This window comes from Lagenorhynchus albirostris, chromosome 3 (genome assembly GCF_949774975.1).
Source record: "Lagenorhynchus albirostris chromosome 3, mLagAlb1.1, whole genome shotgun sequence".
NCBI lineage: Eukaryota > Metazoa > Chordata > Mammalia > Artiodactyla > Delphinidae > Lagenorhynchus > Lagenorhynchus albirostris.
The window spans coordinates 68,661,219-68,949,576 of NC_083097.1; the positions used below are offsets into that span (position 1 = coordinate 68,661,219).

The following is a 288,358-nucleotide window of genomic DNA, read 5'->3' on the forward strand; positions in this document are numbered from 1 at the left end:
CTTCTATGCACCAGTAAGTGTTTTCATCCCTTGGGATACAGCAGTCAATGAAAGAGATATGGTAAACTGTATTTCTGTTCACTAAAATGTAGTCTCCAGTGTGTGATTTCACACATTGTAACTTACTACTCGGGAAAAAAAGAACCTTTCAGATATATAGGTATAGTATGAGCTATGGTATCAATCAGGTTCTTAGGTTTTATCGTATGAGCTCACCATATATTCACAGCGGGTATGGACGTTGACACACGAGCATACTTTACATCAGCCACTATTAATTATTGCTGTCCCTACAACAGTAAAATTATTTAGTTGACTGGCAACACTTCACGGAAGCAATATTAAATGATCGCCAGCCCTGATGTGAGCCTTAGGTTTCACCTTCCTTTTCACATTCGGCAGACTGACAGGTATTGTCCTAGCTAATTCGTCATTAGACATTGTCCTTCATGATACCTACTATGTAGTCGCACACTTTCACTACGTGCTCTCAATGGGAGCTGTTTTCGCTATTATAGGGGGGCTTGTACACTGATTTCCACTATTCTCAGGATATACACTCAACATGAGCAAAAATTCACTTTGTGATTATATTCGTGGGTGTCAACCTAACCTTCTTCCCACAACATTTCCTAGGCTTATCTGGCATGCCTAGACGATACTCCCATGATCCAGATGCCTACACAACATGAAATACCATTTCATCAATAGGTTCATTCATCTGGTGCTGTTGAATTCAGGCATGGCCATCTGACATTCTTTGCCTAAAAAATATAAGTGGCAGTGACATGTGTCTCTTTGGAAGCTTTAAACCTCAGTGAGCAATTTATCATACTTGCTTTTCCCAGCCTTTGTGATTATGGAAGCACATTTGGAGATGAAATCTCTAGATTTCTAGATTCCTGAGTGACTATATTGTATAGGACTTTCTGTAAATTCATAGTATATTACAAGAGAAAAAAATAGACTTTACTGTTTTCAGCCATTGAAATTTGGGGTTGTTTGTTACTGCAGCATAATCTAGCTTATTCTGACTGTAAAAACAAAATATCTGTACTTGAGAAGTACTCATTGTAGTGAGAAGAGACAAACAAGAGGAAAATAAAACATAATAAGTAAGGCACCTAATGTGATAAAAGATAATAAACACTATGGAATTAAAAATAGTACAGTAGGTAAGAAGTAAGGATTAATTCAGATTTAAGGGACAAAGAAAGTTGGGAGGATGCAGGTTATAGAACTAATTAGGGAGGTCAACTAATGAATGATCTCTGAGCCCTTAGCAAAGTTTCTGATACATAGTAAGCCTCAAAAAAGTTATTTATTTTTACATTATCTAGATTTAATATAATGGATTTGTTGACTATATAGTACTACTTTTTGATCTTTTTCTTCCGATAACTTTTATTAAAATTTAAGGCAAATCCTTACATGATAGTTCAGAAGCTAGGGTGGATAACATTAAACTCCCAGGTTTCTGAATCTTACTTATTTAGCTTCAGAGCATACAAATCTTATTAATATTTGGTCTTAAGGCATCGATGTTACCATACTTGTGCTATGGGGAGAATTATTTTTAATGCCACTGAGAAAATCCAGGTGCAACATGCTTGTTAATTCACACTACACATTTATCTGCTTGGCAGGAAGAGCCTGTAAGGAAACTTGGCATGTTAATGTTGCTATAATGCACCTTTCTTCACCCTGCTGTCAGTGGCAATACTGCATATGAAAGCAAAAACAGTGAAAGAGAAAGAACATTGCCTAAGTTAAGTTTGCTTTTCCTTGTTATACCCAAGCTTGAATCAGAGGGGTTTTGTAATAAACATGGAATCATCTTCAAAGTAATTTTTTTTTTTTTTTTTTTGTGGCACGTGGGCCTCTCACTGTTGTGGCAGAGCACAGGCTCCAGATGCGCAGGTTCAGCGGCCATGGCTCATGGGCCTAGCCGCTCAGTGGCATGCGGGATCTTCCCGGACTGGGGCACGAATCTGTGTCCTGCATCGGCAGGCAGACTCTCAACCACTGAGCCACCAGGAAAGCCCCAAAGTAATATTTTAAAGGTAAATGCAGTTTGTGAATTAAAGGAATAATTTCCATTAAGAAAATGACAGAGACAAATAAATCACTTTTAGATATTGAAAATAGAATTTTTAATTAAAAATTAATATTTCAAACTAAAATTCTATTTTCCTCAAGTTTTACCAATCATCTTAGTGAAGTTGTTAAACCACTCTACTTCCCAAAATCAAAATGTAGGAAAGTTTCCTTTTCTATTGAAAATGCTTGAGTCCTTGATTCAGAAATAGAAAATATCTCCAAATTTAAGGATAAAACTTTTAACTTGTATTTCTAGAAACTTATAACATTGGTGTTATTTATTGATAGGTCATAGTTATGAAAGGAATAACAAAAGATACAAATGTATGTTTACTCATTACAAATAAAACACCTCCCCATAATTAATGCCTAAAATACCAAATCAATATTTATACTCTTCCTATGTGGAAATATGTTATTCCTAACCAGTATTCTTTTCACTGTGTGATGGAAAACACCATCTGGGTCCATGGTTTGACTTTCTAAAGGTAAAATAGAACATCAGTTAAAAAAATAAAAAGAAGAAGAAGAAGCATGGCCATTTCAATTTTCCTTACTTCCAAGCAATCTCTTTCCACATAAATTTAATCAATCAAGAAAAGAGAAAATTAATCAAGTAGCTGACCATTTTAGCCAGTCCAGTGATCTTTCTAACCTATTAATAAACTTGACTCTAATAGTAGTTAGCCAAATAGTTAGGATTTTTATAAGTAAAGTATATTTACATAATAGTGCTACAGTTTATCCAGGAATGCTTACTTGAATTTGTACAAGAAATGTCAAAAAGATGTTGAGCTGCTAGTTCATTTCATTCCTTCATTCCTTCCAAATATTTATTATACCTGGAAGACTTACCAGGCACTACTAAAGGAACTAATAAACAAGACAAAAATGGTCTCTGCTTTTGTGGAGCTTTCATTCTACCAATGAGGAGACAAAAAATAAACAAGTGACCGAATAAATGATCAAGTTATTCTAGATAGAAATGAGTGCAATAAATAAAATATACTGATACTAGGATGATGTTGCAGAGAATTAGGTTTGGTGGAGGCAGACTGAAAAGTAAGTTAGGAAAAGTACTTCTCATAAACCAATGTGATAGGAGGATATTTGAGCTAAAATCTAAATGACAAAAACAACATATCCTTACAAATATTGGTGGGCATAGCATTCCTAGTATAGGAATAACTAATCTAAAGACCCTAGGTAGAATAAATTTGGTTTACTTGAGGAACAGAAAGGGCAGTAAGACTAGAGTAAAGTAGACAGACAGTGATAGGAGATGAGGTCAGAGCCAAAGAAAGACCAGATCGTGAAGACTTAGAGACAATGATAAGCTATGAAGGGAAACCATGGTAAATTTTTGTTCTTTTGTTTGTTTTGTTTCACTTTGTTTTGAATGCAGAGAATGACATAAATATATATATATATATATAGTTTTTTATACTTATTTTGATTACCATTGAGAGTCAATTAATAAAAAGCCAAAAACAGAAACTAGGAGAATAGTCTGGAATGTACCAAATGAGAGAAAGTGGAGATGGGAAGACATGGAAAGATAGATTCAGGATATGTTTATAGACAGAGCCATAGAATTTGATGGTGATTGAGCTCATGAGCAAAAAGGAAGATACCAAAAATGCTACAGTAGGTTGGGGTTGGGCAACTGCATGGAAGCTGATGCTATTTAAAAGAAATAAAACAGCTAAAAACAACAACAACAACAACAAAACAGCTAAAGTATTAAGTATCTGGTAAGAGTTGAGGACTCTTCTTGACTTTAAAGATTTGGCTCATTAAAAATTTAGTCACTTAGTCATTTAGCCACTTCAAAGATTTAACTAATTTAATCTTCATAACAGTGCTATGAATTGAGTACTATTTGATTCCCATTTATGAATTAGGAAATTGAAACACAGAGAGAGTACTTCATACAAGTACTTAATACAAGTAGCTTGTATTAAGTTATACAGCTAGAATCAACACAAGGAAGGTTACACTATATAGTTGACCCTTGAACAACACAGGGGTTTGAGGCGCCAGCTTACACACAGTGGAAAATCAACATATAACTTTACAGTTGGTTCTCTGTATCCAGGGTTTCACATTCTTGGGTTTAACTAACCAGGGATTGTGTAGTACCTTCTGATAGTTTTTTGTTGGTTGTTTTAAGCTGTTAAATTTGGAGGGTAATTTATTATGTGACAATTGGTAACTAATACATGAGAAGTATTTTTTAACTTAGAAAATAAAAATATGAAGGAAATTGATACCATAGAGGATTATAATTTTTAAATCATAAATCATTTATATTGACAAGAATTAAAATGAGATTAAGCTCTTTTATGATGCCTAAAATACACATGACACTGTGGCATTCTTTTGGTGGTATATCTTTGCATAAATTCATAATTTACTATTAACCTATACACAAGAAAATTAACCAATAAAGAATCCAAAGAGTTTAATTGGGTAAACAAAATTATTATAGTTATTTTTAATTTCCTCTTTTATGGTGGTAGTAGTGTGTTTTTAAAGCAGTTACATATCTCTAGAAAATATGTGTATGGAACTGTAAAATGGGTATATGTGTTAAAGATGTATGTTTTTGGAATTATGAGGTCAGGTGATACACAGCATAAATACTAAGAAGTTACAAATCACACGTACACAGACACACACACATACACACAGACACACACAGATATACCAAAAAAAAAATTATATATATATATATGTATATATATATATATAGCTCTGAAGTCATGTTTCCTAAGCTGAATATCCCAAATTCAGATGATTTTGCTAGAGAGCTGAAAATAGACTGTTATATTGAACTGACCTAGAAGATAAAATGAATTTACTTGGATTAATAACATTAAAAGGGAACAGTCTATCCTTTGTACAGTGGTATTTCCTGATCTTCTAAAGGAAAGTTCTTTAGCCCTTTAGCACTAATTTCAATTTCCTATCTTGAAAAGGAGAGACCTGAGGACACATATCTACCCCTCACATGAAATTTAGACACTTTGCAGTTTTCCAAATCCCTGGAAAATAGTATCATATCTCTGATAGAAACTCTAAGTTCCTTTAAAGGGGGATTAAAGAGAGTGAGTCACTTAAGATGGTGGTTTAATTTCTACTTTGTTCTGCATGTTTATATATATTAACTGCATATAAATAAATATTTCAACATAAAATTGTTTACAGTATCTATATATTTTAACTTGTGTAAGTATCTCAAATTTAAAATATGGGCATGTAAGTTCAAATTAAATTATTTTTTAAAAAATTTCTCAGAAACGAATTGCCGATATAAAAACTTTCTCTCTAAAACCTAGAAAATACCATTTTCCTCCTTCATTTTTAAGCCAAAGAAAATAAACTCACCTTATAATAGAAATTGAAGTAGACACAAATCACTTATGTGATAAAAAGACTTGTACCAACCAGAAATCATCATTAGAGGAGCAATCTCTTATTAGTTCCCTCTTTCTGTACTTAAGTAGGTACATTTTTCTTAATAAGAACAGCTTAACTGATATAATAGATTTTTAATGGCTAGGTAGGCTCACCCTTCCTAGGAAAGATTTATTCTGCTGAATCAGATAGGGTTCTTGATAGCAAGTAATAGTATCTGACTCTGGATCTCAGGTCAAAAAAGGAATTTGTTGGATGGATTGTAAGGAAATTATTCGATAAAGCCCATTGGGCCAGGTTTGGAAAACAAGGAGGCATCAAGACAATTCTGAAGGGTGAAGGAGCAGGAAATGAGACTACCATCTTTAGCAGAAGCAGTCTGTTCTGGACACTGCTGCTGCAAGTCATTATTATGGTGGAAACTGAAACAACTGAATTCTGACCATTAACATCCCAGCTCTTGAGTTGGAGAATATGATTGGCAGGACTTAAACGACATGCCAATACTCTTTTCTCCCTAGGGGCAAGGAATGGAGCATCTGACCCTCTCTCTTTTGATACAGGAGAAAACTGTACTAAGACTACACATATTGAGAAGTTCCCTAGTATGTATTAGTATGTATGTGTGTTTGTGTGTGTGTGTGTGTGTGTGTGTGTGTGTGTGTGTGTGTGTGTGTGTGTGTAATATGAGATCTTATATGGGGCAAACAAAGCAAAAAAAAAATTATCAAACAAAAACTAGCTCATATTCTCTCACCCCTTTTAATAATAATAGGACTTCATGAAGGACTTCATGCAAACAAAGCAAAAAAAAAAAAAAACAAATTATCAAACAAAAACTAGCTCATATTCTCTCACCCCTTTTAATAATAATAGGACTTCATGAAGGATTACTCTACTATATGTTTCTGTTATTAGAAGAATTTCACTACTGGATTGATTTTATTAGGTAAATGGATAAACAGCTATTTAATGTGTTTACCATTCTAAATGTACTTAAATGCTGCACAGGCCCTGATCTTGAGGGGAGAACTGTGATGATTAAATTCTCAGTATTAGGTGGCATCTTTACATACATTGCCTAATTTTTTTTCTATGTGTTTATTGAATTAATTTTAATTGCCAAATATCTAAATATTTTGCTAATAATAGGTAGTTTTTTCCTCCCTCTCCTACTTGCTTTCTAATCACACATAGCACTATTCTTTTCATAAGCACTTCTGGACTCTCGTTTGTCCACTGGGTTTACATCTCTTCATTTCTTTACCCCGCCAATATGCTGGCAGTAACATTTTAAATGATTCAAGCACAACAGCTCTCTGCTCTTTGCTACTCCACAGCATGATTTTGATCTATACCCATAAAATAAACAGAATGCATAACAAGCACTGGAAGAGAAAAGTCCTTTAAAGGCACAGAAATGATTTTTGTTGGGAATGGGAAGGAGAATGGGAAAGGGGAAACTACAAAGAAAAAAGCCCTGTAGTCACTCCTCTATTCCCGTTTTCATATTGGGTTTATTATATGTAGTCCCAACTCAAGACAACTATATTTCACAGTAAATTACAGTCTGCCTTAAGACTTGGCACAATAACACCAAGAGATTGCAGAGTTGTTCATTGATCAGTGGACAGCAAATATTTAACTTTAGGGGAAAAAATCAAAACTGAATTAAAGTCTTACCAGCTTTTGCCAGGGCTTCCATCTGAAAAGCTTTATTAGCCTTAAAATGATGGAATTGATGACTGGATTCACAGAGCACATTCAAATAACAGAGACCTTTTCCTCAGAGGCAATATTCTCTAAGAAGTCTGAGAAATTTCCAGCAAATTTGTGATATTTTCACGATGCCTGCTGGAGAGTGTAGTTCTCTACTTGTTAAAGAAAAAAGCCTGCCAAAGCCTCACTAAAGTATCAAATTAAGATTTCAGCCTTGCTTTAGGATTTAAAGGCCAAAAAAAAAATTTTTTTAAACTGTTCATATTCAGTGTAACCTCAATTTTCAAAAGAAGCAAATTATCTCATTCTGAGTTTAACTACTACTAAAAAAATTTATTCTTATTTTTTTAACATCTTTATTGGAGTATAATTGCTTTAAAATGATGTCTTAGTTTCTGCTTTATAATAAAGTGAATCAACTCTACATATACATATATCCCCAAATCTCTTCTCTCCTGCGTCTCCCTCCCACCCTCCATATCCTACCCCTCTAGGTGGTCACAAAGCACCGAGCTGATCTCCCTGTGCTATGTGGCTGCTTCCCACTAGCTATCTATTTTACATTTGGTAGTGTATATATGTCCATGCCACTCTCTCACTTCGTCCTAACTTACCCTTCCCCCTCCCCATGTCCTCAAGTCCATTCTCGACATCTGAATCTTTATTCCTATCCTGCCCTAGGTTCTTCAGAACCTTTTATTTTTTTAGGTTCCATATACATGTGTTAGCATATGATATTTGTTTTTCTCTTTCTGACTTACTTCACTCTGTATGACAGACTCTAGGCCCATCCACCTCACTACAAATAACTCAATTTCATTTCTTTTTATGGCTGAGTGATATTGCATTGTATATATATGCCACATCTTCTTTAGACATTCATCTGTCAATAGACAGGTTGCTTCCATGTCCTGGCTATTGTAAATAGAGCTGCAATAAACATTGTGGTACATGGCTCTTTTCGAATAATGGCTTACTCAGGGTATATGCCCAGTAGTGGGAATGCTGGGTCATACGGTATTTCTATTTTCAGTTTTTTAAGGAACCTCCATACTGTTCTTCATAGTGGCTGTATCCATTTACATTCTCACCAACAGTGCAAGAGGGTTCCCTTTTCTCCACATCCTCTCCAGCATTTATTGTTTGTAGATTTTTTTATGATAGCCATTCTGAGTGGTGTGAGGTGATAACTCACTGTAGTTTTGATTTACATTTCTATAATAATTAGTGATGTTGAGCATCCTTTCATGTGTTTGTTGGCAATCTGTGTATCTTCTTTGGAGAAATGTCTATTTAGGACTTCTGCCCATTTTTGGATTGGGCTGTTTGTTTTTTTGTGAGCTTCGTGAGCTGCTTGTAAATTTTGAGATTAATCCTCTGTCAGTTGCTTCATTTGCAAATATTTTCACCCATTCTGGGGGTTGGCTTTTTGTCCTGTTTATGTTTACCTTTGCTGTGAGAAAGCTTTTAAGTTTCATTAGGTGCTATTTGTTTATTTTTGTTTTTATTTTTATTTCTCTAGGAGGTGGGTCAAAAGGATCTTGCTGTGATTTATGTCACAGAGTGTTCTGCTTACGTTTTCCTCTAAGAGTTTTATAGTGTCTCACCTTATATTTAGCTCTTTAATCCATTTTGAGCTTATTTTAGTGTATGGTGTTAGGGAGTGTTCTAATTTCATTCTTTTACATGTAGCCATCCAGTTTTCCCAGGACCACTTATTGTAGAGGTTGTCTTTTCTCCATTGTATATTCTTGCCTCCTTTATCAAAAATAAGGTGACCAGGGCTTCCCTGGCGGTGCAGTGGTTGGGAGTCTGCCTGCCGATGCAGGGGACACAGGTTCGTGCCCCAGTCCGGGAAGATCCCAAATACCGTGGAGCGGCTGGGCCCGTGAGCCATGGCTGCTGAGCCTGCGCGACGGAGCCTGTGCGCTGCAGCGGGAGAGGCCACAACAGTGAGAGGCTCGCGTAGTGAAAAAAAAAAAGAAGAAGAAGAAAAAAAAAGGTGACCATATGTGGGTGGGTTTAACTCTTGGCTTTTTATCCTGTTCCATTGACCTATGTTTATGTTTTTGTGCCAGTACCATACTGTCTTGATTACTGTAGCTTTGTAGTATAGTCTGAAGTCAGGGAGCCTGATTCCTGCAGCTCCGTTTTTCTTTCTCAAGATTGCTTTAACTATTCAGTGTCTTTTGTGTTTCCATACAAATTGTGAAATTTTTTTGTTCTAGTTCTGTGAAAAATATCATTGGTAGTTTGATAGGGATTGCACTGAATCCATAGATTGCTTTGGGTAATATAGTCATTTTCACAATGTTAATTCTTCCAATACAAGAGCATGGTATATTTCTCCATCTGTTTGTATCACATTTAATTTCTTTCATCAGTGTCTTATAGTTTTCTGCATAGAGGTCTTTTGTCTCCTTAAGTAGGTTTATTCCTAGGTATTTTATTCTTTTTGTTGCAATGGTAAATGGAAGTGTTTCTTAATTTCTCTTTCAGATTTCTCATCATTAGTTTATGGGACTGCAAGAGATTTCTGTGCATTAATTTTGTATCCTGCTACTTTACCAAATTCATGGATTAGCTCTAGTAGCTTTCTGGTAGCATCTTAAGGATGCTCTATGTATAGTATCATGTAATTTGCAAACAGTGACAGCTTTGGATTCCTTTTATTTCTTTTTCTTCTCTGATTGCTCTGGCTAAAACTTCCAAAACTATGTTGAATAATAGTGGTGAGAGTGGACCTTATCTTGTTCCTGAACTCAGAGGAAATGATATCAGTTTTTCACCATTGAGAACGATGTTGGCTGTGGGTTTGTCATATATGGCTTTTATTATGCTGAGGTAAGTTTCCTCTATGCCTACTTTCTGGAGAGTTTTTATAATAAATAAGTGTTGAATTTTGTCAAAAGCTTTTTCTGCATCTTTTGACATGATCATATGTTTTGTCTCCTTCAATTTTTGAGTATGGTTTATCACACTGATGATTTGCTTATATTGAAGAATCCTTGCATTCCTGGGATGAACTCCACTTGATCATGGTGTATGATCCTTTTAATGTGCTGTTGGATTCTGTCTGCTAGTATTTTGTTGAGGATTTTGCATCTATGTTCATCAGTGATATTGGCCTGTAGTTGTCTTTCTTTGTGACATCTTTATCTGGTTTTGGTATCAGTGTGATGTTGGCCTCGTAGAGTGAGTTTGAGAGTGTTCTTCCCTCAGCTATATTTTGGAAGAGTTTGAGAAGGATAGGTGTAAGCTCTTCTCTAAATGTTTGAGAGAATTTGCCTGTGAAGCCACCTGTTCCTGGGTTTTTGTTTGTTGGAAGATTTTTAATCTCAGTCTCAATTTCAGTTCTTGTGATTGGTCTGTTTATATTTTCTATTTCTTACTAGTTCAGTCATGGAACGTTGTGCTTTTCTAAGAATTTTTCCATTTCTTCCTGGTTGTTCATTTTACTGGCATAGAGTTGCTTGTAGTAATCTCTCATGATCTTTTGTATTTCTGCAGTGTCAGTTGTTACTTCTCCTTTTTCGTTTCTAATTCTATTGATTTGAGTCTTCTCCCTTTTTTTCTTGATGAGTCTGGTTAATGGATTATCAATTTTGTTTATCTTCTCAAAGAACCAGCTTTTAGTTTTATTGATCTTTGCTATCATTTCCTTCACTTCTTATTCATTTATTTCTATCTCATCTTTATGATTTCTTTTCTTCTGCTATCTTTGGGGTTTTTTTGTTCTTCTTTCTCTAATTGCTTTAGGTGTAAGGTTAGGTTGTTAATTTGAGATGTTTCTTCTTTGTTGAGGTAGGATTGTATTGCTATAAACTTCCCTCTTAGAACCACTTTTGCTGAGTGCCATCGGTTTTGGGTCATTGTGTTTTCATTGTCATTTGTTTCTAGGTATTTTTTTTTATTTCCTCTTTGATTTCTTCCGTGATCTCTTGGTTATTAAGCAGTGTATTGTTTAGCCTCCATGTGCTTGTATTTTTTACAGATGTTTTGCTGTAATTGACATCTAGTCTCATAGAGTTGTAGTCGGAGAAGTTACTTGATGTGATTTCAATTTTCTTAAATTTACCAAGGCTTGATTTGTGACCCAAGATATGATCTATACTTGAGAATGTTCCATGAGCACTTCAGAAGAAATTGTATTCTGTTGTTTTTGGATGGATTGTCCTATAAATATCAATTAAGTCCATCTTGTTTAATGTATCATTTAAAGCTTGTGTTTCTTTGTTTATTTTCATTTTGGATGATATGTCCACTGATGAGAGTGGGAGGTTAAAGGCCTGTATTATGATTGTGTTACTGTCGATTTCCCCTTTTATGGCTGTTAACATTTGCTGTATATATTGAGGTACTCCTTTGTTGGGTGCATAAATATTTACAATTGTTATATCTTCTTCTTGGATTGATCCCTTGATAGTTATGTAATGTCCTTCTTTGTCTCTTGTCATAGTCTTTATGTTAAAGTCTATTTTGTATGATATGAGAATTGTTACTCCAGGTGTTTTTTTTTTTTTTTTGGTACACGGGCCTCTTATTGTTGTGGCCTCTCCCGTTGCGGAGCACAGGCTCTGGACGTGCAGGCTCAGCGGTCATGGCTCACGGGCCTAGCTACTCCGTGGCATGTGGGATCCTCCCAGACCGGGGCACGAACCCATGTCCCCTGCATTGGCAGGCGGACTCTCAACCACTGCACCACCAGGGAAGCCCCTCCAGGTTTCTTTTGATTTACATTTGCATGGAATATCTTTTTCCATTCTCTCCCTTTCAGTCTGTATGTTTCCCTAAGTCTGAAGTGGATCTCTTGTAGACAGCATATACATGGGCCTTGTTTTTGTATCCATTCAGCCAGTCTATGTCTTTAGGTTGGAGCATGTAATCCATTTACAATAAAGGTAATTATCAATATGTATGTTCCTATTACCATTTTCTTAATTGTTATGGGTTTGTTATTGTAGGTTTTTTTCTTCCCTTGTTTTTCCTGCCTAGAGAAGTTCCTTTAGCATTTTTTGTAAAGCTGGGTTGGTGGTGCTGAATTCTCTTAGCTTTTGCTTGTCTGTAAAGGTTTTAATTTCTCCATCGAATCTGAATGAGATCCTTTCTGGGTAGAGCAATCTTGGTTGTAGGTTTCTCCCTTTCATCACTTTAAATATGTCCTGCCACTCCCTTTTGGTTTATAGAGTTTCTGCTGAAAGATTAGCTGTTAACCTTATGGGGATTCCCTTTTATGTTATTTGTTGTTTTTCCCCTTGTTGCTTTTAATATTTTTTCTTTGTATTTAATTTTTGATAGTTTGATTAATATGTGTTTTGGTGTGTTTCTCTTTGGATATATCCTGTATGGGACTCTCTGTGCTTCTTGGACATGATTGATTATTTCCTTTCCCATATTAAGGAAGTTTTCAACTATAATCTATTCAAATATTTTCTCAGTCCATTTTTTTTCTCTTCCTCTTCCAAGACCCCTATAATTCGATTGTTGGTGCATTTAATGTTGTCCCAGAGGTTTATGAGACTGTCCTCAATTCTTTTCATTCTTTTTTTTTTTTACTCTGTCTGTGGTAGTTAGTTCCACTCTTTTATCTGCCAGGTCACTTATCCATTCTTCCCCCTTAGTTATCCTGCTATTGATTCCTTCTAGAGAATTTTTAATTTCATCTATTGTGTTGTTCATCATTTTTGGTTTGCTCTTTAGTTCTTCTAGGTCCTTGTTAAACATTTCTTGTATTTTCTCCATTCTATTTCCAAGTTTTGGCATCATTTTTACTATCATTACTCTGATTTCTTTTTCAGGTAGACTGCCTATTACCTCTTTCTTTGTTTGGTCTAGTGGGTTTTTACCTTGCTCCTTCATCTGCTGTGTATTTTTCTGTGTTCTCATTTTACTTAACTTACTGTGTTTGGGGTCTCCTTTTTGCAGGCTACAAGTTCATTGTTCCCATTGTTTTTGGTGTCTGCCCCCAGTGGCTAAGGTTGCTTCAGTGGGTTGTGTAGGCTTCCTGGTGGAGGGGGCTGGTGCCTGTGTTCTGGTGGATGAGGCTGGATCTTGTCTTTCTGGTGGGCAGGACTGTGTCCAGTGGTGTGTTTTGGGGTGTCTGTGACCTTATTATGATTCCAGGTGGCCTCTCTGCTAATGGGTGGTATTGTATTCCTGTCTTTCTAGTTGTTTGGCATAGGGTGTCCAGCACTCTAGCTTGCTGGTCATTTAGTGGAGCTGTGTCTTAGCATTGAGATGGAGATCTCTGGGAGAACTTTTGCCGTTTGATATTAAATGGAGCTGGGAGGTCTCTTGTACTTTCTATATAGACAATCATGTCATCTGTAAATAAGGATAATTTTGTTTCTTTCTTTCCAATCTATATGAATTTTAGCTTTTTTATTGCCTTAAGACACTGGGTAGAATTTCCAGTAGAATCTTGATTAGCAATACTAGGAGCACACATACTTACCTTATTCTTATTCTTAGGCCAAAAGCATTCAGGTTTGCAGCATTACATATGAGGTTATCTGTAAATTTTTGTAGCCACCCTGCAATGGGCGAAAAAGTCTTCTTTCTTCCCAGATTATAGAAAGTTTCTGTCATGAATGAATGTTTAATTTTGTCCAAACTTTCTGCGTAAATTGATATCATGTGGATTTTACTCTTTAGATTGTTAATTGGTCGATTATATTAATTGATTATTGAATATTTACCCAGCTTTGATTTCTGGGGAATAAACAACTCATTTGATTTGGTATATTATTTCTTTTATATATTGCTGGGTTTAGTTGCGTAATATTGCATGGAGGATTTTTACATCTGTGTTCATGAGGAATACTCTTCTTTATTATTCTATTTTTCTAGTTTTGATGTCAGATTTTTGCACATAAAATTAGTTGGGAAAAGCTGTCTCTTCTGTTATCCATAGAATTAATGGTATTTCTTCTATAATGTTTGGTAGAATTCAGCAGTAAAAACAGCTAGGCCTGAAGATTTCTTTGGGGGGAAAATTTTAAAATATAGATTCCATTTATTTAATAGTTGTGTGGCTTTTCAAGTTATCTATATCACCTCGGATGAGTTTTGGTAGTGTGTGACTGTCAAGTAATTAACTCATTTAATCAAAGTTACTGAATGTATCTGCAAAGTGTTGTTTATGGTTATACTATATATAGCTATACTACAAACAACACTTTGCACATAAATCCTTTTGACATCAAGAGGGTCTGTAGTTCTTTTATTTCTAATAACTTGTGTCTTCACTATCCTCTATTACTTTGTCAGACTTGCTAGAGGTTTATCAATGTTATTAGTGTTTTCAAAGAAACAGTATTTGGTTTCATTGATTTTCTTTATTTTTTCTGTTTTCAGCTTCTGATTCCTGCTCTTAATTTTAATTATTATTTTACTTCTGTTTGCATTAGTCTTATTTTGCTCTTCCTTTTCTAGTTTCTTAAGATAGATGCTTAGGTTATTGATATGAGACTTTCTATCACAAGTATTTAATGCTATAAATTTCTATCTAGGCACAATTTTAGCTACGTCTCACTAGTTTTGATATATTATATTCTCATTTTTGTTCATTTTAAAATATATTCTAATTTCTCTAAGACTTCTTCTTTAAGCCATGAATCACTAAGAAGTGCATTGTTAGTCCAAGTTTTGGGTATTCTTCTGTTACCTGTTTTAAAAACAAAATGGCCTCTAGTTGAATTCCATTATAAATCAGGGAATATATTTTAAATGATTTTAGTTCTTTTAAAGGTTTATTTTATGAACAAGGATACGGTCTATCTTGGTGAATGTTCTATGTACACTTGAAAAGAATATGTATTCTGCTGTCTGGGGGTGGAGTTTTCTATAAATATTCAGTAGATTCAGTTGATTGATGGTGTTGTTTACTTCTTTTATATACTTTCTGATATTTTGAATACTAGTCCCATATATTCCTGACAGAGCAGCATTGAAGTCTCCAAACATAATTGTATGTTTGTCTATTTCTCCTTTTGGTTATGTCAGTTTTACTTCATGTATTTTGAACATCTGGTGTTAGAGGGTGGAATATTTTATTCTTTGTGAACTGTTTGTTGTTTATTATGTAATGTCTATCATTATCTCCTAATTTTCTTTGCTCTGTAGTCTACTTTTCTGATATTAATACGGTCATACATTTTTTTTTGATTACTGTTTGCATGGTGTATCTTTCACTATACTTTTAACCTAACTACGTCATTATATTTGAAGTTAGTTTCTTATAGACAGCATATAACTGAGTCATTTTTATCCAATCTGGTTATCTCTGTCTTTTAATTGATGTCATTTTATGTAATTGTTGATATATTTACATTTATATTTATAACTTTAATATATTTTTTCAGTTTGCCCCCACTGTTTTATGGATCTCTATTGTCCCTCCCCTGACTTCTTTATCTTACAGTCTACTGAGTATCAATATTTTACTATTCCAAGTACAATGTAGAAATCTTACCACTACAGATGCCCCTCTCTTATACATACATATTAATATTATATTAACATATATTCTATATTTTATATGTACTATATAGTAATATATATTGTATATCCTTCTATTTTAGTTCTCTTATATATTATATATACTTATATTGAAAATCAGATGATATTATAATTTTTACTTACAACCTCCAAATATATTTAAAAGAACTCAAAAGATAAGAAGTTTATTATGTTTGCTGAGATAGTTACAATTTCCGTTGTTATTCTTTCCTGATGTCCCAACTTTCCTTCTGATATCAGTTCCCTTTTGTCTTAAGAACTTCCTTTCACAAATCTTTTAGAACATGTCAGCTAAAAATAAATTCTCTTAGTTTTGCTTTATCTGAGAATGTCTTTGTCACCTTCATTCCTAATATTTTCTCTGGATATGGAATTCTGGTTGACAGTTGTTTTCTTTCAGCACTTTTAAATGTGGCAGTTCTTCCCAGTCTCCATGGTTTCTGATAGGAAATCCTCATTCAAGCATTGTCTCCCTACAGGTGATGCATTGGTTTTCTCTTGTTGCTTTCAATTTTCTTTTCTTTAGTTTGAAGTTAAAATTTAAGTTTGATTATGAGGTGCCTGGACATGAATTTCTTTGGATGTATTCTGTTTGGAGTTTGCTAAACTTCTTGAATATGTAGGTTTGTGTCTTTTACCAAACTTGGCATGTTTTCAGGAATTATTCCTTCAAATATTTACTCAGCACTGCGCACTTTCTTTTCTTATGTCTCCCTTTAATGACATAAATGTTTGACTTTTATTGTCTCACATGTTAATTTTGTTAACTTTTTCAATAATTTTTCTCTCTATTGTTCAGATTGGGTAATGTTATTGTTATGGACTGAATGTTTTCATCAGTGAGAGAGACCCAATAGGTTATACTTACCCTGTCTTATCCAGAATCAAAACCCTCCAGAGTGCATTCTTTATGCCTTCATTATGTTATTCTGCTTTCCCTTCATTAGTTAATCATATTCAAATAACTGATTAAAGTAAAAATTTTAATTTTCCTTTTCCATTATAGGTTTCCACAAATTTATGAGCACCACAAACAATTCATTCATGACAGTGACACATTACACTAATGTAAAATTACAAAACATAAAAAATAAGTTGTTACAAAAAGTATGTATAGATTTTCAATTATATTACTGTTTCTCTTAGCTTATAACATAGACTTTTTTTTTTTTATTCATGGCTTAAATAAATGTTTATGTGGTTTCTGAGCAATATGACCTGGCACATTTTGAGTGCACTGTCTGTATGAATAATGTGCTAGGTGTACTACTGTATTGAAAAATCAGAAACTTCATTGACTTTTATTATTTTTTAAGTTTGGCTTTCAATCCAGCACCATATGAAATCCAAGAAAAGTAAAAAGATTCTAAAGCCACCTCCCACAAGCTTCAAACTAAACAGCTAGAATCCTGAGAATATAGAATACATATCAGGTTTTTTTTATTCAGATGGCTTGAATTTAATCTCTTTTGCCACCATGAGGATAATCTGAAGTGGGTTCAACTGTTAAAGTGACCTGCTCTTGTCAAGCTTCCAGCTACTGTCAGTACACTTCTTTTCCTTTGGAAATAGCCAGATACAGTTTAAACAAATGAGAGTGCTTCCCATGATAACTTTATAATACTACATCGTCATCATATTAAAAATGCTTCATAATCACAAATAAAGAAGTAAAATCATGGCAGGTTTTTGATTGCATTTTTTGTGTGTATATTGCCAATTCAATAACAACTATAAGAATGCATTTTTCTAGTTGTAGATATTTTGGCTGAAACTGCATGTTTTACTTACTGAAATGTAATACTATAAAAAACTTGGTTTGTAATTAGAGAGTCCTTTATTCTTTTCCAATGTGCATGATCTTTTATGCCATTTCTCCATTATATTCATTTGGCTTAAGGAAATATCTATTCTAAAGCTCTAAATAATTGACACTAAAATCAATTAGTTCATATTTCTGAAACTGGAAAGAATTTTAGAATCATGTAATCACACCTCTTCATTTTAGAGGTGAAATTTCTCAGACTCAGAGATTCAGCTTACATTAAGCAAAAGTCAGGAGCCCAGGTCCCTAAACCTGGTCCTGGTATTCTTTCTACAATAAGGAAGTGATTTTGTTAGTCTCCTGTCCCTGTGAGAAAAATGCACATACATGCAAAAGTTTGCTGAAATTTTAGGTGTTCACTAAACACGCAGGGATGCCATGTGAGTCTCTAAATTAGGAAACCCTGTGTAGGGACAATTAACTAGCCATCTGGACAGAGAAAAATGAATCTATATTACATCTTATAGTAAAGTAAATTCCAGGAGGATTAAAATTTTAAATATAAAAATGAGACATTTAATATTCTGGAATAAAACATGGTAGAAAATTCCATTCCTGCAAATGAAGAGTTGACTCTAACAGTGACCCAAAAATCTACCAACCTAAAAGTAAAGAGTAATAAATTTGTTAAAAAAATTCTATAAGAAACATTGAAAGACAAAACTAAAAATCTATTCAATACTGTACATATTAAGTGCTAAGCTAGTATGGTAGTTGGAATGGCTCCCCATTCCAGAGAAGTCCATGCCCTAATCTCCAGAATCTATAAGTATGCTATGTTATGTGTCAAAGGGAATTTGCAGATCTAGTGGTGTTATTTTAAGCTGCTAAGCTTGTGGTAGCTTGTTACAGCAGTGATAGAAAACTAATACAGCTATCTAGTATTTAAGAATGAAAATTTAACATACTGATATAGTTGTAACATATTAAATAATTTTTGTAAATTGCATATAAATGGCCATAACTAGATTTTTAAATAAACTGTGCTATGTCCATATTATGGAATACTACTCAGCTATAAAGAAGAATGAGAAAGTTTTTCATACCACTATGAAAATATATCCAAGATATACCATTAAATGAAACATGCAAGTACAATACCATGTGTATAAAGAAGAGAAAAAAATTTTAATATATTTATATTTTTAAATGTATGCATAAAATCCTTTGGGAGAATATAGAAAAAAGCAATAACTATGGTTACCTATTTGTGGTGGGGAGGAGAAGAAAGTGGGTAGCTGAAATTCACAGATAGAAAGGAGATTATGCTATATATATTTAATAATTTTTAGTCTTACAAATGCATTGCCTTTCTAATATATAGATAGATGACAGATAATGGTGATGATGAAGATAGATAGCTAGATACATAATATATTTAAATTACATATATCATAATATATTTAAATTTCTCCTGTACTACTCTGGGCTTCCTTTCATATTTGTGACTGCTTAATGGTGTGATTCATCAATAGGGAAAAAATATTGCTTGTATAAAGGAAGAAGAAAAGAAAAGAATGACAGAAAGAAAAAAAAAAGCTTTTTAATTTGTCGTTAATACTTTATTCCTCTTATTGGTAAAGAAAATATTTGTTTTTCCCAATTTCACTGGAGCTGTAATATAAATACACCCTGAGAAGATTACATAATATCTTCTAAACATCTCATATGAAGATGACATGTAACATACACAGGTTCATGACACATTATATACTTTTAAAGGGGAGGGGAGGACAAGAAAAGAAAATAATGACTAAAATAAAGAAGGTCAAGTACTGAAAAGCATAACAAAGACAAACCACTTTCCTAATAGCTAGTCCCTTCCTTCCCTCACACTTGGCATCTCAAACCTTTGTCTGATCACCACTCTGAAAAGGAAGCCTCTTCCTCATATCAGGGAATTTATTCATAGCATAGTTCATGAAAGTAAGAGCAGACTTTCCCAATATTCATAAAGTAAAACTAAGGCCAAGAAAATGGCAGAAATCCAGGCCTTTCAGTTTTCTACCAGGTTTTTTAGAGGATCTCTCCTTGAGGCAGGTTTGGCTAGCTGCTAAGAGCACAAGCAAAGACATGGGAAGGGCAGTTCTAGGTAAGTCTGGAGCTTTTTCAAATAGCTAGAGTAGCTATTGGAGTAAGATTGGAAATAAGATTGGAAAGCAGATATCAAGTAACAATTGGAGGGTCCTGAAAACTAAGTAATGCTAACTAAGCAATCAGGCACCTTTAAAGATTGTTCAGAAAAGAGTGACCCATCAGAGATATGCTTTAGAGATTAATCTGGCAGTGTGTAGAAGGTAGATGGGATAAGGAAGACAAGAGGCCAGAAAATTTGTAGGCAAGAGCATGAGAGAAAATGCTTTTAGATTCTAAATCTATTTTAGCTCTCTAAAAATTAATGAGGCTGCTTGGCAGTTGCATTACTTACTGCTAAATCTGATTAAATCCCAAAAGCATTTTTTAGGAGAGATTAAAGGAAGTGAAGTCAGAAGTTAGGATCAAATGCAAGTACCTACAATTTTTCAAAAAATCATTTCTTAAGGGTCATTCAGTTAATTTAAGAAACACTCTGATACATTCGTAGCTAAAACTCTGATATTTCTTATGTGTCATTTCTAAAGTGTAATTGCAGAGCACATTGCTAAAACAGTAATGAAAGAATTTTAGAGCATTCATCAAAGGACATCGAATGTGAAATAAACAGTGTTGGTTGTGAGTCAGGGGATTGCTGTTCGGCACATTATAGACAGCACTGCCCTCTGCAGTTAAATGAGTTCTACTATCTGATCCCTGTGAAGCTTGTTATAAACCCGTGTTTGAAACCACTCAAATATTTTGTCATTTCAGGTACGATACCCAGGCAATGATAGCACATCAAAGTCTCCAAAGTGGATCCCTGCAGGAAGAATAACTTATAATGATGGAAAGGAGCATAAAAGTTTAGGACTGAGGGGGATAAACCTGGTTTGATTTGGTGGTGATTGTGTACTAAGTAGACACTGTTCTCTGCAAAAAGACTGGCAATTTTCTTCCTGAGTTCTTGGCACTTCTACTTCATGGAAGAGTAGAAGCAGACAATAAAGAAATCATCAGACAATTAAATAAAATACTTATAAATTGTGATTAAAGCCATAAAGTAAACCAAAAAGGTGGATCTCATCTATGTAAAGTAAACCAAGACAGGTGGATCTCATCTATGGAGGTGATATTTCAACTGAGACCTGAAGGATAAGAAGGACCTAAGCATGTGAGGAGTGGGAAAAAGTAGATGGGATAGCATGTGCAAAGGTAGTGGGTCAGGGACAGAGAGTCACATGTTCCAAGGATAGAAGGAAGATAGTGTTGCTAGAGATATTGAGCAAATGGGACACTGATGACAAAGCAGAAAAGCTAAGATAGAAAAGCTGAGATAGATCATAAAGGTACTACTTACTTTTAGTACTTAGTAAGGAAACTGAATTTTATTCTAAATGCAGTGAGACATATTTGAAGGGTTTTAATTTAAAAAGTGAAAAAGATCACTTGTTCTGCTCTGGCAAATAATTTCTAGAGGGACAAGAGAAGAAGGCAGGGATGCAGACCATTTTCAGATATTTAACACTCATTCTAGTTTGATTCATTGTGTTATAATGTTGGAAGAGTGTTAAAGGAAGAAAGAGGGTATATTCATTTATGGCAAATCAATTCACAGCCTTAAACTGATAAACACTTGCCCTGAAATTATGCCATTGTCTTCAGCAAAAGAAGATAGTTTAGGGACTATTTAATTACAATCTTAAAATGGGATTAAGATCATAAAGTAATAGGTTAAATTTTGAACAAAAAGAGTTCACAATGGCTTATTAACTCCTTTAAGATAGAAAAGACCACCCTGTGCTAACTGACTTCACTCTACAGATCTAACCTTAAATTACAGTAGAAACAGACATAGATGGTAAATGGTTTCTCTATTATCTTTGTGCGGTCAGGAAGTTTGTCTTAAACTATAAATCCCTCTCATACATTAACATAAGAAATGTTCAAAAATCCTACAAATAACTGGGATTTCCCAACAAACAAGTCCTTTCTCATCTATTTTCCAGAGTAAATGGCAGGTTCATTTCTAGTCTAGAACAAGGGAATGGGACTAAAACTACTGATATTTTTTCCCAGGGGATTGAATGTCAATTCACTCATTTTGAGCTTATTATCCTTTCTCCCTTAAGTGAAAAAAGGAAGAGAGAGAGAGAGAGAATTTTGCACACCATAACTTATCCAGGATATCTTTTCTGTCCTTTAAAACATTTCATCAGTATTATCCATGCTACAGTTCCACAGAGAGGGAAATATATTTTCCATAAAAAGTGACACACTAAACGTTCTAGTTTCTGGCTACAGAATTAATGAACAACTTAAGGACTTCTAAAATTGAATTAGCTGCCCCAATACCTTGAAATTATTCAGATTTTTTAGTCCAGGCTTTCAGAGCTTCCAAGTACCTGTATGAAAATGAAATTATGAAGACAATATTAATAGATTGATTAAGAATCTTTCAACTGATGACAGGATCTACTGGTACAAATAACTAAATGAGATTAATACTATATTGATAATATTCCCTATAGTTTGATGCATACTATTATCTATTTTAGTCTCAAACACATCTGCTATGCTTTATTTATTTTTATTTTTAAATGAATATAAATAGCAGAAAGCCAACCTCCATGTAACACTAACACCTTATCGGCAGTGATGAGTCAAAATTTGGTTCCATGAATATTAGCTTCATTTATCAAATGTCAGGGTGTGTCTGTGTGTGTATGTTAGGTTAACAGTTCCAGAGTCTGAATAATGCTAAAAATTAGAGATATTTGAGACCTAACAAACTTATCAATACTTTTACTGATTTGCCTTCTTCCCAGCAGGGGAAATATAAAAATTATTTTGTCCTAGTTTTGAATTAGGTATTATTAAGACTGGAGAATTATTGGACTTCCCTGGTGATGCAGTGGTTAAGAATCCACCTGCTAATGCAGGGGACACAGGTTCGATTCCTGGTCCAGGAAGATCCCACATGCTGTGGCGCAGCTAAGCCTGTGCACCACAACTACTGAGCCTGCGCTCTAGAGACCACGTGCTGCAACTACTGAAGCCCGCGCACCTAGAGCCCGTGCTCCGCAACAAAGAGAGGCCACCGCAGTGAGAAGCCCGCGCACCACAACAAAGAGTAGCCCCCGCTCGCCACAACTAGAGAAAGTCTGCACGCAGCAACGAAGACCCACAGCAGCCAAAAACTAAAATTTAAAATATAATAATAAATTAAAAAGAAAGGTAATATAATTCTATTAAAAAAAAGAGACTGGAAAATTATCTAAGGCTCTTGAGGGCACATCTTTGCTGCAATGAGACGGGTAAACAATGAAAATTCTGTTCAGCATTCCAAATACACACTGCATCAGGAAGGCTGAAGTCAAGCTTTTGAGACTATGCTAGCCTAATTAGCAAAATAATTTCAAAAAAGATTTTCCCTTATGATTTCTGCTGTTAGAAACCAAACACCAAAGAAATTTTTTCATAAAGTGACATTTCCTCATTCTTGTATTTCTCTTCTCTCTCCTACCTAAAGAATTGCATTTTCTTTCTATCTTCATAGCTAAGTCTCTTCAATATAAATAGTTCTACAAATGTCAGTGTTTCAAGTTTTTTCTGATAGTTATTACCAAATAATTACCCAAACAAGTAAACTGGATTTAGATTCAATTCAAGACTACCGGGGAAAAAAAAAACCAAATTACATACAGCCATGAATCAGGAGCCCAGTGCTCAAACAGGAAGCAGGTCATGAGGTTAGGGGATTCAAACAAGTATTTTATTCAGATAATGCATGGTTATAAACATTGGAACTCCAGTGAAGAAACAAAAGTCTGTGTATCTTTACTAGTGTCTATTAATAATTAATATTTAATTAGTACTTTATACATGGAAGTCATAAGATCCAGCACATCACTCACATTGTTTCATTTAATCTTACAAGAACCCACTGAAATTCCTATTTTTAGTTTTACCATTTGACAAATGAGAAAACATAGGTTTAGAGAGCTTTAATGACTTGCTCAAGGTCATAGAGCTCACAAGTGTTGGAGCAGGGGTCTGAAATACAAGCTGTCCCATTCTAACTCACTATTCCCTATTTTCTAAAATCATCTACCCAGCACATATTACGGATTTCATAATCTTGTGGGGTGAATGGTGTTATTTTGCTTCCATGATTGAGGATAATTAGGCTAAGAAAAATAAAAGAGGTAACATTTAAAATTGCAAACCAGGTAAGTGCAAGAGCCATATCTAAACTTTCAAGTTTAGCTTGAAGGACATGGAGCTCGTGTCGTTTAGGATTAAAATCGCAGAAGGGACTATACTCGCAACGTTAAAATTGTTTGTTTCAATTTTACTTGATTTTCCATAATTATAGTTTCTTGAGATTTTTTTTAGAATTTTAATATGGAAGATGAAGCAGATCCTGATTTACATGGACTCTTTCCCATATCCACACCTATGTTCCTTTATTGTAAACCAGAAGAAGCCAGAATTATTCCAGGAGAAGGAAAGAGTAACCTATGAGGATAGTGATTTATTTTATACATAATGCAACCAGGAAAGAAAGAATCAAAAAACCTGTAGGTATCGCTACAGTTCTATCCTTTAATCAGGAGGCTTCCATCATGTAACACTGTCTAATTCCCTTTGCCCTGATAATGGAGACAGGAACCAAGGCATAGAAATAGACAGAGCACTGGCTATTGAAATACTCAGAGAATAACAAGTTTCTGCATATTGCATCATGAGAGTTTGAAGGTGTGACCTTCCCAAGTATCATCAATTGTTCTGGCATCAAAGAAAATGTAGAACCATTTGTAAGTGTGGTACATTTGTAAATGCAAAGTTTACGCTTTGCTTCTAAACAGTGCTATCTATTGGCCTCAGTTTTAGGCTCACCTTATCCACACAGTATTATGCCTGGCTGTAACATGCACTGTAGATAAAACACTCATGTCTTTTGTAATTTTATTGAAATCAAGAGGTTGCAAACCTGAAGGCTACATCTACAAGTCATCAAACTTTCACCAAGCAGACTCTCTCCTACAACAATTGATAGGAGGTAGTCAGGTTCAAACTCTGCTGTTACTGGTTTTCTACTGGCTTCAGTATCAGAAGTCCCAATGTCTGCACCCTGGTTTTATGAGTCATGGGGCTTTTCACTCGGCTGGCATGGATGGGGTTGAAACAGTATGGTCCTAGACCCAGCAATTTGGGCAGCTACTTCCTAATTCCGTTAAGTTCTTGATCCTGGCAGAAATAACCACTTACTTATGCTAGGTCAGGACATAGAGAGGCAATAGAGCACAATGGTTAGGAGCTACAATGCCTGGATTCAAATACAAGATCTGCCATTTACTAGTTGTTGAATAAGTCACTAGGTAAAAATACTAAGTGAGGATTAAACTAGTTAATATATAAGAAAATAAGAAAATGTGGAATGATCTCTGCACCATGGAATATAGTATACGTCTGTTTTTTATTGCAGTGCTCTTCTGGGAATAATTTTATAAGCTCAGCCTAGAGCCGGTACCTCCAGCCCTTTCAACAGTTGCATAAGCATCTGATTCCCTGTATTAAATCTCTTTTTGCTTAAACTGGATAAAGTAGTTTTTATTATCTTCAGCTGAACCTTGACTGATACACTGGCCATTCTATTTCCTCTTGAGAACTAGTTATTGAATTACAAAAATTCAAGAAATTAGAGAATGTAAGGCAGTTTACAAGCTGAAAGGATATTCTGCAACTTACTTATAAAGGCAGGTACCACATAAATGCAGGATTGGATCCACATCAGAGTAAATTATTTCTAACAAAATGTTTGCTAGAAGCTTTGAATATATTTCCAGCCATGCTCTTTCAGGCACAGTTCTTTAAATCCAGCTGCCTTCAATAATTCACTCCTCTGATTCTGTTTCTTCTTGTTGCTAAGTTGGCATAGGGCATAATCCATAAAATCTTACTGAAAAATCAGGTGAAATTTTCTGTATTAAGTTTATTTATTCTTAAAAGATTAGAGAGTTAAGAGGCTCCAAAAATCATTAGTGAACCCCAGACTCATATGCTTTGCTGCATAGTCCACATCTCCATTTGGATTAAAGAAGCAACTTAAACTTAAAAGGAACCTCCTTACTTAGTTTCAACATCTAGTAAATGATGCTGCCATTCACCCAGTTGCTAGGACTGAAAACCCACAAGTAATCCTTAGCTTCTCTATTTCCCTCACATCCCAGATACAGCTCATCTGACTTTTGGCCTAACTCTCAAAATATATCCTGAATCAAATCTTTTATCACCACACCCTCAGTGAAGCAAGCAGTCAGGTTCAGTGTAGGAGACAGATATACTACGGTTTTCAAGAAGAAAGAATTTAACGAGTATAACATGTTCTTCAAAAAATGCCAAAATCTCATTTGGGGACTTTGAAATTTCTGACCCCTTTTACTTTCAGTGCTCTCTTCCCAGGTCTTGCATGGCTGGTTTCCCTCACTTCACTGTGAACGGTTTTCAAATGTCACCTTTTCTGGGAGGCCTTGCCTGAGAGCCCAGCCTAAAAGAGCACCCAAACTCTTGCTTTCAGCACTTTTGGACTCTTTCCCTTGCCTTATTTTTTTTTCAGAACATTTGACTTAGTATTTTATATTTATTAGCTCAATTGTTTATTTTGAATTCCCCTAACTAGAATAGTGCCATGTGGCTAAGAACTCTGTGGCACTCATCACTTAATTTCCAGCACCTAGTAAAAACTCATAAAATATTTGGGAAAAAGCAGAATGTCCATATAATCTGCTCTTTGATAGTCTTAAGTGTTATTGTCTTATTCAAAAATATGAAAGTTTTAGCTTAAAAAAGCATCACAGCAAAGATCAGACCATTGGCCCAGACCATATGTGATATTCTTTATGGTTATTCTGTACATGCTATGTAACAGTCAACACTGGGTTCAAAATAAATCAGAAAAGCTCAATACAGAATGTTAAGAGTGAAGCATTTATCATTTCTGAAAATTTTTTTTAACACAGACTTATAGCAGTAGAGGATTATTCTAAAAGAAGGGCATCAATCATTACACTGGAGTTAAAGGAAGAAGTTTTGTAGAGAATTGCTCCACTATGTACTCTACGTAAAGACTTGATATCTGTGTGCATTGCCTTATGACTTCAAATTGCAATTAACTTAGCATTCTTTAGGATTACTACAATTATGAAATATTTGCATGGAGCTACCATGTTATGTGAGAATCACCTAGCTAAACACTTAGGCCCTGATATTTTCCTTGACTGTCATTTGACTCCCCAAAATAGCAATATAATCTTGAACATTGGGTTCCATCTTCTTTCTGGAATTCTTTAAACATTTATTTTCTGTTATTATTAACTAGTAAAATACTATTAACTACCAAAATGAGACTTTAAATTGTATACAAATATATAATTTTGAAGCCTGTTTGTAAATGCTGCATTTCTTAATTCTTTTAATAGCCCAAGAGGTGTTTTTGTTTTCATTTTACAGATGAAGAAACAGGCTGAAAAGATCAGCTGTTTACGTGGACACATAAGAGACAATACCATATTATCTGATAACAGTTTTAATATCCTTTCCACTATAAAAAATCATAGACCTGAGCAGGGACACAAAAGATAGGGTCCCTATCCTGGGGATAATAACATACCAGTTAGAGAAATAAGATACATACAGAATTCAACTGGGTAATAATATAAATGGGAGAGAATTGGCAGCTACCATTTAGGCAGGCTTCCTCTGGCTGACACTGTGTTAGATACTTGACACTAACCTCATTTAATCCTGAAAACAAAGACTAGAGGTAAATGCTGTAATCCCCAATTTACAAGTGAGGAAACTGCCTCAGAGTGCAAATCCACACCCGTGGTTTAGTATTGGAGCCAGGGCTCAAATCCACATCTGCATGTTTCCAAAGCCTACACTCTTAACGTTGTGCTTTACTCCATAATAAAAAGAAATACATACACACCCTTTCCTGGATTTCAGAGAATGAGGAGTATTGTCGTTGGATGGAGAATCCATGGAGTTTTAAACTGTTCCCTGAGCAAAGAGTGGGATTGGGGAACCTGGAAAAACATTCTAAGTAAACAGTAAGAACTTGATAATGAGCATGGCACTTCTGGAGGGAGTGAGATGAGTCCAGAGTAGGAAATTTTTAAAGTTAAGGAGTAGGAAGAAAAGAAGATAAAGTCAGATTATGGAGGTCTAGTAAAGCTGTACAGAGAAAATTGGACTTTTTTCTATAAAGAATGGGAAACGGCTTCAATGACTTCTGTGTTTAAAATTAGTCTAATGAAGGTTTGTGGGTGAAAAGAATAAGGAAAGCCCAGGTGCAGAGACTAATCAGAATATTTACACCACAATGCAAGGGAGATTATATAAAAACCTGGCCAACTGAGGAAACAATAAAATAGGATTAGATACCAAAGCCAGCAGGGTCAAGAAAAAGCTTTGTTTTGTGCTAGTGTGGTTTGGATGGCAAACAAGTAAATTAAGAAAAATAAGATTTTATTGAGTTGTTGAGAAAGAACAGAACTTCAAGCCTGACTAATGGAATATGTCTTTGTAAAGAGAGCAAAGACTTTTTCCTCTTCCCTAATGTTTGGGCCAATGAACCCAATAATGATTCTTTGGGACAAAACCATAAGCAGATCCAAACCAAGTAAATTCCTTGGGCCCTAAATATGTGTATCTTATTTTCATCTCTGCCATTTACTCTCAATTTCATAAAGCTGGCACTTGTAGCCCCAGTTTCACCATTTGGTAAAATGAGTTTTCAGGATAAATCATCTCAAAGATTCTTCCTGCTATATATGAAATTCAAACAAACAGACAAAAACTGTCTCACTCTCTTGCCATCTTAGTAGCCCAGGACAGCATGATTTATGCAGGTATACTCAGCACCATCAATTTTTTTTATAAACTGTGTTTACCAGCTCAGCTTATATCACCACACCTGGGAAAGGTGAACAGTAAAGAATTAGATAAAAAGAAGGAAAAGATGAAACATGACATGTATATGAAAGACTTTGTTGAGAATGAGTTATGTCTATATACTTTGAGTGTAAGAGAATTTTGCCAGCCTCCTTGATTTTTAAGGTTTGCTGGTATCATTTGAAAAGACAGAGATCTATTTTACAGAGAGTAACTAGGCTTCACCTTTTGTTCCAGTTTACATTGATAAGTAATAGCAATGCTATTTCAAGAGTGAATCTGAGCCTATGTCCCACATAGAGTGAAAGAATAGCATGATTGATTAGTAATGTCTGTCAGGTATATGGATGAGAAATTAATGTCAGTACTCTATATATTCTGATCTCTGAGCAATATTTATCCATTCTGATTAAAAATTATTTTTAAACCCTACCTATCTGAATCCAGGGAGTCAATTTTTTTTTTAATTTCCTAGTGTATTGTTGAGTTTCTGAGTTCTATTATATCTAGATTTTTTCTTCTTCATTTTTATAACCATATTTGCCATCCTGAATAGTAATACTTTCTCAAGTATGGAAAACATTGTTAATAAAAAGGGATTTAATCCTGAAAGCAATTGCAATCTTTAAAGCCAAATAGTGTTTCTGATTATTTGTTAACTTTATTTACATATTCTAAAGTATTTTCCATTAGCATGAAAAACAAATGAATTTTTCATTCAGCATTATTCTTTACAGTCTTTTAACGTTATTATCTTTAATGTGTTACTCTTTCTAAGATTCATCTACCTATAATAGGTTACAGTAATATAGAGAGTTCTGGTATTAACATAATAAAAATCTAGATATATGAAGTATGTCCAGCAGTAAGGAACGTTCTTAGGTAAAAGTTTAATTTTTAGCATCCCAGGAATCAGCATCTTTAGGCTGAGCACAGAATAGAAAATTTATTGCATAAAACACAATCTTACTGGGTATTCAGTGTGAATAACTTCACTAAGACTTCAGGATTAAGACATTATTTTCAAGCAGGGTCAGAAGGGTAAATTAGGTAACGAAGAAAGTGATTAACTGGAAATAGTCTTCTTAATTTACTTCAATCATAATTATTGGTAATAAAACCAACCAATCAACAATATTAATTTCTCATAATAAATTGGGTTGGAAAAGAAAACTTATTAGGAGGTCAGGAATGTAAAGAGTGACCACTTTTAAGTAATTATTCAACAACTATTTATTCTTTACTAACCATATGCATGGTACTGTGGAGAATACAAATATTGATAAAACACACTACCTATCCTCAAGGGACTTAAAGTTGTAGCAAAGGCTATAAAATTTGAAAATGAATGCTGTTTATAACTTTCTACTTAGGTGAATAGTGCCAAAATTTGGTACAGCTATAGGGGTTCTGAGAGCAGTCACAAAATGCTTCATGAAGAAGTTGCTCTCGAAAAAGTCCTGGAAACATGGATAGAATTTAGTTGTGGAAAAATTAGGGAAAAGGACCTCCAGATAGAAATACAATTATTTACAAGGGTGCACAAGCAGGAAAATGTGAGAAAGATCAAGAGGTTAATTTGGTTGGAGCCTATAGTTAATGAGAGAGTATGGCAAAACGTAATTCGAGAAAGATGGCTTTAATGCAGATTATGATGGACATTTTATACAAGTAAATTTCATCTTATTTAAGAGGCACTAGGGAGACAGTAAAAGATTTTGAGTAATAGAGTCTCAGTGATCATAATTGTGCTTGAAGGTAATGCCACAGTTAGGAGGCAGAAATACAAGAAATAGAGACTTCTATTGAGAAGCTATTATAAGAGTTTGAAGGAGAGAAAATGAGGGCTTGAGTTAGGAAAATGACATGTGAAAACTGAAGAGAATGTACCTCTCACTATGTGTCACTATCAATAAAAATCATTGTCTATTAGCACCCTTTAGTAGGCAGAACTAGAATATGGCCCCCAAGATTCCTGCCCTCTGGTGTACAAGCTCTGTATAGTCCCCAGGGCTTGAGCATATGATGGGATAGTCACTCCTGTGATTAGATAATAATATGGCACAGCTGACTGTAAAAATGAGAGATTATCTTTGGTGGAGCTGACCTCCGGGTGCTCTTTTAAGGTCTTGAACCCTTGAAAGAGACTGTGCTATTCCTGAAGAAAGATTCAAATATGAGAGATTTGATTCCACAGAGATTCACCATTGTTGGGTCTGAAGATTGAGAGAGCCATGTAGTAATGAATGTGGATGGCTGTAAGACCTATAGCCAGAGGAAATGGCCTACAACTACAGTTCTACAGTCACGAGGAATTGAATTAGACCATCAAGTTGAATGAGCTTTGAAATTGATTTTCACCCAGTCTCTAGAAAGGAGCACAGCCAAAACCTTGATTTCAATCTAAGTAGAGAAGTTAGCCACACCATGCCTGGATTTCTGACACAATAAATAACTGCTTGTTTAAGCCACTAAATGTATAATACATTTTAACGCATTAGAAAACTAGAACATGCTCAGGAATAATGAAAGTGTCTCACAATGTGAGCTAGAAAATGTTTTATATTGAAGGAAGCTACAAAAAATAAATCTCAGGATAAAGGTGGCATAATCTTGACCTAGACAATGTGGAAATCATCACCTCTTTATAATGCACTATAAAATAAGAATTTATCTGTCTGCTTTAATACTTTATCCTCCTTTCCTTACAAACAAAGACAAACAAAAGAAAAACTTTTATTTTTTAACTTCATGTAATTGTTCTTATGGGCATCATTAGGACTTGTAGATTTACAGTCAACCCCAAACAAAATTGTGAAGTATGCTATATTGTCTTTGTATATTCCCCTCATTTTTATTTAAATTATGGTCCCTAGAGTCACTGAGGGCGGTGACTCAACAGGCTTGAGCATCACCATAATACAGCACCTGTGACAGGGTCCTGGGACCTGAATCTCTTCCTCAGTGTTCCCATAGCTGATTTGGCTTGTGCTTTGCTGTTTCCAGTTTCACAGCTCTCTCTGGTTATCATACCTCATCTATGCTAGAACATTAATATGTCTTCAAAAAAACATACTTGCCATTAGTAAGAGCTTTTGAAAAGAATTATTTTGACTATGGAGATAATTTTTTTTTAATTTATTTTAATTTATTTATTTTTGGCTGTGTTGGGTCTTCGTTTCTGTGCAAAGGCTTTCTCTAGTTGCAGCGAGCCGGGGCCACTCTTCATCGCGGTGCGCGGGCCTCTCACTGTCATGGCCTCTCTTGTTGCGGAGCACGGGCTCCAGACGCACAGGCTCAGTAGTTGTGGCTCACGGGCCCAGTTGCCCCGCGGCATGTGGGATCTTCCCGGACCAGGGCTTGAACCCGTGTCCCCTGCACTGGCAGGTGGATTCTTAACTACTGTGCCACCAGGGAAGCCCAGAGATAATTTTAATAGTAGACACCAAAATTACTGATTGGACAGTAGGAAAAAAAAACCTGAGAGAAAATGGATTATTTGACATCTTTGTCTCTGAACTTATCCACATTGTCATTGAATGGAATCAATCCTTCATAGCTATCCCATTTTTCAGTAGATATCTTCAGTAATGTACTTCTTCTACAGTATATGAAATAACTAAACAGTAAATAGGACCTATTGATGCCTGATTGGAATTTTTTTTTTTTTACCTAATGATGGCATAATTGTTGCATATGATAAAGCAACTGACTCTTTAAGACTATTTAAACATTAAAATATATTACAAATTATAGAATATTACAAATGTAGTATAAAACATAATTTCTATTCCTAGGAGAACAACAATCTAGTTAGGAAACCAGAAAAAAAGTATAGAAATGCCTATTAAACAACAATGACAATCATTAATATATATAACCAGTAATTGTTGGTCAGGAATACATTCTACTCCTGTATAGTTTTGTGTCTACCAGGTAGTCAGACACAGTGTATTAGTTCACTAGGACTTCCATAACAAAATACTACAACCAAATGGTTTAAACAACAGAAATTTATTGTCTCAAGTTCTGGAGTCTGGAAGTCCAAGATCAATGTGTCTACAAAAGTGGTCTCTTTTTTTTTTTTTGCAGTACGCGGGCCTCTCACTGTTGTGGCCTCTCCCGTTGCGGAGCACAGGCTCCGGACGCGCAGGCCCAGCGGCCATGGCCCACGGGCCCAGCCGCTCTGCGGTATGTGGGATCCTCCCGGACCGGGGCACGAGCCTGTGTCCCCTGCATCGGCAGGCAGACCCTCAACCACTGCGCCACCAGGGAAGCCCCAAAAGTGGTCTCTTTTGAAGGCCGTGAGGGAGAATCTGTTCCAAGTCTCTCCTAGCTCTGGTGGTTTGCTAGCAGTCTTTGGCCTTTCTTGTATTCTAAGCTATCACCCTGATCTCTGCTTTTGTCTTCATATGGTGTTCTGTTTGTATCATTTTTGTGTTAAAACTGCTATGATAAATTCATGTTAACACACTAAAATATGCTATCAGTTCTATAGAAAGATTTCAGAAGTTTGACATCTAGTAAAGTATTGACTATGAGTGTGGATCATAGGAGAGAGGGTAAAGAAGCTATTTTAAAGAAAACCAGTATTTAAGAAGTGGGTGGAAGAAGATGATTCTGTGAGGAGAATGAGATCTAGAATAACAGGAGGGGAACCAGGTTAGATAGATAATGGCACCAGCGCCAAGGTAGAATTTTGGGTTTTCAAATGTCACAGAGTGCCCTAGTGAGAAACGGATGAAAAATCACCAATTACATGGAGTAAGATGCCTTCACCAAGAATGGCATCAATAGTGAAAATGGTTTGTTAGATTGATCAATATTAAGTAGTAAATAGAGGGTGAAATCTGAGTGTTTTCAGCCGGGACTTTGAGAATTTGGGTTGTGAAGAGGCAATAGACCTGCAGCTCTTGGGGTCAAAATTTGAATAGAGGTACTCATACCTCTATTTGCACATATTCTAAAATGGCTGGAAAGTTTACAAGCTTAATAAAATGGTGCTTCCTCAAGTACTTTCTTTGTGAAACATAATCACAAGCTCACCAACTTTATCTGTGATAACATCAGCTGGACCTAACTCTTACCTAATTGAACATTAACCAATTATTGCCAGCCTGTCCAATCCCCCAGGAAAGGAGAATGTCAACATCTACTTCCATAGCAATCTTTTAAAAATAATTCTAAAATTAATCCATTTCTTAAATATAATTATGATACTTGCCTGCTTAAATTATTTTAAACACATTAGTATTGTATTTTCTGACATACTGTACTATACACACTGCTTACTTCTCTACATGCATCTCCCTCAGTATTTCCCCTTCTGCTCTACCCTCTCATTTTGTTGCTATTACTTATTGTTGTTGCTGTTCTATTTCACTAAGATGAACTAAATGCATGTGTTGTATTCTCTATTTGGTACTTTGTATGCCTGAAATGTTCTTGTCAATCTACTGAAGCTTCCCTCACCTACCCAAACTCTCTTCTGAATAGTTCATTACTAGCTCTTCTTGTCCATTATTATACCTCACACATACATATTATGATGTGTTTATCATATTTCATAGCAAGTATTTTCACATCCATTTTACCCTCTAGACTGTGAGCTCCTTAAAAATGGATTCCACATTTAATGAACCACTTCTACCTAAAATAAGTCTGGAATACAGTCAACAATTGCTTTTGAAATTAAATAATGAATTCATGCACGTGTAGGACTATATATTATTTTAGTAATAAGTTTAGTTAAATTTCCTGGTCCAGTGTTTTTCTAGACAAGCATATTCTTCATACCCAAACTGTAGCTAAAGATTGCTATCATATAAATAGCATTTAGTGCACTGAAAGTTGGAGCCATATTTTTCTATTACTCTAGATTTGATAACAAAATCCCTAAAATAACTTATTTATATTCAGTTAATGTTATCGTATCAAATAAAAGAGATATAACTTTTCAAGACCATCCAAGCCAGAATAGCTTGATAACATTACGAAGGCTATATTTTCAGTGAAATGATCTAGCTCCAGTTGATTAAATATAGGTTGTTACTTTCCAGTTCAAATAAATAAGAAAATTCCTATGAACCTAGAATGTGTTCCCAGTTGTGCTCTTGGAAATTTGATCATAGGACTTAGCAAATCCCTGAATTAGAGCTCTCTCTTTTGCCATAGGCCCTCAATTTCCTAAGAGCTAGAGTGACGGCATGTAATTATTCTGCTTGTGCTGCTCTGACAACAAATGCATGCAATCATCAATTAGGAATTAGCACACGTATGGTTTCAATTATATTGATTTATCACCAGCAACTTTTTAATACAGAATTTAGTTACAGTCTATCATGCCTTGATAATTAAAATGCACTTTGGTTGATTGTTCCTTACTGACTTGTGGTAAAACAAGTAAAGTTATAAAAGCTTCTTGAACTGTCTGCTTATTTATTTCAGCTAATCATGAGTTAGAGTTTCCCTGTACCTAAAGCACTGGAAAATCCAAATAAGTATTATCACTCTCATTACCACCTCCAGCTCTCTATATATATTCCTCCACTACAGCATAATTATGAGCAATGTTTTCCTAAACTACACCATAGACAGGAAAACATAACTCTTAATTTTTTTTTTTTAAGATAAGAAGCACAGCCTGGGAAAAATCTGGAGACCTTCAAAGTCAGTCATCAGAGGCCCAGTATTCTGTTTTTTGTACCTGCTCCCCTCTCTTTGATAATATACATCCCCCTAAGCACCCAAGTTAGAACATCTACAGAGCCGTTCTGCTTTCTAATCCTTTACCACTAGCAAAAGTGAGAAATGGTTTGAGTTCACTCATTATGTCTGCTGATTTATTAAATATACTTAAGTGTGAACGGGCTTCATTGTATTATCAATCCTAGTTATCTGCATGGTATGCCTAGGCATAAAAGTACAAGATGAACACTTTCTCTCCTTCAAAGGACCAAGTAGGTAGTAATTTTTCCTTGTTGTCCTTGAAATATTATGACCACTTCTATGACTTGTTTGAAGTTTAACCCAAATTTGTTTATTTTAGAGGAGCATTTTGATAGCAAAAGTAATGATTCTGGAAATGACCTAGCTGCAGCTACCATGGTATTATTTCTAGAAATTGTTACGAGGTGGAAAATGCATATACAGTCACCCACATGCATGTCTACTGTTTCTGGACAGTGTTTCCTATAACTAAATCTACTCTAATCACCAACATTTCCATTTAATTGGTGACATCACTCTTTAGAACCCCCAACTTTCCTTCACCAGCCTTCTTGCCCCTAACAAAAACGTTATCTTTGTTCTCCCATAACTTTGTGCAAACTGGGTCCAGTACCCAGACCACAATCAGAATCTCTGGATTGCCACAATCCTGGCTCTGCCCAGCCAGGAAAGCTGGCTATCTAAGCATCAGATCCACAGAGACTCTAGCTCTCCAGACCTGGGATAGCTAAAGATAAGGGAACTAGGCTGAGGCAAGGATAATACCATAAGTTACAAATTATTGAGCAATAACTGTGTGTCAGAGCCTGGGCCATATTCTTTACATCTGTTAGCTATGTAATTCACACACCACCACTTCCAAGTAGGTCTCAGCTTTATCACATTTCAAAGAAACAGGTTCAGGAGCTTACATATAATGTTCAATTTCATCCAACTAGAAAGTAATCAAGAGATTAAACTCAAAGCCATATGTGCCTTACCCCATAGCCATATTTTTAAAATTACCTTTTATTTACTTCTTAGGTGGGGGAAGATTGTGTAGAAGGGAAAACAGATCTCAATCCTGGTGTGTGCCTGCAGAGACAGGAAGAGAAGAGACAATTGTAATAATAAAACTCTAACAGTGGAAGAGTCAGATTCAGACCTTGGTGGTGGGGAGAGTAGCTATGGGGTTAGAATGTATACATATGACCACAGACATACCAGAGACACAGTGGGTTCAGTTCTAGACCACCGCAGTAAAGGGAATATATTCAACTTAAAGGCACCAGCTGCATTAACCCCTAACAAGAGAGTCAGCCTGTCTCTGAATCTTTGAAGCCAGGCATTGACTTCTCCTTTCTAGGTATCAAAGAAGATGACATTTTCTTCCAATAGAAGGCTGTTTTGTCGATATTGAAAATCTGTTGTTTAGTGTAGCCACCTTCATTATCTTAGCTAGATCTTCTGGATAACTTGCTGCAGCTTTTACATCAGCACTTAATGCTTCACCTTGCATTTTGGTGTTATGGAGATGGCTTCTTTCCTTCAGCCTCATGAATCAACTTCTGCTAGCTTCAAAATTTTCTGAAGCTTCTTCATCTCTCTCAGTCTTGACAGAATTGAGGAGAATTAGGGAGTTAGGGCATTGCTCTGAATTAGGCTTTGGTTTAAGGGAATGTTGTGACTGGTTTGATCTTCTATCCAGACCACTAAAACTTTCCCCATATCAAAAATAAGTCTGTCTTGCTTTCTTATAATTTATGTGTCCACTGGAGTTACACTTTTAATTTCCTTCAAGAACTTTTCCTTTGCATCCACAACCTGGTTTGGCACAAAAGACCTAGCTTTCAGCCTATCTCAGCTTTGGACATGCATTCCTAAGCTTAATTATTTCTAACTTTTGATTTAAAATGAGAGAACTGCAATTCTTCCTCTCACTTGAACATTTATAAGCCATTGTACACTTATTAATTGACATAATTTCAATATTGTTGTGTCTCAGAGAATAGGGAGGTCTGAGGAGAGGGAAAAAGATGGCAATAGCTGATTGATGCAGCAGTCGGAATACACATGACATTTATTAAGTTTGCTGTCTTATATTGGTGCAGTTCATTGTGCCCCAAAACAATTACAATAGTAATATCAAAGATCACTGATCACAGATCACCATAACAAGTATAGTAATACTGAAAAGTGTGAAATACTAAAAGAATTACCAAAATTCTTTGGAGGCACAAAATGAGCAAATGTTGGGAAACTGGTGCTAACAAACTTCTTTGATGCAGGGTTGCCACAAATCTTCAATTTGTTAAAAAAGAAAAACAAAAAAACCCCACAATATCTGCAAAGCTCAATAAAACTAGGTACAATGGGGCTTCCGGGAAGATGGCGGAAGAGTAAGATGCAGAGATCACCTTCCTACCCACAGATACACCAGAAATACATCTACACGTGGAACAGCTCCTACAGAACATCTACTGAACGCTGGCAGAAGACCTCAAAGGCAAGAAACCTCCCACGTACCTGGGTACAGCAAAAGAAAAAAGAATGAACAGAGACAAAAGAATAGGGACAGGACCGGCACCAGTGGGAGGGAGCTGTAAAGGAGGAAACGTTTCCACACACTAGGAAGCCCCTTCGCAGGCGGCGCAGGGCAAAAGCTTCGGAGCCGCAGAGGAGACCACAGCAACAGGGGTGCGGAGGGCAAAGCGGAGAGATTCCCGCACAGAGGATCAGGGCCGACCGGCACTCACCAGCACGAGAGGCTTGTCTACTCACCCACCAGGGCGGGCGGGGCTGGGAGTTGAGGCTCGAGCTTTGGTCGGAGCGCCGGGAGAGGACTGGGGTTGGCGACGTGAACACAGCCTGCAGGGGGTTAGTACACAACGGCTAGCCGGGAGGGAATCCAGGGAAAAGTCTGGACCTGCCAAAGAGGCAAGAGACTTTTTCTTCCCTCTTTGTTTCCTGGTGCGCGAGGAGAGGGGATTAAGAGCGCTGCTTAAAGGAGCTCCAGAGACGGGCGTGAGCCGCGGCTAAAAGCGCAGACCCCAGAGACGGGCAGGAGACGCTAAGGCTGCTGCTGCCGCCACCGAAAAGCCTGTGTGCGAGCACAGGTCACTCTCCACATCCCCCTTCTGGGGAGCCTGTGCAGCCCACCACTGCCAGGGTCCTGGGTTCCAGGGACAACTTACCCGGGAGAACGCACGGCGCGCCTCAGGCTGGTGCGTCACGCCGGCCTCTGCCGCCTCAGGCCCGCCCCTCACTCCGTGCCCCTCCCTCCTCCTGGCCTGAGTGAGCCAGAGACCCCGAATCAGCGGCTCCTTTAACCCCATACTGTCTGAGCGAAGAACAGACGCCCTCTGGCAACCTACACACAGAGGCGGGGCCAAACCCAAAGCTGAGCCCCTGGGAGCTGTGAGAACAAAGAAGAGAAAGGGAAATCTCTCCCAGGACCCTCAGAAGCAGCGGATTAAAGCTCCACAATCAACTTGATGTACTCTGCATCTGTGGAATACATGAATAGACAACGAATCATCCCAAATTGAGGAGGTGGACTTTGAGAGCAAGATTTATGATTTTTTCCCCTTTTCCTCTTTTTGTGATTGTGTATGTGTATGCTTCTGTGTAGGATTTTGTCTGTATAGCTTTGCTTCCACCATTTGTCCTAGGGTTCTATCCATCTGTTTTTTTTAATAATAATTATTTTTTTATTTTAATAAATTTATTATATTTTATCTTTATTTTATTTACTTTATCTTCTTTCTTTCTTTCTTTTTTCCTTCCTTCCCTCCCTCCTTCCTTCCTTCCTCTCTCCCTCCCTCTGTCCCTCCGTCCCTCCTTTCTTTCTTTCTTTCTAATTCTACTAATTCTTTCTTTCTACTTTTGCTCCCTTTTATTCTGAGCCATGTGGATGAACAGCTCTTGGTGCTGCAGTCAGGAGTCAGTGCTGTGCCTCTGAGGTGGGAGAGCCAACTTCAGGACACTGGTCCACAAGAGACCTCCCAGTTCCACATAATATCAAACAGCGAAAATCTCCCAGAGATCTCCATCTCAACACCAGCACCCAGCTTCACTCAATGACCAGCAAGCTTTAGTGCTGGACATCCTATGCCAAACAACTAGCAAGACAGGAACACAACCCCACCCATTAGCAGAGAGGCTGCCTAAAATCATAATAAGTCCACAGACACCCCAAAACACACCACCAGACGTGGACCTGCCCACCAGAAAGACAAGATCCAGCCTCATCCACAAGAATACAGGCACTAGTCCCCTCCATCAGGAAGCCTACACAACCCACTGAATCAACCTTAGCCACTGGGGACAGACACCAAAAGCAACGGGAACTACGAACCTGCAGCCTGCAAAAAGGAGACCCCAAACACAGTAAGATAAGCAAAATGAGAAGACAGAAAAACACACAGCAGATGAAGGAGCAAGATAAAAACCCACCAGACCTAACAAATGAAGAGGAAATAGGCAGTCTACCTGAAAAAGAATTCAGAATAATGATAGTAAAGATGATCCAAAATCTTGGAAATAGAATAGACAAAATGCAAGAAATATTTAACAAGGACCTAGAAGAACTAAGGATGAAACAAACAACGATGAACAATACAATAAATGAAATGAAAAATACTCTAGATGGGATCAATAACAGAATAACTGAGGCAGAAGAATGGATAAGTGATCTGGAAGATAAAATAGTGGAAATAACTACTGCAGAGCAGAATGAAAAAAAAATGAAAAGAACTGAGGACAGTCTCAGAGACCTCTGGGACAACATCAAATGCACCAACATTCGAATTATAGGGGTTCCAGAAGAAGAAGAGAAAAAGAAAGGGACTGAGAAAATATTTGAAGAGATTATAGTTGAAAACTTCCCTAATATGGGAAAGGAAATAGTTAATCAAGTCCAGGAAGCACAGAAAGTCCCATACAGGATAAATCCAAGGAGAAATACACCAAGACACATATTAATCAAACTGTCAAAAATTAAATTCAAAGAAAACATATTAAAAACAGCAAGGGAAAAACAACAAATAAGGGAATCCCCATAAGGTTAACAGCTGATCTTTCAGCAGAAACTCTGCAAGCCAGAAGGGACTGGCAGGACATATTTAAAGTGATCAAGAAGAAAAACCTGCAACCAAGATTACTCTACCCAGCAAGGATCTCATTCAGATTTGATGGAGAAATTAAAACCTTTACATACAAGCAAAAGCTGAGAGAGTTCAGCACCACCAAACCAGCTTTACAACAACTGCTAAAGGAACTTCTCTAGGCAAGAAACACAAGAGAAGGAAAAGACCTACAATAACGAACCCAAAGCAATTAAGAAAATGGGAATAGGAACATACATATCAATAATTACCTTAAATGTAAATGGACTAAATGCTCCCACCAAAAGACACAGATTGGCTGAATGGATACAAAAACAAGACCCATATATTTGCTGTCTACAAGAGACCCACTTCAGACCTAGAGACACATACAGACTGAAGGTAAGGGGATGGAAAAAGATATTTCATGCAAATGGAACCTAAAAGAAAGTTGGAATAGCAATTCTTATATCAGACAAAATGGACTTTAAAATAAAGACTATTAGAAGAGACAAAGAAGGACACTACATAATGATCAAGGGGTCGATCCAAGAAGAAGATATAACAATTGTAAATATTTATGCACCCAACATAGGAGCACCTCAATACATAAGGCAAATACTAACAGCCATAAAGGGGAAATCAACAGTAACACATTCATAGTAGGGGTCTTTAACACCCCACTTTCACCAATGGACAGATAATCCAAAATGAAAATAAATAAGGAAACACAAGCTTTAAATGATACTTTAAACAAGATGGACTTAATTGATATTTATAGGACATTCCATCCAAAAACAACAGAATACACATTTTTCTCAAGTGCTCATGGAACATTCTCCAGGATAGATCATATCTTGGGTCACAAGTCAAGCCTTGGTAAATTTAAGAACATTGAAATTGTTTCAAGTATCTTTTCTGACCACAATGCTATGAGACTAGATATCAATTACAGGAAAAGAGCTCTAAAAAATACAAACATATGGAGGCTAAACAATACACTACTTAATAACAAGGTGATCACTAAAGAAATCAAAGAGGAAATCAAAAAGTACCTAGAAACAAATGACAATGGAGACATGACAACCCAAAATCTATGGAATGCAGCAAAAGCAGTTCTAAGAGGGAAGTTCATAGCAATACAATCCTAACTTAAAAAACAGGAAACATCTCAAATAAACAACCTAACCTTGCACCTAAAGCAATTAGAGAAAGAAGAACAAAAAAAACCCGAAGTTAGCAGAAGTAAAGAAATCATAAAAATCAGATCAGAAATAAATGAAAAAGAAATGAAGCAAACGATAGCAAAGACCAATAAAATTAAAAGCTGGTTCTTTGTGAAGATAAACAAAATTGATAAACCATTAGCCAGATTCATCAAGAAAAAAAGGGAGAAGACTAAAATCAATAGAATTAGAAATGAAAAAGGAGAAGTAACAACTGACACTGCAGAAATACAAAAGATCATGAGAGATTACTACAAGCAACTCTATGCCAATAAAATGGACAATCTGGAAGAAATGGACAAATTATTAGAAATGCACAACCTGCCAAGACTGAATCAGGAAAAAATAGAAAATATGAACAGACAAATCAGAAGCACTGAAATTGAAACTTTGATTAAAAATTATCCAACAAACAAAAACCCAGGACCAGATGGCTTCACAGGTGAATTCTATCAAACATTTAGAGAAGAGCTAACACCTATCCTTCTCAAACTCTTCCAAAATATAGCAGAGGGAGGAACACTCCCAAACTCATTCTACGAGGCCACCATCACCTTGATACCAAAACCAGACAAGGATGTCACAAAGAAAGACAACTACAGGCCAATACCACTGATGAACATAGATGCAAAAATCCTCAACAAAATACTAGCAAACAGAATCCAACAGCACATTGAAAGGATCATACACCATGAGCAAGTGGGGTTTATTTCAGGAATGCAATGATTCTTCAATATACGCAAAACAATCAATGTGATAAACCATATTAACAAATTGAAGGAGAAAAACCAGATGATCATCTCAATAGATGCACAGAAAGCTTTTGACAAAATTCAACACCCATTTATGATAAAAACCCTCCAGAAAGTAGGCATAGAGGGAACTTTCCTCAACATAATAAAGGCCATATATGACAAACCCACAGCCAACATCGTCCTCAATGGTGAAAAACTTAAAGCATTTCCAGTAAGATCAGGAACAAGACAAGGTTGCCCACTCTCACCACTCTTATTCAACATAGTTTTGGAAGTTTTAGCCACAGCAATCAGAGAAGAAAAGGAAATAAAAGGAATCCAAATTGGAAAAGGAGAAGTAAAGCTGTCACTATTTGCAGATGACATGATACTGTACATAGAGAATCCTAAAGATGCTACCAGAAAACTACTAGAGCTAATCAATGAATTTGGTAAAGTGGCAGGATACAAATTTAATGCACAGAAATCTCTGGCATTCCTATACACTAATGATGAAAAATCTGAAAGTGAAATCAAGAAAACACTCCCATTTACCATTGCAAAGAAAAGAATAAATTATCTAGGAATAAACCTACCTAAGGAGACAAAAGACCTGTATGCAGAAAATTATAAGACACTGATGAAAGAAATTAAAGATGATACAAATAGATGGAGAGATATACCATGTTCTTGGATTGGAAGAATCAACATTGTGAAAATGACTCTACTACCCAAAGCAATCTATGGATTCAATGCAATCCCTATCACACTACCACTGGCATTTTTCACAAAACTAGAACAAAAAATTTCACAATTTGTATGGAAACACAAAAGACCCTGACTAGCCAAAGCAATCTTGAGAACGAAAAACGGAGCTGGAAGAATCAGGCTCCCTGACTTCAGACTATACTACAAAGCTACAGTAATCAAGATAGTATGGTACTGGCACAAAAACAGAAATATAGATCAATGGAACAGGATAGAAAGCCCAGAGATAAACCCACGCACATATGGTCACCTTATCTTTGATAAAGGAGGCAGGAATGTACAGGAGTAAGGAAAGCCTCTTCAATAAGTGGTGCTGGGAAAACTGGACGGGTACATGTACAAGTATGAGATTAGATTACTCCCTAACACCATACAAAAAAATAAGCTAAAAATGGATTAAAGACCTAAATGTAAGGCCAGAAACTATCAAACTCTTAGAGGAAAACATAGGCAGAACACTGTATGACATAAATCACAGCAAGATCCTTTCTGACCCACCTCCCAGAGAAATGGAAATAAAAACAAAAATAAACAAATTGGAGCTAATGAAACTTAAAAGCTTTTGCACAGCAAAGGAAACCATAAACACGACCAAAAGACAACCCTCAGAATGGGAGAACATATTTGCAAATGAAGCAACTGACAAGGATTAATCTCCAAAATTTATAAGCAGCTTATGCAGCTCAATAAGAAAAAAAAAACAACCTAATCCAAAAATGGGCAGAAGACCTAAATAGACATTTCTCCAAAGAAGATATACAGACTGCCAACAAACACATTAAAGAATGCTCAACTTTATTAAGCAGTAGAGAAATGCAAATCAAAACTACAATGAGATATCATCTCACACCTGTCAGAATGGCCATCATCAAAAAATCTAGAAACAATAAATGCTGGAGAGGATGTGGAGAAAAGGGAACCCTCTTGCACTGTTCGTGGGAATGTAAATTGTTACAACCACTGTGGAGAACAGTATGGAGGTTCCTCCAAAAACTACAAATAGAACTACCATATGACCCAGCAATCCCACTACTGGGCCTGTACCCTGAGAAAACCATAATTCAAAAAGAGTCATGTACCAAAATATTCATTGCAGCTCTATTTATAGTAGCCCAGAGATGGAAACAACCTAAGTGTCCATCATCGGATGAATGGATAAAGAAGATGTGGCACATATATACAATGGAATATTACTCAGCCATAAAAAGAAACGAAATTGAGCTCTTTGTAATGAGGTGGATATACCTAGAGTCTGTCATACAGAGTGCAGTAAGTCAGAAAGAGAAAGACAAATACCGTATGCTAACACATATATATGGAATTTAAGAAAAAAAAATGTCATGAAGAACATAGGGGTAAGACAGGAATAAAAACACACACCTACTAGAGAATGGACTTGAGGATATGGGGAGGGGGAAGGGTAAGCTGTGACAGAGTGAGAGAGAGACATGGATATATATACACTACCAAACGTAAGGTAGATAGCTAGTGGGAAGCAGCCGCATAGCACAGGGAGATCAGCTCGGTGCTTTGTGACCGCCTGGAAGAGTGGGATAGGGAGGGTGGGAGGGAGTGAGACATCATAGGGAAGAGATATGGGAACATATGTATATGTATAACTGACTCACTTTGTTATAAAGCAGAAACTAACATGACATTGTAAAGCAATTATACTCCAATAAAGATGTAAAAAAAATTTTTAAAAACTGGGTACAATAAAATAAGGTATTCCTATAATGAGGTTTAAGTTTTACATGGTATCAGATAAAACTGTCAGCACTACCAGTCATGAAAATACTGAAGAAGCTACAAAGTAAAAAGAAGAAGTATAGAATTTTAGCTTAGCTGTGTAAAATTATAATCATCTGTTGTTCATTCAGGCTTAATTACCATGTAGCACAACAGCAATTATGCATATCATTAAATAGATGCTAAATTAATTATGTACATTTTATTTGATGAAAGCAGTAAAACGTGGTTTGCAGTATGTTCAGTCTTTATAGTTTGTGGCTTGTGTAACATAATAATTTACTCAGAGTTAAAAAATATTAGTAGATGTGTTGATTATGAAGCTTTATAATATTGTGTTGGCTGATCAATTTTATGACCTTATATAAACAGTGGAAATGCAGCTGTTAATCTGGTTATATGTAACATACTCTGACAAAATATTTCACAGGAAGAATCTTCCTTAATAGCAGAATTGTTGTCTGGCAATTATCTTTGGTATGTTTTTTTTAATTTATTTTTGGCTGCATTGGGTCTTTGTTGCTGTTCACAGGCTTTCTCTAGTTGCGTCGAGCAGGGTCTACTCTTCGTTGCAGTGTGTGAGCTTCTTATTGCAGTGGCTTCTCTTGCTGTGGAGCATGGGATGTAGGCGTGAGGGCTTCAGTGGTTCTGGCACATGGGCTCAGTAGTTGTGGCTCGTGGGCTCTAGAGCACAGGCTCAGTAGTTCTGGTACAAGGGTTTAGTTGCTCTATGGCATGTGGGATCTTCCCAGACCAGGGATCAAACCCATGTCCCCTGCAATGGCAGGCAGATCCTTAACCACTGTGCCAGCAGGGAAGTTTCTGGCAATTATCTCTGAACGTCAGCTTTTAACATGACTAACATTTTCTGATACCACTGAAAATATTGAATTTATTTTATCTAGGTAAAAAGCCTAGAAAAATAAAACTAAGCTAAGTTTAGCTAATACTATCTGAAAGTTGGGTATCATTTTTGCTATATATACTTCTGTATTAAAATTCCTGTTTTGGCAGAAGAAAGAAGACCTACAATCCTGCAGCTTGTGGAACAAAAACCACCTTCACAGAAAGATAGACACAATGAAAAGGCAGAGAGCTATGTACCAGATGAAGGAACAAGATAAACCCCCAGAAAAACAACTAAATGAAGTGGAGATAGGCAACCTTCCAGAAAAACAATTCAGAATAATGATAGTGAAGATGATCCAGGACCTTGGAAAAAGAATGGAGGCAAAGATTGAGAAGATGCAAGAAATGTTTAACCATGACCTAGAAGAATTTAAAAACAAACAGAGATAAACAATACAATAACTGAAATGAAAAATACACTAGAAGGAATCAATAGCAGAATAACCGATAACTGAAATGAAATATACAATAACTGAAATGAAAATAACTGAATAACTGAAATGAAATAACTGAATATGAATAACTGAAATGAAAAATAATAACTGAAATGAAAAATACACTAGAAGGAATCAATAGCAGAATAACCGAGGCAGAAGAACGGGTAAGAGACCTGAAAGACAGAATGGCAGAATTCATTGTTGCAGAACAGAATAAAGAGAAAAGAATGAAAAGAAATAAAGACAGCCTAAAAGACCTCTGGGACAACATTAAACACAACAACATTCGCATTATAGGGGTCCCAGAAGAAGAGAGAGAGAAAAGACTCGAGAAAATACTTGAAGAGATTATAGTCGAAAATTTCCCTAACATGGGAATGGAAATAGCAACCCAAGTCCAGGACGTGCAGAAACTCCCATACAGGATAAACCCAAGGAGACACATGCCGAGACACATAGTAATAAAATTGGAAAAACTTAAAGGCAAAGAAAAATTATTGAAGGTAGCAAGAGAAAAATGACAAATAGCATACAAGGGAACTCCCATAAGGTTAATGCTGATTTCTCAGCAGAAACTCTACAAGCCAGAATGGAGTGGCATGACCTATTTAAAGTGATGAAAGGGAAGAATCTGCAACCAAGATTACTCTACCCAGCAAGGATCTCATTCAGATTCGATGGAGAAATCAAAAGCTTTACAGACAAGCAAAAGTTAAGAGAATTCAGCACCACCAAACCAGCTCTACAACAAATGCTAAAGGAACTTCTCTAAGTAGGAGACACAAGAGAAGAAAAGGACCTACAAAAACAAACCCAAAACCATTAAGAAAATGCTAATAGGAACATACATATCAATAATTACCTTAAACATGAATGGATTAAATGCTCCAACCAAAAGACCCAGGCTTGCTGAATGGATACAGAAACAAGACCCATATATATAATGTCTACAAGAGACCCACTTCAGACCTAGGGACACATATAGACTAAAAGTGAAGGGATGAAAAAAGATATTCCATGCAAATGTAAATCAAAAGAAAGCTGGAGTAGCAATATTCATATCACATAAAATAGACTTTAAAATAAAGAATGTTATAAGAGACAAGGAAGGACACTACATAATGATCAAGGGATCCATCCAAGAAGAAGATATAACAATTATAAATATATATGCACCCAACTTAGGAGCACCTCAATACATAAGGCAACTGCTAACAGCTATAAAATAGGAAATTGACAGTAACACAATAATAGTGGGGGATTTTGACACCTCACTTACACCAATGGACAGATCATCCAAAACGAAAATAAATAAGGAAACAAACTTTAAATGACACAATAGACCAGATAGATTTAATTGATATTTACAGGACATTCCATTCAAAAACAACAGATTACACTTTCTTCTCAAGTGTGCACGGAACATCCTCCAGGATAGATCATATCTTGGGTCACAAATCAAACCTCAGTAAATTTAAGAAAATTGAAATCATCTTTTCTGACCACAAAGGTATGAGATTAGAAATCAATTACAGGGAAAAAAAACATAAAAACACAAACACATGGAGGCTAAACAATACGTTACTAAATAACCAAGAGATCACTAAAGAAATCATAGAGGAAACCAAAAAATACCTAGAGACAAATGACAATGAAAACACTATGATCCAAAACCTATGGGATGCAGCAAAAGCAGTTCTAAGAGGGAAGTTTATAGCAATACAATCCTACCTCAAGAAACAAGAAACATCTCAAATTAACAAACTACCACTACAACTAAAGCAATTAGAGAAAGAAGAACAACAACAACAACAAAAACCCGAATTTAACAAAAGGAAAGAAATCATAAACATCATATCAGAAATAAATGAAAAAGAAATGAAGGAAACAATAACAAACATCATTAAAAGTAAAGGCTGGTTCTTTGAGAAGATAAACAAAATTAATAAACCATTAGTGAGACTCATCAAGGAAAATAGGGGAGAAGACTCAAATCAATAAAATTAGAAATGAAAAAGAAGAAGTTGCAACAGACACTGCAGAAATACAAAGCATCCTAAGCGACTACTACAGGCAACTCTATGTCAATGAAATGGACAACCTGGAAGAAATGGACAAATTCTTAGAAAGGTATGACCTTCCAAGGCTGAATCAGGAAGAAATAGAAAATATGAACAGACCAATCACAAGGAATGAAGTTGAAACTGTGATTAAAATTCTCCCAACAAACAAAACTCCACGACCAGATAGCTTCACAGTGAATTCTATCAAACATTTAAAGAAGAGCTAACACCCATCCTACTCAAACTCTTCCAAAACATTGCAGAGGAAGGAACACTCTCAAACTCATTTTATGAGGCCACCATCACCTTGATACCAAAACCAGACAAAGATACTACAAAAAAAAATTGTAGACCAATATCACTGGTGAATATAGATGAAAAATCCTCAACCAAATACTAGCAAACAGAATCCAACAATGCATTAAAAGGGTCATACACCATGATCAAGTGGGATTTATCCTAGGGATGCAAGAATACTTCAATATATGCAAATCAATCAATGTGATAAACCATATTAACAAATTGAAGGAGAAAAACCGTATGATCATCTCAATAGATGCAGAAAAATCTTTTGACAAAATCAACACCTATTTATGATAAAAACTCTCCAGAAAGTGGGCATAGACAGAACCTATCTCAACATAATAAAGGCCATATATGACAAACCCACAGCAAACATCATTCTCAGTGGTGAAAAACTGAAAGCATTTCCTCTAAGATCAGGAACAAGACAAGGATGTCCACTCTTACCATATTATTCAACATAGTTTTGGAGTCCTAGCCACAGCAATCAGAGAAGAAAAAGAAATAAAGGAATAAAAATTGGAAAAGAAGAAGTAACACTGTGACTGTTTGCAGATGACATTATACTATACATAGAGAATCCTAAAGATGCCACCAGAATGCTACTAGAGCTAATCAATGAATTTGGTAAAGTTGCAGGATACAAAATTAATGCACAGAAATCTCTTGCATTCCTATACACTAATGATAAAAAATCTGAAAGAGAAATTAAGGAAACACTCCCATTTACCATTGCAACAAAAAAATAAAATACCTAGGAATAAACCTACCTAAGGAGACAAAAGACCTGTATGCAGAAAACTATGACACTGATGAAAGTAATTAAAGATGATACAAATCGATAGAGAGATATACCATGTTCTTGGATTGGAAGAATCAATATCGTGAAAATGACTAAACTACCCAAAGCAATCTGCAGATTTAATGCAATCCCTATCAAATTACCAATGGCATTTTGTACAGAACTAGAACAAAAATCTTAAAATTTGTACAGAGACACAAAAGACCGTGTTAGCCAAAGTAGTCTTGAGGGAAAAAAACGGAGCTGGAGGAATCAGACTCCCGTCTTCAGACTATACTACAAAGCTACAGTAATCAAGACAATATGGTAGTGGCACAAAAACAGAAATATAGATTAATGGAATAGGATAGAAGCCCAGAGATAAACCCACACACATATGGTCAACTAATCTATGACAAAGGAGGCAAGGGTATACAATGGAGAATAGACAGCCTCTTCAATAAGTGGTGCTGGGAAAACTGGATAGCTACATGTAAAAGAATGAAATTAGAACACTCCCTAACACCATACACAAAAATAAACTCAAAAGGGATTAGAGACCTAAATGTAAGACCAGACACTATGAAACTCTTAGAGGAAAACTTAGGAAGAGCACTCTTTGACATAAATCACAGCAAGATCTGTTTTGATCCACCTCCTAGAGTAATCAAAATAAAAATAAACAAATGGGACCTAATGAAACTTAAAAGATCCTGCACAGCAAAATAAACTTCAAACAAGACAAAAAGACAACCCTCAGAATGGGAGAAAGTATTTGCAAATGAATCAACGGACAAAGGATTAATCTCCAAAATATATAAATAGCTCATGCAGCTCATTATTAAAAAAACAAACAACCTAATCCAAAAACGGGCAGAAGACCTAAACAGACAGTTCTCCGAAGACATACAAATGGCCAGGAAGCACATGAACGCTGCTCAACATTACTAATTATTAGAGAAATGCAAATCAAAACTACAATGAGGTATCACCTCACACCAGTTAGAATGGGCATCATCAGAAAATCTACAAACAACAAATGCTGGAGAAGGTGTGGAGAAAAGGGAATCCTCTTGCATTGTTGGTGGGAATGTAAACTGATACAGCCACTATGGAGAACAGTATGGAGGTTCCTTAAAAAAACAAAAATAGAATTACCATATGACCCAGCAATCCCACTACTGGGCATATATCCAGAGAAAACCATAATTCTAAAAGACACATGCACCCCATAGTTCATTGTAGCACTATTTACAATAGCCAGGTCATGGAAACAATCTAAATGCCCATCAACAGACAAATGGATAAAGAAGATGTGGTACATATATATAATGGAATATTACTCAGCCATAAAATAAGAACGAAATTGGGTCTTTTATAGAGACATGGATGAATCCAGAGACTGTCATACAGAGTGAAGTAAGTCAGAAAGGGAAAAACAAATATCGTATATCAATGCGTATATATGGAATCAGAAATATGGTACAGATGAACCTGTTTGCAGGGCAGAAATTGAGACACAGTTGTACAGAACAAACGTATGGACACCAAGGGGGAAAGTGGTTGCGGGGGTGGTGGTGGTGGGATGAATTGGGAGATTGGGATTGACATGTATACATTAATATGTATAAAATGGATAACTAATAAGAACCTGCTGTACAAAAAAATAAATTCTTGTTTTAATTTTATAATAGAATATTGTAGAACTGACGTATCTGTGATATTTTCATCAGTTGAATGAGGTATTGCAATATAATGGTTAAACTCTTGAGCCCTGGGGAGATTTCTGAGCCTAAAGCTTAGTTCTTATCCTTCATACTATGTGACTGCCATATGTGTGAACTTCGGTTTCCTCATCAATAATATGCAGATTAATAATAGTACCAAATAGTGCCTATTGCATGAGGTCTCTGGGAAGACTGCATGAAATAGTCCATTTAATGCACTCAGTCCTTTCGCTGACATATGGTAAGTGATCATTAAATGTGACTAACTATTACTGAGTGCTTTGATTTTTCTAATTTTTCTTATCTTTTTTAGGTCTGTCTGACATTTTACAAATTCCATTAAAGGGAAAACTAAATTACAAACTGATCAATTGACAGGTGCTCTTATAAAACTCCTAAAAATACAGCTGCTTAAAATATTTAAAAAAAAAAACACTTTGTTGAATAAAACTGGCCATTGTAAAGCTAGCACAAATTCTACTACCTGCTGCTCAAGCCCCAAATGAATCCTCTGACAGATTCCTGGTGCCACACTAGTGAAAAGCCTTGAGAAAAGCAATGGGGAGGAAGGATGGTTAAGGAACCACCGGAGAACATGCTTTAAAGGAAGGTTAACAGCACATAGGGCATGCTGGTAAAAGACTGTTGAGAGAAGTAATACATGTCATTAATTAATTATTTTGAGCCTCAATTTTATCATCTGTAAATGGAAAGTTTTAACCTAAAATGATTAATAAGATCTCTTCTTCGTCTCTAAAGTTCTAAGAGTCTCAGAAAAACTTAAATGTCTATGATCTAAAATAGGGAAAAGAGTTGTTCTAGACTATTCCAGAGAACAAAATCAGAAGTAATTCATGGAAGTTAGAGGGGGGAAATTTTTATTATATTTTAAAGTAGAAATTTCGGATAACTAAAACAGAAAATAGAGCTAGATAATCAAATATTAGGGATCTTTTTTTTTTTTTTTTTTTTTTTGCGGTACGCGGGCCTCTCACTGTTGTGACCTCTCCCGTTGTGGAGCACAGGCTCCAGATGCGCAGGCTCAGCGGCCGTGGTTCATGGGCCCAGCCACTCCGTGGCATGTGGGATCTTCCCAGACCGGGGCACGAACCAGTGTCCCCTGCATCGGCAGGCGGACTCTCAACCACTGCACCACAAGGGAAGTCCTAGGGATCTTTAAACACATGAGCAGTGGTTAAAGTAGGAATTGGAAAAGTGAGTTCTATCATCACATCCAGCTTCTACCATATGTATTCATGTTAAAGAAAGAATTGCTAACATTATGTATAAATTTACTTGAAATCAGAGGTTCTCTACCTGAGATCTATGGACCCCAAGTATAGGGCTTCAAAGGATAAACCTTGAAATTATATATAAAAAAAATTGTGCACATGTGCATTTATCCGGGGAGGAATATCCTTCATTTTCATCAGATTCTCTGATTTAAATAATACTTTCTTTGATGTACAAAAAGCTAGAAGATAAAGCCAGTATATGAAATAAGATATTTCTTTAAAGGGTTTTATTAAAAAACATTTATCTGCAGGCATTTTTTTTACTAAATGCTTTGTGACAGAGCCTATTTTAAATGAATTTGTAGATTAGATTTGAAAAACGACCAAGTGAATGTAGTGATTAAATATCTAACAACTTTTAAAATCATATCTGATAAACCAAGATAGATGAAAATATTTCTGTCACCTGGTTATCTCATCATGTTTGACTTTCTTATCTTGTTTTGGTATGCACTATAAAAAAAGATTTAGATAATTATTCCTGAATCCTTATTTTCAGCTCTAAGTATGATAAGTCTTTTTAGCCTCCTAGTAATAAAAATATAGTTAGAAAAATTCTGATTTTGAACTAATATTGCCAAAAGAAAGCAAAACACCAATATGACAATATTCTTTCTTGCAATGTATGTATGTATGTGTGTGTGCATAATATGAGAAATAGAGATGTGCTACCTATTTGTTAAATTACCTGAGAGCATGTACTTGTCTACCTATTTAAAAGAGCAAGAATAGGCCTGAAGGAATGTTAGGCAAAGAGGCCAACCTTCCTTGATATTCCATTTAATTTGAATATCATTGGCAATGCAAAATAAAGACAGTACTGCCAAAGTCAATATCCCAGATCTCTATGTCTGTGCAGCAGCTTTCTCTGTGCTAATAGTGTTTATGCCATCTGTCTGTTTTCAATTAAAGTCCATTTCTGATTCAATGACCAGATGTTCCACATTGTGGGGCCGTTTTGTTACCCTCTCCCTATGCCTCAAAATTAGTGTGTTTACTTCAGTGTTGATGCTGTTTACTTTTTCTTTTTTCTTTCTTTTTGCATTTCAGATATCATAATCAACTATCTCTTTCATTTTTTGTAGGTCATGAAATAGATTTTCTATTTCCTCCTTTAGATTTTATTGCCTACAAAGTCAGTCTTCTGAATGTGTTCATATATCTAATTTTAGTTAATGAGTTTTCATTCACAATACCTGTTTATCTGATTTTTCATATAATAGCTATATGAATAAAATTTTCAAACTTAAAAATTCTGCATAAGTAATACATTTTAAATGAAAATCACTAAATCTGTAATTCTTCAAGGAAGGTCAAAATACTGTATCAATCACTGTTTTTTCTGTGTTTTGTTACTTTTAAATATTTTCTGAATTCTATCCATAAACCTTGTATATTTCCAATCCTAACTCCTTGAAAAATCAACTTTGATCATCTTTAGGTAATAAAATAAAACCCCAAAATTTTAAAGTTTAGATTACATTATGATCTCATTTTCTCCTCAGATTTTATTGAATTTTCTAATACTGAAGGAAATTTTTCAAAACTGTGCTTGATGATGGGTTTTGGGTGTTATTATTCTCAAAGCCTCGGCATGCTGCCATTTCATGAAGGATAGATATATAACAGCTGTAGTTTTTTATCTTCTATTTTGTCATTGGCATCAGAGAAAAAGTTGGAACTTCTTTGGAAATGTCCCTGTGCTTGGAATATAATCATGGGCAATTTGAATATCCTTTCTGGCATAAGGGTCAGGTTCTAATCTTATCTCATATCTATAGAGGTCTGGCTCTAGAAAAGGCAATGTTTTGGTAAAGAAGCAAAAATAATAATATTTTAGGATGTAAAACAAGGAAGAGATAATAACAACCTTTAACATATACCCCTATAACATATGCCTGCCTACTACAGTAGTGGCTGCCTTGGTTAAGTTACTTTAGAGCAGAGCTTTTGACTAGAATAAAACCATGGATTTCAATTTCTCATTTAATTTCTCACATCATACACAGAACCATGTATTTGAATTTTTTTAAACCTTGGTATGAAGAAAAAAATGCATATTTTGTTATCAGAGTTCATTTAGTTCCCTATTCTAGGCTTTTGTTCTCCCTCAGGGGACTCTCAGCTCCTCTAACACCCATATCCAGTGGTACCAGATTCTCCTCTGGAGTTTCCATATATCCAAATTCTTTCCACTTTAAAGGTCAGGATTAAATGTTAGGTCCTCCAAGGAACCTTATGAGCTGTTTCAGCTGAGGAATTGCTGCCTCTTCTGTACTCTTCATACATTTCTTGTGGCAGTGTACACCTAATATGATGGAATATATTGGTACATAGCTTACCTCTTTTATGTATTTTAAATCCCATGTGGGGGACAAAGTTTATCTCTGTGCTTTCCCATAACATCTATTACAATTTCAAGAATCCTTTGTGAATTGAAATGATGGATTAATTGCTCAATCTGTGCTTAGCTGAGTTTCCTTGTGCTCTGAACTCTCTCCACAGATAATACTCAACTATTTCTGATTGAATCATTCGGGTCTTGCTATGTTACAGAAATTAGTCTAATAAAATAATTCATGACAAAGTGTGAATAGCTATAAATTTTTCCTTTCTTAAATAGGCATTTTCATTTTAACTCAATCTTGATTTCATTAAACCTAAAATATTGAAAGAAAAGGATTTCCAAGTCCAAAAATAAGGTCAATAGGAGAGACTTTGGCATTAAAAGATGACACCCTATCTCATAATGTTGCTTACTTTCCTTCAGGTAAAGCTGCTACTATTTATTTTAAATCAAACTATACTTTAAATACTGTACGACTATTTACACAAAGACTATTAAAGTCTGCTTTAGATGATACCATTAAATTTCATTACAAACATTAATTAATGATTTTCAAACTTTAGCATATATAAAATAACTCACCCTTAGTTTTTTAAATACAGATTTCTATGCCCCATCCCCAGAGACTTAATTTTATAGGTATGAGTTTCAGGAATCTCAGTTTTCACAAAGACCCAGTTGAGTCTGATACTGGTAGTCAGAGGATTATCCAGGGAGAAATGATGCTTTAGATGACCTAAAGATGATGCCCTTGACATTAAAATTTATTGCCCAAGAACAGTGATTAACACATTTTTATGTTCTTCAGTGACTTTATTTTTTAGTTCATCCCATTCCATAAAATATGAATATAATGTGCTGTAAAATTTTGATGCAGAAAGGATAGAAAAGAGAAGCTGAAATTTTAAGGATGAAAACATGGAGATTTAAAAAGTATGCATTTACCCACATTTTATACAAATTTTATAATTAAGAGTAAAACATAAAAGTTATTAAGAATATACATTGCAATAAAGGCATAAGCATATATTTTAAATTCACTTATTTATATGTCTAGTAAATGATGTTTTTCAAAATGAAAAGGGAAATAATATTGAATCTCATCACTGGGGATTTTTTATTAATTTTTTTGTTCCCTTTATGCGATGTCAAATCATAGATTTGAAGAACTCAGTGAGATAGTTTTCAACAATGCTATGGTGAATCTTAGAGGCATTCTTTTTCAAATTCACAGGGAAAAACTAGCATAGTGCCCTATGACTCACGAAATTTTGAGTGAATGAATGAACAAATGAATTTTTCCAAAAGTCTCATTTCAATTGTATCAACTATTGTTACATTCTCTAATCTTAAGTGCAGAGATTAAAACTCCCACTCTTGCCCATATCTTACTTCAATTTCATGGATCATGGGTAAAAATAAGAAAGATGGGAATATCTTGAAAGTCAAAATTATCTTTCTTTTTATAGTTCTTTCATTTCACATCAATTCATAGAGAAAATTCTTATCAATGCTCCACTATGTGCTAGGCATGTCTTTGGAACTGGAGCGAAAGTGACAGAGAAGATAAATAATATTTTGGTTCTCAAAGAAATTAAATTCTCATTAGAGAAATAGAGAACTAAATAAATTCTAGATAAGGAAGAAGGGAATTGACAGTGAAAGCTATGCAGATAATTAAGAAACATATAGCTGAGATCCAAAGGGAGTCCGGACATTACTCTTGATTTGGCTGGTAAAGGGAGGTAGTGCTGAGATATCAATGTCCAGGTAGTCAACCATGGTGTGACCAAAAGCAGAGCACCTTAGAGAGGATAGCCTGAAAAAATACTCAGAGTTAGATTGTTCTGTTCTGTTAGAAAAATAAAAGGAGTTAGAGTGATTAAGCATAGTGGATGAGGGGAGGAAACATGTGAAACAAGGTCAGGAGATAAGTAGAAGCCAGGTTAAATAGAACTTGTAAAACAGGATAAGAAGTTTGAACTTTGTTCTATGACCAATGGAAGTTACTGAGAATTTGGGTTTAAAGCAAAAGAGTGGCACGACCTAATTTACATTTTAAATAAATTCTGCTAGCTGCTCCTCAAAGAAGCAGTTGATAAGAGGACAACCTGAAAGGCAAATTAGGGGACTACTAAAGAAAGGCAATGATGGCTTTGACTATGGTGGTAATTCCAAGATTAAATAAAATGGACTAATTTAGAATCTATATAAACAAATTTAGCATATACTTTCAATTAAATAAACCACATACTTTTGATAAAGCAGATACGACCTGATATGTATGGTGAGAGAGAGACATATAAATCATGACTTTAGACCAGCACTATTCAATAAAATTTTCTGCCATGATGGAAATGTTCTATATCTGTACTGTCTAATATGGTAGCCACTAGCCATATGTGGCTATTGAGCACTCAAAATGTGACTACTGCAACTGAGAAATGTAATTTTTTGTTTTGCTTAATTTTAATTAATTTGAATTTAAATAACCGCATGCCAGTGGTGGCTACTATACTGGATAGCACAGCTCTAGAAGCTTGGCTGGAACAAATGAGTGAATGGTAGTGCCATTTACAGAAATGAGCAAGAGTAAGGGAAAAGTAGACTTGGAATAAAAATCAAGAGTTCTATTTGGATCACGTTAAGTTTGATATGCCTAGTGGTTATCCATGTGGATATATCAAGTAGCAGGCAGAGTATGTGAATCTGGAGTCCCTGGGAAGATCAGGGATATAGCTATATATTTGAGAATTATCAACACACAGATATCATTTATACCCATGAAACTCAATGGAGTCACCTAGAGAGAGTGTATAAAAAGATTTCAATGACAAAGGGCAGCATTCTAACATGCGATAGTCAAATAAAATAGAATCCAGCATAAAACACTGAGAAAGGAAAGTCAGTCTCATCAGGTACACATTGAAATACAGCCAAACAGGGCCAAGGACCCTGCTCTTCAAGAAGTGTCATTCTTTCCACACCAGTTTTGGAAAGCACCCTCGCCCTTGTAATGCAAGCAGGACCACAATGGGGCCCAGGGTGAAAAAAAGCCTTAGCTTGATAGGCTTTAAGGTTATGGGGCAATGAATGGATTTTGCTAGGAATTTGGACCTGAAGCTGTTGCTAAAATAAAGTGTAATATTAATTTTTCATAGCTCATTCTCAAACCATGATGCAGAAACATCCATGGTTCCAGAAACAAGAAGCAGCTGGAAGATGATTTAAAACCTTCCCATTTCCCTTTCAGAAATAGCTAACTATAAATTTCTCTTAATAATAATTATGAACATAGAGTATATTTTTCTTAACAAAAACTTTGTATTACTCTTTCAAGAACAGATCCTCTAAAGGTAAACATCAAAAACCTCTGAGTTTGTGTCACACCTTAAAGTTTCAGGAGGACCAGCTGTACACCAAGATTTGTACCACATATAAAGAAGATAATGCAGGATTTTATCAGATATAAAGAAGTTATAAGGCCTTTTAAAAAATTAAAGAGAAGTAGAAAAAAAATTTTAAGCAACAGAAAATAGCTTTATCTTTCTCACATAGGTTTTTCCTAGAATTTTGTCTGAATTCTTTTTAAAGTAATTCTCTTTGAAGTAAATCCCTAGGTTTAATATGGGATAGTTGTGGGATTCACAACTGTATGATATTGTTTGAGCTTGATAGAAAAGAGATATTTTTCATTCTGAGGACTTATGTATTTACTTCTATCTTCAGAAAAAATAAAAATAATATCAGTAGCAAAGGAAGATAGACTGAAAACTGCTACCACAGACTGATGAACTACATAAATATCACTCTATTATGATAAACTATCATTTGAACATACACAGAATTTTTTTTCTAGGATCATAATGAGCATTTCATAGTACATTCAGGAGTTGTTGCTCATTTTGATGTCTCTATAAAATAAATAGCAAATTCAGATCACATTTAGAGGAAAGATACATATTGCTATCCTTTATTTAGCAAACCACCTGTTTTGTTTTCTGTGAGAAGTGGCCAGTCATATCGCTTCCATGCTACATATAGGAAATATATATACAGACATACATATACACACATACATACATATACACATGTACATACATATATTTATAAAATAATAGTACTTATAAATATATAGATAAAAATAAAAAGATAGGTAAGGTAGATAAATATTTAATTTCAATTTTTAACTATCTAAGCTTACCAGACACTGAAAGTGAAAGTGTGGAGATGTTCTTATGGTCTATACAACAGTGAGCATGAAAAGATTAAATAGTAAAACTTCAAGATGCTACAGCCAGAAGGCATGTTTAATTCTATAATGCAGGACATACCTTTCTATGACTCTGTCTAATAGGATTATTTTATACCTCTGATTCAAATTGGAAGTCATTCTCTACCCACAAAATGAATAAAATGAAAAACACCTGACTAGGACAACAGAACCAATTGATCAAATAATGCACAGACGGATTAAAAGAAGTCAATGTAAGACAGAGGTATAATAGGCTTTTGCCCAGATGCAGAAATGCAAATCAGACTATAATCAAGAGATGGAGAAAAGTGATAGCCCCAAGACAAAGGTAGTGAAGCCATGTGATAATGAACAGGTATTCTTCACAATTTCAGGAAGAAGCAAAATGTCATTAAAATGCTGTTGATTTAGACTTGAATTTAAAATCTAAATTGTAAGTAGTTACAAACAAGGAAGCTTCTTTTACTGTTATAATAATGTCAGCCCAGTGGTCTAACATAGCAAGAGACACAGAAATGGACACCTAGAACTTGACTACAAAGAGAAAAGACAAACTTTTTATTTGCCCACATCTGATTGATTATGAGTATTTCCACTTCTCTGATGATAAAGAATAGAAATTCTAGAATTAAAACTCAATGAATATTATTTGGAGTTGGTTACTTGTGTAATTAAAAGAATTAAATAATAAAGTTGTGTTATTATAATGTCTGGTTTAATTATAGATAATATTGTGATAATGACTTTGATCACACATCTTTAATTCTTTATGGAAAAAGGCTACAAATAGATACACAGATATATTATAAGTCTTTTTATTGCACAAGAGTTGCCATCATAGTGTGTAAGTAAATCAAAAGAGTTTGTTTCATTACAGGTTGAATTAAAACAATATGAAAAAGAATATATATATATATATATACACACACACACATATATACATATGTATAACTGAATCACTTTGCTGTACACTTGAAACATTGTAAATCAACTATACTTTAATTTTAAAAAGAAGATCAAAAGGAAATAAAAGGATGAGAAGGCAAAAAAAAGAGTTCACTTCAGTAGCAAATCTTAAAAATATAGGATGTGGATACATAAAGATAATAAATAGATGAAAAACACTGTATATTATATTTTGACTTAAAACATAAACATCCATTCACCAGTTTGATATTGGCCAGAGATAAATTGGAATATTGACAAGTCTTGGTTGTTTGCGTAAACCATCTCTAATGCATCATCTCCAATTTCCAGTGTCAATGTCTTTAAAGTAAAAATAGAACTTAGACACATTTTTAAAGCAATATGAGTGTCAGACCTTTCCAATTTTTACTGTTTCTTCAGTCTTTTAAAATCATCACATAATTTTTAGTCATTTACATATATCAAGTCTTTCCAAAGCCTTCATTTTAGATTTCATTGCAATAGCTTTTTCCTTAGATATTTCATCACTTTATATTATAGTTATTTAAACTTTTGCGGTTGCAGCAAGTCTTCAATCCAAGGTAGAAATAAATATTCCATGGCAAAATAGAGCATATCCTATGAGCAATACATTTTCAGCATGCCAAGGGCATTAGATAGAATATGTTATATGGAAAACTTAATTCATCTGTTAAAATGATTAAAAAGAGGTTTATTAAGAGATCTACTACAGATAATTAATTAATTGATGGATGACTATATAAATGTATACATTAATATAGACAAGAATCTAATGTAAGGAATAGGTAGAAAAGAAAAATGTCACATCTTAAAAAATTGTCAAGAATTTCTAAATTAGAAAACAAGATTGGGATTCAGTTTTTTCAATATTTTTTTAAAGAGCAGGAAAATATAGTTTCTACAGTTGTTTATAACTCATACAATTATATGGGAAAAAATGTAGGAAAAAGAAGAATCAGTTTATTTCTGAAATCCACATGTATTCTCTCACTTCATATTGTTAATTTGCAGTAATAAGAAAAACAAACAAACTATTAGTATTCTTTGTAGTAAAATTGCTACTTAGAATCTGTGGTCTTCATGTGGTTGTTCTTTCTTTCTAAGCAAGATACAAAGTATAACATCCATCTGTGGTTGGTTTAACATTTTTGAGGTCAATCGTGGCAATGTTCACTTGTTTTACATAGAGATCAATTTCTCTGAACTGAAGAGAGTCCGTAGAACAAGTTCACCCACCTGGTAAGAAACTATTATTAGACAAATCCAGCCCCAGGAATCCGTAAACAGGAAAAAGCCATGGAATATTGGATATCAAGATTAGCTAATAATTTTTTTTTACTCAAACTGCTACTTAGAATACAGACAGGGTATAGATTAAAAGTAGCAGTTAATTAATTAATCCGTTAATCAATAAGCATTACAAACCTGTCCCAAGTTCAGATAAACGCATATCTAGATATTTTCCTTTATTATTTACTTAGGGTAGTGAGAGAAATGGGGTTAATCATTTATATCATTAAAGTGTCTAGTTTACAACAGACAAAATTAAAGTCCTTATTCTGGTCCAAATGTGATGGGCTACAGAGTGAAGAAAACATATGCTAAATTGATGATTAATATTTGTTTCAATTTTAGCAGTTTAACTTACTTCACATTGGACGAGCCCAGCATAAAGAAAGCCAAAGTCTGTTTATTTCTAATCCATAAATTTTGCATAGCTCTCACTTTCTTATTCATACATTTACCCCTCCAACCTCTTTATGTAAAAATCCAAGATAGGATGCTACAGGCTGAAGCATGGACAGTGCACCTGCTTCAACAGCACATGTTATTAAAATAAGAACAGTAACAAGAGGTCCCAGTTGGAACCATGACTGGTGCTCAAAGGCTCTGACCAAGGTCTGCCAACACCCCACCACAAATTGTCACATATCTAGATGTGTGTGTCACCTTCCCCATAGACTAGTAAGATTTTAGTCACAAATCTGGGAAGGCACTCTCCCTTTCCCAAAGGATTACTAGGTTTTTGTCTTGAAAGGAAAGAACCCTTAAAAAGCTGGACTTTAGATCAAGAACAAAGGCTTAGCCAAGTCAAAGGCAAAGAAAACCTTTATAAAACTGCCTGCTGTAAGTTAGGGCTGAGCCCATCTTTATCCACCATGAACTCTCAAACTGTGATATCATTTTCATGTCTACCAAAAGGGCTATGGCTCCTGGGCTTGCTTACATCTGCTGCCTACCTTTCAACCTAAGTCTTCCTACTGACTGTGCCTGTAACGCCTTTACACATCTGGGTCCACCTCACTATTTATTGTCTTCATGTTTCCAGTTTTCCTGTGAAGTAGGTATAGCCATTAAAAATAAAGAAGCCCTAAACTATAAGACATTGAGAAATTTAAGTTGTTAAAGAGAGCCAGTCTTTATATTTTACCTTGTAAATTACAATAGTAGATAACATCTACACTGAAGTTCATCCTCAAACGTATCAAAATCTTCATCCTCAACCACATCAAAATTATGCACTGAACTAGTGCAAATTAGAAGATTCAAAAAAGAGGGTGGAAATTTGAGGGTGTTATCAGCATACAGCAGCCAGTATCATGAAATAAACATCCTAACATCCTATAGATGTATATATAAAACATGTGATATACAATACGTGTTTTATTTATATATATAGGTATATATTTTATATATACATTGTGTATATATACATAATCATAGATATGTGTATACATACATACAATCTTACATGTATATACATATATATATATATATATATATATATATATACATAATGAGTTGGCATAATTCTCCATTGAAGTACACTTAACAACGAACTTTTAGAAACATGATTATCAAACAAACAAAATTTCTCAAGAAAAAACTTCCAAAAAATGCTTGTCTCCTTTCTCTAAAGGAGACTCCTTTCACTAAAATATATAACTTATTTCTTGGAATGGATACATAGGCCTTAACATATTTTGTTTAAAAGTAATACCTTCAACCAATTAAATGTATTTTCTCCCTATAAAAAGGAAACAAAATCAGGTCCAATTTGGGAGATTGTCCTGAGGTCCTCCCATAACAATTACAAAATGCAGATTTTTCTATACCCTTACTTGTTTTTATATATTTGATTTGTCAAAGTTGTCAAAAAAGAGTTGAAGTTTTCCACCACAATTGTGTTCAATTTGTTCTATATTTTTCAGTGTCATTGTCTTGTTTGCTATAATAGGCATAGTCTGTGGAGACACTCAGAACTCTCTTCGTACTATTGCTCCATCCCTTGTGATCTGTATAATTAGAGTCCTCAGTTTTTTACTCAGTGAAAAGGCCTTGATAATCAATGTTTTCTGAAAATGAAATGAAATAATGAATTTTCCATAATGCCTGACATATGTTAAACATTTGAATTATAGCTATTGCCATTACATATTTTCATTATACTTTGCATGTAAAGGCTTATGAATTTTATTACTTTCATTTTATGTTTCATTTTATCAATTTAAAATTAACCTTTAGTCACTGATTTGATTGTCTTGATTTTCACTTTGCTTGAAATTAATATTTTTACTCTGGGTCCTTTTGTTTCATTTGCCCTTTATTTTATTACTAATCTTTCTGTGTCGTTATGATTGGATATTATTCTTAGTGCAATGAAAAAGAATTGAAAGTTTTTAGCAAGGGAGTGACATGATCTGATTTATCTTTGTTAGAAAATTACTCTGGCTCTTAGTTAGCAAATGGACTATCAGTGATGAACAATAGGAAGCAGAGAAATGCTTGAAAAGGCGAAAAAAGAAGATACTGACTTGGACCAGGATGGGAGTAATGTTTTGGCTGGGCAGGGGGAGGAAGCCAGTAAAAGAAAGACAAGGTTCTAGGTTCCCTAAACTGAGTAATTGCGAGGCATGTGGGAAAATTTATTAAAATGAGAACAATTCAGGGGGGAATGGGTATAGAGGAATACAGAATTTTGGGGGGGGGGTGTGTCCTGTTAAATTTGAGAGTTTATTTGATTTCCTAGTCAAAGAGTCATATGAAAAATAACAATTATGAATCAGAGATCTAAATTTGTCAATTGAAATTAGTGAGATCACTAGAGAGATGGTCATGTGATTGTAGAGAAAGGAGGTCATCCTGACTGCACTGCACATTTCAGTATTTGATAATTGAACAAAGGAGGAGACATCAAAGAAGACAGAAAAAGCAGCCAGAAAAGTAGAATATTCAGAAGTGTTGTGTTATGGAAGTAAAGAGAAGGAAGATTTTCAAGAAGGAAGGTACTGATAAGTAGACTTAAATAAAGTCTACAAAGTGACCACTAACTTTAGCCTAAGGAAATAGCTATGGTTTTAGTTCCAGTAGATTCAGTAGAATAATAATGAGGAGAACCTAGGGGTAAGGCAGGAATAAAGATGCAGACCTACTAGAGAACAGACTTGAGGTTATGGGGAGGGGGAAGGGTGAGCTGTGACAGGCCGAGAGAGAGTCATGGACATATACACACTAACAAACGTAGTAAGGTAGATAGCTAGTGGGAAGCAGCCACATGGCACAGGGATATTGGCTCGGTGCTTTGTGACAGCCTGGAAGGGTGGGATAGGGAGGGTGGGAGGAAGGGAGATGCAAGAGGGAAGACATATGGGAACATATGTATATGTATAACTGATTCACTTTGTTATAAAGCAGAAACTAACACACCATTGTTAAGCAATTATACCCCAATAAAGATGTTTAAAAAAAAAAGAATAATAATGAGGGAGACCTATGTACAGATGGTTAAGCAGAGAATGGTGGGTTGATCAGAATGAACTGAAAACTTTAGAAAAGAATGGATAGAAACTGGCTCCAAGGTGTTTCCTCTCTTAGTATCACTTATCCATGCTAGGTTATCTCTTCATTCTCTTTCCTCCATATTTATCAGCATCTTGTCCCTTTAGTTCTTATATTTTACATTCAACGAAAGTTCATCTTCCCCATTACTAATTAAATTTTGACATTGTTTTTGCTCTTTGTTTAAACCAGGATACACTTTAACGCTATAATTGAAAATTAAATATCCTAATATTACTTTCTAAATCTTAATAAGATCAATTTTAATATCAACAAATAGTCCTTGAAACTTACCTAGTTATATTGTCATATGGCCTGGTCTGTCTCCTGTATCATAATGGGCATATCCTTTTTCTAAAATATTTTTCCGGTTCTTATAATAAATCATTTTAGAGATTTATATGTATTTCCTCTGAGTCTTCAGAATAATTTCCTCTTCTTTCAACTATTGTAATTTCCCCAGAGGCCTCATGAGATATCTAGTAAAATCTGATGGTTGACAAAATACACTAGGCAAGTCTAGCTCTTTCCCTACATATTTGTCTATTTGGGGACTAGTTGAAACCCCATCTTAAATCTACAGCCAGTGGATCGATGTATATGAACTTTAATCTAATTTCTAGTGTTTATTAGATTTTTATGTATCAAGACTCTGCTGGTCTGAGATGAACTATTTCCTCATCTAAACCAATAAAGCATCTGAAAACCTGTTGTCAGATGGGCCATGTTTTTCTGCTCTATGTGAAAAAAAATTATTGATATGTACCCTTTTTACTTCTACTTTGCTAAATGTTTTTCCATGGATTTTGTATTAGTGAGTATTCCTCCCAGAGCCTAAAAGTAAATTGACTGTGTTTCATAGAATTTAGTATTAGAGTATATTCTCATCTTGTTATCTTTGTCTATTTTTAGGTATCCCACTAAGAATTTGTGTCATTTTGAATAAGCTTTTTTTAGCCAAAAGGTATTTTAATCAGGATTCCCACAATTCATACTCAAGCTGATCTACAAAGTATTTTTTTAATTTGGGGAATTTTAAAAGATTTGTATAGATTAGTGTGGAGAAAATACTACTATTTTAAAAATGAATTTTAAAGATCTCTTAGAGTAAAAATAAATCACTAACAGTCTACATGCCAATAAGATAATTTATGTGAATAATTAAAATGAAATAAGAAATAAAAATAATTTATATTTATATCAAGAGATTGAGAGTATTGTGTAATTTGTAAAAATAATTGTCCTTTTTAAGCCTTCCAAAACAGGATTCAATGTACTTCAGAGGAATCCCAATTGACTAATAATTCTTTTTCTTTTTTAAAAATATTTATTTATTTTTTTTAACATTGTGGAAGTGCCTTTAAATTTATTTATTTATTTATTTTTGGCTTCATTGAGTCTTCGTTGCTGCGCACGGGCTTTCTCCAGTTGCGGCGAGCAGGGGTTACTCTTGGTTGCGGTGCGCAGACTTCTCATTGTGGTGGCTTCTCTTCTTGCAGAGTACAGGTTCTAGGCACACAGGCTTCAGTAGTTGTGGCACGTGGGCTCAGTAGCTGTGGCTCGCGGGCTCTAGAGCGCAGGCTCAGTAGTTGTGGCACACGGGCTTAGTTGTGCCACGGCATGTGGGATCCTCCTGGAGCAGTGCTGGAACCCATGTCCTTTGCATTGGCAGGTGGATTCCTAACCACTGTGTCACCAGGGAAGTCCCCCAATCCACTAATAATTCTTATGCCTTTTCTATATATTATTAATTCAATTTACCCTGGCATAAAGAATAATCCTGGAGTTGTGGCAATCTCATTTTGGAAGTTGAGTTGTTTGTTATTTTCACTCACACTTAAGCAGAAATAGTCTGCTGTTAACTGCATATTATATGACTTTAAAGCACCAAATTGTCATTGTTACTTTCAGTGTCTACGCATTCTTGTCACATGGGACTGTTATCAGTCTTCTGTAATGAGAAGCTTAGTGAAGAGAAACTTTGTTTACCATTGACTGTCACACAGTTTTGCTCAGAAGGAAAGAGTCTGTGAATTTTAAAATTACACATAACTCCCTAAATCACTAACATCTTTTCCTAGTCACTGGGGCAAAGTTTCAGTTTATAAAAACAATTCCAAAGAACATAACTTTGGATCCATGGTGACAAGAGTACTCATAAGCTTAATGGTGTGAATGCATGATGATTTATGCACCAGAGACAAACAAAAAACAAAGGAGAAATCAATAATTGGAATGGAAAATACAAAATGTGCCAAATGATTATCCTAAGTATTGAGGGAAAAAAGGTTAACCATAATGCTGTACTTTATACAAATTAAAATGTCCAGTGTATTCCTTTCCCAAAGCAGAATAACACGTTAATGACTCTACTCAATATCATTTTTGTTAATGTGACATCCAGGGAAGCACTCCTTCTGGAGCCATAAACCATGTTCAAGAACAAAGATCAAAACTGTTACCCATTGTTTCTCACTGGTAGCTGGAACTGAAGCCCTGGGTCAGAATGGTCAGCATTACTGTAAGTGGCTGCTTAGCCATTTAGAACTAGGGCTGTAGCCTAGCTTCATTGTTTCCTCTCCTGAGGAATAGCAACCATGTGTACATATTTACAGAACATTTTCAGTGTAACACTCCAGGACTTCCAAAAGAAGAAGACCTCTCTCCTTTCTTCTGGAAATTTCTGCATATTTAATTCCTACTTCTTCAGAAATCAACTCTAATCTCTTTCTTTTGTAAATGTTTTTTCTGCATTGAGAGAAACACATTTCAGAATCTATGTGGAGGTGGAACAAATTAGGATAATAATGGGTGTTAGTAATAGTTAGTTGAGCATGGGGTTCAGGGAATGGAGATGGGAGTGGTGATGTAGAAATCTTCATCCTAACATCCTCGGTGTGGAGACTGAAATCACTTGGGCTGATAATGTGGTTCAGAAAAGATAGAAAGACTGTGGACCTGGGGCTAAGAGGCTGAGGACTGTGGTCAATTGCCCTTGATTTGTGTGCTTCTCAACATGGCCAGATATACCATCATTGCCCACTAGGGACTGTAAGCGAACCACGCTGAAGTGCTCAGGAGTTTGAAATTCCTTAAAATCCCCTTCATGGTGCTCTGTCCATTAACTTCCTTCTCATATCTCAGCCTGGGTTCTGAGTGTTTCTTAGTGTACCCTCTTATGATTTTTATTCTATGTCTTGTGGCCATCTGACTATTCAAGACAAGCTAAAATACATGTATTTCTTAATTTGTACTAAGAACTTTAAATATGATAGTATTGATGGGTGTAATTTTCATAACAACTCTCTGGTGCAAGATTATCTCCCCCATTTTAGAGGTAAGGCCACTACGTCTTAACACAGTTAAGTAATGTGCCTAGATTAGTAAGAAATGAGCCATGGCTCATAATCAAGTCTATATTACACTAAAGCCTGTTTGACTGTTGTGCATACAACTCCATCTGCTTTATTTGTTCAAGAGAGGATGTCTCTCAGCTGTTTGATATCTTTGCCCAAAAGGAAGAGCGTACCATTCTTACATGGTCAGAGAAACAAAGCAGCTAGAGATGTATGTGTATGTGGGTGTGTATGTGTGTACTTGTGTGTGTGTGTGTGTATGTGTGTGTTTAAAATTGGAGACACATCTCAACCAAAATCGATGTTTCCAAAGAGTGATAGAATGTAATGAAAAGTTCATCCCCTTTGCAATATTTTCAATATTAATTTCAACACCTAATTTCAATTTTCAGAGCTTTTCTAAAGTGAATTACTCTTTATATCTTAAAATATATTTCATGTCATTTATGATATGTGTTGTGTAGATGTTGGTTTTTTAAAAGGGGCTGTGTACAAAAATCATAGGGCAATGTGGGCTAAAAAGAAACTGATATGTAGCAGTTTCTGATTTGGGTAAAATGAATGTAATGAGAATTTCTGTTTATGAGGAAAAAATTATATTTAGACAAATGTTTGCATTATTTTATTCTAATACACTATTGAGCAGACCATTATTAACATTTGAACCAAACAAGTTTTATGGGTCAAAGAAATTTTTGAAAAGGATTTCAATTACACCTTAAGGCTGTGGACATTCAAATGTTAGCAAATATCATTTATAAAAATTAATTAGTAATAAAAATAAGAAAATAATAGTAATTTTAATAATATCCTTATTATGTGGCAATAATAGCATAACTAAAGTTGATAACGTTTAGTGGGTTTTTCTTTAGTGCACCCACCTGCTCCATGGTTTCTCCTTTCTCCCACCAGCAGTATTCTAGCCCTCAAATTTTCTCCTCAGACACCCAGTGTTCTTCAGTTCAACTGGTCTATTCATAACCCATATCACACTACTACATTTAAAATAGATAACCAACAAGGACATGTTGTATAGTGCAGGGAACTCTGCTCAGTATTTTGTACTAACCTAAATGGGAAAACAATATGAAAAGTTATACATTTACATGTATAACTGAATCACTTTGCTGTATACCTGAAACTAACACAACATTGTTAATCAACTAAACGCCAGTATAAAATAAAAATTAAAAAAAAACATATCTGAGGAACCAGAGATACAGACTGAGGAGTAAATAACTTAATAGTCTAAAATTGTCCTCATAGAAAATTTTACTTTGTAATAATTTCTGTATAGTGGAAATCCAGGTAACTATTATTATCATTATTATTTTATTTCCATTCATTTAATGCTTATTATGTGCCTACTAAACATTAAGTGTTGCTGCAACTGCAGGTACTGTTATCATCTTCATTTTACAAATAAGGAAGCCAAAGATTTCAGCTGACTCGTGCAAGTTCATACAGTTAGTAAGTGGAGAACTCTATATTTTAAAATTATTTCTGTGTGTATATGTGTGTTTGTGTGTAAAATATGTGTATTTTTTACAGAAGTAGCCATTTAAAAAAATAAACTATTTTGTCTACATGTAAGGTCGCTCAATTCAAATACATAGAAACTTTCACTGAATTTACAGTTGCATAACTTGCTTTTCTACTCTAATTTTGTATATATTTTCCACATAGTCTCTGGTCTTACCATCCTATTTGGAATTAAAGCAATTTTAATTTTATAAATATGCTATTTGTTTTCCCAAGTATTATAATAATAAGTATTTATTAGAGAGGTATATCTGCATTTAAAAAGTATTTAGTAACCAATAATAATAAATCAAAACATCAGATACAGAACTTAGAGATTTTTGAGTTTAAGATCATTAGTTTGGTTTGTCTAGATAGGAAGTACATACAAAATCATTACCTTACAGCTTCCTCATCACAATTATATGTGAAGTGAGTAGGTAGGACACTCTATTTCTTTAAAAATAATACCCTGTCAAAATCATAAAACTTTGCTATCACAACTGACACTAATTGGCATCCTTGTTAGCACTCTCGAAAGAGAGGTCAAAACTGGAGGTTCATAGAAGCTGAATTGCCCCTTCTTCTAAGTGGTTCCTCTGGGTTGAAGAGCAGAGATGTGGAAACCTTAGAAAAAGTTTGGAATGAACTTTTATTATAAGGAAAACAAAAGATGTTGATGTTGATATGTGAGAAATGATGGATATCTTGGTAGAGAGTTATATAGGAAACTTACAAACAGATGTCTAAAATAACTGAAAAGATGAGATAATAGTAATTCAGTTCCACAATGTCTTACTCACAGCCTTTGAGGCTGGATGTGATTATGTATAGAACTTCAGAGAGGTATGTGGGGGAGAAAAAGTACATATACTTTATGTAACACCACAGGATGGCAAGGGGCAACATTACATTAATATTTTTACAACAAAATTATATGACTATGCATAACAAGTGCAATAAAGGCTATAAATATCCTCATGTTAGTTTAGATCAAAGTATGCCACCAAAAAAGTGAGTTTATGTGAGGTTAAGATTTGCTACCAAATGCGTCATTTTTTAAATTTCTGTTGTAAAAGATTTTGGAATTTCTGAATTGCAGATATGGTATTGTAGACTTGTACAAGAATTGGAATTATTTTATTAGAAGGAAAGGTACTGAAAATTAATTAAAATGTGGACTTCATTTTTTAGTTTACGTTTTCAACAAATATCTATCAAGCACCTACTACATGCCAGTTACTATGATAGGTGAGACAGTGATGAACGAGACAAATGTGGTCTTATACTTGAACAGTGTTTTGTAACCAGCTTTCTTCGTCTCCAGTGAAATCAGAAAAGGAAGCAAACATTTTAACTCATAGAAATTAAGTAAAAATGGAATAACGCTTCTCAGTTCCAGGGTTATTTAGTACAGGAAAAGTTTACCTAAGTAGCTTATGGAATCCACTCTTTTCTGGAAATCTTTCTTAAGCTTCTTATTAACCAAGACAATAATTCAATGTTAATTTTCCAAACTCTGATTCTTATCAATTCTTATAACAGAATAGTTTTCAGAGTACCAGGTCTATATGTTTATATGATTGTAGAAATTAATTATTTTGCACACACACATGCACACACACACACACACATACAAATTAAATAGCCACTAGTCAAGAGATTTGATATATATATATAAATCAATAAAAATCCAAGTAAATTTTGGCTATCTAAACTGACTAAAAGTAAACATGATAAAGATATAAACTAATACATGAAAAAGTCAATATATTAATTCTGATTTCTCTCATTTTCAGTTAAAAATTTTTGACAAACGGGAATAAAGCCCTATTATTGTCATTTGAAACATATTACCAAGGACTTTGTTGTTGTTGTTGTTAGTATTTTGATATCCAGAAACCAGTGACTCGGGAAACCAACAATATAAACACCTACACCACTGTTTATTTATACGGAAAAGACATTTTCTATTCTATATCCTTCTAGAAATACCATTACCCTCTCACTAAGATTTTTAGAGAATCTGTATGTGCCAAAAAATATTCGCATATGCAATAGTGATTCTAACTTTTCCTAAAGTTTTTTTCTTCCTTAATATTCAGTAATGATCATTTTCTGTAGCCATGCATATACAAATGATTAAACCAAACAGGCCAACTGAGTAGCTGTTTTTCACACATATACACTTTTGCAAATATATACCTACATTTGATAGACAAATAAACATTGGATTTTATTTGTTGAGATTTGATGACCAAAGCTGTAATGCTACCATCATGCAGCCCCTTGCTAGGGTATACTGGAATGCCATGAGGCATCTTTCCAAAAGATGTCTCTAAAGATGCTAGGATATGAGTGACTCTTGTAGAAAAATAATGATTGTTACCTCTAGAGCAAAATAAAACATCTTTGGAATGGGTCAGGTCCAAGGTCATTCCATAAAAAAGATTTTCCCATATAAATGGAAATTGAGACATTCCTTAGACTATATTGTACCAGCATGGGAGAAATTTGAGGTTGTTTACAGTTCCACTGAGGCACATATTCTAGACCACCAGGGAAAATTATACAACTCTAAGATTCTTCTAAGTCATTAATCTAAGCCTTCTCATAGGTAGGAGAGCGATACAATCAGCAGGACAAAATGTTTGATGTGTTTTTTACTCTCAGTCACAAAGACAGGAAAGGAGAGGAAAGCAATGCTCATTCAAGAATATTAAGCAAACCCTTTGATCAGTGCACAATGAAAGTAAATGTGATTAAAGCAAGTGGTTGATATATTAAGCATAGCTCCACTGGCTGCTAGACCTTGGTCTTGTTTCTCAGAAAGAGCCACCTCGTAGATGCACTCCCTCCCTATTGGGTTGCCTTGGATTGCATATAATCCTGGCCTTGCTGGACATGTACTAGATAGTTTCCTGATAATCAGTATTGATACTAAACATGGAAGATAAAACTTAATCCTAGAGATTGAGTGTTGAGCAGATGTTGATGATTAAAAAATCTAAGAGTTCATAAGGAAACGATGAAAGAGAACCTCCCCAGACAAATAACAAAGATTGCAAGACCAAGCTGATTAATCCTAAATTCCCTAAAAATGTTTTCTCCAACTGACTTGTATGGGTGGGTACAGGGTTGTAAAAGAGTCATATTGAAAGACTGTGCAATTTTGTACTGGGGAAAGGTGTTTCTTGTGAGACTCTCAAAAATATCCATTAAAATTGGCTTGAGGTGATGGACTGTCTCTCTTTATCTCTTATTCTGCACAAAGATAAAAATAGTCAAGTGACTTCTGCCTGATTAGTCTTTGTCTTATTTCAAGTTATCCCTGTAGTTGTTACCTCAAAGGCCCACAAAAAAATTAGATGGATCTTGGATGATAAATAGATTTACCTTCTGTGAAATCTAGTCTAATCACCTAAAAAAAGGGGGCATTAATAAACCCTCCCATCATATAGTTGTTGTGACAAAGAAGTGAGCTAATGCAATGTAGAAAGTTTGGTACAGTGCCCAGGGAAATCTCAATACATTTGAGTTATCATCATTATTTTAAGAATTGTGAGGTATGCTGCTTTGCACACATGTACTGTATTCCTCCTTTAAGTTCCACTTTCTTAACTGATGCTTATGCATTGATAAGAGTACTATACTGTGTTAAAAATACCCCTAGACCGAAGGTAAGTAAAATTCTATTGTGGTTCCTGCCTTACCAGGGACTGACTTTTTATATGATCCAGTACAAGTGCCTTCAAAACTACAGAATTTTTTCCTTGTCTGTGATATGCAGAATCTGGTTCAACAGCTCTTAAGTTGCCTTCTTAACCTCTGGAATTATTTAATTCTTATGATCAAAATATACTATATTGTTTATGCAATAATAACCTAAACTGAGTAAATATAGTCATCCTTCTGGTTTTCTAGATGAGATCTGAACAAATATAATTTTCATGGTTTCCACATCTATCTACAATTTTTTAAATGCTTCGCTATCATGTCTTTACACGAATGTCAAAGTTGCTAGCAACCACACCCACACCACTATCCTCTCTTAGAAGATTAAATGTATACCTTTAATACTATAGAAATTGAATACCACCTCACTTTGGATATATGAATCACATAGTTAGCCGGTTCTACTTTTTTATTATTCAAGCACCTCCCTTAAACTAGTATGTTGTTTTATTACCTATCTGGCCAGAACAGTTAGAGAATATCTGCAATTTTTGACTTCAATAAACCTTAAATGATCTGAATATATACTGTTGGTTGTCTGAAAGCCATCCTTCTTTTCTTCTTTGCTAAAAAAATCCTGGTTTTGTTTAGGTATTACTGACCACATATTTTAGAAAAGACTTAAGTTCCCAGGGGCTACATCTTGATTAGTTACACCATACCCCTTTGGAGTGATTGGTTCAGAAAAAGCCATATGACCAAATTTTGGGAAATGAAACATAAGATAAAGTCTGCAAGGTGGCTTCTAGGGAAGATTTCTTTGCTCTTAATAAAAGAGAAAAGGGGAGAAATGTAGTTTTACTCCCTCCGGCCATTATTTTCTCTGTATGGTGTCTGGAACTGCAGGAAGTGTTTTGTGTCCAAGATGTGAGCCAGACTAAGAGGCTGCAGAAAAAGATGCAAAATGGAAAAAAAAAAATCTGCAGCGGAAAGATGCAAAAATCTGGATACTTCAGGACTTGGCTGAGTCACTAAATTTGTCAACACTGGAATTTAACCAACTCTAGACTAGTTGTTGTGTGAGATTATAAATGACTTTACTTACATCTGAAAGCATCCTGCCTAGTACATAATATATCAGTCAAAAAAGCTAGCTACTATAACAAACATCCAAGATCTCAGTGTCTTAACCCAGTAGGAATTCATTCCATGATCACTGCAGTCAGGTTTGGGTTAGCAGAAGTCTGTACTCCATGTAATCATCCACAACCCAGGCTTCTTCCAGTATGGTTCCACCTCTCTTATATGCAGCCAAGTAATGGGGAGAGAGAGGTAATGGGGAAAAGTTCCAATACCTGAACTTTGTCATGTAACCCAGTCTAATCAGTTGGGAAATGCAGTCAAGTTATGTGCCCAGGAGTAAGAAGAAATTGGTTTGGCAAATACATAGTGTTGTCTCTAATTTTCCTTTAGCAGTTCTAATATGGTAACAAGTTTTTAAACAACATATCAGTGTTGGCTTAATCACATGGGGCAGCAAGTGCAACAATCACCTGCTTTACCACCTATCCCACTGAAAAAATGCTTTACCATAACAGTGTCATGTTTTGAAAATAAATTTGCTGTTTACATATAAAGTTCATAAAGAATCCTTCTTCCTCCTCCAATAAAATCAGATATATTCTCTCTACACACTGGATGATGCAAAATGGATGGGATTAATTATATGGCATCTTCCCAAAGATCGTTTATTTTTGAATGGAAAGAAGTCTGTTCAGTCAGACTGAGTATTTAACAAAGTGAATAATAAAAAAGGGTAACTTCAGATATTTAGTTTAGGATGCAAAAGTGAATGCTATGTTTATTAAGTGAATCCTAGCCAATAGAATCTACTTTCTCTGGATGGTTTGTGAAAACCCAAAAAATATCTCTAATATCACTTTTGATTTGTTTCTCCTTTAATGTTCCTTTGTTATACTACCAACATCAAAGAGCAAAAGAAATTGTTGGATAAATTGTCTATGGTCTCTCATATACATCTTTAGGTGTGTATGTGTGTATGTGTTTGTGTATTCTCAGTGGCCTTATTTTACATACTCTATTTCAGAAATAAAGTTTTTCATGCAATAGAGAAATGCACAGATCAATCACAAAACTATCTTATCATTGTCAGTAGCCAATATCTAATGTTTATAGGAAAAACAAAAACTCAGGAAAAAAGATAACACTGAGCCACTCGTGGGAGATTTTTCATGTCTGGTGGGTGACAGAGAAAGTGAAGCAAGACCAATCCCATTACCACTAGTTATGCTTCAGCCACCTCAATTTCATTCATTTTGTTTTTATTTCTGATGTGCAGAAGCCGTTTGATAAATTCCCTTCTGGGGACAGACTAGTCTTGGAAGGATGTACATTAAAAAGTTATGAAGAGTATATAATTTATTAAACCCAACTCATTATTGGAAACCGTTAGCATACAATTCATTTAATAGGAATCATTGGTGGAGAAAATGACTGTTGTTTTGATCTGATCGCATAAGCTATGGCGTAATTTTCCTTGTCTGTGGTGATTTACCTAATCTTGAACAACATGAATACTGACTTAAACTCTGCTTGCTACTGGAAAACAGACACATATATTCTGTTATTTATTAATGGCTTTGGCTTTACATTTTTATTATGTTCTGTTACAAATAGACTCTCCAAGTTTTCATCAAAATGATTGAATAATTGAATAGAGTAGCTATACCCCTCAGTGCACAATGGGACGGGAAAAGGAAACGGTTTTACTGACAAATACCAAGTCCTCAGGCCTGTCATCTATTAACAACTTTCACTCAGGGAAACAACCGATCAATCAAAAAAGATCGCCTGTCTGCCTACTATGTACAAAGAGTAAGCCTTAACATTGTGAAGAGAAAACGTAAAATGTCAAGGGACTAAGGAGGCAAGAAATATACATAAAAATAGCTAGCTAGAAATATAAAGCAGTATGTCATCAAATCCTAGACGATACAGAAAAATACTAGAAGAGGTTAGGGGAGGTGAGAACTCAGTAATCCTGGAGGCCAGGGATAATCTTTACCTTATAGCTTCATCTCTGACCCTACTGAATCTTTCTTCATGTAATTTTGAGCATTATTTTGTGAGCCAAAAGTTATAGAACTAAGTCTTTTAATGCCAGGATAATTTCAAGTGATATATCAAAATGTATTTAGCCACTCTCTTATTAGCAAGCATTTATTTTATTTGCAGCTTTTCCCACTACAAAGATACTGTAATAATCAATCCTGTTAAGATTTTTGTTCTTACTTCTATAGGATACATTCCCAAAAGTGGAATTGCTGGGTCAAAAAGTATATGTATTTTTTTATTCTTATTATGTTGTCATATAGCTTTCTAAGTAGGCATTCAAGCTCGCCTCTTCCACTGCAAGATCAGTAAGTACCATTTTGCCAACATCACTGCCAGAGGTCTTGCTATCACTCTTTTAGTTTTGCCAGTCTGATGAGTGGGAAGTAATCTCGCATTTTGACTTTTGTTCTCATTTGCCAAAACTCTCAGTGGGTTTGGTACCCTTTCAAATACATTGAATGGCCATTTGGATTTGCTCTTTCATGAAATTCTTATTTTTGTCCTTTGCCTATTTTCCTATTGTGTTGTCTTTCTTCTAATAAATAAAAAATCTAAAATTTTACTTGCAGATTTTTAACATTTAATCAAGTTATCTATAAGCAGATCAAAAATTACCTATTCAATAGTGTTGCTGAGCATCAGCTGTTTACAGTGTCCAGTGCTAGAGACCCGCCTTGGGGGATATAACATGCTCAGATATGGTAATAGAGCCAAGACAGGTATTGAAACATGTATACTACCAAGCAGTCTGTAATAAACACAATAAAATAAAATATATCACACAATTATAATTGGAGTTAAGAAGGAGAATCTATTTCAGGTTAATATGGTCAAGAGAAATTTCTCAGGAAAAGAATATGAGTCTGATTTTAATAGATTGGAATGATTTTGATGAGTTAGTTATATGAGGAGAGAGCAATTTATATAGGAAGAATAATATATACGTATTTTAAAACAAGTAATTAAAATGCCAGAAGAGTTGACCTAAGAACCATGACCATTTTAATTTTGGGTAAAATTTCTTATTGTAAAAATATAATGTGGGGCTTCCCTGGTGGCGCAGTGGTTGAGAGTCCACCTGCCAATGCAGGGGATACGGCTTCGTGCCCCGGTCCAGGAAGATCCCACATGCCGCGGAGCGGCTGGGCCCGTGAGACATGGCCGTTGAGTCTGCGCGTCCGGAGCCTGTGCTCCGCAACGGGAGAGGCCACAACAGTGAGAGGCCCGCGTACCGCAAAAAAAAAAGAGAGGTTTAAAGTAGAATTCCACATCCTGGTGAAACTTGCAGTGCTGCAGCCTCTAAAGAATCCAAAAATTCTTGCCAAGAAAACAAGTCAGCTTTGAACATCGGGATTCCCATGAAGTTCCAATACTAGGTCACGTTAGATGCAACTTGTTAAGACTTTTTCTTCATGTTAGCTCTCCTTGCTCAGCTTCCATAGTCTCAAGCTCCAGTTCTGGAAAGGATCAGAAACTGGGTCAGTAAGCAAGGAGGAAGACTACAAGGCCCAGGAAATATGAAAGATGCTGATAATATTACTTTACCCGCTGTGGACTTTGAGCCTGAAGACGGATCAAAGTGGAGGAAAGGAGAAGCTTTAACTTTAAAGCATTTATAAACATTTTATTTCCTAAAACAAGATCCTGTGATTAAAATTGCCAGAAAATTGTTTTAACTATCATAGAGTGACCAGAAAAGTCATGAGACCTGCACTAGGGGAAAAGAACTACTCCTACAGAGCAAGTTAAAATGAGCAATGGATAGAAAAAGTAGTTTCTTTGTTTTTTTTCCTGGGAACCAACCTTTCTTTTTCTTTCCTTTCAATGTAATGATTATTGAATTTCACTATCTGTCAAGCACTCTTCTTACCTAAGAAGATGAAAAGAAATATATTGGTAAACCTAATCATCAAAACAATGCTATGAGATGAACACTATTATCATCAACCCTATTTTATAGATAAGAATATTTAGGTACAAAAAGTCAAGATAATTTGTCAAAGGTCACTCAGCTAGTGAGTGGCAGAGCTGGGATAGACTGTTCCCTATAAGAATGAGTAATAATAGAAGCAACATAGGCCATGGAGAAATTCTGAATTTCAAAGAATGCAGTCTTCACTTCTGTAAAGATTATTAATTGCTTTTCTTTAAAATAGACTAAAGAGCAAAAAACATTTTAAAATATCTCCTTTATGTTCACATAGAGGCACTGAACTTATGAATCTAGAATAAATTACCAGTAAAATGGAAAATTAAGGTAAGGAATGATTGAACACATTTTATTTATTTCTAAATTATGGTTTCTGAATTTTATATATAATTAAGTGGAAAGCATATTAGATGTTACAGAAAATCAAATTAATGATTGGAAGAAAATATGAGAAATTATTCTAAAACATAAAGAGAAGGAATAAAAGAATTAAAATGAGAAGAAAGAATGAGCCATATGGAAAACAGATTGCCAAAGTTTAATCAAAGTATATAAGAATAGATGGAACAGAAACAATAGTCAAATAAATAATGGGAAACTTTCTTCACCTAATAAAACCTTATTTTGAAATCTGAGAGTAAGTGCTATATTTCAGGAAATCAATAAAAAGAAAACAACATCAAAACATATCTAGTGGAATTGTCACAGTTAAAAGGTAAAAAAGAATCCTACAGCCATCTACGGAAAAAAAAATAATAACTTACAAAGAAATAAGATACAATTGGCCCAGATTTCCCTGCAACACTAAAGGCCAGGAGACTGTGAGGCAATATTTATCAAATTTTGAGGAAGTTATTCAAGAATTCTGTTTCGAGGAAAACTGTCAATGTGTGAAGGCAGCAGAAAGATAGTGGATATGCAAGAGTGCAGAAAACATTTCCAAGATATATTTCCTGACCATATGAATCAAAGACACTCTGAAGGACAAGAATAAAAATCCAGGAATGCAAATTTCATGCCTAGAAAGGGGTGGCAGCAAGCACTGACAATCAGTTAACCATACTGAGATACTTTCTAATACAATAAGAGCTCTCTTAATTGAACTGAACTAATTTAAAAGGACCTCCAATCCCGTGTAAATCATACTGATTCTCAGTGTTTGTATTAGTCTTCTAGGGCTGCCATAACAAAACAACACAGACCATGTGGCTTAAATCACAGAAGTTTATTTTCTTATTTAATTTGTTGCATAAGTGTGTGTAGTCAGCGAAGTAGATGTTAAGAGAAATGAGGGCATGGGCATGGTTGAGGTGGTAGGGAAAAGTGTAGTTTACAGAGCTAAACAAGACTGCAATCTAGCCGGGATATACAGAGTTTAGTAACTCAGGCTGACAGGGAGGGTTTTGTTTGTTTGTTTATTGTTTTTTTCAGGTAGTCATTTTTGAGCAACAATGCCATGATTTCTTCTGCAATTCAACTAAATTACCATGTGTGTCTAGTTCTGACCAAGTAAACCTTACTTTCTATTATAACCAGATATCTCACAGAGCTCAAGAATAATGAGAAAATAAATCTCAGATCAAACCAAAAGGAAAGAAACATACCATTCAACAAACTTAATCAATTTGATTTTTAGCTTAGCTTCATAACACACTTGAGATGAATGTGTATTTTCTGTAACAGTATACATTTCCAGGAAGAGAGCATGCCCAGAAAATAAAGATTTGGGGTTTTCAGTGGGAAAGTCATCCTCAGGATGTCAGCAAAATCACTCCTTAACAGTCCAGGCCCTAAACACTTTCCTGGGATTACAGGGGGAAGAGGTGGGGTACAATTCAGGATGGTTCTAGGGTCACAGAATTAAAATTTCTTTGCTTGAAGTAATAAATTTTTCAGTGTGGTAGTTTTAGTTTGAGTATTATGCATTCAGAAGATAATCTTAGAAGATTAATTCATTAGAAGGAGAAAATGTAAGAAAAAGTAACATCATTTGGCATCATTTGGGAAGAGAATAGTGTGTATTTTATGATTTCATAAAATGTAAAGTTGGTTTGTACAAATATTTTATTAATAATAATAGGAAATGGGGATGTTTCAGATGTTTTGAAGTTTATACATATTGAATATACTGATATCAGCTTAATATAGATTTATTTACAGTGTGTAGTAAGTGAATTTCTGGAAACATTTTTGAAAAATAGATTTCCCAATATATTTTTATATTTCCAGAGAAATTCTTCACTTCAGGCTATATCTACCACAAATGAAAGACATATGCAGTGTTGCATTTTGAATTTTTGTGCGATGAATTACAAACAAAAGGGTCTTTATCATCAATTACTTTCTAATTTATTTATCATTTTCTCAGAAATCTAAATTGGAAAATCTGGTTATCAAATATGCTCTGAAAATATAAATTAACTTCAAAAGATTAATGGAAACTCTTTGCATTCTTTCTACTTAAATATCAAAAACTTGAATAAATTCAATCACTTTCCGTTTTGTTCACAAACGTGACTAATGTATGCTAGTAAAAGATGATACTCAAGCAAAAGAATAATTTCAGAGTAATTAAGTAGTTTCCTACATTTAAGTTTATTAAAATGCTTCTTCTAAAATGGTTTATGTCCTTTATTTACACACATCTTTTTTTCCACATGTAAAAAGAATATTTCAATGTAGTTATACAGCTTAATAATCCACATAAATTAGTACTATTAGATTATTAAGAAGATACCATTCATATAACAACATTTATGACAAATGAATGTTTTTTCATTTTTTGATTCTAAGTATATTGAAGCTAGCTTACTTTCTATATGTATATATTCTTTTTTCCCAATGCAAGTATGATATACATTTTGATATTTAGTTTTCCACTGTGGTTTATATGTTTACTCAAACATTTTTAAAAATTCTATTTGTTTAGGGTGCAAAGAAACACTATTATGTACTGCAACCTCAACCATTAAGGCTAAAGCATTTCAAAAGCGGCTAAGGGGAAAAATATGAATGTGATATTCCCAGACAACAGCAAAGCACTAAATGAATTTCAGAGCTGTAGCAAAACTTTTCTTTTAAAATAGGAGAAAGATATTTATATCAAACTTCATCATCATAATCAAATATAGAATTATTATACTGAATATTGACTTTATACATCATAAAAGACCTTGCTATTGCTGAACTGTATTGTTGAAAGTAGAGTGACAGGTGTGACAAAATCTATTGCTCATGTGCCTTCAACTACATTGTTTCATCACAATCTGAAAGAAAAATGTATCACATGAGATAAAGAATAAAAAGAACAACTCCAAGGGTTATTATCTTGTCACTTCCTATATATCCAGACTTACTCTATAGCCATTCTTTTAAGTGAATGAAGAACTATAATACATCATAGGCTATAGTATGTTTTTTCCTCTCTTTCAATTTACCCTCCGTTCTTAAATAATCATATCCAAGTCCATTGCCTCAAATCAATTCTAAATTGAAGAGGCTCTAAATTAGTTCTATCTCAGAATTCTTCTCTGAGGTCTATATCCACTATGGGCAATGTCTATTCAATATCTCTATTTGGATGTCTGGAGCTGCTCAATTTCAACACATTCAAAACTGAACCAAAGTTCATCAGTCCCCAAGAACTTCCAGTTTTACCTCCTAAATATCATTTTCATGTTCATTTATCTTCATCTCCATTGTGAACACCCCAATCCAATCTACTATTATCTGTCATCAAACTTTACTATCACCAACAGCCTTCCCACAGGTCTCCTAGAATCCATTCTTGGCCCTCTCTGCATCATTCTTAACAGCCAGAAGCAGTAATTTATTTATTTATTTATTTATTTATTTATTTATTTATTTATTTTGTTTTGCGGTATGCAGGCCTCTCACTGTTGTGGCCTCTCCCGTTGCGGAGCACAGGCTCCGGATGCGCAGGCTCAGCGGCCATGGCTCACGGGCCCAGCCGCTCCGCGGCATGTGGGATCTTCCTGGACCGGGGCACGAACCCGTGTCCCCTGCATCGGCAGGCAGACTCAACCACTGCACCACCAGGGAAGCCCCAGAAGCAGTATTTTTAAGACAAAGAAAAAAAGGAGCTTGGGACAAAGGGAATGGTCAAATAGATCTTGCACTACTTTCAAATAAGATAAGCGACCAGAGAAAAATGAACAGAGAAGCTGACAAAATGTAGAACACGGTGAGGTTGACAAGATTAAGTAGAGTGGTAGAGGTGGAAGCCAGAATGGAATGAGATGGAGCAAATAATAGATAAGGAAGTAGAGATACTATATGAAGACAATGAATTTAAAGAGTTTATGGACTGAAGCAGAGAAACAGGGCACTAGTAACATTGAAATATTGAATCAAGAGAGACTTTTTTTAGGGGTCAGAGTAATATAAAATATTTCTATGCTGGTGGATCCATCATGCCCCAATAGGACAGAACCAGGACAGATAAAAAAAAGTCAGGTTTCTGGGTTTTGAGAGGGAAATTATTTTACATAAAATTTGTGGTTCACAAAACACTTCTTCATCCAAAACTTTGGCCCTATAGACGAGACCGTGGTCAAAAAGGGGCAATTTAGCAGCTAGAATAATGGATTCCCACTCCCTTCCCTCTCGTCTCACTCCAGGGCTGATGAATGTAAGGTGCCAAACTATTTGAAATGGCTCTTCACTAAGAACTCTAACTGAAAGGCATTAGAGAATGATTATCATAGAACTCCACCAGATTATGAGCTACTGCCACTTGCTCCTTCCTCTGAATGCTAGTAATACTCAACTGTATTGATCCTTACTAACTATATAAATAACAAATGAAGGACAATTCGCATCAGCCTAATGGAGTGCCTAGTGACCACATTTTCTCAGATTTCTGGCTGTAGGAGTTATACTCCTAATATCCACACACTTTCTGACATGAAATTATACCAAAATGTGAAAGTAAAAGCAGTGGAGCCCTAGAGCCAGCCCCAAACAGTAGATGAAGGCATGAAATAATGAAAACAGTACAAAGTTTCTTTCCTTGTAAACTTGCAACTTCCATATGTTTTTATTTAAAAGCCCAGGCACTCATATTAAGCTGAGTTCAAAACCCATATAGACCCCACCACTTACCTGTAGGGTAACTTTGAACAATCAGTGTTCTGGAAAGGTCAGATTTCCTTGCCTGAACAATAGTACCAATTTTTTTTTCAAGTTCACATTGACATATTTATTAACATCAGCTGACTTTAATTATTATTATTTTTTAAAACAGCAGCACAAAACTGTTCCAAGTAAGCAGTCTCACATTCTGATGACTTTCTGAGATACTGTTCCACCACACCACATATGAATTCCTATTAATAACACATGAAAAAATTTTCTTCAAGAGAAAAAAAAGGAAAATGAAAGAAAGGATAAAAGGTAGGGAAAGAAGAAAGAAATAAGATGTAGAGTTAAAACTCACTGGATTAGATAGGTGAGGTTTGCTGGAAGGATATACTGTTGAAGCAGAGTGGCACATCCAGGCTTATAGTCTTAGTGGTTTATTTTAACCAGTTACTACTAATATATAGGCCCTGTAGCAGTTACCACTGACTGACTTCTCACATGCCCAAAATGAGCCAGGAGAAGCCAGTGCTGATACTGTCACAAAGAGGTTCAATAGTTGGCCTATCAGACAACTAATATTATCTTCAGCAGAATAACTCCTTCAGAAAGACCTGGCTGAAAACCTTTTCATTTCTATTGTCTAACCTATATGCATTTCAGGTTTCTTAAAAGTCATCTTAAAAAAAAAAAAAAGAATGTATATCAGTTTCTTATTCAATGTGTTAATGTGGTTGTAAAAATTTTACATTGTAAAATGTAAAAGGCATTTAACAAAAAACATTTGCCAAACCTTGTTCTAGATTTATTTAGAAAGAAAAAGCTAACACTCTATCTGTAAACCAATGAACCTAATGTTTCTGTTTCATTTATTATTGTATTATCTAAATATAAGTATGCCTATAATAAGGAGAAGTCAACTAAAGTTACTCTTTTATTATGTAATATTATGAATACAAGAAATTGATGAACTGGTGAAATACTATGTATCCATTTGTGTTAATAATATGAATGCTTGTAAATCTTTGACTGACAAATGTAAAAGTAAAACATTTTTGTCTCCCAAACTTGCTATTTTAAGGATAATGATAATAAAATGAATCTCTCAAAACTAAGTGTAGATTTTTATTGTCAGTCTTTGAAGGTTGGTGTCTTCCTTCACATTTTACTGCGTTGGCAGTAGAAAGTTGAGTATTTTATCAGATTCTGGAGAAAAGGTAGCATTCTAAACAGGAATAATGGTTGACATACTTTTTTTAAAAATAATGAGCAGCTTATTTCCATTAAGACAAGAAAATTACTATTGCAGACCATCATAACTTGTAACTCTAATTTCAAGCATTCTGAAATGTCTGTTTAGGAAAATTACCTTTAGAATATTTAAGGACTGCTTTGAGATATACAAATTACAGATTGACAAAATTTCTTCTAGGAAGCTAATAAATTATAGATTAAATACAGCTTGATCAACAGTTCAAAATAAGTTGCTCCATTAACTTTAAAGAAGGTAAGTATATTTTATTCCATTACCTATACTTAGTGTTTGTTTTAAAACAGCTCAGACATATGTCTGACAGAACTTAACTCAGTGCCTCAATCTAGAAATAACTGTCAAATTTAATGAATGAATGATTCAATGAATCGATTGACTAAACAGGTAAGTATGTAGTAGAGAACATTTTTAGAGTCAAAAATAGGTGCTTCATTAAAGGACTTTTTGCATTTAAGATGTTAATCTTCGTTGTATCAAAATTTCCTGACTCGTGTCATCCCTTGCATCTCTGCCATTGCCTGGGCTTGGTGTTCTTCCCCTAAGTGCCCACAGCATGCTATGACCACTTTATCATTTATTGAACTTTGTTATAATTATCTTTAGTGTCCTCTACTAGTCCGTAACCTACCTTAGAGCTAAGGTCTGTATTCCTAGTAACCAAGTAATATATCTAGTATTTATCATTGTGCCACATAATATGCATTAAAATAATTTGAATGAATTAATAAGCAAGCTCATCTGGAATGGAGTGAGTGACTTGGTATAGAGAGACTGGAAGGGCCAGGGAAGGCTGCCCTCAGGATATAGTAGTACATCCTAAAGATGAGGAGTCTTTCACCAAGCAAAAGGGAAAAGGCACATAGCTTAGGCAAGAAGAATATTGAAACATATGAAAATTGCAACCTGAAAATTTTTGCTAAGCCAATAATTCATTGTATCTAAAGACCAAATGCACTAGGAACTTAGAAAGATCTTGCAGTCTTTGGTGTTGGTGCCCTGGCCAGATTCCCTCAGCTTTTCTGGTGCTCCACTGTTATGGGTTAAATTGTGCCTCCCAAAAAGATATGTTGAAGTCAGAACACCTGGTACCTGTGAATATGACCTTATTTGGAAATAAGGTCTTTGCAGATATAATCAAGTTAAGATGAGGATATTAGGATGGGTCTAATATGACTGGTTTTCTTTCAAAAAGAAGAACATTTGGGCATAAGACACACAGAATGCCATGTAACAACTGAGACACAAGCCCACTGCCTGATCCCAAAATCAATGGCAGCACCTCATTCTGTTTCAGTTATATATTGACGCATTAAAAACCACCTCAAACTTAGTGGTGTAAATGACCATTTCATTATGCTGATAGAAGTTAGATATACTCTGGAATAAAGTTTCACTGATGAAATCCATGCAGATTCTGATCTTTAAGAACCATATCCATGTGCACCCCCAAGGTGATAGGGTGCCACTATCAGAGACAGACTACTGGACTGGGAAGACTAGTGGTTTCACAAGCTTGAAAGTTTTTTGGCTGTAGCTTGTATGTCTGCATCTGTATCTCTTTTATCCTTAGAAAACAGAATTTAATGATCAACAAGAAAAACTGAAATCTGCATTGCTAGCAGGTAGAACATGTTCCTAATACAACAATTCTGCTTTTTTACTATGGTTCATTTTCTGCTTAATCTCTTTAAATTATTTTATAGTTCAAAGTTACACACAGTTGTAATTAAAATCCAATAAAAATCCATCATTCTTTATGATTTCTGGTCCCATTTATGCATATATAGGCAAGAATATTCACAGACATAGCAAACTGGGCATTTTTTAAATGTGCTGGTAAAGAGAAAGAGAAAGCTAAGGAATATTAGCCACTTTCCTTTTTTCATTTACATTTTTATTAGTTCTGACATATTCTTTGTACTACACAATATAAGTATGTGAATTCAATTGGTTGAAAGTATTGACAATCATTAGGAAAACTCAGAATCGAGATAATTAAATGTTGAACATCTTCCAAAACATTCTCTTCTACCCTCTGGTTGCGTAAGAGTAAGCTCAAAAGAAGTTCAGCAATTACCTCTCATTTCTCACTGTGCTGCCTAAAACAAGCGCTCATTTAATAATATAATGGGATTAACTTTTTAAGGTTATATAATTTGGGAGATTTTTCTTCAGTCCCTTCATATTTTAATTACTTAATCCATTTCTTCCTTTAAAAAAAAAAGCTACCACATACTTAAGGAAATAGATGTTTGTTTTAAATAAACAAAATATTAGGCTGAATAAGATTAATAAAATTTCATACTCTATTCTTTTTTGTGTCAGTACTGAAGCACTTGTTAGCCCATCTTATTTTTTTATTTTTATTTTTTTTTGTGGTACGCGGGCCTCTCACTGTTGTGGCCTCTCCCGTTGCGGAGCACAGGCTCCGGACGCGCAGGCTCAGCAGCCATGGCTCACGGGCCCAGCCGCTTCACGGCATGTGGGATCTTCCCGGACCGGGGCACGAACCCGTATCCCCTGCATCAGCAGGCAGACTCTCAACCACTGCACCACCAGGGAAGCCCCAGCCCATCTTATTTTTAAAACCACATTACAGTTTTTTACCAATAAAATTTGAAAAGGAGCAAACAAGTTTAAGCAACATTATCCTTTTTTTCTTATCAACTGAAAATTGATGAACTTAGAAACTGTAGCTTTGGTCTCTTATAGGCCAATTGTTATTCAAAGAAAATCTATGCACTGTTAAATTTTAGATAACACTGGAAACTGTCTATGTACTTCCATCTTAAAATTAGCTAGTTATTAATAGACATCTAAAATATTGTATCCTATTGAAGAAAAGTTAACTGTTACTTATTGGTTCTCCTTAAGAGAACCAATAAGAGAGAACTTAAGAGAACTTCTCCTTTCAAAATAAATTTTTAGATTTAATTTTTGTTGTTTTCAAAAATTTTTAATTAAAAATTCATAATATGCTTATTCCTACAGGCACCAAAATGAAGTGAAATGGAGTATTAAGGCTTGTGCTAAAATCTATTTGTTTTTTCAGTTATTTGCATATTTCAAAAGGAAAAGATTTGACCTAAATCCTATATTCCACTTTGGTTACTTTTTTACTTTTAATATTATTCCATTATTCCCTTAAAATCATTTTGTATACTATAACCAAAATGTAATATATTACATATTTTTAAAAATATGAGGTAGCATTTTCTGGGGAAAATCATTATAAATTTTCTATATTTGTTTTCTCCAGCATATCCAAATTTTCCTTACACTATTTACAATCTTAACTGGCTCATTAATAAAATCACATACCCTTAGACTATCATATCTAACATTAGGTACTGCATTCACAAATAGAATCATTAGTACAAAAACAAGCTAAAATTATAAAGTTTCAACATGGATGCCTTAAATTTCTCTTTAAAGTTATATTTGCACAGTAATATGTTTGAAAGAGATAAAAATGATTTAATATTGCCAGAAACAATAATATTTTATTAAAACTTAATTAAAATATATCGTGTTTTCTTATATTTTCAAGTTGAACATACCTTTCTAACCAACATAGAAAAATTGAAACTGTTGCATTGTTTAAAGATTATTATTGAAGCTGTTAACTTCAAATACCGAAATAAAAAACATTATAATCTAAAATATGACATGTAAGACTTCCCTGGTGGTGCAGTGGTTAAGAATCCGCCTGCCAATGCAGGGGACTCGGGTTTGAGCCCTGGTCCGGGAAGATCCCACATGCCGCGGAGCAACTAAGCCCGTGCGCCACAACTACTGAGCCTGTGCTCTAGAGCCCACATGCCACAACTACTGAAGCCCGCGTGCCTATAGCCTGTGCACCGCAACAAGAGAAGCCACAGCAATGAGAAGCCCTCATGCCTCAACAAAGAGTAGCCCCCGCTTGCTGCAACTAGAGAAAGCCCAAAGGCAGCAACGAAGACCCAACGCAGCCAAAAATAAATAAATAAACAAATTAATTTTAAAAATAAAGTAAAATAAAATATGACATGTAAATTATATAGTTGAACTCATGCCAAGGAAAGAAACTATCTAAAAATGACTATAACTTTATAATACTTACATGGTACAGAAACCACCTGAATATTTTAAATTTTGTCCACAACATTTCTCCTGATTAAACAAAAACGTGCACAAAGAATTTTCCTCCTCCTCATGTTGTGTGAAATTATCTGTAGAAGCATTATTCCTTTTACTTATGCTTCAATTCCTGTTAACTTGGAAAGTCTTCAGAGAACATTCATGCTCCAATATAATATCAATGGTCTACATATTAAAAATTTATTAATTTTAGATCTCATTATTTTTTTTTTTCTCAAAAAGAGGGTGTGTTTTCTGGAATCGTGGAGAGGAACATGCAGAAAAGAAGAGCTCACAGAGTGGTAGGAGTGGAGTAGCGTTCAGAAGCTGGAAGACTAACAGCAACATTTTTCTACCTACGAATTGTATTTAGTGTATGTACTGTTTTCATAAACAACCAGGCGTGACCTTGAAATCAGAAGCTAGAAAATCAGTGTAAATCTTCTAACTTAGAGCAATGCTGGAGGAATACTTTCCTATCTTCCTTCTACTTGAACTAAGACAGAAATAACCAGCTATTATCTGCACTAAGATACCCACTTAAAATGGTCATCATTGTAACACTGGGTAACTGTGTGCACAGGAGAGGAAAAGAAGACTCAGTCTTGGGTCTAGATGCTCCTATTTCTACTTATTTATAACATTCTATGATTGTTTTTTCCTCTATCAATCTGGACGTTCTCTCCACCCTACCCCATTAAGTGGTAAGTCCCTTGAAAAGAGAAAAAGGAGTCAAGGACAGTTCTCAGATTCTGGGTTTGGATGACCAGGAAAAGGGAATGACACCCATAAAAAGGAAAATTGGGAAGAAGAGTAGCTTTGTGGTATAGGTTGGAGGTACACTAATGGAACACATTCACTTCTACAAAGACTGAGTCTATGGTGCCATTAGGACTTCATGGGAGAGCTTATCATTAAAACTCTTCAATGATGGCAGCATTGACAGAAGTCAGGTTAAGTACAAGAGATGGAGGGCGTTGCTTTTACAAAGAAGATGGCCAATTTGGCACCTACGAGGGAAAGGTATGAGAATGTTTATCTTATTTTTTTATCCTATTATTTTTATCAAATCACCCTGTCAGACTTCTTTGGTCTTTATGACTCAGACTTTTGAATCTATCATTTTATTTTTCTGATATATTTAAACTTGGCATCCTTAATCTTTAACACCTCTTTCTAGAATTATTTTTGTGGAATTACAACTTATTTAAAGCTGTAAAGTTATTTCGATTCTGTAACTGTGTATTTTCCACCAAATTTTCATTTTTGCTTTCTCTCTCTTTCTCTTATACAAAGAAAGAAAAAAATCTTGTTCTAAACAAAATTATGCAATTTCTGCAAATATTTTTTTTTCATCTTGCATGTTGCTCTAATCCCTTGCTGCTTCTAGATGTCAACCCCTCCCCCCTTTCCCTGGTAATCTTGCCTTCTAGAAAGGCCTTAGAGTGTGAATTTAAATAAAACTCTTACTTCTCTTAATATGTATCTAAGCCTTTGTGTCAAATATTAGAAACAAAGATTTTACTTTCCTCTTGAAAATGATAGGAAAAGTATTGGATTTCTTAAAATTATTTATTTATTTTTGGCTGTGTTGGGTCTTCGTTTCTGTGCGAGGGCTTCCTCTAGTTGTGGCAAGCGGGGGCCACTCTTTTTTTTTTTACGGTACGCGGGCCTCTCACCGCTGTGGCCTCTCCCGTCACGGAGCAGGACACTCAAAATAGACGTTTTACTGCATGTAACATGTGCCTCAATAAAGTGGATTTTAAAAACTAAATCATAATCTACACTCAGAACATAGTATTTTCATTTAAATTCAAACTACTACACTATTCATTAATTGTTTTCAGCATTCATTCATTGAATGTCTTTATGGAGGATACTTAGGATGATACATAAGTGATCAGAAAAAAAAAAAAAACCACTCTCTTCCCTCAAAGAGCTTACATTACAGTAGTTTATCAGTTTTTTAAAAATATTTCAGACCTACATATTCCAGTGGCCAAACTGTTGAGAAAAGACAGAAAGATAATTAAAAAGTGGCAAGTGGAGGGGGATTCCCCAAAGGGGGTTGTCACTGGCCCATTGCTAATAGAACACTCTGAAGCAGCAAATATCTCAATTGACCCTTTGTATGGTCAGGCCACTCAATATGGCTGTTCTCTTGCTCTCTGTACATCCCCTACTCGACCAGTCCTTGCTTCACTCACATGACTATCCAATCCTCTTAATCGTAGGGCTTAATCAGTAAACTCCCTACATGCTTGTCCCCTGCCCCAGCTGCTGGTTTCCCTAGTAACTGATGAGCCTATCTGAAGTCAATTCCTCCTTATAAATGGTAGCCTGCTTCTCCCCCAGTATTGAGAGTAGTGAGATTGCTGTTGTGTCCTTCCTGCCATGTCCTTCCTGCCATCTGCCACCTGCCTTCTATGGTCTGCCGTGGGGTGTCACTCCAGGACATTTTGCTGCAAACTCAGTAAGCTCCCCTATCCACTAAACTGTTGATGTTTCTGTCTCTATCTCTGGGTGCTTACTTTGGTTTGGAAGTTGGGTAGTTACAAGGCTTGCAGGCCTGAGGGGTGCAGCCGAACACCCTTCTAACAACCCTGCAAAGTATGTAAGATTACTGTCCCCATTTGAAAGATGAGGAAAGGTCGTACAACTTGCCCAAAGCTAAACAGTTAATGTAGATCTTGGATTTGAACCCATTTCATTCTGATTCCAGGTACAGTATATTGCCTGGAGTGTGCAACTCTGGGGAAATGTGCAGGAACAGGAAATTACAGAAGAATTATGAGGATTTGCAGCCACTGTAGCAAAGCGCCAAGATAACATACAACCACTGAATATTGAATTCTTGCAGAAGTATTCCATAAGATTCCAGCAAGGCACTAGAAGGTCTCTGTAGAGGAGATGCTATGTGTTCAACCAAACCATTTCCAATTTCCTCTCAGACACACAGAAATCTGTGTAGCATGTGATTGGTTTGGATAATAGAATATAGGCACAAATAGTGCATGCCACCTACTAACCTGACCCTTGTGTGTGCCTCTACCTTCTTAGCATGGTGGCAGGCAGGGTCGATCCAGAGGATTGAGTGGAGGCCCAAGAAGATGACAGCACTAGAATTACCAAGTGGAAGATTGCATGCTGAACATCTGATTCAGATTGTGACATAAGTGAGAAATAAATCTTTATTGTGTTAAGCCATTAAAATTTGGGGATCATTTGTTACATTAGGTAGTTTTAATTACCTTACCTAGCCCAGGCTCCAGAAAGCAAAGAGAAAAATCAATAAAGTAAGTAACACTACAACAACTTTCTATGTGAGGAGAATTTATAATTTATTAGCTTATTTACATGCTAAACATTTGAGGTATAGAACAAAGACACATACTATATAACAAGATAAAATAAAATTGGGTAGAAAAGTGAAGCAAAGCTAAATAAAGAAGAGAAGATGGAGCTAGGAGTAAAGTATACAAAATACATTCACAGTCTCCACATTTGGCTCTAAGCTTTCTAGGAATCAGTATAAGGAAGAAATCGCAATAAAGTTTGTTATTCACAGCACTCATAAGGCAAAAGCAAATCAGCTACTCAGGAGAAGCATGTTTATTTTAGACCAGAGAGAAATTTCTCCTATGGGTCCTCATAAAAATGACACCATGAAATATACTGAAACACATCCTCAAAGGAAAAAAAAAATCCGCATAGTAAACCCAGCAAGAGTTTCATAAGTCTGTTGCTTATAATATCCCTTAGTACAAAGTGGTAAGGAGATGCTGAACACAATTCAGGGACAATGATACAGTTTTAAATGTTGTTAGTGAGGGTATAGCTTAATTGAAGGATGTGAAGAGAACTGGAAATTAAACCTAACCCACTTTGTATAATTTTATAATTCGTTGAAATGTTTAAAAGAACTGTTTGGTGAATTCACTAATAATTTACTCAAAGTACATAAATGTTATTCTCAAGAAAACCCATTTTTCTTAATTATAAGCCCAAACCGAAAGGCCAAATACAAAAGCTGTTATAGCATAAACAAACATCTTTCTGGACTGTAAAGAGGAACATTGTCTAGAGGAACAAAGTGCCTTTGATCAGATTCCTGCAATCTCACCTGAATCTGGAAGAAATATAGCAGCACTTTATATGCACTGATCAACAAAAAAGGGCCTAGTTATAAACCAAGACTTCCAGATAGTCCTTATTTGCACAATTCTTGACAAAACAACGTAAGTAATGCAAGAAAGTTGGTTTACTTTCAAATATCTCCTATGTTTCTCTTACTTCTAACAAAAAAGGATTTCTTTTTAGAATGATGCATTAAATTCATTTTCAGATTCCCCTTCCTCATTTACATTATGTTTCCTTAAAATAAATGAATGGAACTATTTGATTATTTAGTATTCCAGTTATAGACACAAGCAGGAAATGCCATAGTGAATTTAAAGAAAACTAGTCAAAGCAATACCAGTATCATTGCAAGCTAAGTCAAGAAGGAGATGGAACATAAATATAAATACAATCATTGATTTTCAAATTGAGAAATGTTATTTTCTGTGTTCACCTTGTAAAAATGTACCTACCTATATTTGGCTATTCTCAATGACAAATAACTAAACTATAAATTAATCTTTAAAAAGTGAATCATCCTTAAAGCTTCATTGAGATTAAGCAATAAAGTTGGAATAAAAAACATGAAAGGCTTTTAAGGAAAAAATGGTGTTCAAAAGTAATAAAGCAAGATGAAGAGTAAAATATACAGCTTGATCACATAAACATTTTTTTTTCTTTTTTGCAGAAATTTTTCTTCCAGTTGGTCATCACTACATCATTTGTAAGGCTGGCAGCATATTTTCCAACCCTAACTGCCTCAGTGGAATCACATTTTCTCCTTTCGTAAAACCAGTTTTTTTTTCCCTCTACAAATGTAAAATTTCAAAAAAAAGTTAACACAGCATTCCGACTTTAATGCTACAGTAGCAGGAAATTCTAAAAACTTGAGACCAAAAGAAACTTGAAAACTTGAGTGTTTCAATGTAGGACAGAAACATATAATTTCTTCAGTAAACAATTTAAGTAAACTCTAACCTAGTTCCTAAAAATCTAATATAGTAGCTGTTGAGAGACATGACAAATATTGTACTTTAATTTTTAGATATATTGTTCTATATAATGTAATTTCAGCTTCCAAAGATTCATGTGGGTCTAAAAAGCAGATTGCTTACTCTATGATATACATCCTATTCACTATTAAAATAATTGGATTTTATTTTTAAAGTCCAACTTGGGAGTAAACCTCGTGTCCCTAAAGATATTTTCTGTTTTGTTCCAATCCATGAAATGTCTCATTTCTCTTAAAATTCATTTTATAGCAAAAGAGTATCATACTGAATCAAAAGGTTCTCAAGGGTGATTTGCATTTTCCTTGCCAGCCATTTTGACTGAATTTAGATTGTTAGCCTATATATATATAAGAAACTGTGCATGATACATATTCCAGGTTTCTACTCCTTTATCACAAACTACCCTAAAATTTAGCAGCTTAAAACAACTTATTATTTTCTCTTATAGTTTTGGAGGCTGGTGGGTTCAGCTGAGCAGTTCTTATTCCAGTTATTTACTATTGCATAACAAACTACCCCAAACTTAATGGCTTGAAAGAACAACCATTTAATTATGTCTCCCAAATCTGTAGATCAGCATTTTGGGCAGGGCTAAACTGGGCTACTCTTCTCTACACAGCATTGACCGGGGGCCCTCAGTGATATTCAGCTGGTACCTGGACTGGACTGGAGAATCCAAGATAGCTTCACTCACATACCTGACACCTGAGCCCGACCCCCCACTGTTTTTCGGTGCATTCTTGAGTACTCTTCAGGAGGCCTCTCCAGCAGAGTGAGTAGTCAAACTTCTTACATGAAGCTCAGCGTTGCAGGGGCAAATGTTCCAAAAGACAGGAAAGGAAGCTGCCAATATCATAAGGCCTGGGCAGGATACTGGCACAGCGTTACTTATGGCAAATTCTTTTGGTCAAAATAGCCACACAGAGTCCATCCAGATTCAGGGAGAAAAGGCATAGACCCTATCTCTTGATGAAAAGAATTTGCCACTGTCTTTAATTGGTCACAGAGCCCATGAGGAGGCAGATAATTTCAAAGCCATATGCTAGAATCTCTCCTGGAGTTCCCTTTGGAGGTAGCTGAAAGCCAGATACAGAGACGAGCATCAATTAATGTGAATTAGAAGTAACGATAAACCAAATATACAGGAGATATTACTTACATTAGACTGAAAAAGAGAATTCAGAAAACATTAACTATTAACTGTGAAAACATCTCCCAATTATAGTTAAATCATAATCCTTTAATACATAAAGACATTGATGGGGACTTTTTAAAAAACTGAATATCATAATCCTCTATCAATTAGGAGGAGAACACCAATTATGCATTACATGCATCTCTACTCAATTACAAGTTACTTGTAGAAATAGAACTTCTTCACTTTTGTTCATGTTTTTTGTCGAGGTGAAACATGGCTTTTCTCTTTCAAAAGCTAAAGAAAGATTAAAGCATACACTTTATAACCAGTTTTCAAAGCAAGACTTAAATCCTACTTGACTTTATTCACTACTGCTGTATAAATGAGTTATCTGACGCAATGTACACTCTGCCACAGATGAAAACTTAGGTTAGCAGGGCCTTTCACAATCTAACCTAATACTTTCCCAGTCTCATTTATGACCATTTTCTTCCAATACCCACTAGTCAAAGACTATCAGGAATACATCTGTAAATGAAGAAGCTGGGTTTATTACTCATTGCAGTAAGGGTGACCGAATACCCAGAGAAACCCTGCGGATCTCAGTAAGATGTTAGGACTTAACAGGCTTTGGGCTTCTTTCCGGTGACTTTTGCTCTCTTACTAAATTCTACATAGGAGGAAGGAAGACTAGCCTACGGTTAAGGTTGTAATTGATAAAGAAGCAGAAGTCATCGTATTGACTGGGTATGGTGATGTTTGGTCATTTTTGTGACTTGAACAATGTTCATGTTTTGTCTATTTTCATATATAATAGAGTGATCTTATTTCCTTGAGCCATCACTGACATGAGAAACTTTGACCTGCATGTCCTCTTAAATTGTTTAGGTTCAGCAGGAGAACATCCATTCCTGGTCCAGGCTGGCTCCGAATCAGAGGCTGCTTTCTCTTCCACACTCCCAACATGCCATACTCATACTGGCCCTGAGTTTTCTCTTCCCTCTCTTCCTATTTCTGTTCTACTTAGTTCTCTATATCTCCAGGAATCCTTCCCTTCGCACTTCAACTCAGTTTTCTCTCTGAAACCCTTTGTACTGCATATTATTTGGTTACTCGTGTTTACGCTTCGTTTCCTTCCGGTGAGATAAGAGCATATACATCTCTCGAAGCGCTGGCAAAGTAGCACTGCAAATCACACACTTAGCATATAGTCACAAAAAAAAGAAAAGGGAGAGGCTTATTTTCCTTTTCCATAAACTAGAACACACATGGTGAAACTGCTTCGTTAACTTCAGTAAAATCGTTCTAGAAACAGGCCCCAAGAACCCGGACTAGAACTCGACAAGAACTCACGTCTGGAAGAAACACTGCTGGTAAAAATATTCTGATCCTACCGGAACCTGGGCGAGACTACATTTCCCACAATCTTTCAGGGCCGACAAGGCGCCACGATTTTCTGAACTACAATTCCCACAATCCTCTGGGGCCGCCGCTTTGTCGCATGTTCCGAGAGCTCTGCCCCATTTCCCATCTTCCCTTTCGGTCCTTACCCACAACGGACAAGGTCGTGAGGAAAGGAGTGCTGGGTGTGTTGCTGCCATTTTTTCCGCCTTCAGTTTCTGCGCCTTTCGCAGGGCTTCCAACAGCGCTATGTTGGGACAGAGCATCCGGAGGTTCACAACCTCTGTGGTCCGTAGGAGCCACTATGAGGAGGGTCCGGGGAAGGTTAGTATGGAAGGGGCCTGGCTCAGGGGGCACTGGGCTGCGACTGGCTGAACTCCAAGGCCGCCTATGGGCCGTGGAGAGAGAGATGGGAAGCCGGGGTTTTGATCTGGGACGTCGACTAGCATTCCAGTTCTTCCAGGGACCAGGGAGAAAGTTCAGGACGCTGGCTGCGCGCCGTAGTCGGGAAAAGGAATGAGTAGGTAAAGCCAGAGGCTTTACCTCACAATAGTGCTCCCCCATTTCCCCCTCGCGCCCCACCCCGCCCTTCAAAATATGGAGGGCCCTGAAGCGCCTGGCTGCAGGTATTGCGGCTTAAAGCCCAGCTAGAGGTCACCGAACTGGAAGTGAAAGTCATTGGAACGTTGAGGATATGAGGGCCTGTGGTGTGGGGCTAGTCTCCAACTAGTTGACGAAATTAGTATTAACCGCCCTTGATTGAAGTTGGTTTTAGCCTCAAGTATAAATAGTTTAAATCGGGTAGTTAGCAGTAACACCCTCCGAGGGTTACCTGAAGCCTAGTATTAATGGGCCGAGAAAGGGTGTAGAGGGGTAGAGTTGATGAGTATTTTTTTTACCTTCTAGTGTTTTGTGTGATGCAGGTCATAGGATTTGAAAGGTAGTGTTTAAAAAAGTGTTCTGGTATATGGCATATACATATAACCTGATTATGGAAAAAATAGCGTTTCCTGTATACTTATTTTTGATTTATAAAATCAGGTGATTTGAAGTTCAGTTTCTTTTCTCTTTTTTTCCCAACAGAATATACCATTTTCAGTGGAAAACAAGTGGCGGTTACTAGCTATGATGACTCTGTACTTTGGGTCTGGATTTGCTGCACCTTTCTATATAGTAAGACACCAACTGCTTAAAAAATAATCCATGAGACAGGTAAATAATTAGTGCATTTCTAATCTTCACAGAGGTTTCCCCTTTTTTCCTTTCTTTCCTTACCATGCCCCCCCAAATCACAAATACGCTATTGTGTGTTGTAATTCCTGAAGTTAAGTGTGGGTGTGGCATTGAGAGAGACAGGTTAAACCTATAAACAAATGTATCTTTGTGTGAAAGCCAGTGTTTATTGAGTGCTGCGCTTTGTCAGGCACACTTTACGTTAATAAGCTCAGGTTGGCTACCAGGCAAGACTGAGGTGGATGATGTTAACCTGATCTGAGACCAAAAAAAAAAAAATGTTAAGTTGCCCAGTGTTCCATAGCTAGTGATGGCGGACCAGAATTTTTACCCAGGCAGTCTCGTTCCAGAGCTCAGGTACTTGACCAGGTAAAGTTCTAGTAAACTGATTAATGCTAATCTGTCTTGAGGGCAGTGTATATTAGTGTATACCTGAAGGAATCTTGTGTGCAGCAAGATGAGCAGATTCCCTGAGTGAGAAGAAAGGATTTATTTAGTTAAATTATAATCAGAATTTTCAGCAAAAGTAACACTAAAGGAATCTCTGTGGGATGATTGGAATAAATCCCAAAATATACTTTGGAAAAGAAAGACTTTAATTGTCTTAGTTTAGAAGGGAAATGATTTATCCAAGCCATTACTTGGGAAGACTCTGGTGCATATGATGAAGAAAATCAGTATGAATAAAGTCATGATACTGTAAACGCTTTCTGATGTACCAGTCATAAATTGAAGGACAGACAATATATTAATGAAACTACATATTTATGTTAAATGAATGGGTTCTTTAATATCGTTAATTTTTTATTCACAGATACGAAGAGGAGCATTTTAAGATGTGCAGTCTCTTTGAAAAAAGGATCAAACTCTTGAACTCAGCATCCTAGATATGTTTGTAAATAAACTTACAGCATAAATCCTTAATGCCTCTTCTCTGAAATATGGAACATGATAATTGAGCATGTGCTTGTTTTTTTTTTTTTTTTTTACATGCTCCAATTTGCCTCATCCACCAACCTAATACTGTTTGAATTAAGAGTCTCTTCCATAGCTTTTAACAGTGGAGACTTTGCTTTCTCCAACCAAACTATTCATAAGGGCCACTCACAGGTATGCTGGAAAGGGGGCAGGACTCTGCAGACATGGACAGTACAAATTTACTGGTCCATCCAGAAGATGAGGTTGCTTGGCTGTTGAACTTGTCATTACATGACATATTGAGATGGAAGAGAACATACATAGATTCACACTGTTATCTTGGACGAATAGACTGTGTTAGATTAGGATTTTTTTTTTTTTTTTTTACCTGCATTGGGTCTTTGTTGCGGCACTCTGGTTTTCTCCAGTTGCGGTGAGTGGGACCTACTCTTTGTTGGAGCACGCGGGCTTTTCATTGTGGTGGCTTCTCTTGCTGCAGAGCGTGGGCTCAGTAGTTGTGGCTCACAGGCCCTATAGCACAGGCTCAGTAGTTGTGGCACACAGGCTTAGTTGCTCCATGGCATGTGGGATCTTCCCAGACCAGGGCTCGAACCCGTGTCCTGTTCATTGGCAAGCAACTTCTTAACTACTGCACCACCAGGGGAGTCCCTGTGCTTACTTTTTATTTGGGTAATATTGCATTATTAGTTTCTTAATTAAATATGTATGTGATTTAGCTTTTTCTTGGTTTCAAATTATGAATTTTAATTTTTGATTCCTGGGTCAGGAATCTGTCGGTAATTCATTATAAAAGAAATGCAAACTTTGTCCTGTAATTTTTGTTTTTAATTTAAAGGCAGCAGAAAAAAGATAACTTTTAGTCTTTTTTTACTTTGAGGGAGTAAATTCATTTTTCTCCATGAGTGATAATTAGTTGATCATTAGGAAAACCAGTAGTGTTAGCAGGTTTAAGTTCAAGAGCTTCCTTTTTTTCCTCTAGACCTGTACCCTAAAACTGAAATTTTTGCCATGATAAATGTGCTACTGACCAATGTTAGTCTTGTTTAGACTGAATGAAAGAACTATTTGAGGGACTTCCCTAGTGGCGCAGTGGTTAAGAATCCGCCTGCCAATGCAGGGGACATGGGTTAGAGCCCTGGTCCAGGAAGATCCCACATGGCGCCGAGCAACTAAGCCATTGTGCCAGAGCTACTGAAACCCACATGCCTAGAGCCCGTGCTCCGCAACAAGAGAATCCACCACAGCGAGAAGCCCGCGCACTGCAACAAAGAGTAGCCCCTGCGAGCGGCAACAAAGACCCAATGCAGCCATAAATAAATTAATAATTTAAAAACAAAAAACTGAAATGGAATGTAATAGCATGTGAGACAATATAGGAGATATGCCCATTCTATTCTGGAGCTTGACTAGTAGAAATGGGTTGCAAGATGGCTCTGATTAGCTGTATCAGTGAATCAAAATTATGAAATGAAATGCTGCTTACCACTTAAAATATAATGACTTAGTTCCAAGGGCTTTATATTAGGGCAGGGGGAAAGTAATTAGCTACTGAATATTTTAATCCCAGTTTGGTCACTAGAATACCTATCTTTGGGCTCTTTAGTAACTGCCTGGCAATTACTTAAATATGGATGCAATTTAGTCTAAATGACTTTGTCCAACTATTCTCTGTATTGTGTGTTGTTTTTTGATTATCCATTGATGAGTCAGATGTTCTGTGCTTGGAGAGTTTCTTGATATAACATTAATGATTTCTACCTTTTGGAACAGTAGAAGCAAGAGTAAGAGTTTAGGGTTCATATAATGATTTTGAATTCTTGGTTCAAATCTTTGCTAAATTACAAATTTAGCCTTCAGGGTTTTCTTGGAGGAAATGGGGATAGAGCCTTCTTCCTATTTTGAAATTCATTGAGCTATATAAAAACATTTTAAGTCCTGGCAAGTCCTGAATGAAGAATTTTTTTTCTCCGGATTTAAAATATATCAAGAGTCGAAAGTAACTTAGTATTTTACAGCAGGGTCTAGGTAGAAAATGTCATTTATTAAATTTCTCTCTGAATTGAGTTAAGGTATTTGAGTGGTGTACAGGAATGAGAGAAAAACCTCCCTTTCCCGGGATAGGAATGGGGTTTACCCCATCCCCATAAAAGGCATTCAACAGGCTGGCTCTTAGTGTGTAAGAATATTGAGTGATAGAGGCTAGACAACTTTTTAGTTTTCGTATTGGGGTTCTCCAGAGAAACAACCAACAGCATGTGTCTATAGAGAGATTTATTTTAAGGAATTGGTTCTTGCAATTGTGGGGGTCTGTCAGGTCAACAATCTATGGGGTAAACTGAAGGTTATAGACCCAGGGAAGAGTTGATATTCCAGTCAGAAGCCATCTGCTAACAGAATTTCCTCTTCCGGAGAAGTCTGTCTTTTTCTGTTAATGCCTTCAACTAATTGGATGTGGCTCACCCACATTATGGAGAGTAGGTTTTACTGAAACAGTTTAAGTAGTAATCTCGGGAATTCCCTAACAGTCCAGTGGTGAGGACTTCGCAGTTTCACTGCCATGGCCCAGGTTCAACTCCTAGTTGGGGAACTAAGATCCTGCAAGCCGTGCAGTGTGGCCAAAAAAAAAATGGCACTCTCATCCCCAAAAATATTTTAATAGAAATATCCAGAGTAATATTTGGCCAAATATCTGGATACCATGGCCCAGTCAACTTGATAATGTAAAATTAACCATCACAATTTCATATAAACATGTGACTCCAGTTTAATTTTTTTCACAATTTCATATAAGCATGTGACTCCAGTTTAATTTTTTTTTTAAGTGTTGGCTTGAGTTTTTAAAACCATCACAGAATATTGATTCTTTTTCAATTTTATGTATATATTTCCCCCCTGCACTGGTTTTTAAAAGTTCAGGCCAACACCTAAAACCACAAGATTCCCATAAAAATCCAGATTCTCTTATAAAAGGTTACACTGGGTGGACCCACTTAATGAAACTGCACTAGGCCAAGTGTACCTTATGCAGAGGCTTCCCTGACTCCAGAATACCTGATTAGGGATTTTGGTTGGGGGCTGAAACCCAGGAATCATCTCAAGGAAACCAGAATTATCGTAATTAAGCTTTGGCCACCCTAATGGGAAAAATCAAAATGCCCTACATTTTGCCAGAGAAGCAGTACAAAAGGGGTTAAGAATATGGACTCAGGACTAAGATTTGACTGGATTCAAAGCCAGCCTTGACCGTGTTTCAGCTCAACTAGAGACTATCTCTGCCTCAGTTTCCTTGTGTATCAGAGTAACTATCTTAGGATATTGTGAAGATTAAAACAGAGTGCTTAACTCAAAAACAAGTGAGGTAGAGGAACTAAAACGGACATTGTATAAATTGTTCAAGTTAATCCCAAGGCCATTTGGCAGTTATAGATTGGTATTTTCAATTACTAAGTCTAGCTACAGTTCTAACTAGTCCAGCAAATAACTTCAACCTTAACCATGTCCCAAAATGCCTGGAATCATGGTAGTAAATGCAAGCTGATTATGTAATAAGCAGTCACCATCAGTAAAATTAAAACTCTTTAACATGACAGTCATTTCTCTATGGTTTCAGCCTCACCCTGGCCACAGCTCCAGTTTTGTGAACTGCCTCCACATATTAACTTAGCTCACCTTTTTCTGTAGTTTTTCCCTTGCCAATTCCTCCCAAACATAATACACTTAAGTCTCCAACACCCTGTAAACAGCTTTATAGTTAACCTTGGCAAGTACTGTAATCACTGATTTCCCTTCCTATCTCCCATACCAACTTGTAATTTTTCTGAGACCAGGGCAGCTTTTATTTATTCATTTATACTACATGTATAATTTAAGTGATCAGTGAACACTTATTGAATGAATTACTGAATTGAAACCAAGAATAGCAAAATTACCTAAAAGCAAACCCCAGACTTTCTGGTCTGTACACCAAAATGGTGTATGTGTCAGTGTTTTCTGAAGAAAAATGAATTTTTCCCAGGTAACTCTATTAGTTGAGTTCTCCAACCAAATAATAACAGTTGTTGCAGACTCAATGAGATTAAGATTTTCTGCCAAAGTGTAATTTAACTATGTCACTGACCACAGTTTAGTCCATCTGATGTTCTTTGTAGATAACCTTCCTTGAAAGAAAATGTATATTGATTTACATTCCAACAGTAGCTGTTGGTCCTGTTTGAGACCAACATTTTGAAAAGCACTGGCTTAAAGGGTTAGGGAATATGTTTTACATAACAAAAGATAGAGCTCAAAGAATTTAAGGGCATTCTATCCAAACTCAGCCTATTGTCTGTAAACTATTTCTTTGTCATGAGATGGCTGCTACAGTTGCAGGCATCCCATACAGACTTGACAATATCCAGCAAGAAAAGAATCTGTTCAAGTTATTTTTAAGAATGAAGAAAGATTTCCTAGAAGCCCACTAGCAAACTCCTCTGTTCATTGGACACAAGGGATGTAATATACCCATTTCTAAATACAACACTAGCAAGGGAAATGACAGTCACTGCAGTGATTACATTTGAGCAATTAATATTTTCTTCCAAGTCTTAACGTGAAAAAAGTGGAAACTGGAACAAACCAGCATTCTAATAGAACGGGAGAAGAAAGTGGTTATGGGGTGTGTAAAAGACAATGCCTGCTGCAACTATAAAGTATACTGAGAAGATCGACCCCAATGTCAAAATGTAATAAGCCTTTATTTTAGTGTAGCCAGTAAAGGCCATAGCATAGGTCTTTAGAGTATAATTTAAGATTAAGCTGATTTTAGAAGAGGAGAAATAGTGTTAATTCTTTTTTTCTGTCTCAATAGAAAATAATTTCTCTATAGTAAATAATGAAAGCTTTTACATGATTTATACTGTCACATCAAACAATTAAAAAAGTTTCATCCATTACGAAATGATACCTTGTTCTCACAGCTGTTAAAATTTTGTAGACCAGAAGGAACATAGCCATTTTCTTTGTATTACGTTAATACAGTGAAGATTTTTTTAGTATATAATTATAATTTACAGTTAATTTTGGAGAGACTTCTTGAACTCATATTTGAATATGGGTACAAGTTATCTGGGTCTTTCTCTAACCTGGTATAGTAGTCATTAGGGCTTTTCAAGAATATGCCAGTTCTATTTCTGTATGCATGGCAGGATTGAACACTGTCTCCTTTGCTTTGACAAATGAAAATATGAGAAGAATGATGTGTTGACACTTCACGGAAGCTTTAGAAGACTGTACAATTCACCAAGTTCCCTTACTCCTGCTGCTGGGGTATAGCCTTCATTAGCCTGGGTTCCTGAGGTACTAGTAGTACAGCCCTTTGTCAAATGTATAGAATGAGCAAGAAACTTTCTCATTGTTTTCAGCCGCTGGGGTTTGAGGGTTGTGACTGCAGCAAAGCTTGGCCTACCCTCACTGAAATACTTGGGTACCCCATAAGACCTTGAAAAGGATTACTTCTCTGTATCTCTGAATCTTTAATTGTAGAAATCTTTGTCAACTCGATCTTCTAAGGACTCTTCAAAATTTAAAATGAATTGTATCTACAATTACAAAGATGGGTACCATACCACACAAAAGCATGACTTGGTAGTAAGGAAAGATCTCTTTTCAGCACTTCCCATGTGTGTACGAAGGGCCAGATTGATGGAGGTAAATAGCTTTCTACTTTCAAAGTGGTTTTTTAGAGCTGCAGTTTTTAGTAGCTACCTATTGTGCATTTACACCTTGTCTCTCAGTTTGATGGATCCCACTTACCCGATGGGCAGCTTTGTAAAAATTAGAAAAATGTGGGCCTTCTTCCAGGTGTGCACAGCATGCCAGAGCACACTCGCTCCCTTGTCCAGTCACCATTGTGTATTGTACATTGGAAAACAGTACAACTCAATGTAGCATTCCTGTAGAAAGTCATCTCAAATTTAGGTTTTTCAGCTAAAATTCACAATCCCCTCACAATTTTCAGAGATCTAACAAAAGGCAGATACTACAATAATTGATATCGAATAATTATTCAAGATTTTAATGGGCTCTATATTCTTTAGAATAAGCTTTGTCTTTTTTCTTTGCTGTATTCCAAAACTTACTACAATGCCAGGTAAATATTAGGCTTTCAACAGTTATATTTAGATAGATGGAGGTAGGATGACTATCAATTGGGTTTAATAGCATTTCCTAGTATATGAGAAGCCAGTCTAGGAAATTCTCTTTTGATGCCTAGTAACAGGAGATGATCAGTTAAATATCTATATATTGATAAATTTATCGGACTTACACCTTTAATTTGTTTGAATTAATAATATCAACAAATATTGAATAATATCTTCATCTTTATGTTCTGAGAACTTTGCTCAGTGCAGTTGTATCTATAAACTATGTAGTGTGAAATCTCTTCATGCTCACTACCAAAATCAATCACACTTTCCTCAGACGGGGTACATAAGTTGAACCATATGAAACTACCAATACTACAGATGGAAATTTTTGATGGTTCAATGGTCACAGTTTCCCTTCTCAGCTACTGAACCATGCATAGAGGTCCTTTTCTTCATATATGTACCTATTTGGGAAGCTGTGGATTTTCCCACCATCAGAAATTGATTAAATAGCTTGTATACACTCTGTGTAGCAGAATTGAAACTGTTTAACATGGGTATCATTATTACCAATTAAAGAAAAAGATAATTTAAAATTCTGAAATGCTGCCTTTTCCCTAATAGTCAAAGCTTTGGGGGACACTGCTGTCAATTACAGTACCAACAATAATTTTTGATGCACATAATAGGATGAGTTGACAGCAAGATTCTGGCTTGCAGTGTTTACCAGTATGGAAATTAATATGAATTACCTGGGGAAAAAAATTGTTGGAATTTTAGAAAGGAAATTCTAGATACCTCCAAGTTATCACAGAAAAAAGGGAACTCCCTGCTGTAGACAATGTTTGTGTCCCCCTCAAAATTCGTATGTTGAAACCTGATCCCCAAAGTGACAGTATTTGCAGGTAGGGCATTTGGGATGTGATTAGATCATGATATTGGAGTCCTCATGAATGGAATTGGTGCTCTTAAAAAAGAGACCCCTGTAAAAAATTAATAAAATCCAAAATTAGAGTCGAGAGACCAGAAGGAGGAGCTCGCCCACCCTATGATAATAGCTGAGCCCACCTGGAAGAAGACCTTTCTCTTCCTTCCTTCCTCCTGGCAAGGGCTCTTTGTTTACTATAGCCCTCCCAACTTCCTTTTCCTCTCTATAAAAGCACTCTTCTTTCCTTGCCTTGTGGAGACTTGCACGTGGCTCACCATGGTTGTAGACCTTGAATTGCAATTCTTTGCTGATCCTGAGTAAACCCATATTTGCTGGAGAAATATCTGGCAGTCTATTTGTTTCAGGTCAGCACCCCTAAGAGTTCCCTAACCACCTTCTGTCATTTGAGAACACAGCAAGAAGACATACCTATAAGCCAGGAAGCAGGCCCTCACCAGACACCAGATCTGCCAGCACTTTGATCTTGGACTTCCCAGCCTCCAAAAATGTGAGAAATTTTTTGTTGCTTATAAGCCACACAATCTGTGATATTCTGTTACAGCAACTCAAACTAAGACATGTCCTAAGTCTAAATTTCCCCACATACCCTCCAGAGAAATTTACTGATCAGTAGAAAATGCAAATTCACCCATAACCTATGCCTTTAATGTAACTGTGATACTGTGATTTATAATTTCTATTTATAAATATATATATGGTCACTCAAAGGACCAAAATATATTTGTCATGTATCTTTGGTCTTTATCCACAGTTCCTGGCTCACATCTCCCAAAACGTTTGCAATTTCCTGAGCCATAAGAGCAATGGGAGCATTTTTGTTATAAAATTTGCTCTCTTGTCCTCAGTTCCTGAAAATACCTCTGAGCCATGGAGGTCAAATGGGTGTCTTGTTATTCATAACCGCCCCTTTCCACAACAACTGGGTTTATGTTAATGAATGTGACTTTTGGAAAACACCTAAGGATGATGACTAGTTGCCAGGGCCAACCAACCTTGAATAGGAGGTTGGAACTTTCGGTCCTACTCCCTGATTTCTGGGGAGAGGAGAGGGAGCTAGAGGGTGAGTCAATCACCAATGGTTGATGAGTTAATGAATCATGCCTGTGTAATGAATCCTCCATAAAAACCCCAAAAGGGGCACAGTTCAGAGAGCTTTCAGGCTGAGGAACCAGAACGCTTCCACGTGCCCCAATGCTGGGCTCCAAGATCCAGGAGGACCTCCTTTGTTCTGGACAAAGCCCTAGGTACCTCTTCATCTGCCTGTTGATTGGTATCATTTAATATCCTTTGTAATAAATCTGTAATCTAGCGGTAAATGGGTTCCCTGAATTCTGTGAGCTGCTCTAGCAAATTAATCAAACCCAAGCAGGGGTTTGTGGGAAGCACTGATTTACAGCCAGTTGGTCAGAAGCACAGGTAACAGCCTGAGGTTGCAATTGGCACCTGAAGGGGAAGATGGTCTAATGGGACTGAGCCCTTTACCTGTGGAATCTAATGCTATCTCTGGGTAGATAATGTCAGAATTGAGTTGACTTCTCAGACACACTGCTGGTGTTCGAGAAGTGTTTGTGTGGGGAAGCCTACACACACACACACACACACACACACACACTGGAATTGGGTTCAGGAACCCAAAATACTAAGAGATAGATTTTAAGTTACCAGTAAGTAGAAAAATAAGCATTCAGACTAGCAAAATCACATATAGAGCCCATACCCAAGGGGAGACTTATGCAGAGATATGGGTAGGGTCAACAGAGTATGAATGAGGGTGGAGGTAGGGCGACAGGGGATGTTGGGATACAGGTAAAATCACTCAAAAACCAATTGCACTCAGAATTGCACTGAGAATCAGGTTTAGATCTTGCAGATTGGAGCACTGGCTACTGTGACAATGAAAGGAAGGGACTTGAAAATGAGCAGAACCCAAGGCAGGAGTTTCAGAATGGCACCACTTCTAGTAAGTCAAAGTGTCAAGGAGATGCACCCTTGGAGGCTGGCTGGTAAACGAAGAAAAGGAAGCATGAGGGCGAAATTGTTTCCTGTAAAAATGGAGTACAAACTCAGAACACCAAGCCCTCTCCCAACAAAGTGCAAATTAAAAAAAAAAAAAAAAAAAAAAACCAGTAAGGGCTTCCCTGGTGGCACAGTGGTTGAGAGTCCACCTGCCGATGCAGGGGACACGGGTTCGTGCCCCGGTCTGGGAAGATCCCACATGCTGCGGAGCGGTTGGGCCCGTGAGCCATGGCCGCTGAGCCTGCGCGTCCGGAGCCTGTGCTCCGCAACGGGAGAGGCCACAACAGTGAGAGGCCCACGTACCGCAAAAAAAAAAAAAAACCCTAATATTTCACCACATGAAAGAAGAGAATGCCTTTGAACAAAAAACCTAGTTAGCCTCCTTAAACTCTCACTCTGGTTACATATAATTGTATTACTAGTACAGGAAAATCCTACTTCAAAGTGAATAGCCTATGCCAGGTAGAATTCATACAAAGTTACTATAAGAAGAAATCAGAAATTTAGATTCATAGCATTTCATTTCAGCTAATGAAAAGTCTGCTGCCAATAAACCATCCTCGAAGCAGAAGCAGTCTTAACACAATCTAATCTGAATTAAATATTCTTAAACATTTGCAAATAGTGAAGGGAAAAAAGTCACCTTGAATTTAAAAATTCAAAAACTTAGAAGTTCTGGCTTGGAGGTATGAAACAATAACTGACCAAACAGGAAAAAAATAAAAAGACACAATGATCTTTGAAATTATAAGATGTCTAAGGAAGGATAGATTTCCCTGAAATTTAGTAAAGAAACTGAAGGAAAGGCATAAAACAGCTAAGAAATAAACGCAAAACAAAGACATAAAAAGGTAAAATTTACATATAGTGAAATGAGCACAATCTTAATAGCTATTTGGGGAGCTTAGATAAATACATACACCTACATAATGCAAATCTTAACTGTAGAAAGCTCTCTCATACCCCTTCCCAGTCAATCCCTGTTCCTATCTCCCAGAAGCAACAACTCTTTTTACTATTTACCAGATTAGCCTCTTCTAGAACTTCACAGGGTGTATAATTTCTATGTATGAAAGTTTCAGAGCATAAAGATGCTATAGATGTATCTATTAAATGCTGTTATTTTAGGGAACACGAATATATTACTATCAGTTCTAGCAGTTTCAAAGCATTTTCCAGAGAAAATCTAACCTAAGAAGTTACAGGTGAGGGACTTCCCTGGTGGCACAGTTGTTAAGAATCTGCCTGCCAACACAGGGGACACGGGTTCGATTCCTGGTCCTGGAAGATCCCATATGCTGCGGAGCAACTAAGCCCATGTGCCACAACTACAGAGCCTGTGCTCTAGAGCCCGCGAGCCACAACTACTGAGCCCATGTGCCACCACTACTGAAGCCCACCCACCTAGAGCTCATGCTCCACAACAAGAGAAGCCACTGCAATGAGAACCCTGCGCACCACAACAGAAGAGGAACCCCTGCTCACCACAACTAGAGAAAGCCTGCACACAGCAACGAAGACCTAACAGCCAAAAATTAAATAAATAAATAAATGAATAAATAAATAAATAAGAATTTACAGATGACATAATACAATTGAAGAACTATGGAATATGGAGTCAGAGCCATCAAGATACTGCTCTCCTACTCTCAGTACATCCCCTACTCAATCTGTGCCTGCTTCAACTTCACACTCCTCACAAGACTGAACTTCCTACATATTTGCTCCCTGCTCCAGCTGCCGATTGTCCTTATCAAAGGGGTGGTGAGGGGCGTGCTTCTCTGCTGGTTTCCCTGGTAACTAATGAGCCAACCTGATGTCATTCCTGCTATATCTAGCAGTCTCCCATTCCCCCCAGGAGCAAAGATGGCCACTATGTCCTGCCTGCTATCTGCCTCACACAGTGGGGTGTCACTCCAGGACCTTGCTTCAGACGTGTAAGCTCCCCCACCAATTAAGCCACTGAAGTCTCCGTCGCTGACTCTGGGCTCTTTCTTTCATCTTAAAGCTCAGCAAGTGCAGGCGTTGTAGGCCTGTGGGGTGCAGCCCAACAGAATATGTATATGAAGTAAAAAAATGAGTAGCATCAGGTGAAGTGAATCAGGAAAATTTTTCCTCGGAAGTAGCTTAAGTAGCATGTAAAGGCAAGAAAGAATTGACAAAGAAAGATTAAAAGAATGATGTATCCTTAAAAGGCATCGGCTGCATCTTTACATTATTGTGTTCCTAGTACCTAACGTAGTCTTTGGTGAACCGTAAGTACTCAATTAATGTTTGCGGAAGTGAATCAAACTGAAGAGCATTCCAAGTATACAGAAGAGTGTGAACGTAATTAAGGATTTCAGGAAGTATGAAGAGGGCTTTGGCTTAATTGAGTATTGCAGAATGAGAGTAGATAATATGGGTGGGGAAGAGGAAAGGTCTTGGTGGGGTGGGGAGGGGGGTTACAGGTGTGGCTGATTTGGTAACTTAAGATATAGGACTGATGGTGGGTCTCAGCTCTTTACAGTTCTAAGCGTGTGTGTTACAAGAGTAATATTAATTTGCGACTACCTGCCTGATGGCCTAGTAAGAAGAGAAACTGGGAAAGAAGAATAACCGGGAAGAAGTAATCTTAGAATGGGAATATGAGGGTTCAATTAGGGTTAGAACATGAAAAGTAGGGGGGTAGAGTATTCAATATGAGATACTTTATAATAAAATACAGGAAAATAATGCTTCCTGTTGTTCCTAATTGCCTTGTTTCCATAATGAACTTATATCTGTGTGCTTTATGAAATTCTTTAGCAATTCTATTATACTGTGTACATGTGCAAAATGCAAAAACTGAGTCTTTACATTGTAAATTGGAAAAGAAATGAGAATAGAAAATTCTTCAAAAGGCCAGCCAATGTGAAAAGTATTTTGACTCCTCTATCTCTGTAGTTAATTAATCCTGGTCTTAAAATCTTAAGGTCTCAACATTGTAAGACCTGTGGTAAAGTCTTTTGATGTCTTGAATCAAAAGACATCACTATCAGTTTCTCTGGCATTATAAAATAACTTTATAGTACAGTTAATCAAGTGACAGTAAGAGGCAGTACTCTACAGAGAGCTCATTTTAATATTTACTAAGATGAATATTGATCTCTAAAGTTGAAGGCAGCTCCATTTGCATATGAACATAGGATGTCAGTATTCCATCAAAGCAGAACTCTAGTACCCTGCCCAAGGAGTTGCTTGACAAAGACATATATTCATTCACTCAATATCTACTTAAGTCCTATGTTTTAAGGTATAACTAGTGGTCTTTAAGAAAAGCACTGAGAAGTAAGATGATATTTCCCACCTTTCAGGAAAGATAGATGCTTACACATATGAATACAAATTAGGATACGATAAGTACTGGAAACAGGCTCAAAAAGGGCTGTGAAAGCATAGGGGAGATGGGAACACAGTGTATCTGAGACAGTTTTGTGGAGTTTGGTTGGGCCTTGAAGGATGGGCAGAATTTGAGGTCATAGAGATGTGGAGAAGAGGATGGGTCATACAGATATAGAGCATGTAATATTTACATATATTATAGATAAACACACATACACATATTTATGTATAGAGAGATATACATATACAAATTACACAGATATGTTTATTTATAGGAAATTCTTTAAGCATTCCTCTTCAATGCTCAAGGTAAACATTTCGTTTATTTTACAAGAGGTTTAAAGCAATGCAGAAAGATATTACTTAGGTATAAAGATTAAATCTGAAAATCTGGAATACTAAGCCACTAAGCTCTGGTTGTTATGACAATGTCTTTTGTATAGTTTGTAAGCAGTGATGATAGACTCCAAAAATATCACACTCTTAGAAGGAGTCTTTATTAAGACAAAACTTTGGACCTCTGCGCGCTGGAGTCAAATAATCCTCAATTTGTAAATGTGAAAAACTTCCCAAGCGACAAACTAAAAAACATGTTAAGAGAGTTACAAAAGGCTGAAATTCAGCTGTTAAAATGTAACCTATGAGAAATGAAAATGGTTGTTAATAAAGAATGGAAGAAAGAGTTGGCAGATTTAGAAACAATTTTTGGCCACATTTTATTTTTTTTAATATTTATTGAAAGCTTGTGTTTTTGTTTTTTAAGAAAGGAAGTCATTTAATTAATTAATTTATTTATGGCTGCGTTGGGTCTTCGTTGCTGCGTGGGCTTTCTCTAGTTGTGTTGAGCGGGAGCTACTCTTCCTTGCGGTGCACAGAAGGCTGCTTATTGCGGTGGCTTCTCTTGTTGAGGAGCACGGGCTGTAGGCGCACGGGCTTCAGTAATCGTCGCTTGCGGACTCAGTAGTTGCTCCGCGGCATGTGGGATCTTCCCGGACCAGGGCTCGAACCCGTGTCCCCTGCGTTGGCAGGAGGATTCTTAACCACTGAGCCACCAGGGAAGCCCCGCCATATTTGTTTTAATTTAATGTCATAATGGTCATAGAAATATATATCTTCCAGTTGCTCTCAAGGATAATTTAGGCAGATACTTCAGTCTTTTTAACCTTTTAATTTCTGTGCATATGTGTGCAAATACACATATATATCTCACAATTATTTCTAAAGAGTGAATAAGAAAATTGATGGGTCTTTGATCTTATGAGTACATTGAGAATCTCCTAGAGAAGGGAGACTATTGTCTGAAACTTAATGAAAGATTGTAATTACACCTAGGATGTGGTAGAGACAGAGTAGTGGGTCATTTCAGGCTGTGTTTCATGAGGGATCTATACCAACATGATGACTGCACGGGTCCAGAAACTAGACATTACGTTTAATCATTCAATTTTGTCATTTTACTTGTGTAGGGTAACCAAAATCACAGAAGACTGAGTTATAAAATGAGAATGACAATTTATTGGTGCAGATGTAATATTCTGCACACACCCTTTCAGGAGGAAAATGTACTGGAGAGATTAAGTTATTATAAAAGTGTGCTTTGCTTGTTAGAGAAAATAAACTTTAAAAACAGAATAATTTTGCTATCAAATTATAAGGTACAGTATACCTGGTTTTAATATTCAAAATCAACTGATGTTTATTGAGAAATAAGTACTGAATTTTGGGATCTTCACACATTATCTGTTGTATGCTTTACCACAGGGCAAGGAGGAATTAATATTTCTTTCTTTCTTTCTTTTTTTTTTTTTGCGGTACGCGGGCCTCTCACTGTTGTGGCCTCTTCTGTTGCGGAGCACAGGCTCCGGACGCGCAGGCTCCGCGGCCATGGCTCACGGGCCTAGCCACTCCGCAGCATGTGGGATCTTCCCGGACCGGGGCACGAACCCGTGTTCCCTGCATCGGCAGGCGGACTCTCAACCACTGCGCCACCAAGGAAGCCCCCCCCTTTTTTTTTTTTTTTACTACATATCATGTGGTAAACTAAGCTGTTAATGTTAACTGAGATGCAAACATTATTTAGCTCTCAGTATATTTTTTCACCTCTTTATGCTATTGCTGATCCTCGTTCACTCACTTGATCTTAAAACTGGCCATTGTTTCTGATTATGTGTGTGTGTATGTGTGTGTGTGCGTGTACTTAGTGTTTCCACAGAGCCTTAATCTCTTCAGGATGTTCTCTTAACAGTAGGCTGAGCAAAGGATTTACTAAAATGCATCTAATAAGGCTATGAATGTCGGTGGCCCAGGGTTTTAGTTCTCAAAGAAAGCAAGCATATTTATGAAGCTAAAAATATAATTCATTGTAATCTTTTATGCACATAGTGACTTTATGTTTATTTCTTTTATAATTGAGAATGTGGGGAGAACTGATGGCATTTTATAAGTAGGAAAGTTTAGAAATATCTAGGCAAGAATATAGTAGCAGTATTAAACAGCTGAACTTAATCTTCAAAATAACATTATAGCATAGGTACTTATTCATTCATTCATTCATTCATTTAACAAATATTTATTGAGGACCTACTAGATTCAATGTACTGCTCCAGGAGCTTGATATACATCAGTGAACAAAACAGAGTAAAATCCCTGCCTCTGTTAAGTTTACATATTAAAGGGGTAAAGAGAGATAATAAATATGAAGGCTAATAAGCAAATTACATAGTATCTTAGAAGTTGGAGGGCCACGGAAAAAAATAGAACTGGGGCGAAGGGATTGTGGGTAGGGTAGGGAGAGGTAAGTTGTAATTTTAAATGGAGTGGTCAATGTAGGCCTTATTGAGAAGTTAATATTTAAGCAAAAACTTGAGATATCTGGAATAAGAATATTCCTAAGGCAGGAGTTTGTCTTTTGGGTTCAAGGAATAACAAAGATGTCAGAGGGACCAGAGCATAGCAGCGAGAGAGCCTAGTTAAAGAGAGGTCACTGTGGGCTAGGGCAGGTAGAGCCTTCTAAGCCTTTATAAGGACCATGGCCTTTACTCTGCATGAGAAGGTTTAAAGGAGAGGAGTGACACCATCTGACTTTAATTTTCAAAGGTTCACTGTGGCTGCAGCATTGAGAACAGACAGAAGGGGGCAAGACTGGAAGCAGGAGGCAAAGGAGAAGCATATTGCATTGTTCAGACGAAGGATAATGATGGGCACTTGGGGAAATATATTTTGAAGGTAGAGCCAACAGGATTTCTTGACAAGGATTTCCTAGCAAATTACCTCTTAAGGGGTGAGAGAAAGAAAGAAGGTGCTTTTTACGTATTAAGAAACTGTGGCTCAGAGCGTACCCAAGTGTGTCCAAGGACATGTACTTATTAAATGACACATGGACATTTAAATTCATGTCTCACTCCTGCCACAGCAGCTCTTAGTCACTACATAGGGCAGGGAAGGAGGTGGAGGGATGCTGAAGAATCACTCATTCTCTCACCTCCAATTTCTTTTGTAAATAACTTCTCTTTTTATGCTTCTACACTCAATGACTGTCACTTATTTCTGTTTTTGTCTTCTAAATTAAAGTTTGACTTCTATTCAGTATTCAGTGTATCAGTTAGCATTTGAATCTTATCAAGGCTAAGATAAATACTCTTATTTTGAGCTAAACCTATCCTGATAACATAATTATGAGAAAAAAAAATAAGTTAAGCCATTGAAAGAGGCTCTGTCAAAAGGCTTACAAGGAAAATAGTTTCTTATTTACTTTCAATTTTTGATATGGAAATTAGTATGTGCTTATCATCCATAAGCATATTGTTTATATGTCAATTAAATTCACAATACATACAAATACTTTAATTATACACTGTGAAGAACTGGAAAATTATAACTATGCAGGCTTCAGTTCCCGAAGGTCAAACTAAATTACAGCTGAGGAAAAAACAAACATCATGTGAAATGCTGTAATGATATGCACAATTGATATAAGAAATACGGTCACTATTTATTTACCTCAGTTTTTTGAGGATATGGATTTTATGGGAGAAAAACATTATTTTTAATATTTTCATTGGCAAGTCTACTCTCAAAGCAGAATATTAGGGCTTTAAAGACAGACCCCTGTAGCTCTGTGTTGATGAGCCAAATTCAAGAAGGAAAGACTCAAGTTAAGGATATGCTCAGGTAGCTTTATGTTGTGTTCTGCTAGGTTTTCTATTTACAAAAAGAGGAATCTTTGACACCAAAGATTTACATTCAATCAAACCCTGATTCCTCAAAAGGACCTCACCCTCCTATCTCCCTTGAAACCTGGATTAGAATTTACATTTAGAAAGATTTTATAGCTGATATTTAGATCTCTGTTTAATTTCACTTAGTGATGTAATAATATAACCTCAGTTTGAGAGCGTTACTTTAGCCTTTAAAGGAAAAAAAATTGAACTTTCTCTTGGTCCTTTAGATACCAAGTCCAATCTAGAGTCAGTTTGAATGACAACTGCTGGAGGTCATCACTAGAGGAAAGTATGTGAAGGTGACAGCAGAAGCCTAGCCTGGGGAGATGTTTGTCCCCTGAAGGCACATTCTAGGCCAGGTCCATGTAGTTAAGTTACTTTAAGTTGTCATACTAAGATTGTGTCAGACTTCAAGGAGTCAGAGTCTCCAGCCTCTTCTAGAGATTGTGGCTTTTTCACAATTTATCCAAGGAAGTTCCTTTTCTTCACTAGAGACTTACTACTGCTTTGAGCCTCCCTCACATTTGAACATATCAGACACTTGTTAGAAATATTTGAATTGATATATAGACACATTTGGATAACAAGGCCTCCAAAATCATTGTAATGCTTTTGGATGAATACAATACCAAACCCTTGGCCTGACATGCTTAGCCCTCAGAAATATATATGCAGGCTACATTTTCAGTCTCATGTTTTCTATTTTCTTTTAAGGATCGTAAGGTCGAATCTTAACAAACGGCACCGCGAAACAGAGGAAAGCTTCAAGTGAGCTTTATTAGGGAGCGCTCCCAGGCGAGGTTCACTGGTCCGAGAGAAAGGGGCCAGAGAAGTCTCATCCGGGCGAGGGTTGGGCAAGATTTTATAGGGGAAGAAGGGAAAGGGGTGTAGTGAATCTGGGAGGGCGCAGGGTATTCCTTATTTGGTGGTCTTTTCGGGTATCCTGGGGGACCTTTGGTCCCGCCCCTCGAAAGGCAGGAAGGCTGGGCTGGGTTCAAAGTCCCCAGGTCAGTTCCTGGAACTGGGTGGTCCAGAATGTCTCCAGGGCAGTTTCTGGAACTGGGTGGTCCGGAGAATTTCGGTCTGATGCAACTTGTGAATCTGATTGTGTTCCCCTGCCTCGGGCCAGTTGGCCTTACAAGGATACTTTTCTTTAGCCAGATTAGTCTGACCCTTAACACTTTTATTATTCAGGTAAGGCCAGACCATCATAAATGTGGGGAAGTAAAATTTCCATGGATTTCTCAATGCTCCTGCTCTACCCTCTTAGGCCACAGAAATTTATATGCTATAAAGTTAGAGAATGTTTGTTTTCACTCCTCTTATAATGTAAAAAGCGTATTCTCATACCATGAAAATTAGTCCTGTTGTCACTTGCCTACAATTAATTTCTTCAATTTGAAAGGATAGAGCTCTTATCTTTCAAAAAGACCAACAGGTTAGAGCCTGGACTATGTCCCTAGGTTAAGTCCCAAGGTACTTGGAAGACTGGAGGGCTATCTCAGTAGGGATTTACATGTCAAAAAGGGATAAAGATCCAGAAGTTGAAGACTCTCTAGGTAGATGGGTTTAATGGATAAAGAAGATGTGGCACATATATACAATGGAATATTACTCAGCCATAAAAAGAAATGAAATTGAGTTATTTGTAGTGAGGTGGATGGACCTAGAGTCTGTCATACAGAGTGAAGTAAGTCAGAAAGAGAAAAACAATTACCGTATGCTAACACATATATATGGAATCAAAAAAAAAAAAAGGTTATGAAGAACCTAGGGGTAAGACGGGAATAAAGTCACAGACCTACTAGAGAATGGACTTGAGGATACGGGGAGGGGGAAGGGTAAGCTGTGACAAAGTGAGAGAGTGGCATGGACATATATACACTACCAAATATAAAATAGCTAGTGGGAAGCAGCTGCATAGCACAGGGAGATCAGCTCGGTGCTTTGTGACCACCTAGAGGTGTGGGATAGGGAGGGTGGGAGGGAAGGAGATGCAAGATGGAGGAGATATGGGAACATATGTATATGTGTAGCTGATTCACTTTGTTATAAAGCAGAAACTAACACACCATTGTAAAGCAATTAAACTCCAATAAAGATGTAAAAAAAAAGAAAAAAGAAAAGCTGAGATCTGGCTCCTGGAGAGATTTTATTTACAAAAGGGAAGGGGGACAGCTGCCTTCTTCCTTTATATAAGCAGAGAAAAATCATTTTTCTTCATCTCTCTTATAGGCATTTGTCCACTCACATAGGACAACTGACATGGCTTCCATTGTTCCACTAAGACTAGGGTGAATGGGGCCCAATGCATTTATTATTTACTGTGAGAAATTTACTGAGAAATCTGTCTCTGACCCAGAATACTTTGTGCATGCATTCCGGATACAGTGAATAAAAAGGGACATTGAAAATGTAACAATATGAAATAAAGTAACCCCCAAATCAAATAGTTTAACAAAACAAACAATTCCTTTCTCAGGATGATTATTCATTAGGCTGGGTGGGAGAGGTCTGCTTCTTGTTCAGTGACCCAGGATGACAAAGCTTCTGCCCTCTCATGGCACCATCACCACAATAAAGTTCTAGGGCTTGCTGTGGCAGGGAACGAGAATGCAGGGGAAGTGGTTTGGAAGACACAAGCTGCTAGGCTTCTACCAAAAGAGTTATAGCACTTCTGATCAAACATCATTGGCTAGAACTAGTTACATGGCCCTGTTAAGGAAGCTGGGAAATGTTGGGGAGGATGTGAAAATTAATGCATTGTAAATATCTACACTGTATCTTGGCTTCTGTTCCGATTGTTCCACAGGCTTTTGGCAAAGAGGAAAATAGAGTATTAATCTAAGCAAAGGCTAATCCAAGAGCTTTAATTCTTCCCTTGATGAAACTCTCCAACCTCTCTACCATCAACACCTTAACATATGACAAACTTTTCATTTCCTGTCAAGTCCTGCTCACCCTTTTGGAATACTGACAGTTGCCAAAGTTCTTGCTGAAGGACTGCCATTGAATCCTAATGCAAGAAAAATGTTAGGGAGCATGAATTTCAAGGATGGATTAATTTTTGTTCCTACCATATTTCTCTATTATATTGCTGCCCATTTTTTTTGTCAACTGATCAATACATAGCTTTGTTTTATGCGTGTTTCTGTTTAAAGATTATCTTATTTAATATGTATCATTGGTTCATTAATACTGAGCTCAAGACCAACAGCACTATAAATCATGCTAAACAAAGCTCACCTAACACATGTATTTTTTCCTGTGAGGTTCAGCACAGCCTTCCTGTGCTCAGGAACAGACAGTACTTGAAGGCTGTGTTAAGCAAAATCATCAACAAAAAGCACAAAAATGCCAGATACGTGGCACTAAATAGATCTCCCCAAAGGACACTTTTTTACAGAGTGATATTTGAAACCAGGCAGAGTGTTACCTTGTTCCTCAGCTGGGAATGTGCCCATCCTGCAATTTAAAAGTTTTGACACTTTGTGCATGTCTATAAATGATGTGAAAATGCCAGGAGTATTGATTTTCAGGTTACAAATACATTTTTAAGAGTAGGCAAAATTTAAAGTACAGAATCCAGAAATATTGAGAATTGGCTCTGTTTGCAAAGACACTGAAAATGAAATAAACACCACATTGCTGGGTATAGGCAACCATACTTTGCCCTTTCTCTGGAGTTATTGAGAAAGAGATAAGAGAAAACTTGTTTTCTCTTTAGAACTCCTTTTTTGGATTATTTCAGAAGAGTTTCTAAATCACAAAGAAAGTGAGTCTTCCTACTTATTTTACCTTCCTTTGACTTCAAACTGTGATATTCAGTTTTCCTTTTTATTAGAGTCATATAACACTTAGTTCTTAATGAATTCATACTCTAAAACTTAAATCTGCTAATCATGTTGAAGATCTGTCTCACACACAAGCTATTAAAAAACAATTCTGAGTGTGTACATATGCAATGTGTTCACTGAGGGCAAGAATTATGTCTTTGTGTCTACCACTTCATTCTCACCACCTTATATACCACTTACTACAGATCAGCTGTTGAACAAAAATATGAGAAAACACAAGAACTCAATGTGTAAATGAGATGGAGAGAGGGCAGAGAGCAGAAGCAAGAAGAACTAAAATCTTGCAGCCTGTGGAACAAAAACCATATTCACAGAAAGATAGACAAGATGAAAAGGCAGAGAGCTATGTGTCAGATGAAGGAACAAGATAAAACACCAGAAAAACAACTAAATGAAGTGGAGATAGGCAACCTTCCAGAAAAAGAATTCAGAATAATGATAGTGAAGATGATCCAGGACATCGGAAAAAGAATGGAGGCAAAGATGGAGAAGATGCAAGAAACGTTTAACAAAGACCTAGAAGAATTAAAAAACAAAAAAAGAGAGCTGAACAATATAATAACTGAAATAAAAAATACACTAGAAGGAATAGCAGAATAACTGAGGCAGAAGAACAGATAAGTGACCTGGAAGACAGAAGGGTGGAATTCACTGCTGCAGAACAGAATAAAGAAAAAAGAATGAAAAGAAATGAAGACAGCCTAAGAGACCTCTGGGACAACATTAAATGCAACAACATTCACATTATAGGGGTCTCAGAAGGAGAAGAGAGAGAGAAAGGACCCGAGAAAATACTTGAAGAGATTATAGTTGAAAATTTCCCTAACATGGGAAAGGAAATAGCAACCCAAGTCCAGGAAGCACAGAGAGTCCCAGGCAGGATAAACCCAAGAAACACACCAAGACACATAGTAATCAAACTGACAAAAATTAAAGACAAAGAAAAATTATTGAAAGCAGCAAAGGAAAAATGACAAATAATATACAAGGGAACTCCCATAAGGTTAACAGCTGATTTCTCAGCAGAAACTCTACAAGCCAGAAGGGAGTGGCATGATATACTTAAAGTGATGGAAGGGAAAAACCTACAACCAAGATTACTCTAACCAGCAAGGATCTCATTCAGATTGGATGGAGAAATCAAAAGCTTTACAGACAAGTAAAAGCTAAGAGAATTCAGCAACACCAAACCAGCTCTACAACAAATGCTAAAGGAACTTCTCTAAGTGAGAAACACAAGAGAAGAAAAGGACCTACAAAAACAAACCCAAAACCATTAAGAAAATGCTAATAGGAACATACATATCAATAATTACCTTAAACATGAATGGATTAAATGCTCCAACCAAAAGACACAGGCTTGCTGAATGGATACAAAAACAAGACTGACATATGTACTGCCTACAAGAGACCCACTTCAGACCTATGGACACATACAGACTGAAAGTGAGGGGATGGAAAAAGATATTCCATGCAAATGGAAATCAAAAGAAAGCTGGAGTAGCAATACACATATCAGATAAAATAACTTTAAAATAAAGACTGTTACAAGAGACAAGGAAGGACACTACATAATGAACAAGAGATCAATCCAAGAAGAAGATATAACAATTATAAATATATATGCAGCCAACATAGGAGTGCCTCAATACATAAGGCAACTACTAACAGCTCTAAAAGAGGAAATCGACAGTAACACAGTAATAGTGGGGGACTTTAACACCTTACTTACACCAATGGACAGATCATCCAAACATAAAATTAATAAGGAAAGACAAGTTTTAAATGATACAATAGACCAGATAGATTTAACTGATATTTATAGGTCTTTCCATCCAAAAACAACAAATTACACTTTCTTCTCAAGTGCGCATGGAACATTCTCCAGGATAGATCACGTTTTTGGTCACAAATCAAGCCTCAGTAATTTAAGAAAATTGAAATCATATCAAGCATCTTTTCTGACCACACCACTATGAGATTAGAAATCAATTACAGGGAAAAAAACGTAGAAAGCACAAACACATGGAGGCTAAACAATACGTTACTAAATAACCAATAGATCACTGAAGAAATCAAAGATGAAATAAAAAAATACCTAGAGACAAATGACAATGAAAACACAATGATCAAAAACCTATGAGATGCAGCAAAAGCAGTTCTAAGAGGGAAGTTTATAGCTATAAAAGCCTACCTCAAGACACAAGAAAAATCTCAAATAAACAATCGATCCTTACACCTGCAGGAACTAGAGAAAGAAGAAGGGTAGCAGAAGGAAATAAATCATAAAGATCGGAGCAGAAAAAAATAAAACATGAAAAAATGAAACAAAGAAAACCATTGCAAAGATCAATAAAACTAAAGCTGGTTCTTTGAGAACATAAACAAAATCGATAAACCATTAGCCAGACTCATCAAGAAAAGGAGGGAGAGGACTCAAATCAATAAAATTAGAAATGAAAAAAGCGAAGTTAAAACAGACACTGCTGAAATACAAAGCAGCATAAGACATTACTACAAGCAACTCTATGTCAATAAAATGGACAACCTGGAAGAAATGGACAAATTCTTAGAAAGGTATAACCTTCTAAGACTGAACCAGGAAGAAATAGAAAATATTAACAGACCTATCACAAGTAATGAAATTGAAACAGTGATTAAAAATCTTCCAACAAACAAAAGTCCAGGACCAGATGGCTTCACAGGTGAATTTTATCAAACAATTAGAGAAGAGCTAACACCCATCCTTCTCAAACTCCTCCAAAAAATTGTAGAAGGAACAGTCCCAAACTCATTCTATGAGGCCACCATCACCCTGATACCAAAACCAGACAAAGATACTACAAAAAAAGAAAATTACAAATATCACTGATGAATATAGTTGCAAAAATCCTCAACCAAGTACTAGTAAACAGAATCCAACAACACATTAAAAGGATCATGCACCATAATCAAGTGGGATTTATCCCAGGAAGGCATGAATTCTTCAATATTTGCAAATCAATTGATGTGATACACCATATTAACAAATTGAAGAATAAAAACCATATGATCATCTCAATAGACACAGAAAAAGCTTTTGACAAGATTCAACACCCATTTATGATCAAAATTCTCCAGAAAGTGGGCATAGAGGGAACCTACCTCAACATAATAAAGGCCATATATGACAAACCTACAGCAAACATCATTCTCATTGGTGAAAAACTGAAAACATTTCCTCTAAGATCAGGAACAAGACAAGGATGTCCACTCTCACCACTATTATTCAACACAGTTTTGGAAGTCCTAGTCATGGCAATCAGAGAAGAAAAAGAAATAAATGGAATACAAATTGGAAAAGAAGTAAATCTGTCACTGTTTGCAGATGACATGATACTATTTAGAGAATCCTAAAGATGTCACCAGAGAACTACTAGAGCTAATCAATGAATTTGGTAAAGTAGCAGGATACAAAGTTACTGCACAGAAATCTCTTAAAGTCCTATACACTAATGATGAAAAATCTGAAAGGGAAATTAAGGAAACACTCTTATTTACCATTGCAACAAAAAGAATAAAATACCTAGGAATAAACCTACCTAGGGAGACAAAAGACCTGTATGCAGAAAACCATAAGACACTGTTGAAAAAATTAAAGATGATACCAACAGATAGAGAGATATACCATGTTCTTGGATTAGAAAAATCAATATTGTGAAAATGACTATACTACCCAAAACAATCTACAGATTCAATGCTATCCCTATCAAATTACCAATGGCATTTTTACAGAACTAGAAAAAAAATCTTAAAATTTGTATGGAGATACAAAAGACCCCGAGTAGCCAAAGCAGTCTTGAGAAAAAAAATGGAGCTGGAGGAATCAGACTCCTTTACTTCAGACTATATTACAAAGCTACAATAATCAAAACAATATGGTACTGACACAAAAACAGAGATATAGATCAATGGAAAAGGATAGAAAGCCCAGAGATAAACCCACGCACCTATGTTCAACTAATCAATGACAAAGGATGCAAGGATATACAATGGAGAAAAGACCTTCTCTTCAATAAGTGATGCTGGGAAAACTGGACAGCTACATGTAAAAGAATGAAATTAGAACACTCCCTAACACCATACGTAAAAGTAAACTCAAAATGGATTAGAGACCTAAATGTAAGACTGGACTCTGTAAAACTCTTAGAGGAAAACATAGGAAGAACACTGTTTGACATAAATCACAGCAAGATCTTTTTTTGATCCACCTCCTAGAGTAATGGAAATAAAAACAAAAATAAACAAATGGGACCTAATGAAACTTAAAAGCTTTTGCACAGCAAAGGAAACCAGACAACCCTCAGAATGGGAGAAAATATTTGCATGAAAAGACAACCTTCAGAATGGGAGAAAATATTTGCAAACGAATCAACAGACAAAGGATTACTCTCCAAAATATATAAACAGCTCATGCAGCTCAATATTAAAAAAACAAACAACCCAATCCAAAATTGAGCAGAAGATCTAAATAGACATTTCTCCAAAGAAGACATACAGATGGTCAATAAGCACATGAAAAGCTGCTCAACATCACTAATTATTAGAGAAATGCGAATCAGAACTACAATTAGGTATCACCTCACACCAGTTAGAATGGGAATCATCAGAAAATCTACAAACAACAAATGCTGAAGAGGGTGTGGAGAAAAGGGAACCCTCTTGCACTGTTGGTGGGAGAACAGTGCAAGATACACTGAACTGGTACAGCCACTAGAGAACAGTATGGAAGTTCCTTAAAAAACTAAAAATAGAACTACCATATGCCCCAGCAATCCCACTACTGTGCATATACCCTGAGAAAACCATAATTCAAAAAGTGTCATGTACCACAATGTTCATTGCAGCCCTATTCACAATACCCAGGTCCTTGAAGCAACCTAAGTGTCCATCGACAGGTAAATGGATAAAGAAGATGTGGTATATATATACACAATGGAATATTACTCAGCCATAAAAAGAACGAAATTGGGTCATTTGTAGAGACATGGATGGACCTAGAGACTGTCATACAGAGTGAAGTAAGTCAGAAAGAGAAAAACAAATATCGCATGTTAACGCATATATGTGGAACCTAGAAAAATGGTACAGATGATTCGGTTTGCAGGGCAGAAATTGAGACACAGATGTAGAGAACAAATGTATGGACACCAAGGGGGAAAGCCATGGGGGTGTGGGGTTGATGGTGTGATGAATTGGGCGATTGGGATTGACATGTATACACTAATGTGTATAAAATGGATGACTAATAAGAACCTGCTGTATAAAGAAATAAATAAAATAAAATTCAAAAATTGAAAAAAGTAAATAAAATAAAATAAACAACAACCCATAACCCTGCAAAGGGAGCACATAAAAATAATAATAAATAAAATAAATGAGATGCAAACAATTAAATATGGAAAGCTGTCACATGAGGCCTTTTTTCATCAAAGAGAAGAAAATCCTCCAAGTTGGTCATAGTTTCTTGCCATTTTTAAACTATTCTTATTGCTGTCCTCAACGTCGTTGTATAGGAAAAAGTCTGAGTGTGGGCCTCAGCCAGACTTTTTTTGGTGTGGCAAATCATATTATCTGAAGTTCTACACTATAATCCATGCCACATTCTTACAATATAATATTGACCCTCCTCCATCAAAGAGTGCCATCTACGTTCTTTTCCCCTTGAACCTGAGCAGAAATTTTTAAACTGACTCCATCAATAAATCTGGTAGAAGGCAAGGTCATAAAAGGTGATAAGATTCTGTCTGGATCCCTCTTTCTTGGGACACACAACTTGGGAGTTCTGGGACAATACGTAAGAAGCCTGCCACCCTGAAGCTGCCATGCTGTAGAGATCATGTGGATAGACTACAGAGAGCTGGAGAAAGATGCCCAAGGCCCCAACTGTTTTAGTGCCCAGATGTCTGAGTCTTCCCAGATCAAATACATGACATGTGAGTAAAGAAAGCTGAGACAGAACTGCACAGCTGAGCTTCTTCTGAAATCCTGACCCATGAAAATCATGAGATAAATGATTATTGTTATTTTGAGCCACTAAATTTGGGGGTAATTTTGTACACACAGTCATTGTGATTGAAACTGCTTGGAAGGGCAAAAGGAACAACTGCCAAACTTCTAAGAGCTGAGGCACCATATGAGATCCTATAGATTTTACTGATTGAAAGTTGCAATGCATTACCATTATTGATTCTCTGAAAATCCAGACTTTTGCACTCACTTTTCAAGTGGTGTCTTTTAGGCATTATCTTAAAATTTCAGTACCGTGTGTGTGTGTGTGTGTGTGTGTGTGTGTGTGTGTGTGTGTGTGGTGTGTGTGGTGTGTGTGTGTGTTTGTAAACCTGGGACAAATTTCAAATATGTATCTTTCTAAGAGTATAAATTTTAGGGTACAGAAGGGCATGATATCCACAAGTTATAATGAAATGTTTTATGCCTTGATTGAAATTAGGGTTGTCTCTTTACTTTCTAAAGTATTTCAACGAAGTCCATTTTTGCTTCTTTGCAATGGAATGGACTTTGATGGAAAAATTGCCTTTTGATTAAAAAAAATAGTTCAAATTAATAGTTCTTTCTATTTTGCATCAAACGGATATGTTTTGTGTTCTATGCAAGTCCTCTCAGCCCACATACTCCATCAACACTCTTTTTTTTTTTTAAGTTGTTTCTCATGTGTTATTATTTGAGAGTGGGTTGGTAGACATTCAATTTAATACAGTTTCTTAACTCCAAAAATAATTTCTTTTCAAACTAAAAGAACATACTGCTTGTGCTGCTTTTAAGTTTGTTATATCAAGATATGCCTCTTAAATCCATATTTCAAAAGTTTATATATTAACATCTTTATTAGAGTATAATTGTTTTACAATGGTGTGTTAGTTTCTGATTTATAACAAAGTGAATCAGCTATACATATAAATATATCTCCATATCTTGTCCCTCTTGTGTCTCCCTTCCACCCTCCCTATCGCACCCCTCTAGGTGGCCACAAAGCACAGAGCTGATCTCCCTGTGCTATGTAGCTGCTTCCCGCTAGCTATCTATTACACATTTGGTAGTGTAAATATGTCCAGGCACTCTCTCACTTTGTCTCAGCTTCTCCTTCCCCTCCCCATGTCCTCAAGTCCATTCTCTAAGTCTGTATCTTTATTCCTGTCTTGCCCCTAGGTTTTACAGAACCATTTGTTTTTCTTTTTTAGATTCCATATACATGTGTTAGCATACGATATTTGTTTTTCTCTTTCTGACTTACTTTACTCTGTATTATCTTCAGCTAATTCTTTCACTAATTTCTTTCTGACCCTGAAAGGAAAAACAAGCAAACAAACATGAAGACTAAGGGACAAAAGATTGAGAGTTTAATGGAACAATCTTTGCCACCAAGCAAGGAATGCAGTTCAGCACTGAGTCTGGGCTCCAAGTTGCAGAGGAAGAGTCATAGCTAAGTCTTTTAAAGCTAAACTATCTCTGCCTCATTTTAGGAAAACAATGTCTCCAAGAGCTGCAGACTAGATGCCAATAACTGAATGTGTCAATTAGGTAAATGCTGGATTGATGGGAAGGTGGCTTCTGCTTCAAAGGTGTAGCACCCACCTAAGGACTGTGGTGTCCAGCTGCCTCTGCTGCATGTGTGAGGTGACCATTTCAGGATTATGATTCTAGTCAGAGCTGCACCACTGACAGCAAGTGAGATGCCAGGTAATGGTTGATCAGCTGTCTTAGATGTTGGTTACTGTGGTGTAGAAGATCAATACGTGGTCCAACATATTTTCCTGTTAGTGTTCACATGAGGGCCATCCTTGGACCTAATTTTAGCAACTCTTGGTAAAGGCTTTTGTCATTACCACACATCTCTCTCTGCTGGCTGATCTGTCTGTCCTAGAGAGTTAAATCCTGTTGGTAAGCCAATAATTAAATATGTTAGTCATCACTTGGGTAAAAGGTTGGAAATAGCTAAAGCTGGATCTGATACTTTGGCAGTTAAAGTAGAGCTGCATCAAAGGAGAATTTAACTAAAAAAATAAAAATAAAAACTTTGGCCTGACTGCCAGGCTCACTCTGATCAATCTTGTCTTTTCTTTTTTCAGGAAAATAAAATAATTTAGTTCTTAGCTTCTGAATTTCCAGAGCCTAGCTTCTGGATATTTAAGCATAATTTAAGGAATTCTTCAAAGAGATGTTATTATCCTAAGAGTAATTTTCCTGTTACCTGCTAGAGGCAACTGACAGTTTTCAGTTCTACCATGCTATTTTGAGAGTACTTTCCTTGGTATGAATTCTCAAAAACTTTTCTATTCCTCCTTTCAAGGAAATGCTTTCATATTAATTAATGTTCAATGGTAATATTAATTGGGTTTCCCTTTAGGGAATTACAAGAAAAGCTTAGACATTTTTATACGTAGAGAATTGCAGAAGGGCCTGTAAGAATAAATACAGAAAAAAAATTCAAAAAGTAGATCAATTAGAAGCTGGGATAGTAAGAGTTATCAAAAAAAGATTAGAAAATGTAACAAAAAAGGTCAAGAGGGGAAGAGAGCTAAGAATTGGTGGTCTCTAATTAGGACCAGCAATATTTCCTTACATTTCATCACTTTCTTTCCACTTAGATCTGAAGGGATTCTGCATTCTGATCGGGATTAAAACCAGAGTTAAATCTGGAGAACAAAGCAGACTCAGAGAAGTAGTTTAGGTGGCTAAGGAAAGGAAATGAAGGACCAGTGGTATATAGAATTATGTGGCAGATTTCTAAATATTAGAACTTATTATTCCAAAATGAGAAACATTTGGTAAAATCAGAGTACGGTGTGTATAAATTAGAGCTAAGCATCTTTTTTAATGTGAACTGCCTGATTCTATTCTTTGCCTATTTTAAGTTGGGATGCGCATTATTATTTATTGATTGATTTATAAGGACTTTTGTCTATTAAGGAATAAGTCTGTTGTCTCTCATACCATTTATGTAAAGCAGACTAAAATACTTATCTTAGAATCCTAATGAGAAGGAGGAAATAAGGGTGAAACACGAGATTCTATTATAAAAGAGAAAGAACTTATTGTTAACAATAGAAGCTTACGTTTCCAGTTTCTACCATGTTCTGTTTTCTTCAGTTAGGAATAAAATTTCAACCAACCTTTCCCCTGCAAATCTGTTATCTTTGGAATTAAAACAATTAATTAAATGGATTTAAAATTAAAGAAAACTTTGTTCTTAATTGGAAATCAATTTACTTTGGATAGATCAGAAACTAAATGGTAATGGGACACAATCAAAGTAAATTTAGATGATAAAACTTGTGCCTTCCCTTTCAATCTGATAAAGAACAACATTAGGTGAAGATATGCCTGGAAAATACTGCATGGTTATAAAGCACAACAACGAAGCCTTAAATTAAGCTACAACTAAAACCATGTATTTTCAGAGGCACACTTCTTAGCTTCTCTCCCCATCTGTATCACTTCATTAAATCAGCACAAAGAACTTAAAAATACCATGGCAAGTAATTTAATAAGAATAACCCAATGTACCTAATCCAGTTTTTCTGCAGCTAGATAATAAAAAGGTGAATGTGAGAGCGTTCAAGATTTTATCCAGTCTCATGATTTTAAGCACCATCTATAAGCTGAGGTCTCCCAAATCTCCATTTCAACCTTGACATCTCCACTGAAATCGAGCCACATATACAACTGAATTGTTGCAAATTAGAGCCAAGCCTATATATTAAGCTATCTCTGCAGATAAAACCATGCATTTGATCAGATCAATAACTAGGCAACTTTACTTCTCCTTTTTCCTCACACCCACCTCCAATCCATTGGCAAGTCTTGTTTTTGCTCTCTCCTGAACATATATTTAGGTCTGATTATTTCTCACCATGGTCTCACTGCTGAAGAACTTGTCTGTAACGTCATCCTCACACTTTTGCTTTCTTGCTTCCACTCTTGTTTCTCTGCAGGCTATTCCCCATGTAGCACCACAGGTGGTTGTCTTAAAGCTTAAATCAGAGCATATTATTTTCCAGAATCAAACTCTTCAATGGCTTCCTTTTATCAACAGTCTTAAACTCAAACCCAAACTCTTTACCATCGACTCACCTCCCCACTGTCATTTCCTATCACTACCATAGCCCACACAGTGACCTTTCTCCTGCTTTGGGGCTTTTGCGTTTTATGTTCTCTCTGCCTAGCACACTCCCACATTATCATATGCCTAGTTTCAGCTTAACCGTCACCTCTTCACTCCTAGTCACCTTTTTGGCTTTATTATCTACATTTATCATTATCTGAAATTATATTACTAATTTACAATTTCATTGTCTGTTTCTCCCTAAGAGAAAGAAATCTGCAAGGGTCCATAATGATCATGTGGTTCAACTTCCTTTTATTGTGTAAGGAGAAACTGAGGCCCACAGAAGCTAGATGTTTTGCCAATACAAATCTGACTAGTTAGAGTGGAATCCAGAAAGAAAAAGGAATTCTCCTAAGACAACAATAGAGCAGAATTCTTCCTGCTCTATTCCCCTATGTAACATTCCTCAACATTTGTTTAATCCAATTATCCCTCCTTTATCAAGATATCCAGTGGAGGAGAGAGAGTTCCACCTTCTCACCACAGACCTGCGGTTTTACCTACCACAGCTCTATAACAAAGGTATATCATTCTTAAGCACTTGATAGAGTATTTATATAACTATCCATTTCTAGAGCCATTAAGAGAACTAAGATGCTTTATCCAATAACTTTTGTTTATATGGTGACACCAGACAACTATAGAGCTTTGTTTTGTTTTATTTTGTCTTGTTTTTTAATTTTCAGTGTTTCCTCCTACTCCAATTCCACCTCATGGAGTAGGGAATGGTGGGAAGCTCTCAGTTAGAGCTTGCTATAGTTTTAATTACTTGGTAAGTTATTGTAACTTGAATTCAAAGATATTGTGATATGTGGCGTCTCCTTAACTTTATTATTCAAAAACACTTTTAGTGTGAACTTCTACTTTTGAAAATCAAAAATGTGTAAAGTACTTATTTGCTTTATGAAACACAGGAGACAGAACACTGATCAGTCTTTGCTGAAGAAGGGTCTGGCAGTGCCCTTGGTCTATCATTATGAACATGAGTCCTCACGTGCAGCAGGACAACGTAAGACAAAGAAATAGTAAGCTGAGAAGTGTCAGACATGTGGCCTTGTGTATACTTCCTTTCTGAAAATTATTTACAGGAGTTCAGTTGCTAAAATTAGCTTGTTTTGTTATGACATTGGTGCTTCTCCTTAGAGAGGTGAAAAACAAATCTGGATATTGGAGGACTTTGATCAGCTGATTTCAAAATAGTGAGTCCTTTGTTATTACTGGAGGAATTTTGGGAACAAATATTGTAGTTCATATAAATTATTCATTTAGCAAGAATGCATTAGTCAAGGCATGATCAGCATTGTATTAGCTTGTGTGTGATGTGCATAAAGGAAGCAAAAAGCGTGGTTCCTGTCTAAGTTTCATGGTCAGCCTTGCCATGCATTTTGACTCTCATGCCTTTATCTAGGCCAGTAACGTCTGGGTAACACCAGGCTGATGTCAGCTCGGTAGCCGTATTAACATGATTATTCCATTAAACATGGAAAGAATGTAGCTAATTTTTCAGAATTACCACAAAGACCTGTTAAATTTAATTGAACATATACTTATGAAGCTTTACAGTGTACAAAATACTGTGCCATGTTTTGTGAATGAGGAATAAAAAATATTGAATATACTAAAAAACTTGGCTTCTTTCCTGAAGTGGAGATCCAATAAGTATACAAATAGTCATAATATATATTCACATGTGATCATCGTTCTATAAGAAGTATTGACAAATATTTTAGATATTCATAAAAGAGAGGCTGCAATATGATGAAGGCATGAGTAAAACAGTCTCTTGAAAAGCTGTGGCATTTGTGCAATGTCTTGAAGAATGGGGGTGTTTTTATGGACAAGGATGGGAAAAGGGCTGTGGAAAGGGGACATTCAAGATGGAGAGAAACATAATCAAAAAGGTGGAGGCAGGAAGCCCTTGATTTTATTTGGGAATCACTTTGCCTGGAGATTAGGGCATATGTTATGGAAGATTCAGTCAAAGGTCATAAATGCCAAACAAAATAGTTTATATTGAATCCTCTGTAATGGGGACCTGCTGAGTTTTGTGAGCAGAAATGTGATGTACTTACAGTTGTGCATTAGGAAGATTGCTCTGCAGCAGGAGACAAAATTAGAGTAGAAAAAGACTGAGGAACAATTAAGAGGTTATTATAATAGTTGAAGTGATAGGTAATGAGAGAAGAGACCATGGGAATGGAACAGAAGAGACCAATTCAAGAGACTGAAGAAGTCAAACCAATAGAATTTAGTGATGAATTACAGGTGGATAGCAAAACAGATCAAGGAGATAAGGGCGATAACAAAGGTTTTAAGCTTGAGACACTGAGAAAATTGTACATTGGCAGAAATAATAAATTCTTTAGGATATAATAAAACTGTTTAGATATTCTATTTGGAACTTGGCTTCAGACATGTTTGAGGTATTGTGCAACTGTAAATGCAGACCCAGACACAGGAAAAGCTCAGATCTGGTGAAATAGTGTGTGTGTGTGTATGTGTGCGTGTGCGTGTGTGATAAAAATTTAGGTAACACTGTTGACATTGTAAGAGTCAAAGAACTCACTAAAGGAGAAACAATGAACATTAACCCTTGCATGTAAGAGATGAAAAGAAGAGGGGGCATTTAAGAAGAGAGGGGGCATTTTCAGAGTAGTCGGAGGAGCATCAGCAGACCAGCATCTCTAAATCAAGAACATTCTTCTTTGTTTAAAAAATATATGTGACATTACAAGATTTTTTTAGATTGTGCTTTAGATTTTCTTTAATTTCAGAAATGATTTTTAAATATATATATCCCCATACTAGTAATAATATAATTAATTAAAATAATAAGATAATAACTACAGGTCAGAAATCTTAAAACAGTCCTTTTCTATAGAGAAAAATTGAATACGTATTGTATCACCAACCTCAGTAAACTAATGAATTGTGCAGTCATCTGTTCAACAAGTAGTTTTTAAGCATGGAGAACACAATTTGAAATTGTTTCTGAGTGGAGAAATAGGACTAAAGGCTATTAATTAAAGAAATAAAAATTATGCCCCTAATTCTTTGGCACACAGATGTTTGTGGTTTATTAGCAAGAGAAGTAAGTAAATAATTAAAAGCCATTAAAATTTACACATGATGGTGCACATACATTCTTAATGTGAGTTCTTAACTCGCAATGGTGAACTATTGCTACAAATAACCAGACTGGATTTTCCTCCTCATTCTTTTTCTTTGATGTAATCACTGTTAACTACTCATTTCTTGAAATTATCTCACTCATTAATTCAATATTGACTCAGTAAATATTTACCAAGAGCCTCTGATGTGCCACGCATGTCTAGATCTTGACAATCCAACACTGAACAAAATAGACAAAAAAAACCCTATCTTCCTGTGATATTCTAGTAGGTGTTTCCATTAATGAAATTTAATCAAAATTTTAACAAATTTTTGTTTAAATGTCTATCGCTTTATATCATTATATTCTCATACAATATGCTAATGTTACGCATTTATATACTTGTGTCCCAGATGGTTGCTCTTTTTGACAGTATATTTATGTTCCAGGGAACTGAATCAATTGGTTGTTGTTGCTGTTTTCCAGCAAAGGACAACAGAAAATCTGCTTGTCTCTTCCTTGTTTCCTACTTCAAAATCTTTGCCATTACTTTGAATAACAGGGTGTTTTTTGTTTTCTGACAAGGTAAAAATATCACAAAAGTATTTGGGAAAATAAGTGTTATATATATTGATAATATTAACAGAGATGCATAGAAGAAATCTAACAAATAAGTAAGGAATAATAGAATTAGAAAATCTTCATTTTGTAAGACCTAATATAATAACTGATCTAGATAGCAATCATCAGTGGCTGCTAAAACCATTAGGTAAATGGTAGAAGGCAATTTTATAATGGATGAAGCTGAACCTCTTGATCAATCTAAGTATCACTAAAAGTAGGAAAATCAGATATCATGTGTTTCCTAATGTGAAACAATAAGAAGCATATAGAACCACTTATGTGTTTTGCAAATTAAATAAAATGAAATGAAACCTGAATCCCTGAATCTAATTAGGATTATAGATACAACAACTATACATAGAAAATAGGTCCAGACAAATATACTAAAATTGATCCACAACAATATCATTCAGTCAAATGTATAATGGGAGAAATTCTATAGGACAAATGACCTGGTTTAAAAGAAATGACCTTGTGAGGAGGGTAAAGAGTGACAGTGGAAAGAGGGAAAGTGTTATGGAGTAAAAGAAATTTAAGACAGAAATCATTCCATTGTGCTGTGTGAGATATGTTTGGATTCAGATTCAAGTAAATAAACTATAAAAAGATATGTTTGAGACAACTGGGAAGGTCTGAACATAAACTGGATATTGGCTGATATAAAATAATTATTGCTAATTTTTTTAGGTATGATTATGTACTGTGATTAAATTTTTTAAAATTCTTCTCTGTTAAAGAGACATATTATGGAAGAAATGATATGATACCTAGAATTTTATTTAAAATACCCTACCAGTAAAATGAAAGAAAAATAACCAGGTAAGAAATAGGTGAAATATTTTCAAAACTTCAGTAATTGTGAGACACAGGCTTCATTTTTATACTTTATTTTTAAAACTTTTCATTATAAAAAGAGAGTTGTACATATATTTTATAATAAAAATGTTATTTTAATTTTTATAATTGTTTTCTCATATTAATGTTATGTAGCCCTCAGTGGCATGATACTTGGGTACAGAAACATCATGTCAAATAGGAATTCAGAAAGCATGTGCTTTTCATTCTCAAGACAGGCATCTAAAGAGAAAGGAGACAAAAAGACATCAGAATGCTAAAGGATATGATAAGCTGGATCTGAAAGAAGCTGGAGAGATGGAATATCCTAAGCCATGTCCATATTAAATGATACGCAAAGATTTCATTTACTACTAGAGCTAATCAATGAATTTGGTAAAGTAGCAGGATACAAAATTAATGCACAGAAATCTCTTACATTCCTATACACTACTGATGGAAAATCTGAAAGAGTAATTAAGGAAACACTCCCATTTACCACTGCAACAAAAAGCATCAAATACCTGGGAATAAACCTACCTAAGTAGACAAAAGACCTGTATGCAGAAAACTATAAGACACTGATGAAGGAAATTAAAGATGATACAAACAGATGGAGAGATATAGCACGTTCTTGGATTGGAAGAATCAACATTGTGCAATGACTATAGTACCCAAAGCAATCTACCAATTCAATGCAATCCCTATCAAACTACCAATGGCATTTTCCACAGAATTAGAACAAAAAATTAACAATTTGTATGGAAACACAAAAGACCCTGAATAGCCAAAGCAATCGTGAGAAAGAAAAGCAGAGCTGGAGGAATCAGGCTCTGTGACTTCAGACTATACCACAAAGCTACAGTAATCAAGACAGTATGGTAATGACACAAAAACAGAAATAGAGATCAATGGAAGAGGATAGAAAGTCCAGAGATAAACCCACACACATATGGTCACCTTACTTTTGATAAAGGAGGCAAGAACATACAATGGAGAAAATACAGTCTCTTCAATAAGTGGTGCTGGGAAAACTGGGCAGCTACATGTAAAAGAATGAAATTAGAACACTCACTAACACCATACACAAAAATAAACTCAAAATGTATTGAAGACCTAAATGTAAGGCCAGACACTATAAAACTCTTAGAGGAAACATAGGCAGAACACTCTATGACATAAATCACAGCAAGATCCTTTTTGACCCACCTCCTAGAGGAATGGAAATAAAAACAAAAATAAACAAATGAGACCTAATGAAACTTAACAGCTTTTGCATAGCAAAGGAAACCAGAAACAAGACCAAAAGACAACCCTCAGAATGGGAGAAAATATTTGCAAATCAAGCAACTGACAAAGGTTTAATCTCCAAAATTTACAAGCAGCTCATGCAGCTCAATATCAAAAAAACAAACAACCCAATCCAAAAATGGGCAGAAGACCTAACTAGACATTTCTTCAAAGAAGACATACAGATTGCCAAGAAACACATGAAAGAATGCTCAACATCACTAATCATTAGAGAAATGCCAGTCAAAACTACAACATGGTATCACCTAACACCATTCAGAATGGCCATCATCAAAAAATCTACAAACAGTAAATGCTGGAGAGGGTGTGGAGGAAAGGGAACCCTCTTGCACTGTTGGTGGGAATGTAAATTGATACAGCCACTATGGAGAACAGTATGGAGGTTCCTTAAAAAACTAAACATAGAACTACAGTATGACCCAGCAATCCCACTACTGTGCATATACCATGTGAAAACCATACTTCAAAAAATGTCATGTACCACAATGTTCATTGCAGCTCTATTCACAATAGGTAAGACATGGAAGCAACCTAAGTGTCCATTGACAGATGAATGTATAAAGAAGATGTGGTACATATATACAATGGAATATTACTCAGCCATAAAAAGAAATGAAATTGAGTTATTTGTAGTGAGGTGGATGGACCTAGGGTCTCTCATACAGAGTGAAGTAAGTCAGAAAGAGAAAAACAAATACCATATGCTATCACATGTATATGGAATCTAAAAAAGAAAAAGAAAATGGTTCTGAAAAACCTAGGGGCAAGACAGGAATAAAGATACAGGCTTAGAGAATGGACTTGAGGACACAGGTAGGGGGAAGGATAAGCTGGGATGAAGTGAGAGAGTGGCATGGACTTATATATACTACCAAATGTAAAATTGATAGCTAGTGGGAAGAAGGTGCATAGCACAGGGAGATCAGCTCAGTGCTTTGTGACTGCTTAGAGGGATGGCATAGTGAGGGTGGGAGGGAGACGCAAGAGGGAGGAGATATGGGGATATATGTATATGTATAGCCTATTCACTTTGTTATAAAGCGGAGACTAACACACCATTGTAAAGCAATTATACTTCAATAAAGATGTTAAAAAACTTATATGAGAACAAGAGTGATAATATGATTTATCATATTAAGGCACTGGGTAATAAGAATTCTTCTATAAATTAACATCCATTGTTGACATTATTTGTGCATTTGTGGAAGTGCCAACACAGTCTGACATCTGTCCTGTCAGATAAAAAAGACACAACTCATTTGATACAGTTAGTGTTCCCTCATTCCTGGAAAGGTCACTTGCTCTTTAACTTGCTCTGCATAATTAGCAAACAGCAGATAATACTAGAAATTAACGCCTACTGTTCAGATTGTACTGGCAAGGAAGACACTGTCTCATCTCTAAATAAGTTGTTTCAGAATGTGAAAGCCCCAAATGTTTACCACTACTCTGCAACAAATAATATTATCAGTACTCCATACATATACACATAAATCAAGAATTTTACAACGTAACATTTTAATGTTATTTTTCTCTGTTTCCAGAATGTGTTCACTTTCACTTGAAAATATTTCACAACTGTAAATAATCCCCATGAATTTCTTTTTGTAAACCTTTTTTTATTCCCTTCAGGAACAGGATGCTATGTGAATCTGATAGCTGAAATTTGGATCTTGCAACAGCAGATAAAACACTTTTTGTCTAATTTCTAATAAATTGGATTATCTTTATATCATGCAAAAAAAAGTATCCTTCTCAGAATAAAAGTGAAGAAAATTATATTCTTCCTTCTATCCAACCTGCCAACTTAAGTTTGTCCTCCAGCAAACAAAACTCTGATGGTAGCTCTACAGACAGAAATGAGATATGAAACCGCATATTCATCAAATCTTGATCATCTTCTCTGTGCAAGCCTTTAGGCTAAACAATCTCAAAGAAAAAAATATCAGACCCAAATCCTGCCCTTAGTTCATAATTTAGCTAAAGAGCCCAGGTAAACATATTAAGTAACTTCGATGCAAGATAGAACGTGATTTTTTACAAAGCCGTAGTGTTATCAAAAAATAAGTTATCACATTGATCAATGAAACAGAATATTTAGTCCAGAAATAGAACCACACATATATGGTCAATTGACTTTCAATCAAGTTGCAAAGACATTTCAATGAAGAAAGTTCAATCTTTCCAACAAAAGGAAACTTGACTTGTGCACAAAATTAACTCAAAATGTATCATGGACCACAATGTAAAATAAAACTCCTAGAAGAAAACAAAGGATAAAATATTTATGGCCTTGGGTTCAGCAAAGATTTCTTAGATATGATACCAAAAGCACAGTCCATTAAAAAAAATGAATAAATTGAACTTCATGGAAATTGAAAAACTTCTGTTCTTTGAAAGAAACTGTTGACAAAAGGAAGATACAAACCACAGACTTGGAAAAATATTTGTAAAACCTGTATCTAATAAAGGACATGTATCCAAGATATTTAAGGTACTCTCAAAACTCCATAACAAGAAAATAAACCACTTAATAAAAGTATATGTATACACAAAGGTTTAAACAAACACTAGACCAAAGAAGATATATGGATGATAAATAGGCACATGAAAATATATTCAGCATCATTGGTCATTAAGGAAATGCAAATTAAAACCACAGTGAGGTACAAATACACAACTATCAGAAAGAGATACAGCAATTGGACCTCTCAAACACTGCTAGTAAGAATGCACAACAGTTTGGAAAAATACTCTGGCCATTTTTTGTAAAGTTAAAATGTACAGTTATCATGCAACTCATAAATTCCACTCCTAGATATTTACTCAAGAGAAATAAAAATCTTATACTTACACAAAAACCTGTATCCCATATGCAAATGTTTATAGTAGCTATATGCATAATACCTAAAAAGTGGAAACAATCCAAATGCCCTTCAACTGGTGAACGTATTAAGGAAGTGTACACTCACAAAATGAAATAATATTCAGCAAACAAAAGTAATAAATAAGTGATTTACAATATAATATGAATGAATATCAAATGTATTAAGTGTATGAAGCCAGACTCAGGAGACTATATGTTGTATGATTCCACTTATATGACAATCGCAATAGGCAAAACTATAGGGGTGGGAAACTGATGAGCCAGAGTTAGGGGCTGGGGAGGAGGCACTTCCTACAAAGCGGTCTAAGGGAATTTCTGAAGGATGAAACTTCTATTTCTTGTTTGTAGTGGCTGTATGACTCTATGCAATTGTCAAAAGTCATAGAACTAACACTAAAAAGGGTGCTGTGAGTTCAGAGGAAGGAGAACATCTCAGCTGATCAAGAAAAATTAGGCAATGAAAGTAATGGCAACTCATGGTTGGAAAAGCCCTAAGGGAGAAAACTGCAGAATATGCACAGCAATCAATGTGAAACATAGTTGTAAGGAACTAACTGGGGAATACTGGCTAGGGAAAAACTTGAAAGCTTTGAGTTAGCCTGTCTATGAGTTCATCGTAAATATTGGAGAATTTTAGGATGGAAATGACATATATTTGTATTCAAGAAGAGGAAATAATTTATAGTTTCTCAAAATGTGCATGAGAGATTGTATTTCTGATTTAGTAAATAGGAGTAATGGCTCAGAAATATGCATTTTTAACAGAAAGCCCAACACAAACCCCAGGTATTTCTGATGCAGTTTATTCATGAAACTTGGAAGAAAATTACTGGGACATTCTGTCAGCCAGTAAACTGTTTTCATCCATTGTTTGACAAAAGTCCTAACAGCTCTCTCTACTCTACGTGTCCTTACAAGTGAGAGGTCCAGAATGTCACCTGCAGCTTCATCCCTTGAATGTTACTGGCCCTATGAGTAGATGGAGCCACTGGGCATTTGCATGTTGTGAGTTACAAATACACAGATTACACCTACTTTTTTTTTATTAATTTATTTTATTTTATTTTTTATTTATTTAATTTTGGTTAAGTTGGATCTTCGTTGCTGTGCACGGGCTTTCTCTAATTGTGGCAGTGCAGGAGCTACTCTTTGTTGCGGTGTGTGAGCTTCTCATTATAGTGGCTTCTCTTGTTGCAGAGCACAGGCTCTAGGCAGGTGGGCTTCAGTAGTTGTGGCTCACGGGCTTAGCTGCTCTGCGGCATGTGGGATCTTCCCAGACCAGAGCTCGACTCCATGTCCCCTGCATTGGCAGGCAGATTCTTAATCACTGCACCACCAGGGAAGCCCTACATCTACTTTTTGAGGTGTCAGACATTGAATAAAGAATGCTGAATCAGAAGTCACCAGACCTCTGTCGATATCTTAATACTTACTGTGTGGCTCTGAGGCAGCTACTAAACTTCTCAAGTTATCAACGGTGTGCATGTAAATTAAAATGCCTACCCTCTTTGCCTCAGGGTGACTTAGAAGTTCATAAGAAATCTTGTTTGTGAAAAGCTCCTTGAAATAATCTACCAAGTGCTATACAAATGTGAGACATTTTAATCCCTTTGGGTTAAATCATTAAATCTCCAGACAATTCAATTTAGATGCAAATATGTTGTATATAAAGGTATAACATTAGCACATATATTAGAATTTCAGCTGTGCATTAAGGTACATGGTATTTTCACAAACATCTGACACTGAAGAAATGGGTAGTAAGACCATTATATATATTTTTTTCTTTTGAGCTACATGGGCCTCTCACTGTTGTGGCCTCTCCCGTTGTGGACCACAGGCTCCGGACACGCAGGCTCAGCTGCCATGGCTCATGGGCCCAGCCGCTCCGCAGCATGTGGGATCTTCCCAGACCGGGGCACGAACCCGTGTCCCCTGCATAGGCAGGCAGACTCTCAACCACTGCGCCACCAGGGAAGCCCAAGGCCATTACATTTTGATGGAAGAGAGGAAGAAACTGTAGAGGAGGGCAAACTTTACCTCTCCTCTCTTAGGGTCTCCAGCTGGGCCAGAGAATGAAGTTGACATAAGGCAGATTAACAGGAGAAAAACATAGAGATTTTATTTAACATACGTTTTATATAATGTGGAAGTCCGCATGAGGAAATGAAGGTCTAAAGAAGGGGCAAAACCTAAAGGATTTTATACTAGTTGAACAAACACAAGCAATTGAGGAAAAGTAACTAAATTATTGGGGGAGGCTAAAGGAATTTAAGAGTTATTTTAACAAACTGTTGTTTTTGTACAGAGTTCTCTTCAGCCTTGAGTCTCCTCTGCTATTAAGACTGTTTCTTTCCTTCAGGTATAGGAAGGACATCTTTCACATGGAAGTTTTATCTCCTGCTTTTAGGAGGAAAAAGGAGGTCAGAGCACTCTTCTTATTTAGCTCAAAATAATTTTTATGCCAAAGTGGCATATTTGGGGATGGCATACACTGGTACCCTTCAGAAGCATAAAGAAAGGAAGAGAACGAGAGTTGGGAGAAATTCAGTGCGTGGATCTGAAGATCAGGCCTAGGAAAGTTACACTGTTTGAGGTCCAGAAATAGACATGAAAGGGTCTGAAAGCCAACAGGCTTACTTTAAGCTATTCACGAGACCAGGTCCTGATGCTCAGAAAGAAAATCTGTCAAAAGACATAACTTTTTCTTTTCCTAGAGGCAAACAATGAAGGGAATAGTAGATATAGCTGAGCAACATGTTGTAACCTCTTTGTATATGTGTGTGTGTGTTTGTGTGTGTGTATGTATATATATATATATATATATATATAAAAACATATGTACATATGTTTGGCCCAAGGATGCTCTGTGGATGTACTATACTGTGTGGAACACAAAGCAGTATCCCTATTGTGTTGAAGGGACCATTGTATGTATGAATGCCCTACTGCTCTACCTTGTCCAGGGTTTTAAATTTAAATGTCCAATATATTGAGGGGAGAATTGGGACCTGCTGTTATTCAGTTTCCATTTTAGACCCTCCCAATATTAGACCCTCCCAATAAAGTGAACTGGGCTATGGCATCACCAGAAAGAACCTGTAGGGACCAGCTTTCACAGATACTCAAATGTACTAAGCCTCCGGAAAACAGGGAAATGACAAAAATCAAACCAGGCCCTGTAGCTTATTTGCACATATTCAGTTTCATCCTCTCCTTTTTGTGCAACTCAAGTTGAAGGCTTTTATGTGACATTAGTATCAATAAAATCAGAGTCCTGGAGACCCCACATATAAACTGAGAGGGCAATGCCACAGCCTAAGGAAGAAGGCTCCTCTGATGAAGATGCGTTTGAATCACTCAGATGGCTTGGTAGTTGCTTGGGTTAAAGGCAGACAAGTGTGTTGACCCTTGGGGTTTACATGTGCTTCTAAATTACAAAGACACAGTTTCACCTTTGGAATTAGCCTTGAAAACTGCTGCAGGCTCTCAAATCTCCAGTGCAGAATAACTTGCCCTAACAGAGCCAACTTCAGCTGGGGTGCATTAGACCTTCCCCTGGGCATTCCCCCTGCTGTCTAAAAAGGCTGCTAAACAAACAAGAGCTGTGAAAGGAATACAAGAAAATCATAGAAAAAAAGAATGTTTCAAGAACAAGTACCTATCTGGACTCTTATTCAATCACTTTTTCTCAAAGGAAAAATGAGTTCCAAATGTAGAATTAATTTTGCACAAAGCCTCTGTACTTGTCTTCATATTCATATCTGACATTTGGCAGTAGGACACAAATTCACCTCCTTAGAATTCATTTTTTTACTTTTAAATATTTATTAATTAATGAAAGGTTTCTGAAAAACAGAGCATTCCCATGACAGCAAATGCAAAATGTGCAAAAGGATATAGAAAGGGAAAAGAGTCTTCTCTTTCATCTTTGCCCCCAACCACCTATTCCTTTTCTAGAAGCTACCACTGTCACCAGTTTCAGAGGTAGTCTCCATATATTAATATAAATGTGTATATGTGTGTGTGTATTTCCTTTCTTCTTTACCCAAATAGTTGTATATTATAGCAAGGAAGCAAGATGCAAAAGAGTATCTCTATCTATCTGTCTATTTATCTATCTCTATATGATAACCATGTTTGTCTTCCTTGTGAGTTAGATATAAATTTCCTTTGTTATTTTTAATAGTGACATCGTGTTTCTTTGTGTGGATACAGCATAATTTATTTAACTCACCCCTGCCTGTAGCCACTTAAATTATGAACCTCATAACACCGAATATTTGTGACAGTATCATTTCACACAAGTGCAAGAATACACTAGATAAATGCCTATAAGTGAAATTTCTAGGAAAAAGAACATGTGCTTTCAACGTTGTTATATGTTACAGAATTTCTCTACCTAAAGATTTGTATCAACTCACAAATAACATCTAAGATTTCCTATTTCCTTATGTTATTGAACTTTTTGATCTTTGACAATTAGATAAGTAAATATTAGGATTTAAATGTAGCTTGAATTTGCCTTCCTCCCAAAATAAGTGAGATTAAACACCTTTTTATATACTTAAAAACCCTTTTATTTCTATTCTGTGAACTGTTATTGTTTCTGTTTTTCTGCTGGGTTTTTGGTTTTGTTGATTTGTAGGAATTCCTTGCATATTAACTGTTAAATGTGTTATAAGTATTTTTTCCCAAGATTTTGTCTTTTGTTCTTTTGTTTTTTTAATTGTGGTTGTTGCTGTCTTTTGATGTTGTTGTCTTTTGCCAAATAGATTTCTTCTTAAATTTTATTTTATTGCCATATTAAATTTTTATGAGTTGTAGTTTTTGTGTTATATTTGAAAGTACTTCCCAATGCCAAATTTATTTTTTAAATTATCTCATGTTATCCTTACTGCTTTTATGGTTTTATGTTTTTTACTTATAAGCTTCATCTGGAATTTATTATTTTTTGTAAGAAATTTGGGAGGTATCTACAAAAACTTTTACCGTAGAGGTATATCCTGTGGTCAACAACAAATATTAACACTATTTGTTGAATAATCTATTTTTCCATGATATGAAAAGCCTCTTCCATCATGATCATATTCTTATATATTTGGCTTTATTGTTAGACTAAAATAATCTGTTCCATTAATTCATCTGTTTTTTTTGTCCAGTAGCATTCTGTTTCAAGTATTTTAACTTTATAATAAGCATTAGTATTTGGTACATCAAATTCCCTCTTTTTTCTCTCCTCTCTTTCTCTTTCTCTTCTCTCTCTCATGTGTACTCATACCTTTTCCAAAATATCCTTTTTAATCTTGCATGTTTTGTTTTCCAAATGAACTTTAGAACCAGTTTCTCATATACAAAACATTCTATTGGCATTTTACTGGTACAATATTAAATTCTAGATAATAATTCATTTTCTCTGGATTTTCAACAACTCAAAGAATAGTCTGGAGTATTAAGATATGTACCTACCACAACACACATGACAAAGATTCACACAGACATTTGTAGAATTCTCTCTAGATTTCTCTGTTCCCTAATTTCCTGATTGGACACGGAGTTCATGTGTCCTTGTAATGTTCTGGAGAAATGTAGAGAGGAGTGCATTTTCTCTATGAGGTGTAGAGAGAAACACATGTCCTTTGAGAGGCTCCATGGCACTTCCAATATAAAAACCACTGGGAGAACCAGAACTAATGAGCCATCTTTAGAAAAGACTCAGCAGTATTCCTGCATACAGAAGCCAGACCATTTGTATGTATTGAGATGTGTCCGTTCAGATTTTTTGCCCATATTCAATCAGGTTAATTGTTCTCTTGCTACTGAGTTGTTTGAGTTTCTTATATATTTTAGATATTAAGCCCTTACTAGATAAATGGTTTGCAAGTATTTTCTCCTATCCCATAGGTTATTTCTTAACTCTGTTGATTGCTTCCTTTGCTGTGCAGAAGATTTTTACTTTGATGTAATCTCATTTCTTCATTTTTGCTTTTATTTCCTGTGTTTTTGGGGTTATTCCAAAAATTCATTGCCCAGATAAAGGTCAAGAAATTTTTACCTTGGGTTTCCTTCTAGCAGTTTTAAAGTTGCAGGTCTTGCATTTAAATCTTCATCCATTTTGAGTTGATTTTTGTATATGGTGTGAGATACATGCATCCAATTTCATTTTTCTGCATGTGGATATCCAATTTTCCCAACACCATTTGTTAAAGAGACTATCCTTTCCTCACTGTAAGTTCTTGACATCTTTTTCAAAGATCAATTGACCATAAACATTTGGATTTATTTCTAGGTTCTCTCTTCTGTTCCATGGATTTATGTGTCTGTTTTTACACAAGTACCATACTGTTTTCATTACTATAGCTTTGTAGTATACTTTGAAATCAAGCAGTATGATGCCTCCAGCTTTGTTCTTTTTGCTCAACTTTGGTTTGGCTATCCAGAGTCTTCTGTGGTTCCATATGATAGGATTTTTTTTTCTATTTCTGTGAAAAATGTCATTGGAATTCTAATAGGGATTCAATGATTGCTTAGGGTAGTATGAACATTTTAACTATATTAATTCTACTAATCCATGAACACAGGATTTCTTTCCATTTATTTGTGTCTTTTTCAATTTCTTTCATCAATGTTTTATAGTTTTCAGTGTACAGATCTTTCACTTCCTTGATTAAATTTATTCCTAAGTATTTTATCTTTTTCTTGAAGCTATTGTAAATGGAATTGTTTGCTTAATTTCTTTTTCAGATAGTTCATTGTTAGTGTATGGAAATACTACTGATTTTTGTAGAAGTGGCAAGAGTGGGCATCCTTTTCTTGTCTTGAAAAGTTTTCAGTGCTCCATCATTGAATATCATGTTAGCTGTGAGTTTGTCATATATGGCCTTTCTTATGTCCAGGTACGTTCCCTCTATACCCACATTGTTGAAAGTGTTTATCATGAAAGGATGTTGAATTCTGTCAAATGTTTTTTTTGTACTTATTAAGATGATCATATCATTTTTTTATCCCTAATTTTGTTAATGTGGTGTATCATATTGATTGATTTGTGAATGTTAAGTCACCATGTCATCCCAGGGATAAACATCAGTTGATTATGGTATATGATCCTCTTAATGTATTGTTGAACTCAGTTTGCTAATATTTTGCTGGGGATTTCATCAGGAATATTGGTCTGTAGTTTTCTTATACTATCTTTGTCTCACTTTGGTATCAGGGTAATGCTGGCCTTTTGAAGTGTTTCTTCCTCTTCAATTTTTTGGAAGTTTGAGAAGGATTAGTGTTAATTTTTCTTTAAATATTTGGTAGAATTCACCCATGGAGACATCAGATCCTGGGCTTTTCTTTGTTGGGAGTCTTTTTATCATTGATTCAATCTTCTTATTATATTTCTTCATGTTTCAGACATATAACTGGTATATGAAATAAAAAAGCTCAACATTATTAATCAACAGGGAAATGCAAATCAAAACCACAATGAGATCACATCACACCTGTTAGAAAAGTTATTATTAAAAAGATAAAAGATAACAATTATTGACAAGAATATGAAGAAAATGGAACACTTGTACACCATTGGTGGGAATATAAAATGGTGAAGTTTCTATGGAAAGCTGTATGGAGAGTCCTCAAAAAAAAAAAAAAAAAGATAGAACTACCATATTTTCCAGCAATCCCACTTCTGGGTATATATACAAAAGGAAATGAAATCAGAGTGTCTCAAAGAGATAACCATACTCCCATGCTCATTGCATCATTATTTACATCACCCAAGATAAGGAATCAACCTTAAGTGTTCATTGGAGATAATGAAAATGTGATATAGATATAGATATAGATGAACATTTCAGCTTTAAGAAAGAAGGAGATCCTATTATTTGCAACAACACAGATGAACCTGCAGGACATTATGCTAAGTGAAATAAGCCAGACACAACAAGACAAAAACTACATGATCTCACTTATATGTAGAATCTAAAAAAGTCAAACACCTAGAAGCAGAGAGTAAAATGGTAGTTATGAAGAGCTGATAGGGATGTGGTAGGGTGGGGGGCAGGGTTGGGAAGATGTTGGTCAGAGGGCACAAGGTTTCAGTTACACAGGATGAATAATTTCTGAAGCTCTAATACACAGCACGGTGACTACAGTTAATTTTGTGTTATATACTTAAAATTTTCTGAGAGAGTAAGTATTTAATGTTCTCACTAAACACAAAAAAAATAACTATGTGAGGTGATTAATCTATTAACTAACTCAATTACGGTAATCATTTCACAATGTATATGTATATCAAAGCATTACATTGTATACCATAAATACATAAAATTTTATTTGTCAATTATACTTCAATAAAGCTGGGGTAAATTTTTTTACAAATGCAAAAAAAATAAATATGCAATTTATTTGGAAAAAAATCCAAGGAAGATTTTAAATGATGCTTTAAATTATTTTCTCCAAGGTTATGAGTTATTTTAAAGTTTTCTGTACTTTCTTAAAGTTCTATAATGCACGTATATTAGCCTTATAATTACTACACTGCATAAAATATTACCTACATCAAAATAATTCCCTGTTATTGTTGATTTCTTTGAATATACTCACATCAATTAAAAAGCATTAAGGGAAAAAAAAATCCCAGAAGAAAAAAGAAAAAAAGAAGATAGGCCAGAGCAGGGATGAGGCTAAGGAAGGAGATGGAGAAGGTGGGAAAGGTAAGAGTGGGCCTGAAAGGGCAGGAAGGTATTGGACCCATATCTCAAATTCCCAAAGAGCTTCAAGTTTATATTTTTTATGTTATCTCCATATTTTATGTTATCTCCATATCTCCATATTTTTTATGTTATACAGACATTGCATATTTAAAATATTATTTTGATAAATGAAAATATTTAAAATATGCCACAATTTTTAATGCAATTTTGATATTTCTCTGCCTCTGCCTCCTCTTTCTTTTTCTTCTCTTTTTCCTCCTTTTTCTAAATAACAGGAGCCTCAAAACATGGAAGTGCCCAGAGCCTGTTTTGAACTTAACAGACTCCATCTGTATTTGTAGTGTAATACACTAAGCACTTGAGTGATTTTTCCACATCAGGTATTTGGCAAAAGAAAAATAAAATCAGAGCTATGAAGAAATCTCCCATTTTTCTTAAGGTCCTTTCCTAAAGCCCTGGGAAAAAACTATATTACAGAGTGGGACTATAGGTGGAGAAAATTAAATAAGTAGAAACTAACAAAAAGGAACCACACACAGTAATGGATGGTGTGGAGTTGCAATTGAGTGGGAGAAATGGCTGATTTTGTATATGTTTCTTAAATTCAAAAAAAGGAAGGCCAAAGTATAAACAAGGACGTTTTGATATGCCACTACACATCTCACCCTTTTAAAAGATAATTTGCACTTATTTAATATGATTTGTCTTTGTTTTTCATCATGGTCAGATGATGAAAAGAAAAGCTGGGTCTGAAATTGCTAGAAGAAAATGCTAGCAGCTCTAGTGGTAAAAAGACCTAAATTTCAGAATAAAATCAAAGTTCACACTGTATTATAGCATTTTAGCAGGACAACATGGATTTCCTCATCTCTTATAGCTCAGGGTTCTATAACTGCTCTTTTTAAAATAGTTTCTTTGGCTTTAGTTTAGAATTAACAAGTCTCCAACTGTCCATACCTCCTTCTGTGTGATCGAATATGTCAGGAAGCAAAGTTGTTTATTTTTAAATTTTAAAAATGCCTATTAAATTTTTTTTCTATAATAGATATACTCAAAAGAAAAAGCTCTTTGGTTTGATAGCAAATCACTTTGATTTGCCCTCTCTTAATTAGATAATTCTTGATTTATAAGAGTAATAAGAAATTGCTCGTAGGCCTTATCAAGAGGAAGTACTGCATGATTCTTAAAACTGACAATTTTTACCCCATTTTCTTTGCATATGGGGAAGCAAAGAGCTTATCAACAGCCCATCTCTGAAAACTGGAGTAAACTGCTTAACAAGATTTTTGTGTACTAACCCTTAGCTTTAATTTATTTTCTTCCCTGCTTTTTTTTTTAATTTATTAATTTTTATTGGAGTATAGTTGCTTTACAATGTTGTGTTAGTTTCTACTATACAGGAAAGTGAATCAGCTAAACGTATATATATATCCCTTCTTTTTTGGATTTCCTTCCCTTTTGGGTCACCACAGACCACTGAGTAGAGTTCCCTGTGCTATACAGTGGGTTCTCATTAGTTATCTATTTTATACATAGTATCAATAGTGTGTATATGTCAATCGCAATCTACCAATTCATCCCACCCTCACCTTTCCCCCTTGGTATCCATACATTTGTGCTCTATGTCTGTATCTCTATTTCTGCTTTGCAAATAAGATCATCTATAACATTTTTCTGGATTCCATATACATGCATTAACATACAGTATTTGTTTTTCTCTTTCTGATTTACTTCACTCTGTATGACAAACTCTAGGTCTATCCACATCTCCACAAATAACTCAATTTCGTTCCTTTTTATGGCTGAGTAATATTCCACTGTATATATGTGTCACATCTTCTTTATCCATTCATCTGTCGATGGATATTTAGGTTGCTTCCATGTCCTGGCTATTGTACATTGTGCTGCAATGAACATTGTGGTACATGTCTCTTTTTGAATTATGGTTTTCTCTGGGTTTATGTCCAGTAGTGGGATTGCTGGGTCATATGATGGTTCTAATTTTAGTTTTTTAAGGAACCTCCATAATGTTCTCCATAGTGGCTGTATCAATTTACATTCCTACTAACAGTGCAAGAAGGGTTCCTTTTCTCCACATCCCTTTCAGCATTTATTGTTTGTAGATTTTTTGGTGATGGCCATTCTGACTGGTGTGAGGTGATACCTCATTGTAGTTTTGATCTGTATTTCTTTAACAATTAGTGATGTTGAGCATCTTTTCATGTGCTTCTTGGCCATCTGTATGTCTTCTTTGGAGAAATGTCTACTGAGGTCTTCTGCCCATTTTTTGATTTTTTTTTTTTTGGATATTCAAGTTTATGAGCTGTTTGTATATTCTGGAGATTATTCCTTTGTCAGTTGCTTCATTTGCAAGTGTTTTCTCCCATTGTGAGGGTTTTTTCATCTTGTTTATGGTTTCCTTTGCTGTGCAAAAGCTTTTAAATTTCATTAGCTCCCATTTGTTGATTTTTGTTTTTATTTCCATTACTCTAGGAGGTGGGTCAAAAAGATCTTGCTGAGATTTATGTCAAAGAGTGTTCTGCCTATGTTTTCCTCTAAGAAATTCATAGTGTCTGGCCTTACATTTAGGTCTTTAATCCATTTTGAGTTTATTTTTGTGTATGGTGTTAGGGAGTGTTTTAACTTCTTTCTTTTACATGTAGCTGTTCAGTTTTCCCAGCACCACTTAGTGAAGAGGCCGCCTTTTCTCCATTGTATATTCTTGCCTCCTTTATCAAAGATAAGGTGACCATATGTATGCGGGTTTATCTCTGGACTTTCTCTTCTATTCCATTGATCTATATTTCTGTTTTTGCGCCAGTAACATACTGTCTTGATTACTGTAGCTTTGTAGTATAGTCTGAAGTCCAGGAGCCTGATTTCTCCAGCTCCGTTTTTCTTTCTCAAGATTGTTTTGGCTATTCGGGGTCTTTTGTGTTTCCATACAAATTGTAAAATTTTTTGTTCTAGTTCTGTGAAAAATGCCATTGGTAATTTGATAGGGATTGCATTGAATCTGTAGATTGCTTTGGGTAATCTAGTCATTTCCACAATATTGATTCTTCCAATCCAAGTACATGGTATATCTCTCCATCTGTTTCTGTCATCTTTGATTTCTTTCATCAATACATTATAGTTTCTGTGTACAGGTCTTTTGCCTCCTTAGGTAGGTTTATTCCTAGATATTTTATTCTTTTTGTTGCAATGGTGAATGGGATTGTCTCCTTATTTTCTCTTTCTGATCTTTTGTTGTTAGTGTATAGGAGTGAAAGAGATTTCTGTGCATTAATTTTGTATCCTGCAACCTTACCAAATTCATTGATTAGCTCTTGTACTTTTCTGGTGGCATCTTAAGGATTTTCTATGTACAGTATCATGTCATCTGCAAAGACTGACAGTTTTACTACTTCTTTTGCAATTTGGATTCCTTTCATTTCCTTTTCTTCTCTGATTGCCATGGCTAGGACTTCCAAAACTATGTTGAATAATAGTGGTGAGAGTGGACACTCTTGTCTTTTTCCTGATCTTAGAGGAAATGCTTTCAGTTTTTCACCATTGATAATAACGTTTGCTGTGGGTTTGTCATATATGGCCTTAATTATATTGAGGCAGGTTCCCTCTATGCCCATTTACTGGAGAGTTTTTTTTCATAAATGGGTGTTGAATTTTGTCAAAAGCTTTTTCTCCATCTATTGAGATGATCATATGGTTTTTATTCTTCAATTTGTTAATATGGTGTATCACATTGATTGATTTGCATATATTGAAGAATCCCTGCATGCCTGGGATAAATCCCAGTTGGTCGTGGTGTATGATCCTTTTAATGTGTTGTTAGATTCAGTTTGCTAGTATTTTGTTGAGGATTTTTGTATTTATGTTCATCAGTGATGTTGGCCTGTAATTCTTTTTTTGTAATATCTTTTTCTAGTTTTGGTATCAGGGTGATGGTGGCCTTGTAGAATGAGTTTGGGAGTGTTCCTCCCTCTGCAATTTTTTGGAAGAGTTTGAGAAGAATAGGTGTTATCTCTTCTCTAAATGTTTGATAGACTTCGCCTGTGAAGCCTTCTGGTCCTGGACTTTTGTTTGTTGGAAGAATTTTAATCACAGTTTCAATTTCATTACTTGTGATTGGTCTGTTCATATTTTCTATTTTTTCCTGGTTCACTCTTGGAAGGTTGTACCTTTCTAAGAATTCATCATTTCTTCCAGGTTGTCCATTTTATTGGCATATAGTTGCTTGTAGTAGTCATTTAGGATGCTTTGTATTTCTGCAGTGTCTGTTGTAACTTCTCCTTTTTCATTTCTAATTTTATTGATTTGAGCCCTCTCCCTTTTTTCTTGATGAGTCTGGCTAAATGTTTATCAACTTTTGTTTATCTTCTCAAAGAAACAGCTTTTAGTTTTATTGATGTTTGCTGTTGTTTTCTTCATTTCTATTTCATTAATTTCTGCTCTGATCCTTATGATTTCTTTCCTTCTACTAACTTTGGGTTTTGTTTGTTCTTTCTCTAGTTGCTTTAGGTGTAAGTTAGGTTGTTTATTTGATATTTTTCTTGTTTCTTGAGGTAGGATTGTATTGTTATAAACTTCTGTCTTAGAACTGCTTTTGCTGCATCCCACAGGTTTTGGGATGTCATTTTTTTGTTTCATTTTGTTTGTTTGTGGGTTTTTTGCTTGCTTGTTTGTTTGTTTTCATTTTTGGCTGCATTGAGTCTTCATTGCTGCTGTGTGAGCTTTCTCTAGTTGTGGTGAGTGGGGGCTATTCTTCGTTGTGGTGTATGGTCTTCTCATTGTAGTGGCTTCTCTTGTTGCAGAGCACTGGCTCTAGTTGTGTGAGCTTCATAGTTGCAAGGTGTGGGCTCAGTAGTTGTGGCTCGCAGGCTCTAGAGCACAGGCTCAGTAGCTGTGGTGCACGGGCTTAGTAGCTTCATGACATGTGGCATACTCCTGGACCAGGGATTGAACCTGCATCCCCTGCATTGGCAGGAGGATTCTTAACCACTGCAACACCAGGGAAGTCCTGGTTCATCATGTTTTTGTTGTCATTTGTTTCTTGGTATTTTTTGATTTTCTCTTTGATTTCTTCAGTGATCTCTTGGTAATTTAGTAGCTTATTGTTTAGCCTCCATGTGTTTGTGTTTCTTACAGTTTTCTTTTTTCCTGTAATTGATTTCTAATCTCATAGCATTGGGGCTGGAAAAGATGCTTGATATGACTTCAACTTTCTTAAATTTACTGAGGCTTGATTTGTGACCCAAGGTTTGATCTATACTAGAGAATGTTTCGTATGAACTCGACAAGAAAGCATATTCTGCTGCTTTTGGATGGAATGTCCTATATCAATTAAGTCTATCTGGTCTAATGTGTCATTAAGGTTTATGTTTCCTTATTAATTTTCTGTCTGTATGATCTATCCATTGGTGTAAGTGGAGTGTTGAAGTCCCCCATTCCCTGTTTTCTTCTTATTCTAATTTCCTCATTTATTTTTTTATGTTGTGGATATCTTGTTGAAACAAATTCTTTAAAAGATTAATATTGAAATGTATTGTGATGAACATTTTCTGATTGTTTAAAAACAAGGGTATATTACAGTATTTACTTATAAACCATATGTTAATACCTGACTGGAACCTTGAGAGGGTAGGGAAAATCCAAAAATAATTTTTTATACAATAAATATATATTGATCCAAAAATTTCAACCATAAAGTTTCTAATTTATCCTTCTAGAATTCATCTATGCATTTCAAAATAAAGGTATGCATACAAACATTTTTATAACATAAATGGAATCATTCCATACCTATTGAGCTGAAAATTGTTTTTTTGCATTTACAGGCATCTTTCAAATTTAATATCTATACTCTTACATCAATTCTAAGACAGTTATTTAATCTTTTGTTGTATGTATACTATAGTGTATTTAAGATATTCTCATTCATAGATTATAAGGTTTTATTTTTCAAATAAGCAGTAGCGAGTTTCCATGTACAAAACTTGCTCTTCCAATTCTACATTTAAAATTCTATATTGAAATTTGGTTTATAGTGAGATTCTGTATTAATAGTATGAAATAAAATAAAAGAAGGCTTTAACCCAGAAAAAGTGAATGGTAAACTTAAAAGAGAAAAAAAAACTCAGTTTTTTTCTCTTTTAGTCTGTATATTTAATATCAACAATGATCTCAAACTAGAAAAAGGTAAAATAAAGAAAATAACATTTTAAAAAGGAGTGAAATAAAACTTTCTTCACTATTTATTGGTTCTGATTTTACTTAATGAGTCAGTGACATTCTTAGGAAGTGTCAGAAAGTGGATATGAAGTGCAGGGTTGAAAGCTGTGGTCAGGATTTGGGTTTTACAGATTCTTGACCCTTATTCTTCAGACTATTAAGACTGAAATTGCTCGTCACCCTTTAGCTTGACAATAAATTGAGGTCAATCTTGATTTCAAGTTTCTCTATAGAGTTAATAAGTATAATAAATTTGAAAAACAGAATGTAATCCTTCCAATAATAATTTAGTTAAGCCTTCCTAAGTGATTGGCAGGAAGTTATATTACTAAACAGTTCTCTAAAGTTAATTCCTAAGAACTCCAGGGGTTCCTGCTCAAACCAAAAAAGATGACTTAAAGCCCTAAGGATTCCATTGGTATTGTGCTGGTGTCCTTCAACTGGGATCCTTAGCAAGGGCTCACAGGCATGTGAATCAATTGTCTGACCCCCAATATAGTCTTTCCTAAAACTGATCTACCTAGAATGAACTTCTCAGGTGCAGTTACTCACCAAATCCTTCCCTATCTCTCCTTTCTCAATCACCCAGTTTGTACTTTACTAAAGAAAGATGTTTACCTCTCATTCACCCTAAATGCTACTATAGTGCCCTGCCCCAAATTGTGAAAAAAAAAAAAATCCTGAAATGGAAAAAAAAACCTCCAAAAGGAAATACAAGATTTTGATACTTTATGCTGGCCAAGTGATTGCCAATTGTTTGAATAAAACTGAAGGTGGCCTAGAAGAATCTTCAACTTATAGGTTATTAGAAATCATTTCTGATGAGAGTTCACTATGTGATAAATACATACATACACAATGGTTTATTTTTGATTGCATTAAAACTATTAAAACAAACAAAAAAACAGGAATAGAATTGGATAGTAATACTCATCAAAGAGAACAATGTAAAATTTCTGACTGTTAAAAGTTTGCATGTGTTATGAACCCGCATCTGTAAAATGAAGGAGCAGAATTAGATGTAAGATTCCATGTTCTGCATCCTAAAAACACAGTGCTTATTTCCCCCAATCCATAGAGCAGAGACAATTTGACTACCTCATCCTTCAAATAACCAGTTGAGTAACTGTTCTGAACATGGAAATATGGCCAATTAGACATGATTTGACAGTTATAATAGAAACTGTCATTTATTGAAAGCCTACTCTGTCAGGTACTGTATTTGATTCTACTTATATTTTCATTTAATCACCAAATTAAAGATATTACCTTGAAATATTATTAAAGATGAATGTTGTATTCCTAACTTGTATTTTGCTCCCACTCTATTTCTTCCTCTTAACAAGGATTCAGCCAGGCTTTTGTTATCTTGCTTCAGGGATATTGATGTTGCAAGGTTTAAAGCAGATGTTGTTCAACCACAACCTCCTCTCTCCACCACTTGTTTCTGAAAACAGAAATCCATTTAAAGGATTAAGCCAGTTCATTCTAGAGTGGGATAGAACAGAGATCCCATGTGGTGGGAGGTATGGAGGAAGTAAACAGCATTGGACAGCGCTATAACACTAAAATATTCCTTAAGACTCTGGTAGAAGGTGTATGTCCATGATGGTGGAAATTATGCTCCTGTGTAGTAACCAAAGGAGGGAACAGGGCTTCCGAAGGGGTGGCTGCAAGGTGCAATCATGGAGGCTGCATAATCGGCCAGAGCTTTTGGCCTCACAATGATCCCACACTACCTCCAAATGAACTGTGCCCAACCTAAGCACGGAAACAGCAAGAAAAGCCCATTTTCTAATGGATTGCATAGGATTGGATAATTTATTTCTTAGCTGTGACCGTGATATAATGAAGAGTAGAGAATCTTTCCTTATTTTCAAGGCAGGATGAAAGCAGTTTGGATACTTGTGCAACTTTTTTAAAGGGCTGATTTTTTAAATTAATTAATTAATTAATTAATTTACTGCACCTCGTGGCTTGCGGGATCTTAATTCTCTGACCAGAGATTGAACCCATGCCCCCTGCAGTGGAAACGCAGAGTCCTAACAACTGGACCACAAGGGAATTCCTGATACTTGTGAAATCTTAAGGAGATAAATGCTGTTCTTTTGCCAACCCCACCAAAAACAGAATTTGTACTAAATTACTCACCAGCTTTGGCACTGGTGGCTAAGCATTAGATTTGAATTGATTTAGAAAAGCAAAGTGCTATTACATTTTCTTGTTTAAAAAAAAAAGCAAGCTAATTATTATAACAGATTGCAATTATTGTATTGTAATTATATTGTATTGTGTTGTAATTGATTGTATTGTATTGATTGTATTGTAATTATATTATAACCCATATAACAGATGGCTATTATAATTTCCATTTTACAGAAAAGATAACTGTGGTAGCCACTGGTGCTTTGAACTAGATATTTCTGGTCCTCCTGGATACAAGGGAAGTTCACATTTCTTTCCTCACTCTTTGAAGGGAGGCGTAGCCATGAGGCTTGTTAGAACAATGGAATGTACTGGAGGCGTGCATCCCCTACAGGTGGTAGGTGTTAAGAGTGGGTTTGCCAATCCCACACAGGTTTCTCTCCTTCTCTCTGCCTCTACAATAGGCAGTGCTTCAGACGGTGGCTTGAGTTCTGGAGTGAGGATGCCACGGAGCAGCAGTCACAGCCCTCCACAAGGACATGACGTGTGAGCAAAGAGTAAGTCAGTTTTTTGTTTCTTGTTGTTGTTTTTTTTGGCGGTACGCGGGCCTCTCACTGTTGTGGCCTCTCCCGTTGCGGAGCACAGGCTCCGGACGCGCAGGCTCAGCGGCCATGGCTCACGGGCCTAGCCGCTCCGCGGCATGTGGGATCTTCCCGGTCCGGGGCACGGACCCGTGTCCCCTGCATCGGCAGGCGGACTCTTGGGCCACCAGGGAAGCCCAAGAGTAAGTCATTTTGATTTAAGACTGAGAGGTTGGGGTCGTCTCTACAGCATAACCTGGCCTGGCCTGCCTTGGACACTAATAGGGCTCAGAGGGTTAAGCAGCTTGCTTACGTGTACTTCTCAGTGAATCCATGCTGATTTCAAACACAACCTTCCTTTCTAAATAGTCAGCTAAAATTCAATAAATATTTATTAAGTACCTACTAATGACACAGTCTGTGAAGGACCCTGAGGATTCAGGGTTGAACAATACCTACAGTTCTCCGCATTCAAGGGAGCTACTCACAGACTGCTTAACCACTGTTCAAAAATTTAACCAGAAACTTACCTTGAGATTTTAATTTTTAGAATCCGTGTCTTCTGACTCGCACCCACACACCCACTTTTAAGAAACAGGGATAGCATTTGCCAATGTCTAGACTTCTGGGTGCTCCTTTTTTCTCTGTGATTTCTTTGTGTTTAGCAACAATAGTTCCTTGATCACATCTGCAAGTTATTTACATATCCTGGGATACAATTTATCTAGACCTGAAGGCTTGAATTAATTTAAAGCTGTAAAGCACTCCCTTATCTCTGCACCTATCTTGCACTTCAGTTCCCTCCTAATAATGTTTGTTCTAGATTTGCCAGCTTAAAAATTATTTTCCTTGATAGAGAAAAAGAAGCAAAACAGAATACAAATCTACTCTGCTTTGTTCCTTGACATTATGTGTTTTGTCATAAATTGCAAACTTTTCCCCAGGGGTGTGGATTGTTTTGAGCAAGTGCGTCTTTCTGCAACATAGCTAAGAAAGGTTACTTATCAGGGATCCAGACCAGTTAATAACCAGTGAAGCGGAAACTAAAAATTTATACACAGGTGTTCAAACAAATTGCCAAGGTGAGCTTGATGAGATTAATCAGTATTGGGGAAAACTCAGTGGAGAAGGCCCTGGGATGTTTGGTACTACGGAACACTCCAGTAGAACGCAGTTTTATCTGGAACAGCCTAAGGTAGCACTTCCATATATTAACCAGCACAGAGTTACAGGTTTAGTTAACATCTATGAAGCACCTCCTCTGTATTCGGCATGGTGTCTGTATTGTTGCTATTACCCTAGCATGGCGACAGTGGTCTAAATTAAATGTTCCCAATATTTGTGCTAGAATTCAGTGCTCCCTCTTATGGGAAGATTGTGGGCTCACTTTGGGCCAGGAAAAGCTTCAGCCCTCAGAGTTGACTGATTGATTAATTGCCTCATCAGATTCTTGGACAATGTTCTCATTGTTGGATTTTTATTGCATTTGAATCCCTTTCCTATTCTACTTAATCTATCCAAAAGCCCTTGTTATTTTGCCCTGAGAACTTTCAAATGTTCCAGGTCTCTGTAGACTTCCTTCATATTCTCTCAGTCTTTGATATTCTTGTGTCTTGTCAGCCTTAAATGTCTGAGCTCAGGGCACTGCCTGTTCATTCATGAAGATTTTATCTTTGATTTTTGATTAATACATTTGGTCAGGGCTCACATTAAGTTCATAATACCTTAGAACCTCTGACTTTTTTCTGACCAAATGTACAACCTGTCTCAGAACTTTGGAAATGTTCTTTAATAAGAGTATAGTGTTCGGCTTTTCTGAGTCTCTCTCCTTGGCTTTTATAAACACTAGGATGACATGGTTACTATCTCCCATGGTTGCTGTTACCTCTATTTTCATAGCCCCTTCTTCCTAGATGATAAGAAGTATGTCCAGAGTAACATTTCTTTTCCTTGGTTTTTTTACCTTCAAAGTCACCTGTTTTCAATCTTCAGTGTGTATCACAGTGTGGTCTGCAGACACCTGAATTGAAATCACATGCAGTGCATATTTAAAATGCAGATTTCTGAGTGTTCCTTCCCAGCTACATCATCAGCAGGGCACACTGTAAAATGAAAGTGTGAAGCCCCTTGCTCAAAAGTCATTGAGAATTTCAAGGTGATGATAGCAGAGCATTAAACCAAGCATGGGGCCCTTCTATTCTAGTCCATGAAGCCAGCCTCAGAGATTCTGATTTAGAGATTTTGATTTGGGGCTAGAAACCTGGATTTTTAGCAAGCTCACTGGGTTTACAGATAAATGCTGATCTGTAGACTCCTGTTTGAAAACTCTGTTCTATAATATTCTAGGTTGCATGCTTTCAGAAGGTAAACATTTTACTAATAGATTTTGCTTTGTTGCCTGTTTTCCAAGATATTTTAAGAAATCATTATCCACATACTGAGTTGTTTATAATACTATTCCACAGGGATATCATATCTAGTCCTCTACCATTTTAATCAAACAAATGCTTCTTTTCAGGTGGTTCAATCTTCATATTCTTAGCTATATACTTTTTTTTGCATGATGTAGATGTATTAATGTAGAAACATGGTTATAGATATAAAAATCTGTATTCAAATACTCAAAATAGCATATACTTCTAGACTTTTGAAAAAAGCAAAAGCAAAACAATATGTAACAGGGAAAATTCTTTACTTATTTATTTTTAATTAATTAATGTTTGGCTGCGTTGGGTCTTTGTTGCTGCACGCGAGCTTTCTCTAGTTGTGGTGAGTGGGGGCTACTCTTTGTTGCAGTGCACGGGCTTCTCATTGTGGTGTCTTCTCTTGTTGTGGAGCACAGGCTCTAGGCACGTGGGCTTCAGTAGTTGTGGCATGCAGACTCAGTAGTTGTGGCTCATGGGCTCTAGAGCACAGGCTCAGTAGTTGTGGCACACAGGCTTAGTTGCTCTGTGGCATGTGGGATCTTCCTGGACCAGGGCTTGAATCCATGTCCTCTGCATTGGAAGGTGGATTCTTAACCACTGCGCCACCAGGGAAAATTATTTTAGTAGAACAAATATTCAACTGCTAAACTGGCTTCTACTGGATATAGAAATCCTAGAATTTCTTTCCTCTACATGAGCGTAAAATATTTGTATACTTTTAAAGAATAAAAATTTTAAATTTAAAAAATATGTTCGAGATACATGAAGATACCTTGGCCCAGCATGCAATATATATATACTAATATGGTCACCTATGAAATCATACTTGCCAGTCGATGTTAATAGTTTAAATTTCCTTAATTCGTAGATACTGTGTGTTGGTATGTAAACATTTAAGTTTACCCATTTTTCATTAACTTCTTCATTACTTGTAGGTACTTTCTCTACTATTGTTACATGATATAAAATCCTGTCTTCATTTTCATTTTACCTATGCGTTTCAACATTTCCACTGAGATTTCAGTTCAAATCCAATCCACAGTCATATGTATTCATTGAGCACATGCCATATTCCATGCTAAACACAGAGGTTATAAATACAAAAACTACTGGGACCTAATCTCTTCTTTAATGAGTTCAGAAGGACATTCAAATTATCAGATGGAAATTTATAGTAGTATATGCTGAACCCCCAATTCATGTTAAAGTCAAGATGCTATTAGAGCTCCACAAAAGGATGCCTACCAAACCCAGTTAAACTGGGGAAAATAATTTAGGAAAGGCTCATTGAATTAGGTGTAAACTGAGATGAGGCTAGAAGGATGAGGAATTAGCAAGGAAAAAGACTGTTCTTAGCATAGGCAAGTGCCCAGAGACAAAATAAAACCACATCACACTGTGGAGACCATAGAAGTTTAGTTTAGGTGGCCGAAACCCATGCGTGTGTGTTTTTGTGTGTTTTACAGTGGGCTGGGTATAGAAGACTGAGGGGTAGATTGAAAGATGCTGTAAATTTGGGACTAGGGTAAAGAAAGTTCTGTATATTTACCTAAGTAATTAACTTTGTCCTAAAGGAACGGGAATGTTGGTAAAGAATTCTAACTAAGTAATGGGATCAGATTTTTGTACATGGTCAACAAGCCTCATGAATTACCCAGTCTTCTCACTTCTAAAGAATATTTTACCCTTTGCCTGTAGCTCACCAAAATGGTGAGCACTTTCCAGGTTTCTTTAGAAGGTGTCATTCAGTGCATCCAATCTGGCTATAACTAGGAAAAATTGCTTGAGATTGATCCCATCTTGTTTGCTGTCATCAGCCCTGGATCTAAATTCCTTCACACACCTTCCCTTCTGCCACATCATGTTTTCATATGGCTGCTCAATTTTTCACTACTTAACACATCTACTCTTATCTGAGGGAGAAAAAAATTAAGCCAAATCTTACGTAAGATGATGTTGTTTTTAAGTAGAAATAATACAAATGTAAGCAGCAGAGTTGGTTGCGGTTTGTCATGCAGTTTTGACATTTGATCCTTTTGTCTAAATATAGAGAAAAGCGTCTCCTAAAACCTCATTATTTCATATAAGATTTAGGAGAAAAGGTATTGGGAGGTCAAGTCATTGGCTCATATCTACTTGCTCTATAGCATTATAAAAATCAATGTAATGCCAGCAACCACTAACTAGGTGATATAACCTATTCAAAGTTAAGGAAGAGATATCTGAACTCTGGGAATCTCACTGCTTATGAAGATGTTATTGTTAATTTTCAGTAATGTGTATTCTCAATAATTATTATTATGTCATTATATTTCTGTGAAATCTATACTATTATGAATCTAAAATATCGTAGAGACAATGTTGCTATCTGAATGTCAGTCTCTGCAAGCATTGGGGTTCATATCAGAAGTTATTTTTAAAAGTTTAAATTTTTCTTGCAGTTCTAATATTTTGAGATAATTACTAGTATTTCCTGGACCTGCTTCATAAATCTAACTTTGTATTATTTTAAAATTTACTTTTCACATAAAATAATAGGCTCACTATTTCCCAGAGGCATGAATTTTTTCTTTGTAAATGTAAAAATGAGGTCACCAATAAAACATTCTTTAAATCGTGTTTCCTTCATTACTTCCACATTTAAGATGATATCGTGACTGCTTTGTTCATTTTGATTCGTTTGGCCCCGCCCCTCCTCACCTTGCTATTGAAGAACAAACTGTTCTACATGGGTCATTTATGACGTGATATAATAGGACACTTTTTTGTATTTCCAGCCTGCAGCATAATATACCAGCTCAAAGCCACTTAATAGGAAAGAATTTTTTGTTTTTTCTGTTTTTCCTGTCTATCTGATGGGTAACTTTAAGCAAAGATGTATTTAATCATCATTATAAGGACTTAAAGATTCAAGGGACAAATGATGGCTATTGTCAAAATAAGAACCTTTGTTAAGCCATCTTCTCCTACCCCCTAATTTCCTGTGAGTCCTGCTACTTAAATAGAATCTTACTCTCGCTCATTGTGTCACAGGGCAGACTACTCACCAACAGGTCGGACAACTACATTTTATTTCAACAGAAATGTGTGAATGTGACCACTTTCCCACCAGAGGAGCTGATGTCTTAGGGCACAGTTTTAAGTCACCATGGAATTTTACAAAGGCAACTTCAGTTGCTTCATTAACAGGGAAGGAGATAGCATCATATAAAAATACAAATTCAGACCTAATATCCTCCAAGAAAAGTAAAATGGCATGTTAGCATGTTCAGAGGCTCACTTTGCACCATGGTTTGCTATCAGCATGGTTGAGGCCAGAAAATATTTTTCTCTTAATATAAAGCTTGACTTTATGTTAAATGGACAAGGATACATCGTTAGTAGCACAACTTTATAGTTCTCACGAAGCTAGTTTTCATATGAGTACCTCAGTCTTGATCCTTAGCTAAGAGTTGATTTTAGTCCCATAATGGATGGCTGGTTAGCATTCTTTTTATTCATATGTGAACCACTATAACTAGATGGAAAGACTGTAGGAGTAGAAACCAGGACATGAAGTCACACATGCCTTGGGAATTAGTTGTTTCTGGCCCAGCTTGGGACTGAGGACTGCTTATGGAAAGCAGATGTCAGTGTCTGCCATCTTTCAGAGGATTGCTGAGAAGGGTAGTCTACAGACTCACCCAGAACTTTGAGTCCATATGAAAGTCTGGACTGGTTTGGTTCATGTTGGTTTTAGATTTCTGCATCAGATCTGACATAATTCAAAGAGTCAAATTTTTATGTATATGTATACTGTATATAACTTAGAGATGGCATTAATACAGTATGTATTCTTATACCAATTCACAGGAACTAACTACAGCTATTTTAACTTATAGTGCTTAATTTTGTGCTTTTTTTCTTTATGTACACAGTCAAGGTCATAAATAACCAAGACATTATATATTTTGACTAAGGACTACTATGTTTCCACTCTTTCCTACTAGGCACATTGGTAGAAACTCTTTTTCAGCATTAGTAATTCAAAACTTAGTTTCAAACAGTCAGCCCACTGTGGTCAGATTTTAGTAAATACAAATTCTCTTTTTCTTTCTTCCAAAGACCTACCAGTATGAACTTAATTTAAAATTCATTGGTCCCTTTTTCCTGATCATCCTCTCTCCTAGGTTTTCATAATTGCTCTAAACTTTAAAGTTGTTGCACACAGGAGAGAGATACAGGACAAATGAAAGCAAAGAATTCTGTGAAAAGATAAAGATATGCTCTCATTACTCATGAACTTTGTAATTTTGTTGAGGGAGTGATTGCATGAAAATACCCACCTGAATACATGTACTACAGTCATAATAATCTGCAATAATTCAACACTCTTGTAGCCAGAGCAAAGTGCTCTTCTGCCTGCGTTATTGGGTTCCTATGTATTTGTAGATGCTATGAATCCAAAGGCTCACAGATGGTCATTATAACCTGACATGCTCTGCTGTAGAAGAGCTTCTTAAATTCATTAACCTCATTTAAAAAGACACAAACCGCTAAATCAAGAGAATTCCTTCTGATCATTTTAGAAATCGATAACAACCTCATAACAGTAATATGTCTTTTGGGTATCAGACAGAAACAGTATATTCTCTGGAAAGGAGTAGTTATAGGGAATTTATTACTTATGGTACTGAATGGGGGAAAACTAAAAATCTGCTTATTATAATTACTGTAGCAGCATTAGAGATGGCTGAACAACCAGAGCGGTGGAAAGAGCAGTCTTGACAACAGATACTGTGTACAGAAGGAAAACTACTTTTGTAAAGGAGTCTCATAGTTAGAGTTGTAAAACCCAAAGGAAGCAGTAAACTGAAGAACTAATTCCATTAATGCATAGCTTGGAAAGGCCTCTAACCATACATGAATGCAAACAGTAGCATCATTTTTGGAGCAGGACATCAGCTCTTTGAAACACATGTGCATTCTCCTAGAGGAGTCTTCATTGTTTGCATCATAAAAAAAATAAAAATGTCCCCAAGCCCAAAGCAGCATATATCCCTAGTTTAGAATTGAGTCTGGGATTGATACTTTTACCATTGTCTTTTAAATCAACATGGTTGATGACTGAGTACATAGAAGTAATCCTAGGAAGTCTTGTTGCCTTGATCTTTGCTAATATTCAATCAATTTGATTTCTCTTACTATGTTAAGTAGAGTAACAGAAGAACATTGAGTTGATTTAAAGAACCCCAGGGGCAGAATAAAATCATCATGACAAACTGTTTTTTAGAAAAAGGTGCTGGAAAGAGAGGGCATGTCTCAGATTTGGGGCCCCTTAGATGGTACACAGATATTTTATATGACTGTGATGATTGTGTCATTTTATAAATACTTGAATAAAAATATCTCAGATGTTATACAAACATCTAGATTGATAGTTGTAGGAAGCCCTTAATTTTAATGTAAATTCTTTTGCAATAAAATACAATTTATTTTTTCACTTCAGACTCAACTCTGAACTATGCCAATTCTTAAACTGTTTAAGAAATAAATTAAAGTGAAATGAGTATAGATATATTTTTAACATTTAGTAATTAAACAAAAACAAGTAATAAAAATGAACAAATGTTGGGCAGAAAGGTAGATCAGGCATATGAACAGGGAGAGAAAGGGGAGAAAGAAAATCAAGGATTATCAAAAGGCCCTACTAAATGGAGGGAGGCGGAAGGAAAGTGAATTGCTGGCTACCTGCAGAAAACTTGTTTGCTTGTTTTGATTTCAACAGACACAATAGGGATCCAGTTACTTGTCCCAGTCCCCTACCCCGCGCTCTTATGTCTTTGTCTTTTCCTTGTCCTTCATGAAGGCTTCTTCCCTCCATGCTTCTTTCCTTCATCTCCTTCTTTGCTTTTTCTTCATTCCTCTCTGATGGGTAGAGGACATCTCATTACATGTGTACGGGGAAAGTTTGGCATCTTTAGTCTGGCTCAGTAGACACCTGCCTTTGTACATGCCTTGTCGTTAACGACACAGTGGAGCAGATGGGGCTGACCGATAGACAGCATTCATTCTAGGAGCAATGGTAGCGAAAGGATGGAGCAGGCTTTTCTACAAACCTGGGTTCTAGTCTAGACTCTGACTCTCTGTCTTTAGTTCTTGGCTGTGGACAGTTGAGTCTTCATTCCTGGTCTCCGAAGTGATTGCATTGGATTAGGAAGTAAGCTCTTCCTGTGGTAATTTATTCCAACCTTCTCATTTTAGGAGTAGGGAAATCACACTATGGACATAGTTGTGTACAGTCAGACATCTCTTTTATTTTGTAGTAGTGACAGTTTATGCATATATTATTGCATCTATATAGAATTAATTATGTAGACTTTTATATGTGTATAACATAAAGCTATTGAGTATACTGCCCCCCCCCAAAAAAAGCCAAAATGAAACACAAAAAAATTAACCTTCCTAAACTCGGTCTTTCAAATAATATTTCATCTATGCTATGCTACTAACTCAAATCCTCCAGAGGCTTTTTAGGCTGGAGAACAAAATGAATATTTCAGTAGTAGAAGTGGGAGACTAGGGATTTTTGCTGCACATTGAGTTGAAGAATCAAAACTTTCTGGGACAGGTCAACTAGGGTGGTATGGCTACCCATAAAATGAGCTCATAAAATATATACTTCCATAATGTTTTTGTTTTTATGCTTTTGTATTTGCTTTTGGCAGGGTAACCAAAAACCCCACCTGTGCAGATGTTAATCATTCCATCTTATTGGATACTATGTTACATGAATGAAGTTATATGCATGCACACTCTTACATTCATTTATTCACAGTTATTTTCAAATAATAAACTGTTTGATATATTATCAAATAACATTTAGACATAAACTGGTGTCTACTTTTGTAGCAAAGTTTAAGATTTTACTGCAAGAATTTCCCTACTAAGGGCTAGAAGTAACCTGAAATAGAAGAAGAGCTCTTGGAAGGAGAGGCACTACCAAGCCTAATTTATCTACACCACAGATTATCCACATTAACCTAATTGAAAGGGGAAATCATTTTTGGTGTATGAAAACAAAGTCCACCTTGTGAGGGACTTTCCATGGACTGCATTTGACAGAAAAACAAATGACTTTCTGAATTTCAGCCAGACCTGGTAGAGGGTACTTTGGTTTGGACAAAGACGAACTTGATATTATAATTTATAATGCAATTCACGCTGTTTGAAACTTTTGCCCTTTAGTAGCTGTGCAGGGTGTGTGTGTGTGTGTGTAATGGTACTAACAGCTGGCAAATAAAAATAATTTGTTTCTTAAATAATGTTACAATATTCCCATGTTTGTTTCCAAAGTACTGCCCTACTGAATTTTCTTGGTAAATATTGCCCTCTTCAGTTCATTCTGAGGGTGTGCATGGTAACGGAGATGTTAGTCTTTCCCTGGCTGTGTTAAACTTGGCATTAGGAAGACTCCCAGATGATGCAGCCAAACATGCTCTAGGCTGCTATGGCCTCATTGGACCATCTAGTTCTTTCCCAGGCATTATTTCCACATGAGAAAAGACATTGCTGTGTTTCAGGAAACCAGGAACCAAAACCAATATCTACATCAAGGAAATCATTGATAGTTATATTACCATTAGTGACAATGAATGATTTTGAAATGTGTGTACGTTTTCCCTAAAGCTATTTTAAAGAAATCATATGGGCCCATTTGAGTTAATTTTACATATATATATATATATATATATATATAAATACAAGTGAATATATATGAGAAATATATTAAAATGTATAAATTTTCTTCCCTAAGGCCATGTAAGGTAGAGGCTGATATTGTGAGAATCCTGTTGCTTTAAGGGCAGAGAGAGAAATAAAGGCTGGAGAGCATTAAATTCAGCCAACTCTTCATTATTGGTTTAATATCTTTAGTAACATTCAATTATTTCCAAGTATCAAGAAAGCCAGAATATTTCAGAAAAGACTCCTTGCTTGTAGGAGGGCTTAGGAGAACTGAGAAAATTTTGAAAAAACAACATTTTATTTTTAAAAAACTATGAATCATTGTTAACAACCACAAAAATATAATTGTAGACACTTTGAAGTACTCATTATAGGTCTAGGAAACTATTTAGTGATTTCATAAAACATTCCAGACTTATACCAACCTTGAAAATAGTTTCCAGAAGGCAAAAGGCTCACAAACACAGCTTGTCACTAGGCAACACTGAATTGCTTAAGTATTAATTCCATCATTTATTCTGCTTGTCTCTTCTACAGTATTCATTTTTCAGCAGACTAATAAAACTTAAACCTAACTCTACATTTAATTCTAGAATTTTTCCAACAAGTACAGATTTTCAAAGAAATTAAGCTAACACTATAGACAGGATTTTTATATGATAGAAGATAAAAAATATAGTTTTAATTTTTCACAAAAGATGAAAGTAGAAAGGTAGAAACATGTTAAATTACTTTGGCCTCTAATGCCAATTTTGATAACTTGATTATCTTTGAACATGGAGCTAAAAATTAATATTTTATCCAGTACTTCTGAATTTCTGTTATGTACCAATGGCAGTGTTTGTGAGGCTTTATAAATAATTAAAAACTACAAAAAATATTTGTATCTACACTTTCATTTGTGATATCCCATGAAACAAATATGACTTAAATTTAATATCAATGGCAATTAATTACTTGAAAAATCTAGTAGAGCAGGCTTCACACTTTATTTTGGAAGTTTTCTTTTTTCCCTTCATGTTGATGTGTGTATGTGTGTGTGCGTACATATGTTTTTTCTATCAAAACTAAAATATCCTAACTCTAAATGTTTGGAGAATGTAGGGAAATAGTGGCAGGATAAGAGAATATCTGATTGTCTTTTGCTATTCCAAATTTTGTTCTATGCATGGCTTTTTGTTTCATGATACTTTATAAAAACCATATCATCTCATCTTTCTTGAACAGTTATTCATAGTCACCCAAGACACTCTTGTCCCTAAATGTGTTCTCTACTCAGAAGCTGAAGTGATCATTTTAAGTAAATGCTAAATCTCTACTGATGTCTATAAGACCCTGCATGATCTTGGCCCACCTCACTGTCCATTTTAATCCTCAAATGCCTTTTCCTCCTTCAGGATATTTGAGCTCCTTACGCAGCAAACCCCACATTCTGCACGTTCTGGTTTAATGCCTTCTCAGCCCATTCACTTAAATTGGATCATCCAAGTTATTCTCTTTCACTATACTGTTTCTTCCCTTCAAAGCACTTATCATCTTATAAAATATGTTCATTTATGTATATGTGTACATGTATGTCATCTGTGTGTCCCTAGAGTAGTTGAATGAATAGTTATGTACCTAGTCAAGTTTTAAAGAACATTGATTGATGTACTGAGCCAAACGTAGATCCCACTATAAACATGGAATGTCGGTAATTTATTCATTGATTTTGTTATCTAATAAATATTTATTGGCTATTATGTGTGAAGAACCATCCTAGATTTAGAGAGTACATCAATTAAAAACAAACCTGTTCTCATTGAGTTTATATTCTGGGCACAAATGGGGGTATGTGTGTAGGGCGGAGGGTAAATAGGCAAATTATGGGTAAATTTAAAGGTCAAAATGGCTACAGAACTGAAAGAGGAAAGAAAGATGAGAAGCATGTGGTAAGGGGGAGCAATTTGAAATAAAATGACCAGGCAACTCCTCAAATGGGAGGAAAATCATTCCAAGCATTAAGTCAAAGAAAGCAAAACAATCATAAGAAGTGCAAATACCACAAGGTTGGGCACGTGCCAAGGAAGAACTGGGGGAGTAGAAGGAAGAGGCATACAAGGTCTTTTAGGCCATTTAAAGGACTTCGGATTTTACTCTGCATGAAAATAAAGCCTTTGTAGTTTTTAAAATTTTAAGCCGAGAAGCGAAATATGTTTTAACAGGATCCTCTGGCTGTCTTGTTAGGAGTAGTCAGTAGGGGATCAAGAGTGGAATCTGGGAGACCACTTAAGGAATAATACATGTGGGAAATGGTGGTGACTGGGACTAGAATGGTCACAGTGGAAGAGGTAAAAAGTAGTCAGATTCTGGGTATGTTATAAATGTTGAATGTTTTATCGCCAAAGTTTATCCCTGGTAAATGATGCAGCAGAGAAGGTAGCGTTAGCAATGAAAAGGGCAATTGATTATAATAGCATGTAGGAATTTTTACTTACAGATCTCCCCTTAGGGAGTTTTCTGTATTTGGAAGAAGATCCTTAAGAAGCTTAACTGAGGGAGAAAGGCCAGCGCTGGGGCCTGAATTTAGGGGGGGAAAAAATGTTGTGCCTAAGAAAATGGAAGAATGTGTGAGTTATTCTGAAGAAGCAACGTACTGAGAGAAAATGCAAGGACAGGGGTTTGGAGACTGAAATAATGGAAGGCAGTGGGCTCCATGATGTGGCCATTTCCTCAATGGTCAAAATTTTCAGCAAAGCTACTAAAATCACGAAATCTTTAATGTGAGTGAGCATATGTGGAAATAGTCCTTATTGGAATGGATGGGTTGAGGAATCAGGCACAGAGATAGAAACAGGAAGTTAGTCATGCAAACTCAACAAAAGGAAGAGCTTTTCTCCTTTCATAAGACCATGAAATTGGGCACTAAAGACAAGCCGTCTAGATCTTGGAGAGTTAGGCTGCAATTGGTTGCTGCAGTGTCCTAACAAGTTTTAAATCTAAAACTTCTGATTTGGGGAGCTGACTCAGGCATAGGAACAAACCAGTTGAGATGAGTAAGGAAGGTATCGAGTTATGGGTGAGATCAAGTTTGTCTACTGTCATTTAAAACAAAGCATCCTGAAATGAAAGGGCCACCAGAACTAGAACACCCAACAGCAAATGCAATGGCCATGTTGGTAACAATTACCATATTTCAAAAAAGCCAAATGTGTCAAGTAATTATTTGACAAAATAATGATGTCAAAAAACTATGTTATAAAACTGTGGGAGATTAGGGGAAAACTTCTTTGGAATATTTTCCCCTAAGACTCAGACTCCAAAGATAATTAATGATTATCTTAACAAAATTTAAAAATCTTTTAAAATGAACAATACCAGAGTGTGATTATCACTATTTTTAATGATCATAATAATTGCTAGCAATTTGTAGACTATGAACATATTTCTGTACTGTGACTACATAATTTGTGGTTTCCATCCTTAAGAAAAAGAATAAGTCATGTAACAACCCTTAAAGATGACATAAACACACAGATACTGGACTCAATGGACTGACAGCATGAATCAACTCCTGTCTCATACCTATATGCCTCAGATGTCATATTGCCCTTATATATCAACACTTTCCTTTTTTTCTGTTTCATATCAGACTTTTGTTGATATTAAACTTTATTCGTATTAAAATGGGCATAGGAAAAAAGGACCTCAATATGGAATCTATAATGTGGTATTCTCCAAGTTCTACCTTCCAATCAAAAATGCTTTCTAGAAATGTACTTGCAAAAATAATTTCCCAGACTGAAGCAAGGAAACAGATTGAGTGGTAGTAATTCTGTGTTTTTCATCATAAAACTGGCATTAGATTACATATACACACAAATACACATGTACAAATATGTTCATACACATTCAGATATATATCTTAATATAGCTACATATGTATACATATATGGACATGTATCTGTATACACATATGTACATATATACATAATACACACAAGTCATGTATACATATATATACCTTATATGTGTTTACATATATGTATATATTTGTATATACACGTCAATGCTAGTGGCTGTGTTTTAACCTTAAGCCTCAAGAGATCAACTGCAGCACCAGAATGAAGACTCCAGATGACTACTCAACTAACGACCCTCCCCAGGACATTACTGACGAACTGACCTATTCTACAACCCAAGTGCTGGAGCACCTTAGGAGAAGGCAAAGCCTTTGACATTAGGTACACTTGGATGCAAATACCACCTCTGTCATGCATTAGCAGAGTAAATTTGAATGGGTAACCTGACCCTTTTGAACTTAAGTTTCTTTACTACATATTGAAGATCATAATATCGACTTTATTGCATTTTCCAGAGCACTATACTAACATGAAGTAATTTATGTATAGAGAATGGCACATAATAATGCTTCTGGATATTAATATTGGGAATGAAAGAATGTCATGGGAGATCATGGAGTCTGGTGGTTGAAAGCATGGGCTTCAGAGCCAGACAGACCTGGATTTGAACCCCAGTTCGGCAACTTTCTGGCTTCATGAACTTAGGCAATTTAACTACCTGGTTTAAACATCAGGTTTTTTTTTAATTTATAAGATAGAGATACTATTACTTTATAATATTTTTATTATATAAATAATTATACTCATAAATAAACCCCTGGTTGGCATAAAGTAAGCATTCTATAAATGGTAATTACTGTAACTTTAATTTTTTCCCCACCAGTGACCAGGCTGCCACATTAGTAAAAGAATAACTATTTGATTGAAGGATATGTTGGAAAATTAAACTTATTTTTAACAGGCTGGAACACTAGACATAGCTAAAAAGATGAAATTAAATGGGGATGAATGTAGAGTCCTTCACTTAGTTTTACAAAAAAATGTTTAAAAATAAAAAGAGCGAGGATGAACCTTGCAAACATTATGCTAAGGGAGCTAGTCACAAAAGACTACATATTGTAGGATCGCATTTGTATGAAATTTTCAGAATAGGCAAGTTAGTGCAGTCAGTAAGTAGATTAGTGAATGTTTAGGGCTTATTGGGAGGACAGGTAGAAGAAATGGGAATTGACTGCTAATGGCTACACAGGTTCTTTCAGGGAGTACAAAAATGCTCTAAAATTACATGGTAGTCATGGTAGTGATGGTTGCATAACATGTGACTTTGCTAAAAAAAAACACTGAATTGGACATTTAAGAGGTAAATTGGTATGTGAATTATATCTCAATAAAGTTGTTTAAGAAGAGATTTAGATAAAGACGGTCCATCTTAAAAATGAAAAGATATTTAATTTTACAGCATATCCAACAAGAAGTGTTTGAGCCCTAAATTTAGAGTTGTTTAAAGATGTAATGGGTTTCACAAGACATAATGAGCTTCCTGTCACAGGAAGCATTCAACCATAGGCTAACTGCTTAACAGAGTATCAACTGGGGATTTGAGCATGGGATGACTGTTTAGTTTAGATGACCTTCCAGGTTACATTCAATCCCAAGATTCTGATTTAGCAATTCTTTGATCAGTGTTGCAAGACTGCCAGAGAAACTAAAGGAATCCAACTTGTGTCAGTAAAAGCAGAGTGTTAGGTCAAAGGAGGTGAAAGTCCCATTGTAATATTTCTGTTCAGACTTCACTGAGTGGGAAGAGCAGGGTGGATCAGGAATTCAGGTTTTGTAGAGCCCAAAGCTTATACGATTTTGGGGCCTCTTTAAAAATTAAAAAATACAAAACTAAGAATAAAAGCTAATGGTTAATTAGAATGAAAAAGATCACAAATGATAAAGTTGATAAATGCCACAAAATTCATAATATTTTCATTAATTGACATACTTCTTAACAATGTGGCTGCAGAGCCTCAGATCACATCTTTACAAAATGGCAGTTTTGTGATTTCTTTTTTTTTTTTTTTTTTTTGCGGTACGCGGGCCTCTCACTGTTGTGGCCTCTCCCGTTGCGGAGCACAGGCTCCAGACGCGCAGGCTCAGCGGCCATGGCTCACGGGCCCAGCCGCTCCGCGGCATGTGGGATCCTCCCGGACTGGGGCACGAACACATGTCCCCTGCATCGGCAGGTGGACTCTCAACTACTGCGCCACCAGGGAAGCCCTGTGATTTCTTTTTGTAGAGGAAAGAGAGAATTCAATCTTCTTAGTATGGTTGGTTGAAATGTGTTCTTATTAGATCACTTAGAAACATTATTTTCAGCTTCACAATTCACTGTCAACTTCAGGAAAACCATTCTCTAGTTTCTTTCATGTATAAGCTGTTAAGATTTCAGATCGCTTCACATTTTCTTATGCACTAATTTTAAATACCCTTTAAACTTTAATGATCTCACTAACCAGGTTTTCTTCAATTTCCTCAAGTCAGGATGCCAGGAATTTGCACAGCAGATAGACTCCTGCAAGCCATTCTTACTCCAGAACAGCTAGTGAAAGCTTAAAAATCACAGAAGTGACTGCAAACACACAGGTATATCCCACTAAACCACTGAAAGATATACCCAATTACCCAAATCCAGAAATGCCTACGGCCAATCCAAAGCCACCTGGCATTTCCACCTAAAGTCTGAAAAGTCAGAGCATTCTTAATCCATTGAGGTTTAAATATCTTACTTCTGCAAGTTTTGCTACATAAACACATGGCTCAGTTCCCTCTCCAGGCTGTGAAAGAGGACCATGCAAATGGAGCCCTGAAGCTCTTAACTTCATGCTAAATCCACCTCTGTCAGAGGGTGATTTTTAAAGACAAACTGGCTACTAGGATGCTAAAACCATGCAGCATGAGAAACATTTTAGGGAACTAGGGATTTTTAGCCTGGAGCATGAAAGACCTAAAGGGACACGATTACTGCCTTCAAATATTTGAAGGACTGTCATGTAGACATCTGTCCAGGCAGTCACTCTGAGTAGCTCTAGAGGACAAAAGTAAGAACAATGGGAAGAAGTTACAAGGGAGGAGATTTCAACGAACTATATGAAAGAACTTTCTAAACGATTAAAGTTGCTCAAAATGGAGTGAGTTGCCTTATGTTGAAATGAGCTCCCTGTCACTTGAAATGTTCTAAAAAGGCCGAATGATTACCTGTCAAGAAGAGTGCTGTAGATGATCTTTCTTCAATGAATAGAAGTTCAGGCCAAGTTACAGTTCATTTAACTCTTCAATGTACTCAACAGGTTAGATCATCAGGAAAACAAAATAAGCCTTCACTGTATCTATGGTCAGAGTAGTTTATTAAGCAAATTTCGAAAGGGAGTATTCCATGTATATCAAATCATACCTTTCAGAATTTAAAAGCTAAACGCTGTGGAATTATCCAGTAATACTTGGGTCTATCCTCCAAAACCCCAGTCTATATTTGACATCAGCATATAGCCCCATTAATATTATTCATTTGTTCATAAATAATTATTGATTACCTTCTATGTGGCAAACACCATGTTACACTGTTGGGCACTAGGAAAAAAATGAGCAAAACAGGTCATGGTCTCTTACTTCATGTGGCTTATAGTCAAGTTTCATTTCTATGTATGAAAAGTTTATGTATTCAGAAAAGCATATGCGGTTTATAGAATTTTATTAAGCAATATTGTCAAAAGCATGAGCTCTCAAGTCAGGCAGCCAGAGTTGAAACCCTAGCATGCAATTTGCATGGACCATTTATTAGCCTCTCTGTATCTCAGTCTCCTTGTCTGTAAAATGAGATAATACATACTTCACAGGATTGCCATGAATATAGATAATGTCTGAAAAAATGCCTGGTAGAGTATCTGGCACATATAAATGCTCTGTAAATAATAGCTTTTATTATTATAAATATATGGCATTCACAACAGTCTTTTCAGTGTTGTATAGTGTAAGAGATACGTAAAAGCAATATGCTGTAACACAGAAGAGTCTGAAAGAGAAGCTTATACATTCCTCAAGCTGTTGTATTTTTCCTTGAAACTACTGCACAGCTGAAATAATTTATCTGAATAAAAACACGGGGTTAAAAAGAATTCTTAACAATAAACTACGTAAAACCCTTGTCAGGCACTAGATGGAAAGCATATTGTGAGAGAGAATTCTTTGTAATGACCCTGTGTAACAGTTAGCTCAGTGGTTACAGAATACGGTATTGCTGAGATGAGGTGAAATCTGCCCACTGAAATCTGGGATAATCCTGAAGAAACCGAAATATTGCTTCTTGGTGAGCATCACTGAAGCCACTGTTTTTTCAGAACCTTTTTCTTTCATTGACTACTGCCATTTAAGAAATCTTTTAAAGAAAGATTTGCCCCTGCATTTTCAGCAGCCACATAGTAACCACCTGCCACAGGCTGACTCATGTTTTGATCAAACAACTAAAGCCATAGGCTTCTGAATGTGGAGGCTCCCATGATGGTGTGCAATTGGCTTGCAATTGCATTCATTGTACCAAAAATGTCAGCTATTTTCATTGATTATATTCAGTTTAAAGGTTCCCACAAGAAAGGGAGACCCAGAGATGACCACACAAAGAATTTATCATAAAAAATGAGAAACCACATTCCTCATCGGGTCAGGGTTTTACATCTCTGACATTCAAACACAGGTAAGCTTTATGGGAAGGCACAATAGTTCTGGCCATTTAAGCCAGCCTTAAATGCTTATATCTTCAAACTGTAATGGCAGGTCCAAGTCATTCCCACCCTTGGTCTCAGTTTCTGATTCTGTAACTGCTCAGCCTGAACACTTAACACTTTGGCTGGACTTAAATCCTTCGGCAACTTTTATTTTGTGTCTCAGTCATTACAGTCAGCTTTCCCTAAATTGATTCTAGTTTTAGACAAACTTCTTCCAATGGCAAGTAACAGAAACCCAACTCAAATTTAGTTACTACAACTGAATTTATGAGCTTATGTAACAGGAGTGCAAGTTTCAGATATAGCTTAATCCAGGGTCTCAAACTATGTTTCCAGGTCTCTCTCTGTCAACTGCCTCTTCCTTCCTGTGGGTTGGTCTTTAATTCCAGCAGCCCCCTTACTGATAGAAATCCCTGCTTTTCCTTCTTCAGTGTTGAGAATTGGAAGTGAGCCTCTTTGGCCATGTTTGTTGTACACGTCACCCCTGAGATTAAGGATGAGGTAGGGTCATAATGTTCAAAAGACCTAGACTGAGTTTGCAAGAAGGACGGTTCTTTTTTTTTTTTTTAAACATCTTTATTCGAGTATAACAGCTTTATGATGTTGTGTTAGTTTCTGCTGCATAACAAAGTGAATCAGCTATACATATACATATATCCCCATATCTCCTCCCTCTTGCGTCTCCCTCTCACCCTCCCTATCCCACCCCTCTAGGTGGTCACAAAGCACCGAGCTGATCTCCCTGTGCTATGCAGCTGCTTCCCACTAGCTATCTATTTTACATTTGGTAGTATATATATGTCCATGCCACTCTCTCAGTTTGTCCCAGCTTACCCTTCCCCCTCCCCATGTCCTCAAGTCCATTCTCTATGTCTGTGCCTTTATTCCCATCCTGACCCTAGGTTCTTCAGAACAATGTTGTTTTTGTTTGTTTGTTTTTTAGATGCTATATATATATATATATATATATATATGTTAGCATACAGTGTTTGGCTTTCTCTTTCTGACTTACTTGACTCTGTATGACAAACTCTAGGTCCATCCACCTCACTCCAAATAACTCAATTTCATTTCTTTTTATGGCTGAGTAATATTGCATTGTATATATGTGCCATGTCTTCTTTATCCATTCATCTGTCAATGGACACTAACATTGCTTCCATGTCTTCACTATTGTAAATAGTGCTGCATTGAACACTGTTGTACATGACTCTTTTTGAATTATGGTTTTCTCAGGGTATATGCCCAGTAGTGGGATGGCTGGTCATACATTGGTTCTAATTTCTGTTTTCCTCCATACTGTTCTCCATAGTGGCTGTATCAATTTACATTCCCATCAACAATGCAAGAGGGTTCCCTTTTCTCCACACCCTCTCCAGCATTTACTGTTTGTAGATTTTTTGATGATGGCCATTCTGAATGGTGTGAGGTGATACCTCATTGTAGTTTTGATTTGCATTTCTCTAATGATTAGAGATGTTGAGCATTCTATCATGTATTTGTTGGCAATCTGTATGTCTTATTGCAGAAATGTCTATTTAGGTCTTCTGCCTACTTTTGGATTGCGTTGTTTGTATTTTGATATTGAGCTGCATGAGCTCTGTGTATATTTTGGAGATAAATCCTTTGTCAGTTGCTTCATTTGCAAATATTTTCTCCCATTCTGAGGGTTGTCCTTTCATCTTGTATATGGTTTCCTTTGCTGTGCAAAAGCCTTTAAGTTTAATTAGGTCCCATTTGTTTATTTCTGCTTTTATTTCCATTTCTCTAGGAGGTGGGTCAAAGAGAATCTTGCTGTGATTTATGTCATAGAGTGTTCTGCCTATGTATTCCTCCAAGAATTTTATAGTGTAAGAAGAACTGGCAGAAGACCTCAGACTTCCCAAAAGACAAGAAAATCCCCACGTACCTGGATAGGGCAAAAGATAAAAGAAAAAACAGAGAGAAAAGAATAGGGACAGGACCTGCACATCTGGGAGGCAGCTGTGAAGGAGGAAAAGTTTCCACACACTAGGAAGCCCCTTCACTGGCGGAGACAGGGGGTAGCAGGGGGGAAGCTTCGGTGCCACAGAGGAGAACACAGTAAGGGGGGTGTAGAGGGCAAAGTGGAGAGATTCCCACACAGAGGATCAGTACCAACCAGCACTGAGAGGCTTGTCTGCTCACCCGCCGGGGCAGGTGGGGGCTGGGAACTGAGCCTTGGTCTTCAGAGGTCAGATCCCAGGGAGAGGACTGGGGCTGGCTGTGTGAACACAGCTTGAAGGGGGCTAGTGTGCCACAGCTAGCCGGGACGGAGTCTGGGAAAAAGACTGGACCTGCCTAACAGGCAAGGGACCATTGTTTCGGGGTGCACAAGGAGAGGGGATTCCTTGTCTGCCCACAGAAGGCAGAGTACTGCCTAAATGAGCTCCAGAGATGGGCGTGAGCCACGGCTATCAGTTCAGACCACAGAGATGGGCATGAGATGCTAATGCTGCTTCAGCCACCAAGAACCCTATGTGCAAGTACATGTCACTGTCCACACCCCCCAGAAGACTGTGTGGTGCACCACTGCCAGGGTACCGTGATCCAGGGACAAGTTCCCTGGGAGAACACACGATGCGCCTCAGCCTGTTGCAATGTCATGTTGGCCTCTGCTGCTGCAGGCTCGCCCTGCATTCCAATTATAACTACCTTACTAATCCCTCTCTCAGCCTAAATGAGCAAGAGCCCCCTAATCAGCTGCTGCTTTAATCCTGTCTGGTCAGGGTGGGAACAGATGCCTGAGGGTGAGGGTGACCTACACGCAGAGGTGGGGCCAAAACCAGAGCTGAACCCCAGGAGCTGTGCAAACAAACAAGAGAAAGGGAAATTTCTCCATGCAACCTCAGGAGCAGCGGATTAAATCTCCACAATCAACTTGATGTACCTTGAATCTGCAATACCTTAATAGACAATGAATTATCCCAATATTGAGGTGGTAAACTTTGGGAGCAACTGTAGACTTGGGGTTTGCTGTCTGAGACTGTTTTGTTTCTGATTTTTCTATTTATCTTAGTTTTTAGCGCTTGTTATCATGGGTGGATTTGTTAATTGGTTTGTTTCCTCTCTTTTTATTATTTTTTTATTTTAATAATTTATTTTTATTTTTATTCTTTCTTCTTTCTTTCTTGCTCTCTTTTCTTCTGAGCCATGTGGCTGAGAAGGTCTTGGTGCTCTGGCCTGGTGCCAGGCCTGAGCCCCTCAGGTGGGAGAGCCAAGTTCAGGATATTGGCCCACCAGCAACCTCCCAGCCCCACATAATATCCATAAGTGAGAGCTCTCCCAGAGATCTCCAAGACAACACTAAGACCCAGCTCCACCTAACAGCCAGCAAGCTCCAGTGCTGGACACCCCATGCCAAACAACTAGCAAGACAGGAACAAAACCCCACCCATTAACAGAGAGGTTGCCTAAAATCATAATAAGTCCACAGACACCCCAAAACAGACCACTGGACATGGCCCTACCCACCAGAAAGACAAGATCAAGCCCCACCCACAGGAACACAGGCACCAGTCCCCTCCACTAGGAAGCCTACACAAGCCACTGAACCAACCTCACAGACTGGGGGAAGACACCAAACACAATGGGAACTATGAACCTGCAGCCTGAGGAAAGGAGACCCCAAACACAGTAAGTTAAAATGAGAAGACCGAGAAACACACAGCATATGAAGGAGCAAGGTAAAAAACCCACCAGACCAAACAAATGAAGAGGAAATAGTCTACCTCAAAAATAATTCAAGTAATGATAGTAAAGATGATCCAAAATCTTGGAAATTAAAGTTTCTTTTATTTTCTCCACTTTAACAAGGACCTAGAAGAACTAAAGAGTAAACAAACAATGATGAACAACATAATAAATAAAATTAAATATCCTCTAGAAGGAATCAATAGCAGAATGACTGAGGCAGAAGAATGGATAAGTGACCTTGAAGATAAAATAGTGGAAATAACTGCTGCAGAGCAGAACAAAGACGAAAGAATGAAAAGAATTGAGGACAGTTTCAGAGACCTCTGGAACAACATTAAGCACACCAACATTCGATTATAGGGGTCCTAGAAGAAGAAGAGACACAAAAAGGGTCTGAAAATATTTGAAGAGATTAGAGTTGAAAACTTCCCTAACATGGGAAAGGAAATTGTCAATCAAGTCCAGGAAGCACAGAGAGTCCCATACAGTATAAACACAAGGAGAAACACACCAAGCCACATATTAATCAAACTATCAAAAATTAAATACAAAGAAAAAATATTAAAAGCAGCAAGGGAAAAGCAACAAATAACATACAAGGGAATCTGCATAAAGTTAACTTCAGAAGAAACTCTGCAAGACAGAAGGGAGTGGCAGGACATACTTAAAGTGATGGAAAGGAAAAACCTACAACCAAGATTACTCAGCAAAGCAAGGATTTCATTCAGATTTCATGGAGAAATTAAAACCTTTACAGACAAACAAAAGTTAAGATAATTCACCACCAAACCAGCTTTACAACAAACGCTAAAGAAACTTCTTTAGGTAGGAAACACAAGAGAAGGAAAAGACCTACAATAACAAACTCAAAACAATTAAGAATATGGTAATAGGAACCTATATATTGATAACTACCTTAAATGTAAATGGATTAAATGCTCCAACCAAAAGACATAGATTGGCTGAATGGATACAAAGAAAGACCTGTATATATGCTTTCTACAGGAGACCCACTTCAGACCTAGGGACACAAACAGACTGAAAGTGATGGGATGGAAAAAGATTTTCCATGCAAGTGGAAATCAAAGAAAGATGGAGTAGTAATTCTCATATCAGACAAAATAGACTTTAAAATAAATACTATGACAAGAGACAAAGAAGGACATTACATAGTGATAAAGGATCAATCCAAGAAGAAGATATAACAATTGTAAATATTTACGAACCCAACATAGGAACACCTCAATACATAAGGTAAATGCTAACAGCCATAAAAGAGGAAATTGACAGTAACACAGTCATAGTAGGGGACTTTAACACCTCACTTTCACCAATGGACTTTAACAGCCTACTTTCACCAATGGACAGACCATCCAAAATGAAAATAAGGAAACAGAAGACTTAAATGATACATTAAATTAGATGGACTTAATTGATATGTATAGGACATTCCATCCAAAAACAACATAGTACACTTCTTCTCAAGTGCTCATGGAACATTCACCAGGATAAATCACATCTTGGGTCACAAATCAAGCCTTGGTAAATTTAAGAAAATTGAAATCATATCAAGCATCTTTTCTGACCACAACACTATGAGACTAGATATCAGTTACAGGAACAAAATGTGTACAAAATACAAACTTATGGAGGCTAAACATTATGCTACTAAATAATCAAGAGATCATGGAAGAAATCAAGAGGAAATCAAAAAATACCTAGAAACAAATGACAGTGAAAACATGATGTCCCAAAACCTATGGGATGCAGCAAAAGCAGTTCTAAGAGGGAAGTTTATAGCAATACAATCCTACCTCAAGAAACATCTCAAATAAACAATCTAAACTTACACCTAAAGCAATTAGAGAAAGAAGAACAAGAAAAAACCAAAGTTAGCAAAAGGAAAGAAATCATAAAGGTCAAATTGAGATAAATAAAAAATAAGTGAAGAAAACAATAGCAAAGATCAATAAAATGAAAAGCTGGTTCTTTGAGAAGATAAACAAAATTGATAAACCATTAGCCAGACTCATCAAGAAAAAAGGGAGAAGACTCAAATCAACAGAATTAAAAATGAAAAAGGAGAAGTAACAACTGACACTGCATAAATACACAGGATCATGAGAGAGTAATATAAGCAACTATATGCCAATAAAATGGCCAACCTGGAAGAAATTGACAAATTCTTAGAAAAGCACAATATTTTGAGACTGATCAGGAAGAAATAGAAAATATAAACAGACTAATCACAAGCACTGGAATTGAAACTGTGATTAAAAATCTTCCAACAAACAAAAGCCCATGACCAGATGGCTTCACAGGCAAATTCTATCAAACATTTAGGGAAGAGCTAAGACCTATCCTTCTAAAACTCTTCCAAACTGTAGCACAGGGAGGAACACTCCCAAACTCATTCTATGAGGCCATCATCACCCTGACACCAAAACCAGACAAAGATGTCACAAAGAAAGAAAACTACAGGCCAATAGCACTGATCAACATAGATGCAAAAATCCTCAACAGAATACTAGCAGACAGAATCTAACAGTACCTCAAAAGGATCATACACCATGATCAAGTGGGGTTTATCGCAGCAATGTAAGCATTCTTCAGTATACCTAAATAAATCAGTGTGATACACCATATTAAAAAATTGAAGGAAGAAAAGCATACGATCATCTCAATAGATACAGAAAAATCTTTGGACAAAATTCAACACCAATTTATGATAAAACTCTCCAGAAAGTACGCATTGAGGGAACCTACCTCAACATAATAAAGGCCATATATGAGAAACCCACAACCAATATTGTTTTCAATGGTGAAAAACTGAAACCATTTCCTCTAAGATCAGGAACAAGACAAGGTTAGCCACTCTCACCATTATTGTTCAACACCATCTTGGAAGTTTTAGGCACAGCAATTACAGATGAAAAGGAAATAAAAGGAATCCAAATCAGAGAAGAAGTAAAACTGTCACTGTTTGCAGATGACATGACACTATACATAGAGAGTCCTAAAGATGCTACTGGAAAACTACTGGAGTTAGTCAATGAATTTGGTATAGTAGCAGGATACAAAATTAATGCACAGAAATCTCTTGCATTCCTATATATTAGTGAAGAAAAATCTGAAAGAGAAATTAAGGAAACACTCCCATTTACCACTGCAACAAAAAGAATAAGATACCTAGGAATAAACCTACCTAAGTAGACAAAAGATCTGTATGCAGAAAACTGTAAGACACTGATGAAAGAAATTAAAGATGATACAAACAGATGGAGAGATATACCATGTTCTTGTATTGGAAGAATCAACATTGTGAACGTGGCTATATTACCAAAGCAATCTGCATATTCAATACAATCCCTATCAAACTACCAATGGTATTCTTCACAGAACTAGAACAAAAAATTTCACAATATGTATGGAAACATGAAAGACCCTGAGTAGCCAAAACAATCTTGAGAAAGAAAAACGGAGCTGGAGTAATCAGGCTCCCTGACTTCAGACTATACTACAAAGTTACTGTAATCAAGACAGTATGGTACTGGCACAAAATCAGAAATATAGATCAAGGGAACAGAGTAGGAAGCCCAGAGATAAACCCATGCCCATATGGTCACCTTTTATAAAAAGGAGGCAAGAACATACAATGGAGCAAAGACAGCCTCTTCATTAATGGTGCTAGGAAAACAGGACAGCCCCACATAAAAGAATGGAATTAGAACACTCCCTAACACCATATACAAAAATAAACTCAAAATGGACTAGAGACCTAAATTTAATGCCAGACACTATAAAACTCTTAGAGGAAAACTTAGGCAGAACATCCTATGACAAAATCACAGCAAGATCCTTTTTGACCCACCTACTAGAGAAATGGAAATTAAAACAAAAATAAACAAATGGGACCTAATGAAACTTAAAAATTTTGCACAACCAAGGAAACCACAAACAAAAAAGGACAACCCTCAGAATGGGAGAAAATATTTGCAAATGAAGCAACTGACAAAGGATTAATCTACAGAATATACAAGCAGCTCATGCAACTCAATATCAAAAAAACAAACCACCCAATCCAAAAATGGGCAGAAGACCTAAATAGACATTTCTCCAAAATATATACAGATTGCCAGCAAACACATGAAAGAGTGCTCAATATCACTAATCATTAGAGAAATGCAAATCAAAACTACAATGAGATATCATCTCACACCGGTCAGAATGGCCATCATCAAAAAATCTACAAACAATAAATGCTGGAGAGGGTGTGTAGAAAAGGGAACCCTCTTGCACTGTTGGTGGGAATGTAAATTGATACAGCCACTATGGAGAACAGTATGGAGGTTCCTTAAAAAAGTAAATATAGAACTATCATAGGACCCAGCAATCCCACTACTGGGCATATACCCTGAGAAAACCATAATTCAAAAAGAGTCATGTACCACAATGTTCATTGTAGCACTATTTACAGTAACCAGGCCATTGAACAGCCTAAGTGTCCATCGACATGTGAATGGATAAAGAAGACGTGGCACATATATACAATGGAATATTGTATCAGCCATAGAAAGAAACGAAATTGAGTTTTTTGTAGTGAGTTGGATGGATCTAAAGTCTGTGATACAGAGTGAAGTAAATCAGAAAGAGAAAAACAAATACCGTATGCTAACATATGTATATAGAATCTAAAAAAAAGAAAAAGTGGTTCTGATGAGCCTAGGCACGGGACAGGAATAAAGACGCTCATGTAGAGAATGGACTTGAGGACACGGGGTGGGGGAAGTGTAAGCTAGGATGAAGTGAGAGAGTAGCACTGACATATATACACTGCCAAATATAAAATAGATAGCTAGTGGAAGCAGCTGCATAGCACAGGGAGATCAGCTCGGTGCTTTGTGACCACCTAGAGGGGTGGGATAGGGAGGGTGGGAGAGAGATGCAAGAGGGAGGGGATATGGGGATATATGTATACATATAGCTGATTCACTTTGTTGTACAGCAGAAATTAACACAACATTATAAAGGAATTATACTCCAGTAAAGATGTTAATAAAAGAAAAAAGGCTGGTTGTATAAAATATCAGATGTTTACTATTTTTATCCCATGTTCCTATGCTTTGTGGCCTGCTCTGCTACCTCAGATGAGAGCTTGCATCTTTGCCCTTAATCCTGTAGAACTTCTCTTCATCCTTAAACAATGGCTTCTTGCTCAGTACCCTAGACAAACTCTTGAGATTGTTACTACCTATGGAATCATTTCCGAAAATTAGAACCATTTCACTCAATTTTCAATTTAACAAATCTGTACTGAGCCACTCTGACTCACAATAATTTTTTTTTTTGAGACTTAAAACAACAACTCATTTTATTATACTGCATGATTTTGTGGGTCAGGAATTCTGGCAGGACTCTGCTGGGTGATTCCTCTGCTCAACATGATCATCTGGGGTCACCCATTGGTTTTTAGCTGGTGGCTGTTTTCACCTGGAGGGTCAAGGACAGCATCACCCTCATGCCTGGCAAATTGGAGAGGATGACTGTAAAGCTGGCTCAGCCAGGCTTTTCTCGCTCTCCCTGTAGTTGTAGGCTCTCTCAATGTGGTCCAGAGCTCCCAGAGACCAAGGCTAGACCTGGAACTGGCCTAGCATCATTTCATTATTCAGAGCCACCGTGGACAAATTTCAAGAGGAGGAGAAACAGACCCCACCTATTGATGGGAGAAATGTCAAAGAATTTGTGGCCATCTTTTATCCACTACAATGCAAATGCCAGAGTTCTATTCCCAGAAATTCTTATTTAGTATGTGTGTGGTGGGGTTCAAGATTCTGCCTTTTAGAAAACACCCAATGAGATTCTGGTGCATAGAATCCTCAAGCACACTTTGAAAAATACCATTTTATATGATATGATGGAAAGTGTGCTTATAATGAATCTATCCATCAAACAATTAACAAACATTGGCTAATCATGTGATGTGTACCCAGAATCATGCTGGGTGCAGTGGAGAGTAGAAAAGGAAGGGATCCCTTCAAAAGTGTTGACTCACAGTACTGTTTGCTAAGTATTGTAGAACATTCTTTCATACTGTGGATATTAGATCTCCTGTATCAAAACAGCAGGGTGTGAAGTTTAAAATACAGATAACTGGGTGGTATTTGAGACCTATTTACCAAGAATTTTTGTGGTCATGGCCTGAAAATCTAGATTTTTGGCAAGAAGCTTATTAGTTCTTTCCCATCATAACTTGAAAATTTAGAATATAGAATATATATGGAACCTTGCCTCAGGTCTCTAAACAACACTGGGCTTCTCAGCCTTGGCTGCAGAATAGATTCAACTAGGGAACTTAAAAAGGAAAATAACCTCTGTATCCTGCCACAGAAGTGATTGATTACAGATCTCTGGAAATGGAATAAGGGCATCTGTAATAAACCAACTTTTCTAAGTATAGAAGTTTCCATACAAGAAATTATTAAAGGATTTCATTTTGGGTAGTTCAATGAAAAAATTTACTAGTGGTTTAAAATTATAAAAAGTGTACATGGTATGAACTTTCCAAAAATCCTGGAATCTGAGATTATGAGGTTTTGTGCTATGAAAAGCAACTACTCCTTTATATAAACAATACTAAATAATATGACAGCTTTCTATAGGTGAAGTTTTTTTGTTTGTTTTTATTAAAGAACTTAAACTAATACATATAGGAAAAGTTAACAGTGATTTTTAGGTGATTTTTGTCCAACTTATCTGATAAATGTCTATAACATTCTATAAAATGTTATATATATATATATGTGTTATATATAACATTCAGTACATTATATGTGTGATGTTTAGATAAAGCTAAATATTTAATGGTGTTGGAATTCTAATTCAGAAACTTACATTCTTGAGGTATCTACTACAAGTACTTTTGTTTTCATAATGGTAATTAACAAGGTGTTGGCAATTAGCATACTGTCAGATATGGCTTTGTATTCGACAACATAGAGCACAAAATATTAAAGTGGATTTTTTGTTGAAATTAAAGGCATTTGAGGCATATGGCTAAGAACATCTTCAACACATGCATAAAGGTATAAGAATCCAAGGAAATTGGACATTTTTGGGGGGTGGGGATACTTTTTTTAACCTTATTTGAAGTTGTAGGCCAAATCTCTAAATTGTCCTGTGTTCCAAGATGAATATTGGAGGATTTTGTCTGAGGCTGGCTTTAAGGCTGAGAGAATTCTGTATCCAGAGTCTTGGAATTTTCCTCACGTCAACTTTTTAGTGCAAGGTGTTGCTTGAAACTTCTAAAAATCAAGAGCTAAGAGTTCCTAGAGAGTCAAAACAGGTTATATCTGAGCTCATTTGCTAATAAAATTAGTTAAGGAATGTATGGACATATAGCAGTTTTCTGTTTGAGAGCTAGTAAGGGGAATAGTTAACCCTCATTCAAAACTTCTTTGAGCAAAGCTACCAAACAGAACCTAAGAGCCATTGTGTTTGACAAAACTGGCTCATTTCTCAATCCTATCTCAAACACCTCAGCTCAGCCAGGCCTATCATGCACCTTGCCATGGGTATCACAGGAGACCTGTGAGTAACAGTTTTGGTATTAACCCTGAACCACCTTTCCACTGACCAGCTCCCCTGCTTCTCTCTGGAACCCTGATACTTGGACCCCCCATTCTACACCCTTTTCTGTTCCCAGCAGAAGTCTTTTTCTTAGGCTTCCCTTTGTACCTTACAACCTTAACCTTGATCTATGTTCCCTTCTATTGTGTACAAATTCTGGTTAATTGCATATGGAACTTTTTGTATGAGTCACTTTTTGGCCCTGATATGGTTACCAGATTGTTTTAACAAATTGGTGAACTTTTGTCAGCATTACATAGAAAATATATTGACAAAGTTACATCTTACTAACTCTGTGGGCTTGTATCCATATCTTTCATTTTTTAAAAATAATATTATTCTAGAACTCTTTCACAAAGTTCAAACACAAAGTTCAAATACCAGACAGTAGTTCAGTACTAGGCATTTGGCAAATCTATGGCCTTAAACTAGGCTGGCAGCTCTGCAGTCCCTACTCCCTCCCAAACTTCTCTACCTGCTCTAGAGAAGCAGACAAAATAGCTTATGTTGACTTTTTCCAAATCATATACATGCAACGTTGTATGCAATGGCCAGAATTGTACTCGTTGTCTCAGATAATGAGTACCTACCTGAAATGGTTACCATATTTGATTCAACTATAATAACACGCCCAAATTCCAACCTCTTTTTTTCTTTAAGTAATCTAGGGAGGTGGGAAATTAAAAATAGATGTGAGATCAAGAGTGCTAAGTGTACACACATACAACACACAGCCCCCAGGTGTTTCATCTTCATTATATATATGGTTCAAGAGCTTCCATAAAGATCATGAAGTATAAAGACAGTTGTATGTCTTGGAGTCCTGTCGGGAGTTGAGGATAAGTGATTTTAGTGAAGAATAGACAATATATTTGAAAATTATTTACAAATGATTCAATGACAAAAGCAGCATAACAACTGCTGAAAATTTCCATGCACGTATAGATGCCATTCTGCTAGTTCTTCTTTTCACACATGGGACATCAAACAAAAGGATACCCTGAGGGCATGCCCACACAAAGTAAAAGGGACTTCAGATAAGTACTACCATCTCTGTGAGCAGTTTATTAGAGCAACAAACTCTCCTGGACAATCAGTGCTACATTACAGACTAAACCAATGAATCTAAATGAAAAATTAAGGAAGGTCATTATGAATAGACAAGTGGAGTCAGGAGAAAAGAAGAACAAATTTTTAAAATAAAACCCCCAGTTCATGATGGGTTTGTATCTTGCTGTATTTTTCCGTGTTCCTCAGTCTTAACCAGTTTAGTGTAAAATAAATTGTAAAAGCTTTGATTGGGGAATTAACATGACCAGAAAGAAATTGGGTTTCATTCCTAAGCCTTCCAATTTCAGCTTAAATCAAGGCATCTGGTCCAGTCATGTTTCAGTCACTTAAGATGAATTATGCATATGCAATAGACTTTAGCAGTCTTCTATCCCTAAATCATGTTTCCAAACACTGTTGCAATCTTATTTGTGTTAAATGCTTTCAATTATTTCCCCCCTTTACCAGGGAGCTTTCTTGACCCTATTCTAACTCTTCTATGCTTTCTAACTTTCTATAACCATTCACAGCTCACCAGAGTAGACAAGCATGAAATTAATGCTGTGTAGTAGTAATTCACTAATTCCAAGAAAGTTTGTTGCTTGATTATTAGGTAACACTGCTAGCATTTCAGGTCCTAATTTTTCTTCTACAGAATGTGGTCAGGAGTTTGTAACTCTTTGAACCAAATAATTTGTTTCACAAACAAATAAATGGACTTTGTCTTTTTTTTCTAATATTGGTGGGGGAGGATTACATGATAATTGCTTAAGCAAAAAGAGCTTCATTTAGTTTTAGCTTCAGTTATAGCTTTAGGAAACATGGTTTCTAATTTTTGTTGTTTTTTTTTTTTTTTTCCAAATCTCTGTCTGACTTTAGCCCAACTGTAGGTTCAAATGGCTTGCAGTCTTTGTGTGTATCATCAATGAAATGATCATTTGGGGGATTTAGCCACAGCTTTATTCTTTGCTTGGGCGATTTTTTTTTTTTTTGCGGTACGTGGGCCTCTCACTGTTGTGGCCTCTCCCGTTGCGGAGCACAGGCTCCGGACGCGCAGGCTCAGCGGCCATGGCTCACAGGGCCCAGCCGCTCCGCGGCATGTGGGATCTTCCTGGACCGGGGCACGAACCCGTGTCCCCTGCATCGGCAGGCAGACTCTCAACCACTGCGCCACCAGGGAAGCCCTCTTGGGCAATTTTTGAAACACTTTCTGCACAATGATTCCAGTCATGCAAGTGACTGTCGATAAGGTAAAACTATCAGGGCAAACATTTCTGAATCTACTGTGGAAAAATCATACAGACTGTCTTTGTAAGAGCCTCTGATAATCCCCTTTATGGTGCCTGAAATTCGCCAAATAAATGTCACTTTGTAATGAGACTTTCTTTGGTCTCCAGACTGTCCTTAAAGAATTGGTAGTCTGTAGTCCTTCGATATGAAGCTTGTTAATGCAACTTGATTATAATATAGCAATTTTAATTGTGGTGTAAATGCTACACTTGAAATATGAGTCTAACCGTCTTTGATGCTGTCTGTTAAAAGGATTGGGTTACATGTATCTAGACTGCCTGAACACTGAGTGCCAGGCCACTCACAAGAAGAATTAAGATTATACCTGGCAGGACCCCATAAACAGGGGGAGCTGGATACCCACAAGGTATTGAAAACATTTCAGTCTCCTAGTTTCAAACTTTCTTTGGAGTCAGAGAATCTATAACTCCTAGTTGACCAGGGAGCCTCTCTTTTCTTCCCTTTGTGTCTCGGGAAGACTCAGTCAGCATTTGTTTTTTTACTTTCCCTGTTGTCAATGTATAAAGGACCATGTACTTAGAGAAAAAAACAATGTAACTGCATCTACTTCTGTCTTTAAACTTTAAAAATTAATCTTCAGCCATACTAGTATACAGACACACAGCCTATTACCCCTATTATGGTAATTTTGTTAAATTTTGATCTTTTTGTTATGTTCACAATCTTGGAAAACTAGTATTTTCTTGTACGTCATAGTATCACAGAATTTGGTTCGTAGTGACTCACGTGTTAACTTTGTTTACCAAATCTACCAGTTGTGAGACTGAGAAATGGGACTTGACACTGAAGGAAAATAAACACACATGAACAGAGAAATATTAAATTTTATGACTGTATAGAAATTACAGGATAAGGGAATGGATCAAGGCCCAAGATGATGCTATAGAAGTGAATGAAGTTGTCATAGGAAAAATGGGATAGTTGGAAATAGGAGTATGTTTTAGAAGAAATGTATTAAATTTGATAGACAAAATCAGAGTTTCAAAATTGTAAATAACTTTAAAAATTATGGAGTTAAATAGCATCCCTTTGTAGAAAAAGAGGTTGAAATCCAGAGATTTTAACTGGCATTTTCAAAATCAGGTAGTTACTAACGAATCCAGAACAGCAGCCTAGAATCCCTGACTCTGGATCTAGCCCTGTTTAGTGCAGCTTAATGTATCCCCCATTGTGTTTCATGTGACAAAGAAGCCTTTAGAGATAATCAGGAGTCCCCTGGAAATATGGACCTGGAGTTAATGTGCTGCCTAAGACACACAAAGTAGAGAAAATAAAGCAAATCAGCAAACCATGAGGAGCACTAATCAAGTGGTGAAAATATAAGACAAAACAGTAGCTGCAGGGAAGAGTAAACAATTCAAAGTTGCAATTCTATTAAGAGAAATTATAGAAAGAAGTAACCAAGAACTTGACCTCTAGAATCAGAAAGAATAACATCAAATTGTGTACCACTTAACTGTTGAATAATGTTACTCAGCTCTTAAACTGAATTACAATGTCCTGGTCTATTAAATAGCATAGAAATAGTATCTACCTCAAATACTGTTATGAAACACACATGGTTAAATATGTGCAGTTAGTACATTGGCCCATAAAAAGTGCTTTATAATTAGTGGTTATGACTATTATTGGCTAATAGGGAAGCCAGGATAGCAGTTTTCAATGAGTATGGTGATGTTAAATGTTAAAGTGAAGGTTTGAGAAATAATCCTACCAAAATATTTTTAGATATAGTAAGTTTGGGCCACTGTTAACCAGTAAGAGTCAATTTAAATAAAAATGCAGTTGTATGTTACTTTTAGAAAAGAGAAGAAAAATTGTATCTTTAACCTGGGGTACATTTTGAAAAGAATAAAATTACTGCTGTGTTGTGTAAAATAACACAGGTTTCTATATTTCACTTCTAGTGGCATATATTTTTCTAAAAATCTTAGTGGATGTGTTTTTGCAACTCATGAAACTAGTACTGCTTACGTGTTCAGATGTTTTAACAACAGACTTTTGAAGCAGTGGAAATTTTTTATGTAGCCAACACTGATATCCAAAGTCATCAGAAGTTATGAGTGTTTTCGCCTCATAAATTATTTTCAGTATATTCACATTTCACCCACAAATAGTTCATTGGGAAAATTAGGCATCTTAGAATCAGCTTAAGGATATCCACACCTGTTATTTCCTCCCAAATACAGTTTATATAATTAGTATTTATGTGCCACTGTGTATGATTACTGATTCAAGGCAGTTAAGCAAGAGTTAATGGAGACAGAAAGCTAATAATTCTGTTCTATGCATAGAACAGTGACCTAATATTATCTTCTGTTATTTATTTTGACTCATGTGAGTCACTCAGCTCTCTCCTAAGAGGATTTTGAAATCCTCAGGATCAGAGGACAGAACAGAAAATTTGCTTTTGCTTCTGTGACCTCAGTGGTGCCTAATTCAAAAGAGTTCTTCAAAAAGCATTTAATTCAAGATATTTCTTATATGCATCTCTTAGAACGCAGAGTTATGCCAGTTCTGGAAAGGCCAAAGGTACTGACTATAACATTTATGTTGTGTTTAAACCTGTTTGTGCCACTTAAATGTTCTATTCAATATCCCTTTTCTATGTTTTCTCCCTTCTGATGATCACTGCATCACTTCAAGCACTCACCCTCAAGCTCTCTCCAATGCAAAACCTACCTTCTGGAAGGGATGTGCTTTAGCCATTTTCACCACAGTATGCATATAGGTCACCACGGTTCCTCTCCCAGAGTTATCTGCTTTACATATCTTATGACAGAATTAAAGAATTGTATACATTCTGCTAGATCCATCTTAGTATTAAAGAGCAAGAAGATATGGGTAAGGGAAAGGACAAATCCCTGGGTCCTTACAGTTATATCACGCTTCTTAAAGTTATATCACACTACAGACTGTCAGTGTCGCCCCCAAATTTGTTAAATCTTAACTCCCAATGTGATGGATTGGGAGTGGAGTGTGAAGGTGGGGCCTCTGGGAGCCGATCATGAGGGCACAGCCCTCATTAATACAGTTAGTGCCCTCATAAAATTAGTGCCCAGAGAGCTCATGTTTGTTTATAAGCCACCAGTCTAGGGTAATTTTCTTAAAGCAGCCCAGATGGACCAAGACATAACACGAGTAGACATGGACACATCTACAGTTAAAGTTTATCCTGGTGTTGTGCGTTTGGTTCTTCTGCCTGAAATGTACAAGGGAGATGTGATCAAAAGCATGGAGAACAGACTTTTGGAGACTTTTTTCTCCAGCTTTATAATAAAACACTTTAATATTAAAAAAAAAACAGTCATACCAATTTAGACATCAAAAGTAAGAGAGACACTTAGTTATTGAAAAGTAACCCTGGGGAAAATGAGCACTTACTGGCTCTGTCTTTGGAAGGTCAATACATATATACAAAGATTCCAAACTTCTATGAAAGTAGAACATTAGTCATTTTACTAGAGGTCACCAGCCCATATTTTCCTTATACCTCAACCTCATTAAATTGCCTTCTGAGGCGTCCTTGCCCCACACAAGCACACTGTGCATTCAGATATTTATTCATACTCCATGGCTTTTCTCTCATCTCCCACTGAAAGGAAAATCAAATTTGCTTTCTATCTGGTGTTTAAGTATTAAATCAGAGATTCTTGGTCACAAAGCTCAGAAGGATGTTCTATAAAAAACATCTTGCCTTGTAGCTATGTTAGAAAAGTCTGTGATATGGGATTGATTTCTAGGGAAAACAGGCTATTTATGAGGTCTTCAACGTATTTTAGTAACGAGCCCCTTCTTGGGTATAATGTAATTTAGCAGTGCCTTCTATTGAATGTCACACATTATCAAAGAAGTTATACAGTGAGATCCCACTGGAATGAATGTGGTCTAATTTTAAAATGACCCTCTGTTATACAAAGTATTGACCAATTATTTAGACATTAAAAGAATCTGAAAAAGAATGGGTATATGTACTACTGAATCACTTTACTGTACACCTGAAACTAACACAATATTGTAAATCAAATATACTCCAATATAAAATAAAATAAAATTTAAAAATTTAGAATATTATGGAAAAAATTAAGGCTAATTCAAAAGGGCATAAATGGAAAAATCTGAAAAATTAACAATGAAAGACTGTAAGTGGCACATTGCATGTGATACAAATACAGATCGTTAAAGATTCATTTACTCTTGGGTACTTCTCCCAAACACTTTTACTTAGCATCTTTACACATTTATATGGATTTGGAAATAAATTGGATCACAATAAAACTTTCTTTAGTTCTATAATACAGAAAATTGTTATATTAATAAATTTTTACTTCAGCTATCTGTTCTAGTGTTATAACATTTGGAAATTCAATAAAAATGTTCTCAGGAAGGATTTTATGAAGACAGTATATGGACTCATCTGTCAATTGCTTTATGTGGACATATAAGTAATAAAGGTATAAGGATTAGAATCTGTTTTTAATAACAGTCATATATTTAAAGGAAAGATCCAAAGAGTAGACATGTTCATTTAGACCTTTAGAAAAGTACTATAAAAAGTTATTCTTGTACTTTAATTATGCCAAGGAAGAGAGAAAATTTACTCCTTCTTTATAAATGCCACTTAGAATTTAATTTTAGGTGTTCTGCTTGGTTCTGCTTAAAAATAAAGTTTGACAAAACTTATGGCTTCAAATTTAATCCAATCTTCCTGTGACCTATGTCTTGAAAATAAGAGTGAAAGATGTAAATTAGCCTCCTTTTTAAGCTGAGGAATGAGTGGCACATTTCCTAGTAATAGGAAAGGGAAATTTTAACCCACCCAGTGAATAGATTGGCTATGTTATCAATAATGAGTTCTTACTGATAAAAGTTATATTTTGCAAATTCTAGAACTTAATGTGTGATTTCCATTTTAAAATAGTCTTGGAAAAATCTTTGAAAACAATTCAGTACCTTGATATAAACAACTCTTTTATTCAGAGCAATAACAAAAATCTTGTGTCTACAAGATACTCTACTCAAGTTTTAGGCTGCCCAATATTGCCAGGTAATATAAACCAACGTCTATTATGTTCAGAACACAAGGAAGTGTTTTCTCAAGGTGACATGGTGTTTACTACCAATTTAGAGAAGGTGGTTATTAGAAATTCACTAGGAAAAGAGCTGGAAGAGCAAAGTGGGTTACCAAAGGTGGTAGCTTCACCCTTCATGCATTCCTTCGAGTCTCTTTTGAATGAGACACATAAGGGTAATGGAGAAAATTAATCAAGAATCTTTAAATAAAACTTGTAAAGTTGAAAGTTCATTGATACATCATCTTTTCAGACTCCTTTGATCAAGACAAAGACACTTTGCTCCTCTTCTTCCCATGCTGTATCCTCACTGTGATATTCTCTGCAATTTTGCAAGCAAGTCAGATATAAGGTGCTGAGCCTGAATCAGACTGGAGTTGAGGTAACACTGTGTCATTGTTATAAGTTCTAAGTCAGTGATGTAAGCACATGAGAATATTGAAAGTCAGAAGGAAATTGTAAAATTACCATCTTCATTTTAATGCAGACTTTTATGAAGGCTTTGGTGGAATAACAACATGTTAATGGAATTTTGGCAGTTTCCTTCTTTTTGTGGAACAGGGCAGTGGGTAAAACAACTCCTCTGATACAAAGAGAGATTGAAAAATAGCAGCTGGACAGTTCCAACTTGCTCTGATGACCCTCACTCACAAGCGTCAGGTAGTCTGCTGGTTACGACTTGCTGCAGGACACACAGGAGTCTGTTTATTTGAACATATCATATCAAAATGACATCAGAATTGCCTCAATATTGTTTGTTATTTTAGGAAGTAGAAAGGTAAAGCCAGCCCTAAAGAGGCTGGTATCCATATTCATCTAAACATTGTCATTTTATCTAATATCTCTTTAAAACTGAACAGCCACATTTTTTTTCTTTTGCATAGCAAATATCAGTATTAGATTTTTGTGGGAAAAAAAGAAAAATATCCACAGCTAACAGAATACAAGCCAGGAGAACTAACATAGTATTCCAAGTATTTCTTGATGTTCTGCCTCAATACTTCTTGGCAAGGATAACTTATTGCCAAATACATTTCCATTGAACCCTCATGACATAAATTGAGTAACTACAAGAATATCAACTTGATCCCTAATTGTAAAAGTGTTATTGTTGCTTTAACATATTTTAGACAAATTTATTAAATTTTATCTACTATACAGGTATGAACAAATATTGCAGCCCATAGAAACCTGGGTTTACAGACATATGTGAGATGGTTTTAGCAGGCATTTGAGTCTTTCTGCCAAAGTTGGGTAACTACAAGATGTCCTCTCTTAAGTGATATCTTGAAGAGAAATTTTCTTCCAGAATACTAGGCATAATGTCAGCTTAATCAGCATGTGCCAAGTGCCTGTTGGGTGCTAGGCATTGTTAGAATCACTGAGAGAGAGCCAAAAGAATTGAAAATGAGTGTAGCCACTGCTTGTTAAGGACCTACACACTCTGCCAGTACCAGGCATTCTTCACGGTGGCATCTCCAACAGCCTTTGCAGGGTTAAGAAGCCACAAGTTCTACAGGGACTAAAGAGTTTGTATTGGCAAAAAGTTAAGAGAGAATTCAGTTCTAAAGCCCAAAGGGGTCTGTGCTTATTATTCTTGTGGTCTTTCTGGGAAATTTAGAGAATATTAGAAGAGAAAGAAAGAGGAGATAGAGTTTGAGCCAGCTCTCCTTCACCCTGGAGTGCCCACATAGTGCAGGGAGAGTGGGCCCAAGATATAGTGGCTGGGGTGAAAGAAAAAGAGGGGAAGGAAAAGTACTGGGCTTGAAGCTTCCAGCAGTCAGATTGTGTTTAACTGAAGTGAATTTAAAATGTAAAGAGAGTCTTGCCAATAGGTCAGAAATCTCTTTCTCTATGAGTTTGTGCTCATTATATGAATCTGGGCTAGACTTAAAGTAGTGACTCATTGCATCTCTTCAATTAGGCTCTCTCCTAAAGAATGATATTCAACTGCAGACTCTCTACTCGCTCTGCAAAGTTCCAGGCTGACATTAACAAGTTGCTCTTTGGAGTATCTTCTGAAGTATGTATTCACTAAGTATACACAGGAGCTCAGTAAAAAATCAACAAGGCTTCTCTCCACAGTATATATTACATATTTTTTTTAAAAGTTCTTTCTTGATTTCAGGTTTCTAAACCTAAGAAATAGTAATGCATGATTTAGATTTAATCAATAAATTTGCAATTACTTCTAACAATAGCTGGGGGTAATACTATAAAAATTCAGCAGATTGCCCTCATAGTGAGAATAAATCCCAGAATTTCCTATAGGTTTATCCCATGCAAACACCAGGTCCTATAACTTGGCTTGGGGTAGCTCTAGAATTTAGAATGGATACCATAAGAGGTAGAAAGTATCATAGATCATTGAGCTGTAGAATAACACTATCTACTTATTTGCCTTCATGTGTTTTCATCCTCTACTTGAGCCCCAGGTAATGGATGGGAGGGGTGGACATTCAGTCATGAGTTGGAGAAAGTTGGCTTGACCTAGTAGACAGAAGAAGGAGAAAGTCCTGAGGTGAAGTACAACAAAAAGGGGAGGAAGCACAATACAAGAGATGGGGTTTTACAGGAAGACAGACACTGATTCCTATTCTGACTTTAACATTTTCAAGATGTATACTGGCCAAAGGGAGACTAAATTTTCCTATGTTTTAGTTCTCTTATTTTGAAAATGGAAATAAAATCTCTTAGATTTTAATGAGAATATTAGAAATTACGCAAGACACCTAGTACCTAGAATCAAGCACCCGTAAATGTCACTATTAGGATTGGTCTCTTTTCCAAACATCTCTTTCTTAACCTTGCTGGAGATCTTTCAAAATCTGTTAGAATGGTACTCTTGGGTAGACTAAGACTGTAGGAGTATTTTGAGTGACATATCACAAAGAACTAGACTTGGTAACGTAAATAATCCCATAAGAAGAACTGAAGGAAAGGAAAGATGGAAGAGGGTCAGAGGAAATTGATTTATAAGTTGGCCTAAGATGGACCTTGAAAAGAGTTAGAATTGGGAAATGAGGTATTGCCAATGTCTTCTCCTTATCTCAAGGTCTTAGTTCATTCAAGTCAAGAATCCATCTTTGCAATTGAATTCTCTGATAGAAGTTGTCATATTGATAGCCCTGAAAATTTAATTTTCTCATCCGTTTGAATACAGTCTCTCACTCTGTCTTGCCCTTGTACTGAAAAAGATTAGAATCTGTTCCTCAGCCTCCTGTAAAGAATTTTGTCAAAAATATTCCTTCATGTCTGGGAAGATGCTGCAGGTAGTCGATAAACAGAATCATCTCTCAATCTCTCACCTGATTTTCCACAGTGAAGTTTTTCCCATAGGAATAAATAAAAATCTCTGTACTGTTGTTGTTGTTGTTGTTTTTGTCAGTGTGGTATCTAGACCAAGTCATTTCTTATTTGAAAAGAGCATATTCTTGAAATGAAGAGTTAATTTTGTTTAGATTCCACCACCTCTTCCTTTGTTTCAAACATTGGAGGGCTGTGTTCAGGTGCTGGAGGATAGAAGGAGGCTTTGTATTTTCACAGTGACCTAGTGTTGATCAACTTGAATTTTCTCAGGTGTTCATTTAAGTATTTCCTTGCTTCAAAATTTTGACTGGGTTGCAGCAGAGGAATGCTGACAAATTGCTGTCAAGTATTATGCATGTGGTCTGAATATAATCACAACTAAATGTCCTTAAATAAGACACTTCTTTATGGGCTGCGGAGCTGTTTGCACTTCAAGATTAATTGGCAGGTTACTTTAGGGCCCATCTTTTTAGGAAATGGATTGACTTGTGGGCAATATCAAATTACACTGAGGAACAGTAAAGACTGGATTACTGAAGTTTCATTCTCAAAGTTCCTATTAATACTTTAATGGGCCCTCTAGCTTCTTTTCTTTAGAACCCAACTGACAAATTATAAATATATGTGTTTGAAATTCATGGATTCTGTGAAAGTATATACACTTCGATTTGTCTTCCTTTTGTAAAACTAGCTTAATTCTCACTTATAGAAATTGCTCCCCACCTAATATGTATTTTCTCTTCCATTCTCTTCTTTCACATTACAAATACCAGATAAACTCAGTTCTAACATATAGCATTATAGAATCATAGATTTAATGCCGAACAACTCAATTTCCACATTGAGAAGTTGAGACAGAGGCAGTTTAAGTGATATACTAACATTGTCAAACTAATTAGTTGCAAAACTGAGTATGGATCCCAGTCTTCTTGAATACCGTGGGTCCAGACGATTTTCCCATCTCACTGTATTATCTTCCCTAGGCCAGGCAACTGAAAAAATATGTATAGTGCCAGTCTACAGAGGAATTACTTTTAACACATGGCATTAGAGGATATTATAATATATGAGGATTCCTGTACTCCCAAATATCTGCTGTATAATGCATCCCTTTGCCTGAGAACATCCTTAAAACATGGTACAGCTATATAAAAGCTGCTTTTAAAATACCGATATTCTTTAAAAATAACTAAACCTCTAGCATGTTAGCAAGAATTAGTTCATTTCATTGTGTTGCTGACCTGAAAAATACTGTAAGGATGTGGTATTTTGTCTTAAAGGGAAGAGAGATCATTTCAGAGCAAAGGGACATATGTCCAATACAAAAGTAGGTTTGTGTGTGTGGTAACACAAATTTGTGGCAAAAACTCACAAATTTAAATAAGAACACAGATATAATAGAGGGCAGAAAACTTCTGGGAATATCCCCACATCAAAGCCAGTAACTGTATCTCCAATTAGATAACATGGGGCTGGCACCTCAACATATAGGTGACGTAATAGAATAAGTCCGAACCTAAAGGGAAAAAATGGGAAAACATTATTCAAGAACTTTGAGGAATTCCACATGCTTATAAAACCTGGACGTGACAGCAGGTGGAGTCTCTTTTGCAAGAGAGGCATGGCAGCCTAAACTAGCAAATACTGAGCATTTAGCTTGGGCTTCAAGCCCACAACGTTATTCACCCACAGTTGCTGTGTGAAACTCAGGTGTTACACTGTGGAGGGCTAGTGTTCCCTTCCCTGAGATGAGACATTTTCATTCCACAGAACTGAATGATTCTGGCTTAATACTGGGAAAAAAGGCCTTTGGACGAGGGTGTGGCACAGAAGGGATAAGAGAGAATAAAGCAAACTAAACATACTGGGGAAGGGGAAGAACATGGTGACAGTGAATTAGTGAAGATATGGAAAGAAAAGGCATGGTGAGATTCCATTTAAATGTATTCAAACATTTTGGAAGGGCTCAGATGTGAGCACATTTCTATAGCCAGAATAACCTAAGAATGAAGCAATACAATGCATATTTAGTGCAATTAATCTAGTTTTTTAATTCTTTCCTCAGACCTCCACCTCACTTACCACACACAAAAAAATTTTGCATAAAGAGACTAATGACTTAATATATTTTCCATGAAAGTATAAGACTATTTAGCAAGAGCAAAACCATTTTAAGGTAGTATATTCCTAAAGTCAAATAAGCTTCCATTTTCTCAACCCACTCACATTCTTTGCAAGAATGACATTTAAACGTTTCATCTTTATGCACCATTAATTTCAAATATACCTTCTTAGACATTTCAAGTTCTTGAATATTTGGAACTATAGACAACACCTTTACTAAATTCTATCTTATTTACCTAATTTATTTTGTATGACCAAGTTGGAATTTGCCTTAGAGACCTCAGTCTCAGAGAGAAAATAGTATTTTATTACTAACAGGTATATAAATCCTTTTTTAATGATTCAACCGTTGTTTAACCACTACTGGGTCGGAGTAATTGAAATTCTTTGTGTTTATTTAGTGCCTTTAACATTTGCAAGTAATTTTATCAGCTGCCTATTCATCCTAAATAAAGGCTATACTTTTGATAAGGTTATTGCTAGAATTTGAATAGTGACAAACCTTAGCTGGTCAGTGCAACTTTATTTTCTAGTGATTCTAATTTCAAAAACAATTGGATTGTGACATTCTAATGACCTACATTTGTTATGTGGCAAAGTGTGTACACACTGCCTGCCTTCTTGATGTAACCCAGAAGCTCCGGCACTCGTACAATCCAGGTTCCGCGGTGATTACTGCAAAGGGATGGTGTTCAGTGGCTTTCAGTTTGGACTCTTTAGCCTCTGAGTAGCCTTGGGCAAAGTGCTTGAACTCCCATGCCAGAGCTAATTCATTGGTAAACAGGTTTAATAATACCTAATTCATAGTGTTGCTGTGATGTTAGAATGTAAATCTTAAGAAAATGCCTGGCACATAGTTCAAATTCAATAAAAATATAGCAATTGTTATTTTAAGGCCATTAAGTCGGATCTGTGGGTTTCATGTAGCAATACTTTGGAATGACCTCTAGGATAGGAGTAGTGCCCTGTATGGTGCTGATTAAGGACTTAGGGAAGGATATTCTACAAGTTGCTAAAACGTGTTCATGTTTAAAGATCCTTTGGGAGAAGAACATTTTAGAAACAGCTAACCAAATCCTCAAGTAAAAAACAAATTTCAGTCTTTTTCCTTTGCTTGTTTCTTTCTTCCCTACTTATCCCTACTTACCGCACTCTCACTCTGGGTCTACAGAAAATATTTGTCCAATATCCTTTATCTAGTAGCTATGTACAATTTACACTATTGAATCACATCAGCTTTTTCATATCTAGAAGTTACTCTAATTTAGTAATATTTTCTATTATATCTGATTTTTTAATTTAGAATTAATTTTTCTGCTATCCCATTTTCCCCCCAAATCTACATTCTCCTTAGTTTATGGATATAAAACCTGGACACAGTCTTTAAATAAGGTTCTAACTAATGCTAACTATAATAGGAGACTTCCTTCTGGTTCCTTTGTATTATCTCTTATTTATCCAAATACTATGTTTGTTCACTTTTTAAACAGCTAAATATTGCATCTATAATGAATAAAATGATCTTATGCCAGATGTTTACAGATCAGACAATCCCCGGTTAGTATTTGTGATAGGCTTTTCCCCTAAATATGCAAGTGGGGAATGTATATAAAATGTAATAAAACAGTGTCTATAAAATGTAATAAAACAACCAACTACTCAGCACAACTATATGATATCCTAAGTAAGTTCCCAGTGATTAACCTGAAGTCCTGCCCCATGTATGCCCCTGTAGGAATCCATAGCAACAGAGTAGGTCTGTTCTGAATGACGCACCCAGATGGTTTTGTCATGTTGTACTGCTTTAGACTAATTAAGTATAAGACAGCTTGGTATTGACCAAGTTAGGTTTAGGGAGAACTATAATATATGCCCAGTAAATAGTTGTTCAACAAATAAATGATTAAATGAACAAATGAATGCTTTGAATAAAACATCCCTTGTCTTTCTCTTATAAATTAATAAGCAAGGAAGATATTGCTGTGAGAAACTAAAAACTACTACTTTATTAACTAAGAAAGCTGATCAGGATTTCTTTGAGAGAGAGAAAACCATGTAGTATCTTTTTACAAACCATTGCTCAGAGTTTGACATGTTTTAATTTCTTTGTCCCAAGGCTCTGTCTGCCATCACTTGACCTATTTACTATTTGTCACATATGGATCAGAAGTTCTTAAAATAGTGGGGCCTGTAGCAGAACTAGACATTAACCTGAACATTAAATTTTCTTACTCCTCTTGCTATGTTCCAATCTTAACATCATTTTAATACAAATCTTTTAGTGTTAATGGTTCATTAAAGGAGAGCTCTGACCTCTGCAACATCCTCTACAGAGCGATTAAGTTTCACCATATATGTTTATATTTGCCTCATGTGTCAAAAGTAATTTTGTACCTCCTTAGCTTGCATATTCCTTGTTAGAGAGTTTAAACTCATTACCAGCACAGTGTTTTTTCTGTAAACTAGTTCACAGACTTCCAGTGGTGTCTAGCTGGTACCAAATTAGGTGACTTTATATTGATTTACTTTAGTTGGCTTATCTTTCTTCATAGCATTAATTAAGGATTTTTATAATTATTATTTTTATCTATTTGTTTACTTATGTGTTCTCTTTATACTTCTCTAGAAAACAACTGACATAAGAGCAGGGACTCTAATTCTCCACTGGTAACCAAGCATTCACAAAGTAACCAGCAAAGAGTTGGAGCTTAATAACCATTTAATGGATGGATCAATGAAGACCTCCAAACTAGAAAATTCATGTTCCAAATAATTCACTTTGATTTGGCTATTTTGTCTGTACTGTTGCAAGGATTCTGCTATTGAAGGCTCATTAGTTGGCAACTGAGAAAAAAAGACATAGCCTAGATTTACCTTGTATATGAGGTAACACTTAAAAGAGTGCCTGACTTACTAGGAACTGATTGAATACGTGTTATACCCAATGTCCAAATACTCTGTTAAAACAAAATGTTTTCATATATATTTTCCAAATAATTTTGGAATATTTTCCAAATATTTATCTGCTATATTGTGGGCAAAAGAAGATTGCTTTACTATGTCAGCAGTTGTTGAGGATAATAAAGATTAGTGACTAGTTATATTAATCCATTTCTTCTTACTCAGTGTAGTCAAATGTCCTACCCAGTTTTGTATACATATTTTGATTACTTGATTACAAAGCTAAAGAAACTAAAGGGAGGCAAGAGATCTTGATTTTAGTCTTTTTCCATCAAGGAATCTCCTCTTGATCAATGAATAGTAAATTAAAGTTTTTTGACGTGATTTGTCTTACTAATCTATTAAGAGTATTGCCTGGATGCATTTTTGAAGATAAACACAAGCACAAATTCATGCATTGGCCACCTTCTCACCTACTTCACCTCTTTTCCTCTTGGTTACCACCATCTCATATTCCATATTGCAACTAGGTCAAGTTATGTTGCTGATACACAATGCCTCACCCAGTGCATCAGGATATCCCATGAACTATTTGGAAAACTGCATGAATAAGGTAATTGGTTAATCTACTTTTTTCTTTTTTTTTTCTTTTACTTTATTATGTCGAGCTTCTGGTTCAGTTTTCATTTTCATTCTCTCTCTTGTCTAGTATTTAACAAGTTCTGCCTAAATGACCAATAATCACTAGTGTTTCCTCAAATGATGCAGTTCAATCATCCATATTATAGGGAAAGCTCTGCTATAGTGTTGGTTAACACAGAATTTTAGAAATCTAAATGTTAAACCGTTTTGTCACTGTTAGCATTTTTTCTTCAGATCCTGTTCACTCTCAAATTCCAGCTTATGTTTTAAACCATAAGACTCTAAATGACCATTTGGAAGAAATAGTTAAATGTGAAAAAGGTCACAAGAGTTAAACAGATGACCATGTGTAAATTTACTGCTCATTTAACCAAACAAATCTATGAATCCATTAATGAAAAATTTATTTTGACCAGATAATTTATTCAAATGAGCTAGCTTGGTGAAATACATATCACCTAAAATATTTGCCCAATATACTCTTCATCTGAGGTCCGTTCCAAAACCAGGATTTGTAGAAGTCCATAAGAATTTATGACTGTGAAATAAAAGTCAGTTAAATCAGAATCTAATATTCCTAACCCCATGCTTTAAATGAATGTCAAAAAATCGCTGCCTTACATAGCACTAAGAGTCACAGGTCCTGAGAAGATGACTCATAGATAAGACGTACTAAAAATAAAATCTTTGGATGCTTAAATACATCAGCTGCTTTTAGTGATAAAATATGTTTGGATCAATATCTCTGGATGTCAGCATATAATAAATGTTGAAGAAATCTATTGAACTGGTTAAAAGTAAATACAAATCAAAGACGTTTTAAGGTTGTTAAGGAGAGCGTTTTAAATGTATAGTAGATTTTGTGTACCTGAAGCTGCTGTCACCCACACTTTTTTCCTGTCACTATTGACCATCTTTCGGAACAGTGGCTATAAGGCTAATTCCCACAAATCTATTAGATGCTTAATACCTACATTTTATGTAAAGTCTTAATATAATCCATAATGCATTTCTGTTTCACATATTGCACTTCACCTTATTGCCTTAAAATTGAATGAATAATATAAAAATTAAACATTAAAACTCATGGTCCAGGGCTTCCCTGGTGGCACAGTGGTTGAGAGTCTGCCTGCCGATGCAGGGAACACAGGTTCGTGCCCCGGTCCGGGAAGATCCCACGTGCCGCAGAGCGGCTGGGCCCTTGAGCCATGGCCGCTGAGCCTGCGCGTCCGGAGCCTGTGCTCCACAACGGGAGAGGCCACAACAGTGAGAGGCCCGCGTACCACAAAAAAAGAAAAAAAACCAAACTCATGGTCCAGTTTACAAATGTAGACTTATTTTGGCTTACTTATATTTACTTACTATGGCCTCTTTCAGGTCAAAGACTGAGTCATGTACATGTTGATGCTGCCAGCCCCTACGGTAATGCTCTCACAGGATAGGTGTTCCCTGGTACTTGGGGGGATTTAGATTATGCAGCAGAAGACACACATACACTTGAACATATTTTCTTGTTCCCTAGAGTACTTTTGCCCACATTTCAATCATGAAATCAAGTGTTTAAATTGTTTTGTAAAATGATCAGTTTCTATCCGTAAGAATTAAACCAAGTATCCATAAACTTAGATTTAAAATACATGATGACAAAATTAATTTAATAGCACTTTAAAGTGCATTATCGCCCTATTAATCAAAATTACATCTCTGTATATTTAGAGGTAAGGAAACATACATATGTGAGACATACTTATTCAGTGTATAGGCAATGATTATGTTGGTAAGGAGGGGGCTCTCAAAAGATTAAATTCCATGCAGACCATGGCTATCCATTGATGGAATATACTTAGATTTTCACCAACATTTAATAAGGTTGTTTAGAACTAGCTGGAGATTTAATCAATGAGTTTTGGCATGAGGGATGGGGAAAGGGGAAAAATACTTTATCCAAACACTCTTAGATCAGTTCCGCATTACTTGTGCAGCTAAGCTAACGCATTTGAGAAGAGTGAACAAACTGAGCAACTTTCTATTCCTATTTCCATTATGAAAAGTAACCTTTTATATTTTAAGAGCTTGTGTTCTGAATAAAGGAATGATTTAACATGTGAACTTGTAGACAAAGGATATTTCCTTTCTTGAAATACAGTGTATTTAAGTGAAACTTAGTCTTGAGGAAATGCAAATACATTTTTATTGCACACAGAAGCAACTAGCTTTATTTAGGACATGCTACTTTACTTAAAATATAAAGCCTGATGTATACACATAGAGCCTGATATATAGAAGGTAAGATCTTGAGTATTGCTTTGTTTTCTTTTTAAAGATTTTTGATAGTACAGTATCTTACTCATTGTTTAGCCTAGAACTAACCACCATCTTCAGACAGAAGTTTCAGCAGACATGCAAGTCTGCAGATGTTTTGAGTGGACCCGTTCCTGGTTCTGTAAACATGAAATGATTTCCTAAGATTTCCTAAGCTAATTCTTAAGGCTCATACGCTATAATTTTTTTCTTGAGAGGACATATTCAAACTGTAATATTTGAAAATGCAGTATTTGATTCAAATACAATTGATTTTCTGCTGAGTTTTTGGGAGACTATTCAGCTTCACATTAAAAATCCCCGAAAAAACCCCACAAATCTATATATGTAATTTGATACCTCTGATTCACAGAAGGCCAGGATAATGGTGGAGTAGAGCTAACGGAAGTTAGTGCCTAGGTGTAGTATTTGCATAATGAGTTTGGAACCGACAGTGCATTTCCTATGTGTGGTAGGGGTGGCAGAGTGAACTAAATGAAATGTTAAGGTAAAAGCAATAGATCATATTGCACAGTATGCTACAAACATTAAGCAATTTGGAAGGTTAATGAACAAAGCAGTGGTTCTCTATGAGGGCCTCCAGAAAACATTAGCAAACAGCAAAATGAAACTGCCTAAAGCATGAGAAAAGGTCTAAAGAACTCTTTCTTTCTCTTTTTTCCCCAATGCTCTGTGGATGAAACAATAGCAACTTCAACATAAGGTATGGGTTAAGAATGAATAACTTGTTGGATTAATTGCTTCAGTCTTGTCTCAAGCCAGCCATGCCTTCTAACTTGTCATTAATCCTCAAGAAAGGCCCTATACTGCAATTGTTTCTGCCCAAATCATGTTACTTTAAAGTAACAATATAATAAATAAATCTTCCCAGGACTTAAAAGTTATTATTATTGGACAAATTAGATATAGGACCAAAAGAAAAAAAACCAACTATTTCTAAGAATAATGTAATTGTAGCTGGGAAATAAAATTATTTTATCAGTCTCTCCAAAAAGAGGTCAGCAATCTTCTATTTCTCTCCTAAAATATAATTTACTCCCTTGCTATTACATCTTTACAGGAAGTAAAATGTATGCCTAATGTGCATTTGATATGGACCCAGGATCAGTGCTTCTCAAACTTTAATGTGCATATGAATCACCTTGGGATCTTGTTAAATGTAGATTCTGATTCAGTAGGTCTGGGGTGTCCAGATACTCTACAAGTCTAATAAGCTCCCAGTTGATGCCAGTGCTGCTGGTATGGGGAACATGTTGGCAGTAGGTGCCCAGAAGTCTTCCATAGCACCTGGTGGCAATACTTGTGTACTTGTGTATCAGGAAAAGGCAGCGATGGAGGGTGGGATGGGCGGGCAGAGGGAGGTTTGAGGTGGGTGCGAGGTTGGCTGCTCAGAAAAGCTGGGAGAAGGGAGGATAATCTGATAATCCACTTATAACATTGTTACAGTGAACTTGAAATCTTGGCTTAATGGAGTGAGAGGAGATGGTCCCTCTTACCTGCAGCATTCCAGGCACTGCAATACCTGCTAGGGTACAGTGATGAACTAAAGATGTCCAACCCCACACTGGTGAAGCTTCAAGTCTGTTATAAAGATTCTGTTTTTTCTCTCAGCATCTGAAGGATGGGATGAATATAACAAAATCGAAATCATGGCATTTTTAAGAATTAGATGACAGGCTCTAGTTCTTCTTTCTATACTAGTTCTATAAATTTGGGAAACTCACTCAGCCTCTCTGGGTCTAGGGTTCTTATGAATTTTTAAGTGAGAGGGTTATCTTCAGGCTCCCTGTTAGCTTTGTTACCTAATCAAACTTGGGTCTGCTCTCCAGCTGCACAGTAAAGCCAATTTACTGACATTGGGTTGTGATGAAGGGAAGTACAGTGTTCATTGCAGGGCCCAGCAAGGAGTATGGGCAGCTCATGCTCAAAATGCCTGAACTGCTTGGTGGTTTTCAGGGGAACATTTTTAAAGGCAACATTTGGGAGTGAGGGCTGCAGGATTCATGACTTGGTTCTGATTGGTTGGTGGTGAAGTAACAGGGTGGTGTTTCAGGAATCTGAATTATCAACCTTCTGGTTCCAAACAGTCTGGGGTCTGCTCAGCATGTAGCTGCTACCCTTCACCTGGTGGCTGTGGCTGGGGTGGAGGTGGGGTGCAGCTAGGGGGAGAAGGGGGTATCTTAGTTCCTAAAGAATAACTCAAAGATATCCATAAGATTGTTGTGTATATCCCTTGAGGAGGGACTAGGACTCTGTTTTATAGCTGAACTATTGTCATTACTTTTCTTATTTAATTGCTTTTCCTTTGTTTCTGCATCCCTTCACTTCCCTAATTAGTACAGCTTGTGCCTGCTCTTTGGAACTCAGGGAAGGCTTAGGAAACTAAAGCCTTTTTCTATGAACAAGAAATGGGGGGAAACAGGAGGGCTTTTGTATCTGGGAGGGCCGCCCCAGGGACCTGATTGGTTTCAGCTTCAAAATTATATGCTTATAATTATCAGCCATGTGACTCTAAAGTAATGATTTTTTTCTAATAACACCAAATTTTTTTAAAAAAATAAATTTTGTGCTTGAAATTAGCTCCCTTGGAAATCAGTTACTCCAAATATTTTAGGAACTGCACTTTTGAAATTTCTTTCAGTGTTAGTTTTGGGGTTACCTAAAAAAGTCAGTGACATTATTTTCTAGCCCCACTTAATTGAGCCATAAAGCTATCTGAATTACCCCTTCAAACGTTAGAAGAAAATCTAATCAAAGATGAGATCGGGATGATGTAAAATCCTCGAGAGTAGGCTTCATATTTATTTTATCTTTGTATTTTTACAGCAAGATTTTCCAAATTTCTTTGTTTATAAGAATCCCTTGCAGTGTTTTCTAAAAGTATTAATACTTAGTTCTGGAGTATACTCTAGCCTTACTAAATAAAAATCTCAGGAGAAGCCATATTTTCCCCACAGAGATGATTCTAATTGTTGGGAAAATTTAGGTAGGTTATTTTACAGTTTACGCAGTGTTTAGTACAGAGGAGTTGGTCAACTGCTGACTTAGCAAAAAAAGGAAGAATGAATGACCAAAATCTGTCATGTAAGTGGTGAATTGCCATTTATGCAACTGTAAACAGAATGCATTAACTTCAGAATCTAAGACTTACATTTTCTGTGCCACCCTCTCAAATCTTACTTTATCAAGATTGAAGGTCATAAATGAACCCTTCTCCACCATCAGCCTTTTGGCTCCATAATGGCCAAGACAATGTGTTATATACACTATTATATTCTCAGGACCCAAAATAGCAATTGATCCCTAAATATTTGATACCTAAATATTTGATGACTTGAGTTTAATTGCAGTGCATAACTTAGCTGACAATTTGGTTAGTTTAACTGTAGATAAGACTGTGGCAATCACCTGAAATGCCTCCATTTAAAGTTTTCTTCAACTCAGCCTAGCTGGGCTTAACTTCCATGTCCCCAGAAATTAACTGCACTTTTCTCTTGAAGAACAACCCTGATTCTAGAGCCATGAAATTCTTTGACCAAATACATCTCTAAGCAATTATCAATCACTTGGACATTATCATATGTGCCTGTTGGGAGTTTGTGTGTTGCAATGTCCTTTAAAAGGTTTTGAAAATACATCTGTCAAAGTACTCCATATTGTTCTAGCTTTCCTGTTCCTACAGAGAGATTTGATTCCATTCCCCTTGTTTTGAAACTCTACTCTGATCATCTGCTTTCCAAGCAACTTTTCCCCCTATTCTTTCTCCCTTCTTCCCTTCCTTCCTTCCCTCCTTCCTTCCTTCCTTCCTTCCTTCCTTCCTTCCTTCTTCTCTTTCTCCCTCCCTCCCTCCCCCTCATTCTCTTCTTTTTTTCTTTTTCTTTCTCCCCTCCTCCCTCCCTCCTCTCTTTCTCCTCATCCCCCTCCCAGTTTTTACCATCTGTTTTTTCCTCTTCTATTTTTTTCACCTTCTTCACCATCCAAAGCCATGTGGGGTATATGGTAGATAAAAGGAAACCATTCTGTTTTGAGTTATCCATTTGCCTAACCTGTGGGCATAAGGATCAAAGGCACTACAGATATATAATGGACTATGCAGGTGAAGCTATGGCCACTTGCTATGTCTTTTCCTGCAAAATTTCCTTGAAAGTCCCTTAAAGAAAAGGAAATCTTTAGAGTTAGAAGGATAACAGTGAGCAGTGCAAACTTACCCAAAATGTGCTGGAACATTGGGTACAAATTGAGTCAGGGACACAACTGACAAAGGGAGAGAGGGAGAACAAAGTTCATGTCAATGTCCCAGAGAAGGGAAAATCTAAGGGCAGCATAGGCCGCTTGAGGAGAAAGTAAAATGTATGGTGCTCTTGAAGAACTATGATTAAAAAAAAAAAGTCCCAAGATTGAGCAAAATAGAACCTGTAGATAAAATGCTGAATGCAACAGAAGCAACATTAACACAGGTTTGAAAACTAATAGCATTGATTTGCATCTGACTGAAGCAAAAAGCTAGGAAATCTGTACACTATAGAAATTTAAAAAATAAAATAAAAGAGGTGCTTAGTGACCAAAGAAGGAAACAAGGTTAGATGTTTTCTTCCCGCTAAATGTGTCCAGAATCATTCAACCAGGAAATGCATGACTGTTCATGAGAAGTTAGGAGAAAAATTTTTTTTTCTAGAAAAGATTATGTTTAAATTCATAAGCCCCAGGAACAGAATGGTCTGTGTCCAGTTCCAACTCTGTTCACCTACTAACTTCATGACCTTGGGAAAACAACCAAACCTCATTTTCTGTAATATAATACCTACCATACCTTTATTGTGGAGTTGCTGTAAAAAGAAAATGAGTTGATATTTGTGTATCAGGGATAATATTTTTATATATTAGCTGATATATTAGCCTTTTCAGAGAAACCTTAGCACAACATCAAAACCAAAAAGTTAATTCTTGTTATTTGATCATCATAGATTTGAAGGACTATCTGCTGAATCTGATTTTTCTGTCATAGGGGCTAAATCATACCCTGGGACAGGAGAAAAGATGGGCAAAGTTGGAAAGGGGAGTACTAATGTGGATGACAAAGAAATTCTGAGAATTACTTAGGAGGGAGGGCACACCTCCTTCCTGAGTAGAGTTCCCCAGATATATTTGGTGATCTCAGGTTAGAGGAGGCATCAACATGGTGTGAGAGGAACAGAGGAGAAGTGTTTGATGCTATTTGTAGACAGAGGACTCTGAGGCTATCAGACATCCAGTCCTGTCTGTCTTGGGGAGAAGCTGACTGTTTTTCAGTGTAATCAGCATTGGAGCAGAGGGGACATTGGCAGTGCTGGATCTGGAGGGCTGTTTCAGTCCATGGAGAGGATGAAACATCAGGCACCAGAAAATCAAGGTAGACCAAGAAAGGTCAGTTAGGAAGGATGAAGATCATCACAGTCAAATGAGAAAATTAACAGCTCAGGAGAGGTCAGCCTGGATGGGAAATGGCTGAAGACAAAATACTTTCTTTTACCAAAAACTAGATACTACAAGAATATCCCCAATTGCCCTCCCCACCCCAGTAGCAGTATAACTTTTAAGATAAGAGAGAGTAGAAGAAAATTCTGAATGGACTTAGTTCACTCCAAAATTAGAACTCTATCTTTGCCACCAGTGGTGTGGGTTTTGAAATAGAAGTTCAGTCATGGAAAAAATAAAGTTACATCTTTGGTTCACTAAATTTATACTCAGTGAAGCTTGTACTTTCTCCACTCATAAAGGACTAAGCCCCATGACTGGCACAGAGAATTAGGTCTATAAAAGAAAGCTGGAGTTACTATCAAGAAGGAGAACTCATAGAGGTGGAGGGAATTTGAAGTTTAAGAAATAAAACTGAAAAGCTTATGCTTGGTACAGAGTAGGGTCTCAGTCAATATTAAAGAAATTTCATAAGTGAAAGGTGGAAGCAAGGTGGCTGGATTGTAACCTTATTGGGCAGAGTCAAGCCTTAATCTTCTTTTGTTCCTTGTAACACCTAGCAGAGTGTTGGACTCATTGTTTTTGCTTCATATACAGTTGTTAAAATATTAATAACTGAGGAAGGTATGCACATTATTGATGACATTGGAGTAGGAGAATCAGACAATACAGGGATATTTATTCAAAAAGAGATTCATAGGTATTCATGGAAATTTAAGTAGGTCAACTGGTTGAGGCTTTATAAGTGATGATGTGATGAGTTGGGGAAGGAGAGCATGTCCATCTTTAGCAGATTGTAGTTGTGGTAGATTGAGAGGAATGGAGAAATCACTAGATATGGTAGAGAAAAACCCTAAAAAAATGTCTTTTTTGGAGCAATAATCTTCTATGTCATGCAGTGTATATATATATATATTTTTTTTAACATCTTTATTGGAGTATAATTGCTTTACAATGGTGTGTTAGTTTCTGCTTTATAACAAAGTGAATCAGCTATACATATACATATTTTTTGCAGAAAAATCTCATGGGAGTTTTGCCAGCCACACCAGACAATAGGTATGTGCAAGAAGACTACCTTTTCATTCCTTTCTGAACTTACGTAGCATGAGTGCTTAGTTACCAGGCAGTGAAAGAGGTTTCCAATCACTCTAGTATGTCCTGTTATTATGTCCTGGAATTATCTTGTTGTATTTATCCTTAAAATTAATTTATTTCTTTCGAGTTCTAAAATTGTTGACTAGATAATAATTCCCGGTTCAGAAATCACAAACTATAAAAATAAATATGGTGAAATGTCTTCCTACCACACATCCTCCACCCATCCAGTTTCAAGCAAACCTCCCCCCAAAACAGAGGTAACAGTTATTAGTTTCTTCATATTCTTTATGCATAAATAATAGATATATTGTCTTGAAACTCTTTTTACACAAAAGATAGCTTTCTATCTTTTGTTTCATTTAACAATATAGTTTGTTGATGTTCCCATTATCGGTATATAGAGAATTTTCTCTTTTGAAAAGTTGTATCATGTTCCATTTTGTCAGTGATCATAATGTATTTAGTCACTCCACTAATGTTGGACATTTATATTACTCCCCATTATTGAAATTATTAAACAGTGTGGAAGTGAATAAGTTTGCAGCCATGTCATTTCTCACATGTGCTTCAGGACTGCTTCAGGACTGTGAGAAATTTTGATTGACTGTTCAATCAAAATGTCATGTGCTAGTATTTCTGTAGCATAAATTTTCAGAATTTTTTGACCAGGGATTACTGGGTCAAGGATTGTACATTTATAATATTAAAGATATTGTCAAATTGCCCTCCACAGGGTTTGTTTCTTTGGAATCATTTTAAACCTCATAATCTAGAGCAGACTTCTTTGAGAAAATCCTCAAGGCCCCTAAACTGACAAGACTAGAAAACCAATAAGGGAGTCTTTTTTTTTTTTTGCGGTACGCGGGCCTCTCACTGTTGGGGCCTCTCCCGTTGTGGAGCACAGGCTCCGGACGCGCAGGCTCAGCGGCCATGGCTCACGGGCCCAGCCTCTCCGTGGCATGTGGGATCTTCCCGGACTGGGGCATGAACCCGTGTCCCCTGCATTGGCAGGAGGACTCTCAACCACTGCGCCACCAGGGAAGCCCGGGAGTCATTTGTTAAAAGAAAGAATTTTTAAAAGAATTTTAAATGTTAAAAAAATTAAAAGTCGCTATTCACTTTTATAATTAAACATCAACACTTGAGCCCAAATTACTCAGAAAGGTAATCACAAGTCAGCCATGATATGATATTTTGTAACCCCAAAGGGGTGCTGAATGTCAAGTTAATCTTAGAGACTGGTATAGGGCTTGAGTTATTTGACAGATTATTTTAGTTTTACTATGCACTTGAGAGTTACCAGTCTTTATAAAACTCAGAGGTACTATGCTTATTCAGTTTTCCACCTTTGTTCAATCAAAATGTCATTAAAGGAAGAAGTTAACACCAATGTTAATAATTAAAAATCCTAATTCACACTTGCATTTAAAAATGCAGTGGAGGGCTTCCCTGGTGGTGCAGTGGTTGAGAGTCCACCTGCCAATGCAGGGGACACGGGTTCGTGCCTCGGTCCGGGAAGATCCCACATGCCGCAGAGCGGCTGGGCCCGTGAGCCATGGCCTCTGAGCCTGTGCGTCCGGAGCCCGTTCTCCGCAACGGGAGAGGCCGCAATAGTGAGAGGCCCGTGTACCGCAAAAAAAAAAAAAAAAAGAAAGAAATAAAAATGCAGTGGAAAGAAACCCTGAGGATCAACCAGTGCAGGTGCTTGGAGATATTTTAACAGGCTATAATTTTAGTTGAAAGATTTTTTTAACACTTAATACAAAAGCATTCATGTTTTCACACACATACACCCCGTATAAACATACATAAATACATACATACATCAAATAATTATCTGTACACCTTAGCAGCTCCACACAGGAATCCTCAGATCCTTGCCTCTAAGAGGTTGATGCTGATGTGCTTTCACATTTGAAGAAATGTTTTTTTCAAACAAAACACATGGTGCAGAGGGTCATGATGCAGCTGTGGAGTCCTGAAGCAAGAAGAGAGGTATAGGCTGAAAATGAGGTCCTACCATGAGGAGGTAAGAATAGGCCCCTTGCTGTGTATCCAAGCACTGACTCTCCAGCAAAGAAAGGATGAATGAATAAATAGATGAATGCTATGTTTTGCAATTTTAACAGATGCAGTGAAATCTGTTTCGTGATGGCAGCATTTCAATAATGATGTGTTTCCCTTTTAAGCTTGTAATTTTTTCCCTGAATATTCATGTTCTCTAAAATAATTCAAAGATGTATTCTTTTGATTTTGATCCATGATAAAAGACAATAAAATGGGTGTGGAAACCTTAGACAACATTTATGTCATGGACCTGAAAGCACATCACTGAGTTACAGAATTTTATATACATATATTTCAATTTCCCCACACTTTTCTTACGTAAATAAAACATATTTAAATGTCAGTAGAAAAAAGCTGGCTTTAGCAACTGTACATTTCATTTGCTGACTGAACTGGAATAGAAATTATAGCACCCCGGTCTTTTCATTAAATTTTTTTCAAGAGTCCCACGATTCTGCTTTTCATACAGTGGTGGAAGACATTTAAGTAATTCAATTTTAATTTTAAAGCAGTATTAGGTCAGCATAAGATGTAGGCTGTATTTATGCCACAATGATTGGGTCAAGAGTGGTAGAATTAAATATCTCATAGGAGCACACAATCAAGTAATTTCAGAGCTTTGAATAAATATCCTTAATGAATACCAACTAGTTTATTTGGCTGAGTTTTTTTCTCCCAGCTGTGTTAAACTATTACTGTATTCCTGAGTATTTGGGCCAAAGTTACTTCTAATCATACCTCCATTTCCTAAGCCTGTCAGTTATAATTTCTCAACAGTAATGCCAAGAGGTTGCTCACAGGAACAAAGAGCAGAGTCTATAGAATCCATGTCATTCTATTGCTGACCCAATCCATTATCTCCTGGCTTAACTGCATTAGCTCAGGCTCCTCTTTTCTCCATAGTCTTTTCTTTCCTTTGAGCACAAGAAAGTACTGTTAAAGTCTTTTTGATATTCCCAAGGGAGAAAAACACTGCTCAATAATTTCTTCAGCGTTTCTATTATATCAGGCTACATGTTATATACCATGGATATGAATATGAACAAGTCCTGTCTTCAAAGAACTTACTGGTTCGTAGGAAGGAAATTATTTAGTTAATCAAATAAAGGGTATGGGTCTATTGTCAGAGCATTTGTGGGAAAGGGTGAGAATCCAGAATTGGATTTCACAAGATTTGCCCAAAGGGCATAAAGGTCAAGAAAGGCCCTACCCCTACCTTCTCAAGTCCAAGGGAAGAGTTTAGATTAATGACTTTTTAGCTAAAGGGAATCCTAAATACTTCCACTTGACAATGTAGAAGAACATCACTTGGGAGAAATTCTGAAGAGGGTTACTCCTTGATTACTTAGTTGCTCTTTCCTAAGCTTTATGGTGTAGAGTCTGTATTAGTTTCTGAGGGCTGTCATCACAAACTACCATAAACTGAGTGGTTTAAAACAACAGAAATATACTGTCTCACAGTGCTGAAGACTAGAAGTCTGAAATCAACGTGTTAGTAGGGCCACACTCCCTCTGAAGGTGGTATGGAAGGAACTGTTCTTTTGTAGGTTGTGGTAGCCTCAGATGTCCCTTGGTTTATAGATGCATCACTCTAATTCTTCCTCTTCACGTGGCATTGTCCCTGTGCGTGGTCACATCATCTTCCACTTGTCAAGCCTGTCTCTGTGTTCACATTTCCCCTTTTTACAGGGACACTAGTTACATTGAATTAGGAAAGATCACATTCTGAGGTACTGAGGTTTAGGACCCCAACATATCTTTTTTGGGGGGAGGGGGTCAGACACAATTCAACATGAGTAATTAAGATAAAATCAAGTAGTTAGAGTGTGTCCTAATCCATATGATTAGTGTCCTTAATACAATTCAACCCATAATGAGTTCTGTAGTGGATACTTTTGCTACTCTGACCAGATTCTCTTTAACAGAAGTAGCACCTAATCCCCAGGCTGCGAATGTTGCCTCATGATGACTCAAACGGCCCTCCTCCTGGTAATTCAATGGGATCCACCTTGAGTGGTAGCCACTTGTAGGCTGTGGCCGTGCCCAGACCTCTAGCAGGCCTTTTGCCTCAAGTTGGGACTCATTTTGTGGTTCACTTTGTACTCCAGAGCTTTTACTTGGGCTCAGGCTGAGCCTAATCTCCAGCTGAGATCACATGTTGATTTATCTTTGTTCTCCAGCCCCATCCTGCTTCCTTTCCTTCTGTTCTACTGAGAACACTCTCCTAATAAATCCCATGAATAAAAATCCTGTGGTAGGCAGAATAATGGCCCCCAAAGTTGTCCAAATCCTAACTCCCAGAATAGGTGAATAGGTTGCACAGAAAAGGGGAAAAGTTGCAGATGGAATTAAGATTGTTAAACAGATGATCTTAAAATAGGGAGATTATCCTGGATTATATGGGTAGATGCAATGTAATAATAGGGACCCCTAAAAGTAGAAGATAGAAGCAGAAGAGATCAGAATCAGAGGAAGATATGGCTACAGGGAAATGTTCAGAGAGATACAACATTGCTGGCTTTAGAGATGAAGTGGGCTATATGTGGAATCTAAAATATGACACAAATGAACCTATCTACGAAGCAGAAACAGACTCACAGACTTAACAGACGTGGTTGCTAAGTGGGAGCCGGGTAGGGGAGGGATGGATTGGGAGTATGGGATTAGCAGATGCAAACTATTATATATAGAATGGATAAACAACAAGGTCCTACAGTATAGCACAGGGAACTATATTCAATATCCTGTGATAAACCATACTGGAAAAGAATATAAAAAAGAATGATTTATATGTATAACTGAATCACTTTGCTGTACAGCAGAAATTAACACAACACTGTAAATCAACTATACTTCAATTAAAAAAAAGAGAGATGAAGTAGAATGGAAACTCTCACTCCTAGAGCCCTACGAAAGGACTGCCACCTAGTCCAACATCTTGATTTTAGCTTAGGGAGACCGTGTCAGACTTCTGATCTACTGAACTGTGAGATGATAAGTTGGTGCCATTTTAAAAGCCAGTAAGTTTGAGGTAATTCATTACAGAAGCAAAAGGTAACTAACCCCATTTGGGGTTCTGCTTTCAGGAAACCTGATTATAGTCAGGGTTCTTCTTCCCAGATAACATAGAGGTGCCATTCTCAATTGTCACAATTCCCCTAAATTAAAATAACTAAATAAATGTAACTAAATAAACATACAAATAGCTTGCTAGTCATGTAGTACACAATGATTAAGGGTCTGAACTATGCATGCCAACAATATGTATTCCAAGCCTACTTAGCACCATCACTTCCTAAGAGGGAAGAATACTTTTTTTTTGGTGGGGGGGGGCTCACTTCTTTCCATTTGTAAGAGGGTGGTAGTAGCAACCAATTTAAATGAGTTGTTGAGAGTTAATACATGAAGTACTTAGAATGTAGTGAGTGTTGTATAAATTTTAGCCATTTTATTTCTGTTTGTCCAGCAAGCTCTGCATTTTGCTTCTCTCTGAAGACAAAGGAGTGGTCATGAAATAAGACTACATTAACATGATATGGTGTGCAAATATATTCTAGTTTAAAATTTGTATTTTATTATCTACTGCAGAAAATTTATTTTATCAAGAAAAAAAAAGACATTGCATGATTAGGGGAATGTCTGCCTTATTTGTATTTTGTCACCAAAGCCTTAGCTAAATGACAGAAGCAGAAGACATTTGGAATTGATCTGATTTATTTCAATCATGTTTAAGTCTGTTTTACAGAGGATACCCTGCATAAAGTAGCATTTCTCAGATGTGCTCTTAGAGCCTAAAACAGAATTACTTGGAGCTGTTGTTTAAAATGCAGACTCCTGCACCCTACCTCTTTGAGGATGAGGCCTAAATAGTAGTGTTCTTAGTGATTTCCCCACCAACCTCCATGATTTTGAGGACAGTACTCAAGTTGATGAGTGATTTTGTATAACATACCTCAAATATTCATGCCTCAGTTTCTCCATTATTAACATATGATAGTAACCTATTTAAGAGAGACTCTGCAATGTTTTTTAGTTCATAAAATAATGAACACTATTACTGAAATACAATTAGAATTGGTCAGCCTGAACAGTACATTTGGATTTAAGTGATTAAAATATCAGCAAATTTCTATTTAAGTTAAATCTTATCCCTATCTCATTATTTGAATACACGTAAGAGTACAAGTGCAGTCATTTGTATTGCTTGAAAAGGATAGGGAGCATAAATACTTAATTTTAAACCTTCTTAAAATATATTCTTTTTTTTCACCTGTTGCTCGTTTTTTTATTATAATTGTGTTAAAATATATATAACATAAAATTTATCATTTTAACCATTTTAAGGCATTAAGTACATTCACAGTGATGTATAGCCTTCACTGCTGTCCAACTCCAGAATCTTTTCATCATTTCAAACAGAAACTCTGTACACATTAAATCATTCCCCCCCTCTGCCCAGCCCCTGGTAACCTCTGTTCTACTTACTTTCTCTATGAATTTCCCTATTCTGGTTGTCAAGTATAAGTGAAATCAGACAGCAGTTATCCTTTTGTATTTGGCTTATTTCACTTAGCATAATATTTTCAAGATTGATCCATGTTGTAGCATGTATCAGAATTTTATTCCTTTTTATGGCTGAATAATATTCCATTTTATGTATATGCCACATTTTGTTTATTCATTTATTGGTGGACACTTGGATTTTTTCTTCCCTTTCACTATTGTGAATAATGCTGGTATGAACTTTAGTATACAGGTATCTGTTTCAGTCCCTGTTTTCAATTCTTTTGGGTATATACCTAGGAGCAGAGTTACTGGGTCATATGGTAATTCTAGTTTTAAAATATATTCTTTTATCTAAAGATGATTTGTCTTGGGGCTTCCCTGGTGGTGCAGTGGTTAAGAATCCGCCTGCCAAGGCAGGGAACACGGGTTCGGGCCCTGGTCTGGGAAGATCCCACATGCCATGGGGCAACAGTGTGCTCACAATTGTGGAGAACAGCAAAGAAGTATGAGGTATGGTTTCTGCTTTCTGAGACCTTAATGTGCAATAGTAGAAATGAGACAGATACATAAAACAAAGTATGTGTGCGTGTGTGTTCATGCATATAAATATATGTTAGAAATATACACACATGTTTATATTTACATATATATTGATATCTTTAAGTTTATATTTCTATAAAATAATATTTAAGGAATGGATAATGATGAGATGCTAAATTATATCATTTGCATGCAAATTTGGTGTAAAATTTCAGAGAGGGAAATATTAGTAGGGACTGAAATAATTAGAAACTCAATTCAGGACTAACGACCTGTGCTGCCCCTATCCAGTATTTTAAACGTTTTAAGTTTATGAATCTTTGGTTTGATAATAGATGGCTTGATGTTTATCAGAGTTGGGTCTTTTCTTTTTTTCATTTAATGCCCCATTTATTTATTATTCACAATGACTAAGCCAAAAAAAAAAAGCATCAACTCTTGGGCAACTTCTGGAATATTTTATTTTATTTGTTTGTTTATTTTGCGGTACGCGGGCCTCTCACTGTTGTGGCCTCTCCCGTTGCGGAGCACAGGCTCCGGACACGCAGGCTCAGCGGCCATGGCTCACGGGCCTAGCCGCTCCGCGGCATGTGGGATCCTCCTGGACCGGGGCACGAACCCGTGTCCCCTGCATTGGCAGGCGGACCCTCAACCACTGCGCCACCAGGGAAGCCCATGGAATATTTTATTTTTTTTAAGTAAAATTTTTATCAGTTTAATGGTTCTGCCAGATAAATAAGGACACTGTACAGTATTGAACTAACACAAGAAGAAGCTTTGCAAACAATTCATTTACTTGGATTTGTTCCTTGGAGGTACTGTTTGCTATGCAGAAGCAAAATAAGAACTTTCTGCAGCTTCAGAGTTAGTACAGAACAGTTTGTGACTCAGCCCTTGCCCCAGGTATTGCAGCCACTTAGAGTATTTATTAATTAAGATTTAGGTTTTAAAATATCTTCAGCAATCTGTCTTTCAGAGATTTTATCTCCTTGGAAGTATGGCTGAGGTGAATCATCTTATTGGTCCTGAAAGAAGTCCAGTCTAATTATATCCTTTGAAAAAGGCAATGCAGCACTTTGAAACATATTAAGTCTAAAAATAAGACAATGCTCGTTTTTTAAAGTATAAGCCAGCATTTTAAAATTACTCTTGTCTGTTTCAAAACTCATTCAACAATGTTTATGAAACTTTGATTTTGTATACAGGTAACTGGACTTGGATAGAAAGAAAATTCAAGGGTCTAAGGAATTTAATATTATGAAGGGCATAAATATAGAGTTCATTTTTATTACATTTTAAAATCTGATTAGTGTATAGAATGAGCAATATGCACATGTATAATTTTAAAATCTAATTATATAAATATCTAATTTAAATATCTATTATATCTATTTAATTATTTTAATTCTCTCCCAGTCATCTAATTCTAGGAGATAGCCCCAGTCACCAGCCCTATCGTGTCTGGCAGGCATGCTGGAATTCTCACAAAACACTGACATCAAATACAAAACAAATTTGAACTTTATAATGGTTGAATACAAAAAAGTCAGAGAAACATGAGAGTGAGAAATTTAACAAATTAGAAATCCTTAGGTCCTACTGATGATGCCAGTTAGAGAAGTTTGGTTATGGCAAGAAGAATTGGACCCATGGTAGGTTAAGGCTGAAGAAAGAGAATGGCTTGAGGTGGAGACTTTGTGTACTTTGACCACTCTCTGACAGCTAAAGCAAATTGCACCCAAATAATGGACAAAATTCGTATTTCTCACTATTCTTATCACTGTTGTGTTTACTAAGCCTAAGGAACTATATTTTATAGAATTGTATACAGCAGAATATTTCTCCACTAAAGTTCCCCAAGGGAGTGATATTGAAACTTGAGTGTGCATCAGAATCATCAGCCTATGAAAAAATGCATTTTTTAAAGCTCTAGCCACAGGGGAGTTTGACCCAGAATATTTGAGATATGATCTGGTGTCTGCATTTTTGACTCTGAAGTAGCTCAGGTGATCCTGCTGTAGTGATTTCACAACATCTTTGGAGAAAGTCCAAGGACGAGGACAAGAAACATTGGAATTCTTTGAGCTGTCCAGGCCCAATGTCAGGTACACATCAAATGAATGTTGGTACTGGAGTTTACCTTCGGGTCCCTCCCTGGTTTTTCAGGGTTTTTTTAGTGATGTTTGAAATCACTAGAGAACAGCTCCAAGATGAAATATTCAGACAACTTTTATTCAGACCCTAAATTTACAACCATAAATTGATGTGCGTTTTTCCTTGCTGAATCCTAGTTTTTCCTCACACAACATGAGGCTTAGTTTACATGAATAAATGAGAAAATTTATGTGAGCAGTGTTAGAAGCTGGTGGGTGAAAATTAACCTCTGTATCTTATGCTTTAACAGAGGGGACTTGACTCATTCCTGCTAATCGGTATTTCTTTATATTCCTTTTATTACAAATGGGGCTGTGATCTGCTTTTGCATAGGGGTTTTCTTTAATATCACAGTATAATTTGCTTGTAAATGTAATATTCATTGGAACTTAATCTGAGAAAATTATATCATCTGGAATTGGCCTTGGCACCAGCATTTCAAAATTTTATGTTTAAATTAATTGTGCACATATAATATCATGCTGGGATTCATTTTCCCCACAATGTAGCCTACCTTTTGGTAGATTACCAAGAGTTAAGCATTTTGGCAATTCTTATTAACTTTTTAAAGTCACCAGGACCAAGATTAACAATTCCTCATGTGCATTCCAGGCCACTCCGTATTCTCTACTCTTGCCTTCAGCTCAGTGCTACTGACCTAAAATTCCACTTGTTCTTTCCTCTTTGATTCCCCTCTCTGTTGAGTTGGTTGTAGTGGCATTGGCAGGGCTTTGTGCCCAGGAAATCCAAGACTCCTATTTGAGCAAAACCTATATTCACTTGCCAACTAGTCCCCTTACCCAAATTGCCGTAGCAACCAAAAAGACTGCAGGTGCCTATATTATAGAATCATGTACTGCACAGATGTCATCATTTACAAAAGGAGCTTTGTTGAATCTGAATGATTCAAGCAGCTACAAACAGGATAACTCCTCCCTGAGAGATTTCAGGGAGTCAAACTGCAAATTATCTATTTTGTTATGGTTAGGAGCCAAGTGGAATGGAAAGGATAATTCACCCTGGAGGCATATGAGCATGTGTACACACACACATGCCCCTCCCTCTCCTCTCCTTTGCTCACTAAGCAGGCAGCTATGAAAGGAGTATAAGTAACAAGTATGTCAAAGACCTGAACTGCTTGCCTTTAGGACTAGGACACTGATCTGGTTTAAATGCAGCAAGAAAGAAAAAGAGGTATTTATCCAAAGGGGGGTAATGTCTGAAAATGGAGGTGGCAGATAACTAATAGGATATGAAAGGTTTTGCTGAGCTCCCTGTACGAATACATAGTGCCAGAGATTTTATCTGGTTCATCCTTCCTTCAGATTTAGAGACTGAAGTCTTCAAACAACTACAAATATGGTACGTCTCTGAAAAGGGAGTAACATAAATACAATCACATCTTAGTATAATTAGTATGAATGAATTTATAAGATTATTAGAAATTAGATTCCAAGAAAGGTCATGAGGTAATAAAAGGTAATCTGTAGAGGTCTGGAGAATAGCTATATATAGGTGGAGTTTCCAATTTAAACACTGAACCAAGAACGCACGGATATTGAGACCAATGGTGAATGAAGAAGACCAAAAAGAAGTTCAAGGAACATTGACATGACCTCCAAGTAGGTTATATTACTTTGCTAGATTTTCTCTCTTCTGTGAACCAGGAAGGCAAATTTCTAGTGATCTTCCAGATGAAATGGGAAATCTAAGCAAATACTCAGTTAAAAACCAGAACATTCTCCTTAGTATGTTACTTTAATGATAGATTTAAATGTCCATTCAGTATACTCATGGGATGTGTTGGCCTGATATTCTCTAGCATATTTCAGCAAATGAAGACAGATAAGATGCTACAAGTATTAAAAACTTTAGACTGGTCATATATTTTCTTATGATAAGCAAGCACAAAATAGAAACTTAACATGCAGTAAGGAAATTTACTGACCATGCCCTTGGTACTACCGTTGATTGTATATACAGAAACTACTTGAAGCCAGTGAGTTTCACTCCTAGAAGAAAACTTTAAGAATGAGTCTAAAATTCAAAAGGGGAATTTTATCCAACACACAAAACCAAACATCTTTTTTTAAAATTATTTAATTAATTAATTTATTTATGGTTGTGCCGGGTCTTAACTTGTGGCAGGTGGGCTCCTTAGTTGCAGCTCCAGGGCTCTTTAGTTGTGGCATGCGAACTCTTAGTTGCGGCACGCATGTGTGATCTAGTTCCCTGACAAGGGATCGAACCCGGATCCCCTGCATTGGGAGCGCAGAGCCCTATCCACTACGGCACCAGGGAAGTCCCCCAAACCAAACTTCTTAAAGGCAGATTTTAGTAAGTAATAGAACAAATACAAGAAGCAAGGAATGGAATTACTTTTTCTGCATATTTGTATATTGACTGCCAGTCTTAAAACTAGTTTAGGCAATGTATTTTGAGAAACCAGAAAAGCTACTCCCTTGAGTTTTCAGCCACAATGGAATAGCAAGATCCAGTGCTTGTACTTGATGGTGTCTTGCTTAGGCCTAGCGACTTCCCTTTTATATAAACTACCTGCAAGTTTATAACAGCTGAAACCCACAATCATCATTATAGAATGGAATGAAGAGGTAAGCTGAAAATAGGCAATTTTCAGAGGATCTGAAAGCAATGTCATCAGTTATCTATTGCTATGCAGAAGCCACCCTCAAAATTAATGACTTAAAGCGACAGTCATCTATTATCGCTTGTGAGTTTATGGGTCAGCTGGACATTCCTGCTGATCTTAGCCTGGCTAGGCTCCTTTTGGAAGGGTTTACTCATGGACTGCAGACAGTTGACAATTACCTTAGAGGCTGGCTGACAGCTGGTTTCAGCTGGGATGGCTCCTCTCTGCTGAGACATCCTCTTCCAGCAGGATGAGATTTGCTCACCTGGTAGTTACAAGGGACCAAGAGACAGCAGAAATCTTAAAAGTCCTGAAGGCCATGTTCATACCTACACTGCTTGGTTTACAGTGCATTCTCTTGGCCAAACCAAATTGCAAGATCAGTCCAGGCTTAAGAAGAAATAGACTCCATCTCTTGATAGGAGGAGCTGCAAAGAATTGTGACAATCTTCACTGCAAATAGTATGTTCAAGGGGGATAATGTGAGAAGATATGCCTTCCACCAACTTTCCAGAGAAAAATACAGCTTTTTAGAACACAGCATTATAAACTGTCTAAAATTTCTGGAGACATCTACCACTTTGAGTTGAAATACCTAACCCTACCGTCCAACCGACTTTAAACAAGCTATGACAGAAATTAATTTTTTCAGGCACATGTTAAGACCCACATATATATGCAGTACAATTTTGGGGTGCTGAGTAAACATTACTGAACTGACTGGAAAGATTGTAAAAAACTGAAGAAAAAAGATGTTATGAGGACCCCATCAATACCAAATATAAATTGTCTCAGGTTCTGAGATATTCAGTGATGCATTCCCCTTACCCAGGCTCCTTTGGTTTAGCTGATTTTTTCATTTTGGCTATGAAACTTCTAGCCTGGTATAAAGAGGTGGGAAAATTCTACTGGGTCTTTGGCAGGCCTATAACTATATAACTATATCCTGATGCCGTCTTGGAAACTCAAGATCTTGAATCTTCTATTGGTACTTTACAGAAAAATCAAGAAATACTAAAAAACTTACATCATACTGATTTTAAGTAAATTATTATTTGTAGGGCATTGTTTAAAATCATTGAAATGTATATTATAGAAAATTTGTAAGTAAATGTATTTTAATTTTATCTATTTATCCCACAAGTAGCTCCAAACTGGATTTTAAAATATTAGTTAAATTCAGTTTAAAATAAGCAATATAAATTAAACTCAATTTAAAATAAGTTTAAAAGAAAAAAAGATGAGGAAAAAAGAAGGCATCATGATTAAGATTAATACACATCTTGAATACTTGTACAGTTGCCAAATATTTGGCTACAGCATTTCTGGCAACTAATGCAAAGAGGTAAACAACCAAATTTCATAGCATTGTATGGTGGACTGTGGAAGTTACACTTTTTTCTGCCTCTCATGTTTTCATATCCTCCTTTATAGGAGGATATCTACTTTTGCACTCCTGATAGGAATCATCAACCACGGTGAAAATTGATTTAAATACTGAGTCAGTAATTTCTAAATCAATTAATCTGGTTTATGAATTTAGAAGAATTACTATGTTGCATTTGTAAATTCTCTATATCATTTCTTTCCCTATCCACTGAAAATAGATATTTTATAAGTTAAAAACCTTAGCAAGTAAATAATATGGTACTTAGAAGACATACTACTAGACATAACTTCTGTTTCAGGTTCAATAACATTTTTTTTTTTTTTTTTTTGCTGAGCAAAAGAATACACACTGTTTGATTCCATTTATTTTAAAACCAATAATAGGCAAATCTAAACTATAGTGACTGAAAGTAGAACAATGGTTGCCTGGGGCCGGGGCCAGGGTTGCATATTGACTAGGAAGCAGTACAAGGGAACTTTCTGGTGTGGGGGGTAATGCTCATTATAACCTCAGAGATATTGCGGGTTCTGTTCCAGATCAGGTTCAAAAACTTTTTAAGCAAGCGAAAAAGAAAAAATATATATATATGTATATATTTGCAACATTATAGCCTAGAAAAGTATTCATCACCTAGAAGTATGTGTTTGTGTTTAGCTGCAGTCCATAGCCTTACTTTAACATCTCGTCTATGGGAAATGACCTTGGTTTTATGAGTACCAAGTCAGTGAAAGAATAGTAGACTGGTCAAGAAAACCTGCGTTTGGCAGTCAGCATCTGTGAGTCATGATTAACAACAACAAGGGAACAGTCAAGATTTGGAGTCAAAACAGGTCATAGAGTAATTTTAAGAGGATGATTATTTATTTTAACATGAGTGACATAAAGCCATATTGTGTTTCTTTAAAATTCATGTTTTCCCCAAAGCAACAACTGCAAAAAAGTAAGGAAACATTATTCTGGTTTCTGTATCACTTTTCTCTTTGCTTTTTTTTTTAAATGATAAAAAGAGATTTTGTTGGTACCAGAAACCAGCAAAAGCTCTCTTGATGACACAGTCCAAGTGTTTTAGGATTACTTGCTGACAAACTCACACAAGCATGATGCAGTCTCCCTGCCCTTTGACCTGATGCAGACTTCTGTACAGCACGAGTCCTGCCCTTCTTGTGTGGAGCCGATAGCCTTGTCTCAGTGGAGTTGCAGTTACCAGCCAAGCATTAAAAGCAGCACATGGATTAGAGGGCATGATAGAGAAAAGAGACGTAGTTATACATTACATTATTATTGTAAAGAGGGAGAATGTAATCAAGGGTACATTAGTAAGAAATCACTGGTTTGGGGAATGAAACTCATAGAATGGAGTCCCGAACTATATACAGGGAGTTTGTAAAATTAGAATGTCCCATACTGCTCAGTCATGAGTTTTCTGATACTTCACCTCTAAAGGGTGAACAATCGAGGTTTCCATTGTTCCTTGAAACAAAAATTCTCTCAGTTACTGTTGATGTTAATATTAAAGGCAGAAAACCTTGCAAGCAAATATGGTATTATATAAATGCCACGTAAGTTGAGTATTACCATGTAATTATGTAAATTCCAAGTTGGCACTATTCCTAGTCACTGTTTCCTCTGGTATACAGTTATCAGAAAGAATGTGGGGGCAATATTGAAAGCAGGACCAGAATCACAACTGAGAAACTATGACCCGAATGAAAAAAATAATTTTGTGTTTTACACCTATAACGTAGGGCAAAAGCAATTATAATTCAGTTTGGAACTATCTTTGGATTGCAAAACAATAGTTTAGCTTGGAAAATTCCCTTTAAACAATTAGAGGTAAGAGAGTCTTTTGGAACACCCTAGTAAATATGCTGATTTGTTTTACCAAACCTTGAATTATCACTCAATAACAACAAAAAATGGCAGCTTATCCAAGTTTTAAGTTTTGATTTCTAAATCAAACCAAATAATTTCAAAGAACATACAGTGTATCTATCACCCACTCCCATTAAGTATTATGCAAAATATTTCACTGAACTTTGATTTCAAGCATGCGTCTCTAAGGTGAATATTCTGCCCTTTGGGTAGACACAGACAGCATAGCTCCAGCCAGGTTTCATTCAAGGTTAGCCAGGTCAGTGAGGACAATCAAAACAAGATTACAGGCAGGACACACAGATTACAGGACAGAACAGAGGGGAAGGGACTCTGAGAACCAATTATATACACTATAAAAAAGTGAGGACATGATTACAGGGTAGAAATATCCTAGAGGTAAAAGCATAAAGTGGAAAGGAAATTAACACACCAGGGACAAATGGCCTAAATTGCCTTTTCAAAGAAGAATAGTTGAGCTAAAGTATTGATAATAGCAATATAAAGTTCTGAAAGTAAGTTGAACCTGATACTGAAAAATGCCTCCATATTAAGAGTTAATTAACACTTAAAATTCCCACATCTGAAACGAGTCATCTTTTATCTAAATTCTCTTCTCCCTTCCCCACTATTTTAAACTCTTCAGGACATCTCACTCTCCTGGTTATCCTGGATTAAGATACTGACGATGTTCTTAATCTCTTCACTACCTTTCTCATCACATTCATCACATTCAGCCAATGAGTCTAGTCACTCTCCGTCCTCATTGTTTCCTAAATTGTCCCTTCCCCTCCTGCCTTCACAGCCACTACTCTCATTCAGGCTCTCACTTCCTCCAACCTGCCCTCTGAAACCACTCTCTCTAACTCTGAGCTCTTCCCTCCCTCAAGGGTCTTCTATGCCATTGCTGAATATGCCTTCCTAATGCACAACTATAGTTCTGTCTTTTTCCTGAACAGAAACACTCAGGTATGCTCCCACTCTACCAAGTAATGCAAGCTTACTCCTTGAATTCAGGTTTTCCTCTGCCTCGACCTGATCCATCCTCCAGCTGTATCTTGCATCTCATCATACACTCAGTGACACAGCTTCTTCCAAGCCTACTCCCAGCCTTCCTTTTTCTAGTCATTTGTGTTAGTAGCTCTTCTATATGTGCACCTATGTTTCAAAATTCAGTTTAACTGCTAGCCATTCATGAAGTTTCCATGACCCTAGGAGAAAGCAATCTTTTCTTCAGAAACACTCACTTTGTTTCTAATGTCTCTGGTGCCATTTTAATTCATTAAAAAAAAAAAACAAAAAAAACAACTTATGTGCTTGTCACAAGTCTCCCTGTTGGAGGGAGGGCAAGAGCACAGCCTAGTCATCTACTGCGTAAGCCACTATGTGCTACATATACAAAGTGTTAATAAATGTGAATGAATTTAGAGTTCACATTTTAAAGAGGTTGCCATTCTTAATAAGACAGGGAAAAAAAGAAAGCAAACCAAATGCTATTTCATTCTAAATAAGGTAAGTAGTATTTGCCTCATTTTCTGGGAGAACAACCTCATCTCAACCATCATCAGGCTGGGCTCAGCTATTTTATGATATTACCAAACTTCATATCCAGGAAACCTATGTGTACACAAAAAGATATAACAGTATGTTAATAATGGCCATCTCTGAAATATAGTATTTGAAGTAATTTTTTAATGTTTTAATGTATTTCTGCTTTTATACAGAATAGTTATAGCATTTATAGCCAGAAAAAACATTATTAATAATCCATTGTTCAAATATTTTTATCTTTGATGTATCAAACATTTTAAAGGTATAAACTTTGATCTAGATAGTGCTGAATCCTAAGAATACAAAAATTACCCTCTATAGGTTGAATGATATGGTTTATATTTTGGAACAATAACTCTGAAGGCCTTTTAAAAATACAGTGGAAGCAAAAACTTGATGCAAAGAGAACAACAAAGAGACTTGTAATTGTTGATGCAAACAGTAAGATAAAAGTTTGAACTAAGATCATAGCAGTGGGAAGAGAGGAAAGCTTAAATCTTAATCAATGAGCATTAGTCAACAATTCAATGAGGGGACTGAAGAAGTGGAAGGATCTCCCAATTGTCAGACACTGTTCATACCCTTATTGATAAAGATTTTGTTTTAATGCTAGGGGGTGTTGATTAAATGATGCAGAAGTTAGTTGACAGAATGGGTTACAAAGATAGTTCAACGGAAAGAAGTTTTAAAGGGGTATAAAAAAGTCAACAAGGAAAAGAAACTTGATATGTGAGCTCTTATCTTTAGGGACTTCTGGTCAGCTTGAGTCATAGTCAGAAGAGATAACAGGGTTTCCTGTTGAGATTCTTTTAAAGGAAGAAAATCTCTGCCAAGAGCTGGCTCTGCAGGAATGATGGTGACAAATTTCTCTGAAAAGAACAAGTAGCTGGTCCTTAAAGGAAACATGACTCTATAAAGCAAGGGCTAGAGGCAGGGTAGGTTGTAATTTAGGGCTGAACGTTTGTGACATTAGGTAGTGGTGGGGAAATTAACTGGTTTAATTTACCAGTGATAGATGTCAATTAATAATAGACATTTCCAGTTTGCACAGTATATATTTAAGTCTTTATTTCATGACATACATTTCCTGGCATTTAATGTGACCACTATATCTACCACCACTTTAATATAGAAATTTATAGAAAAGTAATATTAATATATTCTGTTATTTTTATTTATTGGGAGACATTAACCCATCAAGTTCCATAACCACAGTTGAGTTTTGTACCAACCATATAAAATTCATTTGAAATGCCTAGGAGGGAGAAGTCTTTATAGAGTGATTCTCACATATTTAAGACTATTTTAGGAACTGAAGCATCTAAATCCTCTTACAGTTATATTTTTTATTAAAATATATATAGTATCATTTCCTTATTTTTAGCTACAAACATTATATTGGACTAGATGAAACAAGAACTGAATTATTTAATTAATTGCATTTCAACATTGTCTTATACCATGAATCACAAAATGCCTATGGCAGGAGCTGGAACAGAGAAGACCCATATTCTAGTTCTACCACAACAACTTATTACTATTTTGATCTTGAGAAAATTAATGAAATTTTCGGTACCTCATTCTCAATTTTCTCATCTGTAAAGTGGACATTTTCAGGAACTACAAACTTCCCAGGATTAAATATTCCTACCATGACAAATTTAACAGCCCACTTAACAAAAGCCCTGAATATTTAATAATCAGGTCTAGTGGGCTGGTAGAGTTAGTATGAGCTACATCTACTACACAGTGGTTGAGGGGAATCGATAACTAAAAAGTTAGGAAGCAAGGGGCTGCAGAGTAGAAATAATATCTTAAAGACAGGTTGAAAATTAGGTTTAAATCAACAGAATGTCCAGATACAAGAACATTAACTTTGAAAGCCATGGAATAAATAATCATAAAAATAGATGGAAATGACATATGTAAAATGGTAAAGATTGGAAGATTGAAACCCAGAGAACAGGTAAGGGAAATACTTAAAATATATGTCAATTTATGTAGCAAGTCTGTAAGGGGCAGGATTTTATAAAAGAGGGGATTGTGATCACTTATTAAAAGTTGCCATATAAAAAGAATGTACACATTGCAGAATGATAAGCTCACATGTACAAGTCTTTCCATACCAAGAGCCAACTGGCAGCCCAGAGTGTTAGGTAGGACGGTCAACAAGACAAACTCTATTAAGTTTTGCTCAGAATGAAAAGAGAATTGAATAAGATGTTATCTATTTTTAGATTTGTGTTTGTGCCATTACCTTCAGAATTTCCTAATTGTGAATCTATTCCCACTTCCATCCCAGAATCATTCCTACTCCAGTTTTTAATATCTTCTTAAAACAAGTCTTAGCCCCCCTCTTAGTACTACTGGTAATTCTAGCAATCTTTCCTAGGTATATCAAAGAATCCAGTCTTGCCTATAGGACTTTCACATGGTCCTTCTTAATCCCGTAGGTGCATCTCACCAAATTTGTCTTAAGCCAACTATATATCGATAGACTGTGCCAAAGAAAAAACATGTTTCTCCAAAAGCTACACTGTCCAAAGTTTGGCTTACATCGAAGTTACTTATTCATGGTTGTAGCCTTGGTTACTCTGCTTAGTGCTGTCAGGGAGAAAGAAATTTTCCTCTATCCTTCTAGGTTCTTCTGGCTGGTCTAAGAGATAAATTGACAGGAGACACACAAACAGGAGAAAATCAAACAAAGGTTTAATAACATGTATACGTGGGAGAGACCCGGAAAACTCAATAACTTGCCAAAATGGCTGAAGCCTTCACTGAAATACCACTTTTAGCTAAAGGCAAAAGAGGATGTTAGGATGTTGAGTGTATTGGTTTGGGACTTAAAAGGAGAGGAAGGTAATTCACATGGAGATGGAAAAGCAAATGTTTGGTAAACAAATATTTGAGCCACTGAGAGACAGTGCGGCACAGAGTGGAATTTTAACACAGACTATGCTAGGTTCCTCTCTGTCTATCACACCTACTTCATACTATGGTTATCTGTGGTGATAGCTCCCTTCCTGGAACAGGTCGTCTGTCTACATTCTTTAGGCAGCTAAGGGGGAGGTAGAAAGAAAGACTTCCCGAGTCTTCTGTTTCTTAAAAATTAATCAGCCTAAATTAATCCTCATGACAAAGAGACATATTTTGGGGTGCCAAATTTTGTTGCCCTACAGTGCTGTCTCTGGAGTAAGTAGGCTGGGTTCTGGTTACCTGAATCCACACATTTCTGACTGCTATTGGCATGATTTATGAATGGAACTTTTTCCAGTAGCTGCTGGTTGTTGAACAGGACCTCCTAATACTGATTTTTTTTTTTTTTTTTTTTTGCGGTATGCGGGTCTCTCACTGTTGTGGCCTCTCCCGTTGCGGAGCACAGTCTCCGGACACGCAGGCTCAGCAGCCATGGCTCACGGGCCCAGCCGCTCCGCGGCATGTGGGATCTTCCCAGACCGGGGCATGAACCCGTGTCCCCTGCATCGGCAGGCGGACTCTCAACCCCTGCGCCACCAGGGAAGCCCTATTTTTTAAATTTCATCATAGTTATGCCTGTTATTTTTAAACATCTTTATTGGAATATAATTGCTTTACAATGGTGTGTTAGTTTCTGCAGTATAACAAAGTGAATCACCTATACATATACATATATCCCCATATCTCCTCCCTCTTATGTCTCCCTCCCACCCTCCCTATCCCACCCCTCTAGGTGGTCACAAAGCACCGAGCTGATCTCCCTGTGCTATGCGGCTGCTTCCCACTAGCTATCTATTTTACATTTAGTAGTATATATAAGTCCATGCCACTCTCTCACTTCGTCCCAGCTTACCCTTCCCCCTCCCTGTGTCCTCAAATCCATTCTCTAGTAGGTCTGAGTCTTTATTCCCGTCCTGCCCCTAGGTTCTTCATAACCTTTTTTTTTAGATTCCATATATATATGTGCTCGCATATGGTATTTGTTTTACTCTTTCTGACTTACTTCACTCTGTATGACAGACTCTAGTTCCATCCACCTCACTACAAATAACTCAATTTCATTTCTTGTTATGGCTGAGTAATATTCCATTGTATATATGTGCCACATCTTCTTTATCCATTCATCCAATGATGGACACTTAGGTTGCTTCCATGTCCTGGCGATTGTAAATAGTGCTGCAGTGAACATTGTAGTACATGTCTCTTTTTGAATTATGGTTTTCTCAGGGTATATGCCCAGTAGTGGGATTGCTGTGTCGTATGGTAGTTCTATTTTGCCTATTTATTTTTCATAAAGTTTTGGTGTGCCTTATCTACTCTCTGTGGTCAGCTGTTGTACTGAATCACTTTCCTCTAGGTCTGGCCAAACTATATCTCTTTGTGTACTCTCTTATCCCATTATAATATTGCTCAAGACCTTTGTGCCCACCCAGGTTAGCTTTTAGCCTGGCACCTACACACTATACCATACCCAAAACCATAGGAACAATGTGTCTTCAGGTGGGCAGATAGAAAATTCCTAAAAAATTCAGAATCTATAGGACCCAACTGTCTCATTTAAAAAGAAGTCAGAAAAAAAAAAAAAAAGAAGTCAGGATACTTAAATATAAAGAACATGTTGAATAAACTATTCAGATAATGAAGAGTACATTCAAGTAATATTCTATTAGATCATCTAGAAAATCTATTCTTGCATCACAATATTGTAGAAAAGGATATTTTATTTATTTTTAAAATGCATCAGGCTGTCTTCATTTTTTATAGATTATAGCCCATTTATAGTTATTATAAAAGATTGACTATATTCCCTGTGCTGTACAATCCATCCTTACAGTTTATTTTATACATAGTAATTTGTACCTCTTAATCCCCTACTTCTATCTTGTCCTTCCCCCCTACCTTCTCCTCACTGATAATCACCAGTTTGTTTTCTACACCTGTGAGCCTTTTTCTTTTTTTGTTATGTTCACTAGTTTTAATTTTGAGATTTCACATATAAAAACATATAGTTTTTGTCTTTCTCTGTCTGACTTATTTCACCTAGTATAATACCCTCCAAATTCATCCACATTGCAGCAAGTGGCAAATTTTCATTCTTTTTTATGGCTGCGTAGTATTCCATTGTATATTTATACCACATCTTCTTTATCCATTTATTTACATTGGTGTTTTTGTTTTTGTTTTGGATAAATACCCAAGAGTGGAAAAGAAAAGACAACCTATTGAATGGGAGAAAATATTTGCAAATGATATGACCAATAAGGGGTTAATATCCAAAATATATAAACAGCTTATACAAGTCAATGTCAAAAGACCAACCTGATTTAAAAATGAGCAGAAGACCTGAATAGACATTTTTCCAAAGAACACATGTAAATGGCCAACAGGCATATGAAAATATGCTCAACGTTTTTAATCAGAGAAACGCAAATTAAAACCACAGTGAGGTATTACCTCACACCTGTCAGAATGGCTATCATCAAAAAGTCTACAAGTAACAAATGTTGTCAAGGATGTGAAGAAAACAGAACTGTTGGTGGGAATGTAAATTGGTGCAGCCACTGTAGAAAACAGTATGGAGTTTTCTTAAAACTAAAAATAGAACTACTATATGATCCAGCAGTTCCACTCCTGGAAATATATCTGAAGAAAAGGGATAGTTTACTTTGTCCTATAGGCTATGTTGATAATTGTCCTCTAGGGATAGGGAAGGTCAAGGAAAAAAACTTTCAGGTGCTCGCTGGTGACTGGAGAATAGAGGTTATTCCCTCTCCTATTCTGGATAACTCTTTGGCTACTTTTCTGAAAGTGAACATAGATTCTAAAATGTCGTGAAGATCTAAGTGATTTTTTATTAATGTCAAAACTCTACAGACACAGGGGAGTGAAAAAGCAGTTGTCCCCTAATCTAAGATTAAGAAAACCTCTAAGCTTAGAAATAGACAAAAGGTATCACTAAATTACCTTTCAGTGGCATGCTGCCTATTGTCGGGTGGACCCTCAAATGATAATCTGATTCTCTAGGAAAATATAATTTTGATTAATTTTCCAGGCTATTTTATGTTCTATAGGTCTAGAGGTTAAATAAATTGTAGAAGTTAAGTTGCAACTGATTCCTCTTCATGGCAATGTAAATGATTCCTATTCATAACTATGCAGATGAATTTTATCCAGTACAGATAGAATTGAATTCCTCCTGGTTGAAACAGTAATACAAACATTACAATTTATTGCTCAGCAGGCTATTAGACAGTTTTATTTCTTTTCTTTTAAATTTTTAAATTTTAATTTTATTTTTTTATATAGCAGGTCCTTATTAGTCATCAATTTTATACACATAAGTGTATACATGTCAATCCCAACCGCCCAATTCATCACAACAATTTTGTTTCTATTAGCAAATTTATTTCACCATTCCTGACTTTTTCTCTCTCTCTCTCCCTCCCTCTCTCTCTCTCTGTATGTATATATAGAGAGAATCTTCTCCAAATTTTCTTTTGAAGCTTCCTACTTCTTCCCTCATTTATAAATTAGTTAAATTCTTTAATTCATGTTCATTTTATATTTGCAGAAAACTCATTTTATCTTTTCAAACATTATTCTGTACCGCTAACTAATCTGTATCTTTCTACCCTACAAAAATGGAACCTCACTGCCAGGATCTTTGGTGTTGATGAGACAGTCTGTAGCCTCTAGAATGTCTCACATGAATACTGCCTCCTTTCCTAGTTCAACCCCCATTTTTTCTTCCCAAAGTCTATCTCTTGAATAAGAACTTTGCTTTTTTAAGTATCCCCAACTTTCCCATATTTTATTTCTCCAAAATCCTATACCTCTGGAAAATCACAACGCCCTTCCTTCAGAAATTGTATTGTAGCAATGCCCCTCTTACATCTTGTAAATTTTATACCCTAATCTTTGCTACTGGCTAAAGGGAAGGGTGATTCTTGGCCTGGGGGGGGTGAAGAAAAAAATAGTATGATGTATTTTCCTGAAACTTGGCTGTTACTTAAGTCTTTCCATAGATGGAGAAAAACAAAAACCAAACAAAAAAGTTAGCACTGTATGAATTTAAAAACCCTCTGGAAAAACTTAACCAGGGCTATAGAAGACTTATATTCCTCCTTTTAATATATCTCTGATTTGATTATGCTGAAAATGCAACCTCCTCACCACCGCCCCGCACCCCCACACACGCACATATACCCTGAGTCACATTCTGAAGTCTTTGCTCGTTAGTCCAAGAACAGAGCAGCTCCTGCCCATCGCTTCTGCCTAATTCCTGGGTTTTTGTTTGTTTGTTTTTCTGGCTGTAGGAGATGGCAAAAAATCAGGGTTATTAGGAACTGCTGGAGTAGAACTATCTGGAAAGGTGTTGGTGCCTCAAAAGAACTGAATCCAGTGGAAGTATGAACAAACGTATCTTACCATAGGCGCTAATACGGTCCTCTTCTTCAGGGGTACCTGGCACATGGTATGTCCTCAACCAATATCTGTCCAATGAAAATACTTTTCAAAATGGCATCACTAAGCCTCAGGACACAAAGGTACTTGCTATACTCTTATTCCATGTCCTTTGGCTTAGAGAAAACTTGTGAATATAAGCATTTTCAATGAACTTAAGTCCCAAGTGACAATTAAAAGTGTCTCTAATTGAGGGAATCCTGTAATTTATTAGCCTTTTAGTCCTGTTTTATTCTTTTACATTATTCCATCCTAATTTTTCTCAATTGAAGAAAGTTTCTGGGATTTAATAACTAAAATCTCTTTTCCTGAGTCATGCTGTTGACTCTCATTGTGTGTTCAGCTAACATTGTTTCTGCCTGCCTGAATTTCTTTCCACACCTTTGTTCTGCCAAAACCCCTTCTGTTAAAAAGGAGTTCACAGAGGGGAAATGAGTGGGTAGAAGCACATACACACACACACTTTGAAATGAAAAATAAACCAGAGTGCAATCTTTGTTGAATGGTGATGGGCTCAGACAATACTTTGCAGAGCTTCTCTCCTGTAGAGATTTGTCTGTGATTCACCTTGAAAGGAAAATTGTTATATCCTACCTGAACAAGGGTCTGTTGTTTTCCTCAGAGCTTTCATCTGCCACTGATGTCAAACTTCATATATTCAGGCCGAGGTCAAAATTGTTACTGTCATTAAACTAGGGAGAGTCTAGACATTAACACTCCATGAAGGGTCCTAAGATCTGCACATCAGACTCGGAGATGTGAATTTTTTTTGTTTTAATTTTGGTTCTGGTACTTTGTTTCAAAGGAGATACACCAGTTTTGTAGTTAGAACTCCACCTTCCTGGACAGAGTTTCATTTATTCAGAAACTTTAGTGAAGATAAAAAAGACATATAATATTCTCCAATATACCATAACTCTAACAAACCTTGAGTGAGAATGATTGCCTGAATCCAATCGTTAATGCCCTCTCCATAGGCGTCCTGAAGCATCCAGGATCAGTTTATCATTACCACCATCAAAAGTTTATGATGCTGGGGGCTTTGAAGTCTTTTGTGACACTGAAAGAGAAAAATCCCCAGACTACTGGATCAGAAAGCAGGACCACACAGTTGCCCTCTGGCCTCATTATGGAACTTTAAGGGGAAAGACCTTTAATTTTCTAGGATATGTTTCAGATTAATAAAACTACAATCATAATCATATTTTTTTCCATTTTAATTTTATTGCAAACTTCTGAATGTTTCCTCATAACTTTGTTATTTGAAATAACAAACCACCTCTGAAGTAGTAGGGTAAACATTAGCATCCTCATTTTACAAGAGAGGGAACACAGAAGTGACTTGCCCAAGACCGTGCAACTCCCCACAGAGGCAGGGGTGGAGCAGAGTTCTCCTGATTCTTAGTCCACTGCTTTTCCTCTGTACTTTCCCATCTTAGTTGCAGCTTGATTTCTCCGATTGGGTAAATATAGAAGTCCTATACAGACAAAAAGAAGACTAAAATGTTTCCCAGAGAATAGACCGTCATTTATAGAAGAAATAACATTAGGAGGATCAGAAAAATACCAAGTCAGCTAAGAGAGGGATAAAGAAAAAAAAACGAAAAAGGGAATGAACAGTTGTTGAATCCCTACTTGATGCCAGACATTGAATACAGAGCTGTGCTTATTCTATGATCTAATTTCATCCCCATACCAGGTCTAAGCAGTAGACAAAATGATCACCGCCTACAGTTAGGAAACTGAGGTTCTAAGAAGCAAAGTGTCTTGCCTGGGGGTCACACAGTTTTGTAAAACTGAGTTTTGAAGTCAGCCTATCTCCAAAGTCTGTGTTTATTTTCCTGAACATAAACTGTACAACCTGAAGGTCAAACGGCAGACCTGTAAACATTTAGAGGAAATTCTGTAGATGCTCACTCAAAGATTTCGGTGGACCAAAGTACGGCCAGCAGACAGATGGAAGACCTAACCTCCGAGGAAAAGTACGGAGAGAAAAATTTTGCAGTCACAGTTATCCAGCCACATGCTCAGAAGAGTAGTGATATCATACACAGCACTGTCTCTGAGCATTAAATCATTATCAAATTATTATCTCTGAAAGTACAGAGTAAATTGTAAAGTAATACACAGAATGAAAGGTGAGGTTACCTCCTGAAAACAGTGTATCTTGATTGTGCTTTAAATGAAGTTTCTCCAGAAGGGGAACCATCTTTCTTTTCCTTCCAAAATTTTCCTGAAGAAAAATGGAGATAAAAGGTCAGAGAGAGAGAACAACAAAATAAGCTAATGTTAACCTCAGTGCTCTTAAACCACTATACTGCCATCATAACAACAGTACCTTGCCCTTTTTGTTTGGTACAGTAGCTTTTTGTCTACAAAGTCATTTTTTCTGGAATTATGGTTACTTATTTTTATGGAGATAACTGCAACTCAGTGAGGTTGAGCCCATGTCCAGGGTCCCACAGGTGTAAGTAGCAGAACCAGCCCTGGTTCCTACTTGTTCCTAGTCCATGCCCAGGATTCATTCAACCATATCAAAACTGTATAAATTCCTTTCCAGTTAACAAAGGTAATTATTGTCCATGAGAACTCCTGCTATGGTGAGAAATTCAGTACATATTTTGACCCATTGTGGAAGATAAATTATTGAATAATGAACTGTGTTATATTAGAATTTTAGTGAATTTTTAAAAACATTTTATAACATATGGTCAACCTTCCCAAAGATGCTAAATTAAATTATAGCAATGCTCATGCTTGTTTTGCTCCTGAGGAAACCAAACAGCCAGCATTATATGATCAAGTCCTCTCTGGGTATATTCGTAAGATGTTAGCTACCATAAACACCCACCCCCATCCTCATTTTAAAATAAACACAATTATTCAGATGAGGACTCTGAAACACAGTTTTTAAGACTGTACAGAGTTAATGACAGAATAGGCGGAATACATATCCCTTGGACACATCACTTAAATTTTATGGGCATCAGTTTCCTCATTTGTAGAATAAAAGGTGGAATTCAGAGGTTACTTATGGCCCAGAAGTAGAATTTGGCCAACATAGATATTTTCTTTGTCTAGCTCATAAAAGAAATGTGAATATGAGTGGTATTTTTAATACTCCATTGAGTTTGTAATATTGCACATATCTTTCCAAGAACGGAGGAGAAAGTCTTCTTTACCCTTCTCTGAATTACACATTGTATTTCATTTTTTACCCTCTGTTTTCTTCACTCCTTGTTCCTCAACTGTCAGGATAAATTTGATGACTGGATAAAAGAATTCTCCCACTTGAGTTGCATTCTCCAAGAGCCATACAGGTACACAGACTGCAGGTGGTGAAGCAGGGCTGTGGACCTGGGAGATGTTACACACCTGGCACCAGCTTCCTGCCTCTTGGAGTCTGCACTGCTGGCTGGAACAACTAGAACTTAACTGCCTCAGCACTAGAGCAGTCAATAAAAGTCACCACGACCTAGAGTCCTCATGGCAGCTTTGTAAAGTCCATCCTTAGGGGAGAATCTGGACATGATCAGCTACTCAGTGAACATAACTCTTGCTTTAACATATGATAATCTATTTCTTATTTCTCAAGATCTTTTCAGACCTAAAGTAACTAACACTTTCCTTTCATGGACAGCAGGCTGACTGCCCACTAATAAAACAAGGAACAAAGGACAAGAGCAGCTAGGGGCTGCTAATTCCTTTAGGGCTCAGTCTTGGGGGAAGTATTAGAAACCGCTGCCCCTGCCTACACTTTGGGATCTAACCATTTGTGCCGAGGCCTGTGAGACGTACAAGTTGTAAGGATGCCCAAGAGCAGGTTAGATAAGAACCAAGGAGAATTAAAGGGCAGGTGTAAGGGAGATGTGTGTGTCAAATAGAAGCTGAATGTTGATGCCATAGAGAGCAGAGAGAATAATCTGAATGCTTTTGCTTTATTGTTTGGTTCCTTACTGTATAACATGAGTCTAAAACCATTATGTTATTGAGAGTAATACTTAATTTTTTTCCTATAAACTCTTTTACTATCAGTGAACTATAAAACAGAAAGTACATATCAAATAAAAAATTAAGTACTGAATTTTCATTTTGCAGAAAGTTGATGAGGAAAATGTAATATGCACAAAATATTTTTGGTATTTGCTATCTACAGTGAGAGTGATATTGCTGATCCCATGAGAACCAGAAGACACTAATCTGCTGAAAACATACCTCTTCAGAGTTATTAGTTATGTAAGAAGACTGAGCCCAAAGGTAAAACAATGACAAAACTTTTCATTGACATCAATGACCTGTTCCGAATTAATTTTTTTTTAATTAATTAATTTATTTATGGCTGTGTTGGGTCTTTGTTTCTGTGCGAGGGCTTTCTCTAGTTGCAGTGAGCGGGGGCCACTCTTCATCGCGGTGCGCATGCCTCTCATTATCGCGGCCTCTCTTGTTGCAGAGCACAGGCTCCAGACGCGCAGGCTCAGTAATTGTGGCTCACGGGCCCAGTTGCTCCGCGGCATGTGGGATCTTCCCAGACCAGGGTCAAACCCGTGTCCCCTGCATTGGCAGGCAGATTCTCAACCACTGCGCCACCAGGGAAGCCCCCGAATTAATTTTTAATTTCAATTCTTAGTTTTTAGGTGAATATGTGAACAATGAACTTAGAGCTGTTAACAATTGTCTTCATTAACTGAAGATGAACGTTTACAAAGAGTTACACGAGGTCAGTTCTATAAGGTGTCATCAGGTTTTTCAAATAGAAAGCAGTTAAGTTATTTACAACAAGGGTTTAAGTTTTTATATGGATAGAAAAACTTTTCGACTTTCCAGGCTATATGGTCTGTGTGGCAACTTCTCAACTCTTCTGCACCAAAGCAGGGCAGACAACATGTAATGAATGGATGTGGCTGAGTTCTAAAAAAACTTTATGAAATGTAAAGCATCCTTCACTAGGAAATTAGTTACATATATGATAAATTATATGAATTTGTTATTTTCATAGTTCAAAAGCAGTCAATTATCAACAATTTCATATTGTTTAACCTGTTAAATTATATTACATCTGTACATTGGAAATACTACTCAGGCAGGCAAGAATGAGGAGACTATATATGATATACATGATATCTATTATATATTTACTGAAAAAGATGTAGAACTCTGTGTACAACAGGCCACCATTTATGGAAAACACAAGAAATAAACTGTTCATTTTTTGTATTTCCTTTATTGCTTAAAACATCTTGAAAAGATAAAGTGTTAACAGTGGTTACCTGCTTTAGGGGAGGAGAGAGGAGTGTGGCTGAGTAGACAGGGATTAAGGATAGAAGATATTTCATTCACTATACACTCATTTAAAACCTCATTTCTGAAACAAAGTTTTCACTAAAAAAATAAAAGAAGCATGCCTCCAATTTTATATATCACTGAGAATTGCACCTGGAAATGTTTTATTTATGTACAGTTTATTTATGTGGCTTTTTGTTTGTGAAAGTGGTAAGACCCCAAATATCATGGTTGTTTATTGATTTGTCTCGTCCTCTTAACAGTAATCAACTTTATAATATTACTAAATGGCTATTGTATTGAGGATCAATTGAACTATGTTAGTCCAGGTTCTGACTGCTTTGCATGTATCATCTTCTTTTGAATCATCCCAATAATTTGGTAGCTATTATCATTGCCTATTTTTTATTGTAGTAAGAACACTTAACATGAGATCTATTGTTTTAACAAATTTTGAAATACACAACAGGATTGTTAAGTATAGGCACAATGTTGCACAGCAGATCTCTAGAACTTATTCATTTTCCATAAATGAAATCATATGCCAGTTGAATAGCAACTCGCGATTTCCTGCTCCACTCAGCCCAGGGCAATCACCATTGGACTCTACTTCTAAGAGTTCAGTTATTTCATCTACCTCAGATAAGTGGACTAATACAGTATTTGTTCTTCTGTGACTGGCTTATTTCACTAGCATATTGCCTCTGTGATCATTCTTGTTGTCATAAATGGTAAATTTCTTTCTTTTCAAAGGCAGAGTAATACTTTTTTCTATGTATAACCATCCCTCAGTATCTGAGGAGGATTGGTTTCAAGAGACCCCACCGTTACCATGCTCCGTGGACACTCAAAACCCGGAGGTAGCCATCTGTAACCATAGATTCCACATCCATGGATTCAACCAATCACAGATGGAAATTTCGATCCCCAGTTAAATCTGCAGGTGCCCAAATCCTCCAATACAGAGGGCGACTGTGTGTGTATTGAAAAATATCCACATGTATGTAGATATTCAAATTCATGTTGTTCAAGGATCAGCTGTATGTACCATATGTACCATATTTATCCATTCATCCTTCAGTGGGCATTTAGGTTATTTCCACACTTTAGCTGTCATGAATAATGCCATAACGAACAAAGGAGTACATATATCTCTATAATCTTGCTTTCAATTATTTTGGATAAATTCCCAGACATGGAATTACTGGATCATGGGGTAGTTCTAATTTTAATTTTTTGAGAAACATTCGTCCTGTTTTTCATAGCAGCTTCACAATTTTACATTCCCACCAAGGATGTACAAGGGTTCCAGTTATCTTTGCCTTTTTTAAGACAAAGAGCTAAGATTCAGATAGGCTAAGTACATTGTTCAAAGTTATAAGCCTAAAAGGGGTGGACCTGAAATTTAAACTTTGAGCTGACACCAAACACTATGCTCTCCTCCCTCCCCTCCTCTAGTTATTAACCCTTATTTCATATAGTTAATAAAACTTTTTGAAAAGCAGACACCTTCACCATTGTTCTATATATCTTAAAGTGTTTATCTATTCATAGGTGATTCTCCAGACTTCACATGCTGGTCAGAGCAGATTAATTTGTAACAGTCTTTCACTGACAGGTTGACTTCTCTACCTAGAACCCTATTTCCTCTTGCCCCGACTCTTACTCTCCCTACACAGGCCTCGTATCTTCCATGAAGCCCTCCTGGATAACCTAGGGTCCCATATATGATCTTGCAGCAGCAGCATATGCTTATTACAGATTTATTCATCTGAATTAAATCGCTTACCCATTAGATTAAGCATATGAAATTGTCAATATTCAACGGTTTTTGAACTACAAATACAGCTATCTGAAATGATTCTATCTGAAGTTTGTTTCTTATACTAAAAAAACTCCTTGAAGGCAAGGCTAATATCTTGATAATATCCAAGGGCTTAGCACAGTGCCTGGGATATAGCAGACATTTAACATAATTTTTATGTTAAGTGAATGAAATTAAATAAGTGAGCAAATAAATGAATGAACCAACAGAGTTTCATGGACATTGTTTAAAAAAAAAAAAGTAAAGGTTGATTAATCTACTTAAAAATATCCAGTTAGCTCAACCTCTGCTTATCTAAGACTGTAGCACAATTTATTATAGAAGCTATGAAGAGGTTTCAAAAGAATACTTATGTCTTATGCAACTTTCTTTTACTATTGCAAAATGAAGCCTAAATGCATATGAAATCAATAGGAGACTTCGTTGTTGTTGTTTTTCTGTTTTGTTTCTTTTTTGTTTGGTTGTATGTTGTCTAAATGTGTATGACTTAACATGAACAAATAGAAAGATGACTTTCCAAATTTCCTTTTGTAAGGCAAGCCTTTAAAGATTTTTATAACTGAGGCTGATTTGCTAAGGTTAACAAGACCTTACCCAGTATGAGGTTATTTGTATATGAAACTGGAATTTTTTATTCCATCTACTGATTGCCACACACACAAACACACACACACACAAAGAGTTGAGACAATTATATACTGATTAACTGTTATCAGTGGATTTATCATCTATTTATACTCTTTCTAATACAGTTTAAAAATGCAAATTACGTAGCTTTCCAGGGTTCCCTAAACTATCACTAGTGCTGTCTAATAGAACTTTCTAAAATGATGCAAATATTCTACATTCATACTATCCAGTACAGCAATCATTAGCCACATTGGCTGCTGAGCACTTAAAATGTGGCTGGTGTGACACAGAGGCTAAATTTTTAACTTCATTTAACGTTAATTAATTGAAACTTAAATTGAAAACTTAAATTTAACGTTAATTAATTGAAACATATGGCTAGTGGCTACTATATTGAACAGCTCAAGAAACTTCCATTAAAAACCAAACAAAAGTTGTCTCAGTGTGGTTTTAGCCAATTTTTCTCTTCTTCTTGTTTCTCGCATCTGACATTTTCTTTCTGTTCTGTTTTTTAACTTCTTGCTGGATGAATACTTTGCTGGTTCTTTCAGTGAGGTGTGTGGGTGGTAAACTGTCTTTGTCTGCTTATGTCAGAAAGTACTCTGATTTCCTCACAGTCTTGAAACAGTTATTTGGTTGATATAAAATTCTATGCTGACAATTATTTTTCTCCAGCATTCGGAAGCTGTTGTTTTATTATGTTCCAGCAGCTATTGTTGCTGATAAACAGCTGCAGTCTATCTGACGTTTTTAAAAAAAAACTCTCACTCTTTTTTTTCTTCCAGTTTTATTGATATATATTTGATAAAGGTTTAAGGTGTACAGCATAAGGATTTGACTTCATACATCTTGAAAGGATTATCACAATAATTTTAGTGAACATCCATCATCTCACATAGATATACAATTTAAAAATTAGAAAAAAATTTGCTTGTGACGAGAACTCAGGATTTACTCTCAACAACCTTCATGTATAATATACAGCAGTGTTAATTGTATTTGTCATGCACATTACAACCCTAGTACTTATTTATCTTATAACTGAGAGTTGGTACTTTTTGACTGCCTTCATCCAATCTCCCTTTCCAACCGCTGCCTCTGGTAACCACAAATCTGATCTTTCTCTATATCCTTTGCTGTGAAAAATCCTTTTAGTTTGATGTAGTCTCATTTGTTTGTTTTTGCTTTTGTTTCCCTTGCCCAAGGAGACAGATCCAAAAAATATTACTAAGGCCAATGTCAAAGATTTTACTGTCTGGATTTTCTTCTAGAAGTTTCATGATTTCAGGTCTTACATTTAAGTCTTTAATCCATTTTGATTTTATTTTTGTGCGTGATGTAAGAGAGTAGTCCAGTTTGATTCTTTTGCATGTAACTGTCCAGTTTTCCCAACACCATTTAGTGAGCAGGCTGTCTTTTCACCACTGTATATTCTTGCTTCCTTTGTCATAGATCAGTTGCTCATGTAGGTGAGGGTTAATTTCTGGGCTCTCTATTCTTTTCCATTAATATGTGTCTATTTTTGTGCCAGTACTGTACTACCTTGACTACTGTAGCTTTGTATTATAGTTTGAAATCAGAGAGCAGGATATCTCCATCTTTGTTCTCCTTTCTCAAGATTGTTTTGACTATTTGGGATATTTTGTGTTTTCATACAAATTTTAGAATTATTTTGCTCTAGTTCTGTGAAAAATGACATTGGTATTTTGATAGGGATTGCATTGAATCCGTTAGATTTGCCTTGGGTAGTATAGTCATTTTAACAATATTAATTCTTTAAACCCATGAACACAATATATATATATGTGTGTATATATATATATACATATATATATATATATTTCCATCTGTTTGTGTCTTCTTCAGTTTCTTTCATCAATGTCTTATAGTTTTCCAAGTACAGATCTTTTACCTCCTTAGTTAGATTTATTCCTAGGTGTTCTTTTGGATGCAATTATAAATGGAATTGTTTTCTTAATTTATCTTTCCGATAGTTTGTTGTTAGAGTATATATATGCAACAGACTTCTGTATATTGATTTTGTATTCTGCAACTTTACTGAATTTATTGATGAGCTCTAATAGATATGTGGTGGCATCTTTAGGATTTTCTATGTATAACATTATGTCATCTGCAAACAGTGACAGTTTTACTTCTTCCTTTCCAATTTGGATTCCTTTTCTTACCTGACTGCTGTGGATAGGACTTCCAATACTGTGTTGAATAAAAGTGGCAAGAGTATGCATCCTTGTCTTCTTCCTGATATTAGAGATAATTCTTTAACTTTTCAGTATAATTGTTTAGTATAATGTTAGCTGTGGGCTTGTCATATATGGCCTTTATTACGTTGAGGTGTGTTTCCTCTATGCCTACTTTCTGGAGGCTTTTTATCATAAATGGATACTGAATGTTGTCAAAAGCTTTTTCTGCATCTATTTAAATGACCATATGATTTTTATTCTTCAGTTTGTTAATGTGGTCCATCACATTGATTGATTTGCAGTTACTGAACCATCCTTGCATCCCTGGTGTAAATCTCACTTGATCATGGCATATAATCCTTTTAATGTATTCTTGGATTCTGTTTGCCAGTATTTTGTTGAATACTTTTGCAACTCTTTTCATCTGTGATTTTGGTCTATAATTTTCATTTTTTGTGATATCTTTGTTTGGTTTTGGTATCATGGTGGTGCTGTCCTCATAGAATGACCTTGGAAGCATTCGGTCCTCTGAAATCTTTTATGGAATAGTTTGAGAAGGGTGGGTGTTAACTCTTCTCTAAATGTTTCGTAGAATTCACTTGTGAAGCCATCTGGTCCTGGACTTTTGTTAGTTGGGAGTCTTTTTTGGTGGTGGTGTGTTTTGTTTTTTTAGTTACTGATTAAACTTCATTACTGGTAATTAGTCTGTTTGTATTTTCTAATTTTTCCTGATTCAGTCTTCGGGGATTGTATATTTCTAGGAATTTGTCCATTTCTTCTAGGTCATCCATCCTATTGGTATATAATTATTCACATATAATTGGTATATAATTGTTCACATATAATTATATGCTAATCTTTTGTGATCCCTGTATTTCTGTGGTGATGATTGTAACTTCTCCTTTTTCACCTGATTTTATTGATTTGGGCCCTCTCTCTTTTTCTCTAGACTAGTCTGTCTAAAGGTTTATCAATTTTGTTTCTCTTTTCAGAGAACCAGCTCTTAGTTTCATTGATTTTTTTCTACTGTGTTTTTAGTCTCTGTTCATTTGTTTCTGCTCTGATCTTTATAATTTCTTTTCTCCTACTAACTTTGGGTATTATTTGTTCTTTTTCTAGTTACTTTAAGTGTAATGTTAGATTGTTTTTTGGAGATTTTTCTTGTTTCCTGCAGTAGGTTAGTATTGCTAAAAACTTTCCTTTTAGAACCACTTTTACCACATCGCATAGGTTTTGGATCATTGTGTTTTTATTTGTCTCCAGGTATTTTTGATTATTTCTTCTTTGATTTCTTCAGTGACCTGTTGGTTGTTTAGTAGCATGTTGTTTAGCCTCTACACATTTAGTTTTGTGCAGTTTTTTCTTATATTTGATTTCTAGTTTCATAGCAGTGTGGTCAGAAAAGATGCTTTATATGATTTCAATTTTTTAAAATTTAATGAGGCTTGTTTTGTGGCCTAGCACATGATCTATCCTGGAGAATGTTCAATGTGCTTGAACACGGAAAAAGAAAGTATATTCTGCTGCTTTTGGATGGAATGTTCTATATAAACCTATTAAGTCCATTTTTTCTAATGTGTTGTTTAAGGCCAGTATTTTCTTACTGAATTTTTGCCTGAATAATCTGTCCAGTGATGTAGGTGGAATGTTAAAGTCTCCTCCTATTATTGTGCTATTGTCAGTTGCTCCCTTGTGTCTGTTAATATTTGCCTTATGTATTTAAGTTCTCCTATGCCAGATGAATATATATTTATAATTGCTATATCTCCTTCTTGATCATTATGTAATGTCTTTCTTTGTTTCTTGTTACAGTCTTTGTTTTAAAGTCTATTTGTCTGATATAAGTATTGCTACCCAGCCTTTCTTTTCATTTCCAATTACTTGAACTACCTTTTTTTTTCCATCCCTTGTCTGTTCGTGTCTTTAGATTTGAAGTGAGTCTCTTGTAGGCAGCACGTATACGGGTCTTGTTTTTATATCCATTCAGTTACTCTGTGTCTTCTTATTGGAGCACTGCGTCTATTTACATTTAATGTAATGCCATTTTGTTAATTGTTTGGGGGCTGTTTATGTAGTTCTTTTTGATCCTTTCTTCTTTTGCTCTCTTCCCTTGTGATTTGATGTCTATCTTTAATGCTATGTTTGGATTCCTTTCTCTTTTTTGTGTATCTATTATAGATTTTTGGTTTGTAGTTACTATGAGGTTTATATGTAGCTAGCTAGCTAGTTATATATATGTATGTGTGTGTGTATATACATGTGTGTATATATACGAGTATGTGTATATATATGTGTATATGTATATATGTGATTAATTCAAGTTCCTGATTTCTTAAGTTCAAACACATTTTAACCCTGAACAACTCCCCACCCCATGTTTACCATTTTTTACATCTTTTGTATATCCTTCAATTATTTATTATAGATATAGATGATTTTACTGCTTTGTTTTTTAACCTTCCTACTAGCTTTGTACACAGATGATTTACTACCTTTAGTGTATGTTTGCCTTTACCAATGGAGTTTTTCCTATTGTAATTTTCATGGTTCTAGTTGTGGCCTTTCCTTTTTTGTGTAGAGAAATTCCTTTAACATTTCTTGTAAAGTTGGCTTCACAGTGCTGAACTCTTTTAGCTTTTGCTTGTCTGTAAAACTTTTGATCTTTCTGTAAATCTGAATGAAAGCCTAGCCAGGTAGAGTATTCATGGTTGTAGGTTTTTCCCTTTCATCACTTTAAATATATCATGCTACTCCCTTCTGGCCTGCAGAAGTTTCTGCTGAAAAGTCAGCTGGATAGCTGGGAGTTGCCTTGTACATAAGTTATTGTTTTTCCCTTGCTGCTTTTAGTATTCTCTCTTTATCTTTAATATTTGCCATTTTAATACAGTGTGTCTTTGTGTTGTTCTCTTTGTGTTGATCCTGTTTGGGACTCTATGCTTCCTGGACCTGGATGTCTGTTTCCTTTTCTAGGTTAGGGAAGTTCTTAAATATTATGTCTTCAAATATGTTCTCTGACCCTTTCTCTCTTTTACTTCTGGGACCCCTATAATGCGAATGTTAGTATGTTTGGTGTTGCCTCAGAGGCCTTTTAAACTGTCCTCATTTCTTTTTTTTTTGAATTTTATTTTATTTTTTTGTATACAGCAAGTTCTTATTAATTATCTGTTTTATACATATTAGTATATGTATGTCAATCCCAATCTGTCCTCATTTCTTTTCTTTTTTCTGTTTAGCTTCAGTGATTTCCACTATTCTGTCTTCTAGCTCACTGATTTATTCCTCTGTATCATCTAATATACTGTTTATTCCTTCAAGTGTATATTTTATTTCATTTATTTTATTCTTCATCTCTGTTTGGTTCTTTATATTTTCTAACTCTTTGTTTAAAACATCTAACTTCTCACTCTGTTCATCCAATCTTCCCTTGAGTATTTGAAGATCTTCACAATCATTACCTTGAACTTTTTATTAGGCAGATTGCCTGTCTCCACTTCACATAGTTCTTCTTCTGAGGTTTTATCTTATTCCTTCATTTGGAACATATTCCTCTGTCACTTCATTTTGCCTAATTTGCTGTTTTTATATCTATGTATTCAGTAAGTTGATTATGTTTCCCAACCTTGGAGTAGTGGCTTTTTAAAAAAGACGTCCTATATATTCTAGCAGTGCATCCCCCTCTGGTCACCAAAGCTGTATGTTCTAGGAGTGCCCCCTTTGTGGGGTATGTGGGTTCTTCTGTTGTGATAGGCTGACTACTGTAGATGGTGTGATAGGCATGGTTGGCCCCCAGTCCAGTTTGTTGCCAGGTCCTGCCTTGTACTTAGGCTGCCAGCCAATGGTGGGCAGGGTTGGGTTCAGGAGTGGGTGTTTGTGGGGCTGGGGTCCTGTATCTAGTGTCGGCCTCCTAGTGGGCAGGACTGGTTCTTGACACAGTTAGCTGAAGTGTCCAGTGTGTCTTGGAGCTGATGTTGGCCTCCTGTTGGATGATGCTAGGGTCCCAGGTGGCAGTGGGCTCAGGGGTTCTTAAAGCAGCTAGCCTGCTAGTAGGTGGGGCTGTGTCCCCACAACCTGAGGTGTTGACAGGTTGGTTGGTGGGGCCGGGTTCTGGCACTAATAAGGTAGAGGGAGGAATCCAAAATGATGCTTCCAGAATCAGTCTCCTCATGACAGAACAAGCTCCCCAAAATGGCTGTCACCAGTGTCTGTATCCCCAGGGTGAGCTCCAGTTTCCTCCTGTCTCCCTGAGAGACTCTCCAAGGTCAACAGATTCGTCTGACTCAGGCTCCTTTCAAATTACTGCTTCTACCCTGAGTCTTGGAGTGTATGAGATACTGTGTGCACCTTCTAAGAGTGGAGTCTCTATCTCCCACACCACTTGGCTTTCCTGAAAGTAAGTCCCAGTGCCCTTCAAAGCCAAACCTTCTAGGTGCTCATCTTCCTGATGCAGGACCTCCAGGCTGGGGAGCCCAATGTGTGGCTCAGACCCTTTGTTCCTTGGGGAGAACCTCAGCAATTGTAATTATCCTCCTGTTTATGGGTTGCCCTAGGGGTATGGGCCTTGACTGTACCACATCTCTGCCCCTTCTTTTTGTTGTGGTTACTTCTTTATATCTTTAGTTACAGAATATATTTTCTGCTAGTCTTCTGGTCTTTCTCATCAATACTCTGTAAATTGTAATTTTGCATGCACTTGGGTGAGCTTAGCTTCTGCCATCTTGGTTACTCCCTGTCTGTCACTCTTTCTAGCTGTGTTTTCTTTATTCTTGATATTCTACTGCTTAACTAGTATGGGTCTTGGTGTGAATTTAATGTTATTTTGCTTGGTATTTGAAGTGCTTTCAACTTGAGGACTCATATCTTTCTTCAGTTCTAGAAAACGTTCGTCTATTGCATTTGCAAATAAAGATGCTCCATCATTTTCTGTATTCTCTTCTGGAAATTATGCAAGTGTCTCAGTTTATCTTCCATTCCTCTTCCTTTCTTACATCTTTATCTGAGCAGCAAACTAGTGGATTAAATGAGAATTCTGGTAGAATCCTCATCTAGTCCACTAGTTTGCTTTTAGATTGTGCCAACTGAACATTGTCCTATCCTCATTCATCTTTTCATTTAAAAATAATAATAATTTTGTGTTTCCCTAATAGAAGTTATTTCTTTATTTATACCTTGGTTTCTCAGCATAATTATTTTAATATCTTTTTCTGACTCCTATGCTATTTTATGTCACCAGAATCAAATCTTTACTTTGATTATTGATTGGGAAAGTGGGGATTTTTTTGAAATTTTATATTGCAATCTCATTTGAATGGGAAATTCTCTCTGTCTCACCCTACTTAACCCTATGATTGACTCTATCAAGACCCCTGAGGACTGTAATCCTTACTCAGTCTTACATTGATGGATGGGATTTCTCTCCACATGATATATTAGAAACCACAACTCTTACTCCCTTACTAGAAAGTGGTTTAGTTTACTTCTACAAGTTATGTCTGTATCCTCCTTACTCTCTAAGATGGAATGTTAATTAAGCTATAAATTGTCTACAACAGATTTTTTTACATACTACTTTTATGAACAGGAGTAACTTACCCCATCAAAGATACAGGTCCAGTCTCTCCTCATGTGGAACACTTTTAGTTTCTTATTCTACAGGGACCAAACTCCCAGTGACCTCTACCTGCTTCTGGACCTGAAATCTATCAAGATCATAACTTCTGTCCTGGTCATGGCTATGTATTTCTGTCCATTTCTAGACCACAGAGATGTTATTCTCATTTTTATGTTTTTTTTTCTATTATCATATTTGTTTATAAGATAATGTGACTTAAGGCTTTGGTATGCCCCAGGGCAGGGGTGGGGATGGGTATTTATGTATCAAGATTGGACAGAGTAATATATAGGTCATTATATCAGGAAAAAAAAAGAAAAAAAAATGAAACGGAAGGGATGCTTCCAAGTACAGATTTATTATATTATCTTAAAAGAAACCCACCCAAGGTTTTCTGTCATGTGCTCATCCCTTGAAGGTATGCACATTATCTTGCCATCTTCATATCTTCAACAATTAAAAGAGTGCCCAACACTTATGACCTAATAAACATTTTATTGAATATATGCACAAATGTTCCAAGCCTATGGATTTAATCAATTTCAGTTAATGCAGCTATGTAGCTACAAGGCACATTGAAGCCACATTGAGTAAAAGCCAAGAGAGGGTTAAGTCAGTCCTAGAGTAACTTTCCAATTATGCTTATTCTCAAATAAATGTTCACAGCTGCAGGTAAGCCTGTGTGCATCTCCTGAGAATCAAAACATAGATCCTTTACACTGCAAACAATTTTTATTCTCTATGGGCCATCTCTACTTGTAACTGGTTTAAACATTTGAATTGAATCAGTCAATTACATCTGTACTGTTGTTATATAGTAATTTTACCTGAGAGTGTAATGGTGGGCATATTCAGAGCAGCTAAATGGGAGCTCACCATGTTTATATCTTACTGTATTTCAGTTACAAATAAAACCTCCTCAGGCCCTGGCTCAAAGTCTATTTAATCTTATTCTATACAAATATTGTCAAATTTGACTCTCTGGTTTCCAAGAAGACTATAAAAGAGGGAGATAGGAGGCTATAGACAAGCAGATAGGTACATTGAGATCAACAGGAAATGATAGCTGATAATCAAATAAGGTGAAGAAGGTTATATAAAGCTATCTTGGTGAACCTATTTTATCTTCTCTACTTAGAGGATTACTCTATTATGACTGACCCAATTATTGACTCATAATTTATATTGACTCACAAAGAAAAGATTCAATTATGTTCACTGTACATCTGTTAAGCGGGTAGGGGAAAACCAGGGAACATTGTAGAAATATTTACTTGGAAAATAATTTGGTAGTATTCATAACAATCTGTTACCCAAGACCTGTAAATAGCTGAGATAGAATTATTTGAGTCTCATTTAAATTTTTCCAAAATCAGCTGTATATTTTGATGAGCCTAGCGTAGGGAGAGAGAGATTGAGAACATCAGTAGTGCAGGCTTTTCTATTTGCTGTTCGACTCGGTGACCTCATACCCTGAAATGAATATGAGCTGGCAAATGTGAATAAATTCTTCCCACCAAGGGTCTTAGTTCCTACAGGTCTCGCATCACAGAAACATTACCTTAGTTGTGTGAGATACTACTTTTCAAAGATAGGCTTTTGGAGGAGGGGTTTTACAACAAAGCCAAACAATTTACTCCATCTGGTTTCAACCTGAAATAGAGATTTGTCACAAGACAAGGACTGTGGCGGGGGCAGTGGGATCATCTCTGTGGACTTATGGAGCAATGGTATATTGATCTCTAATGTGACATCTTCCCAAGGAATATTCAAGGTAATGTGACTTTCTTTGATTTTTGCCACGTGTCAATATTCTGAATAAAGACTCAACTTAGAGTCAACTCTACAGTAATTAAAGACACTAAGCACTGTAAGAGGCAGGAAACTCCCTGACATGTTGATACTTGAAACTCTTGTGCCTAGCACATATTAGGTATATATTCACTTAAAAAGTAAGTACATTTTAGAAATTGATAATTTGAGGAAAGACAAAGGATACTGCTGCTAATTTACCAAGATTTAACTGGCTATTCAGATTAAAATTTATGAAAGTAGGAACCTCATCATCTACCTTTTCTACTTTCGTTCCCTCAGAGACTTGTGCGTGGTGGGAGTGTGATAAATATTCTAGTATCAATGAACAGACTAGTAAACTAATCTAAATTGCATGTAGCCACTCTTAGTCTTTCAGTTGTGTTTTAAATTTAACTAGCAGTTAAGCAAATCTGACTAGGGATAAGAAACATGGCAAGTAAAACAATTGGCTTTATTTAAGAATTTGAAGACGATTAGAGGACTTGATTTATATAATTTATGATGACGTTAATGGATTGACTCAGGTTCATCACTTCTGTGCCTTTTAAGTCTTTTAGGACCTATGAGAGAAAGTGAAAGGACTTTTACCCTATGTTTCAATAGAAAACGTCCCAGTGAATCAGATAAGGGTGGTGATAGTTGATTACTATTATGTGTGTGTACATGTAGACATACATATATGTTTGTGTGTACATATGTTTAGTAGCATTATGGTTCAGGACTCGTTTCACATATTTTCAGAGAATCTCTCCCCTGGGCCAACTGCATTTTACTGTCTTGTGGATTTCAGCATCACTTACAAAGGAAAAGCAGAACCCCTGGGAGCTTTGAATCTGTGTGCAACTAAACAGGGTTAATTACCATAAAATATATTTTGTTAGGTTCAGGTAAGTCACAGACATTCTGAGTTGGGATTAGTAGATAACTGGCAAGGAAAATGAGAGCCTTCCCTTCCTTGAAAACAAATTGCCTCTCACAATTCATCAAGGATCTTTCTTAGGAAATCCAAATACCAAGTGAAAGTTACTTTCACTCTTTAAGTTGAATCAGTTAAACATTGTGATGTTGGTGAGAAAAAAAGAAGCATGAACTGGAAAATCAGAAGCACAGAATGAGCACAAATCCATTTTCTTCTCTGATTAAGTCTTTCCCTTTTTCTTCTCCCACATACTTTTTACTTTTTTCTTTTTTCTTTTTAGTGTGAATTACAGAAATTTCCTCATTCCCTAAGGCTGCTGAAATTGATCCCTAAGCGTTTTAAGGATTAAATACTAAGGTCTGCACTCAAGTTCTGTTCATTTGTCAGCATGGCTAGGTTGTAAATTCTTTGACAGCAGCAACATTTGTACAGTATTCTGTATTTTGTTTAAGATAAGTGGTACCATTCACACTATTAGAATGAGCAAGATAAACCATACCACTGGTTTCACATGCCATTGCTTTCTTGTATTATCAATTATTGACTATATTTTAAAACATTGTACCTGAACTACTGAAATATTATATATCATAAATGGCCTGTGAAACCTCTCTCTCTTTTTCAATGTCCAAAGACGCGATTGTTTAATAGTCTTTAAATCTTTTGAAATTTGTTTACTACACACATACATCACACAAATGCAAATAAGAATAGAATGCTTGGTATGGCAATATCAAATCTAGAATAAACAAAAATGTTTGATGTGTTTGGTGCTCTTCAGTCTAGTAAATGAAAGGACCATGGGACATAAAAAAAAGGAAAGGGGCAAGCAGGGAAGACAAAGCAGGACAAAGAAAGACTTTGTGTTCCTGAGAGCATATTAGAGATAAAAGGAAAATATAAATCAAACTGAGTAAATGCCCTTTAGAGGCTTACTGATGAAATGGCACAATCACACATCGAGAGCCATATGGGAGAGTTCAAACAGTTTTAGACCTGAGCCCAGAGGGCAGTGAGGAGGGTGGCTGGGAGAATAATTTGTTTTGTTTCTTGGGAGGAAGGCCAGAATGACTGATGCTTTGACAGTTCCTGCTGGCTGATAAGCAACTCCCTCCTATTTTTCTTAACTTCTTATAAGAGATAGGACTAGAAGGGCAGAGACTGTGTAGGAGATGATGACAGTGAACAAAACTCAAAGTAAAAAGAGAGCCTGACATTACAAGCACATTTTAGTCAGACACAGAATCTTGAGCTGATTAGGCTATTTAGACGGCTTTATGTGGCAGCCTTGACTGAGCTTTACTTCTTCAAGCAAGAGAGGCTTGTATTTCCACTGATGTTAGGAAAATGCTAGAGTTTTTTGACAAAAATTTGTGGCACCACTTCCTTCCTTTTACTGAAGTGAAAAAAAAAAAAATTCCAGACCTGACGTTAGGCAGATACAACTTTAGTTAGAGCCCAGAAGATATTGAAGATCATTTTTCTTTTTGTTTAAAAAAAAAAGGCAGATGGCTGCAAGAAAATATTTTCATTTGATTTTATAGGAAATCACACACCAAAAGTTTAAATTTTGTGTGATACGTGACTTACACATTAGAAAATTTGTTGGCACAAATGAAATTAAATTCATTTCTAACCAGAAAAAAGAATATTGGAAATTCAGCTTTTAAAATCGTTATCATTGTTAATGAACTAAAGCAAACTGGCGGAGAGTCTAATTAAAAGGGGAATTAAAAATTTAAAGCATTTACATATATTGCTATTCTCTGAAACTAATCTATCCCACCTAGAGAACTTCATGTGGATGTAAATTATATACTAAAAACATACAATTTAAAACAGTGTTATAAGTGGTATAAAAGAAAAATGAACTGGAAACTTAAGAAAATAATTTTATTCCTTTTAAAAATAGTTTTTAATAAGTTTAAAAGTTTTATAATAGTTTTATAATAAGAAGAATGTGAATATTTATTAATGAGGGCCATCTAAATGAAAAGGAAGGGTAGCTGGGGCTTAGAAGAGGCAAGTAGACAAGGGAGTCACCTGAGAGTCCTGTAGGGATCATGAGAAGGATGGAGATGGGTGTTATCTAAGTCATTGAGGAAAGGTGAAAGTGGACACTATCTTGGAATGAACAGCATAAATATTGGTTCATGGTGATTGGCTATTTTATAGAACACAAAAGAGAATTTCTTTCTGGAAGCACAAGGCTCAGATAAAGTTCATCATGTGCAAATGGAAACTAAAAATATGTTCTCCTTCTGGTTGTATGCATAGCAGTGATCTTTCAGTTGGCTAATGTTTTCTGTACTGTTTGATAAAATATATCAAAATTATTTAGCAGAGCCTCAAAAAAGAAGAAAAGAAAAAGGGAAGAGAAGAGAAAATAGGAAAGGAGAGGGAGGGAGAGAAGGAGAAAAGATTTTTAAAAAGTTAAAAACTTATCATTAATGGGGCACCACATACCAAGAGTTTTATTCTCCATCATTCATTATTATCAGGTGGCACTCTGCATGTTCATGGGGGCTTCCTGTCTTTTGGCCTTAGCTCATTCCTAGGGAATGTCCAACATTCAGTTAGTTAGAAAAAATGTCAGGCTATACAAGTGTACAAATGTATTAATCTTAAATAAGAACTTGTACAATACTTTTTGGCTACAGATTCAAACTGGTTTAGAATATATATGTAATCAACTCTCCCTTCCCTCCTAATAATTTTCTTATTGAATTTGATCTTTTCCAAAGTAATTAATTCAACCATAGAATCTACAGGGGCATATCTTAGAATCCATACAGGATACACCTCCTTTAGATTGACAATACCCCTATGAATAAGCCTATCAGCTCAGCCCAAGTGCAGACAAATCCAACCTCAAAAATTAACTGAAATATCACCATACTTTAAAAAAACTTGCTGATGACACAAATGCAAATCTATCCATATATAATAAAAACACCAAAAATCCACCACTGTACCTGTAGTTTTCAATTTTTACTGTGCCTAAAAATTACCTGAGATAGTGTCTACCAGGTCTCTCCTCTGTGGTATTTTCCAAATGGTGATGTTTTATTTCCATCATTCCATCCTCATTTTTTAACTGGAATTCTACTGTAAGAGCTTTCCTTTCTCCATTCATTTATTTATTCATTTTACTGTGGACATACAGATATTTGTTCAACATAACATTATAATCCATTATTATTATTAATTTCATTTTGCTCAAATTTGTTCCAGCTTTGGTCTTAGGGGGTCCTTTTACTTGGCTTATGTGTCTTTTCAACCCACTCATGTTAACTTTTTAATGCTCCCTTACTTTCTGGCACCACAAAATGTTCCAGATTGATCTTCTATGTTCCCCGCCCTAGTGCTAAAAGCAGCCATTTCTCCAAGGGGTCCTGATCTGTTTTATCAGAGAATTGTGTTTGAGACCAAGATGTAGAAGTTAGATAATCACTGCTATCGCAGTGTTATTGCTTCTAGGCCCCTTTAGAAGACAGAACTAGAAAAAATATGTATTCACATGTATACATATATTTATTTCTATATCTATTTGTATAAACATTGAAAACCATGAGTTCTGGTTTCTAGACACCACTGCAGTATCTAGCCTTCCCCACTTCCCTATTTATAACTTCTTTTTTCGAGAGCTGAAAAACCTGGCCTCATTACCTAGAATATATTTGCTTATTTTCTCAGTTCTAGAATATTCACAAAATAGTTTCAAATTTGCTAATTCAACTTCTGTGAAAAGTAGATTTACTAACTAGAGAAAAGTATTTGCATAAAATTCTTCATGTCTTTAGCCTTACTGTGTCTAGTCAAAATACTGATTTCCCAAAGTTAGATTAGTTCCTTTCTTCCTCACCCCCTTCAGTGTGGTTATTTTACTCATTTGTAATACAGTTAAGTTCATTTGTTACTGTTTGTATTTCATTATGGATTCCACCCTCATTGTGGTTACTTTTCATTGATTTTTGAGCATGTGAAACATTAACCTGGTTCTAAAAGTCAAAACTACTCAAAAGGTAGTCACAATACTGATTATTGGTCAGTATTGTGGACTTTTTAATAATCAGTATTGGTCACAATACTGATTATTAAAAAGTCCATTTTTGTTCCTATGATTTGAGATGCCTCTTTATCATTTGCTAAATTTGCATATCTACTTGGATACATTTTTGGGCTTTCTGTCCTATTCCACTGATGGGTCTGTCTATTCATGTGACAACACCATACCGTTTTAATCATAGAGGCTTGCTTTACAGTATGTGTTAGTCTGATAAGGCTAGTCCCTCCCTCATAGTTTTTATCTAGTTTTAGTTTTTCTTGGATGTTCTTGCATGTTTGTTCTTCTTAATGGACTTTAGTGTGAAATTTTCTAACTGTGTAATAAAGCCTGTCGGTATTTTTATTGAGATTTTGTGTAATTTATACATTAACTTAGGGATAACTGTCTGCTTCAGGATATTGAGTCATTATATCCAAGAACAGCGGTGTCTTTCCATTTGTTCAGCTCTACCTTAGTGTCTTTCAGAAGAACTTCAAAGTTTTACTCGATATGTTTTGTACATTTCTTGTTGAGTTTATTCCTAGGTATTTAACCTTTTTTGTTACTATTATAAATGGGTTTTTCCCTCTCATGATGTCCTCTAACTGGATATTGATTGAAACATTTTTATCCTTCCTTTTCATGTATTATTTCATTTAATCCTCACAACAAACATATGAGGTTTGTGATAGATGGCAAGGAAAGAGTTCTAAGGCAGGCCATCTGCTTTCAATGGACTCTATTGCTTACTTCCCACTAATACTTTGCTTAAGAGTTGATTTTTCTAAAATAACAGATGACGGTCTAACATATTTTCAAAGTTCAAAGAGACTCCAAAAAGCAAAGGGTCAAATCTACAATTTTTAACATGGGAATTCTGACCATGTCTAGCAACTTAACTCCAAAGGACAGGGGATGATACAAGAGGGAGGAGCATGAGGTTCTTTCCTCTGCAGGAGCCTCTAGGGGCTTGAATTCCTCTCAGATTCTATCTCCAACCCTGAAAAAAAGGAACCTGGAAAAGACAACTATCAGGGCATGGAAAACACAGCACACATTTTTGTTGAATACATTTTCTCAGGTGCTCCTAACTTTAGGGGAATAAAAAGTAGGAGAAAAGTGGGAGCCCCTGATACCAAAATAAGGAGTGAGGGGCTCAGAGCAGCTCTTAGAAGAAGAGGGGTCAATAGAAGGGTGTAATGTCCCAAGGTCCCAAGACGGTGAGCAGCTGCCCTGAACTTGAGAAGTATAGCAAAAGCACAGGAGTCAGGGCAGCTGCTACAAAAATAATGGACATGAGCACAGCAACCATGGCAGCAAAGAAATTACAGTAATCTTCATAATAGAGGAAAAGTCCAAGGAAGGCATAGCACACCCATCTCATTCCACCTCTAGTGAAAACCTGGAAGAACTCGGCAGTGACTCCAGGAATGACAGTGTCATCTGAGGTAGCAAGGAGAGTGCTCTACCAAGCAAATGTACAGAATTTACACTAACAGAGGCTCCACTAGACATCACTGTTTTGTCGCTCTATACCTTCTTTGTACTTCCTCATGTTGCTAACCTAGAAAAATCTGTTAAAGAGATTTTAGGTGGGATAAATTTCTCTAAAAATGAATTTTCTCAACATAAGAATGATTAATGTGTGAAGGCCTATAATTTCCAGGTAATCAATGGCAAAATATGCTCTCTCGAGTCATTTATTTTTCCTCAATATGCATCATAGTTCAGTCCCTAATGCTGTAGGGTTAATATACTTAGGTTAATATTTATGCTGTTCATCCCAAGTTACCAAGTTAAGCATAAAGGCAGCTTAGGATGTTTGCATCTATTTTTTGGCCTCAAAAAAGCATTTCTCTTCATGGAAGTAGATTTTCAAAAGGCAATTTCCTACTGAGAGAGCTCTTCAATGAAGTTTCTGGTGATGGATTAAGGGCCTTTTGATATGACAGATTTCCTGCTCAGAAGACCATGAGAAATAGACAGCCACAATTATGATTATACAGACTGTAACCCTTCCAGTCACCCAAACACCACTGCAATGTTCAGATAAAAAATAAAATTGTAATAATATTCATTATAAATGGAACATAAAGTGAATTCAATTTGCCTAGGAAAGGAAGTGGCCATTGGTGGTATCTGTCCTATTTACCCAATAGCCAGCATTAGTCACTTATAGGTATGGCTTCCAGCATAAACAAAGTTACTAATAACAGGCCAGAGAAGAAAGAAAAGTAATTTGGAAGAGGAAATAAGAAGTCAGAGTTCCTCATACGGCACTTTATTGTAGAGACGAAAGCTTTTACCTATCTTTATTAAGTTAGTGAGAGGTGAGAGAGTTAACACGGAACAAATTATATATTTTCATTTTTCATGTTTGTTTTTGCAGTGGTTTGAGGCTTCTGGGACTTCAAACTTTCATAGCAGTAACTCAGCTCAGTATTATAGCATGTATCACCTTGGAAAAGCAATTGCAAAATGCTTGTTTGTATTCTGTTTGTGCACTGAGTGGGCTGGAATCATTCTCTTCAAACATCATTTACAACTCAACGTAATGAGCACATGTAGTCAGCAAGGCTTTTAAAAGTTAATGAGAAATAGAAAACTTTGAGGGGGCTATTTCTCACTATGCTCAGTGTCTACAACTAGGTTCCTGGTTTAAAAAGGGCACTTCTGGCTTTGCCGTAGATTGCATCTTTAGGACAATGGACTGGGAGAATAGACATCCATCTTGCCTTGAACCTAATAAGGAGAAAGCAAAGTTGGAAGGAAAAGAAGGAAAGAGAAGAAGCACGGAAGGAGGAAGACAAGGAAAGTATAGCATAGTTTTATTTGAGTGTCTGCAGGACAGGGAAAATGATCTTATCCCAGGTATAAAAATACTGAGCCCCCAGCCCAGGCATTACCAGGAAAGTTGGAGGAAAGGTCAAAAGGGAAGAAAACACAGAGAAGAAAAGTAAAAGGTCCATTTTCCCTGGGTGATGATTATCTTTTTAACTTCAAAAAAGGGGAGAAATAGGGGGAGGCCTTTCTGAAATGATTAAATGGGAGACCAGAATTAAACTTACTACAAAAGAGCATGTTCAAGGAGAGGTAGTGGCCCTACCTCTATTAATTCATTAAAGACAGAGAAGTAGCACCAACTCTTGAAAAGAACAATGAATTCAAAACCTGGAACTCCTTGTGGCTCCACTGTTCATGGTTTCCATAGCCTTGACAACTTAACGAACCTCTCTGTAAATCTGTGCCAAAGTCTCTAAAGGGAACGCTTGGGCTAGAGGTCACTTCCACCTCCCTACATTTAAATTTTAACTTTAATTTCATTAGAGATACTGAAATTTGGAGTTTTTGAAATAATGCAAAAAGAGCAAAGGGAAATTTGTGAATGTTAAGCACTTTTTATCTGATTATGCATGGAAAACTCCTTAAGTTTTATAGCAATCTCACTGCCTTTATATTTTCCATTTTCTTAGTCCTCAGATGTATTCATTCTAATACAGTAATGATATCGTTCTCTGTTACCTCAATTTCTAACCATTATTTCAGAGATTTACAGAGGAAGGAAAGGGATTTGGAGAATTAGACTAAATATTCACTACACCAAGGCAACAAACAGCATTCCATGTAAATGTCATAATCAGTAAATTCATCACTTTGCTATTTCAGCACATTTGTAAAACATTGTTTACTTTACACTTATACTCTATAAGGAGTCTGTGCTTCCAGTATAGTTTCAATATTTGTTCACTAATAAGATACAGTCATAAAATCCCATGATTTGCATACTTGAATAGTTTTTCCTTTCTATCCCTCATGCATCAGAAAGTATAGGATATTTTGGAGCTACCCTTTGAGTTTAATTCTGGAGTCCAGGCATGTATAAAGCAAGATCTAGTGTGGATATAAGTAATAACCATGTTAAAAAAAAAAGAACTAACTGCATATTTTGGCGAGGTTTTTAGAAAAACAAGAACAAAACAAAATGTGCATATTTACAGGTTCCACCCTGAACCATCAAACTAATCTCTTGGTTATCCTAAGACTATGGAGATCCTGAGTAGCTTCTGAATTGAGTGACTTTTTTGCAGTTTCTACTACACTTGGTGACTAGCAGTGTTCTTTAAGTTTCACTTCCTCCTTGAATCTAAACCACAAGCCTCACAAAATGCCAGTAATACCTTCAAGTAAAAATTAAACATTGCATGGTTGAAATTGTCAAAGTTTTCATTCCACATATAGCAGTAGGTTTTAGGAGAGCAGTCTCATAGATTACCAAATTTTAGATTATTCCATACCTGCATGGGAAAAGGGGATTTTCTTTACTAAATTGACTAAAATTCCAATGACTTTAACTTGGCATAGTCTAAACTTTCTTTCATCCTACATTCAATAATATCTACATTAAAAAGTTATTGTAGGGCTTCCCTGGTGGTGCAGTGGTTGAGAGTCCGCCTGCCAATGCAGGGGACACAGGTTCGTGCCCTGGTCCGGGAAGATCCCACATGCCATGGAGCGGCTGGGCCCGTGAGCCATGGCAGCTGAGCCTGCGCGTCTGGAGCCTGTGCTCCGTAACGGGAGGGGCCACAACAGTGAGAGGCCCGCGTATCACCAAAAAAAAAAAAAAAAGTTATTATTAAAGACATTACTATGGAAACAATACTTGAGAAGGAAACTTGGGTTTAGACCTGGTCTCCAAAATCAAATAACTTGCTCTCTAGTACCCAGTAGAATCTCTCTCTCCAATTACCACTCCCCCATCCCATCCTGTCCTGATGCTCTGGTACTTTTCTCTCCAACAGAGGTAGGTGTTATCCTGGCTATGCTAATTACCAGATGTGTGACCTTGGCCAAACAGCATATTCTCTAAGCCTGGGTCCCCTCTTCTGAAAGGGGTGATTATAATTTTACCTGAGGGAATTTTACTACACTTTAAAATAACTAGCAGTATACTTTATTTTACTACCATATTTTGATATTATTTTCATTAGATGCAATTGCTACTTACTTTAGTATTAGGCATTCCCTCTATTCTGCTTACATTGCACTTGATACATCACTTCTTTGTAGCAATTTTCACACTGCATTTTAATTGTTTTCTTACATGTTTGTGTTACTCAAGAACAAGTATTGGGTCTTATGTCTTTATCTGCCAACTTCCAACCATAGTCTGACACATAATATAGGCTCAGTAAATGTTTTATGAATGACTAAATAAGTGGTAAAAGATGATGAATAAATGAATTATAATTTAGTTATGTGAACAGGACATATAAATGTTGTAAGCTAACTTCATATGGGAGAGCTGATTTTCAAATGGGGGGATCAGGGAAATTATTGTGGAGATAAGAGGTGGGACATGATCTGAAATTTCCTAGATGGGTTTTCATAATTATTTTTTAAAAGGATCAGAGAAACATGCTAGTCAAAGAGAAAGGTATATGTAAAGTCCAGAGTAAGTAAGGTATAAGCCTAATCAGGGTCTAGGGAGCAACCCAGAATGGCCAGAACTTAGATCTTATATTAGAAAAAGGTGGGAGATGAAAAAGAGGTAAGTTAGAAACAAACTGTAATGGGCTTTGGATTTTTAAACAAGGAACTTGTACTTTATTTGGTAACAAATGAGGGATCACTAAAAGATTTGAGTGGAAGAGCCATGATATTGGGATTATTCTGGTCACAGTGTGTCAAATGGATTGGAGTGGACAGACGTTGAATTGGTAATACAAATTATGAGGAGGTAGATACCTGAATTATAGAGGTTGAAACAAAAAGAAAACATGGGTTCAACACACGCAATGGAAGTAAGAATAAAATCCTCCTCAAAATCCTATGAAAAGCATATCTTGAAAATCTCTCATTTCAGCAGATTTGACAAAAAAGTAACACTGACTGCTTCCTTCTAAGCTCTTAGCCAAAAATATTAGCTATTCGACACAGTGAATACTAACAGTCAGACTTCCCTAAAATAGAGGTATAAAGTTTGAAGTTGCTTTTAGGTCTTGGACATCCAATTCTTCCCTTTATTCTTTCCGCTGTTATTTTATTCCAAGCCTTTTCATCTCTTAGTTATAATCACACCTTGCCTTCCTGTCTAGATTCCTGAGCTCAAATATATGACTGCAGTGCATAACCAACAAACTGTTCTGCTAGTGGGTCACCTGCTGAGTATTTCTATGTATTCCTACTAAAGCCTTAAAGATCAGGTGTGAGCAGTTTATTCTTCTAAAATGTTTACCGAATTACTCTTGAAGCCATCTTCTTAGTTGCACATGTTCCTGAATTTCCCCCTTAACCTAGAATTAACCTAGAGAAAAATAAAGTAGTATCTTTCATTTATGCTACATGTTTTCCTAAGAAGCTCACAGACCTTTCCCAGATTCATCCTGCTAAGAAGAGAGAAAAAATGAAAATATCATCTTTACTTTGCATTTGAGAAAACAGGCAGGAAGGAAAAATTTGTTCCAAGGATTCATGGCAAATCTGCTAACAGAACCAGAAAAAAGAAACCAGCTTCTTGACTCTTGGATCATGGCTTCTAGCTTCAGTAAAAATAGGTGAGAAAGATTATTACTGAGTGGCCTTAGGGGATGAGGAAGTCTCATTGCTCTCACTAGAAAGTGATGTCCTTGCAAGAGACGGATCATGATCATAAATATAAAGCAAATATGAAAAATGAGCCTCTCCTTTGGCAGTTCTCTAAAAATAGATGCTACCTTTCCTCAAAGACCAAATTCCCGGAATCAAGTTTTTCCTCAGTTTACAGAGAGTAATAAACTACCGTGTGCCAGTTCCGCAGGGCATCAGTACTTTTGTTGCAATATGTTTTTCTAAGATGGTGCACACCTCAAGCTAACTGAACTCTTTGATAGGTTAATATTTATTTATTTATTTATTTATATATTTTTTTGCGGTACGCGGGCCTCTCTCTGTTGTGGCCTCTCCCGTCGCGGAGCACAGGCTCCGGACGCGCAGGCTCAGCGGCCATGGCTCACGGGCCCAGCCGCTCTGCAGCACGTGGGATCTTCCCGGACCGGGGCACGAACCCGTGTCCCCTGCATCGGCAGGCGGACTCTCAACCACTGCGCCACCAGGGAAGCCCTGATAGGTTAATATTTATACATTCTCCCTTTTGACAGGAGAAAATAGTGTAATTTAACCTGGACAATTAAACATCCAAAATTTTGTACTTTCCCTTAATTATCTGTTCAATTCTAGTGAAACAAAATGTGTATAATAATAATCTCAATGATTACAGCTTTATGGAGCTCATACTTTTCATTATGCCTATGTGATATTCAATGCCCAGATGTGCAAAAAAATAAAACATGTGGGCTATGCTCTTATGCATACCTGTGTCACAACTTGCTCTAATATATTACCTTCCAAGTTAAGGGGATCTTAAGCTTGAGACTTAGGTAATATAACAAAAGATTAATTGAGAATCAATGGACTGACCAATTGGAATGCTACCTATACAGTTAATTATGCAGTTAACTTGAACAAGTTATATCTGTAAACTATAAATAAAAAATAGTAGCGTTCTGGTTTTAACTTATTATTATTCTTCACTTAGAACTAATGAACTTTTGTTGAATGTGACTAAGGTAATTGCCTCTGTTCTGGCCCAGATTTCTCTCCTTTACTTATACAGATACTATTCATCTTCTGTGAATTCTGTTCTCTTTCAATCCCACACTAGTTGGTGAGAAATGACTCTTCCTAGTGTGAAGGTCTTTATAATTGTCACTATTATTCTCTATCAGTTTACAAGGACTCAAAGTTCCCACTTGAACTGTACTTACACAGTTCCAGCTATTTCTACTCTTGGCGTTATATGATGATTTTCTTCCTTCCAGATATTGTGGTAATGCCTCCATGTTATGTGAGATTGTCAACAATTTGTATTGGTCTACAGAATTATTCTGTTAGACTAACTCCAGACTTTGGCTTTGTCTTATTTAACTTGAGAGAGTGAGATGAGTTTTATCTGGCTCTAGCTTTTGTCAAGAAGAGTGAATTACTGAATTCTCCCACCCAACAAAAGGCTACTTCCCACGCCTCCCTTGTGACACCATCAGACAGAACCCCTTGCTGCAGGAGCATAAACCCACAAATACACAGGCTACATATATACATTCTCGCCTTTCTTGGTTTTTGGTCAACCTCAAATACCTCTTTATTTTATTAGGAAGGTATCTTTCCTTATCATATGATATCTAATATTTATACTAATTAAACTCTTTTGAGGAAAATAATCAGGTAAACATTTGTGCAATTTGTTAAAAGAAGTCATCTCCCCAAAATAAAATGAAACAAACTGAGAGAAATGAGAGTCTGAGCCTGCACTCAATTTTTCACCCTCAAGACTATAAGGTTTACATGAAAAAAAAATTATTTTATTATCACACATTCATGGCAGACCAAATAACTTTCTTCATGATGATCTTCATAGCAGCTTCTAGAACATATGTTCCAAAACCTTCAGAGAAATTGTTTTAATCTATCTTGAATGGCTCAAGTGAGGACTTGCTGGAAATAAGGTGCTACATTCGATGATCTCTAAAAACTTTGCTATTACAGATGATCATTTTAAAACTTGAATTTTAGAGTGAGCTTATATGATATAATGCAATACAAATCTCTGATGAAGTAAACCCATATCTAGTTTTAATTGTGACCACATAACAAATTACTTCAAAGAAAGTAATAACCTTTATTATTCACAGTCCCTGTGTGTTCAAAAGAGGTGGTTTGGACTTCCCTGGTGGTGCAGTGGTTAAGAATCTGCCTGCCAATGCAGGGGACAGGGGTCCGAGCCCTGGTCTGGGAAGATCCCACATGCCATGGAGCAACTGAGCCCGTGTGCCACAACTACTGAGGCTGCTCTCTAGAACTCACGAACCACAACTACTCAGCCCTCGTGCCACAACTACTGAAGCCTGCGCACCTAAAGCTCGTGCTCCACAACAAGAGAAGCCACTGCGATGAGAAGCCTGCGTACCGCAGCGAAGTGTACCCCTCGCTCGTGGCAACTAGAGAAAGCCCGCATGCAGCAATGAAGACCAAATGTAGCCAAAAATAAATAAATTTTAAAAAAAAACTATAAGAAGAGATGGTTTGCTGGGTGGTTCTGTCTCAGAGTCTCTTGTGAGGTTGCGATCAAACTGTTGGCTGAAGTCATCTGCTTCTGAGATGGCTCACTCATATAGCTGGCAAGTTGATGCTGGCTGTTAACAGGAAGTCTCATTTTCTCACCATATAGACCTTTCCATAGTACTGCTTGAGTTTTCTCACAACATGGTGCTGGCATCCCGAACAGCAAGGGATCCAAGGGAACATGGTGGAGGTGTTCATGTTTTCCATAACCCAGATATGGAAGTTCATCATTTCCACCATATTCTAGTGCATTGTATGTACAATATAATAGGGGACCATCAAGGGTATGAATTTTGGAGTCTGGAGGTAAATACATCTAGCTATAAGGATCTGTGGATATATTTCCCATATGTATTTAGCACATCTGTTAAGGTTTTCAAACTGAAATTAAAAGTATGGTACAAAAAATATTTTTCCCTTGTATTGTTATAAGAGATTCACTTCTTGTGCCTAAACATGACGCCTTTGTTTAAAAATTTTTATTTAAAAAGGGAATTATAGTTTTTATTTCTTTAACTTTCTACACTATGATCATAGAAATTAGATGATTAACTTCATCAAAATATTTTAATTGTCTATATTTGAGTCTGAAGATTAATTCAAATGACCACATAGTTTAAACCTGAAATATAATTTGTCAGTATAATTCTTTTTTTCAGCCTTCACTATATTAAACAAATGCTAGTGAACTAAGCAATTTCATTTATGTCTTAAAGATGCCTTATTTACTTGTAAGGAGTAACTTATAAACCACGAGATTTGGACTCAAAATATTTGCTCTGTGCTCTATACCAATACTTTTCATACCCATCACTTGGGGATATTGTTAAAATGCAGATTCTGAGTCAATAGAGCTGGAGTAGAGCCTGAGATCCTGCATTTCTAATAAGATCCGAAGGGTCAATGATGCCGTTGTTCCTCTGACCACATGCTAAGTGGTAGTGTTGTATGCAGTGGAGGTTCCTTTGAAACAATTTTTATTATAACAATATTTGCTCGTTATACGAATTCAGAATACACAGGGTTTCTTAACTTAGGCTTATATCTAAACCATTCCAAAGTGGGAAAAGAAATCTTCTGAATATCTTCCATAGGAAATTTCAACCATCCTCTGCCCTTAAATAATTTTTTCCAAATAGAATTTGGAATTTATGTCATTTCTTATTTCTAACCTCATCTACTAATTTTAATAGAGAAGAAAGGCAGTGTTATAGTATTAGATGTGTTAGATCTCTAGTAAATATTTTTTCATTATAACATAGCGATTTCATATGCTTACACATATTTTGACTTAACCCTTACTTTCTCCTCTTCAGGATGAAGTATCTTAGAATCTAATTATTGCAATACTTTCCCCCATTACTCTGTACTCAGGCTTTGACTCTTGGGTCATTCCTGCTTTTATGCCATGCCATGCCATGGGCCATATTGTTGTTCAGGTCATTTAAATTTCCTAAATGTCTGAAGCAGTTCTTGCTTTACTAACGTGCTCTAATTCTCTCTACCTCCAGCCTGGTCCTTATGGACATAATTCTGTTTGGGGCCATGACTAACAGAGTATATCCTATTTTAGGAAATTTGCCTACCTTTAAACATTTATAAGTCACTTTCTGAAGACCAAGTGAATCAGGATTTTTAGTTGTAGGAAACAAAGTCTGACTGCCTACCTAAGGGAAATATTAGGTTTATTGGAAAAATTTGAGTCATTCACAGATTGTAAGAGAAAGGAACAGTTTGGCCTACATAAAGCTGACTTTTAACTATCCCTATAACTTCTTGTCACCTACTGAAGACTCAAAGCTCCCAATGTCTGCCCTCTGACTGCACCATGGCAATGAGAGGAGCTGTAGACATAGATACCGCCCCTATCAACTCTACATCCAGTAGAGAAATGCATTCATATAAGGAAATCAAGATGCTAATAGAAAAAAGAGAGAGAGGACTTGATGCTGGGTAGAAAAAATGTAAAATGTCCACTATCTCCACAACAGGTAGAGCTTAAAAATGGCAGTCGTATCATGACATTGCTCTCAGATTATCTCGAGTACCCTCTCCACACTGGATAAAAAACCCATGTGCAACAATAACCTAAGATACCTTATTTGTCTCAACTTTTTGCCTCTCTGGATTATACTTTCCCTGAAGGCAAAACAGAAAAAATGAGCAGCTCAGATTTAAAAAGATGCTATAATGCACTCACCTCCCATAAAATTCTGCTTCGCCAAAGGAGGTTACAAACTTCAAACCATCATTTTCATTTGTAAGTTATAGAATAGATTACTATTCTGGGAGAAATGAGCTGATTCAATGCTTAATTGAAAGTAGGTGTTCATAGGCAAGTGTCACTAATAGCTGAGGGAAATATGGAAGAGAATTATATGGTGATTTGGAGAAAAAATCTAAACGTCTATCAAAGCATGCTGAACTAATTTGAAATGTGGGCTTTTTGTATGACATGTTGCAATGAGCTTGCCAAATCTGAGGTTAAAGGGATAGTCCCCCACAAAATTGTGCTTACTTCAGAAACCAGCCACAAGTTTGGGGGTCAGGAGACCACCCTTAATTCTGACCAGCTAGCTGCAAATTCGGGAGTTCTCACTACCCTCTTAGGTTCAATAATTGGCTAGAATAACTCATAGAACTCAGGAAAATGCTATATTTGTAATGATAGTTTTATTATGGCAAAAGGATATGTCGACTAAAAAAAATACGCAACCTAAAAGTTGAGAGTTATGTTTTATTTGATGATCTTTCTGAGCATTATAGCCTGGGAATCAGCCTCTTAGATAGCTCTGAGGAATTATTCCAAAGAAGTAAGGGAGGAGCCAGGATATATAAGTTTTTACTAAAAGAACAAAACAAAACAAAAACTCATATAGTCTAAAATCAAAAGATTACTGCTAATCACAAAAAAGAAAACAGACATTTCAAGGTAATGATTTTAGTGCTTTTCTGTGTATAGGAAGTTGCAAGAGTCTGGGATCATTGAAAGTATTCCTTTGATATGCATCTTAGCTATCTAGGGCCAGTATCCCATTTTTCTCATCCTGAATTCTCCTCAGGATGCACAGCTGGGGAGCTTCAGTGGCTGACGGCTTGATGGCAGGCAACATTCTTTTGTCTGCAGATGTAAGTTAGAACCAGGCAAAGAAAGAGACACATAGGGTAAGATCTAGGAGGGTTCTATGTCCTCAGGAAGCATCAATTTCCCAGCACATTGATGTATGACAATACACAGAGTATTGCCAACTATGGAAACTCACCTGAGCTTCCGCGTCCTAACTTTTCATTCGGTTTCATTACATAGGCAAAATTGATTGACTCACTGGCCATATGGTTGAAGTCAATCTGCCGCTCTTTTTCCCTCCCCAGTGGTTGGGTTGATAACCCATGTTCAAAACCCCAACCATCTAATCACACTCTTTGTCTTTCTGACATGGCCACCCTACTGAATCATCCATTACTAACACTAATCACATTAGTGTAAACTATGGAGGGGCCCACCATGAGTCACCTCATTAGCATAAACTATCAGGTGTTATTTTAGAGGCCACTATGAATAATAAAGACACCCCAGTGACTCAGGAAATTTCAAGCATTTAGAGGCTACCTCCTAGGAACCAGGGACAAAGGCCAGCCATATTCTTTATTATACATGTCTATGATTATTTTAACATAGATAATATTTCCATGGTTTAAATCTTAGCTCAAATGCTCTGGAAGGGGAAAGAACTCCAGCACAATAGTTGAATGGATCTCTGGGATCCCTGCGTAGAAGCTTATATTAACTATAGAGCCACATATCTGACATCTTTCAATAATGTAGGAAAACTGCTAGATTATCCCCTGAATCACTCTGTACACATTATTTTTGTTGTAATAGAACCAAAAAAAAGCCTTTTTAGTTTTCTGCAAAATAAATATACAAATGGGAAATGCTACTTTGCTTTAAAATTTAGATGGATGAAAAACAGACATGAATTTAGGTAACTTAATGAAGAATCAACTAGAAAAATCCAGAAACAGCAACAGCATCTTAGATAATGAAGACTTGAAAACAGGAAATTTTCTGCTGCATGATGAAAGCATCTCTTACTGAAAATCCTCTCATACTATGGAGAGAGAAATGTGAGTCAACAGGGATAATAGCAAATATTTTAACCTTTTAATCTTTTCTTTTTTCTTATCTGAAAGCAACTCTATAAGTAGTAGTTTTTTGTCGTCTCCAAAATTAAAACATAGCTTAAGCCTAAATGCTAAATTTTCAAATCTGCAGGTTAATGTGAACTCAGAAAATGTGTGCTCATTTTGTTTTAAAGTCACACTGTCACCTAGTGGTTTCTAATATGCAAAATTTGAGCAAAGAATACTAATGGCTTATTTGGGCAATTCTCTGACATATACAAAATAAATACAAGACTATTTTGTCTTTATAACATCTGAAAGATGCTTTATATCTTTGGATACCATTATAAATGACTCATAAATTATTTTTATTGGAGCACGTGGTTTCTTCTCACAGACATATGCAGGGTATGAAAAAGAGCAAATAATGGAGAATACATTACAGTGAAATATTTGGTGAATTTACCTGGTTTCCCTAAATTTTTAACATAGTGGTTGTATAAACCAGCTTGAATTATAGTGCCAAAGTTTCTTATCTGCTCTAACAAAATACTTGGTTAATCTGTAGCTAAAAAAACTTGGAGTTCTCCTTCCTCACTCCTTCTCTGCTTTCAGTCAACTTTTCCTTACTCCTTTCATCAGAAGGAACAAAGACACCTAAGTGCCTGACACATAGTAGATTCTTCATACATAATTAAGATAAAAGTGGTCCTTGGCTAAATGTCATAGCCTAGGCTCAGAGAATAAAAATTAAAATTAATATTTTTCTGCTAATGAATCAAGAATCTAGTTCTTGCCAAACTCACAAGAAAAGCCTATTTCTTTTGAGTTTCATCTGGAGGAAGAAATATTACATTCCATCTTTAATATCAATTAAAAGACTTTCTTTTCTTTTTGTATTTAGTGAAGGTCTTTGGTATGTAATGTTTGGCATTTTAAAGTAGGTTGCAGAATATCTGGGCTTTCTGGGAGAATCAGAGCACACCTTATTACGGTGAATTCTAAATCAACCTAAAAACTACATCAGCAGTGTGTACACCTATGACCTGCTGTAATATTCATGGGAATCAGTTTATCTGCATGGTGATTGCCTAATGATTTGTGTATTTCTATACATCTGTCTGATAATTAGAAGAGATTATCTTCATGTAACTAAACAACTGAGAAAAATGTTAATAGCTGACAGAGAACACACAACAGGGCCCACAAACTCTATTTTCCAGTAATGTTTACGTTCTTATATTTAATAAAATCCTAGAAAAAATTCACAGTGCTGGGAACTGTGATAACTACAGCATGGGATTGGTTAGGCGCCCTTGATTTCAGAGTTCCATGGTGTCTGCTGTAAACACTCCAAGCATATTAGAAGTCTAGCCAATTCTGACTTGATCTAGATGTAGGAGAGGAGATGTTTGTTATAGGATTCAGAAATTTTCTCTGGTGAAAATAGTTGTTCACTCTGAATGTAGGTTAACCACATCATGTCATTTGAATATTAAAAAAAAAGTAGTAGTATTTATGGAAAAACTTTATTTTGGGATGGAAAATTAAAGGAATCAATTTTACCCAGTATATGTTTAATATTATGTACATATACAGTATTCAGAGACCCACAAAAGTAACAGAAATGCTTACTGGTTTACTTAAGATAAAGCTCTCCTATGGATCTCAGATGTAAAAGTATAAAAATACCAGTTTCATACAGAAGTATAACAATCATTCAGGTAATCTAAGTTTTGGAAGAAAGTATTAATATCTTCTCACAGTTATTAAAAATTTTAAAAATCCCACATATCAGCCAGAAGAAATGCTGACTTTTTTCAGTTTTAATCAAATATCCAGTGAGTTATGGTAGTTAGAGCAGATTGTACACTTCAAAAAATTTTAGACACGTGAAACATAATTACTTTAGAGGGATCAAATCAAATGGTAAGATGCTCTCCACGTACCTGCCACCCCACCTGATCTGAATAGAAGTATTCAGAGCATGCTTACATAAGGTCATTGAAAGTTAGATGATGGTGGTGCGGTCATACCCCTGTTTAGTACTGTGAACCATGGGCAGCAAAGAAGATGTAAGAATTAACCAACATGAAGTTTGCTAATTGGTTGCAGAGACATTCTCCCCATAAGATCCATAAAAACAGAGACTTATAACAATGAGTATTTGTTATTGAATGAGTGCCAAGAGACTAAATGTGGTAAATGTAGGATTGCTATGGATTTTTACAGTGTACCTACCTATTTGCAGAAGAGCAGTAAAATACTATCTTTTTGTTATTTATATAATAAATATATATGTACATATGTGTACACACACACACTCTATGTGCTGGGTACTATTCTAAATGTTTTCCAAATATTAATGCACTTAAGGCAAATATGTGTACTTAAATAATGCCACAAATAATTACTACCAAAATGTTGTTGGCCAGAAGAATTTTAGTGCTCTGCCTTGAATATTACAGAGTCCAGGTTGGGTTTTCATGACCCTGATTATGACTAATATTATTAAAGTCTTAGTATAAGTCAAAATAACATGCTCTTCGTCAAGTACTTAATCTAACAGTTGGGATCCAGTCAAAAGCCACTGATTATATTAACAAAGATTTTCATATAAATAATTTTGAACTAAGTATTGAAGACTGAAAGACAAGAAAACACTAGCATATTGTAAAAGTAAACTACAGAGGAAAAAAAAATAACTATAAAACAAGCAGCTATCCCATCCCATCCCTTCTTAGGGCTCAGGGAACAAAGAGAAGTGGGAATTATTAAAACCTGCAGAGCTCAGACCTCTGAGTGCTGCCGCTGGTGCTGATGGCTCTAAGGGGGCAGCATGAGGCTGGCTTTTTAAAGTGGTAGAAAACAGAAACTGAATTGCTGCTGGGGTGAAGTATGGCTGGGGTGACACTTGGGGAACCAGGAAGGAAAGGGCAAACACGCGGAAAACTGCCTGAAGCAGTCCCTCCTCTCGCCTCCAGCCTCCCAGGCTTCCTCTAATGCCCCTCACGCAAAGAGAAGAGCCGTTTCCTGAATTCCAGCCCTAGTATTCCAAAACTAAGAACAGTGGATTGGAACTGAGAGATAATACCTTCATAAGCGACTCAGGGTCTTTTAACATAAGAGAGGATTCACTTCTCCCTAACCTCTCTCGTATTAAGATGTGAATGCATGTGCTCTGATTCATTTCTCTGAGAAGAGGCAAAGGACCTCCTTAATATCATCACCTTAATTCCTGGAAACATTCATTAAGTCATAGTTGACATCTTACTTGGTGCTCTTTGTATCGCTTGCACAGCACATAATGTTCTTAACATGTTAATATTAGTTGAATGAATGAATTTGTAAAAGTATATTCCCAGCATAACTCTGACTCCTAAATTCTCTTTAAACAATGAATTTTTCATCCCTTTTGATCACCGAGCTAGGTTATAAATATTTATACCATAAAAACTATAGCAGCACAGCAATACAAATTCTGAATGTCAGAAGTTCTTGTCCTTCATTAAGACAGTTAACATAGATTTTGCTTATTATTCTCTCAAATTCCAGAGAGACACAAGGAAAGAAATTAAAACTCTCCTCCTTTGATTTCTTCTTGGATTGAATCTACCTTATTGAAACCCCAGTGATGCTTCAAGCTACTCTTTGGCTTTTCTGTTTTGCACAAAAGATGTAAGCGTACTATTCAGCCTTCGTATGAAAGGAATGAGAGATTATCTTTGCTTATTTTTGGCTTCACTCTCCTCAATTCATCCTCATCTCCCTTGGGTGCTGTAACACTGCCCAGGTACAAGGAGCTCAACCATGTGCTGTAAAGGAGTTATTTTAGAGATAGTTCTATAAAGTATCTGTGGAAAGAAAGATCTAACATCTACAGAATTTCATTCAGCTTGCCTATTTACATGCTTAGCTTTCTATCTGGTTTGTAACATTCATTGTGTCATCACTGAATATTCTTTTCCAAAAGCAGTTGACACACACTTGAGTATGAAATACAAAGAGAGAGCTGACTCATTGAAACAGTGGCCTTTAAAAACTTTTTTTCACAAAATATTTGAAAGGGAGATGAAAAAATCTGTTATTATCATGGCAATTTTTCAAGTTCTCCAAGTCTTTCTCATATTTAAGGATATTATTTTGTAGTCACTTCAGGAATTGAAATCTTTTTGCAAGAAATTTTGTTAAATATTAGAAAAGCAGTCCAGCTCTAAAGAACATGTATAAACACATTTTAATGCATTGTGTAGTCAATGTAATATTTAAACCCAGCCATCCATTTCATTTTACAAACCATATGTTTATTATTTTTCCTGACATTAATTGCATTATTAGGGGATTATGGAGAAGTGTATTTGTCATTTGTTTATAACCTTTTTGAGGGTTCACCAGAAGCATGCTTGTACAATTAAAGACCAATTCCTGCTCACCAGGCTGTTTACAATATAAGAAGAAATGGAAGGTCAGAGTCTTGGTAGTATAATCCCATGGGTGGTTCCTTAATTTTCAATAGAAACTAGTTTAACTTTATATTACCCTTAGGATTTAAACAAAACAAAATATTAGCTTTAAAATCTAGAGCTGATTCTAAATCAATGCTGCCCTGTGCCCTTGAGGATGTTTAGTAGGACTCCTGGCCTTTATCCATTAGATCCCTCTTGCACCTCACAAGTTGTGACACCAAAAATGTACCCTGAGGGGCAACACCTCCCCAGTTAAGAACATACTGCCCTTAGCTCTTGACTATTTCTCTTCCATTCTATTTTTCTCTTTTCTTGTCCCTGCTTTTGCGGCCAATTATGGCATATAGGGATCAGATGAGTTTCTTTCTCATTAGGTTGCTTACTCTGGAAGATTGACCTAGAGTTAATCACAAAGCAGACCTAGTTTAGAGACAGTGAGATAGCTCTTTCTGGAAATAATGGTTGCCTGGTTATTTGAATCATGCTAGCCTATAGTATGACGGTGATATTAAGGATGCACCATCTTCTAAACATCCGGTACTTAAAGCTGTTTGTTCTGAGAGTGGTGGCGGGAGAAATCATTCAGTAAGATTGAGTGTTGTGAATTTTCACTAGAGTCTTTTATTTTTTATAAAATTAGCACCTTGTTAATGATTAAATGTGTCCTTCATCCATTTACTGTATAATAATTATTTACTATTTAACAATATAATTTAATAATTTAATAACATAATTTGTATTTAATTATAATAATGTGACATGAAGAAATCAGACACTTAAGATCAGTTTCATTAATTTTGAGTCACTACCATTATTTTTATTTATTTCTTTTCACTTTTTATTTTATTTTTTTTAACATCTTTATTGGAGTATAATTGCTTTACAATGGTCTGTTAGTTTCTGCTTTATAACAAAGTGAATCAGTTATACATATACGTATGTTCCCATATCTCTTCCCACTAGCATCTCCCTCCCTCCCACCCTCCCTATCCCAACCCTCTAGGTGGTCACAAAGCACCGAGTTGATCTCCCTGTGCTTTGCGGCTGCTTCCCACTAGCTATCTATTTTATGTTTCGTAGTGTATATATGTCCATGCCACTCTCTCACTTTGTCACAGCTTACCATTCCCCCTCCCTATATCCTCAAGTCCATTCTCTAGTAGGTCTGTGTCTTTATTCCCATCTTGCCCCTAGGTTCTTCATAACCTTTTGTTTTTCTTAGATTCCATATATATGTGTTAGCATATGGTATTTGTTTTTGTCTATCTGACCTACTTCCCTCTGTATGACAGACTCTAGGTCCATCCACCTCATTACAAATAACTCAATTTCCTTTCTTTTTATGGCTGAGTAATATTCCATTGAATATATGTGCCACATCTTCTTTATCCATTCATCTGTTGATGGACATTTAGGTTGCTTCCATGTCCTGGCTATTGTAAATAGAGCTGCAATGAACATTGCGGTACATGACACTTTTTGAATTACGGTTTTCTCAGGGTATATGCCCAGTAGAGGGATTGCTGGGTCATATGGTAGTTCTATTTGTAGTTTTTTAAGGAACCTCCATACTGTTCTCCATAGTGGCTGTATCAATTTACATTCGCACCAACAGTGCAGAGGATTCCGTTTGCTCCACACCCTCTCCAGCATTTATCGTTTGTAGATTTTTTGATGATGGCCATTCTGACCGGTTTGAGATGATATCTAATTGTAGTTTTGATTTGCATTTCTCTAATGATTAATGATGTTGAGCATTCTTTCATGTGTCTGTTGGCAGTCTGTATATCTTCTTTGGAGAAATGTCTATTTAGGTCTTCTGCCCATTTTTGGATTGGGTTGTTTGTATTTTTGATTTTAGCTGCATGAGCTGCTTGTAAATTTTGGAGATTAATCGGTTGTCAGTTGTTTCACTTGCAAATATTTTCTCCCATTCTGAGGGTTGTCTTTTGGTCTTGTTTATGGTCTCCTTTGCTATGCAAAAGCTTTTAAGTTTCATCTGGTCCCATTTGTTTATTTTTGTTTTTATTTCCATTTCTCTAGGAGGTGGTTCAAAAAGGATCTTTCTGTGATTTATGTCATAGACTCTTCTGCCTATGTTTTCCTCTAAGAGTTTGATAGTGTCTGGCCTTACATTTAGCTCTTTAATCAATTTTGAGTTTATTTTTGTGTATAGTGTTAGGGAGTGTTCGAATTTCATACTTTTACATGTACCTGTCCAGTTTTCCCAGCACCACTTATTGAAGAGGCTGCCTTTCCTCCATTGTATATTCTTGCCTCCTTTATCAAAGATAAGGTGACCATATGTGCGTGGGGTTATCTCTGGGCTTTCTATCCTGTTCCATTGATTTATATTTCTGTTTTTGTGTGGGACTATACTGTCTTGATTACTGTAGCTTTGCAGTATAGTCTGAAGTCAGGGAGCCTGATTCCTCCAACTCCATTTTTCTTTCTCAACATTGCTTTGGCTATTCGGGGTCTTTTGCGTTTCCATACAAATTGTGAAATTTTTTGTTTTAGGTCTGTGAAAAATGCCAGTAGTAGTTTGATAAGGATTGCATTGAATCTGTAGATTGCTTTTGAGTAGTACACCCATTTTCACAATGTTGATTCTTCCAACCCAACAACATGGTATATCTCTCCATCTATTTTTATCACCTTTAATTTCTTTCATCAGTGCATTTTCTGCATACAGGTTTTTGGTCTCCTTAGGTAGGTTTATTCCTAGATATTTTATGCTTTTTGTTGCAATGGTAAATGGGAGTGTTTTCTTGATTTCACTTTCAGATTTTTCATCATTACTGTATAGGAATGCAAGAGATTTCTGTGCATTAATTTTGTATCCTGCTACTTTCCCAAATTCATTGATTAGTTCTAGTAGTTTTCTGGTAGCATATTTAGGACTCTCTATGTGTAGTATCATGTCATCTGCAAACACTGACAGGTTTACTTCTTCTTTTCCGATTTGGATTCATTTTATTTATTTTTCTTCTCTGATTGCTGTGGCTAAAACTTCCAAAACTATGTTGAATAAGAGTGGTGAGAGTGGGCAACCTTGTCTTGTTCCTGATTTTAGTGGAAATAGTTTCAGTTTTTCACCATTGAGGATGATGTTGGCTGTGGGTTTGTCATATATTGCCTTTATTATGTTGAGGAAAGTTCCCTCTATGCCTACTTTCTGCAGGGTTTTTATCATAAATGGGTGTTGAATTTTGTCAAAAGATTTCTCTGCATTGATTGAGATGATCATATGGTTTTTCTCCTTCAGTTTTTTAATACGGTGTATCACATTGATTGATTTGGGTATATCAAAGAATCCTTGCATTCCTGGGGTAAACCCCACTTGATCATGGTATATGATCCTTTTAATGTGCTGTTGGATTCTGTTTGCTAGTATTTTGTTGAGGATATTTGCATCTATGTTTGTCAGTGATATTGGCCTGTAGTTTTCTTGTTTTGTGGCATCTTTGTCTGGTTTTGGTATCAGGGTGATGGTGGCCTTCTAGAATGAGTTTGGGAGTGTTCCTCCCTCTGCTATGTTTGGAAGAGTTTGAGAAGGATAGGTGTTAGCTCTTCTCTAAATGTTTGATAGAATTCGCCTGTGAAACCATCTGGTCCTGGGCACTTGTTTGCTGGAAGATTTTTAATCACAGTTTCAATTTCAGTGCTTGTGATTGGTATGTTCATATTTTCTATTTCTTCCTGGTTCAGTCTCGGAAGGTTGTGCATTTCTAAGAATTTGTCCATTTCTTCCAGGTTATCCATTTTATTGGCATAGAATTTCTTGTAGTAATCTCTTATGATCCTTTGTATTTCTGCAGTGTCCGTTGTTACTTCTCCTTTTTCATTTCTAATTCTATTGATTTCAGTCTTCTCCCTTTTTTTCTTGATGAGTATGGCTAATGGTTTATCAATTTTGTTTATCTTCTCAAAGAACCAGCTTTTAGTTATATTGATCTTTGGTATCATTTCCTTCATATCTTTTTCATTTATCTCTGATCTGATCTTTATGATTTCCTTCCTTCTGCTAGCTTTGGGGTTTTTTTGTTCTTCTTTCTCTAATTGCTTTAGGTGTAAGGTCAGATTGTTTATTTGAGATGTTTCTTGTTTCTTAAGGAAGGATTGTATTGCTATAAATTTCCGTCTTAGAACTGCTTTTGCTGCATCCCATAGTATCTGGGTCATCATGTTTTCATTGTCATTTGTTTCTAGGTATTTTTAAATTTCCTCTTTGATTTCTTCAGTGATCTCTTAGTTATTAAGTAGTGTACTGTTTAGCCTCCATATGCTTGTATTTTTTACAGATTTTTTCCTATAATTGATATCTAGTCTCATAGCGTTGTGGTTGGAAATGATACTTGATATGATTTCAATTTTCTTAAATTTACCAAGGCTTGATTTGTAACCCAAGATGTGATCTATCCTGGAGAATGTTCCATGAGTACTTGAGAAGAATGTGTATTCTGTTGTTTTTGGATGGAATGTCCTATAAATATCAATTAAGTCCATCTTGTTTAATGTATCATTTAAAGCTTGGGTTTCTTTGTTTATTTTCATTTTGGATGATCTGTCCATTGGTGAAAGTGTGATGTTAAAGTCCCCTACTATGATTGTGTTACTCTTGATTTCCCCTTTTATGGCTGTTAGTATTTCCCTATGTATTGAGGTGCTCCTATGTTGGGTGCATAAATATTTACAATTGTTACATCTTCTTCTTGAATTGGTCCCTTGATCATTATGCAGTGTCCTTCTTTGTCTCTTGTAATAGTCTTTATTTTAACGTCTGTTTTCTCTGATATGAGAATTGCTACTCTAGATTTCTTCTGAGTTCCATTTGCAAGGAATATCTTTTTCCATCCCTTCACTTTCAGTGTGTATGTGTCCCTAGGTCTGAAGTTGGTCTATTGTAAACAGCATATATACGGGTCTTGTTTTTTAACCTATTCAGCCAGTTTATATTTTGGTTGGAGCATTTAATCCATTTACATTTAAGGTAATTATCGATATGTATGTTCCTATTTCCATTTTTTAATTGTTTTGGGTTTGTTATTGTAGGTCTTTTCCTTCTGTTGTGTTTCCTTCCTAGAGACGTTTTTTTAGCATTTGTTGTAAAGCTGGTTTGGTGGTGCTGAATTCTGTAAGCTTTTGCTTGTCTGTAAAGGTTTTAATTTCTCCATCAAATCTGAATGAGATCCTTGCTGGGTAGAGTAATCTTGGTTGTAGGTTTTTCTCATCCATCACTTTAAATATATCCGTCCACTCCCCTTAGCTTACAGAGTTTCTGCTGAAAGATCAGCTGTTAACCTTACGGGGATTCCCTTGTGCTTTATTTGTTGTTTTTCCCTTGCTGCTTTTTATATTTTTTCTTTGTATTTAATTTTTGATAGTTTGATTAATATGTGTCTTGGCGTGTTTCTCCTTGGATTTATCCTGTATGGGACTCTGTTTACTTCCTGAACTTGATTAACTATTTCCTTTCTCATATTAGAGAAGTTTTCAACTATAATATTTTCAAATATTTTCTCAGTCCGTTTCTTTTTCTCTTCTTCTTCTGGGACCCCTATAATTTGAATGTTGGTGCATTTAATGTTGTCCCAGAGTTGTCTGAGACTGTCCTCAGTTCTTTTCATTCTTTTTTCTTTCTTCTGCTCTGCTGTAGTTATTTCCAATATTTTATCTTCCAGGTCACTTATCCATCTTTCTGCCTCAGTTATTCTGCTATTGATCCCTTCTAGAGAATTTTTAATTTCATTTATTGTGTTGTTCATCATTGTTTGTTTGCTCTTTAGTTCTTCTAGGTCCTTGTTAAAAGTTTCTTGTATTTTCTCCATTCTGTTTCCAAAATTTTGGATCATCATTACTATCATTATTCTGAATTCTTTTTCAGGTAGACTGCCTATTTCCTCTTCATTTGTTAGGTCTGGTGGGTTTTTACCTTGCTCCTTCATCTGCTGTGTGTTTTTCTGTCTTCTCATTTTGCTTAACTTACTGTGTTTGGGGTCCTTTTTGCAGGCTGCAGGTCTGTAGTTCCCGTTGTTCTCGGTGTCTGTCCCCAGTGGTAAGGTTGGTTCAGTGGGTTATGCAGGCTTCCTGGTGGAGTGGACTAGTGCCTGTTTTTTGGTAGATGAGGCTGGATCATGTCATACTGGTGGGCAGGTCCAGGTCTGGTGGTGTGTTTTGGGATGTCTGTTGCCTTATTATGATTTTAGGCAGCCTCTCTGCTAATGGGTGGTGTTGTGCTCGTGTCTTGCTAATTGTTTGGCATAGGGTGTCCAGCACTGTAGCTTGCTGGTCGTTGAGTGAAGCTGGGTCTTGGTATTGAGATGGAGATCTCTGGTAGATTTTCGCCGTTTCATATTACATGGAGCTGGTGGTCTCTTGTGGACCAGTGTCCTGAAGTTGGCTCTCCCACCTCAGAGGCAGAACCCTGACCCCTGGCTGGAGCACCAAGAGCCTGTCGTCCACACGGCTCACAATAAAAGGGAGAAAAAATAGGAAGAATATAAAATAAAATAAAGTAAAATAAAGTTATTAAAATAAACAATTATTAAGAAAAAAATTTTTAAAAATAAAAAAACGGACGGACAGAATCCTAGGACAAATGGTAAAAACAAAGCTATACAGACAAAATCACACACAGAAGCATACACATAGATACTCACAAAAAGAGAAAAAGGGAAAAAATATATATATCTTTGCTCCCAAAGTACACTTCCTCAATTTGAGATGATTCGTTGTCTATTCAGGTATTCCACAGATGCAGGGTACATCAAGTTGATTGTGCAGATTTAATCCGTTGCTCCTGAGGCTGCTGGGAGAAATTTCCCTTTCTCTTCTTTGTTCACACGGCTCCCGGGGTTCAGCTTTGGATATGGACCCGCCTCTTCGTGTATGTTGCCTGAAGGCATCTGTTCTTCGCTCAGACAGGAAGGTGTTAAACCAGCAGCTGATTTGGGGCCTCTGGCTCACTCAGGCTGAGGGGAGGGAGGGGTATGGATGCAGGGTGAGCCTGCAGCGGCAGAGGCTGGCATGACGTTGCACCAGCCTGAGGCGCACCATATGTTCTCCTGGCAAAGTTGTCCCCGGATCACGGGACCCTGGCAGTGGCGGGCTGCACAGCCTCCTCTCAAGGGAGGTGTGGAGAGCGACCTGTGCTCGCACACAGGCTTCTTGGTGGCAGCAGCAGCAGCCTTAACATCCCATGCCCGTCTCTGGGATCTGCGCTGATAGCAGTGGCTCGCGCCCGTCTCTGGAGCTCCTTTAAGCAGTGCTCTTAATTCCCTCTCCTCTTGCAACAGGAAACAAAGAGGCAAGAAAAAGTCTCTTGCCTCTTCGGTAGGTCCAGACTTTTTCCTGGACTCCCTCCCGGCTAGCTATAGCACACTAGCCCCCTTCAGGCTGTGTTCAGGCCGCCAACCCCAGTCCTCTCCCTGGGATCCAACCGAAACCCGAGCCTCAGCTCCCAGCCCCACCTGCCCCGGCGGGTGAGCAGACAAGCCTCTCGGGCCTGGTGAGTGCCGGTCGGCACCGATCCTCTGTGAGGGAGTCTCTCCGCTTTGCCCTCTGCATCCCTGTGGCTGCACTCTCCTCCGTGGCTCCGAAGCTTCCGCACTCCGCCACCTGCAGTCTCCACCTGCGAAGGGGCTTCCTAGTGTGTGGAAACCTTTCCTCGTTCACAGCTCCCTCCCACTGGTGCAGGTCCCGTCCCTATTCTTTTGTCTCTGTTTTTTGTTTTTCCTTTTGCCCTACCCAGGTACATGGGGAGTTTCTTGCCTTTTGAGAGGTCTGAGGTCTTCTGCCAGTGTTCAGTAGGTGTTCTATAGGAGCTGTTCTACATGTAGATGTATTTCTGATGTATTTGTGGAGAGGAAGGTGAGCTCCATGTCTTATTTTTCTGCCATCTTGAAGCTCCTCCTTAACTTTTTATTTTATATTGAACTATAGTTGATTAGTAATGTTGTGTTAGTTTCAGGTGTACAGCAAAGTGATTCAGTTATACATGTACATGTATCCTTTTTCAAATGCTTTTCCCATTTAGGTTGTTACATAATACTGAGCAGAGTCAATACTGTTAAATATTAGATAGTATACATAGACACCTCCTTTATATATTTGGTATGTGGATTTATATCTTTAGTCATGTGGATGTAAATTCTTAGAAACTCATTACAAATGTCATCACTGCATAAGATATCAAAACAAGGATATATGCTTTGAATGGAAAAAATAAGTAATTTCAGAAGTGACAGTGAGGTGAGGGGAACCCTGATGTACTTTCAGAACTGTACTCAGAACAACTGCCCTCCTTTGAGCTAAAGTCTTAGGAAGGAATATTAGAAGTATCACTGACACATGAAACTGGTTATTTATTAATAGCATTTCTAATACTCTAGATCATCTAAATGGTGACTAAGAAATGAGAAAAAAATCAGGTAAAAAGAGATAAGTTCTTATTATGGCCAACAACAAAAAATTTAATCTAGAAGAAATGAGGAAATATTAGTACTACAAAATAATTCGTACCTTTTTCTTTTTGAATTTTATTTATTTATTTATATACCAGGTTTTTATTAGTCATCCATTTTATACACATCAGTGCATACATGTCAATCCCAATCTCACAATTCATCACACCACCACCACCACCCACCCACTGCTTTCCCCCCTTGGTGTCCATATCATTGTTCTCTACATCTGTGTCTCAATTTCTGCCCTGCAAACTGCTGCATCTGTACCATGATTCTACGTTCCACATATATATGTTAATAGATGATATTTGTTTTCCTCTTTCTGATTTACTTCACTCTGTATGACAGTCTCTAGATCCATCCATGTCTCTACAAATGACCCAATTTTGTTCCTTTTTATGGCTGAGTAATATTCCATTGTATATATGTACCACATCTTCTTTATCCATTTCTCTGTCACTGGGCATTTAGGTTCCTTCCATGGCCTGGCTATTGTAAATAGTGCTGCAGTGAACATTGGGGTGCATGTGTCTTTTTGAATTATGGTTTTCTCTGGGTATGTGCCCAGTAGTGGGATTGCTTGGTCATATGGTAATTCTATTTTTAGTTTCTTAAAGAACCTGCATACTGCTCTACATAGTGGCTGTATCAATTTACATTCCCACCAACAATGCAGTAGGGTTCCCTTTTCTCCACACCCTCACCAGCATTTGTTGTTTGTAGATTTTCTGATGATGCCCATTCTAACTGGTGTGAAGTAATACCTCATTGTAGTTTTGATTTGTATTTCTCTAATAATTAGTGATGTTGAGCAGCTTTTCATGTGCCTCTTGGCCATCTGTATGTCTTCTTTGGAGAAATGTCTGTTTAGGTCTTCTGCCCATCTTTGGATTGGATTGTTTGTTTTTTTTAATATTGAGCTGATTGAGCTGTTTATATATTTTGGAGATTAATGCTTTGTCCACTGATTCATTTGCAAATATATTCTCCCATTTTGAGGGCTGTCTTTTTGTCTTGTTTATGGTTCCTTTGTTGTGCAAAAGCTTTTAAGTTTCATTAGGTCCCATTTGTTTATTTTTATTTCTATTACTCTAGGAGGTGGCTCAAAAAAGATCTTGCTGTGATTTATGTCAAAGAGTGCTCTTCCTATATTTTCCTCTAAGAGTTTTATAGTGCCCAGTCTTACATTTAGGTCTCTAATCCATTTTGAGTTTATTTTTGTGTATGGTGTTAGAGAGAGTTCTAATTTCATTCTTTTACTTGTAGCTGTCCAGTTTTCCCAGCAGCATTTATTGAAAAGACTGTCTTTTTTCTATTTTATTTCCTCACCTCCCCTGTCATAGATTAGTTGACCATAGGTGTGTGGGTTTATCTCTGGGCTTTCTATCTTGTTCCATTGATATATATTTCTGTTTTGGGGCCAGTACCATATTGTCTTGAGTACTGTAGCTTTGTAGTATAGTCTGAAGTCAGGGAGCCTGATTCCTCCAGCTCCATTTTATTCCCTCAAGACTGCTTTGGCTATTTGGGGTCAATGTTGTCTCCATATAAATTTTAAGATTTTTTTGTTCTAGTTCCGTAAAAAATGCCATTGGTAATTTGATAGGAATTACATTGGATCTGTAGATTCCTTTGGGTAGTATAGTCATTTTCACAATATTGATTCTTCCAATCTAAGAACACAGTATACCTCTCCATCTGTTGGTATCATCTTTAATTTCTTTCATCAGTGTCTTATAGTTTTCTGCATACAGGTCTTTTGTCTCCCTCGGTGGGCTTATTCCTAGGTATTTTATTCTTTTTGTTGCAGTGGTAAATAGGAGTGTTTCCTTAATTTCTCTTTCAGATTTTTCATTATTAGTGTATAGAAATGCAAGAGATTTCTGTGCATTAATTTTGTATCCGGCAACTTTACCAAATTCATTGATTAGCTCTAGTAGTTTTCTGGTGGCATCTTTAGGATACTCTATGTATAGTATCATGTCATCTGCAAACAGTGACAGTTTTACTTCTTCTTTTCCAATTTGTATTCCTTTTCTTTTTTTTTTTTCTTTTCTTTCTTTTTCTTCTCTAATTGCCGTGGCTAGGACTTCCAAAACTCTGTTGAATAATAGTGGTGGGAGTGGACATCCTGGTCTTGTTCCTTATCTTAGAGGAAATGCTTTCAGTTTTTCACCATTGAGAATGATGTTTGCTCTGGGTTTGTCGTATATGGCCTTTATTATGTTGAGGTAGGTTCCCTCTATGCCCACTTTCTGGAGAGTTTTTGTCATAAATCGGTGTTGAATTTTGTCAAAAGCTTTTTCTGCATCTATTGAGATGATCATATAGTTTTTATTTTTCAATTTGTTAATATAGTGTATCACATTGATTGATTTGCATATATTAAAGAATCCTTGCATCCCTTGCTAAATCCCACTTGATCATTTTGTATGATCCTTTTAATGTGTTGTTGGATTCTGTTTGCTAGTATTTTGTTGAGGATTTTTGCATCTATATTCATCAGGGATATTGGTCTGTAATTTTCTTTTTTTGTAGTATCTTTGTCTTGTTTTGGTATCACAGTGATGATGGTGGCCTCATAGAATGAGTTTGGGAGTGTGCCTTCCTCTGCAATTTTTTGGAAGAGTTTGAGAAGGATAGGTGTTAGCTCTTCTCTAAATGTTTGATAGAATTCACCTGTGAAGACATCAGGTCCTGTAGTTTTGTTTCTTGGAAAATTTTTAATCACAGTTTCAATTTCATTACTTGTGATTGGTCTGTTCATATTTTCTATTTCTTCCTGGTTCAGTCTTGGAAGGTTATACCTTTCTAAGAATTTGTGCATTTCTTCCAGATTGTCCATTTTATTGGCATAGTGTTGCTTTTAGTAGTCTCTTAGGATGCTTTGTATTTCTGCGGTGTCTGTTGAAAACTTCTCCTTTCTCATTTATAATTTTATTGATTTGAGTCCTCTCCCTCTTTTTTTTTGATGAATCTGGCTAATGGCTTATCAATTTTGTTTATCTTCTCAAAAAAACAGCTTTTAGTTTTATTGATCTTTGTTATTCTTTTCTTTGTTTCTATTTCATTTATTTCTTCTCTGATCTTTATGATTTCTTTCCTTCTGCTAACTTTGGCTTTTGTTTGTTCTTCTTTCTCTAGCTCCTTTAGGTGTAAGGTTAAATTGCTTATTGGAGATTTTTCTTGTTTCTTTAGGTATGCTTGTATTGCTATAAACTTCCCTCTTAGCACTGCATTTGCTGCATCCCATAGGTTTTGGATCATCATATTGTCATTTGTCTCCAGGTATTTTTTGATTTCCTCTTTGATTTCTTCAGTGATCTCTTGGTTATTTAGTAACGTATTGTTTAGCCTCCATTTGTTTGTGTTTCTTACGTTTTTTTCCCTGTATTTGATTTCTTTTTTTTCTTTTTTCTTAGTCACATCACTCTGTTATTCGTCAAATCAGTCATACAATCAGCTGGGTCATTCCATCATTGGATGACTTGAATAATATATATATATATATTTTTATACAGCCGAGTCTTATTACTCGTCCATTTTATACGCATCAGTGTATACATGTCAATCCCAATCTCCCAATTCATCACACCACCACCACCACCACCCTGCCGCTTTCCCTGCTTGGTGTCCATATGTTTGTTCTCTACATCTGTGTCTCAATTGCTACCCTGCAGACCAGTTCATCTGTACCATTTTTCTGGGTTCCACATGTATGCTTTAATATATCATATTTGTTTTTCTCTTTCTGACGTACTTCACTCTGTATGACAGTCTCTAGATCCATCCACGTCTCAACAAATGACCCAATTTGGTTCCTTTTTATGGCTGAGTAATATTCCATTGTATATATGTACCACATCTTCTTTATCCATTCTCCTTAATTGATTTCTAATCTCATACCGTTGTGGTCAGAAAAAATGTTTGATATGATTTCAATTTTCTTAAATTTACTGAGGCTTGATTTGTGAACCAAGGTGTGATCTATCCTGGAGAATGTCCTGTACACACTTGAGAAGAAAGTGTAATCTGCTGTTTTTGGATAGAATGTCCTATAAATATCAGTTAAATCTATCTGGTTATTGTGTCATTTAACACTTGTGTTTCCTTATTAATTTTCTGTTTGGATGATCTGTCCATTGGTGTAAGTGAGGTGTTACAGTCCCCCACTATTGTTGTGTTACTGTCAATATCCTCTTTTAGTGCCGTTACCAGTTACCTTATATATTGAGGTGCTCCTATGTTGGGTGCATATATATTTATAATTGATATATCTTCTTCTTGGATTAATCCCTTGATCATTATGTTGTGTCCTTCCTCGTCTCTTGTAACATTCTTTAGTTTAAGGTCTATTTTATCTGATATGA

At 36.2% G+C, this 288,358-nt stretch overlaps 1 protein-coding gene and 1 non-coding gene across 2 annotated transcripts; both read left to right on the forward strand.

Annotated features, from left to right (window-relative positions):
* The first annotated feature begins 96,724 nt into the window (after positions 1-96,724).
* On the forward strand, positions 96,725-98,749 carry LOC132518140 (cytochrome c oxidase subunit 7C, mitochondrial). The gene is made up of 3 exons (XM_060146148.1): positions 96,725-96,916; positions 97,676-97,804; positions 98,640-98,749. Exons 1-2 carry the CDS (start codon positions 96,842-96,844, stop codon positions 97,790-97,792), a joined length of 192 nt encoding a protein of 63 aa, XP_060002131.1. The 5' UTR covers positions 96,725-96,841; the 3' UTR covers positions 97,793-97,804; positions 98,640-98,749.
* LOC132518937 (small nucleolar RNA Z39) lies at positions 98,481-98,543 on the forward strand. The gene has a single exon (XR_009540050.1). It is a non-coding gene; the product is annotated as a small nucleolar RNA Z39 (small nucleolar RNA).
* Positions 98,750-288,358: the final 189,609 nt, after the last annotated feature.

Excerpts from the sequence above, each read along its gene's own strand:
- LOC132518140 (XM_060146148.1), top strand. The coding sequence starts at position 96,842 with ATGTTGGGACAGAGCATCCGGAGGTTCACAACCTCTGTGGTCCGTAGG. Across the intron at positions 96,917-97,675 it reads ATGAGGAGGGTCCGGGGAAG|AATATACCATTTTCAGTGGA; the intron begins GTTAGTATGGAA and ends TTTTCCCAACAG.